Genomic DNA, 244,754 nt, shown 5'->3' with positions numbered 1-244,754 from the left:
TAAAAACGCTCTGGATCCTTTTAAGCGCCTGGCGCTGGTGGTTAAGTCAAAACGTGAATCCCGGGAGGGAGACCAGCCGGAAGCGTCAGCTGGAAAGGGAGACCCGAGCAGGGCCGGCTTGGTCGGTTCAGCCCTGCATTTGAGGAACATGGGGCTTAGTCCACCAATAGCGCACAAATAAAGGCCGTCTATAGTTTCGTTTAGTTCTTCACCACAAGCTAGGAATTTGTTTTTCCAGCAATATTGTAGAGCCATTGAATCGGAGCCCACGTGACCTTTGAGCACTCTGCGCACAGTGGCCTAGCGTCAAACCCTTAACCTAGGAAGTGTCTTAAACGGATAGAAATAGGTCACTAGCTAGGTAGTGGACCGTGTTGTTGATATTATTTCCTTTTTGTAAAGCAAGCATGGGGCTTTCTTTTAAAAATCGGGGGCCGAGGAGATGGTTCAGTTGGTAAAGTGCCTGTCTTGTAAGCTTGAGGACCTGGGTTCTGATCCATAGTGCCCATGTAAAAGCCGGACAGCGGTTGGTGTATGAAACCTAGGCCTGGAAGGAGGTGGAGACAGGAGGATTCCTGGGCTCACCGAAGTTCCAGCTGCAGTGAGAGACCCAGTTTAAAAATAACAATAATAATAGTAATAATTCTAGGTGGTTCAGCTCATAAGGGCACCTGCCACCAAACCTGACATAAGTTCCAGCCTCAGGATCCACAAGGTGGAAGGAGCAGAGAGCGAATTCCTGCAAATAATCCTCTGATCTCCACAAGTGTGCCACAGCAGGAGCACAGACGCACACATACATGCAAGCCCACCCATGCACACACACACGCATACATATGCATGTATGTATGCACATGCATGTGCCTCATCAAAAGCACACAGAGACACACATGCAAACACACGCACATACATATACATGCATGCACACACGTGCTCGAGCACACGTGCACATGTTTGGGTGCACACGCATGCACATACATGCACATGTTCACGCTATTTTAAAAATTCAGTGATAGAGTACAGGTGCACACACTAACAGGTACACATACGACCCATACATTAAATAAAGCACCCCTGAAAACTATCCTGAGAAAACAAGGGTCTACACAAATTTAATTTTAAGAAAACTACTCTCAGCATTACAGGAATTAGGATACACCAGATTAATGGGTTAGGTCAACCATTTAAAAATGACAATTGTAGATCAGTGGGTCCCAAACCTGTCAGTCACTGGAGTTTATATTGTTGAAAAACATGGAGTGTTCCAAGAGATTATGTGTATTGCACCTATCAATATTTGAAATTTAAAACTTCAATTAAAAATTGTATTGTTTCATTAAAACTAAGCCTAGTACATAGTTACATCAATAACATTTGTTTTAATAAGTACATTTAAAACTATGATGGGTTAAATGAAAATGTCCTCCGTAGGCTTGTGTGTTTGAACACTTGGTCCTCAGTGGGTGGCACTGTTGGCGAAGGCCGGGTAACCGTTGAGGGGGGTGGAGTCTTATTGGGGAGGGGACTCCACTGGGGTCTCACTTAGGGTTGATAGCCTGGCCTCCTTTCCTACTCTCTGCGTGCTTCCCATGTGAGGATGCTCTGTGTGACCTTCTCCAGCTTGTCCGTCCTGGAGGGAAGCCAACACTTGAGGTTCAGGAGCCCTGGACCAATCACCCCCGATGGTCCGGCTCCTCTCTTCACCCTGGTGCTCCATGCTGCTGGAGCCCTGGCTTAAGCCCCATTCCAACAGAAGTGGTGATGGCTTGACAGTGTAGGTTGGAAGGATGCTCCAGCCTGTAGTAGAAGGTTTTGGTTTCTTCAAAAGCTCAGTTATGTTCTGTAAATATCTTTTTGTTTTAATCCCAAGGATGGGATATGGGACTGCTCAGAGAGGGGCATGATCTCCGCCAGCTGGAGTTAGTGGAATCCTGAGGACTCTGAGAGAATATAAATACACAGCCTAGAGAGAGGGGGGCTTCAAGGAGACACGGAAGAGGAAAGAGGCTGCTTGTTCATCCTGCTGTTTTACCATTTGCTGTTGCTGGACTGTTAGATATCCTGACTATTGAGATTCTTCCCAAAAACCTCAACGACCCTAACCGGCAGGAACTAAGTCTAAAGAGATCTACTTCCTGTTGGGAGCCGTTGTTCTAGCAGCTGCTTTGATATTTAAATCTAAGCAGAAAGACTTGTTTTACCAGGCCTTCAGGGGAGAATTTCCAAGTCCATCTCCTTTTGTTTGTGACAGCAGGTGGGATGGCTTGTCAAAATCACACCTCTTGTTTCACCTCATTGTGAATTAACTCATTGTGGTGAGCTGTTTTTACTCTGGCTTAAAAGCAGTCTAAAATAAGCCAGTCTAATCTAGTCTAGTTTCCCCTAGAGCCTCTCGGGAAGGTCCCTTGTGTTGTGTTAGTTTATTAATTTTAATCCTCACTCCCAACTCAAGAACCGTTAGACTCTGCTGGCGGGCTCCGAAAACTTCCCCTTTCCCTTCTAGCCTTCTTTCTGTCCTACCCAGGGTTGACAGGGAGGTAGAGGCTTAAGGAACCCCAAATAGAGTTTAAAACTAATGCCCATACCAGCCATCATTCATGCTTTGTTTACTGTCTTTCTCTCTCACTCCCTTCCCGTTTTGTGAGGCTTCCCAAGTCTATCTTCTCTACCTTAGGTCCTCAGAACAACAGGCTGGACAGATGAACATATCTATGACAAATGACTAACATGACTCCTAAGCAAAATGATTTCTGTGGCAGAAAGAAAGCCCTACATGACAGACCCTGAAATGATGGCCCAAGGTCATATCAATCAGATCACATCCAGACCAAAGAGACCACCAGGACTACCCACCTCAGCAACATATGCTCTGCCTTCTTTTCCTGTGTAACTGAGACTCTTGTGGACACTTGAAGACAAGGCTTAGGTCATCGGGCCTGAACTTGTTGATGTGATCATGTATTATCACATAAGATGTAAATAATAAAATAATAATAATAGTAGTAAAAGCAACAATAACAATAATAATACTCTTTTCTTGACTTTATCACCAGCCTCTTTTTAGTTGGTTTTCTGGGATGGAGGTGGAAATGGAGGCCTAAGCCTAATCCATGAGGAATACTGGGGCTTGTGACCCACTTCTGTATCTGTTCTTGTGGGACTCTGATTGTAAGGTCTACGTCTGGCATTTCTGGATAGTCTCTGAGCTCCTTTTCTCAGTGGAGTGCCCTCTCTGCCTGAACCTCTATAACCTCTTCACAGCACCTTATAGCACTCAGAGAAGATTACAGGCCAGACCCTTTCTGGATAAGAAACCTGTTCAGCAAGCGCCTAGGGATTCCTAGAGATAGCCCACCCTGTGCTAATCAGATGTCTTGGTGTCTTGGCTTTCAACCCATGACCTTTAACTGTACCTGGAGATTCTTCCCCCACCCAGAGGATAATTAAATACTGTGTTCTCCTTCTTGTGATTGGACTGTGCTACTGCATGTAAATGAGATACTGAACCACTCCATGGAAGTCACGTGTGCCTGGCATCTCTAGACCCATCCAATCAAATGCATTCCACTTGAAACCCCTCCCACTGCCCACTGTTATGGTCAGGGAGCTATGGAGAAACTGCCTAGGCAAATGCCAAAGCCCACCCACCACTGAGAGCTCAGTGCTGAACAGCACCTGCCAGACCTGTGTCTCACCAACTAGGCATGGGCTTTCACCCTCACAGTGGCTTAGCCAAAGGGCTATAACACTTGGGTATCGTCACAGGCTTCTTTTCATTGCCCTCTTATACCAGCAATCTCATATAAAGGAGTTAACTGTAACACCTGGTGGAAAACTCTAGCACATGGGGCCTCACCCTGATCACTTTGGCCATTCCTGAGAGAAAAGGAACCTTTGATCTTGGGGTCCCTCTGTTCTTCCTCAGGAAGCCAACAGCCACATCCCAGACTACTGCTGGACCAGTGATGAAGAATGACAGGTTCTAAAAGGTGTGGTGGTCCAGAGTCTCAGGACTACTGTTGTGCCCAGATCAGGAGACCCCAAAAAACCACTAGGAGTCAAGTCTGTTGCAAAACACATGAGGGTTTATTCTATACAAGCTCAAGCCTGGGTTGCAAGCTCCCTGTTGAAACAGGAGAGGAATGCAGCCCTGAGGTCTGATTAGCATTATAAAGGTTTTCTGGGCTTCTTTGGTTTTGAATGCCCAACCTTTTGTTGTTCTTTGAGTGAGTTCTTAATACCTCAGGCAACAACAAGGCAGGCTCAGGAACTTTGGCATCCCCTGAGGACAAAACCCCTTAGGTCTGCCACCAAGAGAAAGTGTCTTTCAGCAAAAGGACTCCCAAGGACCATTGAAATATTTGCATGTGTCCTTCACAAAGTCTAACCTTTTTACATGGCTCACTGTGCCAATCAAAGTAGGTCCAAACTTAATTTAATTAAAATACTAATTTATTTGCACTTTAGCGTCCTTCCTCCTGAGCACAGAAAGAATACATGTGTATCTGGGGAGAATCCAAAAATGGTGGCTCTTCACAATAAAAGTCTGCTCTGTTTTATTCCATAGCTGTTGTCCCTAGGTGAGCCATAAGCCTACAATCATCAGCATTCAGAGACCACATAGGAACACTGAGGTTCCAGGCTCAGCCCAGGCTTTAAAGTGAGAGCCTATTTCCAAACACTCTTTCTTTTCCCGTACATTGCTAGGGAATATTACTAGGTTCCTGTAAAGTCACATATTTACACGTTTTTAAAAAGTATAGAAAACGCAATCCTCAATACCCACATATTAATTTTTTTTAATCTAGGTGTTTCCTTTTTATATTAGTGATATTTTTGAGAAATTTCTCCAGCGGTACAATAGTTAATCTTGTCAGTGTAAATTGAAAAGACAGTTAGTGCCCATGGGGTCCCACTACCCTGCTTTTCAGGGGCCTAGCAACCTCTGAGTCATTACCTGCTGCCATCTGCCACCAGGTATGTGCTGGATAAAAAGGACCCAGCCTCTCTTACTCACTTTCTCTTCCACTGTCTGTCTCTCTCAGTCTCTTTCTTTCTGTCATGGGAACGCTCCCTTTTTCTTTCCCCCTCCCCCTTTCCCACAATAAACCTCCTTTATACCAAAGAAGGTGTGGCATAGTAATCATTATTATAACAAAGACATCTAAGAAGTTTATAAATCGTATCTCTTAGTGAGTCTATGAGGGACTTTCCGAGACAGACCTTGAGGGCTCTGAGCTAGTCAGCAGTTTAACCTACTGATAGATTCAAAACGTAAATATGTATTAAGAAATGTAGAACTGAGAAAGGGAGGGCCTACCTGGAGGAGCTGAGTTCTTGACCATATACCTTTGAAGGTTTTGTTTGTTTGTTTTTGAAGACATAGTCACATTATGTAACTCTGGCTGTCCTGAAACTTGCTGTGTAGACCAGGCCTACTTCTGCCTCCCAAGGGCTGGCATTAAAGGTGTGTGCCACTATGCCCAGAACCTTACGTCAGGACCCAGACATGGAGATAGGTCAGAGACCTCATGGTTTTTCTTCTTAGCATGGTCATATTAGATACATCTCTTTGGTCTGCTTTTCACGGTTTTCTGACTATTTAATTGCTATCTGGAGGACAGGGGGCCAAGACTGGCTTGTTAGGGCTGCCAGAGTTCAGGATTTGACCCTAACAGCTCTGCTATCCCCAGGGGTGGGGTGTATTGAATGATTGAACAGAAATATGGATTTGACAAGTAGAAATATGGATTTGGCCCCATGCCTAACATTTAAATAAATAAACAAATAAGACCTCTAAGTAGAGAGGAAGGTAAGAAACAAGCCCTAGGCCTTTCTGCGAGTGGTCCAAACAACATGGCAAGAGTCTCCGACCTTGAGGTACCAATTTGCTGGATGCCCATTCCCTAGCTCACAGCACACTCTCCTTTTCTTTTCTTTTTCGTCTTTTCATGTGCATGCATGTCTACACATGGGGTTACATGTGGGGGCAGGTACACATTTCTGTGTGGATATGGAGGCCGCAAGTTGAGGTCTGAAGTATTCCTTGACCAGTCTCTCACCCCTCCTCTTACTATTTGTCCTCCTCCCCAACCAGAGCTGAACCCAGGGCCCTGCTCTCGCCAGGCAAGCGCTCTACCACTGAGCTAAAGCCCCAAGCCCCCACCTTGGTCTCTTACGGGTCTTTCAGCCAAGTTCACAATTCCCTATATTATGGCTCATCATTCTAGGCAGCTTGCCTGGCGGAGGCAGGGGGAGACCCGCGCTTGTGCTTTCCAAGGCTGGAATTGCAGGCAGGCGGCTGTGCCAACCCAGTGTTCACATGAATGGTGATGATCTGAACTCAGGCCCTCTTTTTTGTATATAAACTTGGCTCTAAAAGCTGAGTCCTCTCAGCCCCACACATTATTCTTTTAAGGCCAGGCCGACATCAGGAGGAAAAAATGAAGGCACGGCAATGGAATGAATTCCGCTGGCGACAAAGCCGTGAGGACAGCTGCACCAATTCAGCTCCCTTCGCCTCCTTTCGCCTTTGAAATAGGCATTCTGTGGCCCTGGGTTATGCAACTCCTGTGTGCCGAGCCCTCTGGTATTTTGCTTGGGAACTGATTACAGAAATGTGACCTCTGACATTCATCCCCAGGAGCAAGAGCATCGTTGTCTGGCTCTGAAGCAAACACTGGAGGATCCCCGCGGACAGTGGAGCCAACTGAATTCGAACCAGGAAGAGGAGGGCTGGCTTTGATGAGAGTCCAACAACAGCAGAAAGGCAGCCGGCCTGCGCCAGTGGAGGGAAGGGTTACGAAGCACCTCCCAAAACGCAATCCAGTCACTCCCCAGAGAACTTCCAGCCCGGGAAGGGAGCGTTTAGAGGCCATGCAGCCCAAATTCCCACAGAGGGTAGCTGAGAAAGGGGAGCGAGGAATGCTGGGAGAGTCAATGTGTTCATTGAGCACTCAGTGTTAGGTGTGGGGGACGAGGATAGACCTGAAGGTACAGAGATTTATAACAGAGATGGGTTATAAGGAGAGAGCTGCAAGCAAATAGCTGTGAAGAAACCGGAAGCACGGGCATACGGCTAAGCTTCCAACAAAAATATCAGTGCTCTATGGTGAGAGAAGAGGCTGGCTGGCTCTAACTTCATTCTTTTTATTTTATTTTGGTTTTTTCCCAGACGGCTTCTCTGTGTTGCCCTAGCTGTCCTGAACTCGTTTTGTAGACCAGGCTGGCCTCGAACTCTGTCCTCTCCAGTCCCACCGTGCCGGCTCTAACGTCATTCTTAAACATACATCGCACTGGCTCTTAACCTTCCGCACCGCAAGCTGGGGTCTCACATCACAGTCAGTTCTCAGGACTTAACCTGAGTCAGTCACTGTCCTCAAGTCTCCAGAGGCTGCTCTCTCTGTATTTGTAGCTAAAAACCTAAGTCACGGTATGGAGCAGAGTTAGAGCATGGGGGTCTATGCTGTACTGCGAACCTGACTAATTAATGGTTTTCAAAGTCCTCTGTTGGGCGCGAGATAGGTGCTCAAGTGTTTAATAAACTAATATCTCCATAAAGAGATATGTGAGCCTTGCCCAAACTGGAAAACAATTGAAGCGAATTAAAAACAAAACCACAACAGAAAAACAACAACCTGGTGATGATGCCGTCGCCTGTAGGAACACGACATCTATTTCCAAGGAGAACCTAGACTTGACAACAGATCAAAAGTGGGAAAAGGAAACAGAGAGAAAGGGTAGACTGGAGATGCCTTTTTGTTTTCTGGCTTGAGCTCCTGGCCATTGTCATTTACATGAAGTGAGGAAGAGGGGTTGGCAGGCTGGGGACTCAGGAGCGCTGGGCATGTCCGGTGTCTGGTGTTTATTAGGTGTTCTCAGGGAAACCATAGAGGGAGGACACTCGGAGAGGGGCTTGAACGAGTGATTACGATGTAGGGGTGTCAGCGGCTAAAGGAGCTTGATGCCAAGCCTGATGGCCAGCATTCCAGGAAGTTCTGTAACAGAGGGAGAGAACCAGCTGGGAGGCGTCCTTCTTCACATGTGTGCAACGCGCGTGCCCCCGACCGTCACAAAGCAAATAAGTAATAGTTTTTTAAAAGCCATAAGGAAGTTACACTTGATTTATTAGTAAAAAAATAAAACTTGAGAGGTTTGAATGGAGAGACATCTGTGTGGGTGGGTAATGTTTTCAGAAAGCATGTTACTGAACAAATAGCCCAGGGAAAGGGGCTGGACCACCTCCCTAGAAATTGTTGGAGCCCCCAACATGACACTGGCAGTTATCACTACTGCTGGCCGTCCATCAGAAATAGATGGCGAGACCCTATTGCTGACATAAGGATGTCAAGAAACCAAGCTGGAACTTGGCTACAAGCTTTTAGCTTCCCTGCCGTCTAAGACTGAGAGCTCCAGAAAGAGTGCTGCAGGCTGCTGGAGAGCTGCCAGCAGCAGCCTCACTTAGCTTCGGACCCTCTGGCCAGGCAAAAGGAGCGAGCCCTCCAGGCAATAGCAGTGTTTTATAGGGTGACCGTTTTCTGCCTGCATCTGATGAGTGTGCCGCAGGATGGAATTCACACTGGATACTGGAAACCCACACAATGGCCACTGGCTGAGGAAGTCATAGGTCCCAGTGAGGACGCTATTGTGGTTGGTAAAAGGACGTGCCATACCCGGAAAACTGCCTTCTATATAACTACGCTTATGTCTGTAGGATAGTGTGGACATTAACTGTGGTCAGAGAAGCTCCCCCCTCCCACCGCAGTGGCCAAGTGGCGTCTGAAGAGACTTTTGTAACTGGTTAAAATATAAAGAATAAGTGACTGTTGAATAACCAGCCATAAGCAAGACACCTCCAAGGCTCAGGGTCCACTGCAGAAGAAGGAACCAAGAGAATGTAAGAGCCAGAGGAAGAGTGGGGGAAGCCATGCAGAACACCGACTTCTGGAGAGGCCGCGATTGCTGAGCTAGAGCTTCCAGCAGCCGGGACTTCTTGCACAGAGTCGTCACGAGACTGGGCCCGTCAACACTTAGTTGTTGGAAGGGATGGGTCCATTCCTCCTGAGGATTTATCCCGTGAACAAATGATGGGCAGAGGGGGAGGCGTTTTCTTCAACTGTGTAGCCACTGGTAAGACAGCTATATTCCTGAACACAATCCTAATGAAACTCAACGGGACACGCACAGCCATGCAAGAAGGGGAGGCCAGCTGGAAAAAAGAAGGGGATAAACAAGGGGGGGTGGGGACGAGGGAGGGTAACAGGGTGTGTGTGAGTATGACTGAATTACACTACACGTGTTTGAAAATGTCAAAGTGAAATCCATTATGTCTAATTATGCTAAGAAAAGAATTTAAAAGTGTATGTGAAGGGAGGACTGATACGGAGGACGAAGTCCCTCCACTCAACACCACACTCAACTTATGAAGATCTGGGATCTAGTACCCAGATGGCAGCTCACAACCATCTGTAAGTCCATTCCCAGTGGATCCAACACCCTCACACACATACACGTGCAGGAAAAACACCAACACATAAAACAAAAAGAAATAAAGAATACAAAATCTTCTGGAGAGAGGGCTCAGGAGTTTAGACTGCATTCCCAGAGGACTTGGTTCATTTCCAAGCACCCACATGACAGCTCACAACCATCTACAACTCCAGGCCCAGGGGACCTGAAGCCCTCTTCTGGTCTTCATGGCCATCAGGCACATAGGTGGGTACACAGATGTCCATGAAGAAAAAAATAAGCATACAAATAAAATATTTTCTGGACATGGCAGTGCATGCCTTGATTCCAGCACAGTGGCAGGAGGATATCTGTGAGTTCCAGGCCAACATGGTCTACCTAGCAAGTTCCAGGACAGCCGGGGCTACACTGAGAGACCCTGCCTCAAAACCAAGCAAGCAAGCAACCAACCAACCAACCAAAAATCTGTAGATATTTTACAATATTAATCTTGAAATGTGCATCTTTCCCGTAGTTTTTCTTAGTAGGGTTTTATAAACTGAGTTTTTCAAGGACCCATCTTTGGGTTTTGCTAATTTTCTTTAATCATAGTCTATTTCAAAACATGTTCTTTGACTCTCAAAATTACAGAACTTCTTGGTTTTTTTGTTTTTAAACTTATTTTCAGCACGTAAAGAGTGTATTCTGAAAGACTTCAAGCTTTTGAAATTTAGAAATTTTGTTGATTTTTTTTTTTCTGTTGCAGGAGAGCTCTCTAGGATAAGCCCTCTGACTGCAAGAGTGGGAGAGCGATGTCACTGAAAGGCTTTGTTCCCAGTCCAGTTTGCATTCTCCTTTCAGAGTCTAAGGTCGAGCCCCTGAGGGTAGAAGGTACACAAAAGGCAGCCTTTTGTGTTTCAAGGTATGGAGTTGAACCTGACAGGTTGTTAAGGGCAGCTGACCCCTTGTTTCAGCTGCGTTTCCAGGTTCTTCTGTCCCAGGCAGCAAATGACATCTTGCTTGGCAATGAGCTGTACAAGCAGTGCTTTAAGGAAATCTAGTAATTGATCTTTTCTACCTTATTCTATTTCAATATGATATGGCTGATTATATGTTCTGAGACAGGGTCTCTCTATGCAAACACCCTTCTGACTTTTCAAGAACATGTTTTACTGGATCTCCGCCCACTCCTCTCATCTCTGTGGTTATGTCTACTCCTATTGCTGTCTCTCTTCCTATCCCCATCCCTCCCTTTTCTCTCTGCTGTCTTCAGGCACCATTGGATCACAGTGAGATGGCTGGAGGTTTGGAGGTGCCTGACTTAGCCACAAAGGCCTCTCAGATTTGAATCCAGAGTTCATACCAGTTATCAACAGCAGAGATCAGACTGATGTGTGAGAAAGATCTGGATACTTTTAGTGGCCTGTGGCTGGAAGGCTCGTCACGGCACAGATGAAGGTGGCCTCCTGAAATTTAGAAAAATTTAGAGAAGCCCTTGGCTGGCAGCCAGCAGGGCAAGGTGGCCTCAGCCCCGTAATACGTGGGACTGAGTTCTGGAACAGCAATGACCTTGGAAATGCAATTTCCCCAGGGGCTGAAGCCGAAGCCCTTATTTCAGGCTCCTGATCTCCAGGGCACAGTCATGTCGTGCCAAACTGAGTATTCATTTAAGTTGCTAAATTGCAGTCACTTGTCATTGCTGACTTGAGACGTAGCAACTTGATGCCCCGGCAGCCCCTGAACCTCACCTGAAAAGCTGTTTGTTCTCTCTGAGTTCTGCAGGACCCTGAGGGCAGTGTAGGCTGTGGGCTACTTGTCACACTTTCCAGCCAGGCTGCCTCTGCCACCTGTCAGCTGTGACGCTGGGCTAACAACAGCGTTCCCGAGAAGCTAGTTGTGAACGGTGACTTAGCTGTCAACTCTGTGCATACCTAACCCACCCAGGCTCCAGCGAGGCTGGTCTCTCAAAACTGCAGCCTGCTGGCCCCCCTCTGGTGTTCTCCAGCGCAGGGACCTAGGAATGGAGCCAGCTGCATGGACTCTGCAGCGGTTTCAGAGCAGAGCGAAAGGGTTTCAGAGCGAAAGGCTGGGAACCTGTTCAAGAGTGTGCGGGGATCCAGGAGGGCTCACTGGGCATGTCCCTTGGTGAATTCCTGACCCTAGAGGCCCTCAGAAGCACAAAGTACAGCAAAGGGGACCCACGAGAGTTCTCCCTGAACAATCCAGGTTGTGCAAGGCAGGCTAAATGAATGCCATTGTGTAGTTAGCAGAGTTGCTGTGGGTCTCTAAACCATTACTTCAGCATCAATGGTATGCCCGGGGTAGGGCTTAAACTTTCTGTAGGGACTTCTCTAATAGTTAAAATTGTCTGGACAAAAGAATGTCCACTGTTTGCAGTATCAACACTGCAGGCCTCCAGCCTCTGGAAGCCCATGTGGTGTGTGTGGGTGGGGGAGGGTTGTTAATTTTTGTTAATTAGGTTTTCATTTTGCCCAAGCCAATCAGTAGCAACACAAAAGTAGCTTCTTTCTCTTCCTTCTCTTCTCACACATTCACACAGCAATGCTTTGGAGACGAGCAATCCATTCTGAGCTGTCATTTTGCAGAAGTACCAAGCTAGGCTACTAGGTCTCAAAATGTAGAGGGTCTCCAGCTGGGGCCCTGACATGGTCTGGCAGAGAAAGTCAGGTTTAAACTGTGCCCATGTCCAGCACAAAGGCGGATATGGCCAACTGTGTCCTTAGTTTCCTCTGCCAAGCTCTCAGTTTAAAACAAAAAGCCAACTTCTGGGGCTGCTCTTCTGGAGGGTTCTGGTTCAGTTTGCAGCACACACATGGTACCTCACGCCATCCGTAACTCCAGTTCCAGGGGATCTGGTGCCCTCTTCAACACAGACATACACTCAGGCTCCCCACCTACACAGCCCAAACCTCAAATCTCTACCTTTTATGTTTAACCTAACAAAACAGAGGGAAACATAAGGCACCTTTGTTGTATGCCAGAATAAGATGATTGTCTGGAGAAGAGCCCCTAGATGAGCTGCAGGGTAACTGTCACCACATCTTGGCTCTTTGAGATACATGCTCCATGACAACATGCATACAGCTTGGACTCAACACAGAATCATAAAATTATTTTTAAAATCTCATTTTTCTATGATTAAAAACAAAAGCCAATAACCTCAACTGTATGGTTCTCAAGTGAGAGCTTTGTAGATGGCATGTTACAATCCCAGGATGGTTGGATAGGTTAAGCCTAATAACCTATAATGTGGTCATATGTTGGCCATCAGGCAGGTCCACCTGGAAGACCAGGTTCAGCTGCATGGTATGTAAAAGGACCAACCCTTCACTTTGTTGCTCTTTTGCTCTCTGATTTTGTTTCTGTGTTGGAGTGGGTCCCCCCTCCCTCCCTCTCTTCCCCCTCACTCATGGCTCACTCAGGCCCTAACTCTCTTTCAATTTCCCTTCCCCTGGGGGTGGGGGGAACCTCTTTCATATCACATCTGTTGTATGTGCATGGCATCTTAAAATAAACCTAACAGGACATGCCTGTGGGAGCTCATCACTTTAAAAAAATGAACTGGCAGTGGACGCTGCTAAAGGTAATGATTGAGACTTAAAGTTAAGCTGTGGGCAGAAATCCCATCACTTGAGGCATTTCCAATACCAGTGGGAAACAGCCAGTCCTCTGCTGAAGATCCCGCAGCCTAACTCCAGGACTGTGGAGAGGTACCAACTGCTGGCGTTTTCATGGGCAACCCCAAGTCCTGTTAACAGCAGGTTACTGCCATCTCTGCATCTGTCTGTGCATCCTTGACTATGGGGATGAACTAGCTTAGTAGACTGTTAGCTTCTACCAACCCAAAAGCTAAGAATGTTATCAGGGAACCTACGACAGACTGGCCCACTTGACTTTAACCCACTTACCTAATGTCCTTGACTGCACTGGCTTACCACCTTCTATGTTCTGTGACTAAAAGAGGTGACATTGAGCATTTCCACAGTGAAACAAGCCATTTGGGCAGCCTGACTCCACACTACGGTGACTTCCTCTTCTTTCCTTTGCAGTGAAAGATGTTTCATGTTGACACTGACAAGCATGGGTTTGTATGGAGGCATGAGAAGGCTGTGGCCAGATAGGCATGAGTCTGTACGCAGGTATGAGAAGACCAGCCAAGGCCTAAAGGTGTGGGTTTGTATGGAGGCATGAGAAGGCCAAGGCACAGGAAGAACTAGCAGGAGGGAGTCTGTTCTCTCTCCACCACGTATTGAACTCAGGCTGCCAGGTCTCCTGGCAGGCACCTTTACTGCAGAGCCACGTGGCCTCAAGAGTAAACTTTTTGATGCTACACAGTGAAATGTGTCAACAACTGGCCTTCCATCTACATCACTGAACTATTCTTCAAATGATCAGAAAGGGACTATCAACGTCACAAACAACAAATAATTCCTCGCCCTTAAAAAAGGAAGAAAGAAAAAAAAAACCCTAGATGTTCTGAGACACTGATAGAACCATCAGCCTTTTGTCACGGCATGGCTCCAGCTGTTCTCATCGACACACACTCGGCTCCAGTGAGCAGCACAGTGCTGCGCCGGGTGATATGTGCACAGCATGGAAGGCTGATGACCAACGCTCAGCCTGTATCGATAGTGCGGCTACCGAAATAATGTGGAGGAGGAGGAATAAGGTAATTAGTCACTAAGGGGACAGAAATGGTAAGCTGTACACTGGATAAAAACACCCGAAGAGGCCACATCTGATCAAGGACCATTATGCATAAAAAGTCCACCAATTAACCAAGACAACTCAGAAAAAAAAATATGAGAAAAATGCTTGAAGACTGAAAAGAACCAAACCAAACCAGACCAAAACCAAAACGAGGTCAGGCGTTATGCTGCGAGAGGCTTCAGGGTAGCTCGCCTCTCCTACATGGCTGCAGCGGTAGAAACGGTGCATTCACTTTGAAGAACTGTCATTTTCTAGTAAAGATAAACACCAACCCTAGCTGTGACAGAATTCTGACAGTTAATACCTAAGAGAAATAAAAAAGAGAAGCAGATTCACAGTTACGGTTTCCACGTCCACAGGTTTATTCACAACACCCCAAGCTGTAAACAATCCACATACTAACAACAAGAGAGCACATTTGTACAGTACACGAGTCATTAAAAATTACTACTTGTTACTGATATACGAAACACATAGCAATTTCAAAATCTGCTTGAGGAAGGCAGACACAGGTATATACTACGTGAGTTCACTTCCACGACAGCAGGGACTAGGGACTAACACAGAGGGACAGCAAGCAGCCCAGCTGTGGCCTCTGGGGGAGACAGCATGGACTGAGGATTGAGGGGCTTTCTGGGGTGATGAAAAAAAAACTTTTTTTGGGGGGGGGAGTTGGGTACTTGTAACAAGGAGTTATAAAACTGCTTACTTAGGTCTGGATTGTTTTAAAAAAATTAGACCTAAATCATAACTATGTTTAAAAAAGTATTGATAAACATTGTAAAGCTGAATGCGGGGTTACAAGTTCTTTTTCATCTGTGAACACAAGTATGTAACATCATTCTAAAAAGAAGGGGGAAACAGCTACATAAAGGCTTTTCATCTAGTGCTAGCCGAAGAGTTGGATATAGTAACCATTTTTTTTAATGTATTTTAAAAAACAAATGTGCTTGCCATTTCTTAGGTTTGCACATAAAACACTGATTCCCCATGTGAGCAAGGACTGGCTATCTTTAGGCAAAAATGTCACATTATTTCCTCTGACAGAAGTATGTCTAATGATCAAAAAAGTCTCTTACTGTTGATGCTGTATGCATTTACTCACAGGGAAACCTGGGCAACCCTCTAGCTGTATTTCTTGCTACTTTTGTGCTAACCCTGAGAATTCTACAGAGTTAGAGCAGTCTGAGTTAATGGAATTATTTACTTTATCTGGCTCAATTTCTTTTATGAATCCTAGTTTGCATGACTGAACAAATTCTGGTGACTGTCCTGTGGGTTCTTTAGCTCCCTCTTAATTACAGACAAAACTTCTAAGAAGCCATCAACAAGATAATGAATTGCAAGAAAATTTAGCTCGGTGTGGTGGTGCACACCTTGAATCCTAGCACGTGGGAGGCAGGAGGAGGCAGATTTCTGAATTTGAGGCTAGTTTGGTCTATATACCAAGTACCAGGCCGCCAAACCCACATAGTGAGACCCTGTCTCAAAAACAAAACAAAGCAATGAAAATTTAAACACTAAACATTACACACATCCTTAATGATTTTATCTTTGACTTCTGTTTGAATGGAAATTTTACTGGTATTATTGTTATTCTGAGACAGGGTCTCACGTGGGTGTGATCTGGCATTGAACTCATGGCAATCCTCTGGCCTCAGTTTCCCAAATGCTGTGATTACTGGAATGAACCACCTTCCTGGTTAAAAAAATTTTTTTTTTTTAATGGTGAAATGTTTCCCTTAACTAGTCAATAGCCTGTACAGAAATTTTGGGAGTTTATATGTGACAGCAGTAGAGGTAGAATCAAAGACACTGCCAACTTTCTGAGAAAGAAAACGATCTTGGCTTGCACTTGGTTTCTTGGAGCACAAGGATTCCAAGTGTCACTCAAATGAGGTTCATGGGCTTTGGGAATTGTGCAGCATGTCTCTGACAATTCATTTCTGAGACCTCTCCTGACTTGATTTCAATGGGATTGTTTTCACAAGATGAGTATTTCTGCCATCTTGCTGGAGGCCCAAGTAAACACTGGTGTTTCACTTAATTATACAGGAGTGGAACATTAAGTAAAAAACACTTAGCACACATTTCACTCTTATTTTTTTTCTATAAAAATATAACTCTTTATTAAATAACATGCACAAATATTAACTAGTCATTTATTAAACAGATATGATTCAGAACAAGACTTAAAGAAATACAAATCCTTAGGTACAATTTAGTATCTTGTTCATGATGTTTAAAGAGAATCACTGATTAAGTTAAGCATCCGTATTTTTCTTTGAGAATCCAAACCTTTTTAGGCATATCCTCCACCCCGAGTTTGTTCCTCTAGTACGTCAGACTTTTAGAAAGTCTCTAACATCACGGGTCCTTAGCTATGTCTAAGTCACACGTACGAAGTTTCGGCAACTTAGCTGTCCTGATGGTGTGCAGAGCCTCCGGCTGCTGGAGCTACCGCGGCAGAGGGTGAGCAGTTAAGGCTAGACAGCTGGGCTGACTGCGGCACCTGCGGGTCCCTGCTTAAGTGCGGCTGCTCTTCTCCTCTCTTCTCTCTTTTCCAACCGCCTGCTCTGTGTGGTCAGCATGACTTCCTCACCTTTTCCCTGGCTGGACATCAGAACAAAATGCTCTACAGATTTACTCCTCTCTTGTTTTCTTGAATGTTCAATAATTTTTAAAAAAATTTTTGTGGGTTTGCCACACAAGCTCACCAAATTTCCTTTCTAGGCTAAAGTATAAACAAACTTTGCATTAAGTTGTTTTGTATTAAATAGTATTGCTTTTATAAATTAGCTTCTAATGTTCCCAGCTTTAATAAACATAACTTCAACAAAAACCAGTGCTTCAAAATCTACCCTGCCTTTCTGGCCCCATTTATTCAATGAAAAGGCCAAAGTCTTTCATCTAAATTTCTAAGGAAAACTACATCCAACCTTTATTAAATCCTTGCACTGTGTATTCTTCACACGTGCTGCTTTATTGCGCATGCCAGTACAGTAAGAATAAAAATATAAATTGATGTAAAAATTCAAAAATCCCTAAGCTTAATATGTACCTTTGCACTACAAAAACTATTATTTTCTTTTACTAGCTGCAATTTCCAACTTGTGAGTTGAATTTAAACCATTTACCACATCATATATTCTTTTTATCTTTCCTGATCAAAATTGGAAATTTCTAGTATTATTTCATAATTCAAGACAGCATTGTGGCAGGGTTCATAAATGTTCATCTCATTTACTTCCGATGATTTTAGATTAGCTTAATTTTCCTTTCCAAAGGTCTTACAACTTCAGCAGCAGGTTTTATATCTGAAGCATTCCTAAATATCTGATCTACATCACATCACAGGATAGACTGTCCTAAGTATATTGCTCATTATTTTACTATAAAAAACATATGAAATCTTATTTCAATTATGAAATTTTACAAATTACATGTTTTTACATTTTGATAAAAGGAAAAATACCACACAGTAATAAAAATCTCATGAACATTTCAGGGACTGGAATATTCCTAAATCTTTTACTTATTTTGACTACCAAGTATCTCACTTTGATTTGCGCATTCAATTTTTATTTTAAAAGTGCAAAGGCTATTAAGCTTAAAAGATTAAATTTAAGCAATGTAAAAAAGTTTACAATGATTTAACATGACCAATAAAATTTATTAAACATATTTACATATATTTACAGGTTCTTTCATAGTTGAATATTAAAATAGACATTTACAATTTCAGAATTTCCATTCAAAGGCATTTGTTGTTGTTCTGGGGAAACAGACTGTCTCCAGTGAGAAAAAGAGCTAAAGCTTCTTTGTATGACTAATTCTAAGTAAGGTGTTCAACACAAAAAGTCCCAGGTTCTCTCAAAGAAAACTGGTCTGAGAAGTCTCATACTGTCTCAGGCATCAGTTATGGAAAGAGTTAAATTATAGAAAGCATGCGATACAACGAAGCCACCATCTTTTCAGTTATGGGATGGACGCAAGCTAACTCAAACACATGCATGCCTTATTTAAAGGGTTACTATCCGAACACATGGCTATTACACTCCAAAACTACAACTTTGGTCCAAAAGAACAGACAGTTTTACAGACATCTTTGTACACATGTTGAGGGTCAGTTTCTTGTATACATTTGACCATTAATTACAAGATGTACAATATATATAAAATAAGTTATTAAAAAGGAAGACAATATTAAAACTTTCAAAAAAGAAAACTGTACAATTCATTTACAAATAAAATAAACTAAAGATTTTGTGCCAAGATTTTCTTCCACATTAGAATCTATTTGGTAGGAACTGAATCTTTGCGTTTATTCATGTATTTTTAATAAAACCTGCAAGAGATCTGAGTGTTATTTGTATCTTGTTACTTGGAGTGCTAACAACTTCCAGCGCTGTTAACAGATTTTCACAACTTTTTAAAGATCTACTCAGTTTGCCAACATGCTCTAATGCAACAGTTACCTTTGATCAATATAAATAATAGTTTTCTGTTAGAAACTGTATTTGGACCAAAGATCCAAAATATTTTTAAAATTTTTATAAAATGACAGTGTTTACTACCCAACCAGCTTTAGTTAGCTTCACTAACAGCTGTAGAGACACAGCGTCAGGGGCTTTCTTAAAGGGCGGCGTTCCACAGTATAACGCGTGGACGTCGTTGGTTCGAGACGGTACCAACTGCTATATAGGAGTCAACTCAAAATCATCATTAACATCAACGAGGGGAACATAGAACTCCTGGATCTCATAAATACTGATAGACTTATAGGTGGCAGGGTCGAGCTCCTGGAGTTTGAGCTGCCATTCTAGTCTCTGGACGGCATTTAAAGCTGCAGCTTCGTGTTGCTGTCTCATTAAAAGACAGGTCTATTTAAAAGAAGAGAAGAAGTGGTTAATCTGTTACACTTGCTGTTTCAAATCAATCTCACACAATTTTGTTGGAGGCCAAGACAGAAGCACAAGGATAAGAAACAGTTCACACACAAAACCTCCCTCAGGCCCCTGTTCACGTCACCTTGCCTTTACTTCTGGGTCTGCCACTTCATATTCATCTTTTTAATTTGGACTTGCTAATATTCTTTGAAATGATGAGATTTCAAATTATTGAAAGAACTGTAAAATCCAGACAGAAATGCTTTACAATTTCAAGTCTTTTTTTTTTTTTTTTTTTTTTGCTATGTAGTCCAGACTGGTTTCAAACTTGGAGAAACTTTCCTGCCTCAATATCCCAAAGAGCTAGGATTTTAAGTGTGCATCTCTGTGCAAAACATATTTGTTTTCACATTCTGTTCTTCATGTACTAGCGCTCTAAGCAGAAAGGTACACTGGATAATGAGCACAGACACACAGAGCTCCTCTTACTGTGACATTTGATGAGGGTTTATTTGAACATGTACGCGTGTCCCAGTGTGAGCATGTACATGTGAGTAAAGGGGGCTCTGGAGCCAGAGGCATCGGGTCTTTCTGAAGCTGGAGTTACAGGTGGTTATTAGTCAGCTGACACAGAAAGTGGGAACAGAATTTAAGTCCTCTCCAAAACCAGTATGCAGTCTTTGTCACTAAGCCATCTTCAAGCCTCACTACATTAGTTCTTAAAATAGGTTTATGGTTTTTACTTCTTCCTATTTTCTAATTGTGGTTCACAATAAACATCCATGATTAACCAATATTTCTTTTTCTAATTATTTCTCAATGTTGGTGATTTCTTTTCTTTCTTTTTTTTTCAGTTTTTGGTTATTTTTTGAGACAGGGTTTCTCTGTGTTGTCCTGGCTATCCTGGAACTCGCCCTGTAGACCAGGCTGCTGGCCTTGAACTCAGAAGTCTGCCTGCCTCTGCCTCCTGAGTGCTGAGATTAAAGGTGTGTGCCACCACCACTGCACTATTGGTGATTTCTAAGGACAGGGAGACAATTTAATTAATTTGCTGTATGTGGGTATTTTGTCTGCAAATATGTATGTGTACATTTGTGCCTTGTGCTGTAGAGGCCAGAAGCCAGAAGAAGGCACTGGATCCGGTGCAGTTACAGATGGCTGTGAGCCACCAGAGGGGTGCTGGGAATAGATCCTGGGTTCCCTGTACGAGCAGTAAGCATTCAGTGAACCTGGTTTACAGGGAAGTAGCTCAGGTGGTGGAGTATTTGACTGGTAAACACTTGTCTATCTCCAGCACCAGCACTTGTCTATCAAAGCCTACATGGTGCTACATGCCTATAATCGTAGGACTCAAAAGAGGAGGCAGGAGGATCTCAAGTTCAAGGCTAGCCTTGGTTCCATATCAAGTTCAAAACTAGTCTGTCCTGGACACATGAGAATCTGTGTCAGAACAAACAACAAATAACAACTGTGTGTAAACGTACCCACCTTTAGTTTGTCAAATTTATCATCCACATCTTGTAACCAGGACATGAACTGTCTTGCATTAAATCGATCTCTCACAGAAGTTTTACTGTCATCAGACTGAAAAACAATGTTCCATGCGGTAAAATACTTTTAAACCCTTTAACAGCCCATTTATCATTAACGACAGGAATATATTTCTAAAGAGAAATTTTAAAGAAGCTGTTATCACCATTTCAAGTAGACAGGGGCTCACAGAATTTTGGAAGATGCAGTGTTTGGTTAAGACAAGGTCCTCAGAAGGTGTGGCATGGGGACTGCTGTGCTTGTCCTGTTTGCTAACGTTTACATAGAAAGAAAAGGTGGTCATGGGAGATACCTGCCATTAGAGGTAAGACTTCTTCCAGGATGGATCTTTTTAAGTGATCTTAAATAAGGCCTGTAAGATGGCTCGGTAGGGAAAGGCACTTGATCACACAAGCCTGGTGACATAAGTTTGATCTCAGGATGCACAAAAAGGAAGAAACCAGAAACAATTCGACGCTTGTCCTCTGACCTACACACATACACTCATCCTATGACCTATACACACACATACAAACACACATCCTATGACCTATACACACACATATAAACACACTCACATCCTATGACCTATACACACACATATATATGCTGGGTGCCCAGATATGCATCATATGCACACACAAGTAAAGTAAAAAATTCTCAGTATCAGTTTTGGAATTAAAAAATATTTCAATTTCATCTATGTACCTTTCAGTGTAATTCTGGACTAATTATATACTCTTAATTTTCTACAGTGTATTTTAATATGGCATATTTAGTGTGGAATATTTTAAGAATTAAAAGTATGACAGGCTCTTATCACAATGTTTGTGTTTACACAAAGTACTCAACGTAACAGTCCTAGGACTGCCATTCTACAAGTACGGTCAAAGTAGCCAACGTCAGCAAAGTGGCCTCACATACTCAGCAACTTCATTTTCTTTTTAGTCTCAGAGACAGGTTGGCCACTTTCAATATTATTGCTTGAGGTTACAAATTCATTGTGAAGAGGAAAAAGTAGGCTAGGGAAAGTTAGAAGATGAACTGAGCCTACTCAAGGAGAGGCAGGCTTTTCCTATTCATCTGATAGAAAGCCAGTCTGCTAATACAACTTACCCTACAGCGAGCAGTAAGGGGCTCTTTCTGGATTCAGTTCTTACAAACGCAAACTGTTACAGCTGAGTATGCTTGTCAAGAGAATAAGCTTCACATCCTGGTATTTCAGTAAGCTTATTTTTAACTTGAAATCTGGTAGTTTTGTTTAGTAGGAAAATTTTGGTCAAGGTATAATAAAAAATCACTTAAACTACCCAAGTGTCCTTTCCATTAACAAGTTATATTATTTAGCTTTAGAAGAGATTAAAAAAAAAAAAGAGTTGGGTGGCTTTCTAGGAGAAAGAAATACAGTCAAAAGCAGCAACATCTTCATCTTAATGTGAAAACACCCACCTTCCAGAAGATGTCTGTGTCTTTTAGTCCTGTAGCTATCAGAGTCTGGCTCAGCCCGCTATATCCCTGATTTTGAGGTCATTTTGAATTTAGTGGGGAATTCACTTGTTTTTTTAAATTCTTGGGTAAGCAAATTTACCTGCTGCCAAGCTTGGTAACCTCAGTTCAAGCCACAGGACCCATATAGTAGGGTAGGAGAGAACCAATTCCTGAAGGGACCTTCATACACATATTGTGGCATGCAGGCTCATAAGAAAAATAACAAATCAAGTAATAATGAAAATAAACTTTTTTTTTTTTTTTTGCTTGTGTTTTTGCAACAGGCTCTCATGTAGTCTAGCTTAGCCTCAAACTTGTGACCCTCCTGCCCAAGAGGCTGCCTAGGTGCTCAGATTGTAGGTATGAATGACTGACTGGCTGAAATTCTCTTTTTAACCTACCAGAACGAGGCATTCCTCAGTCTGTGATGCCTACCATGCCTCCATGTGAGTGTGATGGTCAGAAGACAACGTGTAGGCCACGTGGGTCGTGGGTCCTGTGGCTCAAGCTCAGGTTGCTAGGCTTGTCAACAACTTTGCTTACCCAAGAATTTGAAAAAACAAGTGAATGAAGCCAGTGAATACGTCTTCATATATCTTATACCTTTAAAAAAAATCATATGACGTTCTCATCTAGTAGTTTTTTACTTCAATTTCCAGTTCTGATATATCTTTTGTCATTTCAGGATTTTTTTTTTTTTTCAAGAATGGGTTTCTCTATGTAGCCTTGGCTGTCCTAGACTTGCTTCATAGACCAGGCTGGCCTCGAACTCACAGAGATCCACCTCACCTGCCTTTGCAACACCAAGCCCAACTATTTCAGGAGTTTTGAATACCAAAAGCATAAATCTTTGAAAAGATTTTCATTGTGGCTTGATTATAAATCTCCATTTACATTTAAAAAAATGGATCGAAGTAGTTTATAGCGTTATAAAATTAACAAGACGTCTGTACACATGTGGCCTAGCTTTTAGCAACATCGCCAACCTGTTAATTTCGACTATTTAAAATCGTCCCCTTTAGAATTTTTAAAATGGAACTGCAGGTATTTCAATGGTCACGCCACCGTGTACTCCCTTACACTCGGAGCCCTTTCTTCAGCTCAGGAATTAGGAGTGGTGTGCTACGTCTTCTGGGTGGGACACGAACACTGCCATCCTGAGTCAGAGCAGCTCATCACATACAGGACGCCACCCAGAATTAAGCCTGCAGACACTCCCACATGGAGGGAGGCTCAGTTTATGTACGTGGGAAATAAATGCAGGATGAGCTGAGGGGAAGAAAGTGAGTTTATTTTTTTTTTTTGAAAGTGTAGATAGATGCCTGTAAGCTGTCTACGCTCTTCTGAAGAACTCAACGAGCTCAGGCATTCACCAAGCTGTCGGAGCTGGGGGTCACCTAACACCAAGAAACAAATGACATGTTACAGTCACCTGTAAGGGTGTCCACGAGCACACTGTGCTTGTCTGCTTTAGCTGCTGTGGTCGTATGGGTCCAGGTGCGGACAGGCCATGGTGCATGTCTCAGCACTGACTGACAACCGAGGGCACCAGTCCTTAACCTGCACTGCTCTGGCCGCCCCCAACTTCCCCGAGAACAGGCAGGCGCACTGTAGCTCCTGCGAGCACTGCTGACCAGCACTTTACCTGCGAGTCCAGGGGGACACTGTACACCTCTGCGTCCAGTAAGACAGTGCAAGCACTGAACGGCAGCGTCTGATTCGCCAGCGTTCTTGCGGCTCTGTAATGGACTCGAAGAACTTCTTGTTCATTGGATACAATGAGTTTTTCCTAGTTGAACACAAAGTTAATTAAAAATTATCATAAAGTTGTTTGGGAAATTAGAAAAACTCACTTAACATACATACACTAAATAATCATAGAGTAGCATTTTCTTTGCAGGAGGCTTGAGAAATTTAAAAGTCCTAGTGTTTTAGAAAAATCTTCCCTTTCCAAAATTGGTAGTCTTTTTGAAAAATTGTTTTTTCAAGTGCATGGATGTTTTTGGACAGACAGCTCAGTGGCTCAGAACACATGCTGCTCTCGTAGAGGCCCTGAGTTCAGTTCCCAGGACCCACACTGGGGTTCACAACTGTCTAACCCAGCTTCAGGGGACTGGATGCCCTCTCTTCTAACCTCCACAGACACCGGTATGTCTGCAGGTGATGCAGACATACATGCCAGCAAAACCCTCATACAGGTAAAATAATATAGAAATCCACTTTCTATTTCCAGAACATTTTCATTACACAAACCAGAAAAAAAATCCCATATTATTAGCAGTCACTCCTCTTTCTTCTATCTTCTGCCTATCAGCAATCTACCTTTTGTCTCTGAGTTTGTTTTGAACACTCAATTATTTATAAATAAAATCATATATTATGTAGCTTTTTTGTGACATATTTTCCTTTTGTATTTTCAAGCTTCAATTACACTGTAGTGTGTACTAGAAATCAACTTTGCTATGGACAAATCATATTCTACTGTAGACACATATTTTATGTATGGCATTTATTAGTTGATAATTTGGATTTGAGGAGTGGCAGATTAGGCCATTTCAAAACATGCTAATTTAGTATAATGATTATTTTAAGCTCAAGTAATTTTAAAAAGAACTAGGGTAAGGGAACTCTGAGTAGGAAATAAAACCCTGAGGTGAAAGAGGTCCTCTATACACCATGAGGAAAGGAGCATTCTTAGAGCCAGAATCAGGGAGGCAAAACCAAGAGAACTCTGTACAGGCCCTCTGAAATAACCTTTATTTTCCCTTTGCTTTCTTAGGTTTCTTAGTCTGACCTAACACAAAAGCATTCAGGATTTACCACTTTGGGTCCTCATTTCCTAATGAGGGCTTCATATTAAGTAAAACTTAAGCAGATGATAGTATGTGCACCTTTTGTTGATTTGCCTTCCGTTACTTTAACATCCAGGCTAGACAGAAGTGTTACAACAGGGCTGAACTGTTTTACCTCTGCTGAACTTGTTATTCTTTGGGTTACTATGAAAATGCAGTTATGAGTATTTACGCTCAAGCTTCTGTTTGTCCTGAACATATATTTTTATTTTTCTAGAAAATAACTAGGAGTAAACCACGGGTCACAAGTCTGTTACCGTTGCGAAACAGCTGAACTGTTTCTATAGCAGCTGTTATCATTTTTATCCTCTGGCCAATAATTTACGATGGCTCCAACTCCCTTCTGCATTTCTCGGTATATTCTACTGCGCCATCTATTTCAGTCACTCTCAGAGATGTGCCTACCCTCTGTCTTTTTCAAAAGATTTATTTTTATGTGAGAGTGTTTGCCCTCAAGTATGTGTGTGTACTACACCTGCATGCCTGTGCTTGCAGAGGCCAGAAGGGGGCTCTGGATCTCTTCAGACTGCAGTTACAGACGATTGTGAGCTACAATGTGCAGGCTGAAAACCAACCCAGGCCCTCTGCAAGAGCAGCAAGTGTGCCTAACTGCTGAAACAGGTCTCTAGATCCAGCTTAATTTTTATGATGCTGTTATTTACAGAAATAAACATATTCCTCTTCAGCGAGTCAAGTATCCACACTTTGTAATGGAATAGTCTGAGTGCTGAAATTAATCTTTTGCACTTAGGAGATGTCTATCGGCAAAATATAACCCACCCTCATCCTGGCTTACAGACTTATATTATGGCGGATACACTACGTTTTTGCCTTCACTGTCGACAAGGACAACCCTGAGACCTGTGCTGGCCAGAATGTCAAGAACAGAGACTTGCACACAGTGCTGGAGGACAGGCTGGCGGCATGTCCACTCTGCATCCCCTGTGCCGGCGGGTGTGGAGGCCACATGCTGCGAGGCCAGCCTGTGCTCATGGTTGGCTCTCCCTCTTGCTCCTCCTGGGATCAAATGAACTTTACTCAGTTAAAACAACAGTCTAAGAACTGGTTCCAGCTTTCCTAATTGGTCCAAAGTACAAACAAAGTTAAAGGCCTCTGCCATGGGAAACCCACTGAATATAAATCAAGGCAAGTATTTGTGTATTTCTGTGAAACATCAAAGCTTCTATCTTTTAGAGACCACAGGGCTTCAGCACAAGCTGAAGGGGATATGGAGATATATATGTATATGTGTGTGTGTGTGCATGTGTGTGTGCATGTGTGTGTGTATGTTTTGTTTTGAGATAGGGTCTCTCTATGTAGAAGTGGATGTTCTGGATCTTGTTACGTAGACCAGGCTGGCTTTGAACTAAAGATACATCTGTCTGCCTCTGCCTCTGGAGTGCTGGGAGTAAAGATATGTGCCACCACACCCACCTTGAGGGGTTATACTTGGTAAATCCATGTAAAATGACTCATGATTTCTAGGATTTTGTCTGTTAAAATTTTTTTGGTTTATTTTATGTAAATGTTTGCCTGCATGTATGTTTGTATACATGTGTGCCTGCTGCCTGTGGACAACTGGCAACTTGGATCCTCTGGAACAAGAGTTAGATGGTTTGTGAGTCACTGTGTGGATGCTTAGACCTGAACCCATGTCCTCTACAAGAACAGCAAGTGATTTCTTAACCATGGATCCATCTCTCCAGGACCTGTTTATGTTTTTTAATTCATGTCAAGAATAACTACTGAGAACAAGATACTAAGGCAGACCCATTAGGAAAAATATGTATAGCCTTTGCCATTATTTGGCCTACAGCAGTTGGTATACCAAGCAATTACTCAAGAATTTGGAATTCCGAATGTTCTACTAGAAACTGACTATTCTAAATACCAAAAATTTAATAAATAATACTACATCACAGAGATTTTAGATATACACTTGAGCATAAATTGAAATAAGAAAGCAACTGCCTAAGATCGGTATAAAATTCCCCTTTAACTGGATGAACACAAGGTAACAAAATCACAGCAGTTCCCCAAATGGCAGCAGACAGGCGCCATCCACAATAAAAAGCTATAGGACTTTTTTTATGTATTGTAAAAATGATTATCTTTTGCATAAATTTATACCTGAGGGTACCTTACCCTTTCAATACTATGTTGCAAACGTAGCTTCATCCTTACTACTTCCTGTTGCCGAAAGAGCTCTTTAAGTGGATCTGACAGCGAAGGTGGTGGTGTGATCTAATTAGAAAGCACACATAAACTATTAAGTTTTTATCTACAATTAAAATTTTAGTGCGTAATGTAAAACCTGACATTCCTTGCATTAAACAACACAGCTCTGTGATGGTTAATCTTGTCAATCTCAGACTGAGACAGCTAGAAGACTAATAAACCACAGCTGGGAGCGTCAGTCTGAAATACTCAGAAGTAACTGCTTCCGCTTTCTCTGCTGCTCTGAAAAAACGCTGAACAAAAGCGGCCTAGGGAGGAAAGGGGTTACTTGGCTTATGGGTTTCAGTTTATCACTGAGGGAAGCCAAGGCAGGAACTAGAAGCAGAAACCAATGGAGGCATGGTGCCTGCTGGCTTGCTGAGCTATTTTTCTTCTACAGACCAGGCCTGTGTGCCAAGGGATGGTACCACTGGGTGAGCTGAGCCCTCCTCCATCAAGTAACAAGACACGCCCCAACAGACATGCCCACAACCCAATCTGATGGAAATGGAAACTCACTTTAGGTTCCTCCTTCCCAGCTATTTCACCCTGACAAATAGGCTGAGTAGGACAATTAAGTTAGGAGGGTTTTGAGCTAATCAACACTTTCATCAAAACCAAGTTTGCTCAAAACAGAATTTGAGGAAACTACTGGATGGTGATGAGACTGCCAAGAGAGACCAGGCTGCCTAAAGCAACGGATTCAGAAAACGCTGAATCAAACCACTTCAAGCCCAAACAAATGCAGCAGCTCATTTGCCACAGTGAGTCCGTCTGATGAAAATAGCCTTTACACAACTGGTGTTGCTCTTTAGTCTAGTCCAATTGTCTGAAACTTTACATGCATTCCACTGTGCTTAGATGTTTTGATTCTTAGGCCACAGCAAAATTTCAAAGACCAAATTATTCGGACTAATAAGTTAACTACTAGAGCGTTATTTTAGAACATCAGTTACAGGAAAAGATGAAGGGGCCACAAAAACAGAACAGGTGGCATAAAAATGGAAGCATTCTTGAAATAAGAGCAGAGCTTCAGTTTAACAGACAAGGCCTCATTGTAGACTTGACAATCAGAAAAACCCTGGTGTTAATGAACTCTCTCTGGTAGATGAAACTATGCAATAAACTTTTGGTTCTTAAGCTTATTATATGTGATATCCCATATAAGTTTGTGTATAATCACTCAAGAATTGTGAGTTCATTTCTAATGTGGTATTACAATGAACTATGATTTCTGATTAACTCCAGAGAAGGTTGGCAATCTGTTGTTAATACAGAAAAGGCAAGTCTGTAACAACTATCTCTGACCCTGGACACTCTCTCTTCTCCTTATGGCATTTGTATTTCCCTTTTCATATCCTTGTGTGTGACTACTGCTGGCCTATGAGGGCACAGTACGTTATCTCAGAACATCTGACAGTTTGCTGACACCATTAGAAAACACAGATTCCAATGGGGGTGCTGCAGCGATCACATGACAACATATAGAAAAACTATTTCCAAAAAAATCAAAGCTAGATTTCAAAGACGTCATAATACTTCTAACTAGCAAACACGGATTTGGAGAAACCAAATACATGTAAAACACCATAACAAGGTCTCAAAGGAGCAGTGCAGAAGTTCTACAAGGTAACAGCATATTTGAGATAATTGTTCAGGCCTCTAATAGCAAAAACACAATTTTTGTGTCTTGTGAATTGCCTTAAGTTTAGAAAAACTACTATTTTAAAACCACAATCTCTTGTGGATCTGCAGTTGTCTCAAGGAGCACAGAGCAAGAGCATTCAGGACTGACGCTGCCAGAGGAAGGCTCTGTGAGAGGACCACGGCAACAAATAAAGAAAGATCCACATACACTAGAAAAATGAGGGAGGATGGAGAAGAAAGTCCAAGGAGAAAGACACAACCAGAAGAAAGGTGGAGTTAATCATTCAAAACCATACAAAAGTTACCGGTTGAGACATTTAACTTGTGAATGCTACACCGAAACTTGCTTTACTGCACAGACTTGTGTTCCTTTGCTTTGATAATTCTCACCAAGACAGAAATCCGTAATATATCCAATTTCTCACTCTACCTCTTTTAAGGCAATATTTGAAACAATTAATTCTAGTTTAACAGAGACTTTCTGTGCTGCTTCAAGGGAACTGAACTTGTATGACATCCCTTTACAGGAGTGTGGTGACTGTTTACTTCTAAATTCTAGTTAGCTTGTACACAGTTCTAACATAACGTGTTGTTTATGTTATAGTCCATACAGGGCCTCCATTATTTCAGTTAAAATGCTTTCCCTTTTAAGGAAAAAATAAAAATGGGCAAGAAACAAAAAAATGATTACTGGAATATTTCTCAAATTATTAATAATTGATTTTGCTGAAAGTCTGTATTGATAACAAGTTTACTGCTCATTATTTAAGTGTTTTCTACTATTGCCATTTGAATCTACTCTGTTAAGACTTTAAATGCACCAGCATCACTCCTCGGCTACTGCTTGGTACAGTATCTGTTTGCATCCATTTAAAGGGACCAGGTCAAAAGAACGTGTGAAGCCTTGCTGCCAAACACACCGTATGTTAGAGGTTCCAGTGCACCTCTCTTGTACACTAGGTTAGTTACCAAGCCCAGCGCAGTACGGGAAGGATCTTGTACACAACCTGAGAACAACTAAGAACCTGAGAACAAGGCAAGATGTTTAGCCTCAGAGTCACATCAATAGTTCTTTTCTTTTTCTTTCTTTTTTTCCTTTCTCTTTCTTCCTTCCTTCCTTCTTTCTCTTTCTTTCTCTCTTTTTCTCCTCCTTCACCCTCTCTTCCTTCCTTCAAAACAGGAATCCACTATGTAGCTGTAGCTGACCTGGAACTCTCTATGTAGACCAGGCTGGCCTTGAACTGAGGGAGCTCTGCCTCCTCAGTGTTGGGGTTAATGGTATGCACCACCACACCCTGACAACAGATGTGTTTTCTTATGAAACTCAGGCCATCATAAACCTGGACTGAGAAAACAAGGGAACTATGGTAGCAATTTAGAGTGTCTATGTTGTTCATCTCTGATATCTAGTTCCTAGCACAATGCTTAGTACATAATTACTAATTATTTGCATATGTAATATAACACATTTGAATATGTAATATTCACGTATCTGAGTATTTAAGGCAATAATAAAGTCATCATACTACAGTGGCAATACATACAATGTGAAGAGAGGAGGGGGCAAATAAAAAAGAAAGGAGGCAAATTTAGTGGCTTATTTTAGTAGATGGGACAGAAAGATTAGCCAATAAGGCAGAGGAACCAGTAGAAAATACTATTACTTAAGTCCATGAAGGGAGAATTTAATGAAGGGCAAGGTGGTTATGATATTAAATAGGACCAAACAGAACAAAAAGTAATCCAGTGAAACTGACAAACAACTCAGTGGCCATCTCTGATATGGCATATTAGCTCAAGAGCAAGTAGGAGATAAAAAAAAAATTGTCAAAAAAAAAAAAAAAAAACACTCTGACAAGCATGCCGGTAAAGGTGATAGTTTAAGGTTGATGAGCTGGGTAAAGACATGGGAGACTTTTTTCTCTAGGACAGAAGCAACCCACATATACCGAATGGGCAAATACAGGCCAATCAAGAAAGAAGACGGGAAGAGAACACGAGTGAGAAATGCTTACTAGAGGAAGTATTCCAGAGAAAATGAAATATTGGGGTCTTCAAAGAAAAGACATCTCCTTAAAAACTAAAGGTGAGTGGGTGTGGAAAAGCAAATGCAGGGCATGATGCCTGAGAAGAAAATCACTTTGTCAAGTGTGGTCAGCCAGAGCTGCCATGTATAGTAAGTGCATCAGACTTCAAAGACTCAGTGGAAAAAAGAAGTAAAATAATGACTGCATTTTGATTATATATTTAAGTAATACTTTGGGTATACTGATTTAACATTGATAAAATTAATCTACCAGGGTTTACTTTAAAAATATTAACTACCAAAAAACATAAAACTGTATGCAGCTTGCTTACACTTTTTCCCCCAGTACTAAAGACTGAAGCCAAGGCCTTCATGTGAGACAAGACTAGCCCCGAGCTGTGTCCCCAGGATGGTGTTGCAGATGTGTATCAGGTGACCGTCTACTTACTGTAGGAATACAAATCTTGCTGAGGGGGTTTCCATCCAGGAGGTATGACCCATTAAATGTCACATATTCATCGTAGTACTGAGGAGCTTGAGGAATGACACTACAAAGTAACTTGCGTTTTTCTTCAATTTTTTTCCGTATGTGCAAATATTCAAAATATGGATTTGCTCTCTCTGAACTGTATGGCTGAATCTCATCTAGCTTCAGAGAGTCTACGATGGCTGCTAGAGATTGTTGGGTTTTCTCCTTTGCTTGTAGTAAGGAGGGACTCACTTGCACAGGCTGAGGGACCCGCGACACCTTTCTTTTCCGAGGATGGTGAGTCTGAGGGTCATCCTCCTCAGGGAGTCTTATTCTTCCCCTCGGGGAGGATTCACTCTCTTTTTCTGGTAAAAGTGTACAGCCAGCAAGAATTTGCTTGCTTTGATTTACCATCGTACTCGCTTTGTTTCTAGTCATTCTTTGAGGGGTTTGGCTTTCAGTTTTATCGTCTTCAGCATTTTCTTCTAATTCTACTTTAATTAGCTGGTCATATTTATGCATCTCTGGCTGGGCTGACTGCTGTGCATGGTTTTCCACACTTGACAAAGTGCTCTGCTGAGATTCTTCATCTTCAATGGAAAGTGAGTACTTTTCACTATCAGTACCATGCTTTGGATTATCCTGTTCACTGAGGTTTACTTTTGGCATCCCTGCATTCATTTCATACAAATTAGAATCACATTTACTCAACTGGGTTAGGACCAAACTTTGCAGTTTGTTTTCTTTTTCCTGTGAAATACCTTGAGTATCATCTGTGCTCTTCTCAACTTCATGGCTACCGGAAGACTTGTATGTGAGTTTGCTAAATGCATAATGTGTATTTGGCTGAGAAGCAGTATCTCTCCCACTGAGGTCCTTTTCTGATGGCAACACAAACAAAGAATTCACCTTCTCAAAGTTTGGGAGTGTATCCTGAATAGTGCTTTCAGAGTAAACTGGTACAAAAGAATTTGCCTTCTGAATGTCTGCTAAGACAAACGTGTTTTCCACATCCTTTGTAAGGTTATTATCACTATCTAAAACAGAACTGATCATAGGAGTGGCATTTCTCTGTAGTAAAACACCTGACTCTGGATTGGCAATATATGACAAAGACATGTGTTTAGGAGCAGATTCAGCATCTGAAAGTGACTGGCTGGAAAAAGAGCAGGGTTGAGGTGAGGAGAGGAAGGATGCTGGGTCCTGAGCACACGCATTTCCTGGCAGTTCAGTCTGGTGCTGGGGTAGGCAATCAGTGTTTTGTTCTCTTAACATTTTGTTTTCTGAATTACAAAAACTCTGAGCAGAGGAATCTTGACCAAGTATACCAGAATCTGGGCAGATAAAGTTGTTGGTGCTTAAAGACTCCAGTTTATCAACAGGTATCTCCCATGATTTACTTTGGATCACTCCAACCTGGTTGGATGGTTCCAAATGCATCGAACTGTCAATCAAAGTACCCCCAAGAGCAGCACTCTTAATTACATTTGTATCAGATGATATATACCTGCTGTTTACAGACCTTGGTGGGGAGCCTGTAAAGCTGGCATGTGAGTCAGACACATGAGAAAGGCCTCTTTCAGGGACTGATGAAGATACTTCAGGCTTGGGAGAAGAACAGGTCTCTCTTGGCACAGCTAAGCTGCCTTGATTGCTTTCTTCTGATACTTGGAAGTGTTTTATGGGTTCACAAATGACTGAGGGCATGCTACATCTTCTGATTTCTACAGCAGGTCTTACCTCACTAGTAACTATTTTAACATCTTCCACAGAAGATGACCTGAGGTGGCATACTGGAAGCCGGTTTGTAAACGGTGGTTTAAGTCGCTCTGGTAGTTCAGCGAGGCTCTCCAGCTCCTTTTCATAAAGAGCTGGAGATTTGGCATTTGGCAAAAAAGGTGACTGGGAAAATGACAACTGAGATTCAGAACCCTCTAACATAAAGTCAGAGTCATACTCAACCAGAGGCCGTGGGGTGGTGACTGTTTGGCAGGAATCTTCTGAACTAGCAACAGAAATCATGGACACGGATCTGGAGCTAAGACCCAGCTTCTCACCTTCTGACCTCGGAGACCGGTTTGAGCTATTCTCTGAAATAAAGGACGGCTTCGCTAAGTTCAATACAGTTTTGGTGTCAACAGATTGTGATCGATTACTTCCAACATCTTTACATTGTTTCTCCTTGTTATAAACATCGGTCAACTCTGAACTTCTTGACCTGGTAAGTTCTTTATTTTTTGATTCAGTGAGTGTATGTTTTGTTTTTTCTTTATCTTTTACTTTAAGTTCTAAACTAGTGCGATTTCTTAACCGTTCTTTTTCTTTTTGCTTAATTTTCTCCTTATGTTTTTTGTGCCACTGTTCTATTTCTAGGTCTTTGAGGCTGAGCATTCGTTCAAAACTTGTCTGCATTAGGTCATCACTAACTAGCCTCTTCTCTTTGGGCCGAGCATCTTTTGGTGCTGGGGATGGTTTAGGTTTAGGCTTATCTGTGTCAGACTTCAGTCTGAGTAAAGTATTTAGTTGAGCTTTATCTCTACGTTTGTCTCGTTCTTTGTATCTGTCTATATCTTTTTTATCTTTCTCTTTTCCATCTGGAATTTTCAAAGGCTCATCCCTTGCCTTTTCTTTAAGGGATACAATTTTCTCATGCTGGGTTTTACTAGCACTGTCTCCTATACCTGGTTTTTTCTCTTCTTGTGTATGTCTGGAGTTAGTTACAATTATACTTTCTTTATCTCTAAGTTTTTCCTTCTTATCTCCTTCCCTATCTTTCTCTTTATTTCTCACCTTCTCTGATTTAGTATACTCAGTATTATCAGATTGCTTTTTCTTCTCCAAGTGCTTTTCTTTGCTTTCTGCTAAACACCTTTCTTTTTCAGGTTTTTCTTTGTCATGCTTTCTGTCCATTTTTTCTCTGTTTCTCTCTCTGTCATCAGTTTTTTTAATAGTATTTTTCATCTTCTCACCTTCTTTATGACACCTTTCTGTTTGATGTGAATATAGCTTCTCCTTTTCTTTTATTCTGTCAACACATTCACTAAAATCCAATTTCTCTTTTTCTGACTTATGTTCATGTTTTATCTTCTTTTCTTTTTCGGAAAATTTTCTTTCAGTCTTGTCAACCTCTTTTTCTTTAGTTTGAAATCGTTTGTCAAATTTTTCCCTTTCTTTTGTATGCTTTTCTTGTTTTTCAAAGTCCATTTCCTTTTCTAATGAATGTAGCCCTATAGCTTCCTGGTTTACATTGACACCCACAGAACTGCATTCTGCTTCTTTCTCTGTGGATACACTGTCTCTTTCTTCTTTTGTATCTTTCAGCTTTTCTTCCCTAAGAGATTTGTCATTTTCCTTTTTAGTCTTTTCCCGTTCTTCTTTAAAGTTCCTCTCTTTTGAGGAATGCTTTTCCTTGGCCGATCTGTCATCTTTCATGTTTTTTTCCACTTTTGACTTTTTTTCTGTTAAGGACTCATGTTCCATATTTAAAAAGAGATCTTCAGTTTCATCACTTTTAAAAAAATTCTCTTTCCAAAACTCTCTGTCAAATTCAATGCTCCTCTGTAGCTCTTTAGCATTATCTTTGTTTTTGTATTTTTCCTTTTCACCTTCACCTTCTTTTTTGTGCTTTTCTTTATCCCTGTCTTTATGCTTCAGTTTATGTTTTTTCAGTGTTTTGCCCTCTTTATCCATCTTTTTCAGCATGCACTCTGAGTTTTCAAATGCTGGATTATGATCTTCATCTTTTATTTTGGCATTTGACTTTTCACCAAATTCTAGGTGGAAATCTTTCTGATGTTTGTTTTTTTCCTTGTGCTTATAAGATTTTACATTTGAACTTTCTGGCAAGAACTCTGGTTCCGTACTGTCATACCGAGCTAGATCAGTCTGTAAAGACACTTCAGAACTTCCCGGTGAAATACATGCTTTAGTATGTTCTTGCTTTAATGGTGTTGACTGCTTTTCACTTAGTCCACAACAATGTTTGGGAGATTTACCAGTGGAAATATGAAATAAGTGTAATGAAGTCTCATCTTTTGGGCTGAAAGATTTCCTAAAACTCCCCTCCTCTCTGTTTTTTTCCGGACAATCCAGTGTAGTATTAGCTGTCAAGTTTGTTATTCTGGTATTTTCTTTCCCCTCTTTTTCCTGTTTCAGCTCTTGGTTCTCTTTGTTTTTATTCTGATTTTTTAATTTTCTTTTAACTTTGCCTTTCTGTTTGTATTCATAATCTTTTTTGGCTTGTGTATCAGAATTTGATGTTTCAGCAACGGAGCATGCGGTAGAAATCTTTTTGTTCTGAAGAACTTCCTCATCAGAACTTTCAGTACTAGAATACAGAACCCTTGATGGCTTCTGTTTTTTAGTTTTAAATGACTTAGAATAGAAGGCTTTCTCCTGTTTAGCAAACAGACCACTCCTTTCTGCTTCAGACTCATGCTCTTTCCGCTGTTCCTTCCGAAGAATGTGCCTGTCGTCGATCATCTTACTCATCTCTTCCTCATCATCATCTTTGAACTCGTATTCATCAAGAGCAGATGCGAGCGGGGCTTTGCTTGGGAGAGTTTTGCTTTCGCAAACAAAAGAGTCTTTTTCTGTCTCTGAGTCAATATTTTCATCAACACTTGAAGGATTTACAGACTGAGCCTCTTCTGAATCTAGAATAAGAAAAAGAAAAATATAGCTTATGCCACAAATACACCAGACAATTCAGATAAAATCATCTTACACATGGAAGTCAGGCAAAGGTACATGAAAGCATTTTACAATTTGTAGCACAGCTTTTCAACAAGGCTCCTTTCTAATGACACTCTTGACACTTTAAAAGCACATGTTAAACACAATATGTTTATTAAAATATAGGATATAAACATATACACCCATAGAGGGAAAGCATACAGCAGAGGCACCTGGATTAAGGCGAAGCATTTACTATAAAACTATTAAAAAAATTCTCATATGTGTGCCTCTTTGTGCTGGCAAGAAAATGGTTCTTCCCACTAAGAAAGATTAAGAACCATTAAATTAAAAGATTTTGTTTTATGCACTTTAAGATATGTATTAGCAGAACTTTACCATAAAACCCAGTAATTTAAATAATGGTAAGGCTTTAACTATACTAGAAACATGGAGAAAATGAGAAAAAAATTAAACCAAACTCCAATTACATAATCAAGACTGTAATAGATATGTAATTTATAAAAAGTACTACTCTGTTCTTTAGTTTTGCTGTCTACAGTTAGACCTAGAACAGGAAAAATAGTCTCATTTCCTATGTATTACTCAATACACAAATATTTTATTAAATTATAGGTAATTATATTAATTAAATTTTATTAAATTATAGGTATACCTTGTCTCAGGCATGGTAGCAACCTCCTTTAGTCCTAGCACTTAGAAAGCAGGTGGATCTCTATGAATTCTAGGCCAGCTTGGTCTACATAGTGAGTTCTGGGACAGCCAAGGCTACATACTGAGACCTTGTCTCAAAATCCAAACCAAACTACAGCCAAACTATTGTATAAATACAATCAAAGCCTTAGTAGAATTTATTTCACTGCATCCTTTTTTCCAATTAAAAAGAAGTTCTAAGCCAAGAGTGTTTTTTAGCTCATGCCTATCATCCTATACTTGTGAGATGGAAAAAAAAAATCAGAAATTTGAGGCAGCCTGGGCTACCTCGCAAGACTCCACCTAAAAACAAAGCAACTCCTCCCATCCCACAACAGAACAAAGCCCAAGGCAATCTTCCCCAGGCTAACACTGTTTGCACACACGTACCCAAACACAGGCCCACAGGCCCGAGAGTATCTGTGTTGGGACCTTCCTCTCTATGCTCACTGGATGAGAAAGCAACATTCTTGTTAGACTGGCAGACTAATGAGTCCCCAGGACCTCAGGATCCATCTGCAGGTAGAGCTCTATGAGTTCGAGGCCAGCCTGGTCTACAGAGTAAGTCCCAGGAGAGCCAAGGCTACATACTAAAAACTTGTCTAAGAAACAAAACAAAACAAAACCACAACAAAGCTGTTATAGAAATATAATCAAAGCCTTGGTAGAATCTATTTCTTTGTTTTGTTTTTAAGGGCTATAGGCACAAAGGCTTTGCTTCACTTTCATATGGGTGCTTGTGATTTAATCCAGGACTTCTTGCTTCTCCATCTTCTTCATAAGTGGATGCTGTGCATCAAGGCCTTTAGCAGAAAAGATTATAAGACTATAAAAAGGCAGTCTCAGTAGTGGTATCGGTGGTAGCTGAGCTGCATACAGCTTTAATCTCAGCACTCAGAAGGCAGAGGGAGGAAGATCTCCGAGTTCCAAGCTAGTCTGGCCTACAGAATGAGTTCTAGGACAACTAGGGCTACACATAGAAACCTTGTCTCAAACAAACAGATAAACACACACACACACACACACACACACACACACACACACACCTATTTTTTAAAAAGCCTATAGAATGATAGCTGAGACATCTGACCCAGGGGCAGAAAAACAAATCAACTGTAGTAGTAATTCAATGTTCCATTTAATTATTAGGATTCCATACTTAAATATGTCTTGCTTCATTTGATCTGGCTTTCAAGTTTTTTCACACACAAAACACTACATTTTAGAAACATTCAGAGCTGTGTGATGGCAGGCAGTGTAGTGAGATCTCTCTAAGGTTTGGTTTTGAGTTCCACTGAGTGATACTGTTTTACATGTATGTTATTTTAAAAAGCTTATAAACATACTTTAAAGTCCTACAATTACCTTAAAATCCTCACAATTACCAATATTGGTGTAAAAGCATTGAAAGAAGGAGTGTTAATACCATCAAAAGGAACATCTACTTCGGAACCCGTATCTGTCCAGGTACTTGATTAAATGAATCAGAGAATATATGTCTTCTTATTACTTTTTAAGAGAGGGTCTCACTGTAGTCTACACTCACGGTTTCTCCTCCTCTACCAGTGCACCTTGTTTATATTTCAACTCAACGACTTTTCTCCCTTTGCAGTTTTCAAAAATTTTATTTTTTTATGGTTTCTATTTAATTTGTTTCTCACTGGATTATAAATTTCACTGGAAATGGAGAAACTTTTGTTCCATAAAACCCCAGCAAAACTTTCTACACATAGGCACAGAGCGTTAGGATGAACCAAGATGAAAAGGCTACACTCTTAATGTTACACAGCATGACAGCTGCTGAAGAGACCACTCCACAAGGCACATTCAAGTTGCTGGGAAATAGTACAATTACTTAGGAGAATAATTAATGAGTATTTCTCAAGGAAGAAGCACAAAATTAAGTCACGAAAAGTACATTTCAGTTAGGGATTAACAATGTTTACATAAAATACGCAACTCAGACCACAGCAGCTTTCTCAGTAATGTCATGTATCACAGATATACCAAATATTCCATCACTGAGCTACAGACCCACCCCAGCTCTTCATTTTTATGTCACATATATGTTTCATGTATATATGGGAGTGTAGTTGTTTGTGTGGGATGTCGTCCTCAGTCTTTCCAATCTTTCCCCCTCCTTCTTTTCTTTCTGACACTGTCCCACTAAGCCTGGAGCTCATCCTTAGGCTGCCCTCCAAGCTCTCCAAACCCACCAGTCTCCACCACTCTAGCTCAGTGCTGCAACTGCAGCTGTAAACTGCCAATCTGACAAAAATCTTCCCTTCCTTAAGCAGCCTTAAGTTTCACTTCACTTCACTTTACTTAGGAATATAGATAAATCTAGTCCTGGATACCAGTGAAATAATCACTTTAAAGGATCTTTGTCACTCTCTCTCTCTCTTTCTTGCTGTGTTAAGTAAATCACCTAGAATCTCCAAAGCCTCAAATTCCTACTGTCAAAATGGCCATGCTTAGAGTCCCATGACTCTCTTCCCCCAAACATCACAGGTTCTTGTCAATGCTACTAGTTCCTCTCCACAACCAGATGGTAAGGCCTTTTTGCAGTAGACAGCATTTACACAAGTCGTCAAACATGGAGAAGTTGAGTTGATGATCAACTAGAAGTTTATCCCTACTGACTAGCATCCATGGTACTAGAAGGTACTCTGTACACTACCAGAGGTGAAAGGTAATCATCAATATTACCCAGATATAAACTCCACGACCTACAAGAACCACTTGCCTGCAAGATATACTGGTACAACAGTGGCAGAAATGTTATAAGGGTAACCCACTACTTTTTAAGAGGCCTATGGGAAAGAACCCATACGTGACACTGCTGAAGTGGCTAAGAACCTGAGACTAGACAGGTCATGCGTCCATGAGAAAACCTACCACTATGATTTTCCTCAGAGATCAGTGCCTCACTCAATCCTCATCAGAGAAGCTTATGTGTGGGGCTGGGGAGCGGTATAACCAGGGGAGCTGGCCTGGAGCAAGAGTAAGGTCAAGGCATGTCCAACCCCCCAAAAATCTTGTCTTTGAGACTGGCAGGAGTAGGACTGTTCCTTCCCTGCCCTGGGCCTGCATGTGTCAGTGCATGTAGTCTCCGAGCTCCCACCTCTGCCACTCTGGTGGTAGTCACACAGCCCAGTGGCCAGGTTACTTTCTCCTTATAAGATCATGTCCAGGAAGCACCTGGAATTCCTCTTCATGCAAATAAAAGCATTCTCAGCACCTTGGCCCTGGCCAAGGTGTACATTCACCCTGAAAGACTCTACCCACTCCCCAAAGGTTTAAATAGCCTTTGTTTCCCCCAATTAAATGAGCTGTCTCACTGAAACTGTCTTCCAAGAAGGCTGTTTCTCAAGCACTCAGCCAACAAAGACCTAGCCCTGGCTATGCTTTCCTCCTTCCAGTCCAGCTCTGTGTACAAGGAGCCTGGCTACCCCAGGGGGAGAAGCAGAAATAAGGTGGCACTTTTTCTCTCAGAAGATAGAAATTCAGAGCTCTACAACTGAACAATGAGCAGAGTGAGCAACTCTAGAGCACTTAGTCCTAAACGGGACATCTTCAGCAGAGTCATTCCCTCATAGCTGAGATTTATGCTCATGAAAAGGCAGAAAGAGTGTAAGAGTCAGAGGAAATGGACGAGTCCAAGGAAACAGTGTCTTCCAGAGACAGCAGAACTGCTGCACGTATGAACTCACAGGGACTGAGGCAGCACGCACGGGGTCTGCGCAGGTCCAGGCCAAACCGTACCACCCCTAACCTCAAAGCGATCTGTAACTGATCCCCTCTGGCAAAAGGAAAGCCAGTCTCCAGTGGAGTGCCAGCAGTGTATCAACCACGTTCCAGAGTACATGCCCAGAGACAGCTGCCAACACAAACGGACTCCACGACTGTTGCTGCTGCTGTGGGCTTTTTGTTTTGTTTTGGAATTTTGTCTACTGTTTTTTTATTTGAAGGGGGAAGAAGCTGGGTGGGTAGGGAAGTGAGGAAGACCTGAGAGGAGTTGCAGGAGAAAAAAAAAACATATGATCAAAATATACTATATGAAAAAAAAATAAATACAAGATGTTTAAATGCCATAGTTATCATTATACTAAACTGTTTTGCCATTTTAGTTTAGTTTAGTATTCTGTTTAGTATTTAGAATCTACTTAACCATCAAATTTGAATTGTATTTAAAACAGACTTTCTAAAATTGTTTCTGACAAAAAAAAAATCCTGTAAAGTTGTTTAACTCAATTTATTCTCAACACCTTATTTGGGAAAATAGGATTTTAAAAAAAGGAGGCATGCATCTGTTTAAACACATTTGAAAAGTTCTTACTAAAGCATAGCACTACTGAGATTAACATAAATTGTATCCTTTGCCCCCTCTGTTTTTTCAAGACAGGGTTTGTATAGCCATGCCTGTCCTGAAACTTGCTAGATCAGGCTAGCCTCAAACTCAAGAGATCCGACAGTGTCTGCATCCTGGGATCAAAGGCATGGGTCACCACATCTGGCTGAATCTTGAATGCTGTAAAATTGGTCAAACAATTAATGGTGATGGTACACACCTTTAATCCCAGCATTCGGAAGGCAAAGGCAGGAGGATCTCTGTGAGTTTTGAGGCCAGCCTGGTCTACAAAGTGAGTTCTAGGATAGTCAAGGCTACACAGAGAAACTCTGTCTTGAATCCCCAGCCAAAAAAAGGGTAAAGGTTGAGCAAGCAGAACAGATGAGACAAATGAAGAGATGAGGTTATATAAGTCCCTTCCTGAAAGATCTCTGAAATAAGCTAAAAGGTTTGCTGTGATACTTTTCTATCAATATTTAACAAAATGATTACACTTTAAAGGTCTAGTAAGAGTCAACAACATTGGGCATTTGAACAGATTACCTTAAGTGTTACACATTAAAAACAAGTGTCCCATCAGTACCATATGCAATAGGAGCAATGATGGCTCTGTACTTGAAAGAGTCTGTCAGTCTCTCATCTTTCCTCAGAAATTTATAAGTGGTTCAACTTCCTGGATTATTTTCTACTGCCTTAAAAATCAGGATTAAAAATAATCAACTACTACTTTCCCCTCTACAAGTGCTGGCTTGAAGCTAGCATACTCTATCTCTGTGGTGTATCAATGAATTCCATTTTTCAATGTTAAACTCCTTTCATTAGGATGGCTCTGTGTAAACATGGCTGCTGCCCAAGCCTGATAACTGGTACTTAATCCCCGGAACCCATGTTACAGGAAGAGAACTGATTCCCAAAACTTGTCCTCTGACCTTAAAAGATGAGCTGTGGCACATGTGTCCACACTCATACACACAATACTAATAAAAATCCCTGTAAACTGTTTGCAACACTCAAATCTTCAAGTTTTAACACTGAAGTTTTGGTCTGCAGGCTATGCTTAAATCCATTTTTTTTTCTCTCTATTCCCCCGAGCATTATCTCAGCCCAGGTTCTTGCCTAGACCAAGACACATCATGGCCAAAATTACAGATCATAATGCATGTCTACTCATCTCAGTTTCCCACTCCCAGGATTCGCTACTGACCTTCTTACCTGCTAAGCACACTTCTGACCCTCGGACCAGCTCTTACTATACCCACTGAAGGGACAAACAAACAGAGCCATTAACGCTGCTTACAACTCTTTCTACTTGAGTCAGGATGCTCTGACTTCAGAGTATTCTATACACTCGCACCTTTCTCACTCCTCCTTGCTGTACACAGTAGCCATACTATAATGTTACTTCCTTTTCCTGCAATGTCCCTGCATACTACTGTAGATTACAATTAGTTACTCCTTGTTTTCGATCATCAACTAATCTCTAGGTTATTTTAATTCATGATTAAGTGCACGGTCAAAATTTATATGTAGGAATACAGATGCATATATGCATATACACATGTATTAGTGTAAGTAATCTGCTGGAAAGAGGAAGAAACAATTTGTCTTCACTATAAATCTACATTAGCATTCACTTTTGTTAAGTTTATTTGGAGTGGTTTGGGAAGTAATGTTAACTCCCAGTTACTCCCTACCACATGGATAAAGGCATTCCTAAAGGGGGATAGATAGATGATAGATAGATAGATAGATAGATAGATAGATAGATAGATTGATTGATTTATATAGAGTGGTCGGCCTGCATGTACACCTGCAGGCCAGAGGGCGTCAGATCTCACTATAGATGGTTGTGAGCCACCATACGGTTGCTGGGAATTGAACTCCTAACCTCTGAGCCATCTCTCCAGGCCCTAAAGGAGTATATTTTAATACCTGTTATCTAGTACCATCCTAGCATAAATCCTTAAGCATATGTGCAAGCCTACATAGGATATGACTTCCTGTAAACATATAAAAAAGCATGTGTCAGGGCTGGAGAGAGGGCTCAGCAGTTAAGAAAACTCACTGCTCTTCCAGAGGACCCAGGTTCATGTCCTAGTACCCCCATGCAGCTCACAACCATTTGTAATCCAGTACCAGGAGATTTGTCTCGCTCTTCTGGCTTCCATGAGCACCTACACAAACACAGACAAGCAGGCATGCACACATACACATAAATAAAGTAAGTTTAAAAGCTAAAAAGCAAGTAAAATGTCTAAGAACATTTTATATGTTTATAAAACATAATAGGGAATTCTATAATGCTTAGCAGACAGTAGGTGACTAATAGTGAATAAAATGTAGAAATTGTAGATTTTAGAACTGCATCAAGACATAAAGAAAATGGCAGGAGCTAGAGATGGCTCAGAGGCTAGTCACTTGTAGCCAAGAATACTGACCTAAGTTTCCTCCATAATGAAAGGTAATAAAACAACCACTGCAAGTTGTCTCCTGACCTCCACAGGATGTCATGACACACGTGTATTCCTCTCTTGGTACATAAATAATGTTAAAATTGCGGCAGCGCTTATTTGAAAATTATGGTCAAAGGTTTGGAGATAGGCTCAGTAGTTCAATGCACTGCTTATTCCCAGCACCCACGTGATGGCTCTCAACCATTTGTAGTTCTAGTTCCAGATGATCTGGCACCCATTTCTGGCCTCCACTGGTACCAGGCATGCACATGGAGCACAGGCATATATGCAGGCAAAACACCCATACAGATAAAATAAATTAATACACTGAAAATGGAAATTATGGGCAAAGTAAGCATATAAATAATTTTAATGCTACATAAGAGAATTAAGGTCCATACTAACTGCTAGAGATTTATTCTGAGAGTTCAACATTTACCTCAGGCATCCGAAAAATTAAGAAAATGAAAAAAAAAAAGGGGGCACATTAAAGTTAATGTTATTTCCTGCTCAATTCACACTAAGATCTTGTAAAGTCTCCTTTAAGCAAGTTTTCTTCAACACTGAAATCACTGTATGTAGTTAAGTGAAGAAATTTTGAATTTGAAATAAAAAATTAAACAATTTTTAAAACTCAACTGAAATCATGAAGATGCTGTAAGCGGAACTCTGGGAAAGTTCAAAGACCCCGGTAAGATGCAAATCTATATTGTGGGCTATGGTGTACATGAAAATGCACTTTAAAAGGACAATGTGTAATCTTCCACTAAGGATTGTTCTGTCTATGTGTCTACATGCCAGAGATCAATATCAAAATGCCTTCAATGCTCAATCCCTCAATTTGTTTTACTTCAAAAAATTGGGAGGGGAGGTCTGTAGAGACGGCTCAGTGGTTAAGAACGTGCCTGCTCTTCTGAAGGACCCAGGTTTGATCCCCAGCACCCAACAGCAGTTCACAATTTTCTCTAACTCCAGTTCCAGGAACTGATGCCCTCTTTTAGCTTCCAAGGGCACTAGGCATTCATGTGGTATACATATATACATGTAGACCAAATACTCATACACATAAAATAATTAAAAATATATATATTTATTTTCTTATATGTAATAGGTGTTTTGCTTGCATAATTATTGTGCACCAGCATCAGGAACTGGAGGAACAGGTAGCTGTGAGCAGCCATGAGGAGCTGGCAGTAAACTGAGTCCTCTTAAATGCTAAGCCTTCCCCCCAGCTCCTTCATCTTACTTTTCAAGGTAAGGTCTCCTACTGACACTGGAGCCAACTTAGTCAGCCAATACCCCCCAGGACCCTCTGTCTGCCCCTGCTCACGTTGAGATACAGGCCTGCACACATACGTGTGCCTGCCTGCAGAGGACGCCCGAGAGCAAACTCAGGTCCTCATGTTTGCAAAGACACTTACTTACCCACGGGTCCTGTCACTGGACTTTAAGTTACTGTCCCAGCCCTTCACTGGACTTTAAGTTACTTAATAGGAGGCTCAGCAGCAGAGAACAACCAAGTGTGAGGGAAGGTAACACTAACTCACTCACTCTGCAATACAATTTTTTGCTCAACAGAATGTGTTATATTTGAACATGATCTAAGAGTTCAGCCACTGCTTATTTTTAATACATGTGATTAAATCAAGTAAACATTACTAAATTAATAATTCAGTCACATGTTGACATCTACATCATTTAACTATGACTTTTCCAAAACTAATATTCATAGCTATCACAACACATCAAAAAAGCAAGCAAAGGCAGAGGTATCTAAATATCACATCAAATTGATTAAAATAATTTGTTCAAAACTATGTACAAAAGCCATATCTTGACTAGCTCAAGTGTCTACAAACTAGTGAATGGGGTAGGTGAATTTGAATTTTGATCTTGAATGATATAGTTTGTAATCTACAATATCATATGAAGTACAGCTTTGAATATTTTACTTAAAAATGTAGTAAGATTGAGATTTTTACTGTTTTTGATGTTGACACAGGGCTTTGCTGTGTGTGAAGCTGAGGCTGACCTTGGGGCTCCCTCTGCCCAGGCTTTATCAAATTCCAATTCCATGTATTGGTTTTTGGATGAATGTCCATGCACTGACTCACTTACCTTTCTCCACCCTCCCTGAGCTGAGGTGCTGCTGACCCCGAAGGATGCGGGACCTAAGCACACACCTTTAGGAAGCCAGGGATACTGTAAGAGCGGTAAAGTACGCGCCTTATGGTTTACCTACCTCTTTTCAAAAGGAACAGGGAAAAACTAGTTTGAGTCATTCCCAATGTCAAAATCCCTCAATCCCCAACTTTTGTGAGAATGCCCCGCTCTCCCGTCCCATCCCTGCTACTCCTGCCTTTCATATTCCTTCTCTTAGCATAAGGTAGTTAACTAAAATTAAGAATTTTATTAACATTAGGAATACTTCTAAGAAAAGAATCTTTATATTTCTTATGGTGCTTGTAAGCCATTTGCAAATGCTATGGTCTATGGAAAAGTCCTAAGTTGGGGCTGGAGAAGACAGCATACTGGTTTAAGAACACTTGCTGTTGTTACAGAGGACCCGAGTTAGGGTCCCAACCCCAACACTGGGCGGTCTACAACAGCTCAAAACTCCAGACCCTGGGTATCAGAGGAGTCCTACTGTCCTTGATGTTACATGGTACACATACATACTCAGGCACATAGACAAAAATAAAATAATCCTTCAAAAAAGTCATAACCTGTACTTCCGTGATTGAATAGTTTCATTTACTTTAAAATGCTTATTGTACTTTTTGTGCAAAAGTAAAACAGTTTATGACAGAAAACTAGGAAAACAAAGAGATGAGTAAATCAAGAGAATAAAATTCCATTAATACAGCTACCACCCAAGAGAATGACACTTATAACAAATAGTTTTCCTAACTTACTTAAAGGCATTAAATTTGATAATATTTCCATGTAAGAAAGTTACGAGGTAACAGTAAATTTCAGAACCTAAGGTCTGTCTCCCTAACACTTTTAATTTCTGACTGACCTCTGCCGTTCTGGAGAACCCGCTGAACTTCCTGGACATCCAGCCGGAGATAATGCCCTGTAGTTTTGTTTTTTTTTTTTTTCTTTCTCTCTCCCTTGTTCACCAGGGGGGAAAATGTCCTTTCATCACTGACAGGACAACACAGCACAGTTTAGTTTAAATACATGCATGAGGACACTTGACTTTGAGATAGCCTCATTATGAAACCCTGACTGGCTTTGAACCTGTGACCCTCTCCTGCCTCAGCCTTCCAAGAGCTAGAACAAAGCTGCCTATCATCACAGCTGACATGGAACTCCCTTCTAAGATTCGCTTTTAACTGTAGGCATGTGAGTGCAGGTGCCTGCAGAGGCCAGAGGTGTTGGGGCTCAATTACAGGCAGGCGTGAGCGGCCTGCTGTGGGCGCTAGGAACTGAGCTCAGGTCTTTACAAGGGCAGCACACACTCTTAATTAGTGAGCCATTTCTCTAGCCCCAACATAAGATTTCTTGATAACATTTTCCCACAAAAATTCCAACATTCTGCTCTAAGGTGTACCAGATCACTGCTGTCTTCTAGAAATTTTCATTCTAGTCTTTATGATTATGTAACAAGTTTTCTTGTTCTGTCCTGGAAACTGTGATGTGCTTGACTAGTTCTCTCTCTGTTTTAATGATCTCTTCTTCCACAAAAAATAATCCCAAACTGGTTGTGGTGGTTTAGACATTCAATTTTAGCACTCAAGAGAGTAAGCCAGGAGACTACTGAGAAGCTCAAGGCTGTCTTGGGTTACATGTCAAGACTTGTTCCAAAAAATAAAATAAATAAATAAATAAATAAATAAAGGAGGGAAGGAAGGAGGAGAGAGAAAGGGAGTGAAGGGGAGGAAGGAAAGGAATTAGAGAATACATAAATGATGAATGAATTATAAATATGTTTACACTTCTCATTCTTGTAAGGCTGAGGTTGATCAGGAGATTAGGGGCCACCCTGTGCTATATAATCTTGTTTCACAAAACCAAAAAAGTGCTGGGCAGTGGAAGGCGATGGAAGGCTGGCGGTCGGGGTGGCACACCTTCTTTAATCCCGGCATTTAGGAGGCAGAGGCAGATGGATCTCTGTGAGTTAGAGGCCAGCCTGGTCTACAAAGCCAGTCCAGGACACAGGGCTTCACAGAGAAACCCTGTTTAAAAAAAACAAACCAAACCAAACCAAACAAAAAAAGCCCTTTGAACTAAAATACAAGTCTTCTATTAAAAACAACAAAACCCAAACAACTTTCTTCCCAACATCCGTCTTTTGGTAACATGAGTAAGTTAAGTCACTGGTATGTTTCCTTATCCTTCCAGTGCCTTTATTTTGCTATGTCTCATGGGTTGCCCTTCTTCTATATTTACAATTAGATCTCCAGCAGCGTTTGCTCTTAGTAGTCCTGGCTCAAAGGGCATCCTGGCCTCCGACTACTTTACAACAGCCTTTGGAAGATATGTTTGTGGAATCACTGCTCTCTATTTCCACGGATGCTGAGAACTTTTTCTTTCTGTATCATTTAAAATCTTCAGGATCAACTGTTCTATTTTCCTCATCTTGGGAGTTCTTATATTTCACACAGCTGATTTTCCTTAAGTCCCTGGATTTCTTTTCATATTGATAAAGGAAAAATAATAATAATAATAATAATAATAATAATAAAAACCAGAAACATTTGCTGAATGAACGGTTTCCCCTAAGTGAGAGAACTGTCAGCAGTTCCTGGGTCTCCTAGCTCAGACAATCTGGCTCAACTCGAGATTCTCTGGCGCCTCCTAGGGAACAATGTTCCACAACTGAAGCAAACCAGTTCTGTGTCTATTCTGAATGCTTCTTTTGTTCTGCTAACCAAAATTAGTATCTTTAAGAATCACATAAATACACCAGGCACGGTGGTGCAAGCCTTTCATCCCAGTACTAGGGAGGCAGAGACAAGAGTTCGAGGCCAGCCAAGGGCTCTGTTACACAGAGAAACACTGTCTCAGGGGAAAAAACAATCAAATAAAAATAACTTATGTTACCTAGACAAGAAATCAAACATTAAAAATCACTGGCTCCATCTTAGAAAACAAATCATGACATCTTTCACATCCAATTGAGAACTGTAGCTTAGAAATGGAAAGTGTCTTCCCGTCTCTCTGAACAACGTTGTGTATTCCAGGCTAGCCTCCAGCTTCTAATACTTCTGCTCCACCTCTTGAATGCCATGATTACATGTAAGCATCATACCTGCTTTATATTGTGCTAAAAATTCAGCCTAGGCTTTGTGCATTCTAGACAAGCACCCAGAAACTCAGCTACACCCCAGTCCTTTATGTAATCTCTTCAATTTGTACTTCTAAACCTCAATTCTCCCAAACAAGTATTAAGCATTTTGATTTACTATGCAGGAGAAAAGAAGTCGTGTGCATTTGGAAATAAACTTATGAGCTGGTAACTTACTTTCTTTTCACTTCATTTCTGCAATAATAGGTACATTAAGTGCTTCAGGGTAAAACAGAAGAAAAAGGATCTGATCAACAGCTGAAAACACTATGTTTAAGAGTAATATCTAACTCCAACCAAGGACCATTCATGAATATAACTTAGAGCCCCTGCTCAGATGTAGCCCAAGGCAGCTCAGTGTCTAAGTGGGTACCCTAGTAAGGGGAACAGGGACAGTCTCTAACATGAACTCTGTGGCTGGCTCTTTGACCACCTCCCCCCTGAAGGGGAAGCAATACAGCCCGTCCTGAGGAGACCTGATAAGCTAAGGTCAGATGGAAGGGGAGGAGGACCTCCCCTATCAGTGGACTTGGAGAGGGGCATGGGAGGAGATGAGAGAGGGAGGGTGGGATTGGGAGGGAATGAGAGAGGGGGCTACAGCTGGGATACAAAGTAAATAAACTATAATTAATATAAAAAATAAAATTTAATCCAATAAAAAACAGAGTAATATCTACATTAGAGATAAACTGCTTCCTGGTTTGATGGTGAAAGTCAAGTAGAGCATCTGTTTTTATCATAAATACAAGGGCTACAGTGCTCCACATTTATCCCTTATTACTCATCGCCCAATTCCTTTAGCAAAATGTAACAAAGAAATTAATTCTACAAAAAATGGTATTTTTCTTTATCTGAAAATAGAACAAGTATCATTACAAAAATTTTGATGTCTAAAGAAAACTGACAAAAATCACCCAGGGTCAGTTATTCCATTACAAAAACATACATTACACGGAGGTCCTTTTACCATGACTATTAAGCCATTTTTCTTTGGATGGTATGAAACTGGTTAAGGAGTTCACTTAAATGCATGTATATATAATCGGTATTTTTAAAATGAATGTCTTTTTAAGGGTTCTGCTCAAAGGTATGCTTACACAGAATTTAAAAGTTCAGTAGCGCTCACTCTGTAACTCTGTGACAGACTCACTCTAAGGACTTACATTATTGCAGCCACCCAGGGCACACTGAAGCTAGGACTAGAATTTCCCATTTATGTGTGATAAGCGACTCAAAGATACAGAACATGTTATTCCTTATAAGTTTCTCTTTTAAAATAAATAACTAATTTTCTGGAGGGGCGCACACACACACACACACACATACTCTCCAGCATGCTTCTGGAGGGCATACACACATGCTCCAGCATGCTTCTGAAGAGCACACAAGCACACACACAAGCCTACACACACACACACACACACACACACACACACACACACACACACACGCTCCAGTATGCTTCTGGAGGTCTGAGGACAGCCTGAGGGAACTTGTTCGCTCCTTACACACGTGAGTTCCAGGAACTGAACCCAGGATGTTAGGGTTGGCCATAAGTGTCTTTACCTAATGAACCTTTTCACAAGGCTGAGCACATTTTGTTTTCTTTTTATGAAATGGGGTCTCATTATGTAGCCCTGGATGACCGACAGATAACTGGCTACTTCTGTGATATTCATCTAGCACTAAATAATGAATTGTGCAACACTGGGTAAAAGGCTTCCATTCTTTGTTGTCTCCTTACTTAAAACTTCATACACATTTTCTATTAACAATGATTTCACCTAGGATTACAAATTCTCAGGCTTTGGGTCTAGGCTAAAATAGAGTTAATCTACATAGAATACATGGTAAAATGTGTATTGGTTTGAAGTACTGACTTAAAAAAAGAACTAAATGGATTGATATTTATATAAGAAAGTTTAAAAGTTACAATTCAACTATGTTTGTAAAGAGTATCACACTTTTTGTTTGTTCATTTTGTTTTGTGTGTTTCAAGACAGGGTTTCTCTGTGTAGCCCTGCCTGTCCTGGACTTGCTTTGTAGACCAGCCTGGCCTCGAACTCAGAGACCTGCCTGCCTCTCCTCCCGGGTGCTGGGGAACATCACACATGCTAATAAAGTAGCTGAGACAACATGGAAATACCATCAAGGAATTTCTCAAAATTTTGGTAAGTTAACACTAAGTAAAAAATATTTTATCGTTGGTAAGGATGCATGCTTACTCAGCCTTCTGCATAGAGGAAAGATTCCTAAATACTTTCTCTAAGCAGTAGTGAACAAAGATGTGCTAAAAGTGATCAACCGGTGCTCATTACCACTCAGTATCCTCAACGTAGAAGCAAGCAAGAATGCTGCTGATAGTCCTGGTTTAATAAAATCAAGTTCTCAGGGGAACAAACAGATTTCATCTTTTATAAAAGGTCTAATCCTTTCTATATTTTACATATATACTGAAGTTATTACAACATGCTACTTGGAAAAGGACAAAAATACTATTTACATTTTTAACTTCATGTTAAGAGAAACGTTTAATTCTAGTGTATCACTAAAGAACTTTTAAATTTTTTGTAAAAAATGCTTTATGAGTCTGAGTATTTTGCTTACATGTTTGTATAGCACGTGTAAGGTTGCTCAAAGAGACAAAAAACTAGCATGGGATCCCAAGGAACAGGAGTTAAAGAAGGTTAGAGGCTCTATTTGAGTGCTGGGGATCAAGCCCAGGTCCTCTGGAAGACAGCCAGCACTCTTAACTGCTGAGCCATCTCTCCAGCCCCCAAATTTCTTTATTTTATCCCATTTAATATAAAATGCAGTGTGCATCAAGACTAAATGCTAATGATCAAATATGTTAATATTTAGACACTCTAAAAGTACCATAAACAACTTCTTCCTATGGTTGTTATATTCCTAACCTTGCTTTGAAATTTCCTATGATCATGCTTCTAATTATGCTGAAAAGTTAATATCATATAGCCCATTTAAAAAAAATCTGATATATTCTGACTTAAATATTGGCTTTTTTTGGATGCCTTAATTAACTCTTATAAATGCACAAATACAGTACAAATACTTCATTTTTACACAGCTACTAGAATAACAAAATTAAAGAAAATAGTCTCATAAATTATGACAATATTTTTGGCACAATAATAGAATGCCCTGTTTTAGCACTGAGACATTTTATGTATTTCACAACACTAAGGTGCCCAGTAAACACTTGTTGGATACAATGCACCCCCTCCTTTCACAGGGCTCATGATCCAACAGCAGGTACAAGGACAGAGCATTTCTTGGCTTAAGCTGAAGTGTACAGGTGATTAAAGTTTATAGGAGCTACTTTTAAAAGGCCTGATTCCCACCCAGGGGGACTTGGAAAAGTGAATAAACAGCTCTTTTAACAGTGGCTAGGATTTTAAAGTTTGTCAGCTGAGCATTTCTTAAGTGAAAAGCTGGAGTGTGGCAAGGCTATGAGCAGAACTTCTACCTTGGCGAGTGAGTGCTGGAGGATGGAGGACAGAGTGCTACACCTCTCCATCGCCATAACTACATTTCATGAGCAACGGTTGAACATGACTGCATTCTCAGCATGACAAGAAAATGATTTATACTAAGTGCTATTGTCAGATGGAATTTTAAACAGGGAGAAAGGATTTGTGCACGTAAGACAACGCTGAATCAGAGTAGGAAACAGTAAGGTGCGGGTGGCTCACGCCTTTAGGTCCCAGCACTGGATGGCAGAGGCAGGGGGGTTTGAGTTTGGGGCTAGCCTGGTCTACACAGCAAATTCAAGGCCAGCCAGGAGACTCTATCTAGAAAACCAAACCAAACAAAAAGAACTAGAAAAGGCACATACTGAGGACCGGGGACACACAACTGAAGAATTATGCGAATTTTAATTATCACAGTTACATCCAAATACACTGTACTGACCAGACATGTATTCCTGCAGTACTATCATAAACATCGGACTAACATGACATAAAGCTGCGACTCCAAGTGTAGCAGCGCACGCACTCAGTGAGGTCAGTTTACTGACTATACGGCTCACTATAAAACAGGACCTTGAACCAAAAGTGGAAATCAATTAATTCTAAATATACACTGTTTCTCTCAGCTGACATATTTCTCATAGCATTTCCCCTAATGATGAAAAAAGCAGTGCATTAAATGACATTCTTGCACAGATTCCTTATCCTGGGGATTGGTGGATTGGTATTAACGGCAGACAGTTTATAAGACAGTTATTTTGAGCAGAACTGACATGAAACAGTGCTTGTGGAATAAAGTGCATATGAAATGCTACATATATGACACTGTTTTGTTTACTCTAAGCTTACTAAGGTGTTATGTTCACAGGCTTAGTCATCCTCTCATTTTACAACACTCAAAGTGTATCTGTCACATGGATGGCATTTCTGACAGATAATGATCCTGTGGGGTTTTCACATACAAATATCTAGGGGCAGTTAAATTAATTCTCCATGAATTAATGCATTCTGAATTTTGATTGGTTAAAAATTGATAACGTTGAGTTTAACAAGGACCTCATGTAAATTAAAGAATAAAATTTGGGTATTTTCATCAGTCTTCAGAAACTCCAAAATCTTTGTATGATACTTACTGATAATTTTTGCATCATTCCTTGAGGCACTTTGATCAAGCAATAATTCAGGCACATTCACCATGTGGAAAATAAATATTCTGAAAAATCAATACATAGCTAATGAACACAGGAAATAGTATCAGTGGAGAATTAAAAAGGCTCTAGAAGATTTGTCCTCCTCTAACTGAAACATGTAAGTTCAAATAAAATAGCTTTTATCTGAGAAGCCTGTTTCAGACTTTGTTCCATGAAAGGTTTTTAACAAAAGCTGCTTTTCAAGGCTATGGTTTCCTGAAGAATTAAAGTTAAAGAGGTCATAGCAGTAACAGAACATAACGTATAAAAGTTCTACTTTTTATTTTACTTTCTCATCAAAGACAACACATTTCAACTGATAAACCCTGACTCCATGTAGTGGGAAGGATGTGTAAAGGCCTTCGAGGTTTTATGTAAAAATGGGTTGAATGTCAAAACTGACTGTAGAGTGGGTAATTATTATCACCTGTTTTCTTAGCCAGCCATGCTTGCAATGCCTAACATAACACAGAGGGTGACCAAAAATAGTGGTAGAAGAACTTAAGTGGAAGGAAATGAAAGAAAAGGTATTTAGAGTGACTCCCAAGTATATGGCTTCTAAGTATAGATGAGTGATGTTATCAGTATGAAAGAAAAAAACAACAACAGTGGTATAAATGGGGGGAAATAAGATTAACATTGTGCATGTTAATCTTGAGGTTTCAACTGATGGAATATATAAGTGGTAATAGCCAGAGGACACTAAATTAAGTTCTTGAAGTTGTAGCGAAAAGTCTGGGATTGAAAGATATGTTTGGAAGTTCTTAACCTGTGAGTAGAAGTTAAAAATGACAATGTGTGCTGAGCTTATTAGGGAGACTCCCTGTTTTAGAGAAGAGGGTCCAGAAAATGAAATATCTGAGAAAACCAACAGAGCAGAGAGGAAGAAAAAGAAGGTGAGATTCTATAACCGAACTTGGAATAAAGTAGTCTAGGAAGCTAGAAGAACATCAAAGGGAATCCCAGAAACCAGACATTAGAAAACTACACAAACATAGTCAGCATTTTTGTTTGTTTTGTTTTTTTGGAGGGAAGGGGCAGGGTTTCTCTGTGTACCACTGGCTGTCCTGGATTCTTTGCAGACCAGGATGGCCTGCAACTTACAGAGATCCACCTGCCTGTACCTCCCAAATGCTGGGATTACAGGTGTGTGCCACCATGCCCAGCTCATAGTCATAATTTTCAAATTCCAGCTTGAAAAGAACTAAAATACTTCTAAAGGATCTAGCAGTGAAAGATCATTTGCTATCTTACTAAAAAACAGATTCTAGTGTAAAAATGTCAAACTGTTAAAAATCAATAAAAGGATGGCAACGCTCAGTGGTTAGAACACTGGCTACTCTTCCAGAGGATCTGGTTCAATTCCCAGCATCCATATGGAGGCTCACAACCATCTGTCACTCCTGCTCAAGGGGATCCAGTGATACCTCTGACTTCCTTGTGCCTCATTCTGCTACCTCTACACTTCAGCACAGCTTCATCAGCAGTCTAGTATACTTGCTTTCCAGATTTTGATTCCGTGTAACATTTTACATGGAAATTTTTGTGTACACATATGAGGAGGTTTAAAGAAATACGACCCATGACTAGGGATGTAGTCCAGGGATAAAACACTTTCCTAGCATGTGTGAGGGTCTGGGTTTGATACCCAACACTGCAAAAACCAAACCAAATCAAACCAACCCAAACACCAAATAATGTTGGCCACTTAATAAAAGTTAGCTACAAGGGAATCAGAGTGGTTTTAACTTTCGTGGAGGGTATCCTGGCCATTCTGGCCCTCCTAGCCAGGGTACGGAGCAGTATGGAAGGTCAGAGCGGTGGTTGTCAAGACTGTACTTAAATACAACCTTAATCCAAATCTGTGAGCTTCCCAAAGAGTGACCTCAAAGCGCCTCACTTTACACAGCTGTGGATAGTGTTTAATTCTTACATAAATTTGGGTTTTGCTTTCTTCTCAAGATAACTGTAAAATCCACTTTAGCTTGTCGGAATGCTGTCTTAGAAGAAGACAAACAAGCCCATGGCCATGATGACTTACTTTCCTGAAAGACTGTGCGATGAGCTTGGACCTCCTTGGCCTGTTTTTCTCCTCCTGTTATGAAGATGTGAAACTTTTGCTAAATGTTATTGACTGATAAACTTACAACATACACTCTTAGTTTAAATAAGCCGTATTTTTCTGTGTATAATACATACAAAAACTAATTTAGATTCGTAAATTTATTGTGTTTATGACTTCCTAGCAGAATTGATGATGGTATACCCTACTTTCTTAGAAAACTCTGGACCACCAGCCCCAGGATGGCCTCACTCACAATGGACTGCTGCCCCCCCCACTAATTACTAGTTAAGAAAATGCCCACAGGATTTCCTACAGCCCAATTAAATGGAGACATTTTCTCAACTGAGGCCTCCTTCTCTATGATGACTTTAGCTTGTGTCACGCTGACATAAAATCAGCCAGTACAATCATCAACATTTGACTCATGAATGTAATCATAGCCACACATATCATGCACACACACACACACAGAGCGAGAGAGGGGAATACGGGGGGGGGGGAGGATATCTATAGTTTGCTCCAGAAGCTACTAGCATGCCTGAGTCAGGAGGTTTTCTGACGGTCAGTATAAGGCCACTCGAGGGATATAGGTCTATCTTTGAACATCTGGCCCTCATTCTTCCATTCATCACTTATTCATGCATCTATTCACTCAAGCGTTGACAAATTCGCTAACCAAGTATTTTCTGACAGATTTATTCTTCATCAAGCAAAACTGACTACAATAAGAAACAATGCCACCTCTGTCCTTGACCGTAAGTCCACTGTGAAAGTGGGGCGGGATGACACACAGTGAAACCCAACAGCACAGAGGATGGCTCATGTCCACGTGGGGTAAGACTAAGGAAAGAACCAAGAGTTCTCAGCTCTCTGGTTTTCTCTCAAAGTCCAAACTTCTCTGTCTTCCCATTTTGTAAGGCCAAGTCAGGAATTTACACTTTTGGACCTGCTTGCTTTGTATTCAAACCTCCAGGGAACCACATTTCTTTTTTCTTGTGTGCTGGCAACATTAATTTTCGCTTATTTTCTAAACTCTGTAAAGACATTTAATAGGAATTTTGAGTTATTCATGAAACTAGCATTCTCTTTTATGGAGTAGATATTATTCTCACTTTATAGGTGCAAAAAGTGAACTCTACAGGAATGTACAGTGACTTCTCTGGCTTCAGGCTTTATTATTCTTTTCATCCAGTTGATACCTTAATATGAAGATGCACATGGTGTGAGGTTGGAGCATGACTGAGTTGACTCATTTCAACTGAAAATGTGTATCACACTTGTCTACCTTGTGCATAATACAGACATTTTCATACCTGTCCTTTTAAGTTTCCTACTCACTCACATACTCATATTGTTTTTTTCTTGCAGAAATCCAAATTCTGTATTTCAGAATCATAAATTAAAATTATAAATTAAGGGCATTATCTTATTTCCAGGTATACTGTAAACTTATGACTGATTTAAAATTGTTTCCTAACCTTCTACACCAATTTGACATTCTGTACATCAAGATATAAAGCATTCAACAAATTAAAAAAAAAGTTCACTACAAGCTATGAGTACTCATCTTAACTTTTCCAACCCAATACACATGAAAATCTTTCTAAGCAGTTACAAAACACACTAGTGACACACCGAGTTTTTCATAAGCTCCTAGTGACGCTTACATACTTTCAAATTTTTTGCCACTGAGACTACTGTACTTGGCCCGGTACCTAGGAAGTGTGCTGACTAACAGAGAAGGCTAAGTATTTAAGACTATTTTTGTGAAGAGGGCCAGTAAGACGGCTCAGCTACTAATACTAAAGATGCCGCCACGCCTGAAGGAGAGAAGCAACTCCAGTAAGTTGTCCTCTGACCTCCGTATGCATTTCATGTGCGCACACACACATACTTTCTCTGATTCATGCTCTCTCTCTCTCTCTCTCACAGAAGTAAAAAAATGAAATTTAAAAATTAAAAAAATTGTGTGTAGTAAGATGGCCCAAAGTATAATCTTCTGGAGATGCTCTGCTTCAGCTTCAGTTCTAAAAACTGGTTTTGGGTAACTCACACCCCCATTCACCACACACCTACACCACTTTGAGACATAGCCCTTCACCCTATCATTGCACCCACAATTACTTTGGAATTCCTTATAAGGCCTCTTGCATTTGTTAAGCTGTTGACTGACATTTCAGAAACACAGTAACAATTCACATCCCTGCACCACTATGCTTTCCAAGTCCTCCCCCCTTTTTTTCTTTTTTTGAGATAGGGTTTCAATAACCTAGTCCTGGCTGGCCTTGAATTCATGAGATCTGCCCACCCACTTCTGCCTAAGTGCTACATTTAAAGGTATGTGCTACCACGCCCAGCTGATTAGTCTTTTAAACATTTGCTGTTATCTGTTTTTTTGTTCATTTCAACTTCATAGTCATATCTTGGCCAAGTATTTTAAATATCTATAAATTGAATTTTCAAGTTCTATAATTATGTCTATTAATTATGTCTCCTGTTTTATTCATAATTCTCTTTATTTTTGTTCTAGCATTCCAAATATGACTTGTTTTACTTTCTTTTCTAAAACAGCAATTTAATTGTTTAATTTACTTATTTACTGAATTACCACGTTTTGTTAGCTTCTATGTATTTCATTTTTTGAGGTGTCTGTGTGTTTTGTAGGCGACTGAACTTAGAACCTCAGGCATGCTAGGAAATACTTTACCAGCTAAGCCACAGTCCTAGTCAAACCTTTTTTCTAGACCCATCTGCCCTAGGGCCCAGACTAGACCTGGACCTAGCAATCCCCGTCTTCTTACATGCTGGGACCACAGGCCTTTTCTGAGACTTTCTGTATGGTATCAGAATTTTTCTAAGTGCCCATTTTTGTTGCTGAACTTAGACTTACTTTATTTAGTGGGGTTAAAACTACGTTCAGTTAAACTGACTGTTCTCTCACATTTCCAGACAACCTTGGAGGATGGTCACCTTTTTTCTTAGCAAACAGCAATCTGATGGAGAGCTGCTGATTCGAGGAGGTGAGGCGGCCTCTGCCTGGGAAGCATCCACAGCCCTGGGAAGCAGCTTGTCTGCCAGCCAGCACAGCTCATAGTCGCAGCTTTTAGAAAGGACTTTCATGGGGGAGAACCTTGACATAACCTCCCAGGCTCCATCTCATGTTTACCGAGCAGGATCTATGTACCTTCCATGTTAGGCTCACGTTTTTCACTAAGAGTGAAGAGTTTGGTTGCCACTTTTATAATTCTGCCTATATTTTAGCTCCATTAACATTGCTTCTTTTAAATACTGATTGATACCCATCCTTTATTAATATTGTATTTGCTCTTTAATCACCTTCACTCTTTTCACATAATTAACTAGTCTTTGAAGTATGTGAACACACTGGAAACCTGCATGACAGTGGAAGTTCTATTTCCCATGTAAAGCAAAAGAGCTGTTGCAACTGCTCGTCACTTTCACAAAATTCCTATTACATATTATATAACTATGTAATACCCCTCATTTTAAGGATTAAAACACACACACACACATACACACACATGCATGCGTGCATACACACAAGTCATGTCGATAAAATGGCTCAACCACTAAGAGTGCTTACCGCCAAGCCTGATGATTTGAGTCAAGCTCTAGAACCCACATGGCGGCAGAGAACCTACTTCTGCAAGCTGCCCTCTGACCTCCATATTCATGCCATGGCACACATGCCTTGTTCCCCCACTACACATACTGAATTAATCAATATCTAAAACTTAGCTTATCAGCATTTTACATGTATCATTTATTTTACTGAATTTTATGTAAAATTCTTCTAGAGAAGAAATCACCCATGAAAACCATGCTCCAGGTTTGTTGTTGTTGTTTTGGTTTCTTTGGCTTTTCAAGACAGGGTTTCTTTGTGTAACCTTGGCTGTCCTGGACTCTTTGTAGACCAGGCTGGCCTGGAACTCACAGAGCTCCACCTACCTCTACCTCCACAACTGCTGGGATTATAGGCGTGTGCCACCATGCCCGGCCATGCTTCAGTTTATCAGTGTTGCTGATTTTCTATAAAGTTTGATAAGCCACTCAAGGCACATTTTTTTTTTTTCGGGGGTGGGCGGGAATCTCCCTTTTCTTTTCCATACAATGAATCTGTTCAAGAACAAGATGTACTTAGATAGCTATGACCCTGAATTTGCTGATTGGACACTCTTGTTGTAGCTGGGTCCTGAGCACTGAAGACGGACAAGTTGTTGCCTTTTGCAAGTGAGAATGTGTTCTTTCATCAGAAACATAAGGCATTTTTATTCTCTCTTCATGTAACGGTGGTGATTGCTCATGTTCAATGCAGGTATATTAACTCAGGGTTACCAGCATGCTCATCTTTCCACGTATTTTACCTGAATTGTTTTCTAATACAGTTTCCCAATTTTAGTATTCCTACAGATTAATCAAGGATGATTTTTACTGTTTACTTAACTAAAAAAAGTAAACTGTTTCTAGAATTATCCAATTAGCACACACTAATATCTAAAATTATCATTATAAACCATGGATTTAAATATATATGGTGAGTTCTCAAGCTTTTCAAATAATATCTTATTAGACAGGACATTATGACATCATTGGCCAGTAGAAACTGCTTCAAACTGTCTCTTAAGGTCTTTTAACAAGACCTTTGATAACTTCCTTAAATCTGAAGGAAGACTTTCCAAACTCATATACATGCTTCCAACAGGGAATGATCTTCCTCTCAGAAATTCTTAGTATTTCTGTTGTGGGAAATATTTTAGGATCACATGGAGCTAGAAATTATTGCTAATGTCTTACTTGTTGCTTCTAGGGCTTTTAATAGAGCAAGGACACTTACGGGTATTGTGTGAGTGTCTGTGAGAGTGCAGGTGCCTGTGGACGGCAAAGGTGTCAGACCTGCCCTGTGGACGGCAGAGGTGTCAGACCTGCCCTGTGGACAGAGTCACGGGTGTTCTGAGCCACTTGACATGGGTGCAGGAGCAGAATGTGCTCTACCACCTTTCTCTCACCCTGTATTGGTAGGTATTTTAAACTTTCTTTAAAAATAATTACAAACTCAAAAAGTTAAAAAAATTGAAATTACTAAATACTATGTATCTTTTAACCAGGAACCAGATTTGCCTATTATTGTTTTATAGCCCTGCTTCACACATGCTTTTTTTTACCCATCCATCCATCTACCTTTCTAAAAACATTTACTATTTTTATCTCATGTACATTGGTTTTGCCTGCATGTATGTCTGTGTGAGGCTGTCAGATCCCCTGGAACTGGAGTTACAGTGTTGTGAGCTCCCATGTGGTGGTGAGACTTGAACCCACGTCCTTGGAAAGTATACATCAGAGTAATTTCAGACACTAGAAACCTATATTAATATATAATTCAGTGAGTATTTTGTAAAAATATGTCTCAAAATTAAAAACTCAGGCTTGAGAAATGGCTTAGCCATTACACGTTCATACTATCCTTGCAGAAGACTCAAGTTTGGTTCCCAGCAGCCATGTTGGGCACCTCACAACTGCCCATAGCTGCGAGGGATCAGATCTCCCTTTTAGCACTGAGTCATGTGCACACCCCACCACCCACATATACCTACATCATCATAAATAAAGTTTCTGAAAAACAAATGTTCTCCTTACATGACAGTGTGGCCACCAACGTCTCTATTTTACACTGATTACTAATTACTTGTTAAACTAACTAATGATGGTCCTCATATTCATTTCCCCTTCAGTAGAGGTTCTAGCCTAGAACAGGTTCTGCCCTTTAATTAGTTCTTTAAAGTTCTAAAATAGTTCTGCTATTTTTTCTGGCCTCTTAACACCTTAAAAATGTATTTATTTTTAATTCTGTCTGTGTGCCTCTGAGCGAGTGCAGTGCCCTCAGAAGCCAGGAAAGGGCACCAGATCTCCTGGGACTAGTGTTACAGACTGTTGGGAGCTGTCAGGTGGGTGCTGGGAATTGAACCTGGTTCTTCTGCAGGAGTAGCTGGTGCTGCTGAGCCATCTCTCCAGCCCCATACACTGTCAATTCTTACACTTTCTTTTTTTTCCTTTTTTATTTTTATTAATTACACTTTATTCACTTTGTATACCCCCATAAGCCCCTCCCTCCTCCCGTCGCAGTCTTACCCTCCCTTCCCCTTCTTCACAAATGTCCCTCCCCAAGTCCACTGAAATTCTTACACTTTCATGGCATGAAATGAGCTTTATTTTAAGAGACAGAACATTCTTTATGACAAATAAGTGCAGATGGAAACTGAACTGTAATGCTCTACACTTCCCACATCTGGAGACACACACTATTCTTTCTCCTTACCCTGATGATGTTCATTTGGGTCAGCCAGTCAAAGTATCATTTTACTGATCCGATGTGTTACTGATTTGACTCCCCACCATTTATGGCTATACAGGCGTAGGCAATTCTCAAAACTCAAAGATTGAGAGACTTCAGAATTATCTATTTTCCTATACAGTTATTACCAGGAGAAATCACAAGCTGATATCAAACTCCATTTAATGAAATGCAAGCTCAAGTATTTAGGGATGTCAGCAACTGAACTCTCAAAATATAAGATGTACTCTGGATACTGTCGTGCACACCTTTAAACCCAGCACCTGGGAGGCCCAGGCCAGACAGATATCTGAGTTTGATGTCAGTCAGGTCTTGACAGTTCCTGGCCTGTCAAGGCTAGAAGTGATGGATGATAATATGACAATATAAAAGGAATACAGTGAATGGTAACAAATGAAAAATACAGTTGATGGGTACGGGCATGTACTATATATATAATTCTTTGAAAATGAATACATTTGAGTATTTTTCCTAATAAAATGTTGAGACTTTGGGGGTTAAAGATGTATTCTCAATTGTCAGGTGCTTGCTTGATGTCATTAGGCCTGGGGGCTTGATGCTCAGCACAACCAGGTTGGTGGCATATGCCTCTAGTCACAATATGTGGGAGGCAGAGGGAAGAGGATGACAAGTTCAAGACCAGTTTTGACTACATAGTGAGTTTGAGGTCTGCCTGTTTTTTTCCTGCTACAAGAAATTATGTCCAAAAAGAAAAAAAAAAAAAAGAAAATTTTAAAATCATACTTTAAGAGAACAGCTTACAATGAAGACAAGTAAGACAAGTAATGGGTGGTAAAAACCCCTACCAAGGTTTTCAAGTATTGTCCACCTACTACTGCCAATGGAAAACAGGAAACCTTTAGGTGATTAACAGGTGATTCTGGTGATGATAAGCATCAATGTGGACATGGGCTGGAGGTGTGGTTCAGTTACACTGATTGTCTTGGGTATGTAAGGTCTTAAGCTCAATTTCTAGCCCTGCAAAGAAGAATGAAGGGTTTCTTTTCTCTTGATGTTTTGACTGTGAGCCTTTAATGGCTGGCTCATCTCACCAACACTTCTTTAAAAAAAAAAAAAGTTGGTTGGGGAGATGGCTCGGTGGTTAAGAGCATTGTTTGCTCTTCTAAAGGACCTGGGTTCGATTCCCAGCACCCACATGGCAGCTCACAACTGTCTATAACTCTAGTTCCAAGGGATCTGACACCTTCACAACAATGTACATAAAATAAAGTAAAATTTAAAAGAAAAAGTTACTATGCTTAAAAAATGTTTATGTACATGTACTTGGTTTTGTAACTGCCACAGAGCATGCACAGAAGTCAGAGAACAACTTTTTTTTGGTGGGGGGTAGGGTTTAAGACAGGGTTTCTCTGTGTAGTCTTGGCTGTCTCGGACTCACTTTGTAGACCAGGCTGGCACCTGCCTTTGTTTCCCTGAGTACTAGGATTACGGGTGTGTGCCACTGCACCTGGTCACTGTGTGCTTTTTAAAAATATACTTTGAAATTAAAAGTTATCGTATACCATACACCTGAAAAGAGTCATTTACATTATTCTATGTACATGACTTTCATCTGAATGTATTTAAGCATACTGTGTGGGCGCCTGGTGCCCATGGAAGCCATACTAAGGTGATGGCTCTCCTGGAACCAGAGTTATAGATGGTTGGAAATAGCATGTGGATGCTGGGTACAGAATCTGGGGTCTCTCTAAGGGCAGCTAGTGCTCTTACTGATGGGCCATTCCTCCAGCCCCATAACGTACTCTTTTTGAATTTATTATACCTAATTTAGTTCATCTCTTCTTCATAAATGTTTTAGTTTTTTTTCTTTTTTTTCTTTTTTCTTTTTTATTTTTTTTATCAGTTACATTAATGTTTTAGTTTTGTTTGATGTTTAAATTACACTTTTCTTTGTAAGCATAATAATCTCTTGTATAATCAACTGATGATTTTACAAGTCACTTAGAAATTGCTACATAGTCAGTGGTCCCTGCTGGTCTTTATTCCACGGCTCCTTTATTATTTTATCCATGATCTGGATAAAATTCTTAACCAATGGAGTACATTTATATCTACCTTTGTCCATGGTAATCAATTCCATTCTTTTGGTTGGCCTTCCACATGAAAGGTAATTAACCGTTACATAAAATAAAAGGTAAAACTTTTTCTTAACTATTTTCAAACTTTCTGTAAATGGATAAAAGTAAGTTCACTCTGGTATTTAATCCCCTGTATATAATTTAGTATAAAAGCCACATGTCTACTGACTTTTAGGAATTGAAACCACTTGTCATATTTTTTTTCTCTTATTCAGTTTTGCCTGAAATACAATGAATTCTTCCAATTTGAACCCAGAAAACTTTCTTTAACTTGGGAAAGTGTTTTCTATTTTTTTAAAACTCTTTTTTTTTCCCCCCCAGAGCTGAGGACCGAACCCAGGGCCTTGCGCTTGCTAGGCAAGTGCTCCACCACTGAGCTAAATCCCCAACCCCTTTTTAAAACTCTTAAGTATGTGAAATATTTTCTAACAAATTCTTTTGAGGGCTGGGGATTAGTTAGGTGATAATGTGCTTAACTAACGCACAGTGTTCTAGGTCCTGTACCCAGCTCAGAATAACTATTTGGATTGCTCTTTTTTTTTTTTTTTTTTTTTTTTGCTCTTTTTAAAAAATTAACACACCTTTAATCACAGCAGTGAGGAGGCAAAGGCAGGCAGGTCTTTATAAGTTTGAGGACAGCCTGGTCTACAGAGTGAGTTCCAGAAAAGCCACAGCTGTTACACAGAGAAACTGTCTCTGCTGGATGGCTGGATGGATAGATACAAATTATATTTGTAGCCAGACATGGTGGTACAGCTTTTAATACTAACACCGAGAAGATGGAGATAAGCAGATCTCTGAGTTTAAGGCCAGCCAAAAATAAAAAGTAAAACAATTTCAAACCAACAAACCAACAGGGGCACAGGAGAAGAAGAGAGAGGGAGGGTGGGATGGGGAAGGGATAGGGGAGGGGGCTAAGCTAGGATACAAAGTGAATAAACTGCAATTAATAAAAATAAAATAAAAAATTTAAAACTTATTTATTAGGATTCAATCACCCAATTAAAAAAAAAACATAAAACTATAAAGACTTATTAATGCCAAGGAAGGACATGAAATGTATTGCTAATAGCTACATAATAGCAAATAGAAAAGAAAAATAACAACAGCAATGTTGACAGGAATGCACGGCAAGAGGTTCTCAGATACACTAAATGCAATAAAAGATTAGTTAAGCAACTTACATAGAGTTATAATAGAAACTGGGTAATTGTACTATGACTGCATTCACACAAGCTACATACAGCACACAAAGGTTAGTAACTATGCCACTCACAACTAGCTAGATAAGCATTAAATAAACACTCATTTTCTGTATTACACACCAATACAAACTGCTCCATAAAATACCATGTCAAATAACTGAATATATAATATCTGAAACTGTAGCTGGGCTTGGTGGTTTATGCCTGTAATCGCAGTACTCAGTAGGATGGGGCAGGAGGTTTGCAAGTTTGCTGCTGGCCTGGGCTAAATAGCAAAACTCTGTCTCAAAACAACAAGACAGAGACAAACCTGTGTAACTTTCATCATCACCAGACAGAGGCACCTCTCTCTTCAGCAGCAACTCCAGCTCCTCTGTCTCTGCCATGTCCACTGGACGCTCTCCATGTTTATTAGCTTGAAATGGATTCCCACCATGACGAAGCAACAGTTTCACTATCTGCAACATTAAACAGCAGGAAGATATAGTCCTTTATTTAGCCTCTTGTATATTGTTTTCAAAGTTAAGCAGATAGTAAGTAGCTAGAAACAAAACAACTTTTGTCCATTTAGATATACTGGGATAGATATATGGTCCCCAAACACTTCAAAGATCTGCAGAATACGACATTTAAAAATATGACATTTTAAAAATAAAGGGATTTTCACCCAAAGGTACATCAGCTCTTGGCAGCACCCCCATTCTCCTCCTCTAAAGATGAGGCACACTGAAGAAACCTCTGCCTTGAGTTTGCTTCAAATGTGGCAATGATGGCCACTGGGCAAAACACGTCTCTTACCTTGACTGCTGGTACCATGCTGCCCAAACTATGGACAAGCAAGATACTGGGAGTTAACTGTCCAACTCTGCCGACACAAGGTAGGCCAGTCCTTCAAAATTACTGCTTCACAGATAAGTTTGTGAAAAATTCTGGGCCTGACAGCCAAAGACTGGACACTCTACTAATACAGAGGAACCTTGGGTAACTGTCCAGGTAACAATCAGTCTCTGTCACTTCTTAGATTTGGAAGCTGCTTGCTCTGCACTTCCTGTTTTCTCAGGTAATATTTATCCTTCTCAGATATATGATGGGGTTGAAGACTAGATAGTTACAGTCTTACAGTTTTCCTTGTTATAAGATGTGAAAATAAAATCCACAAAAAAGATTTATAAAAAAGTTTACAAAGACATAAAAGCTTAAATTGTTTAGAATGTAAGAACTGTTTTATAGTCTAAAAAGATGTTTTTAGGTTGATAAATGCAAGTTATGATAAGAAATTGATTTAGGGGGCTGGAAAGATGGCTCAGAGGTTAAGAAAACTGGCTGTTCTTCCAAAGGTCATGAGTTCAATTCCCTGCAATCACATGGTGGCTCATAGCCATCTATAGTGAGATCTGGTGCCCTCTTCTGGCCAGCAGGCACACATGCAGGCAGAATGCCATACAAATAATAAATAAATAAATAAATCTAAAAAAAAAAAAAAAGGAAGTGATTTAGGTACAGAACTTTGGAGTCACTCAAATAGGAAAGATAGTGGAGTATTTTCTCCAAGGTTGCAAATACAGATGGATTAGACTTTGTAAATATAACTCTTACCTGGTATTTCTCATAATTGTTATTATTGTATATAGTTTATATCATATTATTATATATAGTTTATTGATGTTAGAGAAAAAGCCATTTATCAGACTAAAAGGAGAAAATTTGGGGTTCAATGTGTGAAGATGTGTCTGTATACTCAGTTGTTAATTCTGTACCGACAGAGTTTATGGCTCATCACGGGCCTCAAATAGTATAAACATACATCTTCCCTCACCTGCCCAAAGCAATCTACACTGTTTGGCTTTCCTAAAGACCTGACAACTGAAGGCTAAGCAGGAAGGGCATGACATGAGAAGGAACAGACATACCAGGGCAAAGAGAGAGGCAAAGAGCTTGCCACAGAGGGATGGTGGGCTAGAATAGTCGGGATGAAGTGGCTGAGTGTCTCCCCAGCTAAGGCCTAAGTTTTTAAATACTAATAGGTCTCTGTGTCTCTATTTAACACTAGTATGTCCAAGAAGCCCCATTATGCTAACACTCTAACAGTTAATTGCATTAACTTAAATTTTCTTAAAACATAACAGGCAACAAATGAGGTGAGGAAAAATTATAAGCCAAAAAAAAAAAAAAAATAGATACCTAAAACAAAAGTAGGAGAAAGGCATCATAAAGATACATAAATAAAGTATAATACACTTGTGAACGGCAGGTCAGACAGGCTACTGGAAAGGTATGTCAATATCCTCCAACCCTCGCCACTTAAAATATGTTCATACACCTGCTCTCTTTCAACTTCCCCCTCCTTAGGAATGTTTTAGAGATTTCTTGAAGACATCGTGACTTATTGAATGGAAAAAAAAAAATGTTTTCTTAGCTTTAGTTCAAAGAACATGGTATAGATATATAGGAGTAACAGCTTTTAGTAGCTTTTATTTTACTCCTTTTAAGTACAAATAGAAGTACAAGAAGAAAACAGTACTCAACTTCTTAAATTGTGAAGGCTGGAAAGATGGTTCTGTGGTTAAGAGATCTTACTGCTCTTATAGAGGACCTGGGTTCCGTTCCCAGCACTTACAGGGTATCTTATAACCACCTGTAACTGGGCACCCTCTTCTGTCTCTGCAGGTTCCTGCACACACATAGTGGCAATTAACTCATGCAGGCTCACACTCATGTAAATTAAACATAAATGTACATGTATTTTAAAGCTCTTAGTCTTGAGCAGAGTCTTCGAAGGACTGCAAACATTACTGAGTGCTTAAAGCATATGAGCTCAAACAGCAACTTTCGGAAATGCTGTGCAGCTACGGCACACAGAAATTTAGGGCCGGGCAGTGGTGGTGCACGCCGTTAACCCACCCTGGGAAGGCAGAGGGAGGCGGGTCTCTGTGAACTGGAGACCATGTGAGTCCCAGGCTGTTACATAGAACCCTTGTTTCAAAAACAAAAAGGAAAAAAAAAAGCAAAAGAAAACATAGACAGACAGACAGAAAGTTAGGGTCACAGAAATATGTTCTACTCACAAAGCAAAATTCCACCCAACATTACAATGTCTTTCATGAGGAAAAAATGAGAAAATATCTTACAGAAAGTATGAATGAAGAAAACAGCACTTTTTTCATCTAAAAAGGTATTTTGGTCTGTGTGAAGTACAATACAGAGGAGCTTTTAGTTTTCCTCCCTGATGTTTCAATAACATTTCAGTTTCAGGGTGTGCTTGACTATACAGTGTCTTCTTTTCCTTAATAACATGCCCTTATAAAAGATATAATCTTAGGGCTAGAGAGATGGCTCAGCAGTTAAAGGTACTTGCTTCTCTTGCAGAGAATCTGGGTTTGGTTCCCTGCACCCACAGGACAGCTAACAACCATTTGAAAATCCATTTCCAGGGTTCCAATGCTCTCTTCTGGCACTGCATACACATGCTATACAGACAGACAAACATACAGGCAAAATACTTACACACTTTTTTTTTGGAGATAGAATTTCTCTTTGTGGTCCTAGAACTCACTCTCTAGACCAGGCTGACCTCGAGAACCACCTGCCTCTGCCTCCTGAAAGCTGGGATTAAAGGCATGTGCCACCATGCCTGGTTTATACACATTTCTTTTTTTCTTTTTCTTTCTTTTTTTTTTTAAAGAATAAAAAGAAAACTTAAAAAAAAGATCTGATGCCCTCTTCTGGCATGCAGGAGTACATGCGGATAGAGCACTCATGTACATTAAAAAAAAAAAAAAAAGATTATTAAAACATATCTAAAAAGAAAGATCATAGTAAGGCCAAGCAAAAGTGAACTCATCTTTTCCTTCCCCACTTCTGTCAGTCACAACACTTTTACAAAGATAAGCAGCATAGCTCTAAGACTCTCCTGTCCCTGTATTCTGACCATACATTTATTTATCTGACAGATGGAAGTCTTGTAGTAAAATGCTTGCCAAATTCTTTAACCTATCATTAATTAACTCATGTATTTTATTTATTTTTGGGAGGGTTTTTTTTGTTTGTTTGTTTTGTTTTGTTTTTGGGACAGTCTGTCTGTATAGCATTGGCTGGCCTGGATTTCTCTATGTACCTGGATTTCACTATGCAGACCAGGATGACTTCAAGCTTAAAGAGATCTACCTGTGTCTGCCCGTCAAAGGCTAAGAGTAAAAGTGTATACCAAAATGCCTGGTTGTACATAGTTTATTTTATGAAAAAAAACAATGCTAAATCAAATTAAGTAAAATTTAGAAGTCAGAAAATAGAGGAAAACAAAACAAAACAAAACAAAGAAGAGATGTCAAGCATGAATGAAATACAAGATCAGACCACTAAGAAGTTGCTACATTACTCCCGTGACTGTGTTTTGTAAAAATATGTGTTGGTGACTTTTTTACTGTACTCACATCTCTGTGCCCGCTGCTGGCAGAATCGTGGAGGGGGGTGTCATCATCTAACCCTTGTGTGTTAACATCTGCTCCAGCTGCTATGAGTATTTTAGCAACATCATAATACCCAACATTGCAAGCTTCATGCAAAGGTGTCCAACCTACAGTGAGAACAAGAATTTAATCTGAGTTCAAGATATATGCTTCCTACATTCGTTATCTACATAGAACATTAATTCCAAGTCAGATATCACACAGAAAGAAAAGGGAAAGAAGAAGGAACTATTTAAAACACCAATCTTGCAAAAGGTTCACTTTAGGAAATGGAAGATTTAGTAAAACTAAATTATTAGTTAAAATATTAAATTTATTCAATATTAATTTGGTTTAATTCATAATTACATCAAGTACAAAAATATAGAAAAGGAGGCAAAATAAAAATAACCTTGGTTAAGAAACAGTTAAAAAACCTGTTCAGAGCTTAAGAGCACTGTCTGCTCTTCCAGAGATCCTTAGTTCAATTCCCAGCAACCACATGGTAGCTTACAACCACCTATAATGAGATCTGGTGCCCTCTTCTGGTGTGCAGATGTACATGCAGACAGAACACTATATACATAATTAATAAATAAATTTAAAAAACCTTTATGTTTTATGTCTTTTACTGTCTTGATATAATCTTTTGTAAACTTAATAATGGTTTTATGAAAAACAGATTTGTACTTTTGTTTTTATAATTAAACACGTGCTCACAAATGAATTCTTAGAAAGCATTAAAAAACACAAATAGCAATGTTTAAATTTTCACGTAATTCTTACGGCTTCCTCCATATACATAAAACAAGGATGGATATTTAATTCGTCCTCTGAAATGGCGTTTCCTTTTAGTGTTTTGTTTGCCAAGAACATACTATCTTTTGATTCTTTCCAGATGCCATCTCCCTTGGCAGCCCAGTCCAGCTTTAATCATCTCAGGATCTCTCTTGAGTCTCAGGTACCTACTACCACACCTGGGCAGCCCACAGCTGAATTGACTGATAAACTGTTATTCATTTTTATAAGCTCCTATCCTGGGAAACTGGATTACTGCTAGTTTTTTTGTTTTGTTTTTTTTGTATTACGAGACAGGGTTTCTCTGTGTAGCCTTGGCCGTCCTGGACTCACTCTGTAAACCAGGGTGGCCTTCAACTCACAGAGATCCACTTGGTTTTGCCTGAGTGTTGGGATTAAAGGAGTGTGTCACCATGCCCAGTTTGTTTTAATTCTGAAAACAATGTTTCAACATTCTCCCTTACTCTATTTTTATACATTTCTCAGATTAATATTTTTAAATGTCTGTAAATGTGCACTCTTCAGGTAAACAGTAAAGTGTGCTTTAGGTAGCCAATAAAAAGTATCATTCCCCTAGAATGGATCAGTGTCTTCCTCTCCTTTTCTTGCTTTCCCTCCTCCCCCTTCTCCCTCCCTCACTTCCTATCTCCTCACTTAGAGAGATCCTCCTGCCTCTATCTCCAAAGTACTGGAATTACAGATGTGATAATACCCAATTCTAATACAGACATGAAGAAAAGGACTGTTTCCTATACTTCTTTGCTGTTGAGAGAGTGTCCGACTTTGAATTCTCAGTGAAGCCAAAACTGGCCTCAAATTTGCAATTTTCCTGCCTTGGACTCTAAAATTACTGAAATGATATGTCACTTTGCCTGGTTTTCACATATTGTTGGATATAGAAACTGATGGTTGCATGATTTTTTGATAGGTAAGCTGCCATTATTTAAAATAATAAATATTATCACCACCTTTAACATAGCAATTTAAATTCTACTAAAACGTTTCAGAACTGTGAACAAATGGAAGAGTGCTCATACAGTATGGTTTAAGACAAGCCAGCATTGGTGGTACATGTCTTCAATCTCAGCACTCGGGAAGCTAAGCCAAGTGTATCTCTATCAGCTTGAGGCCATCCTGGCCTACATAGCACATTCAAGAACAGCCATGGCTACACAGAGAAACCCTGTCTCAAACATAACAAAACAAACAGAAATAACAAGAAAGGCTACATTTTAAAACATGAAGATAGAATGACACATCTGCCAAACATTACAGGTAAGTTGCAGAATTATAAACACAGAAAGAATAACTTCACTAATAAAAAGCCTATGCATAATTATGTAAGTGTTCATTGTTACATTTGCTCATAAAAATGAGCTGAAAGGATAATTTCCCAGGTTGTTAAAATTTTTATAGAAGAGAAGAAGTGTAGGGGAAAGCAAGAAGAGCAAAGTATGTGAAATACATCTGACTGAAGCCGAAGGCAGAGAAGTGTGACATGTGCAGGTAAGAAGTGTCTACATGCTTCTTACATGCTTCTTACATGTTTCTTACATGCTTTGACTGCCTGCATTCTCAGAAGCAGTAGAGTAATGCTACCTGGGTAACCAAAGCACACCAAGGCCTTTGAGAATGCTCAGCAGGGTAAGGTACCTGCAGGCAAGTCTGGAGACCTGAGGGCAGTGCCTGGAACCCACATAAAGGTGGAAGGAGAAAATGGACACCACAGGGTCGTCCTCTGACTTCTGCCTGCCTGCTGTGGCATACACCACACTTTCCCAAACACACTAATGATTACTACTGTCTTACAGTCCTCAACATAAACATGCTTGAAACAACTATGTATGGGTTAGCCACGTTAAAATATTATGCGCTTTCTGAAAGTGCAGCCAGGGCGTTTCGGTCTCTCTCCTGGCTGTCGGTGCCCTGGGTCTCACCTGCGAAGTCCTTCACATTCACATCTGCTCCCAAACTTATTAGCTCTTTGACTTGCTTTACATCTCCTCGAATAGCCGCCATGTGTAAAGGAGTTTCGCCACGCTCATTTCTTTTATTAATCTTATCTTTTTGTCGAGATGAAGAACTGGGAGTCTTCTTCTGAGCCGGCGTTGCCTGTGATGGATGACTTGGTGTGGAATCTGTAGGAAAGAAGACAGTTCAGAAAAGTTCCAAATCACCTGTGAACCACATCAACTACAAGCATGGCACGGCGGTCCTGCGGTGCAGTAGTGGCACACACAGCCTGGCAGCGCCAACTGCTCTCTAACAGGACGTACGACTTGCTCAACAGGAAGGAAACCATGTCTGGTGTGAAACCTGGCTAACCAATTAATGATAATGAAATTATGATTACGGGGGAGAATCTACAACCACTAACTTACCAAACCGGCAGAATCCCTAACGACTGTCTATAAACTTCTGTCCTATGCCAACAGGTGAGTGTAGTTTCTACCCCTTCTAAAGGAAACTTGTCTTTGCAACAGACCACTACAGAAAACCACGACCAATCAAAATGCGGAGCTGGGGAGCTCACTATACCTAAGGTCTAGGAAGCACTGAGGAAGAGGGAGCAGAACGATTCTAAGAGTCAGAGGATCAGGGACTTTGCTGTGAGACTGTGTTTTCTGGTAACATCAGAAGCTCTACCTTAAAAGTCTCATCAACATGACTGGCAGACCGGGAGCTAAACAAGGTCACCAACAAACACGCCCAACTGGATGGAGATCAGCCTACAGAGGTCTCAACACAAACAACTACAGGCAACCCAGTAAAGCGGGGAGCGGGGGAGGTGGCCCTCCTCAGGAAAGAGCTCACCAACTAGTTGTTCAGTGCCAGAGTAAGCCTGGAAAAGATACATACAAGTAACCGTATAAACCCAACAGGTATATTTGGGAACACACATATGCACGCAATTTAACAACTGCTGAAGAAAGAGGCCATGAATTTGAAGAACTGCAGGGAGAGGCCTGTGGGAGGGTTTGGAGGGAGGAAAGGGAAGGGAAGGGAGAACTGTAATTAAAGTACAATTTCAAAGCAACAACAACAAAAGGCTACAACGGGAAAAGAAGAAAAGCTCTAAATGATTTTGTATGTTTAAAGAGCTCTAAATGATAATGCAACAGTTTCTTAGAACACAGGGAATAGCTTCCTAACCTAACAGTCTAAAAATTGCCAGGTAGCAGTGGTGCACACCTTTAACCCAAGCACTTGGGAGGCAGAGACAGGTGGATCTCCAAGTTCGAGGCCAGCCTGAGCTACATAGTGAGATCAGGACAGCCACAGCCACACAAAGAAACAAAATAAAAATTTGAGCTGGAAATGTTGGTAACATCACACAAATAGAAATCTTTCTTTAGGATTACCATATAACACAAGCCAATATAAAAGATGTTTTTCCTTTCTGTCAATTCATAAAGTTGGTTTAAAATGATAATGGAGTATGGAATATGTGTTTCCTCAATGAATAATTTGATGAATTAAAATATTTTGGGGGCATGTTGTAGTATTTTATTAAAACTCAGATGAAAATACATTGAAGGCTGACATTCACTGCACTGACAAAAAGCCCTGGAGTTCTCTTCTGATAATATTCAGAAATCCAACTCAGAGATTATTGTACTATGATACCAAGTCACAGAAACAAAGGCAGTTGAAAAAGACCTGTCAACATCATGCTTTGCTGAGATCCACATCTTCTTTTAACACTTTATTTTAAAGTGTGTGTGTCGGTGTGTGTGTTGGCGTCAGACCTCTCGTGCTGGAGTTACAGGTGGTTGTGAGCCATCTAATCCTCTACAAGTGCAGTGTGTGCTCTCAGTTGAACCATCTCTCCAGGCCAATTCACATGTTTTTATTCTTTTGTTTTGTTTGGTTTTGAGACAGGCTTTCTTTTGTAGCCTTGGCTATCCTGCATTCACTTTCTAGACCAGGCTGGCCTCGAACTCACAGAGCTCTGCCTGCCTCTGCCTCCCCGAGTGCTGGGATTACAGGCGTGGACCACTGCGCCTGGCTATATCCTTTTATTCTTGATTTAGTTTGCACATGGAAAAACAAAGCTTTCCACCCTCATCCTTCCAATTTCAGAAGCACCAGGTGAAAACACTACTTAAGAAATGATTTTTGAAAAAAAAAAAAAAAGAAATGATTTTTGATAAATTAGTTAACTAATTAAAATAAATTATTTTTATGAATAGAAATTACTTTTGGAAACATACAAGTACTTAAAATAGACAACTGCTCTCAGAGGGGAATTCTATGGAATGGAATGTTCCATCATCTGTCTTATGAGACAGAACAGCTAGAGTCCTACACCCTTTCCTACACAGGAAAATTTAAAGGTTTACCTTTTGCATTTCAAACACAGTGTCTCACCAACAATTCTCTAGTTATTTCTAAAACGTACACTCCTCAAGAGGAAGAACCGTTCTTACCTTATTCAGCATCATATCTCAACTGCTTACATGACTTTCCTGGCACACATTGGAACTCAAGAAATGTGCTGAATGAATTTCATAACCATGACAGTCATACTGTTTAAGAAGATAAGCTTGCTGGCTTTCTTATAAACTAAAGGATCTATCAATTGTGTAAAACTAACAGCCCTAATCTCTGAGCTAACAACCTGTAATTCCAAAAGCTTTCCCCTCAACTTCTATACCTATTAATAAAGAAAGCTGACTACCAATTATCCTTAAATGAAAAGAACCAGTTGTGGATTAATACAGTATAATCATATTTATCCTGAACAGACAGACACACCCACGAGCAGCAACAACAGAAGACACGTCTGTGAGCTTGGCCTGGTGGCAGAGACCTGTAACGTGAGGCACTCAGCAGACTGGGGCAGAAGAAATGTCAGTTAAAGGCCTGGCTTGCCTATAGAGTTCAAGGTCAGCATGGACAACTTAGTGAGACCGACCCTGTCTCAAGATAAAAACAAGGCTAGGGATGTCGGCGACCACCTCCCTTAGCATACACAGGCCAAACAAGACGAGACAAAACCTTCCTGTGTGCCCAGGCCCAGAAAACCCCTGAAGTGTAGTGTGAGACTCTCTAACAACAATGGCTTGGCTATGGCGGGGAAAGGCACTTAGGATGAGAAAAGACTTTACTCTTCTGAGAATCATGCAACGATGTAGCATGTCTTTCACTTGCGCAATCTTTACCAAGCGATAAACTGTCAATGTTGGGACAATGACATTTCAGGGACCAAAGGTGCTTGACACCAAACCTAACCACCTGGGTTGGATCCACAGGTCCTACAGGAAGGAAGGAGGAGAACAATCCCACAAGTTGTCCTCTGACCTCATCTACATATGCATGTTCACGTATGCACGCAACACATGGTTCAAATACCTACGGTAACGCGCACCAGGCCTCCAAGAGACAAAGGTGAAAAAATTAATCAAAACAGCATCTTTTACTTTATAAACTAGTGCTGGAGAGATAGTTCAGAGGCTAAGCGCGCTGTCTGCTCTTGCACAGGACCTGGGCTGGGGTCGCAGCAAACACTTGCTCCCAACAGTCTGTAACTGAAGTTCTAGAAGATCTGACACTCTCTTCCTATCTCGACAGGCTCCTGTACACATGTGGGACACACACACACTCAGGAGCACACACATCTACTCATAAAAAACAATTTTCTAAACTAATCTTAAAATTTTAACACAAGCGTTATGGGCTTACTTAATTTTATTTTTTAAAAATTAAGATCCCACTTATGAATTTTCAAGCTAATTACTCAACTTCATGATTAATCACTTGTTTTATTTAACAACTATTTACTTACTCTTACAGACCTTGTAATGTGCTGAAGGATGCAATAATAAAATGCCACACAGATAATGAGAAAATTAAAAACTGATGTTGACAGTGCTGATGACATTCAATAAAGGATAATGACTCAAATTAGTAAAAAAGAATTGTTAAGGACAAGGTTGCCCAGCCCCAGGCCAACTAGGAGACACATGAAGTCAATGACTGTGGATGTCAATCACCTGGACTGTTGTCCCTTGCTGTCATCTGCATCAGAAGCGCCATCTGCTTTCGCTCAGAGAGTGGGTAACCAAAAAGAATGCTAACTGGGGTGGATTTCTTATTTCCAGCTTCTTTTTTTGTTTTCTTCTTTTCTGGACCTTCTTTCTCTGGAATGATTAATAAACATGTAAGAATCTAACAGAAGTACAAGTACTCAAGACAACTTCTGTGATGTGTGTTATGCATGCATGTGAACAAAGTGTGTTACTAGCGGTAACCAAACAGAACTGCTAGACTTACATATGTGACATATGCTCTGAAAGCTCTGAAAAATATATTCTGGATTCTACTGTCAGAAACACTAGCCACATTTTAATTTTAGCTCTGTACTCTGTTAGAGTGTAATGTCTTGAACAATTCAAACAGTCCTCAATACAGCTGCCCTTGACGTCTCTAAGGATTGTTTCTGGGACTTACTCTGGGTACTAAAACTATAACCGCTCAAATCTCTCAGGAAAAATGGTTCAAGATTTGTGTATAACCTGTGAATCCTCCCCATGTGCTTCGAATTACGTCCAAATTACTTCTAACACGCAATGTTATATTAATATTGTGAAAAGGCTATTACACTTCTCTGTTTACAGAATAAAGACAAGAAAAAAAAATCTGTTCTTTCTTCCCTGAGTATTTCTATCTGTGATCAGTTGAATCTGGACAAAAAGTTAACTGTTGACATCTTTGAAACTTCTCTTTCACACAATGTCTAGTATTGCTGCTAAGCCTACATATCAATGAGCCTTACAATCACCTCCCTAATTCTAGCAAAGACTTGAACAACACTGTAAGAGGCTAAGCATTTAAAGTCTCACCGCACAGAACACTTACTGAGGAAAAGTCACCAAATCATTTCACTACAGTGATTGGACAGCTGAGATGGAATGACAACAATTAAAACTAAATAAGAACAAATTAAAGATTCTGTGTGGCTAGGGGTTAACACATATGCTGCAAAGATCCAAAACTTCCCAAAGGAAGCAGACCCATCACAAATGTCAGATTTAGCTGTTCAGAACCCTCAGCAATGCCGCAAGTCTGCCCTGTTACAAAGCGTGAGCTCTGGCTGCACTGCACAGTACAGTTTCGAGACACAGATGGTGTCTTCTTTTAGGAATTGACCTGAATTAATTCAGGCACCAGGTATAAGTGAATCAAAGGTCTGGTTATGACCTATTAGATATCTACTTCTGGAATTTAAAATTCATGTTTAGAGGTACCCAAAACAAGGAACAACAAAAATTATTAATAAAATTTGAAATTAACAAAAATTAAATAATAAATCTAGCAAATTTTAAGAAAGCAATTAAAATCTAATATTATCAATATTAAACTTTATAATATTAAGAAGTTAATGACTGGTTAATTAGAAGAAACTAGTATCCTAATGCTCTAGAAAATTGAAGTCATAATACTTTAAACTTTGTTGTTCACAAAGGACTGAAATCATTCTGTGAACTCCTAACATGTTCATTTGTTGAACGTTTGATTTTTCTAAACCAAACCACGTTCAAGACATTTAAAAAAATTAACCTTATTAATACGTCTTCTATGTTCCACTGTCATCAATCCTGCATTCATCAATAATGAGCTGATTTCATATAAATCCAATCCAGCACAACATTTAGTCCATTACTAAAACTCTTACTAATTCTCTGTAAATCTTTGTCTTCTAATGTTTGGTGAGAACAGCTACTGTTGTTGTTTTAACCTGATAACTATTTTTAAATATAGTGAATGTATTTCTCTCCTAGGATCAAAGTATTTAACATTACAAATTTTAATACTAAGTTGAAAAAATTGCTTCTAAGAAAAGAAGTACAATCCGACAACAAGCGTAAAGACCTAGTAACCAGTACTTCCTCCAGTGGCTTTGAAACAGATCCTTGCTCCATAGCTCAGGCTGGCCTCAAAACTGTGATCCCGTCTTCACCTCTGGAGTGCTGGGATTATAGGTGTGCCCACCACACCTGGATTCATTGCTTACCACATGCAAAACTACTGACTTTTTTGTTCTAAGTGTATTTTAACATAATTTTGAAAAACTAGTTAACTCGGAATGGTACTGCATGCCTTTAAGCCTAGCTCTTGGGAGGCAGAGACAAGGCGGACTTCCTGAGTTCAAAGCCAGCCAGAGCTACACAACGAGCCCTTGTCTCCTCCTCCTTGCACAAAAAAGGAAGATGACACTGTAACGTGTATTACACTTAGGTTACAGAAAAGACATTCTGTCAAATGGTCAAGGATCTAACTACTTCAGAAAAAGACAAGCTGGGTGTATTCCAAATATTTAAACAAATTTTACACTTGCATTCAATATAAACTGTTTTTTTTCTCTGAATTACCATAATCATCTTTTTGAATTTACATTTCACATTAACTAGGAAAAGAAAGTTAACTGAACACAGGCTCATATAAGCAACTAAATTTGAGACAACTGACTGTTTTCCCAGATTGTTAAGTATAAGACTACTGTAGTCAGTTTGTTTTGACTTTGTGTGGTCTGGTTGTTTGGTTAGGAGACAGGCCACCGCAGCCCAGATTAGCAGGGCTCACTGTACAGCAGCCTCTCCACTCACGGTTCTCTGACTGCCACCACCCGGTGCTGGGATCTGAAGTGTGCAGCAACGTGTCCGCCTATTTTGTGAAAGTTAAAGTAATCAACAAGACTATGTGGGACCAATCCTGTGAGCTACTTCCTTTGATTGGTAATAAATTAGAAAATGATGATATATGTGCAAATGAAAAGGAGTTAGCCAGCTCTCAAGTTTGTTAGTTTGGGGGTAAGAGCTGGAAATTGAACCCCGGAATTTCACAATGTTATCTAAGAGTTCAGCCACTGAGCTATATCCCCAGCCTTGCTGCACCATAAGTAACTAAAACACACACTCATCATTTGTTCTAATGGGCCAAAGCTTTAAACCAGGTACACTAACGAATACCATCAGTTAGTACCGCCTAATACACACTAAATTCCACTTAGTCTCTTTAGAGATTCTTAAGAAAATATTCAGAGAAATTTACTAACACTAACCAAAATAAAAAGTGAAATGGTATCTACATCAAATTCATGTTCTCTCCTTCACTCTTCAACATTCAGAACTTCAGAAATAGAGATGACCCATCTTACATTCTAGAAAATTAGTGCTGTGTTCCTTTTCCTGTCAGAATAAATAGAACACTCACCACCGTCACTTTTCAAGTAAGGGTAGAGTGTTATTACAGAGAAGGGACAAAACTCAGTTGGGAAACTCAGTTCACAGTCTGCTAGTGTCTCAAAAAGTGAAGGATAAAACATTTCCCAACAAAATAGTTTCTAGTAAGACAATGGAGGCAAGTGAGCAGATTAACTCAATCACATTTGCAGTGTTTACGATGCCATCCTGGGGGAGGCGCCGGCTCAACATGAATGTCTGTGCCTTACTTAGCAGAGGTGAGCAGACCAGGCCCTACTCCATCATGTTTGGGTCAGGCTTAGTGCAGTCTTCTTTAAAAAGGCGCACTAATTCCACACAGAAACACTGTCATCAGGAACTACTGACTCATCACATCAGTGATTTCAAGATCAATCACTTCCAGGCAGCCCCACAATTTATAAGGTAAATAAAATGGATATTACAAACAGAAGGTTTAGTTTGAAATTCTTTAGCTAAGTATTATATGCTAAAAACTAAACAGAAATACCCAGGGATTACACAAGATTTTCATTTTAATAAGTTCAGAGATAGAGTCTAACTTCAAGAAAAAAGGAAAAGAATCAACCAAAATAACTACTCTTGCCAAGTGTGGTAGTACATGCCTTAAAATCCCAGCACCCAGGAGGCAAATAGGCACATCTTTGTGAGTTTGAGGCCAGCTTGGTCTACCAAGAGTTCTAAGCCATCCAGGGCTACACAGTGAGACCTGATCTCAAAAAACAAATAACTAGTTTTATTCTTTACTGTAAAATGAGGGTGTTTCTCCTGTACTCTTCACTTAGAGTAATTATGAATCCCAAATAACCATAACCAATGAGAGAGGTTCTACCATAGTAAGTGGCAGGGACATTTGTCTAGGTGACCTGATATTTTAATCCACTTATGGTTAAATTCTACATGGGAAGCAAAATCAATAAACACTGAAGAATTGGGGGGATATTTTTAAATATCTATTTTAAAGGAGAAATCTCATGACTAAACAAGTCAGATAACACTATTTATGAAAATTAGTATACTTGCGAGGAATTTACAACAAAGCAAACTAAAGAGCTCAGGTGCCCTCTCAGAAAGGAGCTGCACCGGGCAATGCCACAGGGAGAAGCTGACTCGCAACCTGCTTTTTTATATGAGTGATATTCCCACACTGCGCTTTACAAAACCCAAGTGGAGGTTACAGCAATTCTACCATGTCCAGAAATAGCATGAGCTGGATATGCGAGGTATCTCAGGACAGAAGCTGAAAATTTTGGTGGATTCATATAATTCATTTAATTTAGCAAAGATATCTATAAACTGGTTTGAAAATAAGTTCTTTATCGCACACTACTCAAGTAAACATGATAGAACCCAGTGGCTGAGCAGGAACACCTGATAATCTAATTACCTGAGTATGTCCTGTAAGAAGATATAAGTCTCTCCCCCCAATTCTCACTTGTATGTCCTGGGTCTGAATCTACAGAATGAAAAGAGACAGGAGAAAAGAAAAAGCACACAAAGGGAAATGCAGAATTCAACATACCAACATCTTCAAAAGATCACCAGTTAGTTAGGCAATGATGTATCATGGGCTTTATTGGTATTTTGGAAAAGCAAAAGACATTTAAAATATAGCTTTGGCCAACATATAATATTTCAATTTCCTAAGTCGAGTACCTTAAAGTTTAGAAATGCAACCATATAGTTTGTATAATACCATGACATTGCTTATTTAAGCACAGTTCTTTAAGTGCTATTTTTTAACTGTCAATAATGTTAAAAGACAATATCCTTACCGCTGGTTTTCTGTTTACAATTTGTCTTTGAGTAAGTTGAATCAAACTTATTTTCTATGAGGGCCAAAATGACTCCCAAGGCAAAAGAGCATCTATGCCCATCAGTCACCCTAGACCACAGACTGTCTGTAGACTACAGTCATTCCAAGTGACATGGATTGCTGCAGCATTTACTACTAAAGACAGAAATCATCCAAAGCTATCATCCTATAATCTAGTCAGGAGCACGGATCTCTCTTAACAATTAGTGACAGCTATAAAGGACTCTGAACAGGTGTTTTACTTTTAATTTGGTGGTGGTGGTGGTGGGGTTCAAGACAAAGGTTTTCTATGTAACAGCCATAGCCATCCTGGAACTCACTTTGTTGGTTTACTGACACATATGTATCTTTCCAGAATCATTTATACACTATTAACGACTTCAGTTAAATATGACTTATCAAGTGTTGGGAAAAAATAGAAAACAATCACGAAATACAATATTTGAAGACTTTAAAGTTAAACTTTTAAGTTTAATAATGAGACGGTTCATTCAAGGAAAGGGGAACAGAGCTGGAGAGATGGCTCAGAGGTTAAGAGCACTGGCTGCTCTTCCAAAGGTCCTGAGTTCAATTCCCAGCAACCACATGGTGGCTCACAGTCATGTATATGAGATCTGGTGCCCTCTTCTAGTGTGCAGGCATACATGCAGGCAGAACACTATATACATAATAAATCAATCTTAAAAAAAAAGGAGATCATTAATAACCTTTAGATACAAGACTTCCAATGAATGTACATATTTCAAAACTAAATACATTAAATTGACCATGTATAAGAGTTACATGAAAATTATCTGACATTTCATATAAAAATAAACAAAAAGTTTTAAATGGCTTCCATAGGTGGAATAAAACAACAAAAAAATAGAAGATTGGCAACCAGTAAAATTTGTAAATGAACTAAACAGTTTATTGAAAGCAGTTCATATTATCTCAACAGATTAACACAGTGGCTCAAATGGACTTTTAATTACAGTTACTAATGAAATTAAGTATTGACAGTTTAGCAGAGTTCCTAAGTCGTCTTTTGCAAGTATCCAATCTGTTCTGACCTCCTTACTCTATTTGGCTTCATTTACTTGTCTATTTGATAATTTTTGACACAAGGTCTCACCAGGTAGCCCTGGATGATCTAGAACTCACAGAGCAGGCTGGCCTTTTCACTCAGCGAGATCCACCTGCCTCTGTCTTTGCCTCTCAAATGCTGGGATTAAAAGAACACCTGAGATTTTTATGACTAAATAACAAGAAACAGGAATTAATCCACAGTAATTAACTGTTATACAGACTAACAGGCTGGAGAGATGGCTCAGTGTTTAAAAGCCCTGGCTGCTCTTGCAGAGGACCCATCTCAGGCGACTCCGACCATCTGTAACTCAAGTTCCTGGGATCTAACACCCTCTGCCTGGCCTTCGCAGGCACTGTACCAATACATGCAAACAAAACACCCATACTCACAAAGTAGTAACAAAAATTAAATTAAAATAAAAAACACTAGGGCTGGAGAGATGGCTCAGAGGTTAAGAGCACAGGCTGTTCTTCCAGAGGTCCTGAGTTCAATTCCCAGCAACCACATGGTAGCTTACAACCATCTATAATGAAATCTGATCCCTTCTTCTGGCACGCAGATGTACATGCAGACAGGATACTGTGTAAATAATAAATAAATAAATCTTTAAAAACAAAACACTAAAGGCATGACTAGAGAAATAGCTCTGTGACAGAGGCCATGCTTGCATGTTCAAGACCCTGAACTTAATCTCTAGCACTATGAAACAAACAAAAACCCCTCAAAAAGTACTACATTTAAAATGAGGGCCTGTGGCACATACTTATAATCCAGTACACAGGAGCAGAAGCAGGTGGATCACCACAAATGTGAGGCTAGTTGGGTATATATTTGACTTCTCAGCCATCCAGAGTGACTCATGAGAACCTGCCCCAGCAAAAAGACTCACAATCACAAAGGTGATTGATTACTCTTACAAACAGAGCACCTGCTTTATGTTACCTTAATGCAGTTCTTTTAACTATACTGTGAAACAACGCTCTCCACACCCACTTTTAAATAAAAATTAAAAAACAAACAAACAAACAAAAAAACTGAGCACACTGTGCTGGCTAGTTTTATGTCTACTTGACACAGGCTAAAGTCATCAGAATGAAGGGACCCTCAATTGAGAAAATGCCTCTGTAAGATCTGGATGTAGGACACTTTCTTTATTGGTGACTGATGTGGGAAGGGACCAGTACTGATTGTGGGTGGGGCCATCCCTGGGCTGGTGGTCCTGGGTTCTGTAAGAGAGCAGGCTGAGTAAGCCATGGGAAGCAAGCCAGTGAGCAGCATCCCTCCACGGCCTCGGCATCAGCTCCTCCTCCTCCAGGTTTCTGCCCTGCTTGAGTTCCTGTCCTGACTTCCTTTGATGATGAACTGTGATGTGGAAGTGCAAGCCAACTAAACCCTTTCTTCTCCAAGTTGCTTTTGGTCATGGTGTTTTGCCATAGCAATGATAACCCCAACTAGGAAACACACAAAATAATTTTGTGTGTGTTTGTTTGAGATAGGGTCTCACTGGGTAGACTATGGTGGTCCCAAATTCACTGAAAGCTGCCTGCATCTTTCAGTGAATTTGGGACCACCATACAGCCTGGGTGCTGTAATTAAAGGCCTAAACCAATGGGTTTTACTATATTTTCGTTCATATATAAGAAATGGTATGTTTTGCTCATACTCACCCTACATCATCTTCCAGTGGCCTTCCTGTCCCTCCCTTTATTTGTTTGCCATGACCCTAGGATCCCCACCCCTGCCACTACTTTTATGTCATAGAAACATGCATATTCTACATTTTATGGATGGAAAAATATGTGATATTTCATCTCTTCTTATGCTTTTATGTTCTTCCTCCCCTTCTTTTAGATCATTTCTTCACCCAAGATAGTTCTCCTTCTGCTTTCATGTCATATATATTTTACATCCTGTAAAACATGTTACTCTTTCCACATTGTTTGAGTCACATTAAGTCCTTTAATAACACCCACAGCCTCAGGAAAGTTGAGTTTCTAAGACTGGCTGACAGAGAAGGCTTCCTTTACAAAATTTAACACTGTACAACTGCCATCATAAGCTTTGGGATCATACTGTGCCTCTTTGAATTTTTTTGAATCACTCTGCCTTAAATGCCAAGAGAAAACACTATAGTGGCAAAGAAATGATGTTCATTAAGAGGGGACAATTATTTTTTAAAAAGATATTCCTAGCTACTTAAACATGCAAACTGAAATGATCAATCACAACTAGTCTATCTTTATAGAATATTAGAATAGGATTTAAGAAAACAAAACAAACAAAAACAAAAACAAAAACACATGCTATGCCTGGCAGTGGTGGTGCACATCTTTAATCCCAGCACTTGGAGGGGGGAGCACTGGACAGAGGCAGGTGGATCTCTGTGAGGTCAAGGCCAGCTTGTCTACAAAACGAGTCCAGGACAGCCAAAGCTACACAGAGAAACCCTGTCTTGAAAAACCAAAGAGGAGGAGAGGAAGGAGAAAATCACATTTCTTCCACATGCTATTTGAGTTTAGGAATATCTATGAGCCCCTGGGAATAATTATCTTGGAGAAACATGAAGAACCAGAAGTATCCCCCTCTTTTAGTAAAGAAGTGTTAGGAGATATAAAAAAACAGTCTACAAAGATAGTCTTGGTGACATTACTCATAACTAAACAACTGCATGTTCAGTTTAGAGGTCAAGAAAGAAACTCTTACAGGGAGTCTCCAAGCATTGTTCAACACTTTGACATAAAATGCTGTAATTTTCCCTTGGATGCCATGAGACTAAAAGAGGAGTTGGCATAACTGTGTAAATGATAGTGGATGAACAAAGACTTATTAGAAACTTTTCAAATGACAGGAATGGTGTTTTATGCCTTTAATTTCAACAACCAGGAGGAAGAGGTAAAATGGATTGCTGTGAGTTCCAGATCAGCCTGGTTTACATGACAGAGTTCCAGGCTGGCCAGGCCTATATAATAATACTGTCTCAAAATAAATAAATGAATTTTTAATAATTATTAAAGATGAAATTGGTCATCAGTTGATTATATTTAATATTATAAAAGTCATCTACCAAATATTCATGTTCCCTTTTGTATTGGGAATACCCTAATCATGGTCAAAATGATAAAATACCATAAGAAGTTTTGGCTTTTAATATTCTTATACAAGTTCAGTACACTAAGCAATGATAGTAAGGTAGAAGTTTCCCTTTCTTTTGAGACAGGCTCTCTCTGCATAGCCTGGGCTGTCCTGGAACCCACACATCTGCTTGTCTATGTTCCCTGTGGGTTGAGGTATTAAAGGCATGTAGCACCACGCCTATCCAGAAGTTGACTTAATGGGGCTGAACAGGTAACAACACTGGCCAGCACTCCCTTATGGGGAGGGGAGGGCAGAAAGAAAGACTAAAATGAATGTAGTTCCAGCCCTCATTACTGAGTTGTATCAACTCTGGACTGCCTATTCCTGATATTCTCATTGCATTAAATTGGAAAATCCTTGGCAGGACTGTAGAGAGGGCTCAGCAGTCAAGAGCACTGGCTGCTCTTCCGGAGGACCCAGGTTCAATTCCTACTACTTAACACAGTGGCTCACAATCTACAGGACCTGGCGCCCTCTTCGGGCCTCAATGGGGCCCTCTTCTGTACCTCACCTGGCACACAGAGATACACGCAGACAAAACACCCACACATATAAAATAAAGAAATAAAATCCTTAGCTACAGCTGATTCATTGTCATGTTAAATACTCTGAATCACACTACACCATTTTTCAACACCATAGTTCTCTGAAGTTGGTACATGTAGACAAAGAATTAGGACTTCTGAAAATGAAAACCTTGGAATTTAACAGAAGCCGAATCATCTTCTGAGAACTTAAAGGGAGCTGAGCAGGTAACAACACTGACCAAATATATACACGCTATTATTTGCCTCTATAACAAACTTATCCTATCGACCAAGAAAGAACATAGGGGAATTTGAAGCTAAATTTCTAATGCTATAAGTAAGAGGTAAAACAACTTAAAGTAAGCGTAAGTTTCTTACAAAGGGGCTGCTTGAGGCTTCCATACGCACAGTGTGTCACCGTATGGACTAAGGACTCTGCCCTGCTGAGAAGCACTTGCTACATAGGCAGGTGCCACACCAAGACTAGGCAACGAGGCAGCGCCTGCAGTCCCAGCACAGGGCAGACAGAGATGGAGGATGCCTCAGACTGACTGGCCAGCTATTCAAGCCAAATGAAGTTCCAGCTTCACTGACAGACCCTGTCTCGAAAAGCAAAGAAAAGACAAAGAAAAGCAATCTGTTTTCTTGGCTAAAGGCCAACAATGTACTTGGCTGCCTCCTCCTTACCAGAGGCAAGAAGCATTTGGTGGTCTGAGCTCATATCCAATTCTTAAATGATTTTAAAGTTACCTCTTCACTGTAGAAAACACTAGCAGTAAAAGCCTGCTAAAGAAAAACTCTTTCTGTCAAGAGCCCAAGTCTCTGGTCTTAGTGGTGACACAGTATTCCAGCTGACTAACGGACCACTCCCCCCACCTCCAAGGAAGCCAGAAGCAACACAGGAAAGCAGCTCACCTTAAGGCATGCTAAAGAGACAGATCTTGATGTTCAACTCACTTAATACTCAACAGGTGCAACCTGTTTTTCTTCCTTTCTTTCTTTTGTCTCTTCTTTCACATGCTGGTCAAAATAAGTGTCTTTTCTGATACTCTGGGCTTCTTATTCTTTCTATAAAGTCTCCAGCATGTGTCTGCTTGTCCATCCTGTTTCTACCTCCATGCTGGCTTTCTTCCCAGTCTCTTCTCCATTTTCTTCCTCCCAACATCTGCTGAGATTACAGCTTTGCCTGCCTGCCTGCCTGAATGGCCAGATGGAGGAGACACTCTTTTAAACTTTAATAAAATTGTCCTCAGGCTTTAAAAAAAAATCAGGAGGAAAACACCTGAAGACAACACCTAACAATGACCTCTGGCTTTTGCTCTTGTACACATGTGCAAGTTGGTACACACATACACACATCAACATGCATGCACACATGAGCAGCTGTGCCTACTGTAGTGGTCTGAATGAGAATGGCCCCATAGGCTCATAGATTTGAACCAGGAGTGACACCATGTGGAAATAAATAGGTGTGTCCTTGTTGGAGAAAGTGTGTCAATGGGGGTGAGCTCCAAGGTTTCAAAAAGCCCATTACAGAGCTGGAGAAATGGCTGACAGGTTGTTCTTCCAGAGGTCTTGAGTTCAGTTCCCAGTACCCACATGGTGGCTGACAACCATCTATAATGAGATCAGGTGCCCTCTTCTGGTGTGCATGCAGGCAGGCAGAACACTGTATACATAATAAATAAATCAATCTTTAACATTTTTTTAAAAGTCCATTACAATCCCAGAATCTCTTTCTTCCTGCTGCCTGCCAATTCAGATGGAGAACTCTCAGCTGTTTCCCTAACACCATGTCTGCCTGTGTGTGTAGTTCGTGCTTGGACTAAACCTCTGAAACTGTAAGCAATCCCCAATTAAATGCTTTCTTTTGTAAGAGTTGCTTGGGCAGGTGTCTCTTCACAGCACTAGAACACTGACTAAGACATCCACCCTGTACCCCATGACACACATGTGGAGGTCAAGGAACTATTTTTGGAGAGTCAGCACTCGCCTTCCATGATATGTAGGTCCCAGGGATAGAACCTAGGTCACAGGTTTGGTGGCTAGCACCCTTATGTGCATCTGGTAGCCCCTGATATGGTAGAGTTTTAAGAATGAAAGAACTATGAATTGAGCCACTAGTCTCATTTGGAGGATATTACATATTTCTAATTCACTTGTGAATCAAAACACAAACAAAAACAAAACAAAAAAACCTAAACTTCTTGGCTGTGTCCAAAGGGCAACAAAAAAAAGCAACTTTTTTTTTTCTCATATACACAAAATCTTAATAATACTTGTTTTACTGTGTAATTTTCATTACTGAAATAAACTCCAAAACTAAGTGCTGAACATGCTAAGAGATTTGTAATAAATATTCAGAGTAGAAAATTGTGGGGTTTTAAATCTCTTACTAGAAACCATAGTTTGGATAATACTGTAACAACAAAACTGAAATATTTAGTATTTTTCTATGAACCAAACTGTCAAGAGGAGTGGTATACAGAAAAGCAAAAAGCAATCACAGTTAAAAATATGGTGAGCTTATCAGAAAATAAATTATTCTACCTGTGTCTGAATCTCGTTCCTCATTTCTAGATGGGCTGATGGTAAAAGGAAGTTTACGTTTCATGGATGATTTTTCTTTCATTTCCTTGCCCATATCACTTCGGTCAATTTTTGAAGTTTTGCTGTAAGATGCAATCTTGTCTTTACTCTATTAAAAAAAAAAGATCAAAGATAAATAAAATTATATCAGTATTTACTAAACAGTATGGTATTTTAAATTTAATCCCCTTTATCATCTGGGCTAGACGATGGCTCACAAATCGAGAGCACTGGCTGCTGTTGCAGAACACCTGGGTTCAGTTCTCAGCATCCCCACTGCAGTTCACGGCTGTCTGTATCCCGTTTCCAGGGACTCCATGTCCTCTTCTGACCTCCAGTAAGACATGCATGCATGCATGCATGCATACAAACATATGAAGACAAAACACCTATGCATTTAAAAAAGCCTCCATTATGGACTTTTTAAAATATAAAAATATATTATAGCCAGGTGGTGGTGGCAGTGCACACTTTTAATTCCAGCACTCGGGAGGCAGAGGTAGGTAGGTCTTTGTGAGTTCAAGGCCAGCCTGGTCTACAGAGTGAGTTCCAGGACAGGCAGGGCTGCACAGAGAAACCCTGTCTCGAAAGACCAATACATTAATGTATTTAATATACTTAATGCAGGGCTTCAACAATCATATCTCCTTTGTGCTGGCTATTTTTATGTCAACTCGACACAAGGTAGAGTCATCTAAAAGGAGGGAGCCTCAACTGAGAAAATAACTCCATAGATCTGGCTGGAGGGTATTTATTCAATTGATGACTGATATGGGAAGGCCCAACCCATCATGGGTGGTGTGATCCCTGGGCGAGTGGTCCTGGGTTCTGTAAGAAAGCTGAGCAAGCCATGAGGAGCAAGCCAGTAAGCAGCACCCCTCCATGGCCTCTGCAGCAGCTCCTGCCTCCAGGTTTCAGCCCTGTTTAAGTCCCTGTCCTGGGTGTTTTTGGTAATGAACTGTTATGTGGAACTAAGTGAAATAAACTCTTTTTTAAAAAAGATTTCTTTCTTTATTTTATTTATATAAACACTCTGTTTTCGTACACACCAGAAGAGGGAATCATTTTATTACAGATGGTTGTGAGCCACCATGAAGTTCCTGGGAATTGAACTCAGGACCTCTAGAAGAACAGTCAGTACTCTTAATAGTTCTTCTCCGGCATCTGAAATAAACTTTTTCCTCCCCAAGTGGCTTTTGGTCATGTTTCACCACAGAAATAGAAACCCTGACTAATTCATCCCTCAACCATCTGCTTTTGTGAGACAAGAGCTCACTATGCAGCCCAGGCTGGCCTCAAACTCAAAGTAATCATCCCGCTACAGCCTCCAAACTAAAATTATAGGTGTGAACCACCACACCTGCCCTAATTATACCATTTTTTCTAAGATCATTCATATTCTCCTGGTTTTACTTAATAAAGTTAAGTTTAAATAACATTAAAATATTTTGAATATAACAAAGTCATATCTGACTATAAGTATATGTATTACAAGGGATAAACACATAAAGAAGAGAGGGAAAGAGAAGAGAAGGAAGGGGAGAGAAAAAAGGAAAGGGTATAGGAACCAGGGAGGAAGAGAGAAAAGAAAATGATAATCTTTAGAACTGAGCTTAAATGTAAATCAAGGGAATAAATAAAATTACCAGACATATTTCTAATTTACATCAATAAAAACCTTAAAGCCTAGGAAAAAATGTACAATTTTCCTAGAAATTCACTAAAAACTGGGTAATGAGCCGGGCATGGTGGCACATGCCTTTAAGCCCAGCACTCAGGAGACAGAAGCAGGAGGATCTCTGGGAGTTTGAGGCCAGCCTGGTCTACAAATGAAGTCCAGGACAGCCAGGGCTCTGTTGCAGAGAAATCCTGTCTCAAAAAACCAAAGAATAAAAATTAAAAAAAAAAATTAATAAAAAAATTAAAACCCTGGGTAACAAAGCTGAGTACAGTGGACTATGCCTTTAATCCTAGTACTTAGATTTCTGAGTTCCAGGCCAGCTTGGTCTACATAGAGTATTCCAAGAAAGCCAGTGCTACATGCAGAGAACCTGTCTCAAAACAACAACCAAAGGGTAATGAGAAGGAGAAAAGGCCTAAATATACCTTGGCCACACAGGACAATAAATCTATAGTCAAAGATTTGTTTACAAAGGTGTACGTGGACCGACAAGACACTGAGGCTGATAACTGAGTGTGATCCTGGGACATACGTGGGAGAAGAGAACTGACTGCACAGTTGCCCTTTGACCTCACACCTGTGTGCTGTGACAAGCATGCACACACAGGGAAACATGTCCTAAAACAGTAGCAACAGCAGAAGAAAAACCTGGCACCCTTTACACAAAAATTCAAGGAACAGGTATCTCCTGTTCTAGCCACACAACACAACAACATAAAAAAAATTAGGATCTAGCCAACCCAATTTACAAGTCTGAAACAAATCTGATGGTAAAGCCCAAGACTGAAAATTATAGATTGAGGAAATCTTAAAAATCTTAAAATTGTCAAATCAAGTTTAATATCATTAGAAAATATCATTCTGCCCTAGTGGTGGTAGTGTACACCTTTAATCCCAGCATCTGAGAGGCAGAGGCAGGGGGATCTCTGAGTTTGAGGCCAGCCTGGTCTAGAAGGAATTAACATTCTGGGCTGAAGCAACAGCTAGGCAGTTACAAGCATGTACTACAGCTCTTCCAGAGGACCCAAGTTTAATTTCTAAAGCTCACATGTGGCAGCCTGTAATTCCACCTCCAGGCTATCTGACACCCTTTCCAAGGGCACGCCCACACATGTGGTATACACATCCATAGACAGGCAAATATTCACATAAATAAAAAAATTAATCTTTTTAAAAAATTAACAAAACATAATTTACCCAGACTATGCAAAGATAGTCCATTATCACAAAGAGACAAACGAAAAACCCTCTTGGGTCTGGAGAGACGGTTTAGCGGTTAGGAGCAGGCAACACTCTTGGAGAGGAGCCGGTTTGGTTCCCAGAACCAACACCGGTTGGCTCATGACCACCTGTACCTTCAGCTCTAGGAGATCGGTCTGCCATTTCGCATGTGCGTATACCCACACATTTGAGATCCATGTTACTTTTTTTAGCATAATCACTTGGGAGTCCTTTTTCCAAGTTCCAAAGAGTAAAAAGTCTTTAGCTATCTGGTACCTTTCTTCCATATGGTCTCTCTACCATATTGCTGTCACTGTCAGAATTTTCACTCTGAACTTGCTTTGTGAACCCAGATTTGGGCATTTTATAGCTGTTCAGCTAGCTGCTTCTTCTATCAGTCTTCTCATCCTGGACCTGTAAGATCAGACATACAAGCATCATTGGTACATGCATAGAATACAATCTACTTAATGTTGATGTGCCACAATAACACAACTTAAACTTCCCAGTTTCTATAATGTTTTCCAGAAAAGATTTCCTGTTTCCGCTCATCAATTTGAGTTTTTATTAAGGTTCTCTCGTTTAAGTCTCCACAGCTTGTCAATGGAGAAAGAATGACTCCAGACCCACTGTCTCTGAAGCACTACTATGTGCAGCTTTCTCGATATCCACAACAGCAACAGCGCAGAGCTGCTGCAGATAGAACAATGCAGAACGGTGGTAGAAGGGTCCTCATTCCAAGATGGATCCAGAGGTGGGAGCTTCCCACAGGCTTCTCCTCAGACTCAGACAAAGCGTGACGGATGCCATCAGCAATGTATACCCAGCTCCCTACATTACAATCTACCTGTGTAGCTCCCTGAGGTAGTTTCCTCCCTTCCCTGAGCACTCAGCCATCTTGTCATTTTGGCAAGCTATCTGCTCATATACTCATGGTGGGCTATAATAATCACTTTTCACACGGTTTTCTTTCTCTCCTACTGTGTAAGCTATGTTCAACCAGGGCCTTCTCTGAAGCTTATGCTTATAACAAACCTGGACTTGAAAGATGCAGCAAAAGTTCTAAGGAAGTTTCACATATAAAACAGGAAGCTGTAAGTCTTAACTGTTTTGTTCTCTGATGATCAAAGAGCCACATGTAGCTATTCAAATGAATAAAAATTAGACAAAAAGTACAGTAGCTATTACACTATGCAGTACAGGTACACATTTGTATTGTCACGGACAAGCGTCTCTGCACAACAGTGGCCTAGTAAGGCTCCTGTTCAAGAAGAACATTACACAACAGAGTGAGAAATTCAACGACTGACATGCTTACTTTCAACACCTTCGTGCAATAAATCTTCAGTGAGTATCACAAGTCATTTTAGTGCCTATGTGAGCTACTTCAGACACTTTGGTAATATTAATAAAGTCTGCTATACTACCAACACTGTCCTATTAGTGCTTGAAATGTAATTTGGTTTTGATAAGGGGGAGAGGGGTAAAAACACCTTAAATGAATTGAACTAACAAAACCATAGTAAATGATCTGTACAGAGCCCAATGAAAATATAGTTAGTTCCTGGCCCAATGTGAACTACAATCACTGGAGCAACCATAAAACAAACAATAATATAAAAAACAAAGATTAAAAGCATTCCAATGAAAATGGAATATTTAAACAAAAAAATACTGTCAATGGGGCTGGTCGGATGGCTCAGCAGGTTAAGGCACTTTTAGTCAAAACTGACAAGTTAAGCTCAAATACTGGAACCCACATGTGGAGAGAACAATTCCACCAGCTGCCCTCAGGCCTCTACAAGCATGCTACAGTGCATGTGCACACACACACACACACACACACACACACACACACTGTAATAAGAAAATACAGCCAGTGATGATGGGGATGACTGTACAGCAAATAAAAGCACTAGAGGTGCAACTCTCACAAGGAGAGTTCAATTCCTGAAACCTACATAATAAACTGGGTGTGTCCAGGCAGTGGTGGCCCATGCCTTTAATCCCCAGTATGAGAGAGTTCAAGGCCAGCCTGGTCTACAGAGTGAGTTCCAGGACAGCCAGGGCTACACAGAGAAACCCTGTCTGGAAAAACCAAAACCAACCAAACAAAAACGTGGATATAGTGGCATCTGCAATACCCAAATTCCTGTGGTAAAATGGGTGACGGGGCAAGAGAATCACCTTAGAAGACAACTGACCTGGAGCACAGCCACTGCACAGCAGAAACATGGAGAACAGACTCTCAAAGGTTCCACTCTAACATAAACACTGTGCAATGCACACACAGGCACCCCCCCCACCACACACACCAGCTTGCACACAGTATCTTCTTAAAAGCTCGTAAAAACTTGCTAGGGATGTGGGTCTCAGTTGCAGCCTTTGCCTAGCATAGATTAGGCTCTGCAATTCAACCACATCAAACCAAAAAAACGAAAACTCCTACAAAAACCATCTACAGTTCAAGTCTTTCCTTTTATGGAAGAGAAAACAAGCTTGAAGGAATAAGAAACTTTCCATGGGTGTTTTGGCATTACACATAAGAAGCAGAGTGTGCCTTCAGGCACTCAACTGCTTAGGGTACTACCATATAAACAGAACCACTTAAAACCAAGTGCTTTCCTCATAGCTGGCAGTGAGTAATCACAGAGAAACAGAAAATCTCCAATTTGAATCAAAACTAAGCTGCTTCCCAACAGACACCAACCTAGTAAGACCATGAAGACAAAACATTATGTCTTTTGTAGATGAAATCAAGGAAAGTTATTAGTAACCTAGAGGAGTATCATGAGTATTTTTTAAAAAAACGTTTCAGGGCATTAATATCAGATTAAATGGAATGTTTGTCAGAGAAATTTACATATTATCTTAAAAGACCTTTACTTATAAAAAATTCGCAAGACATAATAAATATAATACATTCCAAAAATATTAACTGTTAAACCCATTAGTATAGATTCAATGTAAATCATAATCACTACAGTAATCACCAAACTATACACAGAGCTCTAAGTAGCACACTATATAATTAGAATGAATAGCTCAAGATACACAAATAACACCAAAGAGGCAGGAAAAGGAAGACTGGGAAATCCATTATTGAGGTTAGACAAGAAACTACAGCTGGCAGAAGAAGCCAGCAGGTGCCGGTGCTTGCCCCCAGCCTAGCATCATGGTCTGATTCACAGAAGCCACACGGGAGAGAGAACCAACTTCCAAAAGTTATTCTCCAACTTCACTTGTAGCACGCACGCATACACTCATATACATTACACACAATGAATATTTTTACACACAAAAAAATAAAAGATTTACTCCAAACCTAACAATATTTACATGAAATACAAATTGTAAATGTCTTAATTGTTTTTTTTAAAGGTAGGAAGAATGGATTTTGACTCAAGTTTCAGGGCAGGAAAGACCCAGCTGGTAGCTCATGGTCTCACTCAATCCCCCAGTCAAGAGACATGTGTACTGGCTGGCTTTTGTGTGTCAACTTGATGCAAGTTGGAGTCATCAGAGAGGAAGGAGCCTCCATTGAGGAAACGCCTCCATGATATCCAGCTGTGGAGCATTTTCTCAATTAGTGATCAATGGGAGAGGGCCGAGCTCATAGTGAGTGGGGCCATCCCTGGGCTGTGGTCCTGGGTTCTGTAAGAAAGCAGGATGAGCAAGGCATGGGAAGCAAGCCAGTCAGCAGCACCAGCCATCAACTCTTGCCTCCAGGTTCCCGCCCTGCTTGAGTTCCTGTCCTGACTTCCTTCAACGATGAACAGCAATATGGAAGTGTAAGCCAAATAAAACCCTTTTCCCCACTTTTTTTTTTTATGGAGTTTTGTCACAGCAACAGAAATCTTAACTAAAACAACAAGCCGGAAGAATGGCTTAAAGGGAAGAAACATGACCTACTAGAAAAGTAGTATGCTTCCACCAATCCAAAAGATAAGAATGCCATCAGGTAACACCTAAGGTTTATAGAAAAGTTTCCCTAATCTTGCTGTAACCATCTCTCTGATATAGCTACCAAGATATATATAAAATAAATAGATAAGATAAATATATATAAGATGAATATATATATAAGATAAATATAGATATTATATATCTCTTAAGTAAAAGATGGAAAAGGTATTCCAAGTAAATGAAGCCATACAACAAGGAAGTGGCACTATTCTAATCTGACAAATACAGACTTCAAACCAGAGCTAATAACAAGAGATACAGGTCAGCGTATACTGATTAATGGAACAATCCATCAAGGATGTGAGAGAAGATTCCTGGAAAGAAGCTGTGTCTGGAAAGACGGACCAAACGTCAGTGATGTGGACAGGTGGAGTGTGGCAGGCCCAGAGGCTAACTACCTTACTTGGGGCTAGCTCTACCCCTCAGTAGCCACTCCTTACCCATCCATGTGTCAGAACTAACATCTTACGGTGTGACAGATTTTAAAAACCTTTTGAAATCTATGAATATGACAGGCTGCTACTTCTTTACCAATCCAAAAGCTGACACCTAAGGCGTATAGAAAAGCTTCCCCCATCTTGCTGTAACCATCCCTCTGATGTACCTACCAATGTATTTTAAACTTGTCTGGATTTATGACTTTTTTAAGCCTATAGAATTATAAAACTTCATGAAACTGCTTCCATATTGGAACATGGAATTTGGGGTTACCTAAATCTGTGTTTCTGGGTCATGGTCCGTCAAAATGACTCCAGAATAAAAACTATCTCTTATTCCCTTGAAGGTGAGAGCTCTGTTTTCTGCACTGACAAGGACATTACAATTCTAAGCATGTATGCATCAAAGCATAAGTGCATCCAATTCATCAAACAAATACTACAAGACATAACCCAGCATTATATTAATCAGATTATATAATAACATCAGATTAACCCTGGACAGTAACAGTAGATGACTCCAACACACTGCTTGAAATAATGAACAGGTCATTCAAGCAAAAAAGAAACAAAAGAAACATTTGAATTAAATTACATCATAAGCCAAATGAATTTAACAGGCATCTATAGAACATTTCCTCCTGGCCTGATAGTAAGCATGATAACCTGAGTTTACAGATAGGGAGCAGGTGATTCTCACAAGTTGTGATATCTGACCTCCAACAAATGTCATTAAATAAATTAATTCGCCCAAACGACGTATAAGACACATCTCTCTTTGTAGCCCTCAGAGCTTCCTCTAAGGGGTCATATATTAGGACACCAAGAAATTATTAAGAAATACAGGAAATGTGAAAGAATTCTGCATATCGCAACAGAAAAAAAAAACTGTCCTAATAGCAATACAGACTATAGATCACATATAAATACATGGAGATTAAATAATAATAAATGATGAGTGGGCGACTGAAAAAAAAAAACAAGGAGAATTGTTAAATTGAAATTGAATTAAATAAAAACAACATATCAAAACTACCTAGAGAACAACAGTAGTCCAAGAGGGAGTTTTATAGCTGTAAGAGCCTGTATTAAGAAACCATGCCTATAATCCTACCACTCAGGAGGCAGAGACAGGTGGATATCTGTGAATTTGAGGCCAGTCTGGTCTATACAGTGAGTTTCAGGACAGCCAGAGCTACTACATAGCAAGAACCTATTTTTAAAAGAAAACAAAACAATCCAAACAAACAAACAGAACAGTAGAAAACAAACTAACAAATAGCCTAATGACATACATGTAGGCAAAATACCAATGCACATAAAAGAAATAATTTTTAAAAGATCCAACTTTGTAAGACTTAAAGAGGAAGCCATTATGACAGGTACCAAGAGCTTTTTAAAAATCATCATGATATACCTTAAATATATAGGTATATACATATTCTACTAAACTGGAAATTGTCAAGGAAATGGTAATGTCTAGAGTTTTGAGCTACTATACGAGTGCTGGAAACTGAATGCACCTCATCTAAAAAAGCAGCAAGTAATTTAGACCACTGGCTATTTCTTCAGTGCCAACAAATTACAGAAAATAGCACTCACAGCGATAAAGTAAGCGAAGCATCATTCCAGATGCAGGTGTAATCCAATATACAAAAGTCAGTGATTTTTTTTTTTTTTTTTTTACTGATTCACATTGATTCAAGGACAGAAATCACATGGGGAAAGAAAGAAAAGGAAGAAAGAAAAAGAGAGAAAGAAAGAAAGAAAGAGGAAAATAAAGAAAGCTGAGAAAATCCAAAAAGTCCTGAAGAAACTGGTAAGAGGAGGACACTGAACAGTTGAAACAACCCTGAGCAGCAAGAGCAATAACGAAGCGACACTGGACACGTCACAGTTGCTGACCTCAAACACACAAGTCATAACAGTATAAACAGTACGTACTGGCACAAAACCAGACGTGTATGCTAACGGGACAGAAAACAAACACACCCAAGTAGCCATAGCCACCTGCTTTTCAACAAAGGTGTCAAAAGATACACTGGAGCTGTGTGACAAAAACAAACAGCCTCTTCAACAAATGATCCTCAGAGAATGCGGATGTATCTGCATGTACAGAAATGAAATCAGATTCCTATCTGTCATCTAAACATGTATCAGTTCAAACTGGGTCAAAGGCCTTGTAAGACCTGAAACTCAGAAACAGTTAGAGCAAATACATCAACACAGGTCCACGCCAGGTATGGTGGTGCATGACTTTAATCCTAGCAACACTTAGGATTAAAGGGATCTCTGTTAAGGCCAGTGTGGGCTACACAGTGAGCTCAATACTAGGCCAAAGCTACACAGTAAGACTTTCTCTAAAACTAAAAAATAAAAATAAAAAGATAATGGCACACAAAAAATACTGAGGACAGTATCTTACGGATTAACTAATAATTGATAAATGAGATTTCGTAATATTAAAATCCTGCAGAGCAAATAAAGCAATCAGTAGCGTGAACAGCTAGCCAACAAAGAAACATAGAAGCTGGGCACGGTAGCGAACGCCTGGGACCCGGGACTCTGGGAGGCAGAAGCAGGCGGCTCTCTGTGATTTTGAGGCCAGCCTGGTCTACAAAGTGAGAGTCCAGGACAGCCAAGGCTACACAGAGAAACCCTGTCTTGAAAAACCAAAAGATAAAAGTATAATGACCAGGGTGTAAGGGGGTAAACAAAAACAAGTAGGCTACAGTGACAGCTAAACTTCTAGTTCCAGTAAGAAAAATTTCTAAATGAACTGAAAATTATTTAAAAAAGCAATTATCATTTATCCATTGTATTTCTCTTCTAACAGAAATAATTAAACAAGGGGCCAGAGGAGGCTCAGGAGGTAAGGCATGCACCACTCTTCCAGAGAACCCGAGTTTGGTTTCCAGTATCCATGCCAGGCCACCCACAACCCTGTAAAACTGCAGCTCCAGAGTGATCCAATGCCCTGGCCTCTGTGGGCACCTGTACTCACATGCACATCTCAACACTGACAAAAACATATATATATATAATTAAAGATAAATCTTTCTGTGTCTACATATACAGCTTAATTGAAAATTTTCCAACTGTGCTGGAAATGTCATCCTCCCCCCCCCAAGAGCTACAGACGAATAAAAACCCCAACATGAAGCATGAGAAGCCCCTTTGAGTTGTTGGTCAGGGCTGTCCAAGACTTCCAAAACATTCTAGGCTAGTACTACTGCCCCTTGGAGGTGAGTTCATTTTGCTGAAGGCATCACACATTTTGGACAGAGCACCTGAGCTGGGGTCTAATATGAAAGCCTTGTTCCCAAGGACCACTTATCACAGTACTAGAAGGTGCCACGCCAAGGGAGGGAGGCAACTAATATTCCTACCCACCTATGGTGCCTATGAGTCACAACAAGGACCAGCATGCTGTAACTATAAAGGTACAATAGCGGCACGGATACCTTGGCAGAAACCAACAGCTCTCTAATTGGACTTAAGGCCTCCTCAACAAGAGGGAAATCATACCTGGTATTGAGAATCTAGCCAACCACCCAGCGCTACTGAAGTCATGAATCTTGGAGTAAAAATTAAAGCCACTATTTTGGAGTTAGCCATCAAACCTGCAGGATCGCTAATTATATTCTAAATATTTATCCTTACAACCAGACATAAATGAAGTTCTCACCCCTCAACAAAGAAACTTCTCTTTGCAACAGACAAGGACCGCTGCAGAAAACACAACCAATCAAAATGCAGAACAAGACTGTGTTCCCAGGCCTGTAACACAGTTCCTGTACCGAAGGCTCAGATCGCTGTAAGACCCAAAGGAACAGTAAGTTTAGGAGTACATCTCCTAAAAATGTCAGAAAGGTGATAGTTCAAGAACAGCCAAGGCTGTTACACAGAGAACCCTGTTTCAAACAAACAAACAAACAAACAAACAAACAAACACTAATCAGCAATCAAGAGGGCTGGCACAGGACTTACTAAAGCAAGCTAAATTTACAAAACTCCTTTTGCCCTAACAGGTTCTAAAACTGTTGCAATCTCCACAAGCCCAGTAGAGGGCTGCAACAACTCAAGAGGAACAGTAGCTTCCCCTCCGTTCTTGGCAATGGAAGCTGAAGAAAAATTACCAACACTCCAAGTATCTACTATCAACTCCAGTAACTTTTCTACTGACAACGGGGGAAAAAAGCTTAGATTCCAGAAGAGGTCAGTCAGGCACAAGCTCCAAATTAAAAAAACAACTCTCCTTTCTCCATTTACAAAATAGTAAGCCCCTGAAGGTATCACTAACACAGTCACAGGAGGGAAAAATCAATGTGAATGGCTTAGCAATTCTCTACTGCCTCCCATACCCCAGCTACCCATGCTACCAGACTAATCTTAAAATGCTTTCTCTGGGGGGCTGGAGAGACAGCTCAGTGGTTAAGAGCACTGTCTGCTCTTCCAGAGGTCCTGAGTTCAATTCCCAGGAACCCACATGGTAGCTCACAACCATCTATAGTGTAATCTGACGCTCTCTTTTGGCATTTGGGTGTACATGCAGATAGAGCACTCCTACATAAACATAAACATTTTAAAAGATAAACAAAATGGGGGCTGGAGAGATGGCTCAGAGATTAAGAGCACTGGCTGTTCTTTCAAAGGTCCTTAGTTCAATTCCCAGCAAACACATGGTGGCTCACAAACATCTATAGTGAGATATGGTATCTTCTGGCATGCAGGCAAGATGCTGTGTAAATAATAAATGTATCTTAAATAAATAAAATGATCCCTCTGTTAGGAGACTCTCATTCTAACTTAATCAAATCTCTTCTGCATACAGAGCAGAGCTGAAGTAAAACTATCACAAAATTTCAAGAAAATCCCAGTACAGAGGCAGGTGGATCTCTTGAGTTTAAGGCCAGCCTGTCTACATAGCAAGTCCCGGGTCATACAGTAAGAACAACTCAAAATAAAAATAATATTTTTTTCAAAGTAAATTTCTAGGTCATATTTGTAATCTTAACACATTCCCTAGGCAGATGCTCTCAACTGCTATATACAATGTACAACAGAATCAAGAGGAAAAACGTGAAGAATTAATCACAGAGACCACACTGGGGAAACACGCTGCAAAGAGACTCACAGGAAGCTGGAGTTTCAACAAGCCATGGAAAAACACAAGTGGAGATGAAGGCGAGAACACACCTGGGAGGTACACACAGATCCAACTGAATTTGAAATGGTCAACTTTACATTCATTATGTTATTTTGTGTAGCATTTAAATTACTCAGGATTTCAATTTTTTAAAAGATTTTATTTGGGACAGGATCTCACTGTGTAGCCCCAGGTGATCTAGAACTTACTATGTAGACCAAGCTGGACTTGAACTCATAGAAATCTGCCTGCCTCAGCCTTCTTGGTTCTTGGATTAAAGGTGTGCACCATCATGCCCTGCTCTAAGAATATTGATTATTGATTTTTATGTGTGTGACTGTCTTGCCTGCAGGTATGTCTGTGTATCACTTGCGTGGAGAAGCCAGAGGAGGTCATCAGAGTCTGTAGAACTGCAGACAACTACATAGTTGAAAGCTGGGAACTAAGATCTTGGGAAGAACACAAGCTCTTAACCACTGAGCTCTCTAGATTAAACTGTGTAATTGTCTTCTTTCCTACTCCTTACCAAAGCACTTTTTTACAGCCTGTCTTTCAATAGATCATACTACTTAGGAATAATCCTTGTGACATTCTGAATATTGCTAACAGTTTATCCTGAATAAAACTCAATGTCATGGGGCTGGAGGATGGCTCAACGGTTAAGAACACTGGCTGAGCTGGGAGCAGTGGCACATGCCTCTAAGCACTTGTGGAGACAGATGCAGGTGGATTTCTGTGAGTTCAAGGCCAGCTTGGTCTACAAAGTGAGTCCAGTAGAGCCAAGGTTACACAGAGAAACCCTGTCTTGAAAAACAAACTAAACAAACAAACAAACAAACAAAAAAGAACACTGGCTGTTCTTCCAGAGGACCTGGGTTCAATTCCCAGCACCCACATGGCAGCTCACAACTGTCTGTTACTCCTGTCCAAACGGATTTAACACCCTCATTTGGACATATATGCAGACAAACACTAATGTACATAAAATAAAAAAATAAATTAATTTAAAAAATCTCATTGTCACTTCAAATGAATTCTTTAAAAATAAACACACACTTGAGTCAGCAAGATGGGTCAGTGGGTAAAGGCCTTGCCCTTAAAAGTAGGCCACCTAAGTTAGATCCCTTGAGCTTATGTAGAGACAGAAGGAGTGAGATTGTCTTCTGGGCTCAACAAGTGAGTTACATATATATATACACGCACACACATGCATACATACACTTCAAGCACAATAATAAATAAAAACTCAAAAGGTAAGTGTATACTTGAGCTTTGATAACAAGTATACTTTTTAAAATGGTGGAAAAGGGAAGAGCATACACAAAATTAAACAGATTGTGGTATAAGGTCATTGGTTTTTGTTTGTTTTTGTTATTGTTGTTTTGGTTTTTTTAAGACAGGGTTTCTCTGTGTACCTCTGGCTGTCTTGGACTCACTTTGTAGACCAGGCTTGCCTGGAACTCACAGGTATCCACCTGCCTATGCCTCAGGAGTGCTAGGATTAAAGGCTTCTACCATCACATCCTGCTAGGTATAAGGTCATTTTTTTCCATTTTTTTTCTTTCTTTTTTTATTATTATTAGTTACATTTTATTAACTCTGTATCCCAGCTGTATCCTGCTCCCTCATTCCCTCCCAAACCCTTCCTCCCTCCCTCGTCTCCTCCCTGCCCCTTTCCAAGTCCACTGATGGGGGGGACCTCCTCCCCTTTCATCTGATCCTGTTTTATCAGGTATCTTCAGGACTGGCTGCAAAATCCTCCTCTGTGGCCTAGCAGGACTGCTCCTCCCTTAGGGGGTGGGGAAGTCAAAGAGCCTGCCATTGAATTCCTGTCAGATAGTCCCTGTTCTTCTTACTATGGGAAACCAATTGGTTACTGAGCTACCATGGGCTTCATCCGAGCAGAGTTTCTAGGTTATATCCATACATGGTCCTTGTATCATACTACTTAGGAATAATAGATCATACTACTTAGGAATAATCCTTGTGACATTCTGAATATTGCTAACAGTTTATCCTGAATAAAACTCAATGTCATGGGGCTGGAGGATGGCTCAACGGTTAAGAACACTGGCTGAGCTGGGAGCAGTGGCACATGCCTCTAAGCACTTGTGGAGATAGATGCAGGTGGATGTCTGTGAGTTCAAGGCCAGCCTGGTCTACAAAGTAAGTCCAAAGTTACACAGAGAAACCCTGTCTCGAAAAACAAACTAAACAAACAAACAAAAAAGAACACTGGCTGTTCTTCCAGAGGACCTGGGTTCAATTCCCAGCACCCACGTGGCAGCTCACAACTGTCTGTTACTCCTGTCCAAACGGATTTAACACCCTCATTTGGACATATATGCAGACAAACACCAATGTACATAAAATAAAAAATAAATTAATTTAAAAAATCTCATTGTCACTTCAAATGAATTCTTTAAAAATAAACACACACTTGAGTCAGCAAGATGGGTCAGTGGGTAAAGGCCTTGCCCTTAAAAGTAGGCCACCTAAGTTAGATCCCTTGAGCTTATGTAGAGACAGAAGGAGTGAGATTGTCTTCTGGCCTCAACAAGTGAGTTACATATATATATACACGCACACACATGCATACATACACTTCAAGCACAATAATAAATAAAAACTCAAAAGATAAGTGTATACTTGAGCTTTGATAACAAGTGTACTTTTTAAAATGGTGGAAAAGGGGAGAGCATACACAAAATTAAACAGATTGTGGTATAAGGTCATTGGTTTTTGTTTGTTTGTTTTTGTTATTGTTGTTTTGGTTTTTTAAGACAGGGTTTCTCTGTGTACCTCTGGCTGTCTTGGACTCACTTTGTAGACCAGGCTGGCCTGGAACTCACAGGTATCCACCTGCCTCTGCCTCAGGAGTGCTAGGATTAAAGGCTTCTACCATCACATCCTGCTAGATATAAGGTCATTTTTTTTTCCATTTTTTTCTTTCTTTTATTATTATTATTAGTTACATTTTATTAACTCTGTATCCCAGCTGTATCCCGCTCCCTCATTCCCTCCCAAACCCTTCCTCCCTCCCTCGTCTCCTCCCTGCCCCTTTCCAAGTCCACTGATGGGGGGGACCTCCTCCCCTTTCATCTGATCCTGTTTTATCAGGTATCTTCAGGACTGGCTGCAAAATCCTCCTCTGTGGCCTAGCAGGACTGCTCCTCCCTTAGGGGGTGGGGAAGTCAAAGAGCCTGCCATTGAATTCCATCAGAGATAGTCCCTGTTCTTCTTACTATGGGAAACCAATTGATTACTAAGCTATCACGGGTCACATCCAAGCAGAGGTTCTAGGTTTTATCCACTCATGCTCTTTGGTTGAGTTTCCATCTCAGAAAAGACCCTGTGCCCAGATATGTTTGGTCCTTGTGGAGCTCCTATCCTTTCCACATCAAACTCCCCTTCTTTCATATGATTCTCTGCACTCTGCCGAAGGTTTGGTTATGAGTCTTAGTATCTGCTTTGATACATTGCTAGGTAGAGTCTTTCAGGGGCCCTCTGCGGTAGGCTCCTGTCCTGTTACTTGTTTTCTGTATAAGGTCATTTTTAAAAAGCAAAGAAGACTCTTCATCTATTGCTGGCAGAAATATAAGTACAGATACTATGGAAATCAATATCAAAGAATCTACAAGTAAGGTTGGAAACGATAGCATAGTTGATAGAGTGTTTGCCTAAGCCCCAGTGGGTTCAGTCCCCAGAACTGATTAACTGAGCATAGCAGCACATATCTATAATCCCAGCATTCAGCAGGTAGATACAGGAGGATCAGAAGTTCAAGGTCACCCTTAGCGCCAGTTAAAATACAACTCAGAGCTACCACAGGAATAGAGGTAAATACCTGTAACCCAAACCTTCAGAAGTAAAGGGTAGAAAGAAAAATTACTCCAAATTCGATGACAGTCTGGCCTACACAGTGAGTTCCAGACCAGCTAGGGCTATGTAAAGACTTAGCACCACTCCTAGGTATAAACCTAAATGAATCTAGGCCAGCGTACACCTGAGATACCTCTACATTATAGACTCAACTGGTAAAGAAAACATATTAAATATAATTGTCTTATTAATTATACATAACTGTACATATAATAATTTTATTCTGTCATAAAGACTGAAATTGTGTCAATCATAGGAAAAATGAAAGAAACTAGAGATCACTATGTCAAACAAAATAAGCCAGACTCAGAGACAAATATTGCATGCTTTCCTTCATATGTGCAATCTAGACTTTAAAATAGGAAAGCATAAGTGGAACATCTGGGGGGAGGGAAACCAGCAGGAGGAGAAAGGGACAACAAAGGGTACTAAGGGGTGAGTACAGGCAAATCACATGACATGAATGTATGAAACTGTTCTACCCATCATGCTTCTCCTTTCCCAAGGAGAAACAAAGCCTTTAACAGTCTACTAGACTGGGGCTGGAAAGACGGCTCAGCAGGTAAAGCAGCTGCTGTGTGAGCATGATGCTGGAGTTCAGAGCCTCAGTGCCACATAAAAGCTAGGCATGGTGGTCGTGTGGACATCTTTCTGGATTAAATATCCCAACACTAATGAGAGGCTCTTCAAAGGCCTTAGTCTACCACTGACATCTCTCTTCTGCTCTCCGTGGTGTGGGAGTGCTTGCTCCAGAAAGATTCCCATAACATCTCTGGGGACCGCAGCAAGATCTCGTCATTATAACCCTACTTGGTTGTGAAAGACTGCCACTCCCTGGTCTCAGCCCTCTGAAGGTCTCTGGAACTCTGAAGCATGTGTCTTTAACAGGCGAAGGGGACTGTGAGACCCAGGGCCTGAACTGAGTGAGGATGGTCTAGGAGGACGTCCGGACCAGGTAAGAATTGCTGGGGAAACAGGAAGATGGAACTTGTGTGGGATCAATCATTTTTGGGAGATTGCATCCAGAGCCTGGATGGGATACTGAGGTAGCACAGGTCTCCAAGGAAAAGCCTTGAAGGGAGACTGAGGCACTGGTACTCGTCTCTAGAGAAGTAGAGTAGGAATTTAAAATGGGAACATATAACTTCTGGATGAGTGGTGAATGCATGTTCAAAATGCTTGCAATGGTCTCATGGCCCTGGGGCCCAACCTGTGGTTCCTGAGGTCTTTACGCCTGAATTGGCCCTGGGCTCCTGTAATAGAAAGTAACTAAGCAAAGTACGATCTCTTAAGTCACTGCGAGGTGGTCAGCCAGGCAGGCACCTGCTTCGGGAGAAAGTGGTCTCCTCCACCTCACTGGGTGAGATGCATATAAGACCCCCAAGTCCGTTAGAGAACTCTCCTGGCCATCAGGTCTGCACTGCTCTGGTGTGAGATCTGTACAGTCCCTCCCACAGAGACACCAAGGAAGAGCCCCCATTAGCTTCCCCAGCAGGAGGTCCATGATGCTGCCTCCCTACTGGCTCCAACTGCCAGTACCACATAGTGCCAGAGAATCAGGACCACCTGATCCCATCCTCCAATGGTACCTGACCCAGCACTGAGGGAAATGCCAGGCCTTCTCTTCATCCAAGAGGATGGCAGCTATGCTACCACAACACATACTTGCCTGAAGAAGAAGGAAAGCCCTCTGTGACTGCAGACGATTCTAAGAGATTTTCTCCTCACAACCAGACTTAAAAGACAAGATGCTTCCCAATTCAGATATGGAACCTTTCACAGATGGGAGCTGAAGCCTGCAACAGGGGGACAGTTCCTTACATCAAGAGCCTCAATGCAGCAATACAGGGACAAAGGGACTAGATACCTCAGATGATGAAGAAATTAAAGTGAAACCAAACCCCCTAGTTCCAAGCTGTGTGACCCCGGCTGTGGCAGAGCTGCTCAGCCACTCACACAAAGATCAAGGTCAAGTGAGCTGAGAAGACCAACTGGCAAACCAGACAAGCAAACGGCTGCCCTCTGTGAAGACACAGACCCGCAGTCCCTCCATTGCCATCCAGAAGGTATGTTTACACACAGACCCGCAGCCCCTCCATTGCCCTCCAGAAGGTATGTTTATACTCAGGCGCTCCAGAGCTCCCTCAGATAAGCCAGGATAACAAACAAACAAACAAACAAACAAACAAACAAACAAACCTGGCTGGGCACAGTGGCGCAAGCCTACAATCCCAGCACTCTGCGAGGCAGGGGTAGGCAGATCTCTGAGTTCGTAGCCAGCAAAGTGAGTCCAGGATAGCCAAGGCTACACAAAGAAATCCTGTCTTAAAAAAAAAAAAAACAAACAAAAACAAAAACAAAAAAACTGATACCTATTAAAAATCAGGACTGGCCAACTACCTCAGTCAGAATCATAATTCCGGAGGTGACCGCTCCCAGCCTAGTCCAGCAAGCGCATGAAGCAAAGCCATCTAGAGACACTGCCACACAATGGTTGCGAAGATATTTGTTGGTCCCGAGGCTGCCAAATATCAGTACCCAACAACCTAGCCAAGCACATACACTGTGCTTGGACAGTCTCAGGGAGGGACCCAAGGTTCCCACACCGACACAAGCCGAAGGGTCCTACCCATCAGAACATCTGGAAGTGGACGTTACTGACACTCAAGCCAGCAGAGAGACCTGTATTGCTGGTTATTGCGTGCACAGTTCAGTGTGGGTAGAAGTTCTTCCTTCTGCACAGAAGATCAGCGTGAACCTTGCACACTCGGTACCACCTCAATCAGGCCTGGTTGTGAAAACGAATAGAACCTTTAAGACAGCACTGGCCGAGCACTGCCAAGAACAGACCTCCCTTGGCCAGAAATTCCTCCACTTGTACTGTTTAGGGTGCACTGCAGACCCCGTAAATGCAGTCATTCTCCTTTCGAGATCATGTTTGCTGCCTACCTCCACTGCTCCCAAAGGACTCAGAGGACCTCAGAGAGTGTGGACACACCCTCCTCCAGGGGTTCCTGAGAGACTTGGCTGACACTACAAAAAAAAAAAAAAAAATGCCCAATCCTCACCACCCCCTCTGCTCTTAGAGCTTCAGGTGCCATGCCAGAATGCACCACACCCACAGCAAGGTGGCTATGGACCCCAGCCAGGAGTCACCCATGAGAGCTCCAGCCCCAGAGCAGCCTCAGAAACTAACCACCTCAAAATGACCTTCAGATGGGACCATCAGCTCAGCTCCTACTCTGCCTCCTGACACCCTCCCCGGTTCTGTGGATGCGCGTCAGAGCCAGTGTCCCTGTCACATAAATTAGTCTGGAGAGCAACCTTCTTCCAGGTCAACTGCAACTCCTGGACACCCATCAATACAACTAACAGCCCCACAGAGGGGCCCTGTCTTATCTCCCTTGGGTGATGCTACTAGGGAACAGGCCAGTCACCAATCATCCCTCCAAGTTCATCCTGCTGTGATGGAACTCCCCATGCCCAAGCTAGTGACAGCCAATGGAGGAAGGGCCAGAGGGCAAACAAACACTGATTGTGGGGGAACCTCGTAGTCTTAGCTTAAATATGGTCATGGGTGGGTGTTCCCACATAAGGGGCCTGGAAGGAACCCCACGGTGGAATTAGGAGTTAAGGCTGTAATGGGCCTTAAAGGAAAACCCTGGGGGGAGTAATATGGAGACTGGCCACAGAGAAGCCTTTCATGTGAGAAAGCAGGTCTCAAAATGCTGGTCTTTAGTAAATGCCAGCCATGCGCCCCTTACCTAGGTCAGGACCGCTGGGCATGTTTACACACAAGCCAGGTTTCGTCTACTGCAGTGGGAACGAATAACCAACACCAAGAGCATGTCTAACTGGGCCACCTGTTCAGGTCACACGAAAAGCCCAACAGATAAAAACTAAAGAGGGCTGCATCACGCTAGTGAAAAGGGCAGTAGCCTGCCCCAAGGGTGTTCACACCTGCTACTCAGGAGACAGCTGCAAACGGGTGATCTTGGGCCCCAACTTAGACCTGCTCCCGGCATGTGCTCCAGCAATACTCACACCCCTTAGAGTCGAGGAAAAAAACAAACAAACAAACAAAAAAACTCCTGTACTTTTACCAGTCATGCTAAAAATGGCTCTGACAGGGTCCATGAACAATGATGCCACTGCAACAGACATCCAACACACTCAACACAGCTAGCTCTTCCCCACAGATCAAGAAAAACTTCTTTACTGTTCAGGTAAACACTGTCACTCTTCAAATCTCACAGATTCACTGGCAGCAACAGTCCTTCAAACCCAGAGGATTAGGCTTGATTACTGCTGAAAAGGGAGGCAAATCCTTCAATACTGGTTTTATGTAATCAGTCTGAAATGGTACAAAAAAATGCCAGGAAGTTGTTAGAAAAGATTAAAGGTAGAGGTACAAATGAGAGCCAATGGAGTACAGTACAGGTGATATGCCAGGAGTACAAACCCATTTCTTCAAGACAGATGCAGGAGGTGTTAGGACAGGGAAAGGGGGGACTGGAGTACAATAAAGTAAAAACAGTTATTAGATGCTGCTTTATTGATTTATTTAGTGGCTTACTTAAAGCACCGCTTGTACTGCTGATTTGCCAAGCAGGACTTCACGCGCTTTCTAGAACAGAATGACCTAGAGAAATAGCTGGATCAATCAGCTGTTGCCCTTAACAACCTGCCGACTGCCACATATGCTTCTGTAAAACCTTGTTTGACTGCCCCACCTTGGGGTTTTACAGTATAAACTGAGAATACAAACTGGCCCCAGGACCAAGGCCTTTCAGGAACTAGCCTGACTTTGGTCCCTGGTGACTTCTCCTCTTTTCTGCGGGTTTTTGAGCCCTTCCTTGTTTCAGAAAGATCCCAACAGTGGTATATGCTGGCAATCCCAACAGTGAAAGGCTGGGGGAGGGGGTTGGCCTGCCAGCCAGTCTAAAACAGCTTATAAATTCCAGCTTCAATGAGAGAAAACGGACTCAAGATACACAGTGGAAAACAATAAAGGAAAACACCCAAGGCCACCTCTATCCTCCTTTGGCCTGATACACATGCAAACCACAGCAGAGATGAGGGTGTGGCTCAGAAGCAGGGGACTTGCCTAGCATGCCTAAGGCCTTCTGTTCAAATCCCCAGCACCATAAATAAATAAACGAACAGTGAGGCAGGGTAGATATAATCAAGACACGTATACATTTAAGAAATTGCTGAAGAATGGCTTTAAAATATTAAATAAATGTAAATTTCAAACCCCAACATTTATGATAATCACTGCTGCTCCAGTATTAGCAAGTGATCAGGAAAATGTTTTTTCCTTTGCCTATGGTTTTTACGAAGTTAGGAAGGGCTACCATCTGTAGACTTACAAGAGTGATGTTAAAGCAGTAAGTTAAGCACTGGTCGGTGGTGGCACGTGCCTTTAATCCCAGCACTCAGGCAGAGGCAGGCTGATACCTGGGTTTAAGGCTAACCTGGTCTACAAAATGAGTTAACTGAACAGCCAGGCTATACAGAGAAACGCTGTCTCTAAATAAATAAATAAATAAATAAGTAAGTAAAAAAGGAAGCAGTAAGCACTTGTAATTCACTTACCAGGCCATTCTCATCCTGACCAATTAATTACTAGTTATAAGACTACTTTCAACTGCAGACTAAAACTGTCACTGCCATGAAATCAGAGCAAAGTTGAATTGGTTGGGCCTTACTTTAGGCTTTCTCTGCTTCTCACTGTTTGTCTCTCGCTCACACTATAACATAAATCTACCTCACAGACTACATAATTCAACATGGCAAAACCAACATACACTGTAAACGGACTTAAAGTAGCAGTGTTACTGTTAACTCTTCTAGACGCAACAACTAAAAGCCATGGGTGTGGTGGCGGCAAATGCCCTTGATCCAAGCAGAGACAGGTGGATCTCTTGAGTTTAAGGCCAGCCTGCTGTACAGAGAGAGCTCAATAACAGCCAAGGCTACACAGAAAACTCTGTCTTGAAAAAAACAATACATTACACACGCACGCACGCACAGATATGAGACCAGCCTTTCCTCTTTTTTTTTATTTTAAGACAGGATTTCTTTGTGTAGCCTTGGCTGTTCTCAAACTAGCTCTGTAGATCATGCTGGTCTTAAACTCAGAAACCAGAGATCTGCCTGTTGCTGCCTCCTCACCAGCCTTTTTTATACAGTGAGTTCCAGGTCAGCCAGGGCTATAGAGTGAGACTTTGTCTTAAAAACTCAGAAACAAATAAACAGTAACATTTCAAAACTAGTTAGTGTGGTCCTTTGGGGAGACCAAACCCCACAGTCCCTGTCAGAGTCACCAAAAAAGTCTACAATACAACTTCAAAGTAACTATAGACTCCTGCTGGTGGAGGCATAGGCAAGAGGTTCTTAAGTTCAATATTTGGCTACATTCCTATGACATTTAAAGCCAGCCTGGGTTGGAGACTATGCCCCCCAAAATAAAAGAATAAGATGCTGGAGTGATAACTCAGAGGTTAAGAACACTAGACGTGCTCCCCGAGGACCTGGGTTCAATGCTCAGTACCCACATGGCAGCTCACAACTGTCTGTAACTCCAGAAGCAGAGGACTCAAGGCCCTCTTCTGACCTCTGTGGGTACTAGGCACACACATGGTGTACAGACAAAACAATAACACACCCAAAATAAAGTAATTCTTAAAAAATAAAAAATAAGTCAGGTGTGGTAGTGCATGGCCGTAACCCGGTACTCAGGAGACAAAGGAAGGGAGATAGATCTATCTCTGTGTGTCCAAGCCCCATCTGGTCTACACAGCGAGTTCCAAGCCAACAGGGCTACAGAGTAAGACCCTGTCTTCACTAATAATAGTAATAATAATAGTAATAATAATAATAATATAAACTATAAAATAACCATTCTACTTATCTTCCATATGTATTCCATAAAAGCCATCTGTTGTCAACTATAGAATGCTTGCAATTATGCTCCATCAGTCAGTTAGTATTTCATAATATTCAAGCGGGAAAGCTGTTCCTTCAAATGCTCGAAGGATTCTATTTTCTGTAACATGAGAATATACAAAAGCTATAGCTAGAGGTAGAGCACAAGCCTTTAATCCCAGCACTTGGGAGGCAGAGGGAGGCAGATCCTTGACTAGGCCAGCCTGGTGTGCAGATCCAGTTCTAGCCAGAGCTACACAGAGAAACTCTGTCAAAAAAACAAAGAAGAAAGGAAAAGAAGAAAGGTATCCGTAGCAACTCAGTGTAGTGGCTCACTCCTGTAATTTCAGGACTGGCAGACAGAAATACTGCCCTAAGTTTGAGCCAGTCTCAGCTACATAGTAAGTACACTTTATCCTAAGCTACAGGGCAACAAACCAACAACAACCAGAGTCATCAGCCTGATAACTAGAAGTGGAGTGACACAGTTCTCAATTTCTCCTGAGGCTTTTAAATGATTCTTAAAAATAAATAAATAAATAAATAAAGACTTGTAAGATAAAAGATGTGGAAATCTATAATGTTACCATGTGAAGAACGCGTAAAGGACTGCTAACCTATTTCCTATTATAGTTTACTGTAACAGTAGCACAAGTTAACTCTGTAATATAAAAACTCTAACATACATGTTAGAATATTATTTGCTTAAATTCTTATAAGTCTTAAAAGTTTGAATTCCTGAAAGTTTGAATAAGGCGGAACAAAGAGAAAAATGTCCAAAAGATTTGAAGGGTTAATTTTGAAAATATAAATATAATTTCCTCCTATATTAGCTAATATCCAAATTCATACAGCTAGAGTCAAATTCCTTCCACAACAACACAGACTAAAGCCTTAAAGGCAGTGAGGGCCAGGGGATGAGCTGCTGGGAGGGGCCCTTGCTGCCAGGCCTGAGGACCTGATGAGACCCCTGGGGTCTAGGCAGACTGACTCCAGGAGTTGTTCTCTGACCACCACATGGGGACACAGAGAAAATACAAATAACTCTCTTTAAAAGTACAATGAAAGTGGTACTGTAATTTTATCACAAATGTAGTTGACGTAACTCCCTGTGCAAGTGTGCATTTGCTTTGAGTAGCAAGCTGCAGAGCAAGAGCACAAGAAAGAAGAGCCACAAAGAGCTTCTTTCTCCTGAGGACTAGAGGAGGGGGATGGGGAAAAGGAGGGAGGGAGGAGACAGGAGGGGCTACAATCAGGATGTAAAGTGAATAAACTACAAAAGAATTTTAAGTTTCTTCATGACAACAGAATGAGTATGCCTATACGCCACCAAGCAACCTTCTGTTTACCTTTCATAACATGAAGACAAACAGAAACTTCGTAAAAAGCTATTTTTTCCCTATTCACCTGAAGCTTAAACAGCATATTCTTTCATGTGTGATGTGTTTTATGAATCCTGGAAGATGGGGATAATTTCTGAAGATTGGATAACCTCCACTGATGATCACCTCAGCTATTAAAAACACTTCTTTCTTTTCTCTTCTTTTAGGTTTGTTCACACTTCCCGTTCATAAGTAAATTTCAAAGCAGGCTAAGCTAACTCCCAGTAAGTTTAACCTAGATTTATCCATGAGGTTAGCTGACAACTCTTTCTTGCCTCACATAGCTGTGACTCTAAAGAAATCAGATGCAAACTTTATAAACTACAAACCACTGCAATTTTTTTTTGGGGGGGGGGGTTGTGGGAGGAGGCAGTAGCTCACTATGCAGCCTTGGCTAGCCTGGAGCTCACTAGTAAACTGCCTGTGTCTGCCTCCCAGCAAACCGCTGTAACTTTTAAGGCATATTCTCTCTTTTAAATCTTGAGTTAATCCCCCTTCCTCTTGCCTTCTTGCTCTCTGGCTCTTCCCCTCTCTCTGTCAGGGTGCCCCCTCCCCCTACTATGTTTTTCTCTCTCTCTTCTTTTTCCCTCCCTCTCTCTCTCTCTCTCTCTCTCTCTCTCCCCATCTCCATCCAATAAACCTCACTGGATTAAAAAAAAAATCTTGAGTTAATACAGCTATTTTAGGCAGAAAAGAAACCAACCACACAGTTTTTGTTCTCTGTTAGAAGGTAGAAGCCAGTCATAGTGTAATCCTGTTTTCCATATCACCACAAGTTCAAGGAGCCTCTGTCAACAGCAAGTTCCAGGTCAGCCTGAACTACACACTGGGGTCCTATCTCAAAAGTCCAAAAAATACGATAAAATGAAAGAAAATACAATGAAGATGGGAGGCAGAATGCAGGCCAATTCCTACACAGGGCAAATAATCTGAAAAGCTATGGCATACACTTATTTCACTATTCCAATCGTAGCCCAAATACATACTGATAAGCAGAAATGCAAACTGCCACATATTTTTAACCAACTTCAGTACAATAAACAACTGTTTGGGGCCATGGAAAAACCACAAAGTGTGTCTTCGTACAGAGGTGCACTGTCACGGGTGTTGTGACCCCGCCGTATGTGGATGCTGGGAAGTGAGCTCAGGTCCTCTGGACAAACTGGAAGTGCTCTTAACCCCTATGCTAGCTCTCTAGCAGCCACCAACAAAACAACTTTTACAGTCTAAGAATTTTTAAAAACAAATGACTTCTACACTACAATTTGCCTTATAATTTCCCTTGTGTATGTAATTTCTGTGTTTCAATTTCACTTTCTAGGGACTGAAGTTAATTTCTTAGTTTGGCAGGCTTCTTGAAGTCCTGAGATCAAAAAACCCACTTGTGGATGCTACTTGCTACCCAGCACAAATTCAAATTTCCCACAGCTCAGGCGCTCCCCGAGTTCAGTGTGCTTTTTCCCTTTACCACTGTGGTTTGTGATAGACTGCATCTCTCTTCTGAGATTTATTTTTGGAGGGCATACACAGGCAACAGGACATACAGGGAGGTCAGAGGACAATTTTATAGAGTCAGCGATCTCCCTCCACCATGTGGTGCTTGGTGGCCTGCCCTCATTGTGGGCTGGAGATGTGGCTCACAGGCACAGTGCTTGACTAGTATATCTGGTCAGGGCCATGGGATCTGTCTCCAGCAGTGAAAGGGGGTTTGGGAAAATGGACAACCCACACACGCATCTCGCAAAAACAAACAAAACAAAAAAACCCCTACTGGTTCATTCCACCTCCCCCCGCCCCAGGGTTTCTCTGTATAGCCTTGGCTGTCCTGGACTCACTCTGCAGACCATACTGGCAGCGATCTGCCTGCCTCTGCCTCCCCAAGTGCAGGCATCACAGGCTAGTGGAACAGATAGCCTTCAAGCATTTTTCAAAGTCCAAAATTTAATAAATACTATCTTAAAGCTCTTCAAAACCAGTTAAACCACCCTTGAAAGACCACAGAGAAATGGGTAAAATACATCTGGAAAACGGTCACCTAGCTTGTCAATACCTGTATCTCTATCTATAGCCTCAGCTTAATCTGCCATCTTAAGACAGTATGTTCTGTAGGCTTATGAAATTATCTGAAACATTGCACTTCAACCTTACACAAAGACTCCTATAAAGCACTCAGTGAATGTGATACCAATACTTTCTCGGGGGGGGGGGGGGTTTTCAAGATAGGGTTTCTCTGTGTAGCCCTGGCTTTCCTAAAACTTGTTTTGTAACCAGGCTGGCCTCAAACTTAGAGATCCACCTGCCTCTGCCTCTTGAGTGCTGGATTTAAAGGCTTGTGCCACCACCACCTGGCTGATTACCAATACTTTTTATGTCCAAGATTACTCTGATAATCTAGGCAACACCGTAATATCAATTTATTGATGTTCACTATCACATGAAAATACTAGAAATAAATTAAACTTCACCCAAAAAGCAAATACAACAACACTAGAAAGGCAGAGACAGACAGATCAAGGCCTGCCTACTCTACAGAATGAGTTCCAGGTCAGCCAGGACTACGTAAGACCCTGTCTCAAAAGAAAGGAAGAGAGGGAGGAAAGGAGGAAGGGAGAGAGGGAGGGAGGAAATTAATTCAGACAGACAGACAGACACACAGAAAGTACATATTCTATATATTTTTACAGGGTCTCACTCTAACCCAGGCCTGGCATTTCACTCACACTGTGATTAGGTTGGCTTAGAATTTGCAGTGATCCTTCAATCTCAGCTTGCTAAGTGCTAGGATTACAGCCATGCAGCATTTCTACATATTTTAAATGAAAAGCAAAACAACAACAACAACGAAAAACCATGAATTACACAAAACTGAGTTTATAAAGAAAATTTATTTCCTGCTACTGTCATATCTGGAAACCAAGGAGAGAAAAATCAACATGACTACGATACTTTGATTATTGCTTTTAAAAAGCTATTGTCTGCTAAGGAAACAAATTATGCATGCATGAGTGTATAACAAGAATGTTTTCAAATGCTGTATGAAGCAACTTTATATTCTCCAGGAGAAATCAGAGGGCTAAAGCAATATTTAGAGTGTTCATAAGCCGCTTTACTAAGATTAGAACTAAGTGGGGATCGGGAAAAAAATGTATCTACAAGGAATTATAATCCCTAAAATAGCAGGTGCAGAAAATAATAAAGCCAGGGCTAGGCAAAAACCTAGGGACTGAAACATCTTGTTACACCTCAAGAACTACATTCTTTAAAAGTAGAATCATCACACTGTATCTGTATAAAAGGTCCCAGTATACAATGCACTCTCTATAGTACCCTCATTTGTTCTACCCAACAACTTTGTAAATTATGCAGGAAAATTATTATTATTATTGGTGGTGGCAGTGACTGCAGTGGTGGCAGGCCTGACTGTACAGGCCTCACACATGCTCTATAGTGCCTATTTGTAGATGAAGAATACAAGGTTCTGAATATTAATGGTTTGTTAAACAAACAAACAAACAAACCCAAAAACTTAAAGACCTTCTCAGCTATTGTTCAAGGTCTTTTTGATTCTATTCCATACAACTCTGTCTAAGTAAAGTACAAATTGGCATCTCACAGAAAGAAACTTCCAGGCACATCCAGGCACACAACTCTAAGTGATTTACCCTCTTCCCAAGCTTTTACCTTTGTCATTTGAAAAGTGAGGCACATGGATTAGAAAATGTGAAGTCGCTTCTAGTTCCAAGACTACATCTCCAAATGTAGCAGGTAAATGACCCAGATATACAAATACATGTCATTAGCAATAATTCTGAAGCAACTGCCAGTATAAGGGAAATTCTACCTATATATGCTGGAAGTAGTTCAAACTGCTTACAATGAGAGAAAGGACTAGTCTCACTAAACATTCTCTTTTCAGACTGAATAATGCTCTGAATGAAAAACGGAAGTGGTGGGGCAGGCCTATAATCTGAGCTACTTGGGAGGCTCAGACAGGAAGGATCAAAAGTATGACTGTCTAGTCAATTTAACAAGACCCCACCTGGAAAGAAAACATTAAAAAGGGCTGGGTGTTGTGTTTGGTTTCCAGCACCCACAGGAAGTGGCTCACATCACAAGGAGTAACCACCTGTAACTCTGGCGGGGGGGGGGGGGGGGGGGGTTAGGGGAGCAATATCTTTGTCCTCTGCAGACACCTTGCACTCCTGTACAAGCCCATGCAAACACACAATTAAAAATAATCCTTTAGGGTTGAAGAGACGGCTCAGCAGTTAAGGCACTGATTGCTCTCCAGAAAACCCAGGTTCAATTCCCAGTACACACATGGCAGCTCAAACCAGTTTGTAATTCCAGTTCGGGGGCTGTTGACACCCTCAGACAGACACACAAGTACACAAGACATCAAGGAGCATAAACTAAAAATAAATTATATATATATATTTAAATAAACCTTTAAAAAGGAGGGGATGAAATGGGGGCTGGAGATGTAACTCAGTTGAGCGCTTGCCAAAATAAAATGAAAAAAAAATAATAAAATAAAATAAAAAGATATTGTACACAAGAGGGTTCTTTCAAGTTCAAGGACACTCTGAAATACATGACAAATTTGAAGCCAGCCTGGCAAAGATCTTGTTTCAAAAAAAAAAAAAAAATTGAGAAAAATTAACTACTAAACAGCTAAAGAAAAACCTCATTCTTAAAAAAAATATTAGTAATAATCCTTTTCAGATATCCCAACAGACTACCATTTCTCTAACCAACATCAGAAACTATCACTTTCCCAAAAACCTCTATTGAGTTAGAAGGGCATTAGAATGGGAATTATTTTTTCAAAGGGTCTAATGTATCTCAGACTAGCCTAGAAGTCACTACGCAGCTTACACCTACATACACCTTTTTTTGTGGGTGGTGGTAATGGTGGTGGGTGTGTCTGTTTATACAGATGAACACAAATGCATGTGTGTAATGCTTGTATGGCCACCGGTCAACATCATCTTCCATTGCTTTCAATCTTATTTTCTGAGGCAGGATTTTTCACTGAACCTGGAGCCTGCCAATCTGGCTAGACTGGCTGGCCAGCAAGCCCCAGGTACGCTCCTTGGCTCTGCTTCCACAGTGCCAGAATTTACAGGAATGTGCCACAGCTCCTAGGGTTTACCCAGTTGCTGGGCATCTAAACTAAGGTCCTCATGCTTAGGTTTTCATGACCGTCATCTCTCTAACCCAACCTTGAGCAGATTCTCCTACTTCTGCTTCCTGAGTACTGGGTTTACAGACACTATGGCTGTGTGCTATCAAGCCTGGTTCATGCAATGCTGGGGATGAAATACAGGACTTCCTACACGATAGGCTTGCCAACCAAGCTACGTCTCCAACAACATTGTAATCTTGACAAAAAGCATCCTCTTTCCCAATTTACTCCAACTGTCTCCATATAAAGTTCAACCATTATTTTTTCCTGGAGAAACAACACCAAGACTGCAAAATATTTTCAGCAACTGAGCCTTTTCACTACTGTTGTTCTCTTAACTCCTCCTCAAATACACTTCATAGGATACATACCCAGAGATCACCACTGTTTCATCTCTCCTTAGTCCATAAACTGTTAACAACTTTAAAACACAAATCGTAAGAAACTGACAAAGGCTTCCAAATATTTAGAAAATATTCCATCCACAAATACACTTAACCCTCTGGTTTCCCTTCCAGAAAACTTTGCCAGTCTTTAAAAAAAAAAACAAACTTAGTTTGTCTAGGAGAGCGTTAGAAATTCAATTAGTGCTTCTTTCTACCTTAAGTATTTCTATCTTCAGTAAGTACTAAAACCTTTCTCTCTGCAGCTACAGACTCAGGAACAAGCATTGTTGCATACTTACATAGTTTTTGCTTTTAATCCGAATGAAAGCCCTCTCAAAGCGTAAAAGTGTGAACCACCACCAGGCCCAAGGAGAGAACCACTAGGAAGTTATCCTCTGATCTCCACACCCGCCATGTAAACACATGTATTAAAATATTAAATGTTATCCTGAAATGTTTTTAAATATAACATCTTCATCCTTACATTGGTGATTCCAACACAGTTTTGCTTTTAAGCCACTGGGCCCTGAGAGTGCACATCTTGCCAGTTCTGAGTTAATCTCCAGGAAAGCCTTTGTGTAAAGACTGAGAAAGAAACTGAGAAAGATCAGTTACCAAGATTTTTAACAGCCCACTTGGGCATATGTTTTTAATGAACAGATGACTTGCTCGAATATTTCGTCTTCCTTCATAATTGACTCAGACCATTTTAAAACTAAGAAGAAACACATGACCGAAAACGCAGCTTCATCTGTACCACAGAATTAGCGGTAATCCCGAAGCGTCATCGATCACTGGATTTGCAACATACTTCACCCCAGTTCAAGGCGCGTCCGGCGGAAATTACAGTCCCTGCAACCACACTGCTTCCAATGTTTCCCCTACGTGTTCGCCTAGGACAGTACTGTTCACGTCCATCCTCAACTAGTCTCGCTGTGATTATTAACACAGCTGTCAGCTGGGCTTCGCTGACCTCTTTGTACAGCCGTTTATTCAACGCTTTGGATCCTGAGGGATGCGTCATCCCATATTCCTCTTCAAAATCAGACCTAAGATTCCAACGTGCTCTAGGGGTCCCTGAACATCATTCCAACCGGACCCGGCACGAACTGAGCCCTGATCGCTCACCGCCGCAAGGGCAGGTCGCACTGGCCATTTAGGACAGTCCCGGCTCCGCGAGCCGCAGCCCCTTCGCTTTCGCGCACCTCTCCCGGGACCACCGCGCCTCCTACGCCCCGGCCCGCACTGAGTCTCCGACACTGCGCACGCAGCGCGGCTGGCACCGGGAGCGCGCGGCGGCAGGGCGCGCCCCCGCGATGCCGGCCGTCCCGGGGCGCTGGCGGCGCCCTCCCGGCCGCGCCATGTTCCGGTAAGCGGCGGCCGAAGCGCTCGCGCTAGCCGCCGCCCGAGCGTCGCCCCCGGCACCCCACCTGCGCCGCGGCCCGTCAGCACGCCGGGCGGGGCGGCCACCAACGGCCTGTCACGGTCCCGCCGGCCGCGCCGCGGGCTGGGCCGGGCCGCGCCGAACGGCGCGCGGCGGCTGGGCGCGGCGGGCAGAGGCGCGCCCCCCGCCCTGGCTCTGGGGAAGGGACGGGGCACCGAGCTGAGGACCGAGGGTCTCCTCGCCGGTGCCCGGGACGGACTCGAAACCGCGCCCTCCTTCCTCCCCGCCGGTCGCCACGCCCCCCTGGCCCGCACGGACCCGAGGCTCGGCGGGCGCGCAAGGGTTCACCCCCTGAGCGAGGACCTCCGGGTGGCCGCCGCCGCCGGTGTCTCCGTCGCCGCTGCAGCCGCCCCTGCGGCCGCCGGGGCCAGGCTCGAAAACATCTCCGGTGCTGGTCGGTCTCTCCCCACAGCCTCCTTGCTCCGGGACGGCGTTCTCCGCGATTGGCTGCGGCGCGAGCACGTGACCCCGGCGGCCACGTGACCCCTGCAGGCACGGGACGGGCGGCGTGACCGCCGTGCCCCGCCCCCGACGCGCCTGTCCCCGGGCTCTCGGGAGGAGCGGGGCGCGCGGCGGCGGCGGCGGCGGCGGCGGCGGCGGGGAGCGGAGCGAGCGGCAGGGCCGGAAGTCCTGCGTCTCCCGGCCGGCCGCGCCCGCGGAGCCGAAGGAGCCGCTTGGGGGTCCTGCGCGCGGCCGCCGGCCCCCGACTCTCTGCAGGGTTCGCGTTGGGACGAAGCGGGCGGGTGTTGCGAGCGGCGGTCGCGCCGGCGGGAGGCGGGTCCGGGCTGCGCGGCCGAGCTGCCCAGTGCGCGCGGACCGGGCGGCTTCCTAGCCACACGCAGCCAAAGCACTGCCGCGGGCGCGGGTTGCCAAGAACGCGGCTGTGTGTCCGGTGCCGGCCACGCGACCCTGTCTCCTCTCTCGACAGAAATGTCACCGAGCGGGCCCACGTGAGTCTGAGCGTGTGTGAGGAGCGTTTACCACCTCAGTCATGGCCTGGACTCAGGCTTCCTTCCGAAGGCTGCTATCTGCAGCGGTTAGCCTGCAACCGTCGTCCTGAGCCACCCAAGAACTTGATACTCCACAGGAAACAATTCTCTCCGTCGTCGTCAACTGTGGTCTCCTTCAGTGTCCGTTAGCACCTTAGTAAATGTAAGACTGTCCTATCGGGAATAAGCCGAAAATTCTGACGTGGCTTTTAAACTTGATAGGGATATAAACTTGCATTTGAAAAAAATAATTTTTTTTCCCTGTTCTCACATTAAAAAAAAAACCATAGGAAAGTACTTTGCTACTATCATAATATAACATCAACTTGGGTTTGTGTGACAAGAAACAAAGTTGCTTTTAGGTCAAGAGGCTCGGGGGTGTAGGGAAAAACCTGTTCCTCCTGTTCCCAGCACCCACAGGACCACGCAAAACCGTATGTAACTTCAGTTCCTGGGTATCGAATGCCCTCTTCTGGCTTTAGTGAGCACTAGGCACACAGGCAAAACACTCTTAAACATAAGACAATCTCCTAGCTTTGTTTTTCTTTTTTTTTTTTTTTTTATACAGTCTCATTAAGTAGCTCCGTTTGGTGTGGACGTCACAGGCCCGATACAGAGACCAGGCTGACTTCAAACCCAAGAGATGCGATCTGATTATTCCATGACTTACAGCTATTTCTATTCTGAGTTTTCAGAAGTCCTGTACTATTACATCCTTTCTTGAGTTGAATGTAATAGTTTTATTCCTATAAACATGTGGTCCATCCTTAAAACACATAATAGCCAACTCCAGTTATTTCTTGTGTGCTTGCAATGTTAAGATAACCAAAGAGGGAGCTGGAGAGATGGCTCAGTGGTTATGAGTACTGTCTGCTCTTCCTAAAGACCCAGGTTCAAGTCCCAGCACTCACATGTCAACTCACAACTGTCTGTAACCCCAATTCCAAGGGATCAGTCACCTTCACACTAATGCACATAAAATTAAATTTAACAAATTATCTTTAAAAAAAAAAATACAACTAAAGATAGTTACACCCTGCTTCAAAAACAAACAAAAAAAGACACCTAAAAAACAAACAACAAAAAACCCCCCAAAATGGTGGTTTTATTCTGACACAATATTCAACAGCTTCAAGATGTACAGGCGGGAAAAGCAAATAGTATAAAGCTTATGAATTCATATTTTATTCTCCAGTGACATTTTTACAGTTGAATATAAGTTAAACGCCTGCTTGTACACCAAAGCCAGGTCCTTTGGGTGGTTCAATCAAAGAAGTAAGGCCTCCAGCTGGCTCACAACAGAAGTGGCCACTCCTGAAAAGAAAAGTAATGATTATTAGTAATTCACATCTGTACATTTTTACTTAAAAAAAAAAAAAAAAAAAAAGACCAGGTGTGGTAGTACACACCTTTAATCCTAGTACTCCAGAGGCAGAACTCAGGCAGAGCTCTGTGAGTTGCTAACTTGGTCTGTATAGTGAGTTCCAGGCTAGCCAGGGCTATAGTAAGAGTCTGTCTCAAAATAATAAAAGGCACTTTTCAGCTTTAATGTAATTTTATGGGACTATAGTGATAATCCCACTGTTTGTGGTCTGTTGCTGATTAAATGTCATTATGTGACATGATTGTACTATAATTACTTTGAAGAAGCATCACAGTGAATTCACAAGCCAACTAGAAATCACACAAGGAAAACTAATAAAAGATAGGTGATATTGATATGTGATATTGAATAGAACAAAAACACAGGAAGAATACAAGATGGCTGTTTCAAAAAAGTATTATTTGGAAGAGGTGTTTAAATGCGTTTGTGTTAGGGAAAAAAACAAAATGATAAAAGTTACCTTGTATTGGGGTCAATGATATGACTCAACAGGAAACAGTAATTATTGCAAAAGGCTGGCAATCAAGTTCAAAACCTGAATCTCTTGTACAGGTGTAAGAAGAGAACCAACTCCACAAAGTTGTCCTCTGGTGTCTACATACCATTGTACATGAACACAAAATTTTTTTAAAAACATCTTAAGTTATGCTGTATTGATTGAAAGGAAAAATTGGATCTGTAGGTGGAAATAAAAGGAAGGCAAGATGAACTTTTTGTCCTTGTCTTTTTTTTTTTTTTTTTTTTTTCTGGTTTTTCAAGACAGAGTTTCTCTGTGTAGCCTTGACTGTCCTGGAACTCAATCTGTAGACCAGGCTGGCCTCAAATTCACAGACACCCCACCTACTCTGCCTCCCAGAGTGCAGGGATTACAGACATGCGCCACTGTGCATGGCACAACATCAACTTTTAAGCACAGATTTCAACTTGTACCACATTCTCTTTCAGTATAAATGTTCTGATAGATCGTAGATATTTACCTTGAGTTTTTTTTTTTTCCTTATATAGGTGATGAAGTGTATGTAAGCATGTGTGCACATGTGTCTGTGTCTGTGTGTGGTTTCTGCCACTGTGGGCCCTGCCTCCCGCTGAGCTGTGAGCTGGCTGTTTCAGCTAGTGTGGGAGCCACCTTGCTCAGAGCACTCCCTGTCTGCTCTTCCTAACCCTGGGACTCCAGCCAAGGTACCAGTCTACTCAGCTTTTACTTGTGCTCTGGGACTCTCAACTCCCTTCCTTAGGCTCACATGGAAAGAACTTTACCAACACTGAACCATTTCCCCAGCCTTATCTTAAAGAAAAAATAAATATCTTGCTCTAGATGGCAGCTTTAGATATGCAAACTTCCAGTCCGCTCCTATGAACCTGAGTGTAAAATCCTTAAAGTCAAGCCTCTGCGAAAGATAAAGTCGCTATAGTGATGCCATTTAGTTTATATATAGAAATAAAAGTGTACCTTGGCCCAAGTTTTGGAATCTTTCCACCTCTGAGTTCATCAATAATCTCTTCAATATCCTTGGGTGTCAGATCCTCCTAGAGAAAGATTGAAGCCATCACCTAACTGCTGTAAAAATCTGTAAGTCCTTAAAGTTACTTCAGTTATTACCAGGGTTTCTACAACTGAGTAACTCCAATATATAATGCAATATACATCAAGGGCTTTAGCTGAAAATGAAAACTAAGTGTATCTGAAGCTAAGCCTCTGATTTCAATTCTGGCCTCACCACCTAACCTAGTGACCTCAGAGGACTTACTCTCATCACCTGCCTCCCAAGTTCCTTTCCTGAGAACTCAGTTGGAGCTTGGTTTTGAGGATCACTCTGTGGTTTGAATAAGAATGGCCCCCACAGGCTCATCTATTTGGAGGCTTAGTAACCAGGGAGTAGCACTACTTGAAAGGACTAGGAGGTGCTGCCTTGCAGAAGGAAGTGTGTCACTGACAGTGGGCTTTAAGGGTTCATGCCAAGCCCAGTGTTTCTCTCATTCTTTCAACTACTTCTCCAGCACCTGCATGCTGCCAGGCTTCCTGTCCTGATGATAATGGACTAATCCTCTAAAAACATAGCAAGGCCTCAGTTTCTTTATGGTTTTTGGAGACAGGATTTCTCTGTGTAGCCCTGGCTGTCCTGCACTCTTTGTAGACCAGGCTGGCTTCAAAACAATAAAACCGTAAGACAATAAGAAAACATAAAACAGAAAAGTACCAAAGAGCAAGAGATCAATGCTAATCCTGGAAGGAACATGCAAAGAGTAACCATCCCCAATGGCTGTAACTGACAAGCAGAGACCTAATTGCCAGCCCTGAACCAAGAGCTCTAACTACTTACTAACTGAAAAAATAAAATCTCTCTTAGAGCTGGGCATAGTTGCGCACACCTTTGACCCTGGCACCCTGGGAGGCAGAGGCAGGAGGATACCTGTGAGTTTGAGGTCAGCCTGGTCTACAAAGCGAGTTCAGAACAGCCAAGGCCACATAAAGAAACCCTGTCTCGAAAAAACAAACAAAACCAAAAAAAAAAAAAAAGAAAAAGAAAAAGAAAAATGACAATATCAACAATATATTATAGAGGTATATAAAAGCATTGCCGCGCATTAAAAATTCTGTAAAAATGGAAAGAGCCAATCATAAAGGTGTACGTGTGCAATCTCAGTACCTAAAAAGCAGAGACAGGACTCAAGTTCAAGGCAAGCCTGGACTATGTATTGAGATCTGGTCTCAGAAAAAAATAATAATAATAACATAACATTCATTTTCTTCCATGTTTTGATTTGTTATTAGTTTGTTTTAGTTATTTTTGTTTTGCTTTTGAAATAGGGACTTACACTGAAGCTTGGGGCTGGCCTCTAACTTGTGACAGCCTGCCTGGCTTAGACTTCAGGGTACTGGGATCATAGGCAAAACCCACCACGCCTAGCTCCAAGCTATTTCTCTCTCTCTCTGTGTCTCTCTTGCATGGCTCCTGCATGCACACATAATCAAACATAAAAATGAAGTCATTTTAAAAAACTATACTGCTAATAGCACAGTTACACCATTAGATTGGGAAAGATTCAGAAAGCTGAAGATCAAAGATTATTTAAGGTACTAGAGTTCTCTGTCTAAAAGAGCAAAATGATAACTGTGCCCCGTAAAAAGAACAAATTTCCACATAATGGAAATGCATATATATCTACATTTATGTGCTAAATAATAAATTATATAAGAGCTGTAACTAATGTACCAAGCAGGTGCCAGAGTCTATACCTTATACTCTGTGGGGCCAGACTGAGCTTTCTGCCTTATTTACTTCAGTATGCCCAAATGTATCTGTGACATGCAAGGACTTACATTACAAAAAAAAAAAAAAAAAAAAAAAAAAGCCACCATCAGTGACACAGACCAGCTTCTTGAGAGGCCTGAGGTCAGAGGACTACAAGCAAGAGCAGCTTGGTCACCTCAGTATACTTGCCTCTAGTATAAAGCCTGTGTTTCCTCAGTACAGGAAGGAAAATTAAAAGATACTTTAACTTCACATACTTAAAAATACAGGTAGGCATGGTGGCACACCCTTTAATCCCAGCACTCAGGCACAGGCAAGTGGATTTCTGCATTCAAGGCCAGCTTGATCTGCAGAGCAAGTTCTAGGACTGGCAGGGCTATACAGAAACCTTGTCTCAAAAACACAACAAAAGCAAAAATGGCAGTTTTATATGGAACGTACCCATATATTTTGTAAATAGGCTATACTTATATTTATTTGAAATTTCCTTTATGATGAAATGTTCCTACTATGCTGTTACTTATTTCCCGGCTTCTCTAGAAAGGCACATGGACAGTTTTAAAATGGTGTGTACACGTGATTATGTATTTGTGCACATAAATAGAGCAGCACCAAGAAATTCTGATGCTCCTGAAACTGGAGTTACAAATGCTTGTGAGCTTCCTGATCCTAGGATGATAGGTAGGAACTAAACTAGGGCCCATGCTCTTAACCTCAGCCGTCTATCTCTAGCCCATGCATAGTCATCTTTATGTGACATATGCTAACATTGGGGAGACAATTTTCCTAGAAGCTTTACAAACACACTTAATGATTAACATAGATTAAAGGCTCAGACTTGAGGCTGAGAATCAGATGAACAAAAACTAGAAATAATACTTTTTTAAGTACTGAGAAAGTACAAACCAAGTAATATAAATTTAAGTTGAAATTTTTAGGTGGAAAATGTCAGATCTAGAAAGACAATTTTATTTGGAAGGTAGAAAGTGTAAAGAGATGAAGCTACTGAGATAGGTTCGTAATGTCTAGTCCAGGCTGGCCTAGACCTCACTATGTAGCCTGGGCTAACCCAGAACTCAACAATCCTCCGGCCTCTGCACCCTGAGTGCTAAGATTATAGGTGTGTACTACCATAACCTGTTAAGACAATCGTGGTGTTGGTTTTTGTTTGTTTGGGAAATGGGAGTGGGGAGAGGTGTTTCAAGACAGGGTTTCTCTGTGTAGCCCTAGCTTTCCAGGAACTTGCTTCACAGATCCACCTGTCTCTGGCTCCCGGGTATGGGGGGATTAAAGTTGTGTCCCGCTGCACCCCAGGCTAATCTTGATATTGTTACAAAAGAAAGGAAGGATCCCATACCAAGCTTTCTCTGCAGGGCCTCCAATATGCTGTCAGAATCTTGAAGCATGCAGGGTGTGGTAGTGCAGACCTGAATATGGTACTTTCCAACCAGTTTTCGATTATACATTGTATAAAAAGTTGCTACTTCATATACTCTCATTGGAGGGACTTGTAAAACTTCTGCCACCTGAAAGATTAAAACATTACAATGTTTATAATGTACCCAACTCTATAAATAGCACAATAACTTCTAAATGCTCTCACACTGTTACTTGTTTTATTTTTCTCTGTAGGCTTACTACTCAAGAAGACTTACAAGAGAGTTCTCATTATTAAAGACAACATTTTTCTTAAAAAAAAAAAATGATGGGCTGGAAAGGTGGCTCGGCAAATAGAAGACCTTGCTTCTCACAGAAGCCTGGTGACCCGAGTTTGGTCCCTGGGACTCACATAAAGACTGAACTCAAGGAACCAACTCCACAGAATTGTCCTCAAATCTCTGATTAGTGCTTGGAGCTGAGGCAGGAAGGTTGGCAAAGGAGCAAGAGCAGACTGGGGTAAGTGTGTCAGGCACACCCTGTTTTGAAAGAGGAGAGGATTAATTCTAACAGTGTTTATAAGTAGGCTGAAGTGGGTCGCATGGCAGTTCTGAAGGCAACCAAATGTCATATATACCACATACTAGATAGACTTTTGTTAAAGAGTAGAACCAAAGATAAAAATACTAAGAGATTACATTTGGTAAGGGACTTTTCCCCCTATAATTTTAGTGTTGAAACACTACTGCATTAATTTTCAAAACACCTTGATACCTTGATACTAAATTATACATTTAAGATATTTCTATTATGACCATTTCCCTCAAAAAGGGTGTGAGGAGAGAACAAGACCTCTTCCACACTGATGCGTGCCTATCTCCTGGAAGAATGGAAGCTGTATTAGGGAACTGACAAAAACACAAGAAGGATGATTATCTGTCTGTCTCTACCGTGTGTGTATATATGACTGATGATTCCTACATGAAGCTACCACATACAATCTCTTCTCTTTCCCAAGGCAAACTGAGTTCAGTGCCTTGTTCATAGCGGAGATGGGCAACCATCCATTCTGCCTTTGAGCTAGATCTTAAATAAAAATTACTTTCATTTTACGTATGAATGTGACTGAGAAAATGTCTGCAGTTTGTACATGCAGGAGCTGCCGAAGGTCAGAAGGTGGTGTTGGATCCTTAGGAGCTGGAGCTATAGGCAGCTATAAGCTGCTATGTGGGTGCCTGAGAACCAAGCCTGAGTCCTTTGCAAGAGCAGCAAGTGCTCTTTAACTCCTGTTCTCACATACCCAAGTTTTCCATTACCAGGAATTCCAATTACTTACCACAAATAAGGCTCCTCCAGCACCATGGAAGCACAGCTGCTGCTTTATGCCCTTTGGGGTAGATTTTTACTATCACATCTATCCTCTGCGAAAGGAAAAGGGCCTGTTTACACATAGAAAGCACTGGGTACTTGATAAATCAACTATATGTTTATTAAACATACCTTATAGTTTTCTGGTGTGAAATCAAATGGAGTATCTGGGTTATTCTCAGGAGTATCTCTATGCTATAACAAAACAAAAAATTTTTCCCAAAATTGTCAACATGTGCCCTGAAATGTAAATAGTACTGTACATTACATTATACTGCTGCTGCTCATTTAATCTCTAATTCTATTGGACTATCTTGTAGCAAGAATGACTAAAAATATGTATTTGTTACCTGTTCTCCAAAGTAAAGTTAGCAGAACTAAAAATTTTAAAACCTACTCCTAAAGATTAAGAAGTAATCTTAATCTTACTTGGAGAGATGGCTCAGTGGTTAAGAGCACTGTCTGCTCTTCCAAAGGACCTGGGTTCAATTCCTGACAACCACATGGTGGCTCACAACCATCTATAATGTGCTCTGTTCTGGCATGCACGTGTACATGCAGATAGAGCACTCATATACATAAATAAATAAATCTTAAAAAAAAAGGTTAAGAAGTAGTGCTGGGCATGGTGTCGCATACCTGTGATCTCAGCACTCAAGACGCAGGTAGATCTTTGAGTTCAAGCCTAGCCTGATCTACAAAGCAAGATTAGGACATCCAAGGCTACATAGAGAAACTCTTTCTTGAAAAATCACCAAAAAAAACAAAACAAAAACAACAAAATAACCCAAAAAACCTTTAGGGGATGTGAAGTGAATAAATTAATAATAATAATAGTAATAATGGTGTACCTTAGTTCAAAAAAAAGTTATGAAACTTTTCTAGGAACGGGATCTTCTAGTTCGAATATCAAATACAAACTGGCAGCCTTGTGTGATTAAGACAGGAAATTTAAATATGGGCTTAGAGGTTAAAAATGCTTGCAGTTGCTGGGCATGCTGACGTACACCTTTCATCCCAGCGCTTGGGAGGCAGGGGTGGAGGCAGAGGCAGGCAGATCTCTGAGCTTGAGACCAGAGTGGTCTACAGACAAGTTCCAGGACAGCCAGGGCTCTGTTAAACTGAGAAACCATCTTGAAAACAAAACAAAACAAAACAGTCTTGCTGCTGTTGCAGGGAACCAGACTTCAGTTCCCAGCACCCCCACCAGGAAACTTGTAACTGCAGTTCCAGGGTCTCCAATGCTCTCTTTTGGCCCCTAAGAGTACCTGCAGCACACGGACATACATACATGTAGACACACACACCAATCAAAATTCTTAAATAAAAATTACTTTCATTTTACGTATGAATGTGACTGAGAAAATGTCTGCAGTTTGTACATGCAGGAGCTGCCGAAGGTCAGAAGGTGGTGTTGGATCCTTAGGAGCTGGAGCTATAGGCAGCTATAAGCTGCTATGTGGGTGCCTGAGAACCAAGCCTGAGTCCTTTGCAAGAGCAGCAAGTGCTCTTTAACTCCTGTTCTCACATACCCAAGTTTTCCATTACCAGGAATTCCAATTACTTACCACAAATAAGGCTCCTTCAGCACCATTTTGCAGGCTGTCTTATGCAAATTCCTTGTATGTCGCCCCTAAAGTTTAAAATTTTAAAAAAACTTGGTCACAAATTTTAAGAAATTTTCATGAAGAAATATTTTGAGTCATAATTTAAAACAAGGGAATCAAGTCATCTAGGGAGTCATCTTAGGAGAGATGCCCTTCTTTTTCAGAAGTAACAGGAAACAGATGCATAAAGGCACATTATTAACTCACCTGTGGGAGTAGTGGAAGAACCAACCAAGACCCAAACCAGAGCTGAACACAGGTGCATGCACGCACACTGTCTACACACACAAGGCTACATACAACTCAGAGTTTTTGACTGTCGTTCCTTTTGTCTGAGTTAATGAGGCGTCAGCTTTTTAACATGGTAAAGTTTTGTTGGCCTGAGACAGGCTCTCCCTGTGCAGTCCTGTTATCCTGGGCTCTCCTGTAGACCAGGCTGGCCTTATAGGGATCCTCCTGCCTCTGCCTCCAAGACTAAAGGTTTGTTCCAGCACACCTGGACCTGGCTACGCACCAATAGTCACAGTACACTCTTCTAAAAATCTCTGTTATATGGTCTCCCTACGTAGGCTAAGCTGGCCTTTCAGTTTGTCCTTTTATCTCGGCCTCCCTGGGGCTGGACTGATTATGGGAGGTTACCAGACCTGCCAGCCTTTTCAGTTCTTTACTGATTAGTTCAGCAACTCCAGCCACACCCCTTATGTTCTAAAGCCATGCAGACTGACGAGGTGCAGCTGCTCCGGAAAGAATCTGACTGTTGTCTTGTTCCTCTCCTGTACTGTGGACCTCCCACCCGAAACAATTAAACTATTATTCTAAATCCTACCGTTTCTGAATTCTGTGAACCACAAATGGCAGGACACTGAATTGAACCAACCATAGAACTGGCTACCAGGGAGGCTAAGTGCAAGTGATGTGATACAACATACTTAACTTTTCCATAGATCAAAGTACACTTCAGTTGTAGAAATAAATTTCCATAGTACACCCTGCTTTAACTAGAAAAACCTAAGTTACAGACTGTGAAACACATGTACAACATACAATGGTGAAAACAAAGGTTCCTGGAGGGGCTTTGCCCCTTCTCTGTCCTCACCACCACAACTCACCCACCCACTCACCCCTTGGGCAGCTGGTGGATAAACAAGCATTACTTTATGCTTTGTTTTAAATATATAATTTTTAAAAACAATGCAACATAGTCAAGGTGTGAAAATGACGCTAAGCTTAGAAAAGAGCCAGTGAAGTCACATTAGCTGAGCAGTCAATAAAATATAAAAACAAATTTGAATAACAGAATTACTTAAGTAAACATTGAGGAAAAAATATTTCATAAAAATGGAAGAAATGGTTTTAGCCAGGTGGTGATGGCACATGCCTTTCACGCAGCATTCAGGAGGCAGAGGCAGGTGTATCTCAGTGAGTTTGAGGCCAGCCTGGTCTACAGAGCTCCAGGACAGCCAAGGCTACAGAGAAACCCTATCTCAAACAAACCAACCAAAAAAAAGGTTAATTTTAAAGTAGGGAAAATATCTAATCACTCTTTATCCCCTGCTGAGCCTCATTGTAGCCACTTCTTGAGTACTAACCTTTACTTGAAGGGTTGCTGTCTCCTGGGATCAGGTCTGACTCCTGTCCTTATGTCCTTTCCCTCTGGCATCATCTACTCACTAGGCTGATGACTGCCAAGTCTTACACACTTCTAGTGATAAACGGATAACACCCAGAAAAGGTATTAAGTGTGTAAAGCCAATGAGGAAAATTAATAAAGATCACGAACATTTAAAAACTCTCTAGCAATTAAAAGCATGCAATTTAAAGTGCAATTGCCAGCTTAAATTAGAAAAAGGTTTGGTCTGAGATTTTTTTTTTAAAGACAACATTCCATTTTGTTGAGGGCATGGAAGAAATGAGTTCGCTGATGCATTAGGCAAACACTCATATAAGCCTTTTAGGGAAGCAAACTAGTATGACTTATGGAAAGCCTGGAAAAAAAAAATCACACACACGCGCTCTCTCTCTGTTTGAGACAAAGTTTCTTTATGTAGCCCTGGCTGTCCTGGAACTTTCTTTGTAGACCAGGCTACCCTCAAACTCACAGCTATCTGCTTGCCTGTCTTCTGAGTGCTGGCTAATCCCAGTCTACAATCTTAGCACTAAGAAGGCTGAGAGGAGGGTGTCATGAGTCTGGGAATGTGCAGAGCCTGTCTCAAAAAGAGAGGAAGGGTGCTAGGGACCCTCTGCTGATGACCTTAGGCAGCAGGGCACACATGGTGCACAGATACACACACAGGTGAAACACCCACACATAAAAGACAACAAAATAAACTAAAAATAGTAATCATCATCATCATCCCTATTATAACAAATATACACATTAATAAAAAAATTGAATGCCATAAGTAATTGTCACCATCATTTTTATTGTAAGATTGTAAGGGCTCATATATTTTTCTCTATTTCCCAAATTCCTACTTAACACTGATATATAATCTGAAAAAGATTGAGTCAAAATAAAACATTCACAAATGAAATGCATCAAGCTTTTTTTGGTCAATATTGATCCCTTTTTTATTTATTCAGAATGTTTCCTGTTCAAATAAATACAGAGTTGGAGAGATGGCTCAGTTAAGAGCACTTTTGCAGAGGACTCAGGTTTGTGACCCAGCACCCACATGGTGGCTTATAATTGTCTAACTCCACTTCTAGGGGATCCAGTGCTCTCTTCCCGCCTCTGTGGGCACCAGGCACACATGCGGTGCACATACACACATGTAGGCAAAACACTCATCACATATAATGAAAATAAACCTTTAAAGTAAATACAGAAGTAAGTTTTAAAAAGCTGTTCATTTGCTTTCTGGAGGTCACGAACTTCCTAGTACAACATGCCTCTTGCACGGCTCACCTTCATCCCTCTCCGGAAGAGGAAACAAGAATAAACACCTGGTACAGAGCCCCAGGTCCTACTTTATGGATGTGAAATGCCCACGATGCTGTAAAATCACCACGGTCCCTAGCCATAAACAAAAACCAATGTTTTAATTGCAAATCACTGAGGACTGATTAGAAGGGTGGGGAGGGAAAGCTAACTGGTACAAACTCAGGATCATCGGGTTTTATTTTGCCCAGGTAGGAGTTTAGATTAATATTTTGCCTCTTCCTAATATGCAACCTTGTACTTAATACCTTCCTTTTTTTTTTTTAAGTGTGTATATATGTGTGTTTGAGCTTCTGTCTGTCTGTAGAGTGTGCACACCCATGAAGGTCAGAAGTGGAATTATAGGGAGCTAGGAGCCGCCAAATGTGTGCTGGGATGTAAACTCTGGTCCTCAGCTCAGAGCATTAAGGGGCTCTTAACTGCTGAGGCACTGGCTCTCAATCTCTCACTTTATTTTAATATTTAAATTTTATACAAATAGGTGTTTTGCCTGAATGTATTCTGTACTCTATGTGCAAGACAAAACTGGTGCCTTTGAAAGCCAAAAGGAGTGTTGGGATCCCCTAGAACTGGAGTTAGAATGGTTCTAAGACACCATGAGGGTGCTGGGAATGTAACACTATCACCTTCTTACCCTCCCAGCCCCCCACCTCTCCACCTCCAGCCTCTGGAGGAGCAGCCAGTGCTCTTAACCACTGAGCTATCTCTCCAGCCCCTCGTTTAATATGTTTAAAGTTAATTAATTTGTTTGGTTTTTTTTTTCAAGACAGGGTTTTTGTTTGTTTGTTTTTTGTCTTGTTCTGTTTTGTGTAGTCCTGGCTGTCTTAGAACTAGCTCTGTAAACCAGACTGTCCTCAAACTCACAGAGATCTGCCTGACTCTGCTTCCTGAGATCTGGGTGTAAAGGTGTGAGCTCTTGTTTCTTTGTTTATAAAATGAGTGTCTTTTTACTGGGTTATTTTAAGATAATGGCATGACTCTGAAAGAACTTAACATGTTAAAGCATTGTTACTACCTAGCAGACACAAGATAAAACTTTACCTGAAAGACAGACTTAACAGATAAATTGTCTTTTGTTTATGACAATCTTAACAAAGGGTCATTGTCACAACAGAACACATCAGTGACAGGTTTTTTTCCCACATTTGCAAGTAACCAGTTTTTATATTGTCATTAGGCTGTGATTGCTTCTGATACAACTGTATTTTTAGATAGATGAAAAAACATCTACTTCCTCTCTGCTGAAATACATAAATTCCCTTTCACTTAAAGGAAGGGGAAGGGGATGGGCGTGGCTGTGGTGTTCCCATGAGGGACTTTATGTTCCTAAGTTATTCACACTAATAGTGTATCTCCACCTATGAGCTTATCTGACACCAAAGGCCAAAATCACCCTTTCATTCATGACACACCAAAGCAAGCCTCCGCTTTTACACAAGCCACTCCACTCTGACACGAGTCCCAGCTCCCCAGCTGGCCTGCTGGATTCAATTTAATAGAACCCTTCAAGTAGGGTGCCTCTCTTGTTACATATGAGCCCCAGACTGTCTCCCAAGCACCAAGATTATATGTGTAGACCATCACATGCAGCTAACAGTCTTTACAGACAACATCCTACAGCCATGATTGGGAAAACATTTCGGTATACTTTCCCCTCTCACTTAGTAGTCACTAAGTCTCACATATTTGAGCAGAATAATTTGTAACTCTTGTTCCTGCTATTGCATTCCCCAGCCCTGTTTTTATCCCAGTTCTCCCTCCACCCCAGATTACTACCGAGAACATGGCTCCCTGACTGTCTCATGCTTTTCCACATCTATAGGGTCTCCCTAAAATTCTGTCGGGCAGAAGACTGAAGGTGGTAGCACTGGAATCAATCTGAACATGCTATGATCTGCAAATAACTAACTGCTAACTGAATACCAAATGTAAGTAATGGAAAAGGCCTTTGGGCTGTTCAGCCTCATCTTCCTCCCTCTCGTTTCTTCTCCATCCTACCATGCACTTCACTCCCTGTACAGCAACTACTTAAACTTACAGCACTATTGCCCTCTACACACCACTCATCCATCCTGACGTGTTAACTTCCTCCTCTTAACCCTTACAGTCACTAGAGAAAGAAAATGCCACATCCTTCTGTGTTTACAGTGCTTATTCAATGTAGTTAGTTATCATATGGAACCATTTTCCTGGACAACTTCAGATGAAGATATATACACACACATTGCACACAAATAACCATGAAGTAAAAAGGTGAACCACTCTATTCTATAGGATACTATATTGCCAAGCTGTACTGTTCCATGGGTAAGTTGATTATTAAATCTTCAACTTACAAAGTAGAAGTGTATGTAAACCCATCATAAATTGAGAAAAATCTTTTGAGACTTAGGATTTTTGGACACACGGTACAATAAAATACCTTGAGTTCCTTCCTTCCTTTTTTTTTGAGACAAGGTCACTAAGTAGCCCTGAAAATTGCTATTTAGACCAGGCTGGCCTCAAACTCACTGAGATCATCCTGTCTTTGGAATTAAAGGCATGCACCAACACGCCTATCCTAAAAAGTAAAATTTCTTCTGGGTCTGCTGGGATTTTGCAAAGTTGGGTTTGAGCATTTCTGATGTAACAGGCCAACCAGGACTGCACAGACAGACCCTGTCTCAAACAAACAAAAAATCTCTAGTTTAAGGCAGGCATGGTGGCTGTAATCCCAACACTTGAGAAGTAGGCTAAGAGGATATCAGTTTAAAGCCAGCCTAGGATAGTGCAAGCCTGTTCTACAAAGAAACCAAAAACAAATGAACAAACAAACAAAACAAAAAACAAGAGAAATATAACAAAAAAAGCATTTTATGTCACAAAACTTAAATTTGGCGAAGATAGTAAGAAACAACCAACCAAAACAAAACAGCATGTTTTGGTTTTTAACTTTTAGCATGAAGGCTGCCCTGTTCTGCCCTATGCTAAGCAACTATAAATAAATAAATAAATTTAAGATATACATATATATTTATGCTTACAGATATTTATACGTTTATATAATATGTATAGTTTTAGATATATATACATGGGGGGGCAATGGACAATTGGAAAATCCCAGGAAGGGAAGTGCCAAATTAGAGACAGGAACTACTCCAATCTCTGGCTGACTCCAGCGTAATGACAGACTCTAAGCAGCCCAGCTAAAAGAACAGAACCAATATTTGGTCTGCCATTCATGCCAACGAGGATGGACATTTCTTAAAGAAGTAAGTTAGAATGTAGTGGCTAAATAACTCACATATCCACAGCAGCCAGGATGCAATTCAGAATGGTTCATTGTGAGGAGCCTGTGGGTGTGACAGCACAAAGCCCACTGTTAAGGGGAAGACTGAAAGCAGTGGCTTGGGAAGGAGGCCATGCTGAGTCCTAAAGTGGTGTCACATTACAGGAAGCATTGACCATTGCCAAACTACAAAAGAGAGCAAGTCTGTTCTGAGTCTGTACCGTCTCACACTCACAACTACTGCTGACTCTTGTGTCAACGTTTATTTGCACTGCAGGGGCTCAAACTTGTCACCCAACCAGTGACAAGTGCTCCACCCTAGCTCTACCCCAGTTAACAGGCACAGGTTTTTAAGGACACAATAAGGTGGAAGAGAAGAATTGCCAGTTAGCACAGCAGAAACTGTAACTGAAGAGATGGCTCAGTAGTCCAACACCTGGTTCTCTTCCAGAGTGGGAAAATTCGGTTCTCTGAACCCACATCAGACAACTCACACAGCCTATAGCTCTAGCTCAAGAGCCCAAAACCCTCTCTGACCTCAGAGGGCCCCTGCCCTCACACATACCACCCACACACATAATTTAAAAATACAGAAAAGTGTGGTCAGTTTCTCTCAGGAAAAGAACTTTCTTAATTAGACCTTACTCCTCTTTTGATTTTTAGTAAGATCATTCTGATATCCCATGTTTGTGAAAGAGCATATAAGTTATACAACATCCACCAATGCAAGGCTACCCAGCATTAAAATGACAGGATAGAGCCCGCAACACTGCTCAGCCAGTAAAGACCAAGCCTACTGACCCCAGTTTGATCCCTGGGCTGCCCAGGGTCAAAGGAGAGAACTGACTCCCAATCTGTCCCTCTGAGCATTCCCTCCAACATGGCACATGCCCACACAAACACAAACATGCTCACAAATAAAAAGGAAAAAAAATGACAGTATAGAAATGCTTACTAATAAGCTGACTTCAATGTGTGAAGCACTTGGCAGGCTGGGGCAGAATGCTGCAAGCTAGAGGTCAGCCAGGACTAACTAGTGATTGCACAGCAGCTTGGAGAGGAGTGAAATCCTGTCTCAAAAAGCAAACAAGGGCCAGAGAGAAGGCTGGGGCCTGGAACACTCACTGCTCTCAAGAAGGACCTGAGTACTCAGTCCAGTGGTGTTTACTTAGAACTCCAGTGCCAGGGAGTTCAGCAATGTACAAACTCAAACACACAGGTACATGTTATTAAGAGGCTCTGTGGTAGCACAGACCTGTAATTCCCTGCACTTGGAAGGTAAAGGCAACAGGATGATGAGTTCAAACCCATCAGTGGCAATATAAAGCCCGAGGCTAGCCTGTGTTACAAGACCCTGTTCTCACACCCCCCCCCAAAGACCATATAGATGGAAATTATGGGAATAAGGCAGTTACAAAACCATGAATAATTCCTTCCAAATGTTGTTAAAATAAATTAAGGTTTGTGCAGGGGAGATGGCTCAGTGGGTAAAATGCTGTGCAAACCTGAGAACTTGAGTTCAAATCCCCAGAACTCACATAAAAATGGACATGACTGCATAGGTTTATAAGCCTAGCACTGCTAGGCAAAAGCAGAGTCCCAAGAGCTCTATAGTCAGAAAGCTTGGTTCAGTGAGAACCTGTCTCAAGGCCATAAAACAGAGAGCACTCAGGAGGCAGGGGTAGTCAGATCTGTGTTAGCGGCTAGCTCCAGCTACAGAGATAGTTCCACAACAGCCAGAGCTATTACACAGAGAAAATCTGTCAGAAAAAAAAGCAAAGAGCAATACCATAAGACAACTAACACCTGGCATGGGTTCTCACACTCCCACATGTAATGTGACATAGACACAGATAGATGCAGACACACACACACACACATATACACAGATAAACATAAAAATAATAATATAAGTGATTTATATTTTCTCGGCTTATTTTATTTGTTGTGTTCAATATCCTGGTTTTTGTTCATTTGTTTGTGTGTGCAGATTATGTAATATACTGAATTTATGAAAACTGTGTTTTCTATTGCAAAAACATGTAATTTTAAATTTTCTACAATTTTGTGTTTTGTTTTTTCATTGTTCAACTGCTTTTTCACGACAGGTGTGGCAATCCAGTACTTGGGAGGCAGGGACAGGTGGATCTGAGTTTGAGGCCAGGCTGGTCTTCCTTCCAAGCCAGCCAAGGCTACATAAAGAAACTCCCTGTCAAAAAGAAAGAAAAAGAAAAAGGAAAACCACACCCATAAAACAAAAATCCTGCTTTTCACTTTTTACCTCTATTACACTTTGCCTCAAAAACAAAAGAAACAAAAGCTATCTATGGTACTTTTTCATCCTTGTTGGTAGAATCTCCTCATCTGAACTGTTTTCAAGAGCCTCTCTCACTTGTGTCACCTTCCGGTTTCTGACTCCAGTGGGACTCTTCTACCCTCACCCCTATACCTCATCTACTCAAAGCAGAACCCTTACCCTCTGCTGTAAACCTCTCATTGACCCCTTACTACACTACGCTGCCATCTTTACCTTTTGTTTTGTTTATTTTAGGGGGCTTGGATTTGAGCTGGGAATGTTTTATAGACAGGAATTTATACAGCCCAGGCTGGCCTCAAACTCACCATGCAGCGGAAGAGAAACTACTTCTGATCCCCCTGCCTCTGACTCCTGGGAGGTCAGATGTGACCAACCATACCTCATGATCTTACGTTCTTACACGAAGTAACCCCCACAAAAGTGGGAATTCTAACTTATAGTGATGAAAACACTGCACCGCCCTCAAAAACAAGAAGTAAAATGAGGCTACAGGACACACAGGAAAGTGCCACCAAGCATCACCTCTCCTTATTACACCCCAGCAGGGCATGGCAGCTCACACCTGTAATCTCAGCACTCAAGAGGTGAGGCAGGAGGGATCACCAAAAGTTCAACGCCAACATGGCACATTCAGCAGGCTCCAGGCCAGCCAGGGCTGCCTGGTGAGACCTAGCCTCAAAACAGAAAGAAAATATTATGATCCAATCCACACGGTGACCTGGACCTAGCAGTACATTAACCCACAGAAAAGCGCCAAAAGGATTACTAACAGACTCAGGTGCAAATGGGAATATCCCCATCTCTCAGCTGAAGAAACAATGATTAAATACCCTAGGTCACGTATCTACAGAAGGTCATGGGTGCCACTACCCTTCGAAACGCAGGTCTACATCTAAGGGCCCGAATGGATTCTATACTTATATATATAATATTTATTACACACACACATATACATATATATACATGTATCTTTTGCTGAGAAATAACTTAATTTTACTTTTACTACTGGGAAAACAAAACCCAAACAAACAAGGCTTCTTTCTTCCCTGTAACTGTCCTGTAGTTAATTACAGTAGCCATTAGTTACTGTGTGTCCAGCACTCTCCAGACACAAGTCATGCCCCTAAAGGTCAGAGGCCAACCTGTGGGAGCGGTTCTCTCCTTCCATTATATGGGTTCAGGGCACTGACCTCAGGTCCTCACACCTGGAGGCCAGCGGCACCTTTCCATGCTCAGCTAGCTCGCAGGCCCTGGAATCTGCATTTTGAGGCTCACTGGAGGGTTTCGACCTCAATTCAATTCCTTTGCCTATCTGAGATGTACCTGAAACGCAAATGACCATAAAACTGCAACTCTTTCGTCAGTACAGTTATTCATGGTACTGTTCTTTCAAGGTTAATTCCTACGACTTTCCACGGAGCATTTCCTATAATGAATGAACAACTGCAGCAAATGAAACACTGGTCACCTTTATCTAGGCCTGGAGCAACTCAGCAAGCCTTCACCTAGCACAGCAGCGTCTTCTAGTTCTGCTCCAGCGCAGCCCGACAAGGAGCCCCTTTCTTCGCTGCCGGGACCCTGGAAGCAGCAGGGCCGGACTAGGGTCCGCGCCAGGACAAATGACAACCGCCTTCCTGACCTTGACTAAGCTAGAGGTGAAGTTCCCGGCCCGCAACCCGCCGCCACCACCGCCGCGGAGCATCCCAGCGGCTCAGAGGACGAAGGCCGCGGCGACCCTGCCGCCGTCAGCTGACCTGTCCGGCGCCCTGGGGTCGCCCGGAACCAAAGCTGAGGGAGGCACGACGGCCGGGCGACTGCGGCGACAGCTCCCGGGGTCACCCCGAGCCTCTTACCCACTGAGCGGTGAGGCCGGTCGCCCTGGCCCGCAGCGCCAAGGAGAACATGGCGGACTACACGGTCCTCCCGCTCCCGCAGCTCTAGGCCGACTCCGGAACGAACGAGCCGGAGGCCAGCGAGCGCGCCCCCGAGCCCAGGACGCACGGCGCGCGCGCTCACGAACCCGGGCCTGGGCGAGGGCGCGCGGGGGCTGCTGGGACCGGTGGGCGGACCCGAAACCGTCCGGGCCCTAAAAGGCCGCTGCCTCCCGTGCTCATAGAGGAAGCGCCCTCCTGGAGGCTCTGCTGACTCCTCTGTCAAACCCTTCCTCTGTCTGCTATTGCAGTTACTTCTCCCAAACTCCGTTTGGCTGACTGTTTTAAGGGCGGTTTTAAGACAAAGGGCTGCCACTAGGACATCAAGTGCCTTGGCTCCCAAGCCTTTGCTTTAGAGTACGTCCAAAGAAAGGCCAGCTGGAATTGACTTCGGAATTTCTCTGGCAAGTGGGAGGTGGAACTGATGACTGTTGATGCCGCGCGCTGGATGAAGAATTCTTTGTGTCTCTGTGTGCACTAGACATTTTCCATAATGAAACTGGTGGAGGGAGGAAGCCACCGCCTTCCTGATGTTTGATCGTCTCTGGAAATTCTTAGCAGCTCTAGTACGCACCGTGCTGTTTCCAGCCTTAGACATTTTAGGCAGAGTCTGTCAAGGATACTAAATGCCTTGGTTCTCATTGCACTATCTTCAGTATTAGTTTGCCACGTCTATATTTGCTTCAAAGGAAAAGATAATCTGGCCCTCAATATTGATTTTTCTTATTTGTGTGTGTGTGTGTGTGTGCACCCAAAATTATTGTCATCATCACTATTAGCAACAGTAATAGTTTGGCCTTTTCAGAGTCTCATGTAGCAAAAGCTGGTCTCAAACTCACTATAGCTAAAGCTGGTCTTGAACTCATGACCTTCATGCCACCACCTGCCAAGTGTCATTCACCACCCAACCCAGTTCACTTAACATTTATACACATAATTCTTACCCAACTAAAATCAGACCACGTTACAAATTAAATTCAAAGAAATTCACAAATAGATTATATGGATACTGCATGGATTCTTCATTTGTTACTTCACTGTATTTTCCTGGGGGTTTCTCTGACCTCCTTGTCCAGATTAGTCATGGAGGTACCTCAATAATATTCCTGCCTCCACTCTCGCTATATTTGCCACTAGATTATAACCACCCCGGGTAAAGACTTTTCCATATTCTTTGATTCAGCAACTTGCACTGTACTTGCCATATGAATGGCCCTCAATAAGTCTGTAAGCTGAATGAAAATATTTTGTATAGTGCAAAGAGTTTGCCTACCCAGTTTCTGATGGAGCTATGATAATTATGTGTATATCAATGAGAGGGTTTTTGCTCCAAATAACCAGAGACTTAACTAAAGTAGATAAACAATGTCAGGTTTGTCCAGTGGGAGTGGCACACGCCTTTAATCCCAGCACTAAGGAGACAGAGGCAGGCTCCTTTGTGAGTTCCAGAGCAGCCTGGTCCACAAAGTGATTTTCAGGGCAGTGAGAGCTGTTACATAGGGAAACTCAGTCTCAAACAAACAAGCAAAAACAATGTCAGGTTTACTGTCTTACCTGAAAAATCATTCATAACTCCAGTTTCAGGGGATCTGATGCCCTCTTCTAACCTCCAAGGTACCAGTCACACACGTGGTGCACATCCATGGAGGGAGAACACTCATACACATAAATAAATCTAAATTTTTAAAGGCATTTTTAGGACTGGCAAGGTAACTTAGCAGGTAAGGACACTTAGACCAAACCTGTAGACTAGAGTTTGATCCCAGATGGTCCCAGGAGACAACAGACCACCCCAAATTGTACTCTGACCTCCAAAAGGCACACGAATGTCCATACACAAACATACATGAACATGTGCACACACAAAAGTTGAAAAAATGAGGACTATAGTGTAGATTTAGTATAGTAATTAAGAAAGAGATGCTCGGGAAATGAGCAAAGCATACCTAAAAGTATGGATGTGGTTTCTCAAAGGAGAGTTGCACTTCCTCGTCTTTCCAATAACCATTTGTACGGTTTGGTGAATTCTGAAAGTAGCTTCAAAAGATTGCTGTGAATTTAAATGAGGGGACTAGAGAGAGGGTTCCGTGATTAAGAGCACTGGCTGAGGATTACATTCCAGGGACCCATGCAGGAGCTCACAGCATCTCTAACTTCAGTTCCAGGGGATCTGATGCCCTCTTCTGGCCACTGCAGGCACCAGGCATGCAAGTCATACACACACATCCATGCAGACAAATGGCCCATATACATAACAATAAAATAATTAAATCTTTGAAAGAAGGAAAGAAGGCAAGAAAGAAACTCCTGGGGCTGAAGAGATGGCTCAGAGGTTAAGAGCACAGGCTGCTCTTCCAGAGGTCTTGAATTCAATTCCCAGCAACCACAATACAATGGTGGCTCACAACCATCTATAATGAGATCTGGTGCATCAATGAATCTTTAAAAAAAAATTTTTTTTTCCTGGTTGCTGTGGCAATCTTTGCAGGCTGCTGCTGGTTCCCTGGTACTTTTCAGCTGATGGAAGGGGAGTGGATTTCTCCCAGCAAGGAGTGTTTCTTTTGTGGTCGCTGCCTCACTAAAAGCTCCTCAGCAGCGGGCTGTCTGTGGCACCTTTGCCCCTAAGGCTTTGGCCTGCTGCCCATTAGAAGACTGTCGGAAAGTGAGTATAAGGGGTGGGTGGGGGTGGGGCAGAAGGAATAGGGGAGACTTTCCTGACACCCTCACTACACATATGCACGATGACTGTCCATCTCCTGCAGTGGTTTCTCATTCCTAGCAAGCAATATTCTATAGTCTGTTTCTGTGCAGAATTTGACTACCTCAGGTCTAATCATTCCGTATCTGTCCGGTTCTATATTGAACTTTTAGAGTAAGTTGGAATCGAAGGAACTTTTTACCCTCAGAGGTGAACACAGGAAAGGCAGGCTCTTTTTAAAGATTTATTAAGCCATTCGAGTATGCATGGCTGGAGAAGAGGGGAAGTCTGGGGGACTTCCACCTGATGTCGAGTAGTAGGGTAAGGCGCTGGCTTCTCGGAGCTGGGAACAGAAGAGATCTCGGTTTTCCACACAGCGCGAGCGCAGAGAGTAGGGCGGCTCCCTGGCCTGGGCCCCTCCCCCTAGCATTCCCCAGAGCCGGAAGTCGAAGGCTGAGTTGAGACCCGGCGGATCCTAGGATCCGGAGGAGCGGGGCCCGGGGAGGGGGCGGAGCGGGGCGGGGCTGCGGGCGGCAGCGCGAGCCCGGAGCCGCAGCCTTCGGTCCGGCGAGCCGGGCGAGCTCGGTGTGGGCGGCGAGCCCGGGACCCCGAGGAGGCTGCGACCCTGCGGCGGATCGGCTGCAGGCAGGTGAGGGCGCCGGGGGCGGGGCGGAGCGGGACAGGCCGTGAATGGCCGCACTCGAGCTGCCGGGAATAGGCCCCTTCGCTTCCGGGCGTTTCCGGGGAGCAGGGTGTGGGAGGACCATGTGCACCCGGGTCCCGGGCACCTGTGAAATCACGGAACTGCACGGGAGACACGCGCGTGGTGGGCGTTGGTGATCTGTATTAGTCCGGACTATTTACCAGATGCCAAGCGCCGGCCGCTAGGAACGTCATTCACGCTGTCAACTTAATATAGTTATAAAAGTTATCGATCAACACCATGGTTCGGGAATGTGTTCATGGGATGCCTGAACAGTGGAAATGAGCCAGCAGGTATCAGGCCAACATAGAACTGCAGTCCCTTGTAGGAGGGAGGAAATACTTTGTCTCAGAACAAAACCCGCATAAAGACGACCTCTGGTAAATTGCTTTTAGTTTTCAGCTATTTACTATTTCCCCCTACTAAGGAGGTCGCCTTCAATCCGTTTTAGATGGTGTTTTGGAAACTTTCCGAGGGCGCAAACAGACATCTACCCCCTCCTTACAGGGCCCCGATGACATACCAAAATACAATTCCCCAGAAGCCCCCCTTGCTGCCGAACCATTGAGTTTACAGGACTTACCTCCTGAACATGTGTGACCCAGAGCACGGAATCACCAGAAAGTCACCCCTCAGTTAACTTTCCGGTGTGTACCCCAAGACGACTAGGTGATGTGCAATTAGGGCAGAATTGTATATACCAGTTCAGAAGGTGCAGGAGGGAGGGGCAGAACACCTACACACCCACACACCCCAGGAAGCATGTCAGTAATCAACAGGCCTATCTTGAAGTTCACATTAGGAGTGGTGATTGTTGCTCCAGTGAAGAGGATGGCTGTTAGCCCTGGAGGATAGAGTTCGGGACAGTGGCACCCCACTCGTTCGCAAGGAGAGCCCTCCACCTCTTCCTAAAAGAGTTTATTGTGAAGATGAACAGTTGCCATGATGCTGACTGACCAGTGAGGCTCAGAACAGAGTCTCTGGTTTTCCCCTTAACACCAGGACCCACCAAGTCAGAGTATCAAGATAAGCTGTCTGACAGTTGGGACTAAAAAAATGAAAATGTGAACTCTTAAAACGGTTTGCATATTTATGAATACAAATGACAGAACATTCTGATAAATAACAAAGTCTGAATTAGAGAATTGATTCCTATCCAGGATTGAGGGCAAGCTAAGCATTTTACTGTTGAAAATATTGTTTGGCCTGCCCAAAGTTCCTCACTTCAAATTGGGAGTACTGATAAATTCATGGATACTAAGAGTGAAAAGAGAAAAACTGTTGGAATGAGGTGGCTATTGGAATGAGGTGGACTGGCCGAATTGCTCTGTGGTATCTGCAGCTATTATTAGCAACTGGTAGAATAGTTATGAGTAATATTTAGTATTAGAAGTGGCAATAGAGCATATTTTACTCCTGAAGGAAGTTGAATAAAGATAGCCACTTAAGGGGGCTGGAGAGAGATGGCTCAGAGGTTATGTGCACTGGCTGCTGCTTTTCCAAAGATCCTGAGTTCAATTCCCAGCAACCACAGGGCACCTCACAACCACCTATAATGAGATCTGATGCCCTCTTCTGGAGTGCAGGGGTACTTGCAGGCAGAACACTGTATACATGATAAATAAATAAATCTTAAGAAAAAAAAGATAGCCACTTAAGAGCTACCTACACCATAGAAGTTTTACTAAAATGACAATGTCACAATTAATCTTGATTCTTATGCCAAAGCCCATTCAAGGATATGTCTTGCCTAAAAAGAGCAACAGACTTTTTCCTAAAAAACATTTAATTATCATGTGTGTGTTTGTGCGTATGAATGTGTATGTGGTGTGGGTGAGTACATGTGTGTCTTGTTAAATATATGGAGGTCAGAGGGCAATTTTGGGGAGTGGGTTCTCTCCATCTACCATGTTGGTCACAGAGACCCAACTCAGGCCAGCAGGCTTGTCAGCAAGAGCACTGACCTGCTGAGCCATCTTATCAGCCTGAGAATTAATTCTTTAGAAGCAGACAGCGTTGAGAAAAGGATAAGGAAGAAATTGGGTTATGTTCGCTACACATGTGATTTTCAGAGTGAAAATAATTGGGCGACGTTAACAGTATGTTTAAGTTAGCTCTCTAAATCTAATATGTGACAGTTTCGGCATGTAACCAATATAAAATATGAAAGATGTTTTACTTGGGAGGCTTTGGTTGCATAGAGCTCGGCAGCTGCATGCCACTTTGTCACCTCACTGGACAGCCCAGGTCTCAGGCTCGCATGCATGGCTGGAGTCTAAACTCCTCCCTTTGAGAGTCATTGCTTTCCCCCACTGGCTTCTATTTATCCTTGTCTTTCTTGCTGCATCTCCCAGGATTCTTACTGGGAAACGCTGAGATATCCTTTGCCTTCCTGCTGCAAGCCCAGTGCTCCAACTCCAGCTGTTATTTACACTTGATGGAGAGCCGCTTCCCTAACTCAGTGCTCTGCAGTAAAAGCTGAATTCACAACTGGGTCAGAGCCCTGGTGGGGATGTGACAGCCAGCCCTAACCTGATGGCCCTGCGTTGTTGCCTGCTCTAGCCCAGGCAGCTAATAACACTTGCCCCACAGTGCTCAGCACTGTGTAATCATTTTACCTGTAACTCCCTGGTGATGGCTAAAGAAACTCAGTATGGAACCAGGCATCCCTTAAGGGCTGTTGACCTTTCCTCCCGGGAATGTCTGGGAGATCGTGTGACCTGTTGAGATAAGAACAGGATAATGGGCCAGTGTGGTGGTGTGAGGCATTTGGGAGGTAGAGCAGACAGATCTCAGGTGAGTGACCAGCATAGTGGGTTTCCTGCTGTTAGGTATTTAACTGCTGCTTTCTGGTTATGTAAACTTGCTGTTTAACTCTTTGCGTCTGCCTGTTGTGTGTGGGGATGGGGATGGAGGGATGGAGTGGTCTTTTTATCACTGTACAGTGGGAAAGAGGAACAGCTGAGGGAGTAAAATGACGTTCTTGCCCGGCTGTGGGGTCCGTAGAATATTGTCATGTCCACCTTAAACATCACCTTTTAAACTCTTCCTTTAGATGTGCCTTCACACCCCACCCCCAGCATGGCATGCTGCTTGGCTCTAAGGCTGCTGTCCTGCTAGCTATAAGAATAGATTAATTCATTTGATCTAAATTTGAAGCAAGTCTTTGGTTTTCCCCAGTGGACTCAAACGCCACAACACTCTCAACCCAGGGGATTCAGCTGTTTTTGAGCCCGTCTGCTGTCTGTCTGCCTGGTGTTGTGTTCTACTCATCTGTGTTCTGATCAGGCTCTGCACTTAGCAGCTACTCAGGATTTACAGACAAAATGAGTAAACTGCAGGGTTCACTCATAGTTTTCAAGTGGACTGCTCCTTCCTGTTAGAGCGTATGTGTCTGTCCTGCTCTCAGGCTCACGTACACAGTGAGCCATAGAGGGAACTTTCTGTTTCTCTCTCCTGATTTTAAAGATGGGAGCCCTCGGGCTTGGATTTAGGTCAGCATGGCTTGCAAATTTGCCTCAAGACCAGTTCAAGAGTTGAGGAAACAGCTTTGAAAGGGTCTGGACTCATACAGGGTTAGGTTCCTGGAATGGCTGTGAAGCACCTGCCTCCATCTTGGTGACAAGGTAAGTGCAGAAGGAGGAATGACACTGGCCGGGATGGTTGCTCAAGGCAGGCTTAGGTCTGGGAAGCTGAGGATGTCCTGGAACTGGTGCCAAGAAAAAGCTAAAGAACAGAAGGATCAATCATTTCAGATCTGGACAAGTCTTGGCCCTGGGTGCTAGGAAAGAGCCAGTAGCATAGGAGGAAGAGCTCAGGAGAGCAGCAGGAGGGGCCGAGAACAGGCATTAGCTTGGTAAAGACGTTGTTAGGGTACACGAGGGGGTCACACCTTGATTTTTATTACTGGGACTAACAACTGAGAGCAGGGGCCAGTTCTCAGTTTAAAGAATGGAAGGGATTATAGGAAGAAAAGGCAAGCTTTTTACAGAAAGTCCAACAGCAACTTTAAGGCCCAATAAAGCCTTCCGGTCCTTCTGTCACATTTAACCCAAAGGCACTCACACCTCCACTGGAATCAAGGGCTCCAGTGTGGTGCCCAAGAGGAAGTCTGGGGCTTAGAGCCAGGCCTAATGAATGTCTTCCTCGCTGTCTTCTGGTGAGGGCCTGGTGTTGGCCCTAAGTGTAAGGGCCTGGTGCCTCAATGTTAATTGTGTATGGCGCATCCCGTACCAGTCAGATCAATGCTGTCTTAAGTGTGATTGCTGCTTAGTGACTCTAGGGAGCAGAGTTCATTGTCCCCAATATAAATCGAGTGCTCTGGTCCTGCGGTTTGGAGATATATTTTCCTCCCTGACATTTACCAGTGTCTGTCCCTCTTGGACCCCTTGGCTCTGGCCTGGCTGAGCAAAGCCTGGATGCCCCTCCTCCTAGAGGCATTAGCCACTGCCACGTGTCTGAGGCTCCTGACTTCCTCAGACACCCAGGTGTTCACGCCTCCGCCTCCTCAGTGCAGAGACGACGCAGGAGCAGATTTGGGTGATCCCGTCCAGTCTGCTTTCTGTTTCTTGGGTGCTCTGTGGCCATGGTTGTGCTGTTCTCTGCTTTGGAGGTTGAATTGAACTGATGTGCTAAATAGGATACTTAGCAGGGTACCAAGTGCCCTGGATTTCTCAATTTTAGTCTCTGCCAATTATGAATTCCCGCCATTGTCTTCAGTCTTCTCTATTCAATAGGCCTCTGCAGAGTTCTTTCTCTGCTTCCCATGATACTTACACACCCTAAAGCTGTGTAGAAATTAGTTCCTATACGTGATAAGCCCTATCCCCCAGCAGTGTCTCATGTAGCCCTGGATGATCTTGAACTTTCTATTTATCAGAAGGTGGCCTTGAACAACAGAAGTTCTTGCTTTTGTGTCCCCAGTGCTAGGATCACAGACGTGTGACATGACTACCTTTTCTGTGTTTGCTGTGGCTAGTAGGTAGAAGGCGTGAATGGGGGGCTATGTCCGTGATGTGTTGGTTCCCGCCCACAGGCATCATGACACCCGTGAACACCCAGCACTCCTTGGCGGGCCAGCCCTATGCAGTGCCCCTCATCCAGCCAGACCTTCGGCGAGAGGAGGCAATCCAGCAGGTGGCGGATGCCCTGCAGCACCTACAGAACATCTCTGGAGACATCTTCAGCAGGTGGGACCTGTTACCAGCTGACCTGATAAAGGGCCTGGAGTCCTCCTCCAAGCAGGACTCTCTGCAGCCCTAGGAATGTACCTCCTACAGACACCGTCCTCAAGGACCCAACTATTTTCCAGTGTGGAACAAGTATGAGAGAAAAGTCCAGCTTGGAAACATTCTTACAAGTGCCTGAGCACTCACCACCTACTTGTCTGATGTAGCCCCTTAGGGTTGTGGGTCTGTGGGTTGCAGTGGTGCTTCTAGGCTCTTCCCATGTGATTGCGTCCTTCCCTGGCTCCTGAGGTCAGCCAGCCCTGACTTGGGGTTTGGGCCTAGGGCTATGTGCATGGAGTATGGCACTGCCCCTTCCAACTAGAGTGTAACCTCTGGGACGACAGACCTAAGCGCTGTTAGGCTTTCCTTAGCTCCAGCTACGTACTGAGGAACGGGTCATACGATGGTTCTGTTCCTGTGTGAACAAGCTAGTTTGCTACAGATGCAGATGGTTGGGTCATCCACGGCAGGCGTCTCTTAATTTTGTCAAGACACACAGTGAAAGTGAGATGGACGGAACTGATGCTGGCATGACTCAGTAGCAGCAGACTGCATTAAGGAGGTGAAATATGCTCTAAAATAACAATAGCAATTACACTTCAGTAAAGACGTAAGACAGTGGATCTCATTTATTATTGTTAGGCCCAGCAAGAGCCTAAATATAAGAAGGTATGAAGAGAACTCAGGAAACTAATCATCCATTGATGCAAAATCGCAAGAGGTTCATTCTGACCATTGTGCAATGGGGTCACCCCTGCTGGTCAGCAAGGAGTGGCCCCAGGAGAAGAAAGACCTTAGTTTTTTAAAAGACAAGACGTGGGGAATTCTAGGGGTTGCCTTCTTGGCAATTCATGATTGGATGAGGTATTTAACTTTTAAAATGATTGCTTGGTTCTGGGCACCCTTAGGTCTGGTCAGCCCTGTCATAAATATCTGATCTTCAAGTCAGTTTGGAATTTCCTGCCATATGAGATATAGCCACAGTTAAAGGTGGGAAAGTGACTAACTCATCCCGTGTCTGTTCTGAGGAGTGGGGGGTTACAGGCTTTGGATCTAAGGTCAGGAGAAGGATTGGGGCCATTTGGCCCAGTTTCCAAACAAAGCTCATCTCACAGGTGCCAGATGGTGATTTTCTCTCCATTTAGTAGAGATCTCTGCTTGTTCTCTTCCTTATCTCTGCTCTCACAGATGGCTAATGTCAGGAACTTTTACATTCCTCGGCTCTCTGGAGAAGCACTAAAAGGCTTTAATTAACATGGGCCTAAAACTTGAAAAAATAAGTTATAAGGCAATTAAAGAAACGTAGGTTACAAAGTTAGTCTGATTCTTTCATTATCATCACTATATATATTATATTGGGCATAGTTGTATGTGCTGTGTTTTATGCTCCTGGCTAAACAGTTGTTTTTCACTAGTATGTCATCACACCCAGGATTAATGTTGCATTATGGCAACATTACCATAGCTACTAGGGGAGGGGAGGTTTTCTTCTCTATTGTGATGTTATGGGTCATGACTGCGGTCCTTCATTGGCTGAAGCATCACGGTGTGCTGACCTGACTGTAACTGATTTTGCGTCTAGTTAACTACAGTTGTACTAAAGGTCTTTATATAGCATTGCCCACCATTGATCTCGCTGCATTAGTTCTTTTAACCCTTGGAGCTACTGTATCCTTCCTTCTTTTGGGGGTGAGCAAAGGAATAGGGTATTTCAGTCTCCATTTGGCGGGCCCTGGATTCTGGTTGGCATCCTGGATCTTGGCTTCTGGATGGAGAGCAGGGGTTCCGTTTCTCTCAGGGGCAGCTAGAGCACTTCAGGGTGAAGCCTGAGTGCACTAAACCAGGGTGTGGAAAAGGTTTTCCAGAGAGCGTTACAGTTTTGCTCTTTTAGCATGAGATTGCTGGTGGCAAGGGAAGCTTGGGCGCTCTAAAGCCAAAGTGCCACAGCTCTTGCTCAAGCTGCGGTGCTGAGCACGATAGAGGCACATGCCAAGGGCCATGTCTGGTTGGCTTGCAGCCAAGACACAGGCCTGGTGAGTCCCGGGCCCAGTGAGGCCCAGGCCCAGCAGGTAGGAGGGCAGCCCCAATCAGGCCTGGCAGACCACAAGAGCAGTATAAACAATATAAATATAAGCAATATAAACCCTGAGCAGAGGGAGGGATTTTGAGGGTTAGTGTATTTGCTTCACTGGGGTCAGGAGGTCAGGGATACTTAAGGAGAAGAAAAATACAGTACTTAATTATCCTGTAGGGGAATCTCCAAGTACAGTTGAAGGTCACTGCTGGACCAAGATCATTAGCAGGTTGGGGCATTTCTAGGAATTCCTAGATGCTTGCTAACGCAGTTTCCTTACCAGGGAAAGGCTGGTCTGTATCTGCCCTGAGGGCTATGTGCTGCTCCTTAGCTCCCTTATCCCTATGAGACCTGGAGTCCCCCAAATCAGGGAAGACTTTAAAACCCAGCTGAGAAAAGGGAGTCTATCATCATAGACTGAGTGTAACTAAGTAACTTCAGCCTTATCCAGCAGAGCCCTAACTCTAACCCCCCAGGCTATCACTGACCCAGTCAGACAGTGAACTTGCTGTGTGCTGGAGGATGACCTTGAGCTTCTGATCCTCCTGCTTTCATCTTCCAGGTGTTGGTGTCAGAGGCCTCTATCATCATGCCTGGCCACCTCTCTTTTGTAGACAGGAAACTTGGGCAGAAAAATAAAGCCATGTAGTAAGCGGGTTAAGGCGCTTGCTACTGAGCCTGATGATCAGAGTTTCATCCTCAAGACCCACACAGTAGACAGAGAGAACTGATTCCCCAAAGGTTGTCATTTGACTGCTGCATACACCCTATAGAACGTGCTACCCAAGTCCCCCATGCACGCACACAGAGTAAATAAATAAGTAAATGTGTGTGTGTGCGTGTATGTGTGTGTGTGTGTGCGCGCGCGTGTTTTAAAGCCAAAGAGATTTCAACAGATGACAGAGACAGGATTAAGCCCAGAAAGTGTGCAGCAGATTGTGAGAAGGTTGCCATCTCTGTGAGTGGTGGAGGGTGAGGGTCTGTACACTTACTGGGGAGTCCTGGCAGGTGTAGAGGGGTGGAGGAGGGGGTGCGTGAGGAGTAACATTCCCTAAAGAAATTGAGAGTGGGAACCATAAGGCAGGGAGGCCTGAAAGGAGTCTGGAGCCGGGAGAAGCGGGAGGGCCTTCCTGGTCTTTGGTGGTGTTGAATTTGTATTTGTCTGTTTCCTATCACTGTGACGAGACCCGAGACCGTCGGCTTGAAGAACAGGTTCATTTGGACTCAAGAGTCGGTGGGCTTCAGTGTGGTTGTTGGCCATGCTGCTTATTGGTAGCACAGTGCATCTTGGTGGAGTGTGGGGGTAAGGAGTCGAATGTGAGTTCTGAGAGTAAAGAAGCAGGAGGAGGAGGCTGGGATTCTGTATTCTTTTCAAGGACATAACTCCAATAGGTTCCTAGCACTAGGCTCCACCTCTAAAAAGAGCCGATACTTCTTTTTAATTTTTTAAAAAAATTTATTGTATGTGTATGCATACCAGAAATGGGTATTAGATCCATTGGGACTACAGTTACAGCTGGTTGTAAGCAATATGTAAGGGCTGGGAATTGAACTCAGGACCTCCAGAAGAACAGTCGATGCTCTTAACCTTAACTGGTGAGTCATGTCTCCAGACCTGAGTCCCCTGCTCCTTTGTTTGCTTGTTTGTTTTTGTTTTTTAAGGCAGGATCTCTTTGTATCCTGACTGTCTTGAAACCCACTCTGTAGACCAGGCTGGCCCGGAACTCACAGAGATCTGCCTGTCTGCTTCCCCAGTGCTGGGATTAATGGCGTGCACCACCACTGCCCGGCTGAGCCCTGTCTCCTTAGTACTATCACAGGTAGCCAGCAAGCCTTTACCATAAGGGACACAGCCAAGCTGCAGCAGAGCTGAGAGACGCAGTTGTCTGAGTTCCAGAACTTATCTAGAACAGTCTTGGGCGGCGTGAATCTTCATTCAGTGTTGATTTAAAGGATATAGTTGATAGTGACTGTAGGTTCCTTGTCAGGTCCTAGGTTTTGTGAGTGCCCAGGTCCTCTCTTTGATCATGAGTGACCTGAGATGATCTTGTCTCCTGCCTGGTTGTCCCTACCTTGTGTTTCGCCTAACATTCCTCCTACCAAGAAAAGTTCTTTGTTGTTGTTTGTTTTTTCAGGTGTATTTATTTTAGCTAGGCAGAGGCCTCTTTGTGGAGATTTCCAGTTAGGCTAAAGTATATCTGCTGATGGCAGAGTCCTGATTCTGTTAATTTATTAGTGAATCTACAGGAAAACAGGAAGTAAGAGATTCAAAAAAAATCACTCACATAAGCATTCAAGGGAAAAATGTCAATGAAGTTAAGAATTTTAACTTCAACAAGTTCCCACAAGCTTCCATATGTTGGTGTGATTTCAGCTAGCATCTCTTCTGCAGAAACTGCAGCAACTTTAGGCTGCTAGGTCCACAGTATCAGCCCATACATGTATATAGACAAACAATTAGACATATAGACCTGCACATATTCATACACACATACAATAGATGATACAAAAGGAGCTCCTTACATACAGGTAATTGACATACACTCATGTAACATATGTACATGAAACAGGCAGACATATTTACATGCAAACATATCTATTTACATATTTACAATGCATGGATATAGGGCTTCAACCCTACTAGTCTTCTATTAATGTTTATTGTCTGGTCTCAGCCTTATACTTCTGAGACAAAGGAGTTACCTCATATTCAAAAAGGCAATTGATCACAAAAGCAGACGAATTCTGAAATACAACAGGTTACATGTTTTAAAACTCAACATTTCTTGGGCTAGAGAGATGACTCAGAGGTTAAGAGCACTGGCTGCTCTTCCAAAGGCCTTGAGTTCAATTCCCAGCAACCACATGGTGGCTTACAGCCATCTGTAATGAGATCTGGTGCCCTCTTCTGGCGTACAGGCACACATGCAGGCAGAACACTGTATGCCTAATAAATAAACCTTAAAAAAAAAGATTGGGGGTTAAAAAAACAACTAAACATTTCTTATCTATGTATCCATTACGTAAGTTCATAGTGAGTTCAGAATGACAGAGGTTAACAAGGACTATAGGTTAACAGGGTCTAAAAGTTACAAGAATATGTTTTTTCAATTAGGACTGACCTGGCTATATATTTTCTCTTAGTCTATAGTGAGTTCTGGACAATAATTTTATCTTTCATTCCAAGAAACAAGCTAAATTAAAATGACAGTATATTATGCCATAAGCTGACAAGGTATAAGGAATTACAATAGAACAGTTTGTATTTAATGACATCAAGGTTTGACTTATTTTAGACATTTCTTGGTAGCACCACTGTGCTTGGGTTCATGGGAAGTTTGAACCAACTCGCCTAAATTTATGGTGTATACCAGGATTCGTGAGTGAAGACTCACCAAGCCTGTGTCCTAGTGAGGCTTCTGGAGGTTCTCAAACATATTTATAGCAGGCATAAACTTTCTAAAATTGTGTTAGAAGTTCTAAATTTAACAATTTAACTTGAAAGTTGTTTGGATCAAATCAGGAATTCTATAATCAGGAATTAATTCATCTGAACAGCATTGCATCTTCAGTACAATCCCGTAGGAAGTTTGTCCAGTCAGAGTGGGTAAGAAAGTGAGGGTTCGCACCATGCCAGATTTTAGAGAAATGCAGCACTGCACAAATGACAGGGTTGTCAGAGGTTGGAAGCAGTTCTGGGGTGCATCGTGGTACAGACCTTGCAAAGTACTGGATCACCTTCCAGAAGGCCCACTTGCCTAATGAGCTCCTTTGACAGAATGGCTCCAGACAAAGTAATGAATAGATCGAATGGAGCAGGCTTTTGCAACGAAGGGCTTAAATGATGCCATCATGGCCTTTCTCCCTCCCCCTGCTTTCCTCCCCTCCCCTCCCCATCTCCTGTCCCCTTTCCCCTTGTGACTTCTGGATTGTCTGTGTTCACAGACAGGTCTTGCTCTAGTGATGTCATGGTGAAGCCAGTCAGGGAAAAGCTCTCAAACCCAGACAAGGGTCCAGCAGGAAAAAGGTTTTTCTTGTGCCAGCACTTCTTGTAGACGTAGCACCAGCCCTTGTAGCCTGGCTGGATTTGCCTATCTTCTGCAGTCAAGAGCTGCTACCAAGGGGTTATCACACACCAATCATCCTGGCCCCAGGTTACAGGCATCCCTCTAGAGTTCTGGGTAGATTTTACCTGCAGCCTGGGATTGAGCTTGTGTGAGAGCTACAGTTCACAAAGAAAAGGAATGTTACTTGAATTAGGAGGAAAGACTCACTCCTACATAGGGCCAGGCAGAGTTCAAAGGGATGGAGAGGTTATGGATAGGGTTCAGATCTGAACAGAAATGGCATCGATGAAGTTTAGAAACGAGGGTTGGAGGCCCAGACAGGAGCCTGAATACAACAAGCAGTATGGTCTCTTGTAGGCCGTGGAGAAGGGGCCCTGATGTGCGGGGATAGTAAATGGTCAAGATTGCAGACATGTGTGCTTGGAACACGCTGTCAGCTTGTTTATGTCAGAGAGGGCTGTGAGTCTTGGGGACTTTGCCTGCTGTTCCTCTGTCCGCAGTCATCCTGTGGGAGAATTCAGGCAGGAGGCTTGACTGTAAGCGGGGCTGGGTGAACAGTTGGGGCCTGTGACTAAGGTCTACGGGGCTTCTTGTGTTTGGACAGGGCTGCATGATTTATCCTGGAGACTCACAGAACCATGTGAGGTTCCGAAACAGAGGAACAGTGGGGCAGAAGAATTGAGGAAGGACAAAAAGAGGAGTGGTTGGGTCCCAGGGCCAGCCTGCAGAGCTATTGATTCAGGACAAGACAGGGTCAAGGCTGTAGTTCTAGCCTAGGAGGCAGAGAGGACTGGAGAGGGAACGTCTCAAGGGAAGCAGCAGTAGCTTATAAGAACAGGGAACTCGGGAAAATGGAGTCAGGGAGGGATGGGGTGCTTTCATCCGCTTGTCCCTGCTGCAGCCATCTACAGCCTGTGGGGCCTTCAATGCTTGGTCCTGTGCAGTGAGGATGGCCCGGTTGCTTGGGAACCACTTCCAGAAACAGACGGGTTGAGTGGGAGACGCTGAGTTTCTGCCAGGCGCTGATGCAATTGATTCTGCACAGTGCACAGGATGGTGATCTGGTGCCTGCTCAGCACTGAGAATTGGCCCTTGCCTCCTGTGGGAACTCGGCAGAGAAGGATCAGAGCCTCTGGGGATGTCTCTGGATGCTTCCACAGGGGGCCCCTCCCTTTGCCTACATAGGGAACCTGTGACCTGCCTCCCACAACTTAGATACACTCAGTAGGAGCTGGAATTGATGTCCCCGGGGAGCTAGACAGAGTCTGTGAATGTGTGGACATGCCAACCTGCACAGGCCCAGCCATGTTCCCCACATCCCCCATGTCTTCCGCCTGCTCTCCTTCATCCTTCTTCCTGCCCCTTCCTTTCTTTTCTCTTGCTTCTTTCCCTTTCTTACCCTTTCCCTTATCCTTGCTTCCTGCCTACTTCCCTTTCCTCCAAGTGGCATTTGGCCACTACAACGTTCCAAGAGGAGAGAGTTAGTTGTCTGAGTAATTAACAGGTTACTCAGAACTGTCTCAGAGATTAGAAGACATTCACCAAAGGCAGGAGTCCCGTGTCTCCATGCTTTAGGGGTTGCTAGGGTGTGGGGAGGTGGCAGTTACCTTTGTTAGGGATATAGGAGAACAGATGGGCAGAGAGTTGAAGGGGAAATTATTCTTCAGTGGTGGGTGCATGGTCAGTGAAGCCCTGCAGAGGCGGGGTCTACCTGGCTTCATGGAGAGTGTGGGCCCTGTTTAGAGATGGGGGACAGGTCATCTAGAAACCCTCCTGGTCATCTCTTCATTCCCCGGAAGAGCCTTCTTTAAAGTGTTGTGCTCCACTGGGCGGTGATGGTAGTGCATTGTTGCAGGGTATTTGATCACACTGTGAACCCCAAGATTGTGTTGTTTCCTGGAAAAACCCATTTCTAGTTGTGGATTGGCTCAGCCCTAGCACACACCTTTAAGCCAAGAGCTTTCTGCTTGAGTACTGTAAACAGGAGAGGCGGAGCAAACAGCCTGTTGACAGGGAGTGAACATAGGAAAAAAACAGAGAGAATAAGAGGAAGTCAGGAGGATGCATAGAGACTCACAGGAAGTGGAATCGAGGGAGATTCAGTTTGAGGGTTTTTTTTTTGAGTCGTCGAGGAAAAGGAGTTTTCTTTTGGGGGCGTCGGCTGAGGAGGAATGTCAGCTGGGTACTTTCTCTGCCTCTCTGAGCTGGCAGGCTTTCACCCCAGCATCTGGCTCCAGAGTCTTTATTGGCAAAATTTGAGATTTTGTTAACAATATCTGGTCTACAGAGCAAGTTCCAGAACAGCCAGGGTCACACAGAGAAAGGCTGTCTCGGAAACAAACAAACAATGTGGTGCGTCAAGCTTCAAGCCAGAGGTGTTATTGGAGATCCCTCTGTGCTCCTGTGGTGCCTAAGTTACTTTTCTTGTTGCTAGGATAAATGATCCTGGCAGAAGCCACCTACAGGTGTATTTTGACTCTCAAGCTTCAGTGGCTTCCTGGGGCACATGCTCAGAGGCCTTTACTTCCTAAGGGTTTAGATGGGATCACAGGCAGGAACTGGGGTTCTCAGTGGCTGGGGAGATGGGAGAGCATTACACACATGGTCAGAGTCAGCATTACACACATGGGCAGAGTCAGCATCACACGGGGATACACCTGCTGCGGCCCAGAGGCGTGTGAGAGTGTTTGCAAAGCTTACACCCATGGGGTGGGAAGCACATGTTTGCAGTGTGAGCCCCTGGGGATGTCTCTGTGTCAGACACTGTGCAAGACTAGAGGATGGTGAGGAAAAGGGAAGGCCTAGCCTTTTGTGTACACAAGATACACAAAGGATTGTGGGGAAAAGCAAGTGGGCTAGGCCAGGGAAGTCCCAGGGACAGGTTTTCAGTCTGGTCAGGGAAGCTCCGGTGAAGAAAGGCCTTAACGAAGGGAAGGGGTTGGTCCTGTGAGTGTCACACAATGTTCCATTTGGTTCAGTGACCCAGAAGCAACACTGGGTTTGGCGCACTGGGTCCGGACACATCAGGGTCCTTGGCACTGTTATGCCCACCCCTCACTCATGGGACAGGTTAGTGGTGGAGCCCTGCAAGTCTTGCGAGCTGATGTCGGGACCTCATATTTACTCTGTGAGCCATCCATAATGTATAGGGCAATTCCTAGTCTGACTGGGGTTAAATGTAGGAGAGGACAAAGGTCTGGATGGCCATCTGGCCTTGTTGCCCTTGTTTTCTTCTCTGCATAGACCAGAAGTCTGTCAGGACCCTGTGACCATCAAAGGTAGGTGTGGGTGTAACTGCTGTCAGTAGCTGGAACTTGTATGTATCACAACCGTCTGCCTCCCTGAGGTTACACACTTGTGCATCCAGGAATCACGTCTTTTAAGATGGCATATGTGGGCACCAGAACTAGACCACAGTGGCTGCCCTTCTCTGCCCAGAGGTCATGGCACTGAGTTCCGCTGGGCTGAACAACATGGGCAGACAGAGATCAGGTGCACCGCACTAAGACCAGCACAGTGTGTAGGCTCTATGGTGTCGAGGGCTGAAGACGGGTTGGCAAGGCTCGGGTGTGCTGCTGGCACTGGTGTGCAGAGGCCGCAGAACTTGAAGTAGTCCCCAATCAGGACATTTCTCTTTGATAGGATCTCCCAGCGAGTAGAGCTGAGCCGGCGCCAACTGCAGGCCATTAGGGAGAGGGTCTCCCTGGCTCAGGCTAAGATAGAGAAGGTCAAGGGCAGCAAGAAGGCCATCAAGGTAGGCCATGACCTCTGTGATCTGTGGCTGGCGCCTTGATCTCCCTGTACCCCTGCTGTTCAGCCACACCTCACTTTCCTCCTGTCCATGTTCACCCCATAGTTAGTGCCTGCCTATGACCACTAGGCTCTCTTGACGATTTTGGGCCCAAGAGATGTCTCTCTATCCACAGGTCTTCTCTAGCGCCAAGTACCCAGCGCCAGAGCGCCTGCGTGAATATGGCTCCATCTTTACGGGTGCCCTGGACCCTGGTCTGCAGAGAAGGCCCCGTTACAGGATCCAGAGCAAGCACCGCCCCCTGGATGAGCGGGCCCTGCAGGTCTGAAAGCTCTCCTCATGTCACACATCCGAAGGCCATGGCTGCTGGGAGGCAGGGAATGAAGTTGCCCACAGATTTCGGTCTCCGTTAGGTTGGGATGGTGTTGGGTCCATAAGCCTGATACTGAAACTCTGTACACTCTGATCCTATGCCAGGAAAAGCTGAAATACTTCCCTGTGTGTGTGAACACCAAGTCTGAGCCTGAGGATGAAGCTGAGGAGGGACTTGGGGGTCTTCCCAGCAACATCAGCTCCATCAGCTCCCTGCTGCTCTTCAACACCACAGAAAACCTGTATGGGCAGGAGATGGCCAGCAGGAAGAGGGAGGGAGGCCTTGCCTGGATAGCTCTGGGTCCCTGAGCCTGGGTCCCTAATGCGGTCCTCAGGACTGACAGGCTTGATTGGGCTTTTAAGACTTGGGTATCCAAAGGACAAAGTGCTTCCCCTAGTGCATGGGAGGGGTGGTCAGGGACCTGCCAGGCCTCGGGACGGGCAATGGCCTCTTGACCCTAGCCCGCTCTACAGGTACAAGAAGTATGTCTTCCTGGACCCTCTAGCTGGCGCAGTGACAAAAACCCACACGATGCTGGGCACAGAAGAGGAGAAGCTGTTCGATGCCCCTCTGTCTATCAGTAAAAGAGAACAGCTGGAGCAGCAGGTAGGGGTGGGGTGCTTAGGCAGGCAGGCCTGGTCAGGGGGCCGTTCCAGGAAGGCTCCGCTAAGCCTCTGTCTGCCCGGCTGTGTGGGTCCACATGCTGCCTGCCCTGTGGTCACAGTGTGGCCCTGTGCTCTGCAGAGCTGTCACACTTCCTGTACCACCTGACCCCGCAGGCTCCAGAAAACTACTTCTATGTGCCAGACCTGGGCCAGGTCCCTGAGATCGATGTGCCGTCCTACCTACCCGACTTGCCTGGCATCGCAGACGACCTCATGTACAGTGCAGACCTGGGTCCTGGCATTGCCCCCTCTGCTCCTGGTGCCATTCCAGAACTGCCCGCCTTCCACACAGAGGTAGCTGAGCCTTTCCAGCCAGGTGAGCTGGGCCCTGGGATCGAGCCAGAAAGTCCTTGCGGACTCCTTCCTCAAACCCTCATACGCTCTCACTTTCCTTACAGGACTAGAGGATGGAGTGCTGCTGGCAGCACCGCCACCGCCGCCACCGCCGCCGCCGCCGCCCCCTCCCCCGGCTCCCACAGTGCTGGTCAGTGCCTCCCAACCACCGATGTTACCTGAAGTGGCAACTGCACCCAGCCAGGCTGCAAGGGAAGAAGACACTAGCAGCAGCGCGGCCCACTCGGGTAGGGGCAGTGCAGATGGGGTGCATGTGGCTGGCCCTCATTACTAGAACCTCCAGCTTTCTCACGCTGGGGTCCCTGAAGAGGTCTCTGAAGGTCCCATGTCCTAGGTCTGAGATCGACAGAGTTCTCATCCTGGGTGTCCTGACTTCTGGGGTTGATACAGTGGCTTCTGTGCTTCGCAGACCTTGAGAGTCTGACTTTCAGGACAGGATGCCATGGAAAGGCATTGTGCCCTGTGTCTGGTTAAGCCACTGGGAAAAGGGTCTATAACAAACTTGAAATTACCAAATTTCAGCTTTTGTATCATAGCTCTCAGCCTGTCTCCAGCCACTTGGAGGAGCAAACAATCCATGTTGGTTTGTGATGCTCAGTTAGAACACTCATATATTAAACTCACAGGGTCTGTCGCTGCAGCATGTCATTGAAATAAGGGGAGGAGAGATGTCAGGGCACGCGACCCCGCAGCTCATTGTCTGCAGAAGCCCGAGACTATTGTATAGTCCTAGAAGCTGTGGATGATAGGCCCCTCCATTTGCTGGATCCTGAGGTAGCCCCCAGCCTCAGGCCAGGCAGCCCTTCTCCATCCTGCAGTGCCGAACGGTCCTTCACTCCTGTCCTTACAGCCTCTGTTCAAGGAGCTCCTAAGGAGGTGGTTGACCCCTCCAGTGGCCGGGCCACTCTGCTTGAGTCCATCCGCCAAGCTGGGGGCATTGGCAAGGCCAAGCTGCGCAGTGTCAAGGAGCGAAAGCTGGAGAAGAAGAAACAGAAGGAGCAGGAGCAAGGTGAGGGAGCAAGGGTCTGTTACAGTAACCAGGCTCCCTTGGGGCTACCCTGATAGGTATCCTTGTTCCGTCGGGGGGTGGGGGGAGCTTTCCTGTCTTAAGCTCTCCCAGCTCAAGACCATGAGAAAGTAGAACCTTTGACAAGCATATTCCAAGGGGCTATGCAGGAACGTGAGGTGCTCTGAGACAGAGGACCTGGGGTTCGCCCACTCTGAGGATGAGGCTTTCTCCTCAGCAGTCTGCCAGCAGTCCTTGCCAGTGGCATCCCTGCTAACCTGTGTGTAACGTGTCCGATCCGGCACTCGGAAGTCCTGGGCTTGCCTCCTGCTTTGTGACTGTCTACCAAACGCCTGGCCTCTGAGCCTTCGACTTTGTCCATAGAGTGGTGCTGAGAACTGAAACATTAAGCCAGGCCTGGGCCCATGGACATATCAAGCTCTAAGAGTGTGTAACCAGTGCATGGCAGGAGAGCAGGTCGGGTGCTGAGAACTGAAACATTAAGCCAGGCCTGGGCCCATGGACATATCAAGCTCTAAGAGTGTGTAACCAGTGCATGGCAGGAGAGCAGGTCGGGAGTACTGCAGGGGCACGAGAGCCCACAGTGTGTGACTATCCCTGATCCTCTCCCTCCCCTGTTGCTTTACAGTGAGAGCCACCAGCCAAGGTGGGGACTTGATGTCAGATCTCTTCAACAAGCTGGTCTTGAGGCGCAAAGGTAGGCATCTCCCCCATCTCTGTCTTCAGGGGCTGGTGAGGCAGTGTTCCACCGTCTCTCTCATTGGCTCTCCCTCCCAGGTATCTCTGGAAAAGGACCTGGAACCAGTGAGGGGCCCGGTGGAGCCTTCACCCGAATGTCAGACTCCATCCCACCTCTGCCACCCCCACAGCAGCCAGCAGGAGACGAGGATGAGGATGACTGGGAATCCTAGGGGTGCGTTGGCCCTTTTCCTGCAGGAACAGCTGAGAGGGAGGGGCTCCTTGGCAGTTGGGGCCTTTCAGGTCCTGTTGCGCAAGGAGGTCCAGGAGTACAAGTGTTCCAGGTCTGTGCCCAGTTTCTCTTCCTGGAGTGCAGGCTGTGTGAGCCATCTGCTGGCTCTCCTGTTTCATGCGACTGCTTCACTTGATCCCTCCCTGAAGAGCTTCTTCCTTCAACATGGCGGAATAAACTAACCATAGACCTGAACCCCAGCCAACTGTGCCATTTTAATAAACGAAGAGTAGCCATGCTACTGATACTTCTTAGAACGTAGACTGTCCTCCTTCCCAAGTTCTCAGGCGTGGTGCAGGGTGTCTGGGGGAACTGAGCTCTTTCTCTGGGATCAAGGCAAATGGGAAATGTCTTGTGTTTGCTGAGGAGCGTGAGGACAGGAGGTGCTGCAGGCCACAGGGAGGACTTGGAGGCCAGCCAGGGAGTCCCGTGAAGGGCTGAGGATACAGAAGGGTTGGGGCTGCCATTAGGAACTGAAACTTAAATGAGGGCCCTGTGGACACAAAGCCCTGAAAATGTGGATTCCTGTGGTTTAGATGAGAGAATCAAAGGCCTGGAACACTCCCTTGACCTAGAAAGGACAGAGGCTCCTGATTCCACAGACATCTCCTCTCAAGGCCCCAGGACATTGATCCTGGCCATGGGGAGTGGGACGGGCAGATCTCGGGGTGAGCTGCCCTGGTCTAGCCAGGCAAGGCTAGGGCTTGCAGTTTCTTCAAGATGATCCATATTTGTTCCTGGTAGCTCTTTGGTATACGGGCCATCTGAGGACCACTCAGGTGTGCCACAGCCTGTCGGGATAGCTGGAGCTCTTTGGATGAAACTGCACATGCAGGGAAGTTTACCGAGGAAGCTTGGTGGAGAAGTAAAGGCAGAGTGAACCTTCTACATGCAGAGAAGGCAGGACCAAGGTGGCTTCACCTCCACTGGGCTTGGGAACCAGATTGGGAGGTGTGCCAGGACAGGAGGGTAGGCACACGCCTGTAGCCTCTCTGGCACCTGCTGGCCCTACCAGGGTCGTCCCTGAGGGCAAGGCTCTGAGTTACATGCACCTGAGCACAGTGAGTGGCCATCAGGTTACTTCCCTTCCTCTGCCCTCACACGGGAAATACGGCAGGTGACATCCTTCACCCTCCAGCTTGCTGTCAGCCCCCAGCAGCAGCCTTACCCCTGGCTGACAGCCTTGGTACTCAGATTTTTTTACCAGTGCCTTCTGGGGGCGGGGGCAGTGGGGCTGACCTGGAGCCCCAGTCTGGGAAGGACAAAAGATGTCTGATCTGTTCTTACTTGTCCTGGTGTCCTGGCTGTGTGGCAAGGCCAGGTTTCTTGGGTCCGGGCCAGCCGCATGTGTTAAGAGGTGAAGTCATAGAGAAGAGCCAGGGATGTAGGTCCAAATTCTCTCCTGAGGCTGGGGACTACAGTCAAGGCAGGGCCTTGCCATCCCTGGCCTAGGGTGACACAGCTTGTTACCAGGTTGGGCTCAGTCACCTTCCCTGAGGAGGTCAAACAGAAAGGGGAGATTTATTCAGTGTGACCCCATGGGGAAGAGAACAGAGAGGTCTAGTTATACCCTCCACTGAGGCTAAGTCCATCTTCGGAGTTCTAACATGAGGTTTAGGTTTATATAAAAGGTAAGAGGTCTGGTCAGAAGATGGCCCTGGCCATCATGGCCAGTCAGAGCTGGATGGAGACAGGCTGCCCTCTGCCTAGCATGGGAGCCTCAGTCTTTTCCTTCTCCCAGTATGAGATCCCCAGGGAAATTCTAGTTCCTGTAGGTACATTAGCTCGACAGTCTGATAGCCAAAGGGAAGGCCCAAGCGTCTCTCGACTATCTCATTCTTGTGGGGATGGTCCTACCACTTGGCTCCTCCTCGGCCCTCTCCCGTTCTCTGAGATGCTGACGCTATTTCAAAGGGCTCCTCAAGGAAGCTGCCTTCTCTTGTGTCCAGTGTCACCACGTATTCATGGGACACAGGATCCGATGGCATGAGGTGGTTAGGCCTTCATGGCGTCATCAGCTGCTGTTACCTACCATTTCTACTGACCCTCTGGCTCTCCCTTGTCCTGTCCTGCACCTACCACCTGAAAAGGTGTTTTCCAGCTGAGACCCCATCCAGGCCAAGGAACTGAGTCCTGAGCAAGGCTTGGCTGACCGAGTCTCTGTTCCGTGGGGACCTCAGCCCCAGCAGAGAAGAGGGCATGGTCTGCCAGACCAAGTCATCAGAAGTTAATCCTTCTGATCATCTTTCCTTGAAACATGGAGAAGAGCAGGGCCCCTCAGATGGCTTCTGTCCAGCTGGGGCTCTGGAGGGAACTGCTAATCCAAATGAGGCAAACCCATTATTATTTTAAGCTGCCAGGTCTCCATGGTCCCCGGGTCCAGTCTTATTTCCACCCTTCTACTTGGAATATGTCATCAACACCTAATCCACCTGGGTTGTTTCCTTTTGTTGTTGTTGGTGGTATTTGTTTTTCGAGACAGGGTTTCTCTGTGTAGCCTTGGCTGGCCTAGACTCACTCACTCTGTAGACCAGGCTAACCTTGAACTCACAGCAATCTGCTTGCTTCTGCCTCCCAAGTGCTGGGATTATAGTATGTGCCACCATTGCCTGGCTGCAAATATTGTTAAGATTAACAGAATGCCAGTAAATCTACAACATTACATGGGGCTTTCAGCCACCCTACATGGTCCTCACCTGCAGGTACCCCTGAGCCACTTTGTCATGGGACTCACCAAAGCCACTAGAGCTCCACACCCCAGTCCTGAGGTCACTGATAAACCCACCTCTTTGTCAACTCTTGGATGAACAAAGCCTCATCTGACCTGGTGAACAAACATCACACATCACTTTTCCTCTTTAGTTCTTTTGTTATCATTTTAATCTATTTTTTTTTTCTTTACTGTCTGACTTGTTCCATGGGTTCCAAGTCCTTGTGTTGGGTTCAGGATGGAAGTTGAGAAAGCTCACTTCAGCTTAAAGGGAAAGCTTTATTTTCTGAGCTCAGGGAGGTGACCAGTTCAGGATCTGAACTGCTTCTCCAAGGGGAAAGCCGAATTGCTTATTTAAAGGGTGAAAACAATACAGCAAGGGGGAGCAGGGTGGGCTGTAGAATTGCTCAGTCATTTTGACATGAGGGGCTGGGCAAGGGAGTTTCCATCAATCAGGATAAGAGTAGGTCCCTGGGCCTGGGAACATGAAGTTGTTTGACCCTGCCAGCAAGATAGAGTGGTTGTCCTTGAGATGTGTGGACTCAGACAACTGTCTCCTTATAAGTTGTCCCTTAGAAGTCTGGACACAGACAACTGACTTCTTACAGCAGAAGCTGTTCAGCTATTGGGAGGTCCCCAGCTTCTCTAGGGCCTCGGACCTTGAACTTAGTTTCTCCCTATGATTACATGGAGTCTGAAAACGAAACGGTAATGCTTAGAATAAGTTTCTTTTGCTTGTTCCCAACATTCGTATCTGGGAAGGGCTCTTCAGCACAGCTCTGACTAGTACTTTCCTTGTATCCTGCTCATCTTAAGAAACGGCATAACAGCATCTCTGCCTCATCTTTTCTTGCACGAGCAAATTCCCACCGAGTAGCCATCTCAGCCTCAAACATCTTTATGCTACACAAAGCAGTGGTCACACAACTTCTGCTGAGCCTCCTGACCCTCGCTCCTTACTTGTTACTCTCAGAGACCACAGCATCTACCTTAAACCTTTAACCTTTTTAAGAGCATCTCTGTGTACACTCACTGGACCTCACTCGTTAGGCAGGCAGACCATCCTATGCTGCGAGGAGGAAAGTTTTCTGCTTACACTCTTCTTGTGGGTAGAGGATTCAGCCATGGTTGCGTGTCTCAGTATCCACCTTAGGGGATTTGCAGCCGCTGACATACCAAAGACACTACCCCAAACAGTGCGCTGAGCCATATTGGGATTTCTCTGCAGATTCCTTATCCAGACATTTTCTCTGGATAGAGGACTCAACCTTGGTTGCATATCTCAGCATCCATTGTATGCGTCATGCAACCACTGACATAATAAGATGACATATATTATCCCAAGTCACATAGGGAAAAGTAGCCATTTGTCTCTCACCCCATGCTCTACCCTCCCTCAGGCTATACAGCCTCAGTTGCTTATCTTGCAACCCATAGCTAGGACCATATAATCACTCCTTTCCCAGGCATCCTTGGTTTTGCCAGTCCCTGCTGAGTGCCAGTTACATTGCGTGATGGTCTTCCTGGGGAGAAATGAACCAGTGTCCGCTCTCCTCAGATAGGGAACTGATGACAGACCGAAGCAGGTATAGCACAAAAGTCCAGCTTGGTGAACCAGTGAGTTCTATCGGGGGTACTTACCGGAGCGGGTACTTACCGGAGCGGAACCGACTCAAAGGCAGCTGCTCTCCCCAAAGCCCATCCCAGCAGGGGAGCAGCTGGAGTGCACTGTGTCACCAGTGGCGTGCAGCTCCACAGGCCAGAGAGTCCTTTTTAAGTAGCTTGGTTGGTCTGAGCCTTTTCCAGGAAGTTCAGCTTACCTGAGTCTCTCGGCAGTCCTCACTATTTATATATGCTTGGGTGTGTGAGGAACCAGGTCAATTTCTGGATTTCCTGAAGCTATTTTGAGTTGTTTTCTTCCTGGGCTTAAGGAGCTTTCCCTAAGGAATGGAATGTTTCACTTTCCCCTGGAACATCTTACTGTTTTATCTCCCTGTAAACACTCAGTGTCTTAATGAGCCTCCCTCCAAGATAGAAGGTTTTAATTTGGAGAAAACTGCTACACAGCACACAGCCGTTACTCGCTAACAGTGTCCCACCCTGGGGGCTTAAAACCAGGTGGGCAGAGTCCCATGTATTGACCTTTCAGGGAAGGTGATGAGGCCAAGTGGCCCTTCCACTACAGTGGGAGGACATGTGTAAATGGTGCTCTGGTGACCTCCCGTTTTTATGACACGCATCTCAGTGCTGGCATCGAGACAAGGCAGATTATTGGCATGCCAATGAGTCCTTTCCAAGCCTCGTGGCTCTGGGGTCCACTACAGAAAACAAGCAAAAAGCGGCCACCCTGGCAGACAGGCAGTTCTAGGAGGTTGCCAAGGCCAGAACCTGTGTTAAGGAGCCCAACTAAACCCACACACTCATAGCGTGAGGTCTGGTTATGTTCTCCCAGCACTGCAGAGGACACAAGTGAGCATCGTCGTGAACCAATGGGGCATGAGACCCCTCAGACATGGCACTGCAGAGAGCCCCAGACCTGTATCTTGCCCAGAGCAGGGCCAAACCGAGAGCCACGGAGCATGAGCAGCGTTCTCCTACCCTGTGCCCTGAAGTGGAGTTAGGAGCTCTTCGGGAAGCTTGGGGAGCAGTCTAGGGGTGGGAGTGGTGATGGCATGCCTGCAAAACAGGGTTCCTATGAGATTACGGGGAATTACACTGCAGGGAAAGAAAACATCCCAGCACGGGGGAAAGTGCCGTTCAGAGGGGGCAGCTGCCGAATGGGGACAATTTCAGCAGCAAGAAAAGTGACTATGAACAACTTCAATATACCAAATGAATAAAAACCTACAATTTGATATTCCACCTCCCCAAATTAAACAAACAAACAAACAAGAAAAAAAAACCTCTAAAGCCCTAGGGAGCGTTGGCTGTAGCTCACGGAACACTTGCAGTTCACGTGCCCATGAACGTGCTCTGGGGTCCACTACATTAAACATGAAGAAAGCGACCACCCTAGCAGACAGGTAGTTCTAGCAGGTTGCCAAGGCCAGATCCTGTGTTTAGGAGCCCAACGGTCTAGACCCACACATGTGCTCATAGAGCTCTGGTTGTATCTGTTTCCATTAGCTGCTGCATGAAGCCACTCAGAAGACACTTATGCGAGGCTCCTGTCTGAAAGCAGAGCACAGTATGATTAATAGTGACAGGGTGTTGGCTCTCTCCCATGGGTTGGGTCTCAGGTTGGACCACTCATTGTTTGGGGATTCCCTCAATCTCTGCTCCACCTTTATGCTCACCTTCTTATAGGAAGGACAAATCACTGTGATTATATTATACAAGGCAGGAATCTCAATGTGGTTTAGATTTCCATTTCTGTGGTGGCTAGTCAGCTAAACAACTTCATTATACTTATCCTGTTTGAGAACTGTTGAATTTACTAGGCCATTTCCTGACTGTGTTACTTGATTTCCTGTTTCATTTCTTTGAGTTCTTTGTGAATTCTAGATTTTAGACACAAAATATTGATTTTGATCAGTAGAAAGGGCTTGGAGCCAAATGTACCAGCTTCCTTTGCCAGTCCTTAACTTTTCTGTGAACTCTGGATGTGCTTACAGACATTTATATGCAGAGACCCACAGCCAAACAGTGGGTGGAGCTCAGGGAGTCTTGTGGAAGAGTAGGAAAAAGGATAGAGGGAGCCAGAGGGGTCAAGGACATCACTTGTAGACCTACAGAATCAACTCACCTGGGCCCATGGGGGCTCACAGAGATTGAACCACCAACCAAAGAGCATCCATGGGCTTGGCCTAGACACCCTCCACATATGTAGCAGGTATGCAGCTTGGTCATGAGTTGGGTCCCCAAACATTTGAGCGGGGGCTGTCTCTGACTCCGGTGTCTGTCTTTGGATCCCGTTCCCCTTGCTGGGCTGCCTGGCCTGGTTTCTGTGGAAGAGGATGCCATTAGGCTGATGTGACTTGATGCACCAGGTTGGGGTGGTACCCATAGGGGGCCTCCCCTTCACTGAGGAGAAGGGGAGAGAAATGAGGGGAAGCAGGTATGAGGGTAGGACTGGAAGGGAAGGAGGAAGGGGCTGTGATCAGGCTGTAAAGTGGTTAAAGAAATGAATTAATGAAAAGAAGGAAAACAGGATTACCCGTACCCCTAGAAGCACTGCATGTGTGGCTGCTGTGTCACATGTGTGAAGTAGGTGGCAGAGAGGAAAGAGGCCATGTCTAAGCTCAGTGTTCTAACCTGTGAGCATCTCAATGGCTAGTAGCCTAACTTCCCTGAAAAGAAAAGAAAAAGCAAGACTGATATGACCACCAGACCAGCACCATGGGGCCTGAGCAGGGAGCTAGCCTGAGATGACCGCCATCTTGGCACAGGTCCAGATGGGCTCCCAGGAGAGGAAACAAGCCTAAGACTGGAAGAACCCTACCTTGGACCTCAGGGCTCAGGCAGGAGTGATCCCCAGACGGAGGACCCTTGCATGTGTGCCACTAGGCTGGTCTGGGTAAGGAACGAGCCATGACCAGTGCCATGAAGCCTGGGGTGTGGGGGAGAATATGATGCCCAAGATAACCCCTGCCTGGTGCCATAATGCACTTCTGAGATCACTCCTGAGATGATCCCAGACACTCAGAGACCCTGGGACTCAGAGACCACTAAGAGAAGCAGGTAATTGTTGGAGTATTGTTGGAGAAATGAAAGAGAAGCAGAAGTGTATGGGCACAATGAAAAGGCAGAACTGGAGACTGCAGGGTAGTGAGGATCAGCCTGATGTGGGTAGCCAGTGATGTCACTTGGGACCAGTGATGTCACAGACCCTGTCCTGTGCTGCCACCAAGCTCCACGTCTGTTACCTCCTGAGGCAAGGCCAACGTTCCTGGTCTGGGCTGCTGCTCCAGCACTTGTTGCTGTCTGAGGGCTGTGCAGACGTGGCCTCACCTTCACCTGGGCATCTTGGGAGAGCTGGCCCTGGGGACATGAGAGCAGAGAGCTGACCCAGCCATACCCAGCTGCAGTACATGGAAGAGTGGGCTTGCACATTGCAGGAGTGGATGCTGAGTTGGCCCAGAGGATAAGAGAACGAAAGTGCTGGCCCTACAACTCCTCTTCCTTTCAGTGTGTTGGACAAGGGAGAGAAACTCCCCTCCCCCATCCTACTTCACCACCTGTGATAGGAGGGAGAACCTCCTGTGGGGTCATGAGAGCAGGAGAGCTGTGCCTGCCCCTCACCTGCTGCAGCACTCCAGAGAGTGGTCCCTGCACCTGGGCAGCAAGATAGAGCTAGCCCTTCTTGCAGGAGTTGCTAGTGAGGTGGCCAAAGGGCAGGAGAGCGAGCAGCCTGACCAGCTCAGATGCCTCTCAGGCCCAGATTAAATTGCCCCACCCCAACATCTAGCCCACTGATGAACTGTAGCAGTGCATGAAGGGTCCAGTCCTGCACAAAACTATAGGATCTCCATGACAAAGAACAACAGGATATCCAAGAGGAGTCCCAGTGAGGTTCCAGCGTTGATGGAGTAGCAGAAACTAGAGGCCTCCTACCAGATTAACAGATCATAGCAATGAACATTTACAAGCAAAGACCCGTGAACAAAAGGGCTTGCTGTGGGACACTCTGTGATACACTACAGCTTACAAAACAAGATTTTTTTTTTCCCCCTCTGGGGAGGGTGTGTTACAGGTGTGGAAGGTGGATATGAGGAGAGAGGGAGATGAGTGGGATTGGGGTGCATGATGTGAAATTCACAAAATGTTAAAATAATAATAATAAGAAAAAAACAACCAGAACTCCCAAGAAGACTTAGGAATCTCAAGGATGAAGGGCAGAAAGATTGCAAACCCAGAGGTGGTAGGTAACATCAAGGGCACTCAACAGGGCTGTTACCAGTATGAACTCAGTGATTGTGACAGCATGCAGGAGAGCTGACAAGCTCAACCAGGAAGAATCCAGCACAGAGGAGGGGACTTACACATGAAATCCCACCTCAGGCTTGAAAGTACTGGCACCTGACAGCGGCTGGGAGGGGCAAAGTCAGTTTTCTGATGCTGAGCCCTGTTAGGTCAAACATCAACCAAGACAGATTTTACCACTAAGAAAAGTTGAGAAACTTGATGGAGAGGATCAGGAGGAGGAGTGAGAGAAAGGAGAGAGGGAAGACAAAGAGGAGAAACAGGAGGAGGAGAAAGAGGAAGACTACCCCTCAGAGTTGGTTGATGTCCCCTACCATTGTGTATCCCTTTCCTCACATTGGAACATCTGGTCCTACAGGGAAGCTCCTTCAACAGGAAGGGAAACAATTCCAAAGAGCTTCAGGAAGTCCCTGAATCTAACAAGATTCTCTAGGTCCCTCCTTCCCAAGATGTAAACAAGCCAAGCTGCTCAGAGTCACCCTCAGAGAAGACAAGCTACAATGACAGCCCTGAGACCACACCAGCTGCCTGGTAGAGACAGGAAACAGCCTTGCTGCTTGGAGGCTTAGACCTATGGAGAGTTAAAATGCACTCTTCCACCCATTGAGCCGTGGCCAGGCTGTGCAGTGTGCTCCAGGCTCCCAGCTTTTGTGAGCATGTCACCCCTGCTGCGGTGGCCTTTGGCGATGCAGCTGTCTTTCAGTCAATTCTGTCCTCGTGAGTCATCCCCCACGTTTGTTCTTATAAATGAGAACAATACATCTTATTGGACCATGAAGTTGGACTTGGCAGTATCCTTACTTTGTTGTTGGTTTCCTCTCTGGGGTGAGTAGATGTGTCTGTTGCATATTCCCAGGGAAGGTCTTGAAGGAACCCACACGTGGGATTGCTGCCTATATGCCTTGGTATTAGGTACAAACTGTACCGAAACATCTATCTTCACAGAGGGATCCTTTAGTAGGCAAGGAAGGAAAGAAAGTGGCAGATTTCTGACTCAGGCAGCAAACAGCAACAACCTTGCAGGTGTGATTTTGATCATGAAAAGGTGGTTTGTTTTGATCCAAAGAGGGCTTTTGATTGCTGGACTTCAATACTTTGATAGCTGGGCCTTGGTGGTCAGCCTGAGGAAGAAGACGTAGCCAAGTAAGAGAGTAGACTTTGGTTGCTAGCTCTAAGAATGTAATGTAAGGTCTTTAGCAAGGAAGAAGAAATGGGAGAAGGGCTAGGGCTGCCTGAGCCATGTTTGCAAGCTGGTGCCTGCTAGAGACACTTTTGGTTTTGTCACACAACAGGTGTGAGGGTTGGGAGGGTGGGGAGGGTGCTTACGGGAGTGGTTGGTTGAGGGGATGATAGAATTCTCAATGAAAGTATTGTTTAAAAGAAAGGAAACAGAGCATTGAATGCTGTCAGGGAGGTGGACAACAGGGCCCTTAGACACTGCTAATGGGAATGGAAACCAGTCTAGCTGCTGTGGCAGTGAGTATGCAGGAGTCTCAAACCACACTGTAAACAGATCTTCCATATGGCCCAGCTGTACTACACCGCAGTTATTTGGCCAAAGGACCCCAACAGATCCCAAGGTACTCCACATCAGTGGTCAGTGTAGCACTAAGCACAAAACCCAATCAGTAAAACAAGATGTCCATCCACAGAGGCTGGGACAAGGAAAATGTGGTAAACATCCAAGATGGGATTAGAAGGAACTGATCAAAAACATGGGGGCAACTGAAGAAGATCCTACTAAGCCAATCAAGCCAGGTGTAGTCCTAGATGCTATCTGAATACATTAAATCCTTATACATACATGGCACAGAGCTGAAGTAATACTGTCTATAGAAAAGAGAGAGAAAATAGGACTGTGAGATACAAAGAGCAATCATCTCAACATGGACACGTACAAAGTCTTTTCCAAAAGTTTGTGGGCTGGAGAGATGGCTATGTGGCGAAGAGCCCTCATTGCTCTTGCAGAGGACCTAGGTTTGTCTCCTAGCAACCACATGCTGCCTAACCCTCTGCAACTCCAGTCAAGACCACTCATCAAGGCTACACTGTTAGGACTGGAGAGACAGCTGAACAGTTAAGTGCACTGGCTACTCCTACAGAGGACCTGGGTTCCATCCCCAGCACCCACATGGTTGCTCCCAACCTTCAGTGACTCCAGTTGCAAGTCCTCATCTGGTCTCCAAATGCACTGAACTCACAGACTACAGCCATACATTCAGGCAAACATAAATACACAGAGAGAGACAGACACAGTACTCTTTAAATCAAACAAAAGTTTATACACTAAGACCCCATCTCCAGAAACAATTTTAACATGCCAGAATAAAAATGACCATGTAGAGCTTCAGATGCATTGGAAGCTGGGAGAATGGAGCTGACAAAAGAGGCTGACTAAGGTCTCCTGCAATAGCCAACACACACACACACACACACATATTGGTTTTTGACATGAGGTTTCTCTGTGTATCCTTATCTGTCCTAGACTCACTCTGTAGACCATGCCGGCCTCAAATTCACAGACATCCTCCTGCTTCTGCCTCCCAAGAGCTCTGGGATTACAGGCATGTGCCACCACACCCAGGTATAATTATATATGGATATATTTTTGAGTTAATTTTGTATCCAGCCACTTTGCTCAAGGTGTTTATCAGAGATAGGAGCGCTGGTAGAACTGGGCGGGGGGTGTCACTTAACTATACTATCATATCATCTGAGAATAGTGATAATTTGACTTCTTCCTTTCCAATTTGTATCCCCATGCTCTCCTTTAGCTGTCTTATTGCTCCAACCAGATCTTCAAGTGCCATATTGAATAGATACTGAGAGAGTGTGCAGCCTTGTCTTGACCCTGATTTTAGTGGAACTGCTTTGAGTTTCTCTCCATTTGATTTGATGTTGGCTATTGGCTGGCTGTATATTGCCTTTATTGTGTTTCCATAGTAGGCACCTTGTATCTCTGGTCTCTGCAAGACCATTTCTTTCTTTTTAATTTTATTTAATTTAGTTATTGATTGATTTGTTCATTTTACATCTTATCCCAGCCCCTCCCTCCCCCTCTCTCAGTCCCAGCCCACACCTCTTTCCTCTTTCCCCCCTCCCCTTCTCCTCAGAAAAGGGGAGGGCCCCTTCAACTTACAGCTCACCCCAGCACATCAAATCACATCAGGACTAAACACATCCTCTTCCACTGAGGCCAACAAAGCAGCCAAGTTAGGGAAAATGATCCAAATGCAGGAGCAGAGTCCATATCAGATACAATCCCCACTCCACTTGCTAGAGAACCCACATGCACATAAACGTGTTTCCAAGGTAAGAACAGAAACACAAAGCACAGCATTGAGAACTAAAACACGTATGTCTTGCTTTCTTAACTAGGTTGGGAAGAAAACAGAAAAGTTGTATCTCGCGCTATAGAGAAGAGCACATAAACGTGTTTCCAAGGTAAGAAGCTGCCCATTAGTTACATATGTGTTGTGTGCCTAGGTCCTGTCCATGCATGCTATTTGGCTGCTACTTCAGTCTCTGTAAGCTCCCACGGGCCTAAGTTAGTGGACTCTATTGGGCTTCTTGAGGAGTTCTGGAACCTTCTATCCTCCTCCCCCACTCTTCCATAAGATTCCCTGAGCTCTGCCTAATATTTGGCTGTGAGTCTCGGCATCTATTTTGATCTGCTGCAGGGTGGAGCCTCTCAGAGGACATTTATGCTAGTGTCCTGTCTGTAAACATAGCAGGGTATCATTAAGAGTGTCAGGGGTTCATCCTGAAAGGCAAAGAGGATGGACATCAGAAGAAGAAGAAAACAGGAAACAACCTAGGAACCTACCACAGAGGGCCTCTGAAAGCCTCTGCCCTACAGACTATCAAAGCAGATCCTGAGCCTGATGGGCAACTGCTGGGCAGAGTGAATGGAATTTTATGTAAGAACTGGGAAATAGTAAGAGCTGGAGAGGACAGGGTCTCCACAAAGAGAGCAACAGAACAAGAAAATTTGAACACAGGGAACTTCCCAGAGACTCATACTCCAACCAAGGACTATTCATAGAGATAACCCAGAACCCCTGCACAGATGTAGCCCAGGGCAGTTCAGAGTCCATTTGGGTTACATAGTAATGTGAAGAGGGACTGCCTCTGACATAATCTGACTGGCCTGCTCTTTGATCACCTCCCCCTGGGGGGGAGCAGCCTTACCAGGCCATAGTAGAGGACAATGCAGCCACTTTTGATGTGAACTGATGGACTAAGATCAGAAAGGAGAGGAGAACCTCCCCTATCAGTGGACTTGGGGAGTGGCATGCATGCAGAGGGAGGAGGAGGGAGGGTGGGATTGGGAGGGGAGGAGGGAGGGGCTTATGGGGGGATGCAGAATGAATAAAGTGTAATTGATGAAAAATTTAAAAAAAAAGGAAAAAAAAGATAATTTAAGAACCTTAAATGACTTTCAAAAGTGGAGAAAAACATGGAGTTAGTCAATTTACATGGAGCACGTCTCACCCCTGAGGGCAATGGTCTCCTGAACCTACTCAGACCTCGGACACTACCACTGCTAGTTCTAGAACTGATGCAGGATGTTCCAACGAGGGGGTTAAGGCTTCTCATAATATTTCCTATAAGCCCACACCCGTTTGTTTATATCCCCCATTTTTATTCATTGTTAGCCAGATAGAGCCAAGTAATTGTGGTAATGATACTTGCTTTTTTGCCCAATGCTGGAATGCTAGTGAATTTAGGTTTGCCCTGGTTACTCGCATGCCTCGCTGGGTACCTGTGCCCGTTGATGCCCCTCACGCTATGACTCTCTTCAGACAGAAAAGGGATCTTGGAATTACAGCCGCCATTGTTACTGCCATCTCATTGGCGGCTGTTGGAGCTACCACTGCGGCATTAGCCATGAGTCATACTATGCAGACTGCTCAGACCCTGAATAATATTTTAGCCAACGGAGCTCATGCCTTAGATGTACAAAATGGTCAACTAAAAGGAGGCTTGATGGTGTTCAATCAGAGGATTGACCTTGTGCAGGAGCAAATTGATATCCTATGGCAAATCGCTCAACTTGGCTGTCAATGGAAGTGTGCTGGACTTTGTGTCACTAGCATACAACATGAGAATTTTTCCTGTGCTGCAAATCTGTCTAAACAATTGTCTAGCTATATTTTAGGTAATTGGACTGGAGAATTCGATACTATGATGGAGCAGCTGAGAGTGGCCATTGTCACAGTAAATTCTACCAGAGTGGACACAGGACTAGCCACAGGATTATCATCATGGATTGCTGCAGCCATGAATCATCTGAAGGAATGGGCAGGCATGGGAGCATTAGCAGGCCTTCTGGTGTTGGTCTCCTTGGTTTGCCTGTGGTGTATATGCAAGATTAGAGTCTCACAACAGCGTAATGCAGCCATGACCATTCAGGCCTTTACAGCCATTGAAGCAGGACAGTCTCCCCAAGCATGGGAGCTAAAATGTTACGCTCAGGATGCAAGGCTAAGCACTGCACTCAGGGTCAGCCACTTTCGACCCAGAGAATAGCATGTCTGATTGCATGCGGGCTGATGCCCCAGGTCCTGCCTCTGAGAAAAAGGTATCGGACGGGTCTGATGCTCTTTGGGTGGATGACACCTAAATGAACATCGGTACAAAGTCCCAATTTATTTCTAATATCAGAGATCAGACCTCTACTCTTGCCTGATGTGTCTAAAACAAAAAGGGGGAACTGTAGAGAGCTGCGTAATGCCGCGCCTTAAAGATGGAGCTGGTTTCCGCTTTCCACCTTCCCGATGGTGAGTGCTCTCTGTCACAAACAACTCCATATTTGGCTAAGGCTGAGGATCTGGCTTGCTTCCATGTATGTGGACCTATCTGCATTGCCCACGTGGCACGCTGGGGTTGGCTACCCAGAGGCTATTTTAAGCTGTAGGCTGGCTTTCCCCAGGGTCAGAAGATTGTTCAAGGTTCCTGAATAAACTGCATTGAAAAAAAAAAGAGTGTCAGGGGTTGGCTCTCTCCTATGGGCTAGGTCTTAGGTTGGGGCAGCCTTGGGTTGGCCATTCCCTCATTATCTGCTCCATCTTCATCCCTGCATATCTTGTAGGCAGTATAAATTTTGGGTTTTGTGGGTGGGTTGGTGCCCTCCTCGCTCCACTGAGAGTCCTTGCCTGGCTAGGAGGTGGCCACTTCAGTCTCCAGCCCCCCCCCCCAGCTAAGAGTCTCAGCTAGAGTCACCCCATATCCTCCCAGGAGCCTACCCTGTCACAGGTCTCCAGCTTGTCTCAGAGATGCCCTTCCCCTCAGTTTCCCTTCTCTCTCCCAGCCCTCTTGCCTCCCACCCCTACTCTGCCCACATGTGATCCACACCCTCTCCCACCCAGTTCCCTCTCTTCATCAACTTCCAATGTCTATTCTATTTCCCCCTCTGAGTGGTATTCAAGTATCTTTCCTTGGGCCTCCTTGTTACTTACCTTCTTGGGTCTGTGGATTGTAGTATGGGTTATCCTGTACTATACAGCTAATGCCCACTTATAAGAGAGTATGTATCATGTGTGTTTTTGTGGATCTGGATTACCTCACTCAGGAAGATCTCTTCTAGTTCCCATCATTTTCCTGCAAGTTGCATGATGCCTTTGTTTTTAATAGCAGAGTAGTATTCCATTGTGTAAATGTACCGTAGTTTCTTCATCTATTCTTCAGTTGAGGAATAGTGCTACCTGAAGATCCAGCTATACCACTCCTGGGCATATAGCCGAAAGATGCTCAACCCTACAAGGACATTTGCTCAAATATGTTCATAGCAGCTTTATTCATAACAGCCAGAATCAGGAAACAACCTAGATGTCCCTCAACCGAGGAATGTACATAAAATTTGTGGTATATTTACATAATGGAATACTGCTCAGCATATAAAAACAAGAAAATCATGAAAATTTCAGGCAAATGGATGGAACTTGAATTTTGTATCCAGCCACTTTGATGCAGGTGTTTATGAGTGGTTTCGGTTTGTTTTTATGGTGGATTGCATTGATGGATTTTTTTTTTAAGAAGTTGATAAAAATCTACTTTATTTTCAAATGTACAAAGCACTATGCTAAAAATGTAATATGTACAGTATTAATTCTAGTCACATATTTTTGAGAAAACTACAATAATATAAAAGTCCAAATCCATAAAATTTCTGTCATCTTTATGAGTCTATGCACAACACTTAGAACAGGTCCTGGTACAGATGAAATACTTAAAATATGTAGTATAGTTCTTGATTTTATTTTTATTTATTTATTTATTTATTTTTTAAAATAAATTATTTTAATTTTTTTATCAGTTACATTTTATTAACTCTGTATCCCAGCCGTGTCCCGATCCCTCATTCCCTCCCAGTCCCTCCCTCCCTCATCTCCACCGTGCCCCTTTCCAAGTCCACTGATGGGGGGACCTCCTCCCCATTCATCTGATCCTGTTTTATCAGGTATCTTCAGGACTGGCTGCAAAGCCCTCCTGCATTGATGGATTTTCATATGTTGGACCATCCCTGTATTCCTGGGATGAAGCCTACTTGATAATGGTGGATACTCTTTTTGATGTGTCCTTGGTTTTGTATTAATTGAGTTTTCTTTTGTTTTTGCATCAATGCTCATAAGGAAAATTGGTCTGAAATTCTCTTTGTTGAGTCTTTGTATACTTTAAGTACCAAGTTGACTACAGCCTTATAAAATGAGCTTGGCCATGTTCCTGTGTTTATTTTGTGGAATAGTTTGAGGAGTATTGGTATTAGCTCTTCTTTGAATGTCTGGTAGAATTCTGTGCTAAAACCATCTGGCCCTGGCCTTATTTTTGTAAGAATTTTGATGACTGCTTCTATTTCCTTAGGGGTTATAAGTCTATTCAAATTGTTTGCTGGATCTTGATTTAACTTTGGTAAGTGGACTCTATCAAGAAAAATTTCCATTTCATTTAGATTTACCAATTTAGTGGAGTACAGGTTTTTTAAATAGGACCTAATGATTCTTTGGATTTTCTCAGTGTCTGTTGTTATGTTCCCCTTTTCATTTCTGATTTTGTTCATTCAGGAACTGTCTCTCTGACCTTTAGGTAGTTTGGCTCAGGGTTTGTCTATCTTGTAGATTGTCTCAAGGCATCAGATCTTGTTTTGTTGATGCTTTGTTTCTAATGTATTGATTTCAGCCTGGGTTTGATTATTTCAGACCGTCTGTCTATCCCTCTTGGGTGTGATTGCTTCTTTCTTTTTTCTTTTCTTCTCTTCTAGAGATTCCAGGTGTGTTGTTGTTAGTATGGGATCTCACCAATTTCCTTATGAAGGCACTTAATGCTATGAAGTTTCATCTTAAAACTGCTTTCATTGTGTCCCATCAGCTTGGCTATGTTGTGCCATCACATTCACTGAATTCTGGAAAATGTTGAACTTCTTTCTTAATTCTTCCTTGACCCAGTGTCATTGAGCAGAGAGTTGTTCATGTTCCAGGAGTTTGCACTCTTTCTGTTGTTTCTGTGCTTGAAGTTCAGTTTTAATCCATGGTGGTCTGATAAGATACAAGGGGTTATTTCAATTTTCTTGTATCTGTTGAGGCTTTCCTTGTGACCCAATAGATGGAGAATTTTGGGGAAGGTTCTGTGAGGTGCTGAGAAGAAGGTATTTTCTTTTGTGTGTGTGTGGAACCTGGGTAGATCTCTGTTAGGTTCATTTTGTTTCATAACATCTGCCAGCATTTACCTCTCTGCCTGGTATGGGCCCTTGGCTAACTAGGGCAAGAAAAGTGTGAAAAGCATTGTCTAAGGATGGCCTTCCACCTGTTCTCAGATGCTGCTGTCTCAGATGGGAGACCTGAGGGCATCATTCTTGCCCTGGGTTCTGAGGATACCTCGACCCCAGTTGCACACAGAAGAAGAATCCCTCAGGTGGTGAGCGCAGATATCAGCTACCTTGTCTTCTTGTCTCATCCCTTCTTTTGCTTTTACCTTGCGTGAGAAGGTGGTCCTCACAGACTGTGTTTAGATAGTCCAAACTGCAGCATCTAGGACTTTAGCATGCCCACAGTGAAAGCTTCTGCCTGCTTTGAAGCCTCTGGGCAACACATTCCCTTAGGGGAGGGTTGGTGGGGATGAGTGCTTCTGAGACCTTGTCTGGGTTCTGAGGTTGGAACCAATCAGTCCCTGTTGTTTTCATCACAGGAAGCCAGGGGGCTCTGGGATGCTCTCAGCATTCTGATACCTCTCTCATGTTCACAGATGTCTGGACACATGGAGTCCAGACATCTGGTCCAGAATTCACCAGTGCAAGCAATTTAATTTCTAAAACCAATACCAATTTAAAATAAAATTTATCTTTTTAGTCTAAAAGGAAACAAAAATCATTTGACTACTTTTTTTTTTTTTTTCTGACCCAGACCACATGGCTATCTCAAGTTGGCGATCACATTAGGTTTCACGTGGCAATTTCAAGAAGGCGGTGAGGCATATCACATACCACGCGGCAACGTATATCGATCCTTTTTAAACATGTGAGCTTATAGACCTTATAAACACTTAGGCACACATACACCTTTTAAACAAGAGTTTGAATTTAACCTTTAAACATACCCAATTACTTTTGATCATATTAACCATGACCTACAGAGCATAAGATTAGTCAAAAACAGACATGATGGCCATACAAACATTTAAACAGAAAAACAAAACTTTACTTCCTCCAGCACTTTCTTTTTCAGCACTTTCTTTTTTCACTCAGCATGGCTAGACAGCCAGAAACACAAAGACAAAACAACAGATTCTGCCACTACTTCTGTCTCCGTGGGAGCGACCCACTTTCTATGCCTCTCAAACAGATTTGGGACCCCATGTCCCTCACAGTGCTATTGGGGAGCATTGCCCCACTGGGATCTGGGACGTCTCCCAAGATCCCCGTGGCCTGGGTCTGCTGACTTGTCAGCTGGTGTACTGTGACATGACTAATCCCTGGCCACGCACTGAATACTACCTTGAGATCTCAAAAACACATAGAATGACAGAACAGAGACACAGAACTTGGCCAAGAAAAATGCACTTACCCAGGCTTCTGACCCTCCAGCTCAGGAGTCCTGCAAGGTCTTGGGGATCCTGAATAAGCCCTAAATTATGATGTACCCGAATCTCAATACCCCAAAAGACCACCACCAGGAGTCGAGTCTGTTGCAAACCACATGAGAATCTTTTTAGTATAAATCATTACAAGCCGCAGCTTGGGCTCACATCCCCCACTGCCGAAAATGGTGAGACCCAAAAGCCCGAGCTCGGGTTAGTTGGATGCTTTAAAAATTTTGGTTCCTCCCAATGTGCCCTAGGCAGGGGCAATTCTTGCCTGGCAAGCATCTTGGTCAAAATGCTACATTTTGAATTGATTGGCTATAGGAAGGTCCCCAAACCATTAATGATCTGGTGTCCCTCCCTAGGTGGATGGGCCTGTTTCCTAGCAACTGTATCTCTAGTTAGTAGGGAAAGGATGCAGTAAGGTGGGTTCTTCCCCTCAGGGCATTGCTGGACTTCTCCACCCACCTAGTTCAGGCCTTAAATATTAATAATTGCTGCTGATTTTTAATGCTTTGGTCTCTCATTACCTTCTCTTCAAAGGACAAAACTTAAAAGAGACAGAGGCGAAGATCATCACAGATACATATTATGTTCCAGATCATGTTTCTCCGACACCTGAAAACCTCCTTTTCCAAATGCTCACCACTATGCCAGAGAGGAGGCCGTCCATTAAAGACCTTGAGAAACACCCATGGGTAAAAATATGTGAAGTAAAGGTGCCAAGTAAGACCTGCCCAGACCCCAAAATTGTGGACATGATCTGTGACCTTAGGATTAATTCTATTATGGCTATATACCTGATATTGAAGGAGAAGGGATGAAAGGGGCTTGACCTTGGCAGCATCATCGAAGCCAAGCCAGTGGACCCTGGACCCACACCACCCTCCACCCCAGCACATGCATCTGTCTCTAGTCTTCCCCTAAGGCGCATCACCACTGTCCCCAACCCTTGGCCTCCTCCATGCTCAGCCCTCAGCCCAGCACCAGCTTGTTGCCAGGACATTGCCAGGGAAGAAGCTGGTCAGAAGTTCCTCCCTGCCTGATTTTTAATCTTTTTCTCTCTCATTACTGTCCATTCAAAGGACCAAACTTAAAAGAGACAGATGCGAAGGTCATCATGGGTACATATTAAGTTCCAGATCATGTTTCTCTGCCACTTGAAAACCTCCTTGTCCAAATGGTCACCAAAATAACAGGGAGAAACACCCATGGGTAAAAATATGTGAAGTAAAGGTGCCAAGTGAAACCTACAAAGACCCTAAAATTGTGGACATGCTCTCTGTCTTTGGCTTTAATTTCAGTGCCAATCATGGCTATGTACCTTATATTGAAAGAGAAGGCACGAAAGGGGCTTGACCTCGGCAGCACCACGGAAGCCGAGCCTGTGGACCCTGGACCCAAACTGCCCTCCACCCCAGCACATGCATCTGTCTCTAGTCTTCCCCTAAAGTGCATTACCAGTGCCCCCAACCTTTGGCCTCTTCTATGCCAAACCCTCAGCACAGCACCAGCCTGTTGCCAGGACACTGCCAGGGAAAGCACAGGCACTTCCAACACGTGGTTTAAGATTTTCCGTGGAGGAGGAGGCGGCGGCAGCAGCAGCAGCAGCAGCATGGAGTACTCACACAGTTAAACAGGGTAATGGACCTGAGAGGTGGATACGTGGTAGTACATGGAGTTGGAAGAGACTCTTGTGTGAAGGCCACAGCAGGGCAGAGCCTGGGAGGAAAGAAGGGAAGAGACAGAGGGCCATGGGGGAAGCCATGTGACAGGGTGCTAGCATGAATGATTGGACATGTCTTCTGGCAATAATGCATTGTTAATGAGCATCAGTGGAAATTTCATGTAATTTTTACTTTCCATGAAATAGTATTCTGAAGACGCTTCCTTAGCTCCTAGGCCCCAGGAAAGTGGTGGTGAACTGATCTGGCAGACCTGCCGCAGTGTCCACTCGCCTGTGCTCTGCTGATGGGAAGCGCAGACGATGAGGGAGACAGCAGCCAGAGGACATCTAGAAAGGGGCACAATGACCCAGCCCCAGAAAATTTGAGGTCATGCTCCATTTGTGGAGCTCTAACATGCTTGACATATACCGCTGGAAACCAGTGTGCTCCCAGGAGGCAGGTATCACTCACAGCACCCTCTGGGAATTGAGCTCTGTTTTAGCTAGCATCTGAAGCCAGAGCTGTTCCCGCCTGAACACACTGTCCCCTCAAGGAAATCCTTTCACTGTCTGGGATTTTTCTTTTTCCTCTGAAAGGAAGAACCCAACGAAGAGGTCCTCCCATCTCTGACCTGCTGTTTCTAGTCTTCTTGGAGATGTCTCCAGCTGGGACTCTGATGTTCAGAATAGTGGTAAGTTACGATAAGGCTTCCAGCATGGGGCTGACCTCAGCTGGAGCCACTGTCAAACAGTTCTGCATCACAGTCCTTCCTTCCTCATGCCTGCTGAGGACACGCAGGGCACAAGGTTGCTGTGCCTGTGAGGGCCCATAGCTCAGCTGTGACCTTTGCCCAAGAGAGGCTCTTCCAACTCCCTTACTACCCTCTCAGTGTTATTACCATCGTTGACTGTTTTCATGTGGACGCTGGTCACCACCCTTTTCTTCCTGATGGTCCTGGACGGTGTCAGAGTGTCACCTCCTTGAGGACAGCTCGACTATCAGACTAATGATCCCAGGATCCAGTCCCTAGTGAGGATCTGGCCCATCATTGTGTATATTAAATGTCAGATGACACAAGAACAAGACCACACCATTGCACAAAGGCAGCCTAAGTGCTGGGGTCAAGTCTCAGAGCTAGTCTTCACACTTACAGCTTGTAGGCAAGAATACACTGAGGCCTGTGAAGGGACGAATGCTGCCAAGATGTTACAGGAGGACTGGAGCAGGCACAGCCCAGGCAGTGAGGAACAGGCTGCATGGCTAGCACAGTGCGCTCTGTCATACATCACACAGAACAAAATCCCAAGGAAATGCAGTGACAGTGGTCACAGGGCCACCTACTGTCAAATCAGGAGAGAGCCTCCTTCAGGTTTCAAAAGTCAGAGGGAGGATTTGGAAGGAAGTTGTCACTGCAGAGAACCTAGGGCAAGAAATGAGATTCATGGTTTCATCATCTAGTTCCTTCATCCAGTCCCTTTGATCCATGGCTGCCTCTATCCAAGCAGTTGTTGGCACACTAAGCATTCTGAGGAGGAATGGACCCCTAGTGATGGGATTGAATAGTCTGAGAACTCCTGGGACTTAGAAATGAACGCTTCGAATGGGAACATCAACACCCCAGCTCCTGGCTGGAAGGACCTAGGCCTGACAACACCAGCAGCCCTTCTAAGCTGAAACTCAGGGTTTCAACCATGACATGACAGTGAAGAGGGGTCAAGGCCACAGGCCATGCCCAGGATAGTTATGACACAGCCATAGTCTTTGTCATGTTGTCTAACTTATCTACCATCCAATTCTTGCTAGGCTGAGGGTTTTGGGCAAACAGCTATATCCACAAAAGACAGAGTAGAGAGGAGGACCTCCCCTATCAGAGGACTTGGAGAGGAGTATGGGAGGACATGAGGGAGGGAGGGTGGAATTGGTAGGGAATGAGGGAGGGGGCTACACCTGGGATACAAAACGAATAAACTGTAATTAAAATACAAAAAACTTTTAATTAAAAAAAGGCTCTTTATTTTTTTGTTTATTTATTTTTGAGACAAGAATTTTTCTGTGTAGCTCTGGCTGTTCTCGAACTTGATCTATAGCCCACGTTGGCCTCAAACTCACAGAGCTCCACCTGCCTCTGCCTCCCAAGTGCTGGTTTTAGAGGCATTTGCCACAACCACCTGGCTGAGAATTAATCATGCTTACATCTCATGGGAAAGAGGAGAGGGAGAAGGGCACCTAGCTTGAGGTTGTGCTTAGGATTTTCAGCCACAGTCTCTGAAATTGGGTCATGTCAGTGTTCCTAATGCAGTAAACAGAGAGGTTAGTAAGGACCGATTGCTATTGACTCCTGTGCTGTGTGTGCTTTTGTAACTAGTGACAGAAAAACCAAATCTCGACAGATTGACTTCCTCAGAGCTGTCAATTTTTTTTTAAATTTTGCATTACCCAAAGAATTCACCGTCGTGCAACTTTGTAGCTCTGTTATTGTGAAACAGATTGAATATCTACAGTAAGGAAAACAAAAACAAAAACAAATATATGCATGAATGACTACGCCAAAAATCCCTCTTACATCTTACGGGTGTGTGTACATCTAATATTTGGCAATTTCTTTTTTACTTTTAACATCCTTCAAGAAATTTCTGTTTATAAATGATAACTTGTAAGACGAAAAAGCTAATATCGAAGGTCAGATCAACACTCTAGCACGGTACATGAGAGCGCATACCCACACATCACTCCTTATCCACGCGAGCGCAAGGCCCGCCGGGTATCTGAAGTGAGCAGGCGCAGTGGCTCGGGGGCGTGGCCGGTTTTCCCGCGTGCCGGCGCTCCTCCTGTGAAGCGGCAGTTCAAATTCATTCGCCGCGGCCGGGCTTGCTTGGCAGCTTCCGCGAGGCCGTCCCGCGGCTGAAGGTGAACTCGGTGCTGCGTGGAGGCAGCGCTGAGGGCCAAAGCGGCGAGGTGAGAAAAGCAGGCGCGGGCGGAGGCCCAAACTGAAGAGGCTGCAAGCCCGAGCTGGCGGAGGGCACTGTATAGCCGGAAGTGGGGGGTGGAGATGGCGTGTGATTGATGGGCAAAGAACCAATGCGGGGGGCAGCCCATTGATGGCGGCGCCTTCGGTTGAAAGTGTGTTGCAGGCTGAGTTCTAAAATTTAGAGAAGCTGTATTAAGCGATTTTCAGGTGCACATTCACCCGAAATACAATCTGGCAATCTGCCTCAGGGCCCGTACTGTTACGTGCTTGGCTGTACTGCCTTTTTTTAGGATTCCGGAAGGACGATGGGATATATGTACTACATTGGTGATGAAGTGGCAGAAAGGTGGGAGTAAATAATAAATACACGGTTCCTGTACTGCCTTCAAGTGAAGCGTGCAGTTCTCATGTGCAGGGAGTCCCCATCTGCCAGCAGCCCAGGTTCCTGCTTTTCCCAGACATCGGCATTGTTCACCTCCGTGGGCATCGCTCCAGGAAATCTCCTTTTTCATCTTGCTAGTTTTCTGTTGTACCTGGTGAGCTTGACTGAGGCAGAGCTGCATGGACCTGGGTTAAATCCCTGCTTTGCTTCTTGAAAAACGAATGTTGTTCCTTAACACTCCAACTCCTTCCTATTGGAGATTAAGCTCAGGGCTACTGCTAGGCAACAGGCCAGCACTTATTTAATTTCTGTAGTACCATCATCCTGCAGCCCTGTTCTGTCATGTTATAGGTTAATTATAACTAAAATAATAATGAGGGGAGACACTGCAGAGTTCTAATACATGTCAGATGCTCAGAATTTGTCGGTTTTTGAAAATTACTTTTATTTTACTCTTTTATGTTATGGGTGTTTTGCCTGCCTGTATTTCTGGATCCCCTGGAACTGGGATTACAGACAGTTGTGAGCTGCCATGTGGGTGCTAGAAATCGAGCCTGGGCAAGTGTTCTTAACCACTCTTCCATTTTTCCATTTTTCCTGTTGGCTACTTTTCTTCTCCTTCATGTGTTAACGGTTTTTCAGTTGCATAGCCCTTTTTATTATTGCATTTTCTTAGTTTGTTAATGTGTTTTTGTTTGTTTGCTTTTGTTGTTTCCATCAGTGATTTCTCCACCGGGGTAGCTGTTCTCTTTGCATAGCGACTGGAAGAATACATTGGCAACTGCCTTTCCTCATAAATAGATTGACACTATCATTCTCATTTAGAACAGTGTAGTTAAAAAAAATAAGTTTTCAAGTTATTAATAATCAAGTATGTGAGTTTGAGGCCAGCCTGGTCCTCAGTGTGAGTCCAGCCAAGACCACACAGAGAAACCTTGACTCAGAAATAATAAAATAAAATGGGTCTTAGGATTATTAATATTTGGTCTTAGAAGAGATGAGCCTGTCCAGTTAACTCTCAGGAAGAGAGGTATGGATGAGTGTGTGTTCTGCTGGCAATGAAACACATGGAGCTGAGCGTTCTTGGCCTCAGGAAAAGAGGAATGCTGTGGCTTTAGTATTGGGAAGTCAGTCCAGTCAGACATTAGTGGCCATGAAAAGCATTCTTCCAGTCTGTAACGAAGCAACTACTTTTTAGGGGAATTAGGGTGCCAGGAATTTTACCCTGAGGCTCCCACTAGAGCCCCAGAAAGCTCTTGTGTCTTGAAGCCAGAGACCGTGACCAGTAGATGGCGCTGCTTGTATTGCTGTAGAGCTTAGGATGAAGAACAGATGTGCGCTGTCTGATGCAGGTGGCCTCCTGAGCAAGCCTTGCTACTCATTCTGTGCGTTCCTGTAGGTTTATAGGCCCTCAATGCAGGAGCAGGTGGGCATGCAAAATGCCCCATTGCAGAGGCCTTGGGATAGGGCTCATACAAGGCAGCTGGGATCCAAACAACACTCCTCACCTTGGCAAAGAAAAGCCCCCCCTTTTCTCTTTTTTTTTTGTGGAGGTATTATTGGAAGGAATTCCAGCAGCAGCATGAGAAGTTAATCTTTGGGAGTTTCTGCGGCTGGACTCTGCAGTAATAGCATCTGGCCGGCATCTCTGTATGGATAGTATGGTTCTGTTATAATCATGCATATGTATGAATGGACAGAACATGATCTCTGCTTACTAGAAAATGTATAACCCAGAGGGAAATTCTGCACCAAGTGAGAAAACTATGCTTTGGGCTATTCCAAGCCACTTCATAGCTCATGAGAAAGGTGGTAGATTTCTCTCTCTCTCTTTTCTTAATCTAGGGCAATGGCTGACAAAAACCAAGAGATTGGTGGCATCCATTTCCCCTTTCCCTTCCCGCCCTATCCTATCCAGAAGGACTTCATGGCAGAGCTCTACAAGGTTTTGGAGGCTGGCAAGATTGGGATATTTGAGAGTCCAACTGGCACGGTGAGTGTGAGGCATGAGGCGGTATCACTGCCTGGAGGCAGCCTTACCTGACAGTTCACCCTTGCAGGCAGTGTCTTCCTTGAGAAGAAACTGGGCACAGTTGTTGTCAGTTTACCTTTCTAACTAGTAGTAAATTCCTCTGTTAAACTGTTAAACACAGCACTACAGTCTGAGAAAAACCAGGCTAACGACAGCTGGGACTTTAAAATTGCAATGCAAACCACAACACCAATATATTTTTGAGATTTCTCTGGCATACTGCTTTGATGTTGAGGAACATAACTATGGCTTTGGCTTTCCAGGTTCAACATTCTGTGTTAAGATGTAGAATCTAGGTTACTGTGTGCTCTAGGGAGCCAACTGAGGGTCCCTATGTTTTCCTTCCCCTCTGGTGCCTTCTCAGAAAATTGGGACTATTTGGATCCTGCTTTCTGTGTATTAACTAACTTAACACTTGTATCAGCTCTATGAGTGAGGACTACTATTACCTGTCCTGTTTTTGCATATATGTGCTTTGAGAGTCGGCTCAGAGTCCCAGAGCTAGTAAGATGAGCCCATGTCTAGTCCAGCACTGCAGGTAAGGAGTTGTCTTACTTATGGTACCTCCCAGGGCAGATAGGTTCAGACCCTGGGGTTAAGGAGGCTTAGAGGGTTAAATAGGAAGGTTAGCTCTAAACACGTACTTGAACCCAAATGGATCCTAGGAGCAGCAGCCAGAGGGACTCCACAGTTTGCTCTCTCATCCCTTTCCTGGGACTTCATAGTATAGAATACCACAAATTGGGTGCACAGCAGAAATCCAGAACTTACAATTCTGGAGGTTCAAAGTCTGGAATCAGCATACTAGGAGGTTCGGTTCATCCTGAGGGCTACGTGGGAAGGACATGCGGGCCCACTCCTTGTCTGGTAGATGTGTTTCTTCGTGGTGCGTTTGTTCTTTGTGTGTCTGCATCTAAATGTTCCTTCTTTATAAGGCTCCCAGTCTTGTGAGAGTTTGGGACTCATCTAAGGGCCTCATGTTAACTGATTGGACCCCAGTGATTCTATTTCCGAGTAAGTTCTCATTCTGAGACCATGGAGTTAGGAGCTCAGGAGAGGGGACGCATGTCGACCTGTGAAAGGGACCATGGAAAACTGTGACTTTAATCAGGAATAGTGTTTTGGAGAGTAGTTACCTTCAACGGTAGGAACTCGTGTGACTGATTGTGTGTGTCTGGACTACAGTTGCCTTAAAGCTTAGAGTCAGATGTGGCCTTGGCAAGATTTGTAATTTTATGCTTTGTATTTCTTGGCTATTAATGTATTTCTTTCACCATTGTTTAGTTACATTATGTGGCTTAAAATCAGGCCATTACTGCTTCTTGGGACCAGGCTTTACACCTTCCTTTTCCTCTCTCTTGATTATTGCTAATTCCTTTCCTTTCTACATGGTCTTAGAGAATCATCATGTTTGGAAGTAGGGTTTCTTTGAAGTCCTTAGTAAATGGGGAAAGTTGTTTGGGAAGCTTGCTTCTAGCCTGGTTTGAGGTCATGTTTCTTTTGTAGGGAAAGTCCTTAAGTCTTATTTGTGGGGCCCTGTCCTGGCTCCGTGACTTTGAACAGAAGAAATTGCAAGCAGAGGCCCGTCTCCTTGAACCTGGTTCTGGCCCCACAAGTGGTGGGAAGAACTCGCTTTCGTCTTCCTCTTCTTGTCAAGAACCCTCTGATGCCCCGAGGCCTGCTGGAGAACCTGACTGGGTTACTGAATTTGTTCAGAAGAAAGAAGAAAGGGAGCTGGTGGAGAGGCTGAAGGTGAGATCTGAGGGGATGAGAAGCTGTGGTGACCGAGGAAACAAGCTTCACTGACTGTTTTTCAATTCATTACAAGATTTAGGAATTGCATGTTTGTTTTTGTGGGTCCTCTCAGCCCTTTGGTGAATTTGTGTGGATATCACTGTCTCTTTCTGATGTGAGCAGGCCTTCTCCATTTATGGCTCACTTACCTGGGAAGGTGCTTGATTCCAGAGTAGCTTTTGAATGCCCGAGAGAAAAAGGGGATGGCGCCCTGAGCACTGGAGTTGGATCTACAGAAAGAGTGGAGGGTGTGGCAAGGGCTCCCGCGGTAGGATTTACTGAGAACTGGCTGGGGTGGCCCTTCACGCAGGAGTCTTTTCTGTTGTCCCTATCCTTTAGGAGGAACAGGTGAAGAGGAGGAGGCGCGAGGAGCGTCTGCAGCAGGTCTGCCAGGATGGAAGGCTCAGGTTTGCAGCCAAGCGCATGGTGAGCATCTAGGCCTGTGGCCTTTGAGGCGGCCGGATGTTGCTTGGGATTGGCCGCCCGCTCCTTAAGCAGTAGCCGGAGCTCTTAAGTGGTAAAGAATTTCAGTTAGACTCATGCTAGGAGGTGAATGTGGGTGCTTTGCCCTTGGTGAGAGCAATGCCAGGGGCCAGATTTGTCACAGAGTCATCAGGGGCTCCAGTGCTGGGACTTGTTTTTGAGTCTTTGTTCCTATGCAGAAACAGGAAGAAGAGGAGACTGAGACTCTCCTGCGCCTCAGCAGGGAGATGCTGGATGCAGAGGCAGGATCAGAGCAGCTTGAGTGTGGGGAGGAGGAGCTGGTGCTGGCAGAATATGAGAGTGATGAGGAGAGAAGAGCCAGCAGGTGAGGCCACTGCTCTGCATCTGTTTACAGCCTTACTAAGACAGCTCTGCCCTTGGCCAGAGATACTCTGAAGCACCGATGAGAGGGCCTGATAACCACCTGTCCATTTACTCAAGTTGGGCTTTTATTTAGGGTCCATAAATACTGGTGACAACCATGGCTGGCCCTTAGCCTGAGCTGGTCCCTTGTGTATGTTGCGGTATTTTTCCCACAGCAGCTCAGTGGTGGATTCCTGGAGGCTGTGGATTGGTCAGTACTATGTCTTGGCCGTTGCTGTGGGCTCATAAAGAGAGGAGAGAGCTGGTCCTGGACCTAGTCCACCTGCCCATATTCTTCACCACTAAACCTAAGTGTGTGTGTAGTACATGATCCTAACTATCAAGGAGACCCCCTACTCACCCTTTGTCATTGTTTTAAGGCTTCTGGTCCAGATGAGCAGGTTTCTGTTTCATGAGCTTCACTTGTGAGTGAAGCAGGCAACCCAGATGGGAGGGACTTGATCACTTCTGCATCTCACAGCTCCTGTCAAGGGAAGTCCTGGTGGCCCAGGTGCTGCAGCCTGGAGTTAGACCCCAGATAGGCACAGTGACATAGGTATCAGTGTCAGGGTGAGTACAGGACCTGGCATGGCCTTTAGGGGACTAGAACAGGTGTCTCCCCAGCTGGGGTCCTGTGCAGGATCAATGTGGGAACTCTGATTAGTTGAGATAGGCTGGGTGTAGCCCTGTCTACGTGGTAAATGAGCATACAGCTCCAGTTTGAAACCAGCACGTTTGCTTCGAGGAAAGTGGACTAGTGCACTAGTGTGTGGAGTCAGCAGAGTGAGGCCTGCTGAGGAGCTGTTAAATTACGAAGGAGGCTTAGAAAGCTTGAGGCTTGAGGGCTCTCAAGCTCAGTGGGCTGGGTGAGGGGACCGTATGTACTAGAGGGAAGGCTCAAGTATGAGATAGCCCAGGAGAGAAAAGACCCAAGGTTGAAGCAGGTACAGGTCTCTGTAGGACTCAGAGCCCAGTTAGTCCTGGATGGATGCCATAGTCAGTACAGCAGGATGCTGGGAAGGGATTAATTAAGCCAGAGTGATATGTCCATTTCTAGTACAAGGAAGGTCCTTCAAGCATTAAGGCTCATACCTATTTCCCAGTGGCACAAGGATTAAGACAGCTTTATTGCTGTTCCTGGAAAGGCTGTCACAGGTCCCACATGTCTTGTGCTCTGTGGACACTGTGGTTATCACATCGACTATCTATATTCAACACACCTGTTTGACTTTACTTGCAGCCACCCTTTGCCAGACACCAGTTGGGCAGCTGTTTTGGCTTCCTAAATGCACCAAGTCTCCCCTCAGTTGTGAATGTTCAAAACACCCTTCTCCTGCTGTGGCAAATGTCTTCGTGCCCTTCAAAGCTCACTTCAGTTGTCTGTGTGGCCTCTGTCAGGCCTCATTCTTTCTCCCTTGGCCTTTTTAGAATGGGTCTTGGCCTTGAGTGCTAGTTGGCCTTGACTCAAGCTGCTTCTCCTGCCTCTCTATCTACAGATCTATAGACTGAGATTCAGTGTGTGTCATTAAGTCTAGGCCCCAGCATTTCAGCTGAGCTTTTCATGAGGCATTTCCAGGGAAGAACCAGGTCTTTACATAAGCTGCCATTTCCAGAACCGAGGTCACATTTGGCACATCTGTACTCCGAGGACGTTAGTTGATCTGAGTGTACACACAAGCTACTTTTTTGTCTCATTCTGAGAAGTCCAGAAATACTGTTGACGTGGGGTCTGCGATTGGCCTTTACTTAATTATTTACAGCTGAGTATGAGGAGGAGTATCTTACTGGTAGTAGAGGGTTTTTGGTTTTCATTGTATTGGCTAATGGCTGACAGTCACCACCTCTCTGTCTCTACACAGGGTATATAAAATACTTTAGTTCAGAATGTACCATGTAGTTGCTGGGAATTGAACTCAGAGCAGCCAGTGCTCTAAACTGCTGAGCCACCTCTCCAGCCCAAACTATCGTCTTATGTTCCACCAGGCAGGGGGGCTTCATTCAGGAAATGTGCATACAGTGTTTGTTGTAGTCAGGCTCCGGCAGCTCCTGGGGCTCAGCAGAAACAAGAGAAGCCTGGTTTTTGGTTTGTACACGTGACAGGAGACATAGTAGGAGCAAATCACTTTGACATAGGTATCGTCCTAACAAGTAGGGCAGGGCAAAGTCTCAGTCACACGCCAGGAGGGTAAGGAAGAGGCAGCAGTGTGCATGCTGGAATAGTGTAAGGGGAGGGCAGACTAGATAGAGGTCAGAGTTAAGGCCATGAGGTAACAGAGGGGAAGTTCTGAGGGAACCCAGAGGAATCCGTTTTACAGCAGAGTGGCCTGTGGGTGTGGAGGACGCCTGTGCCACTGGTCAGAGGTTACATCTAGGTGTTGTGCATGTGAAGTGGCTTTAAGGACAACAGGTCTTTTCCCCCTCTCAACTGTGTTTTCTAGGTTTTATAGACCTGAGCATTGGTGAAGGCGGATATAGATCTTGGGCTGGTGTCCTGAGGAGCAGGGCTTGTCAGTTCCCTGGGACGTGTCTTTGTTGTATTCAGAGTTTGCCCCTCAGCCCTGTTGTCTTCTGAGGAAAGGGCCACCTTCCTGCTTGTCAGTGAGCACCCAGAGCACGTTACTGTGCTTTTAGGTATTTGGTTGTCCCGAGGGTGCTGCGCAAAACTCACCTCCATGTTTGTCTCTTAGAGTGGATGAGGATGAGGACGACCTGGAGGAAGAACACATAACCAAGGTAGGCTGTATACTCCTGATGCTTCTAGAGGCAGGAGATGGGGGCCTCTAGGTCCAGGACTCTAGCACTTCCTTGGCCTTGCCTCTGAGGTGTGTGCTTCCCAAATGCAAAGTATGGCTTCTGGTTGCTCCCTTGACTGGCTGGACCTCAGAGGGGACGCCTTGGAAGGAGCAGCCATTCTGGACCCAGGACTCACGGGGTTTCCCTTTCCAAAGGGCAAGGGAGGAGTAAGCAAGTATGCCCTCCTTATTCTTGGACTCTCGTGTGTGCTTCTCTTGCTTGTGATTAACATGTTGAGTGCACTAAGCTATGTATGGCCCGATACCTCTCTATTTTTAAAGTACATGGTTTCAGTGGTTTCAGCCTGGTGCAGTGGCACACGCTTTTAATCCCAGCACTTGGGGAGGCAGAGGCAGGTGGATCTCTGAGTTCAAGGCCAGCCTGGTCTACAAAGTGAGTCTGGGACAGCCAAGGCTACACAGAGAAACCCTGTCTTGATAAAAACTAAACCAAACCAAACTGAACCAACAACAACAACAGCAACAAAAAAACCCATAAAAACCTCCACCTAAGATTTCTCTTTTCTGTTGAAAGTGCCCTTTACTGCTCTTCTCTCCTCACTCTGCTGAATTCCAGGACGGCCAGAATGTGCACCTCGGGCTCCACCTTTCCCTTCGTGGCTTATTCTTCAGAGGGCTGAGGATCATTGCCATATCAAGAATCAGCAGTGTGGGGAAAGAGACTCTTCGGGTTGCTAGCTCTTATTGTGGTTTGACTTGAGCCTGAGTGTAAATTGTGGGAGAGCTGAATCCTAGACACGGCTAATCCCTCATCCGGTGTTAGCAGACCTGAGGTGATTTTTCTGTCGTCTCAGGAGCCTGGACTTGTAACCGCCCTCCCTCCTCTTCAGGATCTCAGGCCAGGCTGGGCTCGTAAGACTCCCCTCTTTGAATTTCCTTCCTTTCTTCTGATCAGATTTATTACTGTAGTCGGACACACTCACAGCTGGCCCAGTTTGTGCATGAAGTACTGAAGAGTCCTTTTGGCAAGGAAACACAGCTAGTCTCCCTTGGTTCTCGGCAGGTAAGCATAGGGAAGTGTTCTTGTCCAGACAACCTCCTCCTGTGTCCTTGTCTCTTGGTCCAGGCATGAAAAAAAGGTGGGCAGAGGCAAGGTGGGCATGGGGAGCATTGGGCCCTTGCTGGCCTTACTGGTCTTTGGAAGGTGCAGGAGACACAGACTGGGCATTGGGCCCTTCCTGTGTCCTTTAGCCTGCACCATTTGTGTTCTTTATCTTTAAAAAACACTCATCAGTATTCAGTACCAAAGATGTGCTGAACTAAGCAATGCTGAGAGTGGGAGAAAGAGTCCTCCCCAAGGAAGAGCACACCATTGGTCATCCAAGACCAAAAGGTCAAGCCCTGAACACACGCCTGCAAGTAACATTATACAGACCGAGCAGGCTAAGTTTAGGAGTATATGATATGGGCATCTACATAGTACATACACATATATAGAGATATAATATCAGTTAATCGAAAAGAGGCCATGGATTTGAAAGAGAGCCAAGGAGTGTTTGGAGGGAAGAAAAGGAAGGAGAGAAATAATTATAATCTCCAAAAAATAGAAATAAACATGCTGTACTGTTGGCCCTCTCTCTCTCTCATCCGGGCCCTGAGAGCACAACAAAGGACAGTATATTTTGTTCAATAAATTGCAAACTGTTCCTGAGAACCCCCCCAGCAACCTCACCCTTTGACTGGGGAAAAAACAGAATATCAGCAATTTAAAAAGCTCTCCTACAAGTCGGTTGTGGTAACATTCCTGTTATCCCAGCACATGGGATATAGAGGCAGGCGGGTTTCTGAATTTGAGACCAGCCTGGTCTACACAGTGAATTCCAGGACAGCCAGAGTTTCACAGTGAGACCTTGTCCCAAACCTCCCAAAACAACAACAGCAACAACCAAAACCCCAAAACCAACCAACAAACCAGCCAGCCAAAACCCCCAAAACGTCTCATACCCAAATGGGGCCAGTGTTCTCTCTTTGTCTTTAAAGAAGCAAGCTTCAAAAAGCTCTAAAATTGGCTGGAGAGGTGACAGTGCATAAGAGCACTTACTGCTCTTCCAAAGGATCCAGGTTCAATTTCTAATCTGTAACTCTAGCTGTAGGGGATCTTACGCTTTCTTCTGGCCTTCTTGGTGACCAGACATGCACATGGTACACAGACATACATGCAGATAGGAGACACATGCACACACAGAATAAATAAATCAGCACTGACCAATACAAAACAGTGGGTTGGCATGTTTGCAGAGAGCAGCTTTAGGTGATGAGTTTTATGTGGTATGTCTTGGGTACAAACAAAAATTTCTTTTGTTCAGGAAGGCCGAAGAGCAATTTAGTGGTCAGATTTATATTAATGGTCCATTCTGTAAGCAAGGAGAAGCAGGTCAAGATGAGACAATGTCTCGAGTTGACTGAGGGTAAGTGTGGTGGTAGAGGTTTTGCCCAATGTGAATGAAGGCCACTGCTTTTCCTCTTCTTTTCCCCTGCCTTATAGAACCTTTGTGTGAATGAAGATGTGAAAAACCTGGGTTCTGTGCAACTTATGAATGACCGCTGCATGGATATGCAAAGAATCAAACATGGTATGCACAGGGACCTTGTTCTGAGCTATGCTGGACAGAGTGGAAGTGGCAGAAATGTGCTGGAGTTCACAACAGGGCATGACAATGAAAACTTTGTTAACCGGAGATAGTGGCCAAGTAGGCCCTGGTTTCTTATTCAGGTCCCTTTTCGGGCAACAAGAGTGTTCATGCTTCCTAAGGGACCTGGCTTAGCGATATTTGTGCTGCCTCTTTATGGAGAGCATAAAGTAAGATCCCAGAGTGTTCTCATAAGTCACAGTAAGCAGCTGTTATCTACCCAAAGGAACGTGTTTGAACATTACTGTCCCTACTCCTGACCTTAGACGTAGCTGAGTTTCTTCCTGTCCTTGCTTTCCTCCACCTATACCACCACAGAGAAGAGCAGACCTGGGGGAGACAAGCCAAAGAGGAGGAGACAAAAGATCCAGACCTCCTGCCCCTTCTACAACCATGAGCAGATGCAGCTTCTCCGGGACGAGATTCTGCTGGAGGTGAAGGACATGGAGCAGCTTGTGGCCCTTGGGAAGGAGGCCCGGGCCTGTCCCTACTATGGAAGCCGCTTTGCCATCCCTGCAGCCCAGGTGAGTGTGCTGGAGAAATAGGAAGTATGTCCTTGCAGTAGATGGAGCTTACAAAACAAGGCTTCGTCATCCCTCTCTGGTAGGTGAGGATGTCCTACTTAGGTTAGGCTGACAACCGTACTCATGGCACAAAGCTATCTTATCCAGAGCATAAGTTTGGCCAGGTCAGGGATCCTTAATGGCTTGGGGCAATTGGTGTTATTGAGCGTTCACCAGCTAGGAGCCTGCAAAGAGTGTTATTCTAAGAACCACACTGAAAGGTGTTGAGTAGAGGTTGAGCCCAGAATGTGAACATAACCAAATGGCTTTTCGGTTGGACTGCTGATGTACCCACCTGCCCATACATGGCAGTACTGTTCTGATTAGACCTGCCTTAACTTCATCCAGAAAGGAAACCTGATTTTTTTCTGACAGCCGTTTGTTTTTCACTGTGGGTGATTTAATGCTGTCTTACTCTCTCCCTGAAACCTTCACTCATAGGGGAACTGTGTCATCTGGGAGACTTTTGTTTTGGTTTTGGTTTTCAAAACATGGTTTCTCTGTGTAGCCGTGGCTGTCCTGGACTTGACTTGTAGACCAGGCTGGCCTCAAACTCACAGAGGTCCATCTGCCTCCCTGAGAGCTGGGATTCCACACATGCAGCATCACGCCCGGCACCATCTGGGAGTTTTAAATGGATCTCATGAGAGAGCAATCTGAGTGATCGTATTGCTCAGTGCAGTGCTCACTCATGGATGTATGTGGGTACTCACAGACAAGCTCTCCCTTGTCCACAGATGTCTCATTGAGTCAATGCTGTCACCATTTATCTAGAAGACCTGAAATTGATGTGTTCTTGACATGTGAAAGCAGTTTTCTCCACATTTTTCTTTATAACAGCCCACTGAAATAGCTCTGTTCTCCACATGAGAACACTGGGGCCCAGAAAGATGATCTTCTCTTCTCTCACTGTCTTAAATGATGATACCCATATTGGAACGTGGGCCTTGAGTTTTCAGTTTTGTGAGGTTTTATATTATCAGTATCTTTGTGTGTGTGTGTGTGTGTGTGTGTGTGTGTTTGGTAGGTGTGTGCATGCCTGTGCAGGCCAGAGAACAGCTTTGGTTATGGCAAAGCTGTCTGGCAAGTGAGCCTGTCTTTGCCTTCCTGCTGCTGGGATTTCAAGTGGTACCAACACTCCTTGCTTTTTTTCCCTCATGGGTTTGTGGCTTAAACTTAGCCTTTGCTTTCAGTCACTCTCCCTCACTTATTTGTTGTCTTTTAATGGAAAATAATCACAGCAACATGTACCTACAGATTTGATTTTATATGCACCCCTCAGTTGACATGGTTTGGCAAATTTGCTTAGCTGATGAAAAGCAAGGGTCACTTAAATTAGACTTGGCCAGAGTCATAGAGCTGAAGTAGCAGCCCAGGAACAGAGGTTAGGGATGTTTCCTGGTGCTCGTGATATTCAGTGTACTGAAGGACTTTGGAACCTGAGGGCTATTGTAGGATCTTAGATGAGGTTCACCTCCAGGGACTCCACCCCTCCCCTTTCCCCCAGGTGATCAGTTTCCCATAGTTGACATCCCACATGAAACATCTGAAAGAACAGGCAGGATACTGAGCTGTGGTATTCTGGCTTGAATACCTCTGTGCAAGGTCTGAATTAAACAACTCCATTAGGACATCAGTGGCCTAATGTTTACTGCAGGATAAGCCTCTGCTATGTGCAAGGCAGGTTGCTTCACTCTCCAGCAGTCACCTTTTCCTACAGCTAGTGGTGTTACCATACCCAATGCTGCTGCATGCAGCCACCCGGCAGGCTGCAGGAATCAGGCTGCAAGGCCAGGTGGTCATCATTGACGAGGCACACAACCTGATCGACACCATCACCGACATCCACAGCACAGAGGTCAATGGTTCCCAGGTGGGTCTACCTCTCCCGTCTTGGGCAGGTCGGTTAAATGCCTGGGGCAGGAATTATTCTGGATGTGGGATCAGTAGAGGGTGAGCTGAACTGAAACCCTGTTTTTCCTTTTCCTTTTCAAGTGTGAGGCTCTTGGGAGCCAGCTTGAACAGGGTGGCTTCTTTTGTCTCCAGCTGTCCTTCATCTGGGATGCTGTTTGCTAGTACTCTTGTCAGTAGGGTAGTGGCTTCGGGGACCAAGAGTCTCACAAGATACCGTTTTCTCACTATTGATACTGTGCTGGGGGTCTTTAATGGAGGAATGCTCAGGGTCTCTGCAGGCTCCTGTTTACTGTCACCTGGTATGTAGCAAGCATTGAAAGGGGTTCTTTGTGCCTCCTCCTTTTCTCTTGGGCTAGAGGTTCCCCTGCTTTAGCTTGGGAGCTTCAGGATTCATGGAGGGCAGAGTCATGTGTCTGTTACCCACACTGCAGAAAGTGAGGTGAGCCAGGATTTGACCACTGGCTTCTGCTCGTGAAACCTATGTGATATCTGCCACTTGCTTGCATCTCACTCTTGTTGGAGTGCAAGTCATCTCCCAACTTCGTTCTCCTGTGATATTTAGGACCTTAGGCTTTGGCCTCTTCCCTCTCAGCTATCATCAGCCGCATGGCCTGACTCTGCTTGCTTTGCCTTTGTTACTGTCGAACTGCCCATCACTTTGATGGTTCCTGTATGGGCTGGTTTTGTGAGTCAGCTTGACACAAGCTAGAGTCATCAGAGAAGAAGAACCGTCAGTTGAGAAAATGCCTCCGTGAGATCCAGCTGTAGGGCATTTCCTTAAATAGTGATCAGTGGGGGCAGGCCCAGCCTATTGTGGGTGGTGCTGTCCCCCTGGGCTGGTGGTCCTGGGTTTTATCAAAAAGTAGGCTGAGCAAGCCATGATAAGCAAGCCAGTAAGCAGCACCTTTCCATGGCCTCTGCATCAGCGCCTGCCTTTAGGTTTCAGCCCTGCTTGAGTTCTGTCTTTACTTCCTGTAATGATGGATTATGATCCGGAAGTGTAAGACAGATAGACTCTTTCTTCCCCAATTTGCTTTTTGGTCATGGTCTTTTGTTGCAGTCATAGAAACCCTCACTAAGCCCCCATGTGTCCTGGGCTAGCACTCGTAGACATGGACTAATGTTTCTTTACAGAGATCCTCTTAACCATATTCTGGGACGCCTTCATGCTGTTCTGTTTTCTCCCCAGCTCTGCCAGGCCCATTCTCAGTTGCTCCAGTACATGGAAAGATATGGGTAAGACATGACCCGAGGAAACTAGTCATGCTTGGCCTTAGTGGCTTGCATGTCAGCCTTCCAGAACACAAATGGAGGTTATTGTTAGTGCCAAGGTCTTGGAGGAATAGGTTGAATTGGTGTGTCCTGATGTATGCTCCCCACATCCTTGGCTTTTTGGGACAGAGCAGCAGCCTGTCTTTGCCAGCCTTTTTTATCTGCTGGAGAGTTTGTACCTCACAGCCCAGTGTGTCCAGTCCTAGGCAGAAAGGCCCATTGGTATCTGGCGGAGGGAGCTGCTGGAGAATGCTACCATTCTGCCTCTGTCACTTTTTCCTCAGGAAGCGTTTGAAGGCCAAGAACCTGATGTATATCAAGCAGATCCTCTATTTGCTGGAGAAGTTTGTGGCTGTCCTGGGAGGTAGGAGCATCATCCCCTTGCTCACTCCACATCTGACAATTGTGTTGGTCTTGTTCCTTGAATGCCAGTGAGGAAACTTGGGTGGTATTTTATGCTTTTAAGCACTGTCTTGATCATTGGCTATCGTGTTTTCTAATGACCTTAGCTTTTTCATTGTTGTTACTTCAGTTTATTTCTTCATGTTTTGTTCCTTTTACTTTAAGAAACCAGATGGTATGATTATGATAATTATACAGTGTAAAGCAAAACAATATTGTGTGGCATAGGCACAACCATGTGATATACTGGCATGGACACCCAGGCAGTCTTATTTGCCCCTGTGTGGAGAGAAGCCTAAAACCAGGAACTTTAAACCTCTCGCAGAGGAAAACCTGAAGCTCAGCATGGGACTTGCCTGTGGCTCATGAGGCTGGAGGCTGCTGACTCCAGCATCCAGGATTCTTTGATTATTCTGGGATGGGACTATTTCATTATATGGCAATGCCTTTTTTAGTGGCAGTGCTTTTAAAGGGTTCTGTAGAGCTGGATTTCCAGAAAGCCAGTGGAGGCTTTTCATGATCTCTGCCTGTGACAAAGCTTCCTGTCTTCTGGCAGATCCTGTTTTCCAACTTCCCCTGCTCAGAGTGACCGTGGGGAGACTGCCCTGATCCTGTCTGTTGCCTGGCCTTGGCATCCATTCTTAGTGTGTCCCATGTCTGCTGTAAATGCCCCAAACAAGTGTCTCTTGAAACACTTCATGTTCTTGTAGTTCATGAAAATAGGACAGTAGAGATCTCAGAAGTTGGCGCAGAGCTACTGTTATGACCTGTTGCAATCCCCCCTTTTAGGTAATGTTAAGCAAAATCCTAGTACACAGAGCCAGCCCCAGACAGGTGAGGAGCTTGTTGTTAAGAGTGGGAGGTGGCGTGGACAACTCAGAGCTTCACTGTGGGACCGAGCAGGGGACTTGGTACAAAACCAGCATCCTTTTTTCTGCTCGCAGGGTCTGAGCTGAAGAGCATCAACGACTTTCTCTTTCAGAGCCAGGTGGACAACATCAACCTTTTCAAGGTAAAGGTTTGCTCTGACTTACACAAGTGCTTTTGAGTTTGTAAGGCTATGAAAGGAGAGGTGGGCATGGAGCTCAGCTGTGAGCACTTGCCTGTCCTAAGGCCTTCTGTTCTGCCTCTAGCACCTAGTCAGAATAAACATGGAAGAAAAAAATGGAAACAAATAGTCAGCGTCCAAGGATCTAAGTCAGGGCTAGGCAGTTATCAGATATTTAAACTGGACAGCAACAGCCATATGGTGTTCACTCTGAGGTTAGGAGATGGAAGGTTGGCAAGGGAGGTTGCTCTTTGCCCTCTTTGGCATAAACACAGCCTCTAGGTTGTCTCTACCTTTTTCCATCTCTGTTCCGCCAGTCTTTCTCCAGGGAATTGTTTTCAGACTATAATCCATGGTGTATTGTATGAGACCATCAGGGGGAGAACATGTGACCCCTGTCTTCCACTGGAGCCTTGGGCTGGACCTTTGTTTATCTTGGCCTTTGATATCTGGTGCGCTCACAAGTGTTAGGTAGCCATGTCACTAAACCACAGCCTAGTGTGTCTAATTTAAGTATCTCTGCCTACATGGATACTGTCCTTTTGTTCAGAGCACAATGCCAGGACACTATGGGAGAACAGGAAAACTGCCATCAACCCCTTTAATTTCAGCACTCAGGAGGCTGAGACAGGTGGATCTGGTCTACAGTCCGGGCCTTGTGTTTCAAAACAAAACAAAGAACAGGGAAACTAGGCTCAGAATAGTGGTTCTGGATGGCACCTGGCCCAAGCGACACACTGGTGAATCAAGGGTGGCTGGATGGGGCCAATGTTCAAACCCAGCTAGGCCCATCCTAGAGCCTCTTCCCTTCCTGCTTGCCTTTCACATTCAGATCAGCTGTCCCTTAGACTAACCTTTGGTCATTGGCACTACTATGATACTGTCAGTCAGCCTTTGTACTTTTCTCCCATTTTTGTTCCACTCTAGATAGTTGACATAGCCCATGGTTCCCACAGTTGCGACCCTGTGGCAGGTGTCATTCTCCAGCTTGCTTCAGACCTCTCACTTTCACTTACTTGGTAAAGGCTGACTGAAGCCAGTCTTTGTGGCAGACTTTCTAAATCCCACCAAACCTCATGCTCTTACGTTGTGAGCTGAGCTGAGGTGCCAGCTTTTACTTCTACATAGTAAGCACACAGCGGTACACTACACTTTGGCCTTTCCTGGGGCAAACCCAGGACTTACCTACTTTCTGCTTTAGTGTAAAGGATTGTGTGTGGGTGTGATGTGGGTGTGTGTGGGTATGGGTGTGTGTCTAGCCCTGGCTGTCTGGAATTCTCTCTGTAAACCAGGCTGGCCTAGAACAAATAATTTTGTTTTTAAAAATTTGTTTTTGAAATGTGTGTGCTGTGCTATGTGATATGCACACATTCATGTTTTGAATTCAGGTGTGCATGTGCCTCAGTGTGTGTGTGTCAGGTTAGAAGACAATTTCCCATGTTGATACGTGGCTTTCTATCCTGTTTGAGACAGGGTCTCTTGATGGTTTTTCCACCGTATATGCCTGGCAAGCTGGCTCACAGGCTTCTGGGGTGTTTGTCTCTGTGTCTCATTTCTCAGTAAGAACATTGGGATTTTAGACTCTCAATGCTATAGACTCTGGCTTTTTTCGTGTTTTTATTTAATCACTTTACAGGCTGATCCCAGCTCCCCCCCTCCTCTCCTCCTAGTCCCACTCTCATGCCTCCTCCTCTTAGCCCCTCTCCCCTTCTCGGAGAAGGGGAGGCCCTCAAGGGGTATCAACCCACCCTGGCACCTCAAGTTACAGCCTTACTCTGGCTTTTATGTGTTTCTCTGAGTATCCAGCTCAGGTTTTCATAGTTGTGTGGCTTGTGAGCCGTCCTCACAGCCCTTGAGATTGTTTTTAACCTACCTCTTAATTTCTTCAAGGCCCAGTGAGCATATGGGCATCGGAAGGAAGCAACAGACAGTAATTGTCTTCTCTCTCTCTCTTTTTTTTTTGACGTCATGTGTTTCTTTGTTTTCACTTTTTGTGTTTGGGAGTTTTGTCTGCATGAATGTCTGTGCACTCCATGCGTGCCTGGTGCCCAAGGAGGTCATGAGAAGGCATTAGCTCTGTTGGACCTGGAATTACGGATGGTTGTGAGCCATCATCTAGGTTCTAGGTTTTCTGGAAGGGCAGCCAATTTTCTTACCAGTTCCCCCCACTTGAGCTCTTGTCTTGGACACTCTTAGGGTGATCAGAGCAGTGGGGACATTTGTAAAGGCTATGGTTGTGAGGTGTCCTGTGAGGAGCCCTGTGATCTTAGCGTTACTAACTAGAGTAGTGAATAGTACTCCACCGATCTACTGCCAATAAGATTTCTTATGAGGCTTTGGGCTCCTCTGAGGTGGCAATGAGTTATATTTCTTAGTGGTATGGGGTGGCTGGCTCTGTAGCACAGTTTGCTACCTTCTCACGTAGGCCTGTGCTGGTTTTGCAGGTGCAGAAGTACTTGGAGAAGAGCATGGTCAGCAGGAAGGTACTTTTCCCCATTGTCCTGGCAAGGAGCCAGAGTACCCCTACCTGCTTTACTGTACTGCCTGAGGATTCTAGGCTGTCCATAGTGTGGAGTGATTGATTTTTTTGGCTCGGGAGGAAAGGGACTGCAGACTGGCTTGGGTGTCTCATTCAGGATTTCTTCTCATTTCTGTCTGTCTATCTTAATCTTCGTCTCCCATGCAGCTCTTCGGCTTCACAGAACGTTTTGGAGTTGTTCTTCCATCCCTCCCAGCTTCTCAGAATCGTAATCTCGATGGCTTCCAGCACTTCATGAAGAGCCTGCAGTCAGGGCCTACTGAGGGTGAGTTAGGAGGATGAGAGAGAAGAGCCAGACGCAGGTCCTTGGAAAGAAAGTGGTTTTGACCTAAGGAAGACCTTCTTTCTTTTCCCTTTTCTGCAGACTCCCTGGAGGAGGGCCAGGCTACAGCCCCGAGGGCTGCCTCTCCACTGATGCACATTGAGGCCTTCCTGGCAGCTCTTACCACTGCCAACCAGGACGGCAGGGTTATCTTGAGCCGCCAAGGTAATCCACTGCTTGTAGCAAGGGGCCTATCTTGAAAGGGCTCTCCCATACTGCCCTACTCTATATGTGAAGGAATCACATGTCTTCGAGACCTGGAGCTAGCAATGGTTCTGGAAATGGGGTATCAGAGGTACTGCATCGTCTCAGGCAAGATCCATTCAGATCATAGAATCTTACAGTTGAGGTTTGGTGGGGTTGGACTTTAGAACACTGGCCAGACTATCTTTGCACTTGAATTTCCACATAGTCCAATGGTAGGAGAAATGTTTGTTTGTTTCTTAAAGGGAGAGTGAGAGTTCACTGGCCTTCGTTGATCTTCTGGAGTTGCCAATGCCTAATCTACTCCATCCCTTTGCCATTTGTCTGTTTCTCTTTCAGGCAGTGTTGGTCAGAGCAGCCTGAAATTCTTGCTCTTGAACCCAGCTGTACACTTTGCCCAGGTGGTGAAGGAATGCCGAGCAGTGGTCATTGCAGGTGGCACCATGCAGCCGGTAAGATGACAGGGAAGGATACCCATTAGGTCTCTATTCTCTGTCCCCTCGGTCCCTGAACAGAAAAGGGCCAGCACATGCAGGCCCAGCGGTGTCCACCAGTGCCCACCAGGTACCACTGCCATTTCACTGCCTTTGCTTGCAGCCTGTGGAGCAGGCTTCTGTGAGGAGAAGGAAAAAGCCCTTCTGTAGTCCCAGACTCTAACTTAGTTACTACTCTCTCCTTCCTTTCTTGTACCTGCGTCTCTCTTAGATATGTTTTTTGAAAAGTCAGTTTTATTATAGAAATCATTGATAAGCTGTAAATACCAGAACTCTACCAACCAAAGGATCATGCAGCATAGGTATATACATATTTTTTAAATCCACTCTTCTACATTATTGGTATAATTTGCTTTTTCTCTTATTTATCCTTGTCAGCAAATACTTATTCTAGCATATTTCACTGTGTTGCAGTCTAACCATGTAGATATGCTACATTTTTACCATCTGCTACTCGCACTACTTCTATTCTGTTGGATATTTAGATTCTTTTCCTACTGCCTCTGGTTTTCACAGTTCTGTGGTCAATGCAGACAAAGCAGATCTAAGTGTTGTGTTTTTTCCTGAGAGCAGACGGTTGGGTTCCTAAGAATGAAGTGCGTTCCGCCTTGGCTGCCTATTACAACGGCCCCTAGAGCTTTCTTTGGCTTCTCTGTCCTGTTTTTTCTGTGTTGTTGCTGATGGACCTCAGAACCATGTATGGGTCAGGCAAGTACTCTACCATCAGGGCACATTGCAAGCCCCTGTAGGTATTTGTTTTGTTTTTGGATTGGGTTATGTGTGTACAGATTTGTACATTTGATTTCATTTGGTGTGTTAACTTTGCACATGGTCATTATTGTTCTGTCTGTTTTTGTGATGGGGTCTCACTATGTAGTCTTCAGGTTGTGAGATAGGGTCTCTCTCTGTAAGGCCCTTGCTGTCCAGAATTCATTATATAGATCAGACTGGCCTCAAACTCAGAGATCCACATGCCTCTGCCTCTCAAGTGCTGAGGTTAAAGCATGTACCATCATGCCAGCTTCTTACTATGTAGTCTTAATGAGTGACCTTGGCTGGCTATACAGACTGTTGTTAGTCACCATGTGGCCTCTAGGAACCCAAACCCAGATCCTCTGCAAGAGCAGTGAGGGCTCTTAACCATGGATCCATCTCTCCAGGCCTCAGGTTTTTTATTATTTGTTGAGTACATGTCTTGTATCTCACTTTTCTTCATATTTTCACTTCTTTCCTTCTCATTGTTCCCTTAGTGTTACTTCAACACTGTGCCATGTATGTATCATGATTTCGTGTATTCATGTAAAATCTAAGGCTACAGCCAGCTTAATGCACTTACGGTCACCTTCCTCAGTTACATATTCTTAACCTTCCTTAGCCTTCATAACCTTCCCTCAGAGGGTTTCTCTGTGTAGCCCTGGCTGTCTTGGAACTTGTTCTGCAGACTAAGCTGGCCTCATACTCAAGAGATCCACTTTCCTCTACCTCCTGAGTGCTGGAATTAAAGGTGTGTGTCATCACTGCTCTGCAAAATGTCATATTTCTAATATTGTCTTTTATACCACATTTTCTTTATTCCAGCCTCTGTGGATGGAAGACATTTTGTTTGACTGATTGGGTTTTGTACTTAGTGCGGCAGTGACCACAGATGTGGAATATCTTGGGTTATGTTGGGGTCCTCTGGCTGAATAATGGTGGAGTAAGGTCTCAGAAACACAGGTAGATAGCTAATTGAGGAGCCTATTAGCATATCAGAGTGATCCCAGCCTCACTCAGTACCTGCAGTCCTGACCGTGCTCCCTACACTAAACCTCTTTTTTCTAGGGCCTGGGTTTTCTCTTCCCTTCACCCAACCTGAATCCTATGTATCTCAGGCATCTTGGCTACTGCACTCTCTTGGCCTCTTGGCCCAGGCTGCCTCTTGTTTAGTGGCTTCTTCTCTTGCTCTCCTTTCTGTCTCTCCTCTCATGGTTCAGTTTAGTCTGCTGGCTATGTTCAACCTGGACTCTTCTCTCTGCCTGATTTCTCCCTCATAGCTTATGATGAAAATCTTCTCCATACTATAGGAATCATGTCCTCCTTTTATTTCATTTTTTTCCCTTCAGCTGGGCCATATGGAAGATCTGTTTTGTTTTGAGAAACCTCCACACTGATTTCCATAGTAGACTAGTTAACATTCTCATTAGCAGTGTATAGAGCCCTGTTGTCCACATCCTTGCTGTTCAGTTTTCTTGCTTTTTAAAACATATTTTTGTTCTTTGAGAATATTATCTGATGTATTTGACCGTATTCATCTCCCCCTTTACCTCCTTCTCTTTTTCTATCAAGTCTAATTTTGTGTTGCCCAATTAGTCTTGGTAGTAAGTCCTCTACCTTGGTGTGCATTTGACCACTAGGGGTTCATGTCATTAAAGAAAACTGACTTTTACTCTCCCAGCAGCTGTCCACGGCTAATAGTTCCTCAGCTAGTGGTAGGATTGATGCAGAGACTCTGACTGCCTGGAGCTTGCTCTGGTCTCAGTCTGTGACATATTTGCATCTGCCCTGTTATGTCCTGAAACAATTTCTTTGGTGTTATCTCCCACCCCTGGATCTTATAATCTGTCTTCCCCTCTTCCTGAAGATCTCTAAGCCTTGAGTATTCTGTTTTGATTGTTATTCTGGTAGGATAAGGTAGGAATATTTTTTAAATATGTATGTGAGTACTCTATTTGCATGTTTGACTGCGTGACAGAGGACAGCATTAGATCTCTTTATAGGTGGTTATAAGCTACCATATGGTTGCAGAGAATTGAACTCAGGATCTCTAGACGAGCAGTCAGTGCTCTTTAACTGCTGAACCATCCCTCCAGCCCAAGGTAGGAATCTTAATGTAGTTTTTATTTTCATTTTTCTGGTGGTTAGTAATGTATTTCTTGGCCATTTCTTGTTTTGAGAACTGTTAGACCATTTCCTGACTAGGTTGTTTGATTTTTTGCTTGTTTGTTTCATTTTTTGAGTTCTGTGTACATTGTGCATAGTAGTCTGTATTGTTGATTTTAACACATAGAAAGGGCTCGGAGCCAAATGTGCCAGCTTCTTTAAGTTTGCTGTTCCTAAAGTTTTCTGTCAACATTGGATGCTGTTACTGGTTGTTTTCTTTCAGCTAATAGTCATAGGCCCTTTTTTCTTTCCTGATGTCTGGGCTTGCCTCCTACCCCAGACTTCTTACCTCACTGCAGAGCAAACAACCCCAAGCTCTAAGGTCACAAGGCCCTGATGTTACGACTGCAGGTGTCTGACTTTCGGGAGCAGCTGCTAGCATGTTCTGGAGTGGAAGCTGAACGAGTGGTGGAGTTTTCATGTGGTAAGCAACTGTGTGGAGGGTGGGAAGGGTCTTGAGGTAGTGGCACTTAGCCAAAGGCAGAGAACTTCTCTGGATTGGAACCTTACCCTTCATGGGCTTGCTTATCAGCATACTTCCCCAGGTTCTTCAGTTCTGTGCTCGCCTCACCCCATTGTTTACTTTGGGTATGTCGGTGCAGAGAAGCCAGTGCACTTCAAGTTTTTGCTCGTGGTTGGGGAAATGAATGGAGAAACTGCCCTACCTATGTACTAGTTTTCAGCCCTTCATATCACCAGGTCATGTGATCCCTCCAGACAACATCTTGCCCCTTATTATATGCAGCGGACCCTCTAACCAACAGCTGGAATTCACCTACCAGAGAAGAGAGCTGCCTCAGATGGTTAGTGCCAGCCTACTTCCTGCCCTTTCTAGTCTGTGACCAGGGAGAGACTTGTACCAGCATTGGCACTGGGATGGATGGTTACATCTGGCACATGAGCACATTCTTTTTTTTTTTTTTTTTTTTTAAAGTTATTTATCAAGGAAAATCTTAGCTGCCTTCCTCTGTATAAACTGCTAACTATTTTCTAATGAGCTTCTAGCATCCCATTAGGATGCAGAGTGAGGGCTCTTGTTTGCGTTTTCGGGGCTCTTGTTTCCTGCCTCTATTCTGGAAAGGCTGTATTTTTTTGGGCACAACTTCTGTGGCATCTTTTTTCTTTTTTAAAATATATATGTTATTTATTTTATTATGTATACAATGTTCTATCTGCATGTACACTTGCACGCCAGAAGAAGACATTGGATCTTACTATAGATGGTTGTGAGCCACCATGTGTTTGCAGGGAATTGAACTCAGGACCTCTGGAAGAGCAGGCAGTACTCTTAACCTCTGATCCATCTATCCAGCCCCCTTCTGTGGCATCTTATTGCTAATTTGTTCTGGAGGGTGCCCCTTGTGAAAGGGGACTTTAGGAGAGCTCCTTGGCATACCACGTGTCAGATTCTGTTCATCTCTGGGATACCAGTGATGGGATGTGTCATAAAGGCAAGCAGTCACCAGAAGTATCAAGTGGGAATATCTGTTGAGAGTGCTGGTGCACTGCATGCGACAGAAGGGGAGCTGCTTGGCCTCCATCGTGTCTGGGTGTGGCTGTGGGGCCTGTTCCAGGCTACCTCTTTTGTCTGCCTTCTGCAGATGGAGGAGACAGGCCGAATTCTCTGTAACTTGTGCAATGTGGTCCCTGGAGGGATGGTTTGCTTCCTCCCTTCCTATGAGTATCTGCGTCAGGTACATGCTCACTGGGACAAGACTGGGCTGCTGGCACGTTTGTCAGCCAAGAAAAAGGTAAATGCCCCTTATCCTTTATATAAGGACATTGCTAGGTATTCCTCTTCCTGGGGTCCCTCAGCTTGTTTACTTGGTAGGTTGAAGAGCTGGGAGAATGTGAACCATGCCAAGTAGGCCTGGGACACTGGACATGGGGATTCCCTGAAACCTGACTCCATGATGTCTATCCTCAGGCTTGGAAAAGCAGCCTGAGGCTCAAGACTTAGTCTCTTCCTTTTGCTGGGAGACCTTTTCTTTCCCTTAGATATTCCAAGAGCCCAAGAAAGCAAGCCAGGTGGAGCAGGTGCTGGTGGCTTATTCCAAGTGCATTACGGTAAGAGGCAGAAGAGAGGCTGATCCGGAGACCACCTGTGCCTGCAGCTGAGAAACTGTGTGGCTCCTGGGATTGGATTAACAACTTTGGTGTGGTTCTCCCCTGACAGTGCTGCAGAAACACAGGAGGCCACCTCACAGGGGCCTTGCTTCTCTCTGTGGTTGGAGGGAAGATGAGTGAAGGGATCAACTTCTCTGATGACCTGGGCCGGTAGGTGTTGTGTCCATGTGTCTGCTGGGGCTGAGAGCCCTGGGCCCTACCTGCCAAGTCATGCCATAGGGTCTGCTTGCAGTCTGTAGGCTGTGGATGGAGTGTGTGAAACGCCTCTTCATCTGGCTATGTAGACCAGAGAAGTAGGCAGCCATGACTCGCTGAGGAGCCAGGTCTTCAGCCTCGCTGGATCTCTGAGCTAAAAATACCGTTTCCAGGTGGTAGCTCTATGATGAGAACCGGAGAGGCATAAACATGGTAGGAGGGGTGGGAGCTGGCTTAGTGGGTGAGAATGCATGCTGGGAAGGTAGGAGGACACACAAAGACTAATGTGCAGCACACACAGAAAAGCCTGCATGGTTGTATTTGCCTGTAAGCAGTGGGAGTCTGCGATGGCAGGCCCCTGGGTATTAAATCCTAGGTTCAGGTGAGCTTCAGATTTACTGAGAAACCATGTCTCAGAAAATCAGGTATAGAGCCTCAGAAGACAACACCCGACATCTTCCTCTGGCCTCCACACTCAGCATACAGTACATACAAACTAACACGCACATGAACCCACACATAGTTGCTTCAGAATAGCAGTTGATCCAATGTGGGTGATGGCTCCATGCTGACTTGATCACTTATGTCATCTACAGGTGTGTGGTGATGGTGGGGATGCCATACCCCAACATTAAATCTCCAGAGCTTCAAGAGAAGATGGCCTATTTGGATCAGACCCTTGTGAGTATCTGCAGAGTTTCAGAAGAGGAAACGACAGGGCCAGGGAGGAAGCACTGTGACACCCCCTAGGACTGGATGACAAGGCTCTGCTTTGTACAAATGATTTCCTCCCTAGAGGTTTTGGAGTATACCTCTAGCCCACTTGATCTTACAATGTAAGCTACAGCACAAGCTGTTGGCTCAGACTCATGAAGTCTGAAATCTGACTTTGCTTCAGAGTCTGGGCTACCAGGCAGGCAAAAGTGGAATTTTGTGTTTTTATCTCAGCCTAGAACACAAGGTCAGCTGCCCCCAGGGAAGGTATTGGTGGAGAATCTGTGTATGAAGGCTGTAAACCAATCTATAGGTAAGTCTGGGACTGCTGTTGGGTGCAGATGGATGGATGATTTGAGGAAGAGGGGATTTTTCTGCTCTATTGTTTGAGGGGCGAGTGCGGGTGGAGACCCCAGTGGGCATGCAGCATTGGTAGGTCAGATGAACTCCAGAGTCCTATCCTATGTGTCTACCCAGGCAGGGCCTTTAGGCACCAGAGGGACTTTGCCAGCATTGTGCTCCTGGATCATCGGTATGCCCGTGCTTCTGTCCTGGCAAAGCTGCCAGCCTGGATACGAGATCGAGTGGAGGTCAAAGCCACCTTTGGCCCTGCCTTTGCTGCCATGCGGAAGGTTAGGTTTGCTCCCTGTGCCCCAGAAGTCCTCGGCCTGAACTGGGCTTCTCACAGCCTTTTCTCTCTGCAGTTTCACCGAGAGAAGTCACACCTCTGTTTGGTATAGGCTTCTCGTTTATTGTTTCTCTGCCTGACCTGGCCTTTGACTTTGGCCTAAGAAGGACAAAACCTTATGCAGACTTCTACCTAAGTCTACACCAGCCTTCCAGAGTCAGTGGAATCCAGTATTGGAACTTACACAGAAAAGCCACCGGGACAAAGCCGGATCATCCTGACTGATTCTCCCCCTAGCACCTGGCTCAGGTTCAGCCTTCTCCATGGCTTTAGGAAGCTGTGCAAGCAACAGCTTTCTGCCCTTTTTTGAGGCGTGGCCCACCCTGCCTTTGTCCTTTAGGGACGAGATCCTATTCTTGGCCTTTGACTCTCATCTCAGCCAGAGATGTCTCCATTTCAGGCTTTGTTGACTGGCCCTCTCCAGCAGGAGTTGCGTCTCTCTTGCTTGGCTCCTGGTCTTTCCTCACAAGCTAGCAGGGCCTCTTCTTCAGCCACCAGAGAAGATGTCAATGCCACCACACTTACCATGGCCTCAGCCACAATGCCAGGGCCGTTGGACTCTACATGACTTCTTTTAGAGTTTCTTGTCTGACCCCAAGGCATTTTTGGTTGGGTAGAAATATCCCTCCCCCTGCAGAGCCTCCCCAAGTCATCTCTTGTTTGAACCCGGAGAAAAGGCTCTATCCCTTCCCTCAGACATTCTGTCCCATTGCTGAGATGGCCAGGGCAGGAGGAAAGCCCATGCTCTGCTGAGCCATCTGCATCTATCTGGCAAGGCCACCCTTCATTTCTTAGAGGGCACTCTTCACATGGGCTGAGTCCTGGAGTTGCCATTCGTTATTGTTGTGTGTCGCTGTTTTCTCAATCCTAACAAAGGTAAGGAAAGTGTACTAGGGCTGGGGCAGGTAAGACAGTCACATGAGACAGTGGAGCTGACCCATGGTACACACTGCCCCTGCTCTGTGGAAAGGGGTGAGGTAGGATGGAGGACAGTTGTCCAGCCACTAAGCTCTGTAGACAACAGGAGCTTTAGGGTCAGGTTGCCCAGTAGCCTCTCAGAGCTGTTCGTGCTCGAGTGTGTGAGGAAGGTCCCAGCCTGCTCAGGTGGTGCCGGTTCACAATCAACATCACGTCTTTGCCAGATTATACACTTGGTTCATATATTCAAATGTTTGGACATAACTGTGAAGCTTCCTCAATCCATTTTGATTTCTTAGAACATCCAAGCTGAGATTGGATGGCTCCAGCGTCACTCATAATGGAAACATCTGACTAAGAGGAGTCAGGATGCCCAAAAGAAGGTTATTTGTCTTTTGGAGAACTCACTTAGGAGTTTCAGGATAGAGTGGGGACTTAGCCATCATGATAAGAATGATTTTAATTTGGGGGGTTCTTTCCATGGGAATTTCATCCATATTGTTGGTAGATCCCTTCATGGGTGAGCCAATGATGATCTCGAGAAGAGCAGTTGAACACAGAGCATCTCTGGCCAACCCCCTTCTGCTTGTTCATACAGCATCTCTAGGCAACTTTCTTCCTTCCTGTACATAGAACATCAGTTACCAACTCCCTGACTGCTGCCTGTATAAACCCCAGTTGGAACATAGCTTCGGTGGAGGGCCAAGAGCTGACATCTCAGAATCAACATCTCTTAAAGATCATTCTGGTTAGGAATGGGTGCAGAAGATGATGGGAACCTTCCAAGTACTTGGGGGTAGAATCTTCCCCAGTTCTTTAGAATGGGTGATAAGGGCGTGTCGGGTGGGATCTTGGAGATATTTCTGCAGAGATAGGAGCATCCCATGGAACTGTAAGTTCTATTTCCTATGCATCCTACATAACCAACTAGGAAAGTTCAATGATGAGAAGATGTGTAATTGAAAAAGCATTAAAGCATGAAAAAGGGAAAGGAAGCAACCAATAAATTGTATAATGTAGTGCCATGCATTAAGCACTATATGGGTTGAGTTTTTGCTTGCTTGTTCTGTTTTTTGAGACCTGGTCTCTTTTATATCTCTGGCTGTCCTGTAGATCAGCCTGTCGTAACTCGCAGTGATCCACCTGTCTCTGCCCACTGAGTACTGGAATTAGAGACATACTGTCCTGCATACAAATTGTTTTTATTGTCTTCTTTAATCTTTCACCAGTGCTATATCAGCATACAGGTGCTGACTGGGCATACAGCCCTTGCCTAGAAGAAGCCCTGAGCTTAATCTCCATCAGAACAGGGTTGAGGTATTAAGGAATAACATTCATTTTCCAAGAAGAAAAGCAGGGATTTTACTGAAGCCCATAGAGGTCTGCTGAGGTCAAGCTCACCAGTACAACAGAGAACTAGCAAGATGAAAAAGGAGATTTCCTGGAGTGAGCCCCCATAGAGGCGAAGAATGTTGCTGTCTGGAAAAGCAGAAACATAGGCTGCTGGCGGATGAGGACTCCTTGCCCGTGGGTACTGCAAGCTAGCCTGGATTTGAAGGCAGTGCAGGTACTTCAAGTCCATGCAGTGGGCTCTCGTCTGAGGGAAGGAAACAAAGAGCCACATCTTGACTTTGTGTTACATTTTTGTTTTCCCAAACCTTGGACTTGAATGGCCTCTTCAGCACCTGCTCCCTTTTAGTTTCAGTTCCCACCACCAAGGAGAATTCCTTCTCAAGTTCCTTGGTTCCAAATCTCAAGTGAAAAGTAATATTACCTTTCTTTTTATGGCAGATCACTGGTCACCTAAGCACTGGGCCTGGCAGGTGCTGACCCCCTCCTTGAGTGGAGAGTGACCAACCTGCTCCTGTCTTCCTTGTCTCCATAGTTTTTAGCAGTCCTGACCCTTTAGTCCTTTGCTGAAATAGGAGCAGTCCAAGAGAAAGAGGTCCCTTATCTGAACCCAGGATTAGGAACTTTAGTGCAGGTACCAATTTCAAAGTGCATGAGGGCTGGAGATAGGGGCTTCTTCAGATTGTGTACAGAGGGCTCAGTACTCTAATGCTTATCACTGTTATCATACAAACATAACCACTTTTTGGTAACAACAATTTTATTAGCTATAAATTATACACTAAGAGATAAGTGCTCTGAATACAAGAAATCTTACCCAACCACATCTGTTTCTCTGTTTCTCTATTTCCCTTCCTTTCCTTGTCCCTCCTGCGCTCTCTCTCTCTCTCTCTCTCTCTCTCTCTCTCTCCCCCCCTCCTCTCCTTTACCTCTCCCATCCTCCCTCCTTCCCCCTTACACCTTTTATGCTCATGGCTCTCCTACTCCAACATTAGGAAGAAAATCCAGGTTACTCAACTTCAGAATAGCCATAGGACAGAAGTGCTTATTCTTTTTCTCTCCCCTCCTCCAACCATGATATTTATGACAACCAAGCCAAACTATGCTTCTTATTTGTTCATTGCCTACTAAAGTGTCACAACTTCTCATGTGAGGCAAACACCATAGTAAAGGAAGCTTGCCTAGCCTGTTGTTAATGCACCACTGGTCTTATTCAGCATCCTCGCCTGTTGTCCACATTCTCACTCCATGACCACAGTCTGAAGAGGTAGAGGCCCAGAGCTCCTTGTGCTGTGGATCTATCTGCCTTTGTTCCTCCTGATCCCGAGAACAGAAGACTGTAAACAGGGCTTTAGGAAAGCCCCCTCATGACAACCCCTATCTCTGCAGGACACTGGTCAAAATACACCTCATGCTTGAAAAACCACAAAAGGCTTGATGTGCTCAGCATCCAAGCCTTAGTGACTTAGGCCACTTGAAGCACTTGAAGGCTGGGATTGCTGAACAAGCAGAGGCTGTCTGCTTGATCCACGCAAGCAGAGGCAGGCAGAGGCTAGTCTCAGTTTCATGAGAAGGGAAAAGCTGCCTGTGGCCCAAAGTGGAGACAGTCACTATGGGGCTATAGGCTGCTGTGGTTGGTCCAGTCTCTGACCTCACAATGAACTACTGTAAGGGAAGGAGTGTCCTGCATATCAGGCTGTGCGGTGCTGTGCTGTGCTGTGCTTTTGTCCCTACAGACCAGGGAGCTGTTTGTGGTGACCTGTGGGACTCCTTCACAGCTGGCTAGTTAATTATCAGTTTTTGTTCCTAAACAAGGATCCTCTTCACCATGACTTACGAAAACAAAATCCTGAAAAGCCAGTATCAGGTACTGTTGCCCATTGGCCAGGGTGCCTTTGGCTGTGTGAGGCTGGGCTACCATAGGCTTACGGGTACCCTGGTGGCCATAAAGACTGTGGAGAACAACAAGAAAAACCTGCGGTGGATCTTCACTGAGAAGGCGATACTGGAGAAGCTAGAACATCCATACATCATTCGCCTGTACCAGGTCATCATTTCTGAAAGGGAAGTCCACTATGTGACTGAGTTTGCTCCAGGAGGAAACTTATTCCGGATAGTGAAAGACAATGGCAGAATGCAGGAGGGGGAGGCTAAGAAAGTACTCGGGCAGATACTGGCAGCCATCAAATACTGTCACAACTTAGATGTTGTGCATCGTGACTTAAAGCCCCAAAACATCCTTCTCGACGGGGAGGGCAATGTAAAAGTGATTGATTTTGGCCTTGTGGCACAAACTCGATCTGGCACTAAATTGACAAGATGTTGTGGGACCAAGGCCTTTAATGCTCCTGAGTTGGTGCAGAGACAGCCCTATGATGGGAAGAAGGCAGATATATGGAGTCTTGGTGTGCTCCTTTATTATATAACCAGTGATTACCTTCCCTTCAAAGAACAAACCATAAAAGAGACAGAGGCAAAGATCATCACAGGTATATATCATGTTCCTGACCATTTTTCCTCACCACTTGAAAACCTCATTTTCCAAATACTGAACGTTATGCCAGAGAGGAAGCCGTCCATTGAAGATCTTGAGAAACATGCATGGGTTAAAAAATGTGAAATAAAGGTGCCCAGTGAGACCTACCCAGATCTCAAAATCGTGGACATGCTCTGTGACTTTGGGTCACACCAGACCCACAATTCCATCATCTCTAAGGGAAAAAAACCCAAGCTGAAGAGGCAGCTAGAGCTGAGGCCCTTGGAGGCCTAGACTCATTTTACCTGCCACAGATCAGTCATCCTTGTGCTATAAACCAGGCCCCGCCCACCCCCCAATACCCACTGACACTTGTCAGATTCTGTCCTATCTGCACTTTCATCTTAACAGGAAAGTATGTCTCACTTTTTTAAGACCCACCTGCAGCCCACCCTTGAGGACCCATTTTCTTAAGGACTATTACTGCCTCTTGTGAAATCTGTCAGATGTCAAACCCCAACTCCAGATAGCATAGCCACCCCTTTTCCTACCCACCAGTCTAGTGGTTCTGTCCCTGGGACCAGCTGGCAACTTGACTTCACCCACATGGCCACAGCCAAATGTGTCCAGTAACACCTGGTCCTGGTGGACACCTTCTCAATGGGAGTCGAGGCATTCATTCCCCACCAACAACAAGAGGGCTCAATCTCTGATCTCCTCCATGAGATCGCCTCTTGTTTTGGAAACCTCACCTCCCTCCAGTCAGACAATGGTCCTGAATTCTCCTCCCAGGTTACTCAGACCCTACCTACAGCCTCAACATTCCTTGGTATTTTCATATCTCATACCATCTCCAGGCCTCAGGCAAGAAAGAACCAACTAACTGATCCTTAAAAAACCTCTGTCAAAATGTCACAGGGACATCAACCTCAATTGGGTAAACCTCTTGCCACTGGCCCTTTTCAGGCCATGGGCTCTTCCACGAGACCTCTTTCCTTCTCACCCTTTGAGCCTATGTATGGTTCTGACTCCTGGTCTTGCACCTAAACCCCTGCCTATCCCTCATCACCTACTCACTCTCTTACTCTGTCATCTCTGCTCCCTACTATGGAACTTTACAGACACTGACTACAACAGCCACACACTAACTTCCGTCCTTCTCCTATCCACACTGGAGCTCAGGTTCTCCTCTACCCACCGGACCAACGTCAGTCACCCCTTTCCCCTAAATGGCAGGGGTTCTTTAAGGACATTCTTGTGACTCCCACAGCTACTAAGCTTGGGGGCCTTTCTCCCTGGATTCACCTATGTCACCTCAAACCCTTTACCGTCTCCACCTCAAGATAATTCCCTACATATCAACTCCAACAGGACCCTGCTGCCTTAAGTTCCAGAGGACACGGAGACCTTGTCCCCACTTGCAGAAGAATGAGACTTCACTCGAGCAGCCGTGCTCAACCCTATACAGGATTGTATATGGATTTTTCCCTCTCTTTAAAGTGTTTGAGGTGACCTGTCACCCCAGTCATAGTGACTACTCTGAAGAAAACCAAGGGCAACAAATGCCTGCAGAAACTGGAGAAACAAGGCTGCTTCCACACCACACGTGGGAACTGAACCTGAGGCAGCCACCCTGGCTGCCAGCATGAAAGGTCCTCAAACAACTAAAACAGACTGCTGTCTGATCCTTCAGGGAACTGCAGGGACACTTAGACATCCAGGTTCATTATTATGCTGTTCTAACAGCTCAGAGAAGGAACCAGCTGAGACATGCACCAGCACATGAGTGGGAAAGAAATCAGGAACATGATCACATCATCAGTTGTAAAGAAAAATGAGATAAGCAAGAAATGGGCACAACTGGAGACCGTGATGCTAAGTGAAATAAATAGGCAGACTCAGAAAGACAATGTCAGGTTTTCTATAATAGGCAGATGTGAGATGTGTATTTCTTGTTCTGTATGCCTATCTGTATGACTGTGTGTGTACATGTGTTTCTCTGTTCTGTATGCCTATCTGTATGACTGTGTGTGTGTCTGTGTACATGTGTTTCTGTTTGTGTTCCCTTGTATGTCAATCATAGGACAAGAAAGTAAGAGTGGAGCCGTTCTGAGAGGGGTGGAAAAATGAAATGCTGTGGGCAAGCAGCATACTACATGTGACACAAAATCACCATGAGGAAGTACTTGGGGATAGAAGGAAGCCTGCAAAACGGAGTCAGGAACAGTGAATAGACCAGTGGGAAGAGAATGGAAGTAAATGTTGTGTGCACACATACACACACGTGCATGAACACACAAACACAACCACAACAAAGCACAGTTTTGCTTTTTTTAAAAATTTATTTATATTACAAGTTGATCATAGCCCCCTCTCTCATCTCCTGCCTCCCTCCCATCCTCTTCACCCTATCCCCCTCTTCTTGTCTTCAGAAAAGGGGAGCTTCCCCACCTACAATCCACCCCAACAGCTCAAGTTGCATCAGGACTGAGCTGCACTCATCCACTAAGGCCAGGCAAGGAGGCCTGGCTAGAGCCAAGTGATCGAAAACAGGCAACAGAGTCCATGTCATAGACAGCACCTGCTCAACTCACTAGGAGACCCACATGAAAATGAAAATGTCCACTGGGTACATACCGGTAGGGAGACTGGGTCCAGTCCATGCATGCTCTTTGGTGGGTGTTTCCATCTCTGCAAGCTGCCATGGGTCTAATTTAGTTGACTCTGTGTGTCTTCTTGCAGTGTTGTTGTCCAGGTCCTTCTAACCTTCCCTCCCTCTCTTCCACAGGACTCTCTGAGCCCCTCTGATGCTTGACTGTCTCAGCATATGATTTGAGCAGCTATGACAGCATCTTTTACAGCAGTATTGATGATAGCCTTAATCATATATTGAATCTGGAATTGTCAGTCTTTACGTTATATTAGGCTTTACATTAGCCTTGAGCTTCTATCTACTATCTATGTATCTATGTATCTATGTATGTATGTATGTATGTATCTATCTATCTATCTATTATGTGAGCCTTAGGTTACCATTGAGTCCCTGCATATAAACAAAGAAATGATACAGCACATTTTTAATAATTGTTTGAAAAAAGAACATTATATATATATATATATAATGTTTCTTTTTCTAATTTTAAAATGTTTTTTTTTAAATATCCAGGGCTATAAAATAGAGCAAGGTTTTATTCCTAAGCCTAGGACCCCTGGTAAGACCCCAGATGACAAGTACAAAGTCCTATTGTGTAGCACACATCAGAAGTCCTTAAAGCAAAGTACGAGGTAGAGACAGAATTGTCTGGAAGCTCCTGGGCCAGCTAAGCTGAGATATGACCCAACAAAGAAACAGCAGAGACACTGGCTCAACAGGGTGGAAGGAGACAACTTACTTTCAAATAGTCTCCTCATGGCATTTGTGTGCTTTAGCTTGGGCCCAGCACACCAACAAACATATACACACACAAACCATTGCACATAGATGTGTGCACACTCATATGTACACACATGCACACAAATACAGGCTAACATAAAGATTAAACGGTATAATTTATACTGATCAGAAACATTGCTATTTGTGAAGTACTGGTGTGCTGGACAGACAGGAGAGACTAGTAGCAGATTTAGACTTTCTTCGTGAACCACTAATGGTTTTGTTAATTATTCTGGAATGATATTTCCAGTGGATGGAATAATGGTTCCAATGGATGTTGGATTCCAGGCATACGTTAAAAAGTTCCCAAGTTGTACTCTACAAATTCATGAGTTGTATGGGATGAAAAGTTTATAAATTCCTTATTCAATTCTAAAAATGACAAAGTTAGAGCATTTTATTAAACAGGAAAAAGAATAAAACAAGAAACCACACTGACAGACACAGACCTGGTGGTACTTTTGAGTACAATTCTGAAGGCTGCTCATTGGATTGGATCTGATCTGAGAAACCTGGTTGAGGAGTTCTAACCGACAGGAGAGCTGCCAGGTCATCTCTCTCCTCTGGAGCGGCCTGGAAGCCTACAAACATGCCATACCTTAAGAAGCAGCCAGCCCTGTGAGAGGTAATGGAGAGGGTGTAGGACACTAAGGATGAGTCCAAAGTGTCACCTCACTCACCTCACCTCACTCTTGAGCTGGTGACAGAATGAAGACAGACAGATACGAGGACCAACAGACAGGGAAGCTGGCATCAGCTGGGCTCTCTAGCGATGCCTATGGCTACCAGGAATCTCCACCTGATTATCAGGTAGAGCCTAGGAGGAGAAGCTGGCTAGACTGGGTGGAAGGTCTGTGTGCACGAGCTTCTCAGAAGGTGCACATCCCAGGGGAGAAAGTGTAGTTGCTACGAGTCCTTGACACAACCATCAACCCTTCGTAAACACTCATCTTTGGACTCCAGAGGAAAGCTTTGCCAGTGCTCTCCAGCCTGCCTTAGATAGGTAAGGCTTTGCCATTTTATGATAGGACAGTTGGTCTCTGGGTCCTAGATGGGCCCTGTCAAAATGCTTCTTTCCTCAGGACTTTACTCAAGGCTTCCTTTCTCCTCACACAAAGGCAGGGGTGTGGAGCCTCACCAGTCAAGGTCTCTCTCTGACTCCGGCCTTCTCCAGTAGGGCAGGTCAGAGCCGTGAAATTCTCTCAGATCTGTGCCAGACAGAGCACATTCTCCATTTAGTGAACAACTGAGCTTCGGCAGGTGATCCTCAGGTATGCCCAAAATAGGTCCTGACGGCTACACCGAAACTGCAAGCTGCTGCCTGACCCTGAGGCACTCTACCACCTCTGATGTCATTTCACCTGGACCTAGCATCGATCCTTCCATTTGTGCGGTGCTGTGGTGCTCCTGTGTGCTAGTCAGGTTGTCAAACTGACACAAGCAGGAGGCATCTAAAAGAGGAAATGCGATGGAGTGAATGCCTCCGTCAGGTAGCGTGTAGGAAAGCGTGTGGGGCATTTTCTCCACTGATGACTGGGATGGGAGGGTGGCAACCAGCAGGGGGTGTGCCACCACTGGGCAGGATGCCCTCTGTGGCACAGGAGGGCCAGCTCAGCAAGCCAGTCAGCAGCACTTTTCTGTAGGCTCCACTGCTTCCTGCCTCCTGATCCTGCCCTGCTAGAGTTCCTGCCTTGACTTCCCTTCTGTGATGGTCAGTGATCAGGATGTGTGAACCAGATAAACGTTTTCTTCCCTGAGTTGCTTTGGTCATCACGGCTGTCACATCAATACAAAGTAACCTAGGACAGAAGTGTGCTTTGTACACTGGCTCTCATCAGGGAGAGTGGATGCTTAGGTGGCAGGGAATGGAGAAGGAAGGGAGCCTGAGAGCCCTGCCCCCTTTTGGAGAGGCAGTTGGTGGTCATAACTTTGGGGAATGGGCAAGCCCCAACTGCCACAGACAGGTTTAACTTACATTACATAGCCCACTGTTGGAGATGAGGTACTCAGACAGGCGGCCTTTTCCTACTCATGGCATGTCTGTCTTTGGGTCTAAAGACAGAGGTGTGTGAGGGATCAGTCAGTTTGGACCCTTCCGGCTACAGGTGGAGTCAATGCAGAACGTCAGGATAGTCTGTACCCAGGCCTCTGCCTCTGTCCTCCCTAGATGGGCAGTCAAGAGGCAGGAAGTACTGAGGATGCGGGGGACCTGCCCATTGCGCAGGTCCTGTGTGGGCTCAAAGGCAACAGTGGTACATTTTGGCAACCACCCTTTGGACGGACTATGGAGGCAACTTGAAGAAGCCTGTCTAGGAGCCTCTGTGCTGCTCCAGAAGGCTGTCTGCAAAGCTGAAACGGGAGGCTGGAGGCATGGCTGTCTCCTATCCTTTTGTAATGGGAACTGAAGGAGCACATGCTGGACATTCACTAAGAGCCCAGAGAGAAGCCACCTTCTGTCCCATCACTCACAGCACGCAGGAACACCACACCAGGCCTTTGGCTTTTTCCTCAAGAAGGAGCTGCAGTAAGGTCCAGTGATGGAAGGCTGGCATGGGTCTTGCAATCTGCCACAGCAATGGCATGTGTTAGTGAGGCCTCTCAAGTGTCCCAGGCTTTTGCTGGATGTGCAGCTCGAGGCCTCTGAGAATCAGAGACATGATTGCGAGAGAGGGCAGACCTGGCTGAATGGGATAGGCCCCATGATCTCGATGTGAGGCCATATCCAAGCCCAGAGGTCGAGAGTCACAGTGACCTCAGAGGACTGTGAAATTAGTCCTGAGCACAGCAGGTGACAATACAGTCCCTGGGACAAGTGTCACCTGATTATATATTCATCCTGGCAGCCTTGTAGTCCTTAATGAAACACAAATCTTGTCTACACTGCCTCTCCCCAAGTATCCAGAACGTGTCTTCTCCCCATGCCATGCAAGGATCATTAAAGCCCAGGCTTCCTCATGACAGAGGGTGACATCAGGCCCTGGAGAACACTGTAGCTCACAGAAACACCAGGGCGAGGTGGTGCTGGTGGTGCTAAAGTCTGCTGTGCCTATAGCTGGGGGAGGAGCATCTCAAAGGATGCTGCCTCAGAGGGGACAAATCCCTTGCCCCTGACTGAAGATTCAAAGCATGGCTTTCAAGTAAGAGGCCAGTTGTTCTGAGCCTTGCTCTGTGGACTGGAGGCCTGGATGAGCTGCATGCCAGCAGTGAGCTCAGCCTTGGCTAAATGTCTGTGGGGTGGGACTCCAGCCTCTGCCTTCCACCTGCTGTTATCATATCCTACAATGCAATCATGAGCTTGGACACAGACATTGAGACATGAGACATGAACATCCCTGCTGCCTCCTCCACCCTCTACACTATGCTGGGACTGAGAGGTTCTGCTCACTGAGAGGTGGAATCTCTCACTGAGAGGTGCACTGATGGCAAGCCAAGTCAGGCGCAGTGCTAGCTACAAACAGCAGAATGTGCTAGGCTTACTGTGTAGCCCCAGGTTGACCAAGGCCTCAACGGCGTTGTAGCTTGGCCAGTTTCTGGAAGCCTGACGCGCCACAGGCAGAATCATAGATGACAGCACAAGGATGAAAGCGGCCAGGTCCCAAATCGCAGCCAGGAGAGTGAGAAACAGATCCATCCTGCTGCTTACTGCACTTGCTAGAACACAGTGTGCTGTCCCGCTGACTCTCAACTCTATAAAATCGTTGCTGTTGCCATTCCCCTCACTCAGGAATGGATTTCATGGAGTACAGGCTACTCAGCCTGCACAGGATGAAGAATTAGAGCACGAAAGTTGTCTGTGACCCAGTTGTGTGAGAAGTTAGCTCTTCTTCCTGTTAGCCAACCACGGTGCTTCTCTATTGATTGGATCCTATGAGGCTGATACTCTGAAGTGGCCTCTTGATAGCCCACTGCTTCAACTCCAGCTAAAGGCCTCCCTACACAAAGCCGCCTCTGGCCTTGCTCTATTCAAATGGAACTCACTGCTCTTCAGGTTCACTGCCCCACTTCTTCCTCTCCAGGAGTCCTCTCCAGGAGTCCTCTAGAAGCTTCCAGCCATGTGCTTTCTCCCCTTGCTCACTACTGCCCGGTGTCCTCCAAAGGTCACTGCTTTCAAGGTCATCACTGTCCTGCTCTTCACCCTCTTTCCCCCTTTGTCTCTTTTCAGAAGAGTGAAGATAACAAGTGGCTTTTGGGCCACTGCTACTGTAGCAGTCCCAGGAGGAGGGCCCAAGCCTGCAATTAATGATGGAGTTGGACTGGGGGATTGAGCCTCATTTTCCTTAGTAGTTAGTTCTCCATTTTTTCTGTTTATTTCCTCTAAGCCCCATTCCAACTTTTTCTTGTCTCTACGCCAAAGCTTACGCTTTTTAACATGCAGAGCCTGAACCGGAGGGTAGCTCTCAGAGTAATACTGATCTGCTTCTTCCTCCAAATCTGCAACCTCATCAGGATCTAAGTCATCCTCAAAGTCTTCTTCTGACAAGAAATTACAGTGATCAGGAGGGAATTAAAACTCCTCTGGAGGAGCTGATGGTCTAATCTCATTTGGTCTCAAAGCCCCTCTTCTTTCTACCCTCTTTCTCTCCAAGCCTGAAAGTTTAACTTTCTCAGTTCCCTGCCGCATGTACAGGCTATCTTTAATTAAGTTGCACGTAAAAAACACTAGGCAAATGCCTCGTCGCATTTTTATTCTCAGATTTACTCACCTGGCCCTCTCTTCTTTATGAATTGAGCTCGCCAACACAGGTGCTATCCTTCACTGGATGCCAGTATCCCAAGGAACATGTTCGGGGGCCAGTCTGCAGGAGACAGCCTGCAGAGTCGAAAGGTTCTTGAGCCGGGAGTGAGGATTGAAATTAATAAACCACCACACAACACATGGGACGTTTCCCAGAGGCTCTAGTGGAAACTAGACCGTTTGCTTTAGTCTAGACTCCTTTTAAGCCAGAACAAATGACCCTCAACACAAATGAGGACATTTACAGGGGAGTCAAGCAAAGGGTGTGTCCCAAAGAATCCCCACCTGCTGTCTCAAAGGAAAGGTGAAAGAAACTTGGAAATTCCTCACTGTCTCCAAAAGAAGGCCAGTCTTTCTCCTGAGACCTAAATATCAAAGCAAGCTGGAAGACCAGTGGCTCCCACCACCCACAGCCCATGAAAAGACACCAAAGAGCCCTAGTCCATTGCCTCAGTGCTCCTTTACTCCAAAAAGAAAACAAGCCTCTGGGGCAGAAGTAGGACTAACAGGTTCAGGTCCAGAGGGCCCAGAGCTCCTTGTGCTGTGGTTCTACCTGCCTTTGTTCCTCCTGATCCCGAGAACAGAAGACTGTAAACACGGCTTTAGGAAAGCCCCCTCATAACTTAACCCCTATCTCTGCAGGACACTGGTTCAAAATGCACCTCATGCTTGTAAAACCACAAAAAGCTTGATGTGCTCAGCGTCCAGCGACTTAGGCCACTCGAAGCACTTGAAGGCTGGGATTGCTGAACAAGCAGAGGCTGTCTGCTTGATCCACGCAAGCAGAGGCAGGCAGAGGCTAGTCTCAGGTTCATGAGAAGGGAAAAGCTGCCTGTGGCCCAAAGTGGAGACAGTCACTATGGGCTATAGCTGCCGTGGTTGTTCCCTTTCTTCTCTGACGTCAGGACGAGCCACTGAGGGAAGAAAGAGTAGCCTGCATATCAGGCTGTGCTATGCTGTGCTGTGCTGTGCTGTGCTGTGCTGTGCTGTGCTGTGCTGTGCTGTGCTGTGCTGTGCTTTTGTCCTGACAGACCAGGGACCTTTTGTGGTGACCTGTAGGACTAGTTCTGCTGAGAGCCTCAGTTAAAAAAATTTAGTTTCATCGTTTATTGTTCCTAACCTGTGTGCTCAGAAGCAGAAACCAACTATCCTCTTGGCCGTGAGTTTGAAACAAAACTGAAAAGCCTGTGTCAAAGCCTGTGTCAGGTGCTCTTGCCCATTGTCCAGGGTGCCTTCGGCTGTGTGAGGTTCTGCTACCATAGGCTTAGGGATGCCCCGGTGGCTATAAAAACTGTCAGGAACACTAAGAAAGCACCTGTGGTGCATCTTCACTGAGAAGGTGATACTGGAGATGCTAGCACATCCATACATTATTCGTGTCTTCCAGGTTATAATAACAGAAAAATAATTGCAGTATATAACCGAGTTTGCTGTGGGAGGAAACTTATTCCAGATAGTAAAAGATAATGGCAGGCTACAGGAGGAGGAGATGCAGGAAATATTAAAGGAAGATACTTGTGGCATGAAGGTCTGTCACAACTTTGATATTGTCCATCACGACCTAAAGCCCCCAAACATCCTGCTAGATGCAGAGGGCAATCGGAACATGACAGATTTGTTGCTTGTTGCTTGTAATGAAGACTAGATCTGGCACAAGCCTAGAAGATGGTGTGCAACCAAGGCCTTTCATGTCCCTGAGTTGGTGCAGAGAGAGCCCTATGACAGGCAGAAGTCAGACATATAGTTCACTCTTCTATTCTCTCAGAGGGCAAAACATAAAAGGGACAAAGGCAAAGATCATCAAACGACTTGGCAGCCCCTGGAGAATTATGGTCAGAGGGGCACTGTCCATTGTTCACATGGAGCAGCCAAATTTTGAGGCAAAAAGGAACACCATGGATGTAAGCCTGTGGTCTGGATTGGGGTTTGTCCCTATAGTCCAGAGAGCAGGATTGTGTGACCTAAGGGACTCATTTGTACCTCTCTTGGTTTGGTATTCAGGGTTGTGCTTGGGATTTTCTCAGGACATGCCAGCAGAGGAGCAAGGTGGGAACACAAGCTCGCTTCTTGGCCAGACACTCTGGCAAAAACACATTGTAAGTGGTCCTTTTCACCACAGTGCTGTGGGCTCAACTCTGTAACATTAGCCTACCGTGGCCTGGCAGGGACCTGACAGACATACAAATACTATCCCGGAAAGCACAGAGAAGCATCTATGCTACGCCTTTGTCAGAGATCCCTGTTCTCCAACGGTCACAGCATCCAAGTGCAATGTGCCTTGTCCATGTGGGGATAGCATCTATTTCTATTCAAGAGCTGAATATTTATTTAATAACGGCTAGAAGAAGGATCATAAAAATGGCAGGAAGAAAGGACACAGACAATCTGAGCAGGTCATAATAGCAATCAAATACGGCCACAAAACAAAGCCTAATAACTACATGCTTAGAGGCAGACAGGAATGTCAAGCTCACAGACTTCAGTTTTGCCACCATGTGGAGAAAAGCATATGATGAATCAGAAAAGCACACATGATGACAACCATGTGTGGAGTCAGAGCAGGATGCCCCCTGAGCACTGAGCACTGGGTACCTCCTCTGCATAGGGAACACTGGTGACGCTACAAAATCCAAACAGGAATATAGGAATTTGCTCATTATGTCTGTGGGCAGCAAAAACTCTCATATCCCAAATGTTTGCAGATGCCCCAAAAAGTCACCCACTAGAATATATTCAGAAACAACCATGGTTCAGCAAATAGAAGCAAAGTTCACAGACGATTCCTAGTGAGTGGTGGCCAGGACACACCATCTGAGCTGTGCTCTCTGACAAAAACCATCCGTGCCCCCTTGCAGCAGAGAGATTCTGAGACACGCATAGGGCCATGCCTCATTTTGAAAGACATGCCACAGAACCTGGGGCTTGTCTGAAGGACTCGGTAAGGACGGAGACCCTGGCTATACTTTCCAGTGTCCAACAAGTACCTCCTTTTCTGCTTTCCTCACAATCCCAGAGCACATGATCTGGTCACACTTGTGCTCTCAGAACAGAACCCTCCCTCTTGAGGGCTATCAAGAGGCCACTACAGATATCAGCCTCATAGGATCCAATCAATAGAGAAGCACCGTGGTTGGCTAACAGGAAGAAGAGCTAACTTCTCACACAACTGGGTCACAGACAACTTTCGTGCTCTAATTCTTCATTCTGTGCAGGCTGAGTAGCCTGTACTCCATGAAATCCATTCCTGAGTGAGGGGAATGGCAACAGCAACGATTTTATAGAGTTGAGAGTCAGCGGGACAGCACACTGTGTTCTAGCAAGTGCAGTAAGCAGCAGGATGGATCTGTTTCTCACTCTCCTGGCTGCGATTTGGGACCTGGCTGCTTTCATCCTTGTGCTGTCATCTATGATTCTGCCTGTGGCGCGTCAGGCTTCCAGAAACTGGCCAAGCTACAACGCCGTTGAGGCCTTGGTCAACCTGGGGCTACACAGTAAGCCTAGCACATTCTGCTGTTTGTAGCTAGCACTGCGCCTGACTTGGCTTGCCATCAGTGCACCTCTCAGTGAGAGATTCCACCTCTCAGTGAGCAGAACCTCTCAGTCCCAGCATAGTGTAGAGGGTGGAGGAGGCAGCAGGGATGTTCATGTCTCAATGTCTGTGTCCAAGCTCATGATTGCATTGTAGGATATGATAACAGCAGGTGGAAGGCAGAGGCTGGAGTCCCACCCCACAGACATTTAGCCAAGGCTGAGCTCACTGGGCTATGTAGTGTAAGTTAAACCTCAGTCTGTGGCAGTTGGGGCTTGCCCATCCCCCAAAGTTCTGACCACCAACTGCCTCTCTCAAAGGGGGTAGGGCTCTCAGGCTCCCTTCCTTCTCCATTCCCTGCCACCTAAGCATCCACTCTCCCTGATGAGGGCCAATGTACAAAGCACACTTCTGTCCTAGGTTACTTTGTATTGATGTGACAGCCGTGATGACCAAAGCAACTCAGGGAAGAAAACGTTTATCTGGTTCACACATCCTGATCACTGACCATCACAGAAGGGAAGTCAAGGCAGGAACTCTAGCAGGGCAGGATCAGGAGGCAGGAAGCAGTGGAGCCTACAGAAAAGTGCTGCTGACTGGCTTGCTGAGCTGGCCCTCCTGTGCCACAGAGGGCATCCTGCCCAGTGGTGGCACACCCCCTGCTGGTTGCCACCCTCCCATCCCAGTCATCAGTGGAGAAAATGCCCCACACGCTTTCCTACACGCTACCTGACGGAGGCATTCACTCCATCGCATTTCCTCTTTTAGATGCCTCCTGCTTGTGTCAGTTTGACAACCTGACTAGCACACAGGAGCACCACAGCACCGCACAAATGGAAGGATCGATGCTAGGTCCAGGTGAAATGACATCAGAGGTGGTAGAGTGCCTCAGGGTCAGGCAGCAGCTTGCAGTTTCGGTGTAGCCGTCAGGACCTATTTTGGGCATACCTGAGGATCACCTGCCGAAGCTCAGTTGTTCACTAAATGGAGAATGTGCTCTGTCTGGCACAGATCTAAGAGAATTTCACAGCTCTGACCTGCCCTACTGGAGAAGGCCGGAGTCAGAGAGAGACCTTGACTGGTGAGGCTCCACACCCCTGCCTTTGTGTGGGGAGAAAGGAAGCCTTGAGTAAAGTCCTGAGGAAAGAAGCATTTTGACAGGGCCCATCTAGGACCCAGAGACCAACTGTCCTATCATAAAATGGCAAAGCCTTACCTATCTAAGGCAGGCTGGAGAGCACTGGCAAAGCTTTCCTCTGGAGTCCAAAGATGAGTGTTTACGAAGGGTTGATGCTTGTGTCAAGGACTCGTAGCAACTACACTTTCTCCCCTGGGATGTGCACCTTCTGAGAAGCTCGTGCACACAGACCTTCCACCCAGTCTAGCCAGCTTCTCCTCCTAGGCTCTACCTGATAATCAGGTGGAGATTCCTGGTAGCCATAGGCATCGCTAGAGAGCCCAGCTGATGCCAGCTTCCCTGTCTGTTGGTCCTCGTATCTGTCTGTCTTCATTCTGTCACCAGCTCAAGAGTGAGGTGAGGTGAGTGAGGTGACACTTTGGACTCATCCTTAGTGTCCTACACCCTCTCCATTACCTCTCACAGGGCTGGCTGCTTCTTAAGGTATGGCATGTTTGTAGGCTTCCAGGCCGCTCCAGAGGAGAGAGATGACCTGGCAGCTCTCCTGTCGGTTAGAACTCCTCAACCAGGTTTCTCAGATCAGATCCAATCCAATGAGCAGCCTTCAGAATTGTACTCAAAAGTACCACCAGGTCTGTGTCTGTCAGTGTGGTTTCTTGTTTTATTCTTTTTCCTGTTTAATAAAATGCTCTAACTTTGTCATTTTTAGAATTGAATAAGGAATTTATAAACTTTTCATCCCATACAACTCATGAATTTGTAGAGTACAACTTGGGAACTTTTTAACGTATGCCTGGAATCCAACATCCATTGGAACCATTATTCCATCCACTGGAAATATCATTCCAGAATAATTAACAAAACCATTAGTGGTTCACGAAGAAAGTCTAAATCTGCTACTAGTCTCTCCTGTCTGTCCAGCACACCAGTACTTCACAAATAGCAATGTTTCTGATCAGTATAAATTATACCGTTTAATCTTTATGTTAGCCTGTATTTGTGTGCATGTGTGTACATATGAGTGTGCACACATCTATGTGCAATGGTTTGTGTGTGTATATGTTTGTTGGTGTGCTGGGCCCAAGCTAAAGCACACAAATGCCATGAGGAGACTATTTGAAAGTAAGTTGTCTCCTTCCACCCTGTTGAGCCAGTGTCTCTGCTGTTTCTTTGTTGGGTCATATCTCAGCTTAGCTGGCCCAGGAGCTTCCAGACAATTCTGTCTCTACCTCGTACTTTGCTTTAAGGACTTCTGATGTGTGCTACACAATAGGACTTTGTACTTGTCATCTGGGGTCTTACCAGGGGTCCTAGGCTTAGGAATAAAACCTTGCTCTATTTTATAGCCCTGGATATTTAAAAAAAAATTTAAAATTAGAAAAAGAAACATTATATATATATATATATATATACATATATATAATGTTCTTTTTTCAAACAATTATTAAAAATGTGCTGTATCATTTCTTTGTTTATATGCAGGGACTCAATGGTAACCTAAGGCTCACATAATATAGATAGATAGATAGATAGATAGATAGATAGATAGATAGTAGATAGAAGCTCAAGGCTAATGTAAAGCCTAATATAACGTAAAGACTGACAATTCCAGATTCAATATATGATTAAGGCTATCAATACTGCTGTAAAAGATGCTGTCATAGCTGCTCAAATCATATGCTGAGACAGTCAAGCATCAGAGGGGCTCAGAGAGTCCTGTGGAAGAGAGGGAGGGAAGGTTAGAAGGACCTGGACAACAACACTGCAAGAAGACACACAGAGTCAACTAAATTAGACCCATGGCAGCTTGCAGAGATGGAAACACCCACCAAAGAGCATGCATGGACTGGACCCAGTCTCCCTACCGGTATGTACCCAGTGGACATTTTCATTTTCATGTGGGTCTCCTAGTGAGTTGAGCAGGTGCTGTCTATGACATGGACTCTGTGGCCTGTTTTCGATCACTTGGCTCTAGCCAGGCCGCCTTGCCTGGCCTTAGTGGATGAGGGCAGCTCAGTCCTGATGCAACTTGAGCTGTTGGGGTGGATTGTAGGTGGGGAAGCTCCCCTTTTCTGAAGACAAGGAGAGGGGGATAGGGTGAAGAGGATGGGAGGGAGGCAGGAGGAGATGAGAGAGGGGGCTATGATCAACTTGTAATATAAATAAATTTTTAAAAAAGCGAAACTGTGCTTTGTTGTGGTTGTGTTTGTGTGTTCATGCACGTGTGTATATGTGTGCATACAACATTTACTTCCATTCTCTTCCCACTGGTCTATTCACTGTTCCTGACTCTGTTTTGCAGGCTTCCTTCTATCCCCAAGTACTTCCTCATGGTGATTTTGTGTCACGTGTAGTACATGCTATAGCATGTGCTGCTTGCCCACAGCATTTCATTTTTCCACCCCTCTCAGAACGGCTCCACTCTTATTTTCTTGTCCTATGATTGACATACAAGGGAACACAAACAGAAACACATGTACACAGACACACACACAGTCATACAGATAGGCATACAGAACAGAGAAACACATGTACACACACACAGTCATACAGATAGGCATACAGAACAGAGAAACACATGTACACACACACACACACACAGTCATACAGATAGGCATACAGAACAAGAAATACACATCTCACATCTGCCTATTATAGAAAATATAACATTGACATTATCTTTCTGAGTCTGGCCTATTTATTTCACTTAGCATCACGGTCTCCAGTTGTGCCCATTTCTTGTTTATCTCATTTTTCTTTACAACTGATGATGTGATCATGTTCCTGATTTCTTTCCCACTCATGTGCTGGTGCATGTCTCAGCTGGTTCCTTCTCTGAGCTGTTAGAACAGCATAATAATGAACCTGGATGTCTAAGTGTCCCTGCAGTACCCTGAAGGATCAGACAGCAGTCTGTTTTAGTTGTTTGAGGACCTTTCATGCTGGCAGCCAGGGTGGCTGCCTCAGGTTCAGTTCCCACGTGTGGTGTGGAAGCAGCCTTGTTTCTCCAGTTCCTGCAGGCATTTGTTGCCCTTGGTTTTCTTCAGAGTAGTCACTATGACTGGGGTGACAGGTCACCTCAAACACTTTAAAGAGAGGGAAAAATCCATATACAATCCTGTATAGGGTTGAGCACGGCTGCTCGAGTGAAGTCTCATTCTTCTGCAAGTGGGGACAAGGTCTCCGTGTCCTCTGGAACTTAAGGCAGCAGGGTCCTGTTGGAGTTGATATGTAGGGAATTATCTTGAGGTGGAGATGGTAAAGGGTTTGAGGTGACATAGGTGAATCCAGGGAGAAAGGCCCCCAAGCTTAGTAGCTGTGGGAGTCACAAGAATGTCCTTAAAGAACCCCTGCCATTTAGGGGAAAGGGGTGACTGACGTTGGTCCGGTGGGTAGAGGAGAACCTGAGCTCCAGTGTGGATAGGAGAAGGACGGAAGTTAGTGTGTGGCTGTTGTAGTCAGTGTCTGTAAAGTTCCATAGTAGGGAGCAGAGATGACAGAGTAAGAGAGTGAGTAGGTGATGAGGGATAGGCAGGGGTTTAGGTGCAAGACCAGGAGTCAGAACCATACATAGGCTCAAAGGGTGAGAAGGAAAGAGGTCTCGTGGAAGAGCCCATGGCCTGAAAAGGGCCAGTGGCAAGAGGTTTACCCAATTGAGGTTGATGTCCCTGTGACATTTTGACAGAGGTTTTTTAAGGATCAGTTAGTTGGTTCTTTCTTGCCTGAGGCCTGGAGATGGTATGAGATATGAAAATACCAAGGAATGTTGAGGCTGTAGGTAGGGTCTGAGTAACCTGGGAGGAGAATTCAGGACCATTGTCTGACTGGAGGGAGGTGAGGTTTCCAAAACAAGAGGCGATCTCATGGAGGAGATCAGAGATTGAGCCCTCTTGTTGTTGGTGGGGAATGAATGCCTCGACTCCCATTGAGAAGGTGTCCACCAGGACCAGGTGTTACTGGACACATTTGGCTGTGGCCATGTGGGTGAAGTCAAGTTGCCAGCTGGTCCCAGGGACAGAACCACTAGACTGGTGGGTAGGAAAAGGGGTGGCTATGCTATCTGGAGTTGGGGTTTGATATCTGACAGATTTCACAAGAGGCAGTAATAGTCCTTAATAAAATGGGTCCTCAAGGGTGGGCAGCAGGTGGGTCTTAAAAAAGTGAGACATACTTTCCTGTTAAGATGAAAGAGATGGTGCAGATAGGACAGAATCTGACAAGTGTCAGTGGGTGATGGGGGGTGGGCGGGGCCTGGTTTATAGCACAAGGATGACTGATCTGTGGCAGGTAAAATGAGTCTAGGCCTCCAAGGGCCTCAGCTCTAGCTGCCTCTTCAGCTTGGGTTTTTTTCCCTTAGAGATGATGGAATTGTGGGTCTGGTGGGACTGGAAGTGGACAATTTCAATAATTGTGGGCAGATGAGAGGCTTTTGTCATTGCCATAATTTGGTTTGCATTGATTATTGATCTTCCCTTTGTTATAAGTAACCTGAGCTCTCTCTCTAGATGGCAGCATGGAACAAAAGAAAATCAAAGGCATATTTAGAGTCTGGGTAGGTGTTTATGGATTGTCCTTGTGCCAACTGAAATGCACAGGTAAGACCTATTAGTTGGGCCTGCTGGTGAATGGTGTGGGCAGGCAGAGCCTGTGCCTCAACCACCTTAGTATATGACACTATGGCAAAGCCAGCTTTTTGGGCTCCTTTGGGTACAAAGGAGCTGCCATCTGTGTACCAGGTTTAGATGGTTCAGGGCAGCGTGTCCTACTGTATGTTTGAGGGGTGGAGCAATAGTTCCTCTAAGGTTACAATGCAAGAATGAGATGGGGAGTAGTCAGCGTTGGGTATGGGAAGAAGGTTTGAAATATTAAGATGTGGGCATGATTGGAAAGTAAGTGTACAGTCTTCTAATAGTGCCACTTGGAGGGAAGGAACCCTGGAGGAAGGTAGAGTTTGTAAGCCTGTATAAGTTAAGGGGTGGGACAGTTTCGGGGGGAGAAGAATGTAGGAGGTGATCCAGAAGTCAGCAGCAGCTAAAGCATGTTATGTGGGGTGTCCATCCCTGGGTGGTCATGTCTAAATTCTTTGGCAGGTGTGGCACAGGTGCAAAGGAGGGTCCCAGTTGGTGACCTAGGACCCTTAGGACATATCCCTCTTTTCTCTTATGTAGAGGGAGAGGGGACAAGTTAGGTCTGGGAGATGTAAGGCTAGGGCCTGAAGGAGGGCCTGTTGGAGCATTTGAAAGAGCTTGGTAATAGGTTTGAGAAGGGGTTCATGTGAGGGGCCTTATGGCTGCCTTATATAGGTGGCAGGCAAGGAGGGAAAAGGGACAAATCCAGGAGCATAAGAAACCAGCCATTAATAGGAATGATAAAATCTCTTCTCAAGTAGAGGAGACTGCTGGAATCTGAATGAGGTGTTTTCTATCTAAGGTCATGTCATTGTGGATTGGCATAATTGTTAGTCCCAAGTAGATGACCTGAGGGGTGGACAATTGGACCTTCAAAGGCAAGGCCTCTATAGTCCAGCTGAACAGAAAATTTGGAAGAACAGAGAGAGTTTGTCTAATTTGTAGAGATGGCCTGCAGAAGAGAAGGTCAACTACATACTTTATAAGTTTAGATTCAGGGAAAGATAGAGTTGATCAGAGGCTAAGGCATGGCCAGTCAGATGTGGGCTGTCCCAAATACCCCAGGGCAAGACAGTCTGGGAAAGGTAGAGGTGTCAGGGTGTCAGGGTCAGTCCAGGTAAAGGCAAAGCTATTTTGTGACTGGGTGTCCAGGCAGATAGAGAAGAATGCATCCTTGAGGTCCAGGACTGAAAATGGAAGGTCCCTGAAGGGACAGTGGAAAGGAGGGCATGAGGGTTAGCCACCACAGGGTAGAGGGGAACCACTGCAGAACTGAAGGGCTGGTAGGGTGATGTACCAGGTAGGGTCCCACAGTTGGATGACAGCAGGGCAAGGGTGTTTAGTGACAGAGGGGTTTTGGACAACTCGCTCTTGTGGATCCACCTGAGAAGCTGGCAAAGGAAATGACGCATTAGAATCAGTCGGCTGGCTAGCTAGGAGGAAAGGGGCTGCCGGCAAGTTTCGAGTCAGGCAAATGGGGACCCAAAGAAAAGAGGCTCCCACTCTGGCTAGAAGATTCTTTCCCATTAAGAGGAGGGGGCAGGTCAGCACCAAAAGAAAGAATTGGTGAGAGGAACACCCCTGAAAATGCAATTGAGTGGTAGGGTCCAGGGAGGTTGGTAAAGCTGTCCCCCTATCCCAACAATAGGGAAGCAAGGAGGAGAGGTGGGTCTCCTAAGCTCCATCAGGACCAAGTAAGTGGCTCTGGGAGGAAGGAGATGGGTCTCCCAAATTCCATGGTGACTGCCCAGGCTTCCTTGTTAGACATGGCAGTTGTTGGGCCAAGGGAGCCCAGGTACCTTCAGTCATCCATGGCCATGCCTAGGAGATCTGCTAGAGCACAATCTGGGAGTGCTGTCCTAGTGCCAGGGGGAACATGGGGAAAATCAACAGCCTGATGTCCTTCTTGATGGCACTTCAGGCTTGGCCCCAGTGTCCTGCAAGTTAGGACAGGCAATGGGCCAGCGAACCTCATGACCACATTTGAAACAGCCACCCAATGGTCCTTAAGCCTTAGGAGGCAAGGGAGCCCAAGCAGGTCACATGGCCTAGACCTGCTTTGGTATTTTTCTTTGTGGGCTTTTTCCTCTCTCCCATGGTCACCTTAAAGGCCAGCACTAAGGCTTCTGCCTGTTGAGTCCTCTCACCATGAGCTTAAGCTTGGCCATAAGTCAGGGAGGATTCTGGGGAAGGAAATAGCTCATGAGGAGTTGTCCTCAGGATTTCCAAGGTGAGATTAATATACTGTAAGATGGCCTTTGTAAGGTGTTCTAGGAAGAGAGAGGGGTTTTCATTTTTATCCTGAATGACCCCATGGGGCTTTCTGTAGTTTACTGGTTTCAGGACAGCCTTACAGAGACTGGCCAGGAGGCAAGTCATAAACTGATCTCTACCTAAAACGCCACCTTGGGTATTATAATTCCATTGGGGGTCTTGGTTGGGCAACAACTCATCCTCAACCAGCTGTGCTGTGTTAGTATTTACATGTATTTACATGCAGATGAAATACATGTATTTCATCTGCATGTATTATAGCCTGCTCCCAAACTCATCTGCACTTCTCAGGAGGTAGGGGTTCATAAGAATCTTATATACACATATACATGTATAATTTTGTATGTATGCATATCGTAAACCATATATATGTACATATGAATGTGACACTATACGACTGACTGATACCTTGAAATTCTTAATGAAAGTAGAGAAATTAGAGGTTTAGGATCTTAGTCTTTTTCTATTTGGAGAGGTCATTTAATGAAGAGGGCCATGCACTCTGACCTGGCCATCCATCCTGGAAACCTCCCACAAAGGAAGAACCCAGGGGGTCTGGACTGAGTGTGGGGAGGAGGACTTTCACTCTGGAGTAGGAGCAAGTGGTGAGGGTGGGGGAGGGGCAGGGTAAAGGCTGCTGATGTGTTGAAAGTAGGAGTCAAGGTAGGACAAGTAAAGTGGCCTCTTTCTCGAGGGAGGATAGGAGGCTAAAGAAGCCAGAGGGAGGGAAGGAGCTGTGGGTTGGGGCTGGTAGAAAGGGGCCTCATTTGCAGGATCAAGAGTAGTCAAGGATTCTTCTGGTTGAGTCTTCATGGCTGGAAGGGGCTGAGTGGGGGAACAGGAAAAACAGAGGGAGGGTTTGGAGTGGAGAAGAGAGAGCTTGAACGTAGGGAACCTCCTTCCATTTACTGGAGTGCTGGCAGTAATTATAAAGGTCCCATATAATACTGGGGTCCACTGGGCAGCCATTTGGATCCCTTATCTAAGAATACTGGGGCCAAGTTGGGCTGCAAAGGCATGTAAGCTAAGCCCTTAAGGCAGGCACTTGCTGTAGGGATGTGAAGTTCTCCAGAAGGCATCTCAGTGAGGAGCTCTGAGGAATGTACGAAGATGCCGCTCCCACAAGCGAGGAGAGCAGTCATAGACCTGGGCCTACGGCTTCCCGAAGACACAGGAACAACTAGAAGGGGTCAGTACAGGCTGTCCCAGAAGGTAATCATGAGCTGGGCAGGGCCTGAGGGTAAATGGCCCTAACAGACAGGGCTCACCCAGTACTAGAGTTTGGAATATGAGAGGAGTCCATGCTGGTAGGAGAGAGAATCTCATTCAGGGTGAAGGTTCTGGATGAAGGCCTGGGAGAACGGCCAGCCATAGTACTGTCATAAAGATTGTGGCCAGCGTTCCTCCACCTCAAAGGATACCAGAGGGGTGCTGGATAATCAATGGTCAGACCTTGCATCCAGGGAAGCTTTTACGCTGGTCAGGGAGGGAGGGGAGTCTCAGCAGTCAGCAGGTGTTGGAGGAGGCAGGCCTGGAATAGAGTCCTGGGTGGCTACAACCCACGATGGGGGAGCACAAGTGCCAGAAGAGTCATGGCACCAAATGGTGGCCTTTATGTGGCAGAACTCTGCAACAGGATCCAGAAAGTCACACCATGTGACAGGTCCCACATGGGACGTTTATTAAGGGAGGGGACACGGGTTGCTTCTAGATGATGGTTGATGAAAAAGAGAGGAAACAGTCCTTTAATAAGGTGATGCAGCGCATGCGCAGGGTCAGGCCGTACAGCTTGTGGGCACTATAGGAAGTTTGCCGCATCTTGATGGATTGCGATGACGTGCTTTGTTGTCACCACATCCCTGGAGCTGGCCGTGGAAGTGCCTGATTGCTAATGTGGAGAGCCGGGGTTTGGTCGCCATGGCGCTGGCTTCCGCCCTCAAAACTGGTAAACAAGTCCTAGAGCGCATGACCGTTCGGCAAGAGTGCGCCAAGTCACGAGCCCAGCCCGGGGCGTCATATGGGGTGATGGGTGAGCAGCCAATCAGGGGATGATACATCATTCTCACACCACTCTGGTGCGAGCAGGGCTTATATAAACAGTGCCACTTCGGGGCTCGGGGTCTTCCTCCTTTCATCGCTTGACTGCAATAAAGCTTGCTGCAGAAGGATCCTGTTGTCCGCATGCGTTATTGCTGGCGAGACGATTACGCAGATCACAACATCCTAACAGCAGTTTGGGATGATCTCTGGAGGCAAAGGCAGAGCTGAAAATGGAGGCACAGAAAGGTCTACAAAACAGCATCCATTGAGGAAAATCCTAATGCTTCAACCAGCCCAGGAGCAGGAGTTCATAACACACTGAGTCTGGAGTGCACCTTTGGCCAGAACCAATGTGCTGCAGAGTTGAGACGCTGGGAGAGAGTAGTGAAGAGCAAGCCAGCTACGGCCAGGCTCCTCTCCTGTGCTGTCTTCCACAGCAGAGCAGAGTATGGCTAAAGCATGGTCACTGATCCCAGACTGTGGGTGCTTTTCCTGCCTTACCTTGGACCTGGATCGTGGCCTCAGGAAAACCCCACAACTCAGCTTCTATCTGGGGCACATGCCAGCAGACCCCTCACAGCAAAATCCTGCAGGCTTTGTAATGTCCCAGAGTCTGGTGGGAAAGGGTTGTTTTAGGAAGGGCTAAAGGATGAAAACTAGCTACAAGAGAATGATCACCCCTGTCATCTAGTGGTGGGATTGGTCTTTAACCACTTGTGGCAAGTCTGTTAATAGATTTTGTCTCACAGCCCTGGGTGCACATAAAATCTGAAAGATGAATGCTTGTAACTCTACATGTCCAGTTCAGAGCCTTCAGAAAAAAGATTACCCAGGCTCCTCAGGTTCAGCACTCTCAGGTTGAGCGCTTCAACTGTTCAGCAAGCGCTAGAGCACCAGACATGTGAACACATTGCTACTGGCACACATCAAGATGGGAAATACATTGTTAACAGTGTGCTGTGTGTCTCTGGAACCCTGAAGATTCTCATGATGATTCAGCCCATAAATGACACTTTGCATACGAACAAGGGCTATTCTTGCAAGCTGTTTGCAAATGCTAACAGTCCATCCAGAGGGGTGGTGGTGGTGGGGGTGTCTACCCAACAAGGCAGGTGGCCAGCTAAAAGCCACAGGGTAATTGCTAAAAGCCAGCAAAGAGGATCCCAAGACACATGGTTCAGTGCCAAACTGCCATAAGACCAAGAAATGGAGCAAAGCTTGGAGACAAGAAAACCTGACAGTGGGTGGGGGCTGGGGAGCATAAGAGCAAAAGACAACAGTGTGACATTTTCTGAATACATCTTGTCTGTATGGTTTTAACTTGAGCTTCATGAATGTTTACTTATGGCAACAGAATACTAAAATCATGCAAGGACAATAGTAAAAGCTCAAGGATGTCCACAGAGAGTGGATAACCAGCTAGACTGGGTTCTCCAGGGAGACTGGGAAAGGTTAAAGAACACCAGAGTAATCTGGGACTCTGGAGAGCAGGTGTGGGGAAGAGAGCAGAATTCACAGGAAATGGAGGCCTTCTGCATCAAATCCCCCATTGGGTCCTCACCTGATAAACTCAGAAGAGCCTGGGTCAGAAGAGGAGGCAGTGGGTCAGTGCCTTCCCGTTCGGCCAATACAAGTGGCCTACCTTCCTGTTGAACATGCTCATCTGCCAGCATGTGCAGCAGCAAAGCCAGCTCAGGCCTGTGGGAGGAGGAGACAAGCTCTCGGGTTAGATGTAGAAACACACAGCGTGCTGCGGTGAGAGAACACGTGACTGCCCCTTTGGAGGAATCCCTGTCTCAGTGCTTCACAACCCTGGAGGATATAGCGATCCGCAAAGGCCAACTCACAGACATGGCCTTTCTTTACATGTGTCTCAACGGCTAGAACTCCAGGATGTCCAAGAGAGGCTCTTTCTCCTCTGCCTTCCTTCCAAGTGTCAGCTCAACAACTGGGCCGAGCAGAATTGAGAGATGGATTAAGTCCCCTGGGCAGGATGGAGGTGAGCCCTAGGCCATGACAGCAAAGAGTGAGGCATGGGTCAGCTGCTGAATGCAGTGGGTGGAGCTGTTGCCTGGGCTCGTGCCAAAATGCCAAGGATGTGATGCTGGAAGCTGTGTAGATTGACAAGGGAGGGTCATCTTCAGATTACATTCCCTAGGTCTGACTCCAGAAGGAAAGTGTAAGGAGAAGAATGCCTACAAGGCTGCAAGCAGAGCCTGCCATGAAAGCCCTAGCTGTGCAGAGAAAGTAGACTCACTGTAGAGCTCTGTCAGGACACTGGACATGGTAACTGTCTGGATGTGTTGCACAAAGGCACAGAAGGGTGAAAGTTGACAGTCATGCCCAGACTGTGTGCCAAGGTAGTGGCAGTGGGAATGACTAATATGGGTCTGTCCGATGCAGAGCCTGCTTAAATAAGAAAGTCAGGAGGGAGGAGAGATCCTGGGTCAGGGGCATGTCCAGCAGGGCTTCAAAACTGGCTCTTCCCTGGGAGGCTTGACTGGCTGGTGCCTGGCCCAGGCTACAGCGCCTACTCTGCTTGTTTTCCTTCTTCTCACAAGGGCGCAGTGAATCTTAACCCCGCCTCCAGCACAGGCACGAGCACGGTGCCCAGAACACACTAATGTCCTGTCCTTCCGCACACTGACAGTTTAGCAGCATTGGGTTGTGGTGCTTCCTATCTCACCAGACCCACAGCACTGATCTGAGAGGGGGAGGTTCCTGCTGGTCACTAGCTTTAGGGTTTGGTGAGACTGAAGCCTCCGCCACAGATCCTGAGACAGAAAACCACTTGAGGAACTTTCCTTTCACATAGTAGAGACCTTTACTTGTGCTGCCTCTTGGGGACAGAACCCCAGGGCCTCAGCCCTGCTAGGCATGAGCTCCACCATCATCTCTCTCCTCTCAAGGCTGTTCAGAACCCACTGTGTTAAGCATCAGAAGCTAAGGTGAGCTAGGCTGACCGTCCTACCTGCATGTAAAGGTTGAAGTCCATGGTGACCTTCAGTTCTGTTGGTCAGAGACGACTGTGCAAAGACCATTTGAAGGGCAATCTCATTTCTGCTTTGGATTTCACGTGAAGCTCTGAGTGGCTCATGTCATCCAGTAGTCCTTCTGACAGTAACACCCTGACCTGTCCTTTGGGAGTTAAGACTCTGAGGATTTTTAATGTTCCCTAGAATACAGAACTGCAACAGTCAGGGTGGTACACTTTGACCTGCTTCCTGTGGGCTTACTCTTTACCTTCTCTTCATCACCTCAGAGGAGGTTGTTGGTCATTTACAGCAGCTGAAGATCCCACTGAGAGGGCGAGAGATTTTCAGAGCCTCTGGGGTCTGGCTCAGACCTTCTGATAGAACCCAGAGCCTGAATGTCCGTCATTTGACACTTGCTCCAAACCTCCTGACTGTGCAGGGCACAGGAGCGGGCACGATCTATGGAGAGATGTGGTATAGTTAGTGGTGAAGGCAGCTAAGGAAGCCCAAAGACCTATCATGGGTAAAGACCCTGATACAAATTCTGCCCCTGGATTTCTGGGCTCCAGCTTCTGTAGAAGCTTTTGTTGACAATGCCAAGAAGGGAATGGAAAAGGTCCCAACAAGAAATAAACCAGGAAGCTTGGACAGTGGACCCAGGAGCATCCAGACTCGGGAGCCACTCTGTGGCAGGACATGTGCTGAGCTTTAGTTCATTCTCATCTCTGAGTAAGGATTAAAGTTACTGGCTTGCCCTCCTCACAGGTAAATAGTAGAGAAACCTTGTGCAAGTGCTCTCTGAGTATGGCAGTATGGGAAGCCATGTGCTAAAGTGTTACATACTTACTGTCACAGCCACAGAAAGTTCTGGCAGAGTAAACACAGGCATAAAGAGGAGAGGCAAAGGAACCAGGATGCTAAGTCAAAGGAAGGTAAAGCTAGAGAACTAGGCTGAGGGGCTGCACCTCCAAATCAACAACCAAGGCAATTCTGAGGGACAGAGATCTTGTCCTGACTGGCTTCTGAAAATGGAGAACAACACACGTGTGTGCCAAGGCTGACGCTCCCAATCCCCAGAGCCATCAGCAACTTCTTTACCAAGTCTTGGCACTGCCTCATGTCCACCAGGTTCTTCACCTGCAAAAAACTTTGGAGATGTAGTCAATCCCTGGGTCCATCAAAGTACTCTGAACTAATGACTCCATAGAGTTATCCTCTGACCTCTACATGCTAGGCATAGCATATAGGTCAAACATACACACACACACACACACACACACACACACACACACACACACACAGCATACAGGCACACACAAAAGAGCTAGAGAGAGGGGGGAGACAGAGACTGAGAAAAAGAGAGAGAAAAGGTGAATAAGCAAGGCAAGATGTAAATCAATAATTTGCAATGCTTGGCAAGGTCCTAGGCTCTCAGAGCCAGACCATCTGTCTAAAATAGGCTCCGTTTGTACACATCATACATACCTAGATAGAGCTGAAATGGAATGGCTCTGCTAAGCCCATGCTAGGAGTAGAAACATGGCTGGAAAGCTTGACCAGATGCTAACCTTTCATGGCAGGAGGGGTGTCACTCCTGGAAAATGGACGTGGCAGAGCTGGAGAGAGAAGAAAGGATAGACCTGAAGGCAGTGGATTCTGCTGGGAAATCTTACGTCTAAGAAGCATCAGTGCAGGGCACAGTGGAGACATCCCAGTGATGAGCTGCTGGCTGGGTGCAGACAAAGTCCAGTGTATGGAGGAGAGGGGAAGCTGAAAGGGCAAAGGAAGCCTCTGTTCATGGGTGTGACAGTTTTCATTGCTGGGAGAGGTGGTGTCCACTGGAAGCAATGCGTGCTGCTTAATGTGAACTGTCAAGTGTGGGGCTAAGAGTGATGACCTGGGAGAGAGTCTTCACTGAGGAATCTTCTAGAAGTTCCTCTGTGAACATGTCCATAGAGGAGCAATTTGATTACCTAAATGGATACTGGAAAACCCATCTGTTTAGGGCAGTGCCATTCCCTAGGCTTGGATCCCAGACTGCATAACAGGGAGCTCATAGAGCACAAGCAAGCAAGCTTACGTGCGTGCCTTTCTCTCCCTCCGTGACTGTGGATATGATAGGTGCAGTCGCTTTGCATTCATCCCTTGACTTAGCTGTCATAACGGACTATAAAATGGCACTGTAAGTGAAATCACTACAGTGTGTTCCAGATAATCGCACTGACCCTAGGACAAGCCTTGAATGGCGGGGCAGATGTCTGGTCATTCTCTTAGTCACATGATACTATCAAGCTCTGGCTCCCAACACATGGCCTGGGGGACCTGGAGCACACTTCCTCACTCCCTCTGATCCTTTGATCTCCAAGCATAATCTCAGAATCTCCCTCACGGAGTTCTGCCAAGGACCAGAGAGACCTGTCAGCGCATGCTATGTGTCCCATGACAGCAAAGAGGAGCTGTCAGAGACTCTGAGCATCCCTCCACTAAGGACCTTCCACGGATCACCAACTATACTGAGAGGCAAGCCTGCGAGACCCTTGTTCCCTCATGCCACCATTTCCCTGAGAGAACATTAGTCGGCAGCATCCTGGCTGAAGCATGGGTGAAGAGCAAGGAAAGAAGCCACCCTGTCTGGCTCCCCAGACTTCTCACATTTAAGGAACAAGTGGACCCGAGAAGTCAGGACTTCTGCCCAGGTGGCCCTGCCCAGGCTCCGTCTTCAGACAAATTCTGGGTGTAGGTGTTGAGATGAACGTCACTCTTGACAGTGTAAGGCCAGCGAAGGGAGAGGCCCACACCCCCGTTTACCACTGACCTCCACACTTCGGATGATGATACAGTGAGGCTGTTTAACTTTAGTGCCAGTGACCCTTTGTCCTGCAGACAGAAACCCATGGCCCGACAGGTGTCCACAAGCAGCAGCACCTTGTGGGAAAGCACCAGCAGCTACAAGGGGGGCAAAAAGATGGAAAACCATGGGGTGAGCAGGACGGCGAGTCCCAGGTACTTTGAACATGAGCCAGCCCATACCCTCCTGAGGACCTGACACTAGACTCCTGGGAGGAGATGCATGAACAGACAAAAGGATGAATCACACACCAAGAGAGCCACAGAGGACAATGTGCCCAGCAGAAGAAACAGTAGAGGGTATGCTCAGACGGCAGAATATCACAGGCCATTCCCATGTTCCTGGCTAAGCA

At 44.1% G+C, this 244,754-nt stretch overlaps 5 protein-coding genes, 1 long non-coding RNA gene and 1 other non-coding gene across 12 annotated transcripts in view; 4 read left to right on the top strand and 3 right to left on the bottom strand.

The window, feature by feature from the left end:
- Positions 1 to 14,516: 14,516 nt before the first annotated feature.
- Ankrd12 (ankyrin repeat domain 12) lies at positions 14,517 to 120,928 on the bottom strand. 4 transcript variants are annotated; one of them, XM_060368247.1, is made up of 13 exons: positions 120,732 to 120,928; positions 91,986 to 92,123; positions 88,769 to 88,916; positions 81,059 to 81,127; positions 76,444 to 76,590; positions 72,385 to 72,585; positions 69,635 to 69,777; positions 65,515 to 65,662; positions 31,276 to 35,951; positions 27,083 to 27,181; positions 23,731 to 23,874; positions 20,556 to 20,651; positions 14,517 to 19,061 (listed from the first exon to the last, which is right to left on the bottom strand). In XM_060368247.1, the coding sequence occupies exons 2-13, from the start codon at positions 92,070 to 92,072 to the stop codon at positions 18,876 to 18,878; spliced, it is 6,144 nt and encodes a 2,047-aa protein (XP_060224230.1). In that variant the 5' UTR covers positions 92,073 to 92,123; positions 120,732 to 120,928; the 3' UTR covers positions 14,517 to 18,875. The 4 variants fall into 4 exon arrangements, with proteins under 4 accessions (XP_060224230.1, XP_060224232.1, XP_060224231.1 ...); XM_060368249.1 differs by lacking the exon at positions 27,083 to 27,181; XM_060368248.1 differs by lacking the exon at positions 81,059 to 81,127.
- A 23,195-nt stretch (positions 120,929 to 144,123) lies between these two features.
- On the top strand, positions 144,124 to 163,076 carry LOC110540767 (WASH complex subunit 1). 2 transcript variants are annotated; one of them, XM_060368246.1, is made up of 11 exons: positions 144,124 to 144,252; positions 149,346 to 149,499; positions 159,322 to 159,433; positions 159,606 to 159,752; positions 159,908 to 160,044; positions 160,277 to 160,409; positions 160,583 to 160,784; positions 160,867 to 161,049; positions 161,673 to 161,831; positions 162,478 to 162,546; positions 162,627 to 163,076. In XM_060368246.1, the coding sequence occupies exons 2-11, from the start codon at positions 149,351 to 149,353 to the stop codon at positions 162,758 to 162,760; spliced, it is 1,425 nt and encodes a 474-aa protein (XP_060224229.1). In that variant the 5' UTR covers positions 144,124 to 144,252; positions 149,346 to 149,350; the 3' UTR covers positions 162,761 to 163,076. The 2 variants fall into 2 exon arrangements, with proteins under 2 accessions (XP_060224229.1, XP_060224228.1); XM_060368245.1 differs by having other exon boundaries at positions 144,125 to 144,256.
- Positions 163,077 to 169,686: 6,610 nt separating this feature from the next.
- Positions 169,687 to 169,817, top strand: LOC132648140 (small nucleolar RNA SNORA17). The gene has a single exon (XR_009586525.1). It is a non-coding gene; the product is annotated as a small nucleolar RNA SNORA17 (small nucleolar RNA).
- Positions 169,818 to 185,988: 16,171 nt separating this feature from the next.
- On the top strand, positions 185,989 to 215,522 carry LOC110540768 (ATP-dependent DNA helicase DDX11). 2 transcript variants are annotated; one of them, XM_060368243.1, is made up of 27 exons: positions 185,989 to 186,147; positions 188,388 to 188,535; positions 190,081 to 190,326; positions 190,708 to 190,794; positions 191,031 to 191,176; positions 193,902 to 193,947; positions 194,923 to 195,030; positions 196,513 to 196,600; positions 196,976 to 197,181; positions 198,941 to 199,093; positions 200,324 to 200,370; positions 200,691 to 200,770; positions 201,598 to 201,642; positions 201,753 to 201,820; positions 204,301 to 204,339; positions 204,543 to 204,660; positions 204,760 to 204,882; positions 205,261 to 205,373; positions 208,686 to 208,758; positions 209,034 to 209,137; positions 209,936 to 210,085; positions 210,333 to 210,401; positions 210,511 to 210,611; positions 211,253 to 211,337; positions 211,605 to 211,683; positions 211,848 to 212,002; positions 212,075 to 215,522. In XM_060368243.1, the coding sequence occupies exons 2-27, from the start codon at positions 188,392 to 188,394 to the stop codon at positions 212,108 to 212,110; spliced, it is 2,709 nt and encodes a 902-aa protein (XP_060224226.1). In that variant the 5' UTR covers positions 185,989 to 186,147; positions 188,388 to 188,391; the 3' UTR covers positions 212,111 to 215,522. The 2 variants fall into 2 exon arrangements, with proteins under 2 accessions (XP_060224226.1, XP_060224227.1); XM_060368244.1 differs by lacking the exon at positions 201,598 to 201,642.
- Positions 215,523 to 215,983: 461 nt separating this feature from the next.
- On the top strand, positions 215,984 to 217,096 carry LOC110542633 (putative sperm motility kinase W). Its single transcript, XM_021629186.2, has one exon. The coding sequence runs from the start codon at positions 216,155 to 216,157 to the stop codon at positions 217,094 to 217,096; it is 942 nt and encodes a 313-aa protein (XP_021484861.1). The 5' UTR covers positions 215,984 to 216,154.
- Positions 217,097 to 239,080: 21,984 nt separating this feature from the next.
- LOC132648002 (uncharacterized) lies at positions 239,081 to 241,709 on the bottom strand. The gene is made up of 3 exons (XR_009586327.1): positions 241,551 to 241,709; positions 240,141 to 240,277; positions 239,081 to 239,192 (listed from the first exon to the last, which is right to left on the bottom strand). It is a non-coding gene; the product is annotated as an uncharacterized LOC132648002 (long non-coding RNA).
- A 2,524-nt stretch (positions 241,710 to 244,233) lies between these two features.
- LOC110542632 (putative sperm motility kinase W) overlaps positions 244,234 to 244,754 on the bottom strand; it is an 8,925-nt gene continuing 8,404 nt past the window's right edge. The window contains exon 4 of the mRNA XM_060368780.1: positions 244,234 to 244,500. Within this exon, the coding sequence (XP_060224763.1) occupies positions 244,234 to 244,500 (267 nt within the window). The remainder of the gene's footprint in view (positions 244,501 to 244,754) is intronic.

This window comes from Meriones unguiculatus, chromosome 15 (genome assembly GCF_030254825.1).
Source record: "Meriones unguiculatus strain TT.TT164.6M chromosome 15, Bangor_MerUng_6.1, whole genome shotgun sequence".
In the NCBI taxonomy this organism is placed as follows: Eukaryota; Metazoa; Chordata; class Mammalia; order Rodentia; family Muridae; genus Meriones; species Meriones unguiculatus.
This window is presented reverse-complemented; position numbering and strand designations above follow the sequence as displayed.

Excerpts from the sequence above, each read along its gene's own strand:
- LOC110540768 (XM_060368243.1), top strand. The coding sequence starts at position 188,392 with ATGGCTGACAAAAACCAAGAGATTGGTGGCATCCATTTCCCCTTTCCC. Across the intron at positions 204,883-205,260 it reads GGTTATCTTGAGCCGCCAAG|GCAGTGTTGGTCAGAGCAGC; the intron begins GTAATCCACTGC and ends TTTCTCTTTCAG. Across the intron at positions 210,612-211,252 it reads TTCTCTGATGACCTGGGCCG|GTGTGTGGTGATGGTGGGGA; the intron begins GTAGGTGTTGTG and ends TGTCATCTACAG.
- LOC110542633 (XM_021629186.2), top strand. The coding sequence starts at position 216,155 with ATGACTTACGAAAACAAAATCCTGAAAAGCCAGTATCAGGTACTGTTG.
- LOC110540767 (XM_060368246.1), top strand. The coding sequence starts at position 149,351 with ATGACACCCGTGAACACCCAGCACTCCTTGGCGGGCCAGCCCTATGCA. Across the intron at positions 160,045-160,276 it reads TTCAACACCACAGAAAACCT|GTACAAGAAGTATGTCTTCC; the intron begins GTATGGGCAGGA and ends CCCGCTCTACAG. Across the intron at positions 161,050-161,672 it reads CAGCAGCGCGGCCCACTCGG|CCTCTGTTCAAGGAGCTCCT; the intron begins GTAGGGGCAGTG and ends CTGTCCTTACAG.
- Ankrd12 (XM_060368247.1), bottom strand. The coding sequence starts at position 92,072 with ATGCCCAAATCTGGGTTCACAAAGCAAGTTCAGAGTGAAAATTCTGAC. Across the intron at positions 81,128-88,768 it reads GGAACGAGATTCAGACACAG|ATTCAGACCCAGGACATACA; the intron begins GTAGAATAATTT and ends TTCATTCTGTAG. Across the intron at positions 65,663-69,634 it reads CCAGCAGCGGGCACAGAGAT|ATAGTGAAACTGTTGCTTCG; the intron begins GTGAGTACAGTA and ends TTAATGTTGCAG.